This window comes from Neopelma chrysocephalum, unplaced genomic scaffold, assembly GCF_003984885.1.
Source record: "Neopelma chrysocephalum unplaced genomic scaffold, ASM398488v2 Primary Assembly neopelma1_26, whole genome shotgun sequence".
NCBI lineage: Eukaryota > Metazoa > Chordata > Aves > Passeriformes > Pipridae > Neopelma > Neopelma chrysocephalum.
Genome location: NW_020897695.1, coordinates 26,003,252 through 26,291,609, shown reverse-complemented (window position 1 = coordinate 26,291,609; position 288,358 = coordinate 26,003,252). Strand labels below are relative to the sequence as shown.

The 288,358-nt window shown below is 40.4% G+C and overlaps 3 protein-coding genes across 7 annotated transcripts; 2 read left to right on the top strand and 1 right to left on the bottom strand.

Moving 5' to 3' along the window:
- Positions 1 to 31,314: 31,314 nt before the first annotated feature.
- CTDP1 (CTD phosphatase subunit 1) lies at positions 31,315 to 129,047 on the top strand. Of its 2 annotated transcripts, none has more exons than XM_027675998.1 (13): positions 31,315 to 31,411; positions 44,829 to 44,912; positions 48,254 to 48,347; positions 49,776 to 49,904; positions 51,238 to 51,388; positions 55,990 to 56,080; positions 57,162 to 57,328; positions 58,920 to 60,005; positions 65,232 to 65,373; positions 67,659 to 67,889; positions 74,208 to 74,373; positions 95,940 to 96,118; positions 128,015 to 129,047. In XM_027675998.1, the coding sequence occupies exons 2-13, from the start codon at positions 44,872 to 44,874 to the stop codon at positions 128,154 to 128,156; spliced, it is 2,619 nt and encodes an 872-aa protein (XP_027531799.1). In that variant the 5' UTR covers positions 31,315 to 31,411; positions 44,829 to 44,871; the 3' UTR covers positions 128,157 to 129,047. The 2 variants fall into 2 exon arrangements, with proteins under 2 accessions (XP_027531799.1, XP_027531800.1); XM_027675999.1 differs by lacking the exon at positions 128,015 to 129,047 and adding an exon at positions 94,700 to 94,742 and having other exon boundaries at positions 31,322 to 31,411; positions 95,940 to 96,047.
- A 33,273-nt stretch (positions 129,048 to 162,320) lies between these two features.
- Positions 162,321 to 217,983, top strand: KCNG2 (potassium voltage-gated channel modifier subfamily G member 2). Of its 3 annotated transcripts, none has more exons than XM_027675995.1 (3): positions 162,321 to 162,399; positions 191,491 to 192,314; positions 215,634 to 217,983. In XM_027675995.1, exons 2-3 carry the CDS (start codon positions 191,559 to 191,561, stop codon positions 216,426 to 216,428), a joined length of 1,551 nt encoding a protein of 516 aa, XP_027531796.1. In that variant the 5' UTR covers positions 162,321 to 162,399; positions 191,491 to 191,558; the 3' UTR covers positions 216,429 to 217,983. The 3 variants fall into 3 exon arrangements, with proteins under 3 accessions (XP_027531796.1, XP_027531795.1, XP_027531797.1); XM_027675994.1 differs by lacking the exon at positions 162,321 to 162,399 and adding an exon at positions 162,742 to 162,841; XM_027675996.1 differs by lacking the exon at positions 162,321 to 162,399 and adding an exon at positions 165,126 to 165,227.
- A 3,931-nt stretch (positions 217,984 to 221,914) lies between these two features.
- PQLC1 (PQ loop repeat containing 1) lies at positions 221,915 to 282,172 on the bottom strand. Of its 2 annotated transcripts, XM_027675992.1 has the most exons (5): positions 281,835 to 282,172; positions 274,150 to 274,283; positions 269,871 to 269,924; positions 242,567 to 242,783; positions 221,915 to 224,692 (listed from the first exon to the last, which is right to left on the bottom strand). In XM_027675992.1, exons 1-5 carry the CDS (start codon positions 282,035 to 282,037, stop codon positions 224,485 to 224,487), a joined length of 816 nt encoding a protein of 271 aa, XP_027531793.1. In that variant the 5' UTR covers positions 282,038 to 282,172; the 3' UTR covers positions 221,915 to 224,484. The 2 variants fall into 2 exon arrangements, with proteins under 2 accessions (XP_027531793.1, XP_027531794.1); XM_027675993.1 differs by lacking the exon at positions 269,871 to 269,924.
- Positions 282,173 to 288,358: the final 6,186 nt, after the last annotated feature.

Here is a 288,358-nt window from a genome sequence, read left to right as displayed (position 1 = left end):
GAAAAAACAATGGATAAAAGCCTCATTTGAGAGATAAAGAAATACATTTAAAGGAGCTCTACAGCCAAGACTGATAATTTCTCTGTAGTATTTTAAAACTGCTCTCCAGTTTGCTGCTGTACAAGATTAGTTGTTTCTGTCTCAAGCACTGAAAAGCACTATTTCTATTTGATCAAAGGTGAAAATATTTCCCCGTTATGACAATCCTTGAATGTCATCAGAAGTTACTTTTTCCATTTCATACTAGTATTTCTTTAAAGTACATGGCAGGTTTTGTTCTGCGGTTTGCATCCATCCCTCTTTATCAAAGCAACAATCTGAGCTAAAGGACTGCTCTGACTTGGACAAGCTATAGTGCTTTTCCATCGCATGTGATTCCTTGAATCAGATGAAATCCTCCTGTTGTTCCATGGAAGTTGCACCTCAAGTCTGCACATGACAAACCACGTGTCACGTGGATGATAGTTCAGTTTTTCCTCTAAATTTCCAGATGCTGGGAAAATAGGACTTAGCTATTTGGAGAGCAACAGGATCTCCATGTCTGCCCCACACCATCTGCAGTGATCCTCACAGTTCAACACACCTGGCCTGTTCAGCAATAGTGCCTCTTCACTGACATTGGGCCTGTATCTGCCTAGAAAGGAGGTCCTTGGACACCAAGTCAAATCACTCCTAACTGCAGTAGCTACTTCCCTTGATCCCTTTAAAAAATTAATCATTCCAAAACAGTCTTTGGCTGTTGCAAAATAGTAGTGCCTGGGCTGTAACTCTGGAGCAAAGAGGGGGAGAGTGATATTAAGCTGAGTGCCCATCAGTTTTAACAGCAGGGAAGCAGTTAAAACACCAAACTTTCACTTTAGGGAGCAGTTGTTGTCAGAGTTTTGTACCCCAGCAAATATCTGTTGCCAGCCACCACTTCCCACATGTACAAAGTTAAGCTGAAATTGTCCACAGTTGTGAAACTGTGTGTTAGTGTCAACAGGTAAAAGAAGAAGACAAAAAAAACCCAACCAAAAAACAGAGAGCTGGCCCAGAAACTCTAGTTATGGCTGCGGGGGCCATCTGAGCTGTCAGCTACAGAGCACCTTGGGCAAATTGAATTCAGTATGTGCTCCTCACAACTTCACCTGCATTCAGTCCATCACATTCCTCTTCTGCTGGACCACCTCCCAGATCTCAAAACAGCACCAAACAGCAAGTTCTTTTTTCTTCAGTCAATTTGTTGCAAGAAGTGTTGTTCTTTTAACCGGATTCAAAATTTTCCTTCTCGAAATAATAGCAACTTGAGATTTGGGCTGGGCAGTATTGAAACTGGGAGAACGACAAAGCTAAGACCTGCCACCTGGAAGTGAATCCTAGACAGTGAAAAATACCTCTAGCAAGTACTTAGCAAAGCTTCTCTTTCCCCATAAACATAGAGCATTTTATTATATTTATAGACTAGACTTCAATATCATAGAGAGAAAAAAAATCTTCCTGGACGTTTGACACATCACGTTAATCCTACAGCTCAATTTTCAACTCCAAGAAGCCAAAGGGACACATAGTGATGTGGCATTTGGACATAGTCGGCTCTCCTGCCTAGACTATTTCTAGTTCCAGCATTCTTGAACTGCATGGGCTTTCCCAAGCTCCTGCCAGGAGCCTTTACACCATCCCTTCCTGGATCTGCACGCACCACTTCTGTTCCCTTCCCTCACCTGCACCCCTCTGTCATTTATATATGTTGTAGGGCTGGCAGCTGTGAGTGTTTATTGCTGATGTTTATTTTTGTGTACTGATTGTTGCTCTCTCCTCATGTAATTTTATTGTTTTTCTATCCTTAATGTCTGTTATTTGTTGGCATAGGAAAGCTACTGAAAGAGTAACAAAAAGTGCTCCAGCGCAGAGAAGCGCCCAATGAAAAGAGGGATTGGTTGGAGCCTCTTGTTTCCACACAGCAGACAATGGCTTGCAGTCATTTGAAGTGCAGCATTTTCCCCATTGCTCTTTTTCAAAAGTACATCTAAGCACAGAGCTGGGCATGGATGTGGTGGTTACTCCAGGCTGGGGGGTGAGTGGGGACCCTGGTGCTGGTGGCATTGTGGGTTTGCTCTCTGAATGGCCTGGATTCAGAAATCAACTCCTAACAATTTTTTTGTGAGGTCTGACCTCCAGAAACTCATAAACGCCAAAAGGGAGAGATACTGAGGGCAAAGAATAATGCATCACCTGACAGAATGGGAAAATGTACTACCACACAGCTGAGACTGGTGCTTTTGATAAGGAGTGACAGACACAACACCTCATTGTGGGTTTTCATTTGAACAGCTTTCGAACAGCCCCAGGTTGCAATGTTTGACCTCAAACCAGGTCATTCCTTGAAGTTTAGAGACAAAGTGTGGAAGACCATCTTTGATGTGTAAAGCCTCATTGATGTTTTCTTCAAAAAATTTGGTTTAATCTCTTCACTGCTGATCACCCCAGCCCTAACCAGCAAATCCTCTCAGTGTATATATGCTTAACTGCAAACAGATACACTGACACATAGCTTGAAGCAAGAGCATCTGAGTATGTTCCAGGTTTAACACATTGGTGGATTGGAGAGTTTATTGCAGAAGTAGTGGAAGACAGAAAAAGAAAGTTAGAAAAGGGTACTGGAAATTATTATGTAGTGACAAACTGTGTTAATCTACTTTATTTCCTGTTCATACCATGAGCTTTAGCCTACTGCTGATGGAAATAATTGGGCATATCCTTAGGCGATGGACACAAAGGGATGGAAATTAGACAGTTTATATCAATGAAGATGATACATTTCCAGTAAAATTTCCAAACTTTTTTCTGTTCAATGGAAAGCAAATTTCAGAATGAGAGGTAACACCACAGCAGAGTGTACTGAACATTAAAGTTGTCAATAGCAGCACAGTTGTCTAGAAAATCTTGCCCTTGGCTCATCCCACGATTTTCTGCTCTGGTTAAGCTCTATATTTTCTAATATTTTTACTCACTGACTTTATTCTGAATCCCTGATTCAACCAGATGCTCTTGCAGATGATGAATCAGAAGCCCTGAAAAAGTCTATTCCCCTTTAACAATGCATTTAAGTACAGGGTTGATATTGAGCATATTAGTAATTTCATGGGTAACAGTACATCAACTTAAGAAGTCTTGGCCATGATTCAGCAACATATCCCTATTCAGCAAAACACTTAAGCACTTTAAATTCTATGGACTTCAATAAGATTTAAGCCCGTACTTAGGAACCTAAACATTTACATAGGGTTTTTTTCTTCTTTTCACAGTAGGAATGACTTACTTAGCCTTTTAGTAATTTAAGATGGAAAAGACTGTATAGTTTATCATAGTCCATCCCCATGCAGGCATGCAAGAGATTAAATGGGTATGGGACACAGAGCTGGGATCTAAGTGCACTCACCTTTATTTCACTGTGCTCCAGGGGCAGGAGTCTGAAGCATCTCTTCCCAAGTCTTCAAGTCATCTCTTCATCATCCAAACACCCCATTTGTAGCAAGGCTTCATGTGTCTCCCAAGACCTTGATATAAGAAGAATTTTATTGTCAAAGCCATTTGACGTTGAAGAGAAGCCATTTCTCACTTTTTAATAAATAGAGATACTGTTTATATGAATAAAAGTGAAAAGTACTTTCCCTGGATACTTTTGAAGCTTCCAAAAATAGTCCTAACTCTCAGCCAAAGTTATGGCCGCTCAGCTTCCCCAAGAGAGCATCAGTACATGGTACTGCTGTGTGAAATATTCTCTCTGCCAGTTAAACTGGTGAGAAATCACGTTTTGGTGGTTTTGTAATAAAACAAAATATTTTGTGGCCTGGCCCCTAATTCTTGGCTTATTTCTAAAGAAACAAAAGGCTGTTTCCATAGCTACAAAAATAGGGAAACATCTCTGTAAAAAATTAGGCTGCAGTCTAGAACTGAAAAATTTCACAATTTTGTCCATAGCTGAGCACTGATTCTGTTTGCAAACAGAGAATCTTGTTCTGTTTTCAGCAAAACACTGTACTGTTTGACAGATGTGTTTTCTTGATCAAGTTCGAGATGTGTAGGTGAGCGGTTCTCACAAAGTTCCTCTTACTACAGAAGCACATTCCATCACAGGACCTAATACTGCAAAGGTGCAGACTGTTCTCTGTTCCTAGTGGAGTTAGAAGGAGAGGTCTCACAGAACGTAACTTTTTTTTCTATTTTTTTTCCCCACTTTTTTTAATCTTTTGTACCAGAAAGAGCTAGATTTTGGACTTGCTGCTGCATTCCTTACCTACTTGAGTAATCCCATAGGGCAACCAGATAAGAGTAAAAGCCGTAGCAATGGATCTTTTACTTTTGACATAGTGATAACTGTGAATAAGAGAGCCATTTGGACGAGCACTAAGGACCAGGGGATGCAGTCAGTGATATTTGCTCACTATTTTCTGAAATGGAAAGACCATTTACAAGCAGTCTTTAAGGCTGGGTATGTATAATGTGGAAAAATATTCAGTAGATCAATATAGCAAAGTAACAGGAGATCTACTGGGCACCCGTGTCACTGTCATCAATTTGTTTAGAATGACATAACTTCTTAGAGTAGGTAGTCATTGGTAAAACTGCCTCTGTGTGGCTTTACTTTCAAATATTATACTTATCTGCTCTCTCTAAAAAAATAGCTTTCTGAGTGCACGCTCATGTGGGAATAAACAGCTATTTATTGACCAAGAATTTTAAAAATTATTAACACATTCTAGTGTCTTAAATTTTGTCTTTAACACATGCTTCTATGAATATGTAAGAGGCACAAAAGTTATTAAGAGCCTCAGTTATGAAGCCTCAGAGCATTGCAAAGAACAGTGGTGATTCCCCTGTAGAGAGAATCCATGATTATTTTTTTACAGACACGATCGTTGCTTAGAGCAGAACAAGAGCTGCATACTTCTTGAGCCTTCTCAAAAGACAGCCTGAGATTACAGGTACCATCTCCTCCAAACCATCCAAACAGCTTATGGAATAATTTCACACTTCAATTCTGCTTCATTATGAATGGGATTTTGCTACAGCTGCATCACCATAACTCAGTCTCTATGCATGCTTCAGCACGCGACTGCCACTGCACTTCACTTGTCACTGAAGAGAAGCCCCTTTCAGGGAGCAGAAACCTCCATTATTGCTATCAGTTCCTGCCTCTTACAATCCTGCCTGAGGATTGTTTCTAACTCTATTGCTACTTCATATTCAGGACCCTCCTTCAGTAATATGCATCAGTGCATTTTCTATTAGCACTGTGGATGGTAAAATCCAGTGTTACAGTCAGGGTCACTTACACAATTCATTTACTGCCAACATACAGATGCTTGAATGTTCGGCTGTTTCTAGCACCCAGGAGAAAACACTGTGCTATAACTGGACTTTACGTTAACTAGCTTAGGTCCTGTTTTTCCACAGGCCAGGTTTGGAACAAGCACTCAGCTTGTCTCTTGTGTCCCATTGACGTGATACAAACATTTCTCATTGAAGCACAGTAATTAGATTTGCTCTTTAGTACTTTGTAAGGTAAAACAGAGGTTCCGGTTAGATGGGTATGTCAAGCCAGCAAGTACAGTAAGCCTGCATCTCAGGTGCTAACTGCAGGTGTATTTTAATCTATATCAAGGTTATTTTATAAGACGTGGTGAAACTGGGTACACCCATACTAAGCTTTGGAATCAGCTCACAAAAGAGAAAAGACAGTCCATCCCTCAGATCATCTTTCTCCAAATTCTCAAAAAAACAGAAACCCCAAGCTCAAGCAGCATGTCTGGCAGTTTATTGCAGTGAGCCAAGGTGCTGAGCCAAGGTGGCTTTGGCAAACCATGCCCCACTGGCAGTCGTTACCATCAGCTGAGCTGCCTCCCAAATGCCTCTGCTGATGGCCCTCTAGTAGCTTACTTTGAGAAGAGAGCCTGCATCCAGAGTTTTAAAGGTCAGCACCAATACCTTCAATCCTGCTGGCAGCCAAGGCAGCTCAGAGAGCGCCAGTGTGACATGCTGCCAATTTAAGATCTGATTAATGTGTGACTGCTGCATGCCTTACTTGCTTCAGGTCCTGAATGATCTGCAGCAATAGCCTAAAGAAAAGCATATTACAGGAGGCTAATCTTGAGGTGACAAGACTGTGAAGAAGCATAGTAAGTTCCATTTAGAAGAGTTTTTTGTTATTCCAGCTAGATCACAAATTGTGGGATGGAAATTAAAATGCATACGCACCTTTTGAACTGCAGCACATGTGAGTGATGGCTGTTTAGTGCACTGAAGTGATTTGATGTTAAACATTCTGGGGATGGAACAAATAGCATTTCATTTTTCTACGACTGTTAGGAGTTTGCCCTGACTGCCTGTACCTACCTAAGATTACTTCCCCTTACTTTTCGACCCACCATTACAGGAATTCTGATTCTCACCCTAGACAGTGAGTGAACGTTCTGTTTCATCTCTCCTGTCTGCAAGATGGGTGCACAGAGATTTTGTTTGGGTCTCAATGGGTCTCAAATCCACTATAACAGACTTGTATGTTACCCACAGTAGTAGATGAATTGTATATAGAAAGGTGCACCTCAAGTTACACGCAGCTTTTTTAGGATATAATGTCCCACTAATGATGGCTCCACTGCCATAATCGTCAAAGGCCCCTGATTTTTACAAGATAAATGAGGATTTAAATCCTAGGAAGTAATTGGCTGTGTTGCATGAAAATATGAAAATCTTGCTGCTTCAACAGTAGTAGACAGAATGGTAGAAAAATACTCAGCTCTGGGACTAATTAATAAACCTAGGGATTTTAATGCATCGGATAGAACTGAGCCAGAGACTAATTTGGCCCACGTTGCACATGCTTTGTGTAATTAAGGATATGAAGCTCCCTTATAGTACAGTGTTGTAGGATTCCTACACATTCAATACAGAGCTGCACCAGTTTCCAGTTGCTCAAAACTGAGACTTTGGCAGAGACAGTGGCAGAGGTATGGTGTGTCACTTTGTATTGAACTTTTTCTGTGGTTTTATTTTCCTCTATAACATAACACTTTATGGCCACAATCTCCTATCCTTTCTAACAATGAGCCGTATCTTGCCTTATTGCTTTCAACAGAGGATTGCGCACAGGTGCCGCTTCGAGGTTGTATAGGTGGCAAAATCCAGTCCTTAAATACAAACTCCAGTAAATCATAACTTAAATGTTGGTAGAAACATCTGCAAAATGCCAAATTACTGCCAAGGCTCTTTGCCTTGCTAGAAGAGAGCCTGAAGGAAAGAAACATGCTTGTTTGCTCTAGAGATCTACCTCCCAGTGGCAACACACCCTAGGCAGGCTGGAATTGCTCTAGAGATCTACCTCCCAGTGGCAACACACCCTAGGCAGGCTGGAATAGGAGGAGAGGAACAGAGGCAGAAGCAAAAGATGATGCCAAAATTAAGTACAGCAACATAGTTGTTGCATGGCACTAAGTAAGATCCTTTGGTTATGTTTGTACTCACAAACTATGGGCAGGGCATACTGTAAAATTATCTGTTGCGCATTTTGACCCAAGCCAGCTAACATTCTCCTAGACAACTTGCAGGGATGTTTTTTGGATATAAACACATTGCCTGGTAGGCAATTTGAAAGTGGCCACCCTTGTTTTGGCTGAAATGTTTCACTATTGTATGGACACATAATATGTTGCACCAGTCATGTCAGTGTCAAGGAATTGGCAATAGCCCATTTTATCATAATTTTATTATCATTTTATATTAATATAGAATTACTGTATACTAATTATTCTATGTCTATACTAATAGGATGATTAGTAGAGACATATCTTCAGAGACCTCTCTCCCTCACTTCATTCATTCTGTAATATAAGGATAATAATATTTGTCTCCTCACCTGCCTAACAAGGATGCTATAAAAATTTCTTAATGATAAAGCATTGAGGATCTGGGGAAAAAGCAATGGGACACATACTAAATAGCACCTACTGCTTTTAATCTAACTTCATCATTCCTTCTAAGCAAGCTAGCAGCTGCATTTCCTGCCTAGCACCCAGTAATTTTTGTTTTCTGATATGGGGTGAAGGGGAAGAGTATTGGTTAAACTTATTAGGCCTTCTAAATGAGAAGTAATTCATTTACGAATTAGCCTTTTTACTCTGATGGACAACTGCTACAGAACCAACTGCCTCTAAAGCAAGGATGTGGTAGAGCATTTGCATTTTTGAAGGATTTAGGCCATGGGCAGAGGGAGAGGCATGCTGCTGTATGTATATGCTGTATACATACAGTAAGGCCTGCTCATGTAAATGTCACATAACTATCAGCTATACAAAATAACAAGTTGGCTATCAACTGTCCCTAGGGTCGGCATTCTCCAAGACCTTATGAAATCAAATTGGCAGGATATGAAAGGTACGTTGTTGCTCCCACACGTCTCATGCAAAACTTCAGGAAATTGCATTCATGTTTCTTACACCAACACTCGCAAATAAGATTCACTTTTCCAGTGCAAAGACACTCAGAAAGACATATTAAAGAACTGCTATCCTCATCCACTCTGAAATTTCACTCTATTAAATGAAATGTCTGGAACAGCGAAATCAAGAATATTGGAATAACACCAGGAAGACAAAGAAGAGAAGAAGGCAATTTGTTTGCTGATGATGGGAGAAATAGAAGAGCAGGTCAGTCTGTGAGACAGGCCCAGGAGGAAAGCCCTGGTGTTGCCCTGTGTCACAGGACAGCAAAAAGAATGGAGGAGCTCCAACAGGAGCATAGTGTGTGCCCTTTTTGTGCGTAGAAGCTGGGGAGAAAAAATATGAAATTTAACACTCCAGAACGGGTATCTCAATTGGAGAGTGCTTAAATGTCCTAGTGGGCTTTGCTTTCTTTCTTTTTTTTTCTTTACAAAATCTCTTATCTAGCTCTACCGGGACTTAAAGGAAGAGCAAGTTGAACATTTCCCCTTCCCAGCCCCCACAGATACCACAGATAAAGAGAGGAAGAGTCCTCTCTGCAGAAGAGATTACGTAGAGGAGAAGAGACAAGCAGTCTTTTGTGCGTCCCTTCTTTCATCAGTTCAGGAAATTAATGCTTTCATTAATTCCACAATCACAATTTAACAACTCTCCTAATGCTGACACTTCCTTGCTTATGTTTTTATTTTATTCTTTTAATCTAATCACTTTGGGTAACTTTGATGATCCAGCAGGTGAGTTGTGTCACTGGAAAGTGCTGTCTGGAAATTGTTAATGGTATGATCTTGTTCAGCCTTGGTGGTTTTCTCTTCTGCAGTGAAGCAGATACAGAGTCCTCATATTGCCAGTGATGATACTCAGATAAGGAGCAGTAACAAACCAGGGAAGCAGACAGAAGATAGATTTACTTACATCTTCATTGGTGATGCACATACAGTTACATTGCATGACAAAAGAGGTCTTAGCTGTGTGAAACCAGGTCAGCATATGGTTAGCATACGGTTAGCGTATGGTTAGCATATACCCAATTGAAATCTCTGTCCCAGTCCAAGGGCTACTTATACGTGGGAGAAGTTTAGGTTTGGAACTGTGCTTTAGTGTTGACATGGGACAGAGGCAGCAGTGGAGTGGCTCCTCTGCAGATGCCTGGAGATCTCTTAAGTGCTACAGACAAAGTCTTATCAATCTGAACCAGTACTCAAGTTCAGCTTCAGCAATAGGGCCCAACACTAAGGATAGGTGAAAATTGTGCTTAGAGGCCCCATAATATGATGATACTTGTTCCATTTACCCTTCAAAAATCTATTAACTTTAAAATTTTCCAGTCCCTAGAAATGTTTTAGGAGATTGGTTTGTCACGAAGACTGTCTAATGCCCATGAAGTAACATGCACCTCTTGTTGCTGCCATATGTTGATTGCTCAGCTCACACCTGTGTCCTAACAGAGTGCTCTCCTTTACCAGAGCATGCAAGCTCAGATAACCAAGCTCAGGAACTTTGTGTTTTGTGGCCATGGTTTTGTTGTTTAGGGTTTTTTTAGGAATGCTAATTTAGAAAAAAAATCTTACTGATTCAAATACTAGATTTCCAGTCTCAGGCAGGCACCTGGGGAACAAGCTAAAAAAACTGGTTTATAATTGTCATTTGCTGGTGGCAAAGCTATGAAACAAAGTGACAGTGCTGGGTGTTCAGCCAACTGCTAACTACAGCCATGCTGAAAACAGGCTGAACCACAAGAGCCAGGCTTAATTTGCACACTGAAGGAGGCCACTGAGAATGGACTGAAGGAAACTCAAGAAAACAAAACACTATGATTTCATTTCACAGCCTCATTGTAAAAGAAGCCTAAGAAGTCACTGCTGAAAGTCAGCTTTCCCTGGTGATTTTTTTCTTGTTGAACTGAGAACGATGTAGCACAGGGCCTAAGTGACAGGAAGAGGAAGGTTTGAAAGGTTTGGAACATGACTCACTACCTTTTTCGCAAGCAGAGGCGAGCACTTGGTAATTATGAGGAATATGAAATTAATACCTAGACAGCCTCATTGTTGCCTTTTAATAATAAGTAAGAGTACTTCCTCTGGTGGCATAACACTATATATTTGAATCAGCTGTCCTATGAGGAGACTGTGCTTTTTCAGCGTTGGAAAGACGCTGAATAGTCATCGCATAATGATACATGTTCTGAACTTCTGTGCTTCCTGCTCATAACAGACACAAAAAGGAACAATTAGGGCAAATTATAAGTTAGTAAAGAAGGGATTCATGCCTTAAGGCCTCTGAGTGCTTAGCTCAAATATAATTAAAAACAAGAGTTTAAAGGAAAAAATCAGTCTGGTCCAGTAAGCAGAATGATCATAAATTTATCTTGTCTTTCTAGGCAGATAAAACCTTTCCAGAGTATCTGAATACGCTTAAAGTAGGCATCTAGCAACCCTACACACACTTAAATATCCTTGGTCCCTAACTCCGAGTAGTTCATACAGAAGAAGAAAGGAATCTGGGCTGCTTGCACATGTATGTGGAAAAAGCACAGTTAAAAATCACTGGAAATCAACTGCATGGCTTCAGATACCCCTGAGGGTGACAACAACTCAGTGCTGGCTCATCTTTCTACTTGTCTGGTCTTAATTACCACAGTAAGGGGCAGGTCAACAGGCAACACCACAGATTTGCCTGCTGTTATTTTCAGTTTTGCATGCTACAATGGTTCTGAGCTGCGTTTGCTGTCAACACTATTAGAGGCAAGTACTTAGCACAGCTTTTGAAGCAGTGCAGCATTGCTGATTCACAGCCAGTGTGCTGCATGCTGTCATCCTGCCACGCTCAGCACCACCCACACTCTGCATGGCAGCCCCATGTGCCATGGCAGCCCTCACTAGAGCAGTCTACAGGTTGCCTGGAGAAGTTGTGGATGTCCCATCCCTGGAAGTGTTCAAGGCCAGGTTTGATGGGTCATTGGGCAACCTGACCTGGTGAATGGCATCCCTGATGATGGTGGGGGGTTGGAACTAGATGATATCTAAGGCCCCTTCCAACCCAAACTATTCTATGATTCCAAGATACTATGATTTATGGTAATGCTAGATGTGAACTCCTGTGATGAGATGTGAAGGCCTCATCTTCCAACATTTTCAAGTTGAAAGAAGTAGTTTCTGACCATACCTTAAATTTGTTCCCATACTCAATTGGTAGATAGGGGAAGCAAGACAATTGTTTGGAACTCTTGCATCAAACCAGTTGCAACAGGACAGATGCCATCATACAGGTAACAGCCTTTAGACGTGCTCCTCCTTAAGCCATTCCTCAGATTCTTCTGGTCCACTTCAACTGCTTGACCCCCACTGCTGAGTACTGAGCAGGTGGCAGAACACTACAGAGAGGAATTGATCCTGCACAGCCTGGCTAATTGATGCAGTCAGGTCATCAATATCTCATAGTCATCAAAAGCTACCTAATAGATATGGTTTTACCTCTATTGAAAGTTGGGTCTCAAAGTTATCTCAGTCATTAGATTTTCTGCGCTAAACTGTGATGTGGTAACAAAGAAATACAAAAGACACAATGTCTTTTGTTCACACAGTTCTGGAATTCATAGAATCATGGAATGATTTAGGCTAGAAAAGACCTCTAAGACCATTGAGTCCAAACATTAACCCAGGACAGCCAGGTACCCCACCAAACCACATCCCTAAGCACTGCACCTGCACATTTTTCAAACAGTTCCAGGGACAGGGATTCCACCACTTTCCTAGGAAGCCTGTTGCAATGCTTGACAACCCTTTCAGTGAAGAATTTTTCCTAATATCCAATCTAAACCTCCCCTGGCACAACTTGAGGTCATTCATTTCCTCTTGTCCTATTGCTTGTTACTTAGTAAAGAGACTAAACCTTACTCGTCTACAACCTCCTTTCAGGTAGATGTGGAGAGCAATAAGGTCCCCCCTGAGCCTCCTTTTCTCCAGACTAAACAAGGCCAGCTCCCTCAGCCACTCCTCATCAGACTTGTGCTCCAGGCCCTTCTCCAGCTCCATTGTTCTTCCCTGGACATGCTCCAGTACCATATTTACCTTCTGCTTCCTGATTGTAAAAGTTACCACCTGTGAATCAGGCTGAGATTTGTACAGTAAAAAGTGACAACTGGCATAGTTTAGAAAATCTAACTTACTGTCCTATCTGGAGGAAACATGGTTTGACAGAATTCATCCACCCACTGGAACCTGTATTTAAATTTACAAAATGAACACTAGAGACTTTGCAAAGGTACATAACCATGATCTTTAATGTGTGTGTCTGCTCTGTCAGCGCCTTTACCTACCATCACCAACATCTTGAGGTCCTTCCCGATATTATGGAGGGTTTGGTGGAGTACTGTGAATACATTTCATAGGAAAAATCTCTTTTCTGGTTCTTTCAAAGTTCTTTTCAAGGGTCTGCCAGAAATTCTTGAGAAAACTAGATAGTGATATTGAGAGATTGTCAAATCTGTGTTGTACCTACCTGTAGTGGGCATGGACTAAAACTAAGTCTTCAGAACTGTCAGCTTTAATCATTAGAACATTATTTAGAGAAAACTGAGGTACAAGGGGAAAATATTTCTAAGACAGGCTTATGTTTCTTGCAGCTAATCAATTAATTTGCTGGTGGGGCTCTATGTGGGATAATTGTGAAAATTATATAATTGTGCAATAATTAACGCAAGTTACACACCTAAATGCTCATCTGCATGGCTAAACTCCTTGCCTGATAAATATGGTTTCAGACCTAACTCTTCTGCATAGAAAAATGTTTCCTTCAGAATGTACCTTCCCAAACCACTTTAGACACCTCCATAGACTAACCCTTGGCATAGATGTAATTTTTGTTACACTTCATAAAATTTAAACAGTAGTCATGGTGATAAAGGGTTTCTAAGACTGAGGTGCTTATGAGATCTTTCTTTTTTTAATTATAAAATTTCAATTAAAATGGTGTTTGTAAACCACCAGGGACTTTCCTCATGTGAGTATTATAGCTTTACTTACAAAGACGTTTCAGCAACCACATAGAAAACTATTTAAAGAATAAAAGGAAACAGCATGTTTAAAGCAAGATGAAAATAAGCATGATTGATCTGAAGTTCTCTTTTTTTTAATTCAAAAGCTTGTCCTTCCCATATTGTTCAGGAAAATGTGTCTATGTGCAAAAGTATATGTGTCTAATTGGTTCTGAAAGTAGATTTCATCTGTAAATACTTGGGTGTGAGAAGGCAATGACAAATCTTCCGCGTTACTCATCAGGATAGAGTTCTTGCTGATTGTCAGTGCAGTTTCCTGAGCTATCACAATTCTGTCGGTTAAAGCCATATTTCCAAAGTACCATGTATCTGTTTCTGTACTTAATTTAGTACAGAATATTTAGAGCTAGGGGCTTAGTTAAGTCTGAGAATGCATTTTCTCCTGCTGGCATTTAGGCTAGACCAGAAGAGGTGGGGGGAGGAAAGCAGAAAAAAGAAACCTTAACCTTTTAATATTGAATTCAGTATTTTAAAAGCAAAATTAGGGAAACACAGTTAACAGAAATAACCAGGGGAACATAACATTTAAAACGAACTAAAGAAAGTGTACTTAGTAATATGTTTCAAAGACAGTATAAAGTCAAGAGAGTTGCAGTATGTATCTCAGAATTGCATTTTTTTAAAAAATACTTTTTAGTCTTATGTCTCAGTCTCTCTCATTTTCCCCAAAATTCACTATATGAGGAAGAGTCAGGGTAGTATAAGGGTACTGGTAGATAAAGATCAACCCCAAAAAGTATTAAGTTCAACTCAATCAAAAAGTTTTGTTGGATCCAAACTCTTGTTCTTGCATCCAAATAGTTCTTGCATCCAAACACTTTCTCCCAAATCTCTCCTTAGAGACACAACTTGGGGGTGATATATCTACCAAGGGGTTGGTTTCTTTCCATCTTTACTGTTGGAAGTGTTCCACTTCATATAAACTATTAACTACCACTGGTCTAGAAATTGAAATAGAGGGAAGATAGCAGGGAGAGAGAAGACCCCCTGCTTTTTTTGCCCATTAGTTGGGAAATACAGCAAATTTCAGATCTCAAATACCTTCTCAAATAAGTACTTAATTGTTGATCCTAAGTGGAGTGTCCCTCACAGGAGAAGATGAGAGATTCACCCCATATTAGCCAGTAGACTGGTCACTCAGGCAGTCACCTAGAAGATAAGAGACCAAGTTCAATTCCCTGTTTGAGACCAAAGATACAAAACTGTGTGGGAGGGAGGGTTCATATTCAGATACCTAAGCTAGGAAGATAAGTTAGGCTCTAAGGGCTCTAAGTTAAGGGTAAATTAGAAATACCTAGGTTAGCAGGTATCCTTTAGAAGCTCCCTGTTGGCCTATATTAAGATGGATCTAGGTGTTTCCTAAACTGGTTAACTAAGGTTACTTGGACAAATACTTCATGCAGTACTGGAAACCCACTTTTTAAAACATATACCTCTTGAAATATATGGGACATTAAAAATGTTTAAATAAATAGCAGCTATCTATTCTGAAAAAAATAAAGGTTCAATGGGTCAGACAATTTTCCTGCAACTGACATCTATTAATGTTGTTCTGGGTATTCCCCTGGCATGAGGAAGTAACTGTCATCTTGCCACTAAGGATGCCACATCATACTCATTGACCACAAGGAATGAGTGTAAGATACCACTTGAGTGCCTATATGAGGAATCTTGTCTGGAACTACAGCTGGATTTATGTATAGATATAGATGATATAGCTATAGCTATAGCTATAGATATAGATATAGATATAGATTTACACATCCACTAAGAACTAGAAACTTGCTGAAGTACTTCCATGACATCCCACTTAACATATGTAATAGGTGTAGACAATAATTCAGCCCACTGCTTGCAGATTTGAACCTGTGAATATTTATCAGGAAGGTCTGTTCACTGGCTAATTGTTCTACCAAATGCTGTTAAAACATTTTCTGTAATGTATGTAAAACTTAAAAGTGAGAGATGTAATAAAGTTCTGTTTAGTTCCCAATACTGAAACAAATGACAGGTACAGAAGCCTCTTACCTTTCTCCTCAATATGTTTTAAATTTAAGGTTAATGTAAAGCATCAAACTGCTATTGGAAGGAGACAAGAGATATACATGTTTCAGCTGATCTACGCTTGCAGATAAGAAGAAAGATGAGCCAATGATAGGGAAGGGAATGAAGCTATTAGTGGATTGTCAAAGAAAAGGAAGTGCTGGAGAAGAGGTTTTGGAATTAGGAGACTGATAAACATAAGTTTTGCTCAGAAAATCTGGAGAATAGATTTCCCACTGGAAAATTGACATCTTCCAGCAGAGGAGCGATAACTTCAAAACCGTGATCTATAAATCTGACTGCAGTACCTCATTTTAGGCTAGAAGTTCCACCTGCCTGAGGAAGCTTCCCCATCAGCCCACACCTCCTATGGCTCAGTATAGATGTCCCCAGCATGAACATGCCTCCCCCAGCACTGTGAGAGCTGAAGCCAGAATAGAAAATTTGTTCATAGAAGAGAAAAGGAAAACAAAGTCACTGCATTACATTTTCTAAGAGTTACTAATTTTCTTAGAGTTTCTAATATTCACTGTGCCACATTCAAATGAAATGATTTTGGCTTGAATATACTGGCTGAAATATTGTATTTCCTTATATTTTTAAGCATATTTCCTTATTTTTTCAGGCATTTGCTTTTTCAGTTACATTCAATATTTTCCGTGGTAATAAAGAGATACACTTCTCAGGTCTACACTGCACATGCACAAAATAAAAAACTCAGTCTTCCAGTGAAAACAGATTTGAAAAAAACAAGCAACAATTGGATTTTAAAACTATAGTTTATAGTAAATTATTAAGCACTTCAATTTTCCAAATAATTTCTAAAATTAACCTCTTGGTTAAGGAGGTAGCAGGTTTCCCAAGGAGTTACATCAATGGCATTTCTTGACTTTATAAAAAGCAGCAATCTCCACAATGGATTCTTAAGGTTAATCAGTGAAACGAACTTTCTCCCTGATTATCTGTCTACCTGCCTGGCACTGACAAAGAGAAGACAAGTCAGAATGTGGCCTCTGAAGGTCTTCAGTAAATTGTGTATTTAACCCTTAGGCATCAGTCTAGCTACTTTGGAACAGTCTTGAAAAAACAGCACAGAAAAGGTAAACCTACTTTTGTTCCACTGACTCAAGTATTTGTACGCATGTTACCTCACCACTGAATATTGCAAATTTGTCATTAGATTTTTTAATCTGATACTTGTTTTTTTCATTGTTTGGAGCTTTGAAAGTCTTGGTGAGAAAAAACTTTTTCACAGAAGTGAGCCTTGCCATTGGAGCAGCACATGCTGCATGCTGTGTTTTGCAATGATGTGGCTAATGTGCAGGCAGCAGGAAGGGGAAGCAAAGGTGATATTTGTTTCTTTAATTTCTTACTCAGTTCCATCAGAAAAGCCATCTTGCTCAAAAGTTTCCCGTGATGTTAATCTCTAATTGCCTGGTTTCCCTCCACCCTATTGATTTGATTCTTCAAATTTCAACAAAGAGAAAAAAAAAAAGGAAAAAAAAAAGTGTTTTCCCATCTGCAATAGAAATCCCTGTGCTGGTTCTCTGCCTTTTACTATCAGAGGTCTATGGGTTACTGCTTGATAAAAGGGAAGAGGTAGGTATTTGTCTCTTGCCTGGAGAGAAATTCTTTGCCTCTTTGCCCGGGAAAACATCTGATCCTCTTGCAATGATTTTTCTTTTAATTGGAATGCAAAGATCTTATCTTTTTATTACTCTTTTATTGTTGATAACCACTCCACTTGCTCACTCTCCACAAATGTCCAGCTTATAAATACAACCTGGGAAGCAGTTCATTTTTCCTCCCTTTTAGTTTTAATCATTTGCCTAACAACTGAATTGTGCCAGAGTGGTTCATATATCCCTTCCCACACCACAGTCTCTTTTTCAGATGCCTGGTCTCTGTCTCTCTAATTTTCAGGCATGGATTGGTCCAGTGACTGCCTCTTGCTCTAACAACTGCCTGAGGTGTGGGAGACCACTTTATGGGAATTCAGTCACACGAGCCTATGCAAAAATAACAGTAAACGAGAAATTTGCAGTGAAAGGGAAACATTGCATGCAAGTCATACGCCTACTACTCTCTTAATTTAGTTTCTTTGTGGCTTTGCATTGCCATACGTTCTGTAATGTCAGATCAGCGTGTGGGGAAGCAACGGCCTCATGGATAGAGCCAAAGAGCAGGAAACCTGGGATTTATTCTCAGCTCTGCCTGGCTCCTGCAAATGCACAACTCAACCTGCCTGCTCACCAGCAGCCATGAAGAACCACGCCACTGGCCACCTGCCCACCTGCCCTGCTGCTCAGCTGAAGGATGCATCTTGGAAAGATGCTCTGGGAGAGCAGCTGTGAGCACCTCCAGAGCCTCAGGGTTCCCAGAGCAGCTCCACTGAGTGCAGAGGAGGAAACTTTTGGGGAATTCTTTTAACCAGGACAGCCACAGATGTTTTAACCCTGCTTTTTTCTAGTGAGATAGTCCCCTTCCTCCTAATACCCATTTCTTGTCAATTTTAACATATGTGTGAGCATGTGTGCATGTACAAGAAATACCACTTGGTCTGTTGGTCTTTGATTACTGTTTCTCTTTCAAGACCCTCTCCCACCACTGAAGTTCCTCAGCTGGTACCTTAAGTCTCCATGCCCTCTGTGTTTCCTGCCCTCCTCCTTTTTCCTTCCTTCTTCTCATACTCCTCTTCCCTTAGCACACTTCTGGTTCTGGTTTTGAGCATCTCTTCCCCTGCCCTCTCCAGCCCCAAACTGCCCCTTCCAAAGGAAAGTACTTGGACAGAGGCACTGTGAAGTGCATACACATGGATGAACACGTGTGCCAGACAGTACAGTATCAGTGCTCCTGATAACTGTGCTGCAGCCCCCTCCACATTACTGGTCTGATCTCTTTTATGTTGCAAACTCTCCTGAAAAAAAAATAACTACTCTTGAATGGGCTTGTAGGACAACAAGCCTAGTGATTACAGGGATGCTGTCGCATTCCCCTTCTGCCCCTAATTCCCACCTCCCCTCCCCTGCCCCCGCAGCACACCACACCAGCCCATGGCTCATACCACAGCTGCAGCTGGACCCACTCACTGCCTGCAATGGAAATACAGATCATCACCATCCCTTGTCTACAGAGGTTTGGTGAAGTTTAATTTCTTACAGGCTATGTGACATGCTTGGAGTCTGTGCAGTTGTGAACTTGCAGTGTCTCTGTTTTGGGATACTGCATCTTGAAACATATGAGAATATTAGCTGTAGCACTAAAGGTTTATTCTTGAATGGTTACTGCAGTTGCATGCACACATTTACTATGTATTACTGTTTCTATCTAAGTAAGAAGAAAACAGATTATATCACATCTGGAAAAGAAGGTAAAAGCTCTTGCATAGTTCTCAGTGAACACGTAGATTTTTTTTTCTCAGTTTGATTTAGACAGTGTAGCCACATCTCATATTAAATAGGCATTTCTGTCCACTTCTCAGTTCCCACTATACCATTAGAACAGACAGAGAGAAAGGTATGTCCTGAAAAAAATTAAAAAATAAAAATAGTCTTTTCTTTAGATAAAATGGACACGTTCCTGAAGTTATTCTGCAAAGAAAAATACCAGATTTCAGAAATGTTACTGATACAGGCTGAAGTCTGACACTCAATGTAAGACTAACACTTTTCTCAGATATGGCTAAGACTGCTGGGTGCTACTAGCTATGGAAAATGCATTTTTCCTCCATTAAGTCTTCTACTGTAGATTCCTGCTACATACAGGCTGGTTCTGTATCAGATCATATTAGTCATCTCAGAAACCTTCTGAAACATAAAACTGCGCTTTATTGGGAAGGGAAGAAAACAGAAGTAAGTGCTGCTCTGCTGCATTTATGTGGAGCCTTTATCACACCTCCAGCAGCACTGGTGAACTGTATGTTTTGTTTATACATCAGTGGACTATTGGGACTAGTAAACACACATATGTAGGCTTTTAAAAAGTGGCATCATTGACTCATAGCTGCCACTTAAAGGACCCTTTAACTTTTGTTTATCCAACTATCTGTCTACAGCAGCAGTCTGAGCAAATAGGTGAACATTACCCCTGTGTCAGGTATGCATCTCAGAATTTCTCCTTGATGAGGACAGGAGTGGTGGAGTTCAGAGCTCAAAGTGTCCAGCATCTACTTCTCTGCATTCAAACCAAGATCATTACACCACACCTCGCTCAGCCACTGGGATGATGTGGAAGGGAAGAACTGACAAAAATTAAAAATCACGAAGCAGATCCTCAGCATTACCATAAAGATGATGGATTTATGAATTAAGAGTTCCATCATGTTTTTGAGTCAGAGTTCATATTGTCAACTGTCCTGTTGAACTGTATAGTTTTTAGTGACCAACAAGGTGCTCATATAATCACAGCAGCTGTGAAATTATGACACTTGACAATACAGTGTTCAGTCTCCTGGAGCTCACCTGCATGGTCTTTGTAGAGATTTAGCCATGTAGTCAGTGCACTGCACTAGTACAGACATAAGCATCAGTAAGGAGTTGAGTGTATGGATGTGTGTCAACAGCAGTGCAAAGCAGGATTAATTGTTTAAATCCTGCATTGTGCTTTGCAATAGTATAGACCTGATGACACTTCAGTGTATTGCATTCTGACAAAAATATCATGGAGAAAACTATGCCATCAGCATTTCACTGTGAATGCCAAACCAGAAAATAGTACCTGTGATGGCAAGCTAGTTGAATCAACAACCAGCAGAGCCTAGGCCTGAAAGCCTTCTTAAGCTCTGCCATCTCACGAACCAGCTTGGGCATGAGGTGCAGCCAGAGCAATGATTTCAGGCTTCCTGCTGCCTCCTCTTGCCCATGCTGGCACTCAAGCTGCAAGCCAAAGTGGGTACCTAATCAGGTTTAAAACTGTTCAGTTTTGTTACGTACATTTTCAGACAATCCAAATTTCCTGATTTTCCTCATAAAAAGAAAATGGGAAGGTGAAACTGGAGACAGAGGAGAAAGGCTGAACAAACCTTCTGACAACTGCTCACAGCCCTATCGGCAGCAGGGAGTGTGCCTTAGCACACAGGCCAAAGATGCAATGTCAGGACAAAAGCTCCCTGAATTCAAAACCCACTTAGAATACATCATCTAAACAATCTTTGCAATATAAGTTTTATACTGAGGGGGAAGGTGTAAATTAATTAAATGCATAGTTAATGTAGGAACAAAGCTGAGGTGCATTTCTGAAATGCGGCGTTTATGGCAGCACCTCACATGCAGCAGCAGCATTGTTTCCTTATTGGTTCCGTGCTTTCACAGTCCAGCTCTATTTGAAAAGAAACTATCTTTTTTTTTCAAAGTGGAAGAAAGCATTACTGGTTTTAATTTTCTGTCTAACTACACTGTCACACGCACAAGGCACAAACACGTTCAATTGAAACAGGGGCCGAAAATTAAAATCTTGCACTGCCATCCTGTGGTGAATGTTAGGAAAACATGAGGTTATCCTACTCACAGATACGCGCTTATCCTCTCGGAAATGCAGACTTCGCAGCAGAGCTAGGAACAGCTCAATGATCAAGAGTTACACTGGGTGTTACCCCAAGAAGCACAGTAGACCCTCCAATGCCATTATTGTTCATTATTCCTCCTGCATTGCAGTATATTCTAGAGACCTTTCAGAAGACATGCAGTCCATTCCCAAGAATATAGGTTCTTTTAAGGGAAAATATTATGGATGAGCAGTGGAATAGCACCTCTGACACAGCAGGCCAGGTGAGGTAAGCACAGATGGGCTGGAGGGGAGCCCTCAGCAGTCACTGGGAACTTGACACAGTTTTAAGAGGCAATCTGGGGGGTGCTTTGGGGCTTGACTTTGACCTATGAAAAGTATACTGAAGTTCACTCGTAAATAGGTCATAAATTCCTCCTCACTGGCTAAATGGATTTTTTTCCTGTGAATCACCACTAGGCTTAAAAATGAAAAAAAAAGGGGGACAAGCCAAAAGGGCACAAAGTCAGCCAACAAGAGAAAGAGAGAAAAGGAGATGTCACGCAAATAGTGTGCAAAGTATGCAGCTGAAAAGTAAAATGTTTACCAGATCTTAACCACGATTGAATTCTGCATGAGGATGGTTTTGACTTGTGCCATCACACCTGAAGCTTGTTTTTCTACTAGACTATAATTTTGCTCCTACAAAAATGTGCATTTAGTATAGCGAACATTACCCCCAGACACATACCCTATTCACTTGCATTTCTAAGACAGAAGCATTTTATCAAACTGAGATGAATACAAAACATAGATTTCTCCTAAAACCAGTGATGGAGTGCCCCAGCATAGTGTTGCTTTTTAGTTCTTGCTGTCTCCATCAGGGGACTAATCTTGTAAACAATTCCATATACTAGGACTGTGCACACCGAGAGCTGGCCTCTCCACCTGTGTGATGCATCAAAAGTTATAAGAAGCTGACACCTGGAGCAGAGAGGATGTTGATTGAGGCTCCTTCATGACCATTGCTAACAGTTTCTCTCCTTTGCTTTAAAACTGCCCATCAGCAGATGAGGGGGAGTCCAAATTTTGCCTTCCTGAGAACAGAATACAAAAGTATCTCTCCCACAAAATATTCCTGAAATAATAGGAAAAAAAGCCTCAGCACTATCCATACAGCAAGTTTTCATATAAAGTAAAAGGGGAAAAAAGCATTTAGCTCTCAGTTTGTGCAGACAACCACATTGTTTCTGCTTGTTTCAATGCATTATTATGGGTTTCTTAATAATGTGTATGGAACCCCATTTTCACCAGTTCAGACGCTCACAACTAATGCTACTGCCATAATTTATGGTTTGTAAGATCAGCTTCTGAACCTACCATGCTTGTCTCTTACACTAAAACAGTGTTTGGTATGTCTTCTTTGATCATTTATGTGGTTGTACCACCTCCCCCTTCCGCTTCAGATGTATTTGTTTTCATCCCTGCTTTGAATAAAAAAAAATGGTGCTTGCTTTACCCTGTTCTCACTTGTTAATCACTTCTGCCTCCGGCACATCTTTCCTCAGAAAGGCACCAGACCAAACGACTTTTTTTGTTGTCCCTTCTATCAGCAGCTCCGTTACCGATCACTTTTGATTCTGCTCATCTTCTTGGCAGAGCTATGACTTTTGTCTCTGATTAAAAATCACTACTGACAGCTTCTTCCTTCCTACCTTACATTCCTGCTTGGTTTTCTGAACTTTTCCTGATCCACCATAACCAGGAAAGTATTACCTTCAATCCTCTTCTGAACTTTGAATCTTATCTGTCCCATTTTGCCTGTGCAGAAGAAACAAGACGATTTTTATTTCCCAGTTAAGTGGCTTTTTTTTCCCCCATTGCTCTAAATAGACATTTTTTTCCCTTGTTTAAGTAGGAGTTGTCATACTCAGTATTTTCAACATTGTTTCTCCTTATGAATGACCCTGTGACACTCTTCTGAAAGAATACAGTGGAGAAAGGCAAGTCCTCCCAGGCTGGAGGAGCACTTCAGCCCTGCCACCTGCCAGGGACATTGCAAAAAGTTCTGGTCTGATAAAAACTTCTTTTTTTTTTTTCCCCAATTTTGGCCTTCCACAAAGGGAAGAACAGGGTGAAAATTTAAAAGTTTTAGTCTGAATAAACCTTTCACACAAGTCTGATAAGAAGAGCAGATGTTTCACTATGGCAGACCTTTTTGGCTGTTAGCTGGTTTTCATCTCTATATATTTTCCACGGAGGTGAGGGGGGAAAAGGTTTCCCAGCTGTAGATTACTAGACACCACAGTGTCTTTCTAAATAATCATCCGTGGACTCACCAGTCCCAGGAGCAAAACACAAGTTGGAAATCACCATTCTAAAGTTTTGCAGTCACAAACAGCCTCAGTTATAAAAACTCCCTATTCTCTCTGGTCGATGGCCCAGTCTAGCACCTGAAGAAACTTCTGTTGTGACAGCACAGGAAACTGTCATCAGCTTCTCTTCTGAAATGAAAATGTTTAGATATACTCTTCTTGTGCAGAGGAGGTAAGGGATATTAAGTTGTATTCATCCCTGCTAAGGAAAGGGAGAAGTGTTGATTCATGCTTCCGAGTCACGCATTTCAAAACTATGTGGGCTTCAAGATGTGAAGTGAGACTGTGAAGACACCGTGGAAGTAGCCCTAACAACATAAATAATGGTTTACTTTATGAGTAAAGACAACAACCTGGAGGGTTTTCAAGGGCAGGACCAAAAGGATGTGTCTATGCTGGGATATGTATCTGTAGCCAGCCCCACTCCTGAAGATGTACGTGTGGTAATCTCCTGTGCAGCTGATGTGGCATGAGCCAGTTTTTATGCTGCTATACAGAAAAACATCCATGTACATTTGCACTGCTAAAAATACACCTGCGCAGATCCATCAGTGCAAAACTAACCCCACTCATAGAGAAGGAACTGCAGGAAAAATGTAACACTAACATTCACAAACGGTTTATTTTTTACATCCTTTTCTTTCAGGTTGCCCAAGAAAAACAAAAATCGAGAAGCTAAATTAGTCTCTGCTGTATTTCCACGGAGGACCACAGAGATTTGCCAAAGGTATTTTCTGGATGCTCTGTTAATAGGACATGAAGATTGCATTTTCAGACACAAAGAGCCTGCTAATGTAAAAGTTAGTGACAGCGTAATTTAAACTGTCTACTAATTGATTATTGTGATGCTAAGAATTTGCATTGTCTCCTTTTGAAGGCAATTGACAGCATTTGTGATAGTTCAGTGTTAAGTGGGATCAAGCCCCTGATATGCATTTTATTGCATTCTGTGTGTATAAGTCATTCCCCGTGTTGCTTCTGTAAAAGCCAGCAGAAACTCCAGCAGAAGGTCCCTGGCTGAGAAGTCAAGAGTTTAGAGTCAGGAAAGGATTACCACAATGGAAACTACCCAAACGTCTTTTCCACAGGGTGCTTACATATTTTCTACTACTAAGTGCTGCCAGCTTTTGAGGTGGGTAGATCTTCCCTTCCTACTGGAAATGCTTAAAAACAGGATGAGGCTATTTCACTTCCCCAACTGAAATCTGTCACTGGTTATCACAGTGGATCCAATGAGGTGCCTGGACACAGGAGACCTGTGAGATCTTTTGAATGTCTCCATATTTCATTGTAATACTTAAACGCGATACCACCTTCAGACATCTTGCACTGAGGAATTATATATAAAGAGCTATAAACTCCCTGCCATAGGGACTGGCCAATCTGTGACTCCTGAACAACTTCTGCATCACTTCTGAGTAGTTCAGCAACAGCTCTCATAATAACATTACATCATGTAATTGGCAACGGGGCTGTCTAGCACCAGGGCTGTTTCATTCAAGTCCCCAGCCACAGGGAAAGCCAAGAGTGACTTTGCCCAGACACTCTGCACCGCAGCTGCACACCCGGGCTTCAGGATGGAGCAGGGTCTGTGGATCACTGGCAAGCTGCTGTCACGTCCTGTCTGCAAACCACCCCACAGCTCTCCTGGGAGAAGTGACGCATACAGCGTGCACTTTGTGGCTCCCACCCATTTGCAGATTTCTGTAAGCCGCTTATAGATTTTGGGGGGTTGAGCACCTTGTGCTCTACTGACTCCCAAAAATTACTATGGAACAGGAATTAGTGAAGATTAAGTTTGCTGTGACAGACTTACGGCATCAGTCTGAACAGGAAAATACTCAGCCAAGTCACCTTTAAGAGGCATTATATAATGCATTCTGAATTTTCATTAAAGCTAGAATACACAAAGCAGAGTTACATGTCTTTTATTTTAAAAGAAATTTTAGCTAAGCATGTTTCCACCTTAAGTTAATATATTGCAGATTATCTCCTTTATCTTTTGGAAGTCAGCTGTATTTTTACAATGCATGTACTTTTAAAAATCTATTCCCTTCAAGAAATGCTTTCCCACAAGGCTGTATCTACCACCCCAGTGCTTTCACTCAACAGTTATATGAAGCTGATATCGACACCATATGCTTTTGTTCATGTTACGTATTCAAATACAAAGGCATGGTTAAATTCTGATGTCCTTTTTGAGGGGGAGACTGGGGAAAACATCTGCCTCTTGATGGAAGCCATCTGGTATAACCAGACATGAAGTCAAGCATTTTAACATGGTGCGCTCCTTAGAATTCTACTAGCTTAAGAGAATTACAGATTCTTCCCCTAATGTTCTTATCACACACCATCTCAGGGATTTTCCCCTGCACCTACCCAGGATTGATCTGGCACAATTATTTTGTAAAGCCTTGTCTCAGTGCAATCAAAGTAGCCAGAAACAATAATAATTATTATGTAGATTTCTGCTGTTATTCTCCCAACTGAGCTGTTCAACTGCACAATTACAGGTGCAGAGAAAATCACAAAGTAGTTCCTGTGGAAGGAGGGGCTGCAGAGGCTTCCTGAGGTCAGCAGTAGTGTAGAAGCTGCAGCACATCCTTGATTTGTTTCAGAGATAAGATTTAAGATATTAGGACTGGTAAGGTGAGCTTTTCTCACTTCATCCCTTATTTCAGTCACTCCATCCTTACATGCATCAAACATGCCAGTGAGGGATCAAATATTGTCTATCCTTATCCATCCAAGGAGGACTGGTAGAACAGATATGATGTTGAAATATATAAAGGCTGTATGGTAGGCCAGCTTTCAAGAAAATGGCTGCACAACCTTAAATGTACGTCTTTGAGTGGGGGGGATTAGCAGGTAAAAGGAAAACAGAGTATCATCAGTTTGAAATATGCGCAGCATAAACAAAGCCACATCATTTTTGTGCCATGGTTCTGCTCTGCTGCCAAGACTATCTTCTCCACCTACAATATAGGGGACATTCAGTACCAACAAAGTATGTTTAACTGAGCTAATCTTCAAACACAAAGCAAGATTACACTCAGGGAATCTGGATAAAATTGACAGTCTTTCCTGGTTTCCTTAAAGAGTTTATTCTCTATGGCAGAAATGAGAAAAAAAAAATTCCTGGTGCTCATCCCTGGTGCTTCATGCTTTGCTAGGAGTGTCCTGTCACTAGTTACCCATACACAAGTGCTTTGCCCAGGGGTCAATACCAGGGCCAGTACTGTTTAAATCTTCATTAATTACCTTGGCCATGGGCCAGAGGGCACATTCAGCAAGTCTGCAGGTCATACCATGCTGGGAGGAGAGGGTGACAGGCTACATGGTTGTGCTGCCATCCAGAGGGATCTTGACACCCTGAAGAAATGGGCAGAGAGGAACCTCATGAAGTTCAAGAAAAGGAAATGCCAAGTCCAGCCTGTGGGGAGGAACAAACCCAAGCACCAGGATAGACTGAAGGCCAAGTGTCCAGAAAGCAGTTCTTCAGTAAAGGCCCTGGGAACCGTGATGGACACCAAGCTCCCCTTGAACCAGTAAATGTAAACCTTGCAGCAAAGAAAACAACAGCATCCCCATAGGCTTGCGGGAGGTGCTCCTTCCACTATACTCAGCACTAGTGACACCACATTGCGTGTGCTGGGTCAGGTACAAGAGAGGCATGGACATACTGGAACAACAGGAGCAAAGGGCCACAACACCATTACAATGCTTAGAGCATCTGTCACATGAGAGAAAGAGTTGGGAGAAAAGAAGGCTCCAGAGAGATTTTATCGATGTGTATAAACATCTGGTGGAAGTGGGGGAGGGTTGATAAAGACAACAGAGGCAGACTCTTGTCAGTGGTGCCTTGTGAAAGGACGAGAGGCAACAAGCACAAACTGAAAGACACAGAATTGCAGTTAAACACAAGAAAAAGTTTTTATCATTGTAAGGTTCATTGAACACTGGCACAGTTGCTCCGAGAGTCTGTAGAGTCTCCACCTTTGGAGACAGTCAAAACCCAACTGGACATAGCCCTGAGCAATCTGCTAGTTGCCCCTGCTTTGAGCCAGGGGGTAAGGACTAGATAATCTCCAGAGGTCCCTTCCCACCTCAGCAATTATTTCAGTCTTTCCTTGACTGTTATGACTACCACTCTTGATGGAACCAGATTTTGCTAGACTTGGAAGTCTATGAAATTTTTAATGACAGTGACATTCCTGATGAATTATGCTCTTTAAGGCTATCCCTTTTCCTTTGCACTCTTGAGGCAGACCTCAGCTAGCTGCCCCTGAGCAAAAAATTATCAATCCACTCCTAAAAAGAAAGAACCCTGAGTGTGAGCGAAATTTCATAAAGACACTGAGATCAGAGTTGAGGAGAAATGCTGCAAGTCAGTACTTCCTGATGGAGTGTGACAGTGGCCTCGTCAGTGGTCACTGCTGGTGCAAACTTCAGTTTTCACATGCAAAACGAAACGATGTGGACATTTTTCTTCAGTGCTGATGATTTTTATTTCAGATTAGGAAAGAACAAATAGAGCAACACAACACATGCAGTAGAGAAATACTACCAGTCTCCCCAGTGAGAACTGTGGAGCCTTGTAAAGGAAGGAATAGTATGCAAAAAGGGAAGTACTCACCTTTTTTGAAATAGCTTTACTGCCTGCACATGACATAATTAAAAGAATATTAAAAATAATACACACTAGGGAACAATGTGTCATTGTGCCTGTGTACAAGGAGCTGATAAAAAAGGCATGGCAACTTTCACTTCAAAATTTCCCAATCTCTGGTTGTTGGTGATGGTGGCTGCCTCACAACCCAATCTCATCATGATGTTCATAGCAATGTCTTGCAGGCCCAATTCCCGACCAGTCCAGACTGTTCTTGTTTTAAGGTATCTCTACTAACGTTAGGAGGAAAAAACTCAGGAGAATCTGCTGTTTGGAAACTGCCTATAGACTGTGTACGGTTAGGCTTCTCCCTGTTAAGGAAACTTCCTTGTCCAACCATCCAGGAGCCACTCTGGCAGTCACTCTCACACCAACTGAGCTGAGACCAAGGCCCCTTTGTAGCTACATACCCCACATTCACACAGTCAGACCAGGTTTGCTTACCAGTTCGACCCAAGGTTTCCCATTGCAGAGGCTCAGACATCTTGATCCTTAAAATAATTTAATCTTGGTGCAGTAACAATATAATAGCTTGAGTTGATGCTTCTGAGGAGCGACCCTGAACAAAGGGACCCTTGGGCTTTTACACCTTCACAGTCTAAGTGTAGGAAAGTCTGCGGGTTTCGGCTCCTGCTGTGTCTCTGAATGTCCAGTCCCCTGGATGGGCCACAGGTTCCTTGGCCCTTTGTTATGCCTCTTGCCCAGGGCTCGGGCTCCCACCACCCAGAGCCCAACCTGCAGCTTGAACTGCAGCTGCACACCGAACTACCAAGTTACCAGCACTAAATGTATTCCTCAACATCCCTGTCAAAACCTTATCTGCTAGCAAGCAGTCACTCTCTAGGAAAGAACTCTTGTGGAAGTCCCTTGTGCCTGCTGCTCTGAGCTCCTAGGTCAAGGCACATTAATTCCAGAAGCATCAATGAGGTAAAAAGATTTGGAGCACTTGCTAGCGCACTAGAGATGCGGAGGCAGCCATGTATTCCCATGGATGCTCATAGCATCTTGTCCCTCTTTGGCAGGCTGCACAAGGCTTGGCACACTGCACGAGGTGTCCTTCCTTGGCATGTGGCTGAAGAAATAAATGTACCCTGCACTGTGGCTGCAATGGGTGGGAAGTGTGCCCTTGGTCTCTTTTGATGGAGACACAAGCATTGCCCTTAGGGACACCTCTGACCTCGGCTCCAAACAGCCCTGTGGAGAACAGCAGGGGTGTCTCCATTAGGCTGTGCCTGCTCAGGGGCGGGCAGCTCAGACTTTTCTGCATCCAAGCTCCTCTCTGCCGGACACCCCTGCTCCTCCTCTTCCCTGCCCTGCCAGTTCACTGAGGTGCGACCACGGGCCAGAGGCCGGGGGAAGAAACTGCTCTACCAGGCAAGGGCACACTCCCTCTCCACCTGCCCTCTGACCCGGGGGAGACACGGAGGGCACACAGAGCTTCTGTGGGCTCTGCAGGGTCTGGCACCTGAGGAAGTACCAGTGCAGAGCAGAGGGAGGTGATTGTCTTGCCATGCTCTGTACTAGTGCGGTCTCACCTTGAGTGTTGTGTGCAGTTTGGGGCACCACAATATAAAAAAGATATAAAGCTGTTAGAAAGTAGCCAAAGGAAGGCAATGAGGATGGTGAAGGGTCTGGAAGGGAAGCTGTATGAGGAGTGGCTGAGGTCACTTGATTTGTTCAGCCTGGAGGAGACTGAGGGGGGACCTCACAGCAGTCTTCAACATCCTCACGACGAGAAGCAGAGGGGCAGACACTGATCTCTGGTTACCAGTGTCAGGACCCAAGGGAACAGCCTGAAGCTGAGTCAGGGGAGGTTTAGGTTGGTGTGCTGGTTTTGATGGGGGTAGAGTTAATTTCCTTCATAGTGGCTGGTATGGGGCTGTGTTTTGGATTTGTGCTGAACACAGGGATGATAATATAGAGAAGTTTTTGTTATTGCTGAGCCGTGCTTACACGTGCTTACACGTTACTGTGGGGTGAAGTTGTAACCCCACAATTAAAGTTTGAGGTAGTGCAAAAGTTAGGCCGTGTTCCGTGGGAGCAGTGGAGCTGGTTAGATGGTTTCCATGGACACGGCCTTACTTTTGCACTACCTCAAACTTTAATTGTGGGGTTACAACTTCACCCCACACGTTACAGCCAAGGCCTTTTCTGCTTTCTGTACTGCCATACTGGTAAGGAATTGGGAATGCATGGGAGGTTGGGAGGAGACACAGCTGGGACAGGTAACCCAAACTGACCGAAGGGATATTCCACACCATATGACATCATGCTCAGTATATAAAGTAGGTGGAAGAAGGAAGGAGAGTTTTGGAGTGATGGTGTTTGTGCTCCCAAGTAACTGTCGTGTGATGGGGCCCTGCTCTCCTGGGGATGCCTGAACACCTGCCTGCCCAGGGGAGGCAGTGAATTCCATCTTTGGGTTTTTTCGCTTGTGTGTGCGGCTTTTGCTTAGCTTATTAAACTGTCTTTATCCCAAGCCACGATTTTCCTAGCTTTTACCTTTCTGGTTCTCTCCCCGATCCTGCTGGTGAGGGAGTGAGCGAGCAGATCCGTGTTGCTTGGCTGTTGGCTGGGGTTAAAACACGACAGCTGGACATTTGGAAAAGCTTCTTCACCCAGAGGATGGCTGGCCGCTGGAACAGGCTCCCCATGGAAGCGGTCACGGCACTAAGCCTGACAGAGTTCGAGAGGCGTTTAAACAACACTGTCGGGCACTCGGTGTGATTTTGTTCCGAGAGTCTCAAAAGCAGTTTGAGGCTGGGGGCGGAGCCAGGCGCGCGCCGCCTGCCGGGAGCTGTAGTCCCGCCCCCGCGGCCCCCCTGGCTGCGCCTGTGCCTTTAAACGCGGCCGGGCGCGCGGCGCTGCGCCTGCGTGCAGCCGCTGTGACCCCGCAGCTCTCGGCGCCACCGGAGACTCCCGGGGTGCCCCGAACCCCCGGCGGCGGCAGCGCCCGGTCCGGACCGGACGCAGCGCCGGCACCCCAGACCCGCCCGGGGCGATGGAGGAGCGGGAGGAGCGCGCCGGCGGGGCCGGCGCGGAGGGCCCTGCGGCGGTGGCGGAGATCCGCGCTCCGGGGCCGCGGCCGCTGCGGCTACTGGAGTGGAAGGTGTCGGTGGGCGCGGCGGTGCAGATCGGGTCGGTGCTGGCGCTCTGCGCGCCGCTGCCGCCGCCCGCCCCGCCGCCGTCCGCCGCCGGGAGCGGCCCCCCCCGGGCGGGCACAGCGCGGCGGCGCTGAGCGAAGGCTGCGGGCGGAGCGGCCCGGCGTGGTGCGGGAGCTCTGTGCGCGGCCCGGACAGGTCATCGCGCCAGGGTGAGTGCGGGGCTGGGGCGGCACCCGCCGCGTTCGCGCCTCTCCTGAGGGGGCCGGGCCGGGCCCTGCTCACAAAGGGCCTTCCTGAGGAGCTCTGCGCAGGGAAGCAGCCGTGCGAGGAGGAGGAGGAGGAGGAAGCGGCCGGGGAGGGATGGTGCCACAGTCCCGCGTTTCAGAGCGGAGCACCTCGCTGTGGGCCCTGTCGCAGAGAGCTGCGCATCTCCCCGCCTGTGTCAGGGGAAATCACAGAACGGGTCAGGTTGGAAGGCACCAGAGTGAGCCATCTGGTCCAACCTCCCTGCTCAAGCAGGGTCATCCCAGAGCACATGGCACAGGATTGCATCCAGACGATTCTTGAGTATCTCCAGTGAGAGAGACTCCACACCCTCTCTGGGCAACCTGTTCCAGTGCTTGGTCACCCGCACAGTAAAGAAATTCTTCCTCGTATTCGGGTGGAACGTCCTGTGCATCAGTTTCTGCCTGTTGCCTCTTGTCCTAAAATACTTTTTTTTCTTTTTTAGTTTGGCACTTCACTCTTAGGTTGGGGCAAAACTTAGATAGCAAATATATTGTTTCCTACTCGATAGCAGGAATTTTAATAGTGGTGCGAAAAGATATTTTGAAATTACTGTGTACCATACGTCTTATAGCAGCAGCCTAAATGCTTTTAATGATGATGATGAAATGCTTTTAATACTGTAGATGTTTTAATGTATAAGGCTTCACAAGTATAAATGAGGTAGTGTAATTTGAACTCTCAGAAGAGCAAGGGATTAAATGAGACTTTTTTCCATTGTTTTGCAATGGGTTTGTCTTGGTAAGACTGGATGTTGTTTGACTTTTAAATTCTTAATTGCCTAATAGATAGTGGGCCTCTCAAATTTCTAGATTAATTTGGGCTAATAATTTGCTACCCTGTGCTTCAAGCAGATCTTTTTTTTCCTCAGCAGGAAACTAATGAAAAACTCTAGCAAGCTATTTTTTTTATTGCAGTTCTCCTGATTTTTGGGTGGGTACAGCCAGGCCTAAACTTTCTTGACTGAAAGTCACTACCATATGCAAAACATCTGTGTATGGGGGTACTCTCAAAGGTTAGGAAAAAACCGGTCTGATTCATTTTTATATCAGTCAATAAAATGAGATACAATCTGTGCTTTTCTTGCTACAGAGATCTCTCTTTCTGAGATAAGACTGTGGCCTTCCTTTTGTGCCACATCAGTGTTCTGCTGTTGCATCTGTGCAATGTGGACCATCTTTAATACCTGATTTAGAACAAAGGCACTGTGTCAGACTAAAACACATGTTAAGAACATAGACTAAAATTTTAAAACACCATGTGCATTGTGAAATTCATCTTGAGAGTGCTGAGTAGAAGGGGAGATAACTTTATCTTGTCTTTTTGTTGCATTAGCCTAGTATTTGGGGGGAAAAACAAAATATAAAAAGATTCTGTATGGTAAATATAATCAGTTTAAAGTAGTCTGGCTGTGATGTAACCACATTTCAGGTTTAGCTTTTCTTAGTGTAAACTTCAGGACTTGAATGCATCGATTTTTATACAGTGGTCTTATTGGATTTGTCTACTCTTGAGTTACTTGATTATAATTTGCAAGTCCTTGCTTTGAGACAATTAGAAAATAAATTGTGTTCTTTATTACTGTTGTTCTTGGCTTCTAAAACATTTCTATTGTATGCCACTAAAAGTTAGTATTTGATATTGAACATTGCTAGACGTTATACGTCTGGAATTCTGACTTTTCAGTGTACATTCTGTGTTGCATGTTTTAGTGGTATTTACCATGTGAGTGCAAAAGAAAAGCTCAAGTGAACAGACAGAATAAGCATGACCTAAGGGTAGTAGAACTGGTCAGCAGTTGAATACCTAACTGCATTTCTTTGGTCACTTAAAAGTGTTTTGATTTTTGGTGAGGTTTTTTTTGGAGAGCATTTAATCTCTTGCCTGTGGCTTCCCATTTTGTGCAATAGAAATAATATTTCATTACTTATCAGCGCTATTTCAATATTTATTCATGTTGTGCATTCTTGAAATACAGGTGTGATTTAAGTAGCCGTCTCCAGAAAATACCAGTTTTTTTAATCCAAACTGTTCAGGATGGTAGGTGCCATGCTACCTTCAGAAGAGTCAACTCTGTCAGTTTAGCCCCACATTCTCTATAACCCAAAAATATTTGCAAATATTTGTCGAATCCTGAAACACTGTAGGAAACCCCGTTTCTCTTTCATATATTTTTTCCTTCCCATCAGAAAGTGAAAACATAAGTTCATCAAACTTCCTCATTTGAGGGTATACAGTGTGAGTGGTCTGAGGTTTCTTCTATGTCAATTTGGTCATCATTATTTCTGAAAATGATGACATCTTTTAGCACAAGTCCCTCCCTATTAAGAAGACACATTTCCAACTTTTGGTTATTTTTCTTTTATATCAGGCATGAGATGAAATCTTTTGCTATGTGAAAGTAGTTTTGCACATATATAGCACTTAATTTTCCTGTAGTTTGATTACCCACTTTTTAGCATTGGCAGGGGTGCAAACTGTTCACAGAGCAGAGGATGGAGAGGATGCCTGCCCAAGGCAGGCAGGAGGTGGCTTTTGCTTATTTTAGCAGAGGTAGGGTTGCATCACATGTTAAACTGGGACTTGAGAGAGGAACGTGTTTGACCTGTTAGGACAGTAGATAGCAGGGATGACAGTAAGCAGTTAACGAAAGGCCTTTGATGTTAGTGAAGCATAATTTCTATGTTTGGCAGGAGCAACAAATAAAATGTCTAAAATGCTACACTGCTCTGTGTATTATTAGTGCCAGTTACACATCAGTGTTAATAATTCTGAAGCTGCTACAGGTGTGTCAGGATTCTGGGTTGGGTCATCCTTAATGTTTTATGTGAATATTTATATAAGCGTTTCTAATATAAAATGATGGTCTGCTTTTGGGCCCTGCTGATGGGATAAGATTATCACGAGTCTCTAGTTTGGTTCACATTAGTAGAGTATTACAGAATATTTATTGCCTGTACATTTTACCTGGATGTCTTTGTGTCTTATCACATAGCTTTAATAATGAAAACTTGCATTATTCTACAAGGCATATTAGTGTTGTAATAAAAATCTTGTTTAAACCTGTCTGGATTGTAGTGAAGCAAAACTTGTATTTTCTCTTTTTGGAGAAGATAACAGGAAAAAGGTGGGAATTTGTTCTCTAAGACTGTAGATTTTTGTGGTGTTGCTCAGTGTTTTTTTGTGTCAGAAACTTGATTATATATCTAAGAAAATATATCTTCCTTAGGTTGCCTAATATCGCAGCCTCAGGGCTTAGCTTACCACCCAAGATGAGGACACTTAACCCCAGACCCCAGTACCTTGCATCTTACAGTCTTCTAAGGGGAAGTGATTTTAAAGTGATGACACTTGTAACAAACTACAGGAAAAACAACTTGTTCTTTCAGTTAAACACAAACATTTTCATAATATCTTGACAAATATTTAATGAGCTTATAAGAGTCTTGAAAAAACCTTATTGCCAAACACTGAGGACTGTTGAATAATACTTAACAATCCCAGCTCACTCTGTCTCTTGCTGAATTCCTTTGTATGCTTGGAGTCATCCCATTATTATTTAGTAAGTTTTGGTATTAATTTTTCTGACCTGTTTGCTGTCTCTCTTTCTTATATTTTTCCCCTTTCCTTCCCACCATATACTGTGATAGTAAGAAAGCCTACTTTTTAATGCTTCTCTCTGGTGTTTAATTGAATTGGATATTGAAAAAATGCAAGTTCTAAATTAGGGGGTTTTGTCTTTCGTTACTTTCTCTTTCTCCTGTTCTAATTCTCTGGCACCCAACAAATTGGGAGCTCACACTATAGCTCATGCACTGAACAGTAGAGGACAAAGTTACTTTTCTTTACATGACCATGTTTTCACAAAACTTGTAGGAACTTCTTTATCTAAGAGAATAAGCTACTCAGTCAGGTTTGGTTGGAAACAGGCATCAGGCTTGGAAGTTACCCAGTAGTGTGGTTGTAGGAGCCTTGTGCCTGCAGTTTTTTTCGGTGTGGCTTCCTTAGACCATGGTTTCCTGGTTGCTTCAGTCTAATACAAGAGTTGACTGGAAGGGATGCTCAAACTTCTGTGTACCATTAGCTTCCATTAAGTAGGGTGTTGGAAATCATGTAGCTAAAGATGGCTTGGTCTGTCATCCTTTTTTTTCTTTCCATCCTTCCCACCCAGCCTCCTGTGAAATCATCCATAGCAGTCAATTCCCACATTTTGTTCAGTTCCTGCAACAGAAGTGTGGTGTTGGGAAAGGGAGGGTAATTTATCCTTTCAGCAGTAGCCTGTATATAGGTCAGATCAAAGTGATTGTGTAAATGCCAGTAGAGTCATTAGGGGAATAAATGGCATGTTGACACTGGGAAATAACATTATTGAGGTTGTACATGTCCAATATGGCATTTTGTATGATAGTCTGTAGTAACACTTGTTCAAACTAAGAGCAAAGGTTTTGTGTTTTCCAATGCAATGGGGAGGGAGTTTTTCTTTAGTCACGTGATGGGACTGAAACTTTTTAGATTTAGGCTAACAGGGCTGGTGCTGGGTGATTTATGCAAAATATCATTCATCAGAAACATTTTGATCCAGAAGGACATTTTTTACTTTGTGCATTATTGTGTGAAAGGTGATAGTATACCGTGTATATTACTTCTTACAAACCCATCAGTTTTTCTGAGTACGTCCTTTTTTAAGGAAAGAATTGGGATATCACGAGGCCGCTATTACACTAGTAAAACAAAACCAAAACAATACTAAAATTGCTTTTCTACAAGTGTTTTGAGAAAAACTGTAGATTAAGGGAGTGATTTAGACATTTAGAGTAGAACTGTTTGCATTGTTTGCTTGCTAGTTTAAAAATCACATCTAACATTTTGCATCGTTCAACTGGTGTGAAAGGCAAAGGATCTCAGTCCAAGCATAGTGGAGTGAACTATGAATTCCCATTCACAGGAAGGAGGGGTGGCAGGTGATTCTAGCCAAGGAAGGCATTGCTTGACAAGAAGGGAACTTCATTAATTTTACAGCTGTTTATTATACTCACCCTTTATAAGCTGAACAACCTTCTAAAATGTTGTGCTCTGCTTTTGGAGTGTGTGTTTGGTTTCTGGGCTCACGTGATGCTGTTGATGTCACGTGGCTGTTGCCAAATGTGGAGCTGCTGCTTCCTTGGTTTGAACGCTTGCTGTGTAACTTATTATAGTCTTGTTCATAATTGCTTTTAAAGGTGTTAAGGGCTGTTAAATTTTCCTATGTAAGTGTATTCATTTGGCTTAACAGCAAGACCCAGAGGAAAACATGCAGAATGTAGTGTTGAGATAAAAGCTTGCCACAATATCCAAAAAGGGAAAGGTGGGGAGGAAACTGTTAAGACTTGAGGATTCTGCATCCTTCAGTAAGTCTCTTTCTGTTTTATTTGTTGTTTGGAAGTAACAAACAGACTGTGGTTGTTTAAGTGTTTGATTTTAGTGGGGCAGATAATGAAATGGTTGGAGAAGGTATGATGTTCTCTGTTAATAGATGCAACTTTCTAAGGCAGAGAGGAGAGATCACAGGATCCTTCCAGATTTCTTATGCAGAGAGAGAAGTAAAACCCATGTTTACAGCTTTGCTGCCAGCTGTGTGTATGAAATGGTCTCTTTCTCAGTCACCTTTCTCTGCTTTGGTGTCCAGGCTGTTTTGCTGTTCCTGTTTTGCTGTTTCTCTGCATGTGGGCCTAAGGGTGCAGGAGGCAAACCAGATTTGTTCAGGTAATTACAGGTGATCTTGACTCTGGGTAGGAGGAATGCAGTGGTAAGCTGGTCTGAGATAAGGGGAAATTATGTACCTTTACCTGAACGAGAGATGGATACCTGGGGGGGGAAGGTGTTAGAGGTGGGATTAGGTTGCTAGACTGTCACCTGGATTTGCAGCAGTGCATGTGTGAGTAACATTCTTTAGCTTTTACAACAGTTACTAAAGTGTGGTTTGAGAAAACTGCAGGTTCATGTTGATTATTGTGCTCTCAATTAAAAGGGTATACAGCTACCACTCTTCAACTTTTTGAATAAATGCCACTTAGGTTGGCAGGTTTCATCATCATCATCATGGCTAGGCTTCGCGAACGAAGATTTGGGAAGGGCTCTACCCACGTTTCTTGCAAGCGCATTGGTGGCTAAAAAGGCCAATACGAGACAGGCATGTCTGGTTGCAAAAGGCACAGCAGAAAGAGTCCTTAGATGGTATATTCTGCAAGGCACGATTCTTTCTGCGTTGTCTTTTCTCCTCAAGGGTGATCCTACGTGCTTTCTCAAAAGCATCAGCAGCGTTATAGATGGTGTGTCTCCAGACCTCCCAATTGGAGGCCAGAGTAGACCAGTTATGGTGGTCAATATGGCCAAGGCTGAGATGTTTCAGGGAGTCCTTGTATCTTGGTTTCATCACATATGTATGTATTTGCTATTTGTAGATTTGGGTGACTTTTATCCTGCTGTCAGATGGATGTTCCTCAACTCTAAGGCAGAGTTTTGTGGCAAGTATTTGGGAACTGCTGTCTGACTACAAACACTGCAGTCAGAGAGAGGTGGCAATAGAAATGCAAATGCATAAAGCAGTAATGTCAGTAGCTGACAATAATAAGGGGGGGAGTGGACTGCAGACTGCTTATTGCTTTAGTGAATTGTTAAGATATGATAGCCTATTTTCATCTATTATTTTAGGAAGTACTGCTTAATACTAAAGAAACAAGTTATAGAATTAAGAGCTTGCATCATTCATTCTGTATGAACTTCATTGTTTCGCAGGGGTTTTATGTAAAAGTACAGAAAACCATATTCTTACCTTTACCTCTTTAAGATTCTCCCAAATAATTATACTTCTGGTTTAAAATGTTCTAAATAAAATTGAAAAACCCATTGTAAATCATATTTGAAAAATTTACTAGATTTTATGTAATGAATACTGCAAACCCATTTGCCTTTTTTTTTTTATACCTTTTTATTGTTGACTTTTAACAGTGGCTTTTTGTAACATGCAGGAAGCTGTCCACAGATGTGTGCATAGAAGGTGAGAGGGTACCTCCTTGCTTGTAGCGCAAATTCTTCTCCAGAAATAAATGGAAATACTTAAAGCCTTGCAAATTTGCAAATGGAAATAGACTTACTTCAAGCTTAAGATGTTTTTTGGATTATAAATAAAATCCAGAAACTCTGGGCCTAAGTTTCTCTTGGCATTCATGACCTAAGTCTAAGCTTGAACAGATATCTTGCGTGAAAAGTAGAAGAAAAAATTTACAACACTTTAACTCATAATTGTGAATAGTTTGTGTTTAACGGGGGGGGGGGAATCTCAAGACCCGTGATTTCCACCTTAGCTTTGGAGAATTGAGATGATGCGTTGAAGTGCAAATTATATTTTCTGTGAGCTACTGCTCGCAGCAGTTTTTCTGTAGTTCTCTTTACCCTCATGTCTGCATCATTCTAGGATAGGGCGTGGGTATTGTTTGGGGGGTTTTTAAATTTATTTTTATTTAAAGGGCTGGCTTTTTTGGGTGATGCTTTTTGGGGCTCATGCATATGTGAAATACAGCCTTCTTTGCTTGTCCTTGAGTGTAAGTCAAGTGGCTTCTGTAGTGAACTGCTGAGACATCTTTCTTCCAACATCTTAAAGAGGCTGTATGAACAAGGACCACGTGTCCCTGTGATCCTTGGTATTTTTAATCAATTATTCAAGGACTCTCTGCTTCCTTACAAATATTAATGAGGGTTAAATAAATATAAATCCAGTGGTTAAATACTCTTACATGGTATGTCAAGGTGATTAAGGCTTTGAAAAATCCTTGCTACTAAACTGGAGTCCTGTGTGTTACAGAGGCTGTGGTTTCATGCAGATTGGTCTTGAGGGCTCTCAGTAGTAGTTCTAAATGCTGCAGCCACACACGACAACATATTGTTCCAGTGTAAGCTAACAAAAATGTCAGTGTTTCAGAAATTTGAGTACATTAAACTGTAGAAGCAGGCTTTGAGTTGAATCTAACTTCATCTGACAGCTAAAAGATTGTGTACTCTTATTTGTTCTAGATCAGTTGGTTCATTCAATAAGGGTTGGTATTAATAATCATTGATATGAAGATCCGTTCATTCGGTATTTCTACCCCTTGACAGTTGGTCTGAGATACCCGCAAGCATGCTGTAGAATGAGGGCAGGGACTTTTGTTTACTTGTACACCAACAGTCTCATTTTGCTGCATTAGTACAGTTTTACAACTTCTGATGCTAATTGCAAGGGTACATGGCATCAGATTGAGGACACCAGCTTTAAGTGATCACAGTGACAACTTGGGCTGTGTGTCTCTTGTGGTATTTGATGTCTGTCCTTATCCCAAACTGATCTGAGGAAACTCAGCAATCTCTTGGCTGCTGGCAGACTCACATGAGATACAAGTAAATGTGGAGCAGTAGCTTCATCTTGTAACTTTTGCACTGTATTTTTGCATTACATTTTCTATGCCAGCGCATTGTTCCTTGAAGCAAACTTTAAGTAAAACTTATGTCTTCATAACTTGGAGATATTCAAGCTAGTCTCGAATAGGTAGGCAAAATAAATGCTAACAAAACAACCTGGTCACTGTGGGGAGAAAATGTGAGTTGTTGAAACTGCCTGTGTCTTTCCCCAGTCTTAGCCCTGTTTTTAAAACATTTGCAGCATTGATCAGTCACCCTTGCTGGACTGCTTTTATCTGCTGCTTTGACTCTAAACCCAGCAGAAAACTTGGATAGGCCTGGTGAGTTGTTCTGTCTTCCAGGGTACTGAAGTGCCAAAGAGGGGGTGGGCTTTCAGAGGAAACCTCAGGGTGGGGAGGAAAGGAAGTTTGCCTTTCTTTGGCAGCATGTTATTGGAGTAGTTGCCTCTGGTAGTGAAGCCAAGCTGTAATAAAGGACATGGCTAATGTACAGTCAAGATAGACTAATTATGAATAACAGATATAACCTCTCTGTTCCTGTGTTATCCTGGGTTCCCTTAAGGTACAGCTCTTTGTAGGTGTCTCCAGTAAAGCTGTCTCATGGCCACTGTACTCGTGTGCTGCAGCTGACCAGCCCCTCCTGATGCATGGAGTGGCTGTCTTCTGTGATAGGCTATCTCAAGAAGTTCTTGCTCCTGTTCTCCTTAAAGTCCTGCACTTGCTGCTGTGGTTCTTCTTTGCTGGAAGTGTTAGATCATGCTGGAAAGAAAAAAAACACTAAAACAAACCAAAAAAACCTAACAAAACCTTTAGGGGATTACTTTTTGTTTGCAGTGTGTTCACTTCAGTGATGACATAAACTGGTTGCTACAACTGGGGAGTACCATAGATACCAGAACTCTGTGCTGGCTTTCCCAACGTAGTTAACTTACCAGGAACCAGAGCCGTGGTTACGCTTGATACACAGTTCTTCATTTGGAGTCAACACTAATGACCACACTCTAAAATTAGCAAGGGCATTGACTTCCTCTGTTAATAAAAGCAAAATACTCATATTGGATTTCATGACAGCTTTCCCTTTTTTTTCTGTCCCATGGTGCCAATTTAAAGCAGATATTGTTAAAAGACTTGGTTTAGAAACAGAATAAGTATGGAAGTATTGGGAGAACAGTGACAGGCTTATAATCATCTCCATCCTGAGGCTTTTAGTAAATGTCTGTCCCTATTTGTGAGACTGCGGACAAAAAAAGTAAGATTTTGCTATAATGGCACACCTAGTGTCTGTTTGTGTGAAAACACATCTGGAAGGAATGTGAATAAGATCCCATAGTGAGTTTCCTTATTTACTAGTTCAAGTTTCACTTAAATCCCATTGTATTTTTTGCTTAAAAGAAACCAAAGAAACCATGTGGGCAGTTTGTGGTCCTGTTGCAGTCCTTTGCCTGTCAGGCTGGGTATTGGAGTGATGTACCACCTCCACAGCCACCCCCAAAACATGTGCCTGTCATAACCCAATGGTTCTTATCCCAATTGCTTCCCCCAGCTCACCTGCACAATTGTGACAGTTTGTAAAACTGGAAAAAGATTTTGCATCATTTGTGGCAGTTTTCCTTGGAACGTTTTTGTTGAAGTAGGGGATGAGCCCTGCATCAGTACCCAAGTGGGTACTGAAGGAGTTTTGGGAAAAAGAGGAAGATGCTTTTAATGCTGCCAGCAGTAGAATGTATTGGAATTCTTCAGATTTGAAGTGCAGAGCAGGTTGGGAGTATGTTTCCTCTCTGCAGAAATGGAGTAGGGAAAGGCTCTATTCTTATAAGTGGGTTTCAGTTATGACCCAGAGAAGAGATCAAGCAGAAACCTGAACCTCTGTTTGGTATATGCAGCCATTTAAAAATGCCTTTGATTCAGGTTGCTCTTGTCTGATAATTGTCTTGGATCTTGGCCATTATATTTTGAAAATCCCTCACTTCACCAGTAAAAGGAGAGCTTTGAGGTCTGAAATTCACAAGTCATTCTACTTGAGTTCTGTGTTTGTTGCTTTTTAGTCATTAAAGCATATATACTAAAATTTAAGTATGCTTAAGTCTTTATGGAGTTCAGGCTTGCGTTCTGCAGCACTAAGTAGTGTTGGGTTTTCTCCCTGGCAGAAGTATGCCTAAGATCCTGACAGTTGTACTTGAAACTTGACCACTTGACTATATCTTGCTCAGAAGTTCATTGGTGGTCTGGAGTTCTTCCTCTGGCCTTTGGGTTAAACATCAGCACAGAGAACAGTATGACAGACGGCTTGATATTGCGTACCTTTTATCTCCAGCACATTTAAATGTGGCAGCTGTGGTCATATTTAGATGTGCAGGGGCAAAACTGATATTGAGTGGTGATGTTTGGTATGAGACGAAGTATAGAGGTGTTGTTTAGGAACAGTATCAATTAATAACCTAGAACTCTAACCTTCTTTTAAGAATCTCTGCTCTTGCATATCCTAATTTGAATCATACCTTAGCCCAGGAGTATGCCAGCTCCTCCTGTTGCATACCTGGAGTGTGAGGTTACCTTGGATGCAAAGTAGAGAATGCCTAGAGATATTGTGGTTTGAAAACCAATTAATTTGAGGTAAAAACTCAGTCATTGTAATCTCATATACATGTTTCTGTAGCTCATATCATGAGGGTTTTTTTTTGGCTTTTTAGGTGTCTGTAATTTCGGATTTATACACTGAACACAGGGTGAAGATGAGCAGTTCTGACATGGTTATTAGTGTGAGCTGGTAGCCTAAAAAGAAGCTTAGCAGTGAATCAAGGTAAAAGACAACAAGACAAACGTATTGTCAAAGGAAGCGGGGAAAAGAGTCAAATGAAGTAATACAAATGTAGGGGGATGAGAGGAGAACTAAGTAATCAAACAGTGAATTGTCAACAGTGAAAGGCCACAAAAATATGTTCACTTGTGCAGTTCTTTTAAAAAATCAAGACTGAGCAATTATTATTTGTTTTCTGTGAACTCTGTACCATGTTTAAAAAAGATCTAAACTGCTCACACAGGAAGAGGAGGTGTAATTTCCAAGCAGATAGTGCCTGCCACTGAGAAGGGCATAAGTCTGCGCTTTTGTAAATGGCAATACTGGTAGTTTGATGGCTTGTGAAGACTTCTCATGAAATAAACCTGACCTGAATCTAGTTTTCGCTCTCAAAGAGGAAAAAATCCTCAACGTGGGCATGAACTGCAGTTTTGTTGCTAGTCATCAGTCTTTTGGTCGTTGAGGAACAAGTGACACACTGCAGGTAAGCAGTTGGAGGTGTCATTTAAAAAGTGGATTTCTGTTTAGAATTGCCAAACACTTGGTAGTCAGATACAAATGAGACATTTAAGCATGCAAAACTGTTTTCTTTTTGGTGCAGTCTGCTTATTGCAGTACAGGTTAAAGCCACAGAAAAACCACTACAACCATCTTATGAAATAGCCTGGATTTTGTTGGTGGTTGTTGGGGGATGGTTTTTAGCTTTTTGTTTTGTTTTTCTAAAAAATATTTGGGAGATGCTGCAGCTCATGATCAGAGTTGGTGAAATTTTGTAGAAGCTTATCTGCTTATTAGAATTTTTTAAAAATAAGTCTGAAAAATTGGTTCCTCCAACTGTATTGAAGAAAATAAAAGTATCTTATAATGACTGTTCAAATGTTTGAGAAAAAGTAAATTATTATATTTTTAAGACCTGGAATTTTGATAACTAAACAAGGAATACTTTAATTGGACTACTCAACTGAAAAGCATACTTTGTCTTCTAAAAAGTTTGGAATAGTGAATGTTACACTTTGGGTTTCCAGCTCTAATTTCTGGTTTGATTTAGCTATTCTTTGGAAGAAAGAATAAAATATCCTTTTTTATGTCTTTATTTTAAAATGTGGCAATGCAAGGCTTAAGGATCAAAAATAAAAATATTTTTGTGAGAAGACTGAAGCAATATATGCTTCTGCCATGACACAAGAAAATAATAAGCTAAGATGAAGTCAGTATAGAACTCATCTGCCCCTGTGCTCAGCACTGGTGAGGCTGCACCTCAAATCCTGGGTTAAATTTTGGGCCCCTCAGTACAAGAAAGACATCGAGGTGCTGGAGCATGTCCAGAGAAGGGCAACAAAGCTGGAGAAGGATGGAGCACAGGTCTGATTAGGAGCAGCTGAGGGAGCTGGGGTTGTTTAGCCTGGAGAAAAGGAGGCTCAGGGAACCTTATTGCTCTCTACAGCTATCTGAAGGGAGGTTGTAGGCAGGTGAGGGTTGCTTAGTTCTTCCAAGTAACAAGCAATAGGACAAGAGGAGATTACCTCAGGTTGTGCCAAGGGAGGTTTAGACAGGATATGAGAAAAAATTTCTTCTCAGAAAGAGTTGTCGAGCACTGGAACCAGGAAGTGGTTGAGTCACCATCCCTGGAGGCATAAAAGACATGCAGATGTGGTGTTTAGGGACATGGTTTAGTGGTGGACTTGGCAGTGTTAGGTTCATTAGACTCATTGATTTTAGAGAAGAGAACCTCAACCCTTCCATGATTTTGAAGTTTCCACATTTGGTTTTCATTACTATGTAGTTCAGTAGGGTATTAATGGGGAGTTGTATCTAATTGAATATGAACTGTTTCTGGACAAACAGTGCTTGTTTTTATTGAACTTCTTTGCTAAACCAAGGTTAGAAACTGTCATTAATATATGTTTCAGTGACTGTTAAAGTTGTGACAATGAATAATTTGAATACTTAGTTGGTTGTCTTCTTCCCCCTGTTGCTGTAAAAGCATATATCTTAAGGGACTGACACTCAAATCATAACCAGAATTTATTCTTCGAATTCTTTCAATCTGCAGTTTCTAATTTAAGTGTCTGAATCTACCTGCAATAAATGGAATACCTACATCTTTTTCAGGACTGTCTTGGTGAGACTGGAAGGGTGCAGCCATCCTGTTGTTATGAAAGGATTGTGTGCAGAATGTGGTCAGGACTTAACTCAGTAAGTATTGTCAGCTCTTTTTTCCAACTTTGCCTTGCTTCTGATTAGGGGTCCAAGCTCTTTCTCTCATCTAATAAAATCATAGAATGGTTTGGGTGGAAGAGACCCTAAAGATCATCGACTTTCAACCCCCTTGCCACAAGCAGGGACAGCTTCCACTAGACCAGGTTGCTCAGAGCCCCATCCCACCTGGCCTTAAACTCTTCCAGGGCTCGGGCATCCACAGGTTCTGTGGGCAGCCTGTTCCAGTGCCTCACCACCCTCACAGAGAACATTTTCTTCCTTATATCTAATCTAAACCTACTCTCTTTCAGTTTAAAGCCATTCTCCCTTGTCCTGTCAAGGACCCATGTAAATAGTCCCTCTCCAGGTCTCTTGTAGGGCCTTCAAGTACTGGAAGTCTCCTGTAACATCTCCTTTGATGCTTTCTTCCGGGTCTTGGTAGTTGTGAATCCTACCTGTAATATTAACTGTGAAATGGTAGGTAGTAGTGGGAGGGGAGAACAGTATTCATACTTTCTGACAGAAGTAGTTCTCCTATAAGGAAATCTGAGAGGGAGTTTTCCTCTAAAGTTAAGTTTCAGCATAGAGTACTCTTTCACATTTCCTTTAAAAAATTGTATCTTTTGAGATTGGCTCATTAAATTGTTGCTTACATTTGAGTGGTCTGAATATATTAATTTTTGATCACATGATTGATAGTGTAATCATATTTCTTTACTGAAAAATTGCTGCTTCTAGACAGGAATCTTTGTTCCTTGTGGATAAAACTAACACATGAAAAGGCAAGATCTAGGCCAGTTATGCCCACTGTCTTAATTTATTTTTGCAATTTACAAAAGGCAATTGTTTTGTCATTCCGAAATTTTTGAATGTGTGCCCTCTTTGTCCTTATATGTATGACACTGTAGTCACAGATACGTTATTTGGAACTGCATTTCAATTTAGCCGTTACAGGGTCTTATAACTAGGAATATGAGCGAATAAGATGCCATAAGGGTACTTGAGTTACACTTCACGTTACAAATTTAGGACTTAATACCTGTGTGTGCTCTTTTTCTGTGGAGGTAGTCTAGGGTAACTTAGTACCTTAGGTAGAAGATGTAAAGAGCATGCATACAGACAAATTCTCATCACATTGTATCCTACTTTGCTTTCCATGTACTTATCACTGAGGCTGAGAGTTGTGTGGTGTGTCAACATTGACTTGATAAACCTGAGAATTTATTTACACCTGTGCAGGTGTAAATAGCTCTGAGGTAATAGCAGTCCTGTTAATATGACCTTACTTCATTTGTACTGTGTCTGAATGGGAGCTAGCTTGTCTCCAGTGCTTTCACTTTAAGACTTCAGAACTGTTTTCAATTTTCTGTGAAATATTCTGCCACGGAACTAAAGGAATTTAAACCTTAAGCCAAAAAAGAAAGCAAATTTGAAAGATAATTGTATTTCTCCTTTGCTCTGTCTCATTGCTAATACAGTTGGTAAAGAGAATGTTTCTTATGCATATCAAATTACTAATTCAACAGCTGTTTCCCAAAATAGGCTGTATAGTTGTCTGGATTTTATAAATGAATGTCACATGCTCATTTTGTTTGGTTTCATTTTAATTCATGTTCATTATTTAGATTTACGTTATGAACATTGTCCCATAAACTAGTGCAAGTGGACTGAATGTTGAGAAAGTTATGCAATACGTACCCAGTCAGTGGTTGGATATAACTTTTAATAAGAAGTTGAATGTTAATATTTTGTAAACAAGTATAACTTGGCAAATCTAACAAAGGATAATTATGAATAGGGCTTTGTCTGCCCTGAATGAATACTTGATTTGAGGTTTGAATACAGTCACATCTAAATATTGCTATACTGCTATTTTTTCATTAAAAATCCAGATGAATTCAATATATCCAGTGAATTAATTTTTCTTTCTTTATACTCCTTACTGTGTCTTTGTGTCCGTGTCTTCATTTTATACAAAATGGCTTAAACATCTGAAATAATATGTTACGTCTGCTGAACCTACATCAGAAGGCAATTCAAAAGCATTGATGCTTTTCTTGCTTAAAGAAAAGCATACAGCCAGTGGCATCCTTTCTGTTAAACAATTCCTAATGCTGATTCAACTAATGGTTGAAAACAGTTGTTTTTAAAGGCTTGTTTAAAATGTCACTCAGGATTATATATGAGTTGTTCTGAACTCTGAAGCAAAGGATGTAAGATGCTAAAATGTAAACTTTGGACCAAATGAAATATCTTTCCTTCTTGGGCATGAATGGTGCCAAACACTACGGTACAGTAAAAGCATATCTGTCTGTGGTCGTGTCTGCCTCAACACAGCGCAGTAACAGTTGTTCCTCAGCAGCTTGTTTATCATGAAGTGAAATCTGGGTTAAGTTTAACTCTGATTGTAGATATGATACCAAATCTTGTTCTTGGCAGGACTGGTAGTTGGGAGTATTAAAAGATGAGTATGTGTCACATAGAACAAACTTTGTACAGTAATATTTTTAATGTTTCTGAATCATAAATTAGATGTCAAAGTTTTAAATAAAGTGATTGTGTAAGCTGGAAGCTAGTGATACTGATGATCTGTAGGATTACTTGGTGAATTTTCGAGGAATTTTGGATTTGTGTGTGTACTCACACACACTCTCACATAAGCACACAAGGACGATACCCATTCTGCATGTATTAGTATTTATCTGTGTATCATGTGGATACATATATGAGTAAGGCTACGTGTATAACATACACTTAAAATAAATACGTGCATACGTGTAGTTCCTCGTTCTGTTTGTGCCAATGGGAAGAGCACGTATGGGGGTTTTTTCAGATGCTTTTCTTGAAGCAACAGTCACCTCTAAGTCACTCTACTGTGTGTGAAGAGTAACTTTGCCTATCCTTAGCTTAAATTTATTTCATAGTCTGGCTTGGAAAAAAGTAGACAATTGCATGCAGAATGATTGCAAGAAAAGGAAAGGAATAGTTTTAAATTTGAATGATTTGGTGGTTATACTTAGTTTATAGCTTGCTTTCTAGTACAAATCAATACATAGATGTGTGTTTCATTGTAGTGTCCTTTGTCATGAAATAACCATATGGAAGTATAACATATTATAGTGACTTTTTGCAGGGTTTTTTCTAGTGAGCTCCTTTGATCTCTATCCATTTTGTCTAGGAACTTGCATTAACAAGAATTTGGAAGTGTGTTAGTCAAAATAGCTCTCTTAAGTCATAGTTGTTTGGTGGGGACTAGTTTGATACTACAGATTTTAGCATGTTCAACTTTTCACTAAACTGTTGCTCTCTTTTGATGCTTCTTTTTCCTATGCGATTAGGATACGAAGCAGGAACGGAAAGCAGAATGTACCATTATCCACAGCAACTGTGTCAATGGTTCACAGTGTCCCAGAACTGAAAGTTAGCTCTGAGGTAAGTACCATCATGCTTGCTTTATTCACACCTTTCACAGTAGCTCCACAGTTGAGAAACTTAATTATAGTAGTTTCTTGAATGTTGTATATACTTCACACAGAAAGTTTGGCTTCCCCTTGAAGACAAATTTGGGGTTGAACATCAGTAGCCTGGGGCTTTTGTGTATTAACTTCATGTAGATTGATTGTTTTCAGGTTTTATACTGGTTTTTTTTTTTGAGCTGTGTACTGAAAAGATGGCACATCTGTGACAGCCTGAAAACTTAATTGGTGGAATGTTTTTATCTCTAAGAATGAGCTGTTAGTGGAAAGCTCCACTGGTTGAAATGTATTCAAATGTTGCAATGTCTTTAAAACCTAGCTTTACCTTTCACATTGTAATTGCTCCCACTAGATATAGTGAAGCTTGTTTGTTTGCAACTTGCCTGTATGTTAAAATTGTTTAATTATTTTTCAAATATTCTGTTAATCTGAGTTATCAAAATATACTCATTTATCCCTCAGTTTCTTAAGGGGGAGAAAAGCGTGTTTATTTTGAAGATAAACATTCCGCTTGTCTTTCTTACCAGCTTGATATTTTTTTTACTTTATGTTGCTGCTTACTTTTTTTTCCTGGTAACTCTTAGAAGAACACCAGTGAGAGGAACTGTGAAGATATAAGCAGCTGAAAGTGTCCCCATCATAGAGACTTTCAAAGGGCGGTTCACATTTGACTCATGCTGCTTTGTAATGCTCCAACTAAACTTTACTTTTAAGTTTATCTGTCTTGAGGATAACACTGCAACTTGCTATCAGAAGTGGGTCAAGTGAACACAGAGATTAATGTGGTACTTTGAAAGTTTGTAAATGTGCACAAGAGGAGTAAACTTCTCTCACATTTACTGGAGTATAAGATATTTGATAATATTGCCCACATAGGACTACATGATCTTAACTAAATATGTCTGAAGGCACATATTCTTTAATCTGAAGTTGACAGTTATAATTCTGTCATTAGCAGCTTCAGTTTTATACTCACCCTGGTCGTGTCAGCCGGATGGTACCTAATTGATGCAAAATTACTGAACGTAGCAGTCAAAGTTCTCAGACCTACTGATGAACTTTTTGTTTATGTACCCCAGAGCTACTGTTATTTCCTCTCAAGACACTAGGTCTTAAATTAATTTGGTGGTTATGTACTTATTACATTTTAAAGTTGTGCTGAGCTTATGCATTTTAAGAGTTACAAGCATCACAAAGATCTGAAAGTAGACTTTGAGAGAAAAACTGCTGGTAAAGCTACCATTGCTACAGTTATGTTGAAGCATAACTTCTTATGCGCTTAGTTTGTAGCAGAACTACTTCCCAAGTTTACAATACACAAAAGGCAATGAACCTAATTTTATTTGTTTTAAGTTAAGCTTAGCAGTGAATATTTTTGTTACAGCAAGCTGAGCAGCTAGGAAGGGAAGATCAACAGCGACTACATCGAAATAGAAAACTGGTGCTCATGGTAGATTTGGACCAGACGTTGATCCATACTACAGAACAGCACTGCCAACAAATGTCCAACAAGGTATTTGGTGTTAACTTTCAAGCCAGTGTAACAACAGGAATGTTTCTAGCATTTAAATGATGTTTTTTTAAGAGAACATGCTGTGATTAGGTAAAATTGCAAATAAAGAATAACAGAAAATGAGAAACAAGTCTTCTGAAATATGTTCCTTTGTCTCTACATTGAAATTGACAGTTTTCTTTCTTCCATTCAAGCTTTCCTGCACTTTTTCAGTCTAATCACTTTAAGAGAGAAATTTCAGGTAGCTAATTTTAATCTCTGCTTTCCTTTCTCTGCAATTCACAAGCTGAGTACTCGGTAATGAGACTATTTTCCCTCCAAGTCTGAGGTGGATATAGTGAATTACTGTTCAAAGTCCCTTTTTGACCAATTCTCTGTGTTGCTATGCTTGTCATTCCTTGAGTATGTCTAGTTTTTTTATCCTCTTTGGGGATTTTTTGGGTGGGGAAGGAGAGGTTGTGTGTTGCTTTTTAATTTCTTCATTAAATGCTTGTCATTGAACTGAAAGAACTATTAGCTTGTAACATTTCCAATTTGGAAACTTTAAAACCAGAAGCATGTTGAAATGTGTCTACAGTGTCTTTGAACCAGAGGATGCAAATTCAAACATCAGTATCATGCAAACTGTGATTGCTTAGTTGTTCTTTCTTTCCTCTTGACATTCTTGCATGTCCAGTAGGTTCAACACGTGTTTACACTTCCTAGCAAAAAACAATGTACATTGCAATGAAGAGGAAAGGGAACTGTGAATATTCAACTTAAGGATTAAAAAAAACCTCCTTTTTTACCTGAAAGGCTATGCCTTTACCTGTGTAAATGCATGGTTTGAAGAAAAATACTTTTTAAAATATTGAGATTTTTGACTGGGATCTCTATCTACAAGCTTCCTTCCTGGTTTGCGTCTGATGCTTTATTTGCATAGACATCATATTTTTTCATCCAACAAAGTCTTTCTCTGAGCTCAGTACGTATATGTGTGAAGTTCACTGAAAGATACTGACTGAAGTGAGATCTTGAACTTTTCTGAAAAAAGCAGCTTGAGAAATTTCTCGGATTAGTTTACCATTAGTAAAGATTTGATTGAAAGCCACAGCTGCATCATAACCTTTTCAACAGTACAGCTTCCTGCATTTGAAAACCTTACTGTTGGACTGCCTGGCACAGAGCAAAGATGTGCTTCGGATTTTATTCATCCACATAATCTTGTGGCCAAAACTTGCTTTAGTCTAGTCAGACCAAATAAAGGTAGTGGAAGTCATGGAAGAGGGCACTTCTGGAATGCTGACATTTTTGTTTACTGTTTTGATAATATTCAACATGCTTTTTCTTCTAGGGAATATTTCATTTCCAGTTAGGTCGAGGTGAGCCAATGTTGCACACGCGTTTGCGTCCTCATTGTAAGGAATTCCTGGAGAAAATTGCCAAGCTCTATGAATTACATGTTTTTACTTTTGGCAGCAGGCTGTATGCACATACAATTGCAGGTGAGCAGTATGTTTATGTTTAACAATATTTGCATCCTCAGCCTTCATACTCACATGACTAATTTTCCTTCTGTGGTTGTTTTTAAGTATTTGTTCTTTCTTTTATGCAAAACCATCTCCTAAATAGTCCTGTAAGTAGAATTCTTAGCTTGTTTGCAAGACAGTGCCTGTATGGCCTGTAATAGTAGAAATAATCTTTTTCCCCCATCAGATGTGCTTTAGAGAATCAGATTGTGGCATGACAACTCATGCCTTCTTATTGAATTAAGGAATTATGTTGATGGGCTCTAAAAATGATCTACAAAATCACTTGTCTTAAAAATCTAAAGTTAACCATTCCATAAAAATGAACAATGTGAGATTATCTCCTCCTGTGGGGAACACCAACCCCCCCACGTTGTTTCCTTCCACCAAAGGAAATTTTGCTACTATAAAACAATTTACACCAGTTCTATTTGTGTCCTGGAGCTGAGATGCACTTACTTCAGGAAAAACAGAAGTCTAGCAGTATTTTCACATATTCTTTTCAAGAACTTAGAAATATTTTCTCCTAGTAACTGAAAACTTGCATTTGAATTATAGCAGTAGTAGTCTATTGTGTGGGTCACTGAATGAAATTTTTTTCCAAGTAGAAAAGAAAACTGCCCTGTTTATGCAAGGATATGGGTCAGAATCATGTTAGGAATGTGACCATATGTTTAAACTGTCAAGATGGGGTGAAAGCCAATTGTAGTCTTCCCTGGCAGAATAGCATTATCTCCTCAAGCATTATCTTTATCAAGTCTGTTGGTCTAAGACAATATAATTAACAATGTTTTAGGTTGACTCTGCATGTCAAACTGTCCGTGCTGCTGTTCCATGTCTCCTAGCTTTTTTTTAAGTTGTCTTTCACATCTACTTTTTTTGTGTTATTGCCAGGAGTGCTTTGAACAACACTGTCCCAGTTATCCCACTCCTTGGCAAGAGAGGAAGATTCCAAAATAGTCAGAGAGCTAACTATCCTAGTTAATTTTCAAACAGTTTAGAAAAAAAATATATAAGTAAACAATTCTTTATGCATGTTGAATACCACAGAAGAGGCTTGTAATGACAAATATGAGACTTGAATGACAACATACAATATTTCTGTAATCAGAATGCGATGCCTATTTGTGGTCTCCAACTAATTCTCCCTGAAAGAAAGTTTGAGAGCCGTGTCCCGTCCTGCCCATATAAGTGAACATTTCCACGTTATTCAGTCTTTATTGACTGTATTGTTTGAAGAATGTTCCTAAAGCTTTGTCAGTCTCACTCTTGGATTATACATTGTGTACTGCTAATGCATTGACACGTCTGTACCCAGCTGTTCTTCTTAGAATCTCTTTTTATCTTGTGTAGCAAAAGGGGGATAGTTTTTCATACGCTAGATTTAAATACCTGTGTGGTATTTAGAAGTGAGTGGACAATCTTCCTCACCTCTATCTGTGTACCAAAATCTGGCATGTGCCCTAAGGCCAGAAGGTGTATACCAAATAAAATCAGAAGATGTATAGCAAATAGGCTTTAGAGCCAGGGAGAAGAATGAGTTGCAGAGGTAGTTAACTCATTATATAGGAGTGCTCAATCTTCTCTTTATGTGTGATTTGGTCCTCTGCCCATTTTAATCTCTGAAGTAAAACGTGGATTACTTTACTGTCCCCATGCTAGGACAGACTGATACTTGAAATGTTACAAGCCTCTTAGTGGGCATCATACTCAAGCTGCTCCATTATTCCGTAGAGGAAACGGCCACCAAAGGAGCTAGTTGGGGTATTGCTGCTTCCCTACATCCCCAGGCCTCTGGATTTTTGCCTGAAGTTAACCTCATCAAAGGCATTCAAACTGCAAGTGAATTACTTGTGCAGTAATGGTGATAGTTTCAGTTGAAATCTGTGGAGAAACAGTTGATACAGTCTTTGGTCCCTTGCTCACCTGTGCAACCAAGATGCAGTAACAGAAATAAGTAACTGATATGTACAGAGAACACTTGATGGCAGTATTGGTTAAACGATTTCTCACAGAGACCTGTCAGTTTGATATTTTATTGTTATTCCTACGTTACATAAAGAAATAACTTGTAACAAAATGTTGGAGATCGTTCTCATAAGAAGAAGGTTGTTTGCTTACATCCTGTATATACATTCTATATTTCTTTGTGAAATCTGAACTCTGGGCTGCGCCTTTCCTGTCCTAGAAGGCTTTTGCAAACAGATAACATCTTGTCGGTCCTTTTCTCTCATCTCAGCTGCCTTCTATCATCTGTTAAGTGGGATTAGCTGATAATTGTAAACACCATTCATATCTCCTGAAATAATTTATCCTAAACCCCTTATTAGTTTGACTCATTTACAAAATGGTATCTGGTAGTGTGTTTATGAAGATGAGTTTGGATTTTATAATCTAGAACTTCCTGTAGTATTTCACCACTACATAATTATTTTGGCCAATTGTAGCCTCTGCTTAGTTCTATCTTGGAGGAAATACCTGCATGTACTTATTTTTAATGTAAAGATTTTAGTCAGATTTATGTTCTATTTGCTGTCATATATGTTATGTTTCAATTACAAGAGTATGTACTCTACCCACTAGTTGTCTTGTTTGCTCTTGCATGGAGTAGAATTGCTGAATAGGAGAGTGAATAGCCAATATAGCCTTTTCCAAGCTTTAAAGATTATATTAACATACTATTGCTGAAAACAAATGATGTATGATGAGTAAAATCTTATCTGCCCTTCCCCTGAGATGTGAAAACATCAAGGTTGTTTGTTATGTTGCTTTAGTTGACTAGGGAGGATCTAAAAGAAACCAAACAGTTTGACCTGTAAAGAACTTTCTCAAAACACCAGTACTGTTTTCTGTGTTATTCAACTAGCTTTGAAAGACCCGACTCTGTTAAGGTGGGCTTTTATCTATGCAGCTGGATCTTTGAGCTCAGTGTAGTCGCTTATTGATAAACCTTCCCAAAACATTGCCTTTGTTGTGCTACCTCATCTCTAATCCCTGACAGACAGGGTTTCTGCATTTGGGCTTTTTTAGTTCAGCTTCCCTTTTCTTACAGTTTTAGCTAGACAACACTGCAACTGAGTGCATCGTTGCGGTTTTACCATGTAATCAGTGCACTCCAGTCCAATTTGGTGTATTAAAATAATTAGTGGAAGAGAATTTTGTTGGGAAGAACAGCAACTTGTATGACAGCTTATGTAGTTTGTCAAAGTATCTGTGTGTATGGCAATAAATCTTTGTAGCTAATTCTCTCAATTCATTATGTCTAGGTACTGCAAGGGTCTCACTACAGGGGATGATTCTTCGAGTTTGCAGCAATTCTTAAGCATAGTCGGGTGAGTTAAGGTTGAACCTCTGTCCTTAACTCGGAATTTTCTTGCTTTTATGGGTTTTAAGTTATTCCAATTACACATTAAGTACGTATAAGATCAACTTTCAGAGGTGATGACTGATTTTTTTTTTTTTTTTTTTACTTTATACCCTCTGTTTTTGAACTCCCAACTTAACATACTCCTGGGAGCTAGACAGCTAAAAGGACTTGAACGTGTTTTCTGTGAAAATCTCAAAGCTCCTTGAAAGAAAATTAAAGTTGGTCCTAAGAGTCTGTGGTCATTTTGAACTCTGTTTCTGACAATAAGATGGCCACCATTTAAAATAAAAGAAAATAAAACTTTAAAAAATTGTTCCCAAGTAAGTATTGACTGCCTTGTATTATTCATAAGAATGAAGTTGATGCTAACTTCTGTACAAATTCAGTAAAAGGAAAAATAAAGATTAGCATGTAAAATGCCAGTTTCTTTCTAAGTGATTACATGACTTCGATCTGGTCATGAGGGTGAACTTCATTATTGGAGACTAAGTGCAGAAGCATATGCATGTGTGTTTGTACACCCAAGCCACCACTTTCCTAAATAAGGGCATTTTACCTTGCTTTAAGATCAACTAGCACAGCTTCTGTTTCAGTTTTGGTTTGTCTTTTTTTTTTTTTTTTTTAAAGAGTGCAGTCAGAAAAGTTACTGCAACTGGACCTAAATATTTCTAGGAATCCCAGGATATGTTTATTATATGTAAATGTACTGAAGTAGTTGTTAGAGGTACAACTTAAAACCTACAAACGCAAGAGCTCCGGCTGGAACTGTCCCTTAACTTGCCCACTGTGCTTAAGTATTGCAGCACATTGCCGACTCTTGAGACTTCTCTGCAGTCCCTAGGAATAATGAGCTAAGGAGAGCATTTAGATTTAAAGAACCAGCTATAGAGAGATAAATGTAAGTTGCGAAAATCATGTGTATCTGTCACCTACTGTATCTCTTTCAGCCTTATTAATTTGGCGGTTAAATTTAGTTACTTTCGTTTCAGTTTTATTGCTGTCTTGAAAGAAAGTGAGATGGGATTTTTAAAATTAATCCAACTGAATTAGCTACAAATACTTGATCCGCTGTACTTTCTCCCATATAATCTCTTACCTTAAAATTGTCTGTTAAACTGCTGTTGTGCAGACTAAAAGAGCTGAATTATATGGAACGTCAATAAGGAACAAACATCTCGAACATTAACTTTTTAATTTCTTCTTCCAAAAGGATTTTTGGACCCTGAAAAGAAGCTTTTTTCCCATCGGATATTGTCAAGGGATGAATGTATCGATCCATTTTCTAAAACTGGGAATCTTAGGTATGTATATGGGTCTTAAGCATTATACAAAACAGGATAACAGAGAGAAAATATGCTAAATAAAATAAAAAGTACTCCCTCTGTACTTGTCGTGTTTATAGTCCTTTATCTACCTCTTAAATATCAACACCATCTCAGTAAAACTGAGATATTAGGCATTGCAGTATTTCATCTACTTAATGGGTTCTGTGGTGGCAGAACAGTGAAAGTGTGAAGCAATGGCATCATGTTTTCACTTGCACTTTTTATTCTTGCAACAACCACATTTCCACTTTGTCTTGCGATCTTTATAATGATTTATATGTTGTGGGTTTTCTTAATTAAACCAAAACTCTCAGTTCGAGGTTAATTTATAATTGGATATCTAGTATTCTGACTTTCAAACGTGCCATAAGCAGATTCTCTAGTGTTTCTTGAAGTTAGGTCATCTAGAGCCTTGAATTCATATTGTAATCTAAATTCGCGTTCACATGTTTTTCAGAGTATAAAAACAGATATGTTTCATCTAGCTTTATGAAATACTAAAAATTATTGCCTCTCTGCGTCTGTCTGTAGCAAATGAGAAGCTTTTTTCTTCTCTTGCTCTGATTTTTTTAATATGCACTTTAGGTACTCTTCTTCCTCCACCTACATGAGAGGTGCTATTAGTACTTTTGCTTCCTTTATCTTGGATTGGATGAACCTACTCTTTAAAAACTCTTCTTGTGTCTTTTTTCCTATTTATATATAAGTAGTGTATTGGCCATGTGATAGTTGGCTTCAGGCTGTTTGTCAACAAAACCAGTGAAAACTAGACTGAAATGTTGTAATGTTTTGCTCTTGCAGAGGTTTGTTGGTTTCTGCTTCTAGCCTTTGGGATAGGGATTTTAAAATAGGTGTTTCTTTTTTTATTAATTTTAATCTGTTTTAATATTGTATTTTGAATTCTGTAATTTTAATATTGCTGGGATTTTTGTAAGTTAATGAATAAGCATGTTCTGCAGACATGCTCATAATAAACTAGAACATCAACGGAAACTACTTTCATTGCTATATAAATTTCTAAAACTGGATCACTTTTATCAACTCTTCTGTCTCTTAGAGATCTCTTTCCATGTGGGGATTCCATGGTTTGCATCATTGATGATAGAGAGGATGTTTGGAAGTTTGCACCCAATTTGATAACTGTGAAGAAGTATGTATACTTTCAGGGGATAGGAGATATTAATGCACCTCCTGGATCCAGAGAAATGCAAATGAAGAAGAAAGGTAATTGGATTGGTTTTAAACCACCTTTACAACTTTGTCCACTTTTAAAACATGGTTGATACAAGTCATTGTGGTGGTCTTTAGTGGTTTTGCAGTTATGCTCAGATGGGAAATCGTAGACTACTGTAGTTGACGGCTCAAATGTGAGTAGTTCAGTAAAACTGGGCTGTTCTTGTTGAGAGCTTTCCTTTTGGCAGGCAACCACAGCAGAAGTGGAGTACTGGTAATAGTGTTATGGCTGAGAGCTGGTTTGGCAATACACCAGACTGTTCAAGAACATGTAGAGGGGGACAGTTTCTTCCCACACACCCATGTAAAACATTTCAGTTATTTGCTTTCTGTAGGTTTCTCCTTTTTGGCCCCCTTCCTTGCCCTTGGGACTTGGAAGTAATAGTTATTAAACTCTGGCCTCAACATACTGCTGAAAATGAATGTTTTGATCTCTTTTTACCTCCCTTATTGTGCTAATAAAATTAGTGTGGGATTTTTAGCATCTGTTTAACATGTTGTTCCGGCATTTGACACAAGAACCTTTTGTTCAGTAGGCTCAGCAGTGTAATACAAGTAATGAATTTAGAAGGTGTGTATCACTAGGTTAGTAATAATTTGGGGGCAAAATGTATTTCAAACACAGCGTCTTAGGAAAGAATTGCAGGGATTTTTTTTAGCCAAGGGTTTGTTGTTTGGTTTTTTTTATTTACTACGTGACATTGTTCTTTTTCCCTTGTTGAACTAGAGGTGTCCAATATGGAAACAGGAATAATGTGCTCAGCCCTGAATCAGGTCACTGTGATGTAGGACCTCTACACTTGACTCTCATCGTTACTTGCAGGACAGGAACATGCACATAGAAGGGATACAAAGTAGAGTGACTTCACAGTGTTCCTGGTGAATGTTTGTGTGCAAATTTTTGGATATCTGTGATTTCTTTGTCTCCAGAAAAGACATCTGCAGGCACATCCTAAAACTACTTTTCTGTCTGTGACTCTTACCCATTTAGTTGCATTCAGTCAGTCTCAAATGAAGTTTGAATGGCATCTTTGTATTGCTAAAACATGTATATCTTTTCAAGTATTAAAGTGCAATTATTTTGCTATGAAAAGTAGGTCATATTTGAAAGACATGGAAGTTTATAAAGGAAGTTCTTGTACTATAGTTCTGGATTAGGACCTTATGAAGCAAATTCTGCCCCATCCCCCTTTTTTTTCTCTCCATTGCAGTATTTTTGTTTCCTTGAGTTGTAATCATAAAACTTATGCTACAAGGTAAATAGTTTGTTTGCATAGTTAACAAATAATTACTTATGACCTGCATGTTTTAAAGAAAAAAAAAATGGTTACATTTTATAAAGAAGTTTCTTTATAAAAGTAAAGTTTGTTAGGTTTTCCAGTTCTTTCTAGTACTCACTGACACCTAGAGTATGTTAACAACTTTCAAAAACCTAGTGATGAATGCCAGACATAATGAAGTCTAACTCCATATGTAAACTTTGTGTTTAAGGTAAAAGAAAATTAAATTTTGAATAATCTTAAAAAAAAAACACATGAAGAATGAGAATATATATATGTTTTCTTTCTTGCCTGTGTTTTAGTAAACCACTCTACAAAACCAGAGGCACTGGATCCAACAGTGACATCAGCAAAGGATGCTGAAGAAATAAAGAATGTTATGTGTGTAGAAGAACAAAGCAATGGTCTCAAGAAAGCTGCAAAGGACACTTGCACTGCAAATGGAAGTACTTCTGTAAGCAGTGAAACATCTCATGGGGATATGAACTCTCATGATAAAGTTGATGCCCAGGACTCCTTAAATGATAGCACCGATCACAAAATGGACAGTGAGGTCACTAACGATTTGACAAATACAAAAGAATCTCAGATTTTTTCTGAACAAGTTGATAGAACAGTTACAGAGAAGCAGCAAACCCAAGAGAAGACAACAAATGTCTTGGACTTTGAACTGTCTAGCGACAGTGAAAGTGACGGTGGTTTGGATACCAGAAAGTCATCCACTTCTGTATCAGATAGTGAGAATGAGGAAAAGAGAAGCTGGAAGAAATCCAAACAACCTCTGCAGGATGACAATTTGCAGAAAGAGAGTTGCACTGATGTGAGTGAGAAAAAGGATGGTCTGGTGAACCATTCTGGGGACACACAGTCTCTGTCTAGTGAAAATACCCAGGACAAAACTGATCTTGAAGCACAAGAAGAAAGTGAACAGGAAAGCCTTTGTGATTTAGGTAATGGGTGTGCAGACAAGAAAGAAGCTGAAACAGAATCCCAGAATAGTGAACAGTCTGGAATTACAATGGGTGAGTCCTTAGACCAGAGTATGGAGGAGGAAGAGGAGGAGGATGATACAGATGATGACGACCATTTAATATATCTTGAAGAGATCCTTGTGCGAGTTCACACTGATTATTACACAAAGTATGACAAATACCTGAAAAACGAGATTGAGGAAATTCCAGACATCAGAAAAATAGTACCAGAACTAAAAAGTAAAGTGTTGTCAGATGTAACCATAATATTTAGTGGACTTTACCCAACAAACTTCCCCATTGAGAAAACACGGGAACACTATCATGCCACAGCACTTGGAGCTAAAATTGTGAAGAATCTAGTACTGAGTGCTGATGATCCTGATAAAGCAACACATCTCATTGCAGCAAGGACAGGTAGGTATTCGAGACTTGAGTTTTCCAGCAGCTTTTTTGCTGATACAGTTCATGCATGCCTTGAGCTGTTTTTCTGTATAACCTACAGGCTTTAATGTAACAGAGATTTGAATTGACATTAAGGAAAGATTTTTCCTAAATTGATTTAGAAGCCTTTTGAAAAGGATTTTTCTTTTTGTCGTCTTTTTAATCGTGTAGTTTTTAATTGCTAAAAGGAGGATGCACTAAATAACCTCTGATGTAGTGTGTTATGTCTCACTTTTTGGCTAAGAATTGGTGATATTGAGTCTTTGACTATTAAAATTGTTGAATAGAAACTTTCGACATTTGTGTCAAAGAAAAGTTTATAGTGGTCTTGCTATAAAGTTCTAGCAGTGCTCTCTTTCACAGTTTCTCAGATCTAACTTCTCATGGTTTAGTTTCACTTGGTATGGAATTCAAACAAATTATCTTGAGACTGATGGTACCTTGTCACTGCTCTGTGCTTAACCTGTACATTTTTTGTCAAGGGAGATGTAAGAGACCATTGTGTAACTTTTGGTATGTCTTTGACAAAGCTACCTGTTTTTACATGGCTATAATTGGTAGGAATGCACCTTTGGTAGCTGCTGCAGAGGAACTAACAGGCCAGCACTAGCTTCTAGTACACTTTTTTTGTTAGCCTTTTGAATTTACATGGAATCTAAATATCTGATTATCAAACCCATGAAATCCAAAAGTAAAACTGCATGCTTTAAATCATCTAAAACTTACAGGTAGTTTTAGGACATATGTAGGTGTCATAAGCAAAGAAATACACATCAGCCCCCTATTGGGTTATTTTTTCTTGACTGCTGTTCATGTTCATGTAAGATTTTAGTACATCAGAAGCAGCTTTGTTTCATTGGCTTGTATTTTTAAAAAAGGATATATTTTCCCTGGCTATACTATTCGTGTGTATACTTTCCTTGAAATGTGTATGACCTTAAGTGTAGATAGTGTGTATGTAGGGAGGCATTTAAAGAGTAAAAACATGCAATAAAAATGGAGATGCAGATTTTAGTAGTAAAAACAACTTAAAACTTAGAAGATGGAATTAGCTGTCAATATAACTACTGTTTTTCCAGTTTCAAATCTTAGAATACTTCAATTCAAAGTTTCTTTGTCTACCTTGCACTCGATGGTTTCTGAATGTAGTTGTACATCAGATGCAACTGTTGTGTGAGGGGGTAAAATTGATAGGATAAATGTAAATGGAACCCTCCCAAACATATACATTTCTCTAGAGAAAAGTGTTGAATAACAACACAGCATGTTGTGGAACACAGCATGTGATAATGAGAAACAGTTGACTTTTTCCTTGTTTGATTTTGGAATGTACAGTGTGAGGAGGGTTGTGTATTTATGTAGATAAATATATACATCATTGTGTTCTATTTTTATGAGTAAATTCTTTACCACTTGCGCATTCTTAGTGAATCATTCACCAAAGTACTTCTGAATATAAAAAACTATTTAAACTTTGCTTTGATTAAATTACATATTGCACTAAATCTAGAAGAGGTAACTTGGCAGTTGTTTCTGCCTAATGAGCAATACTATTGTCATCTTCCATCATCACTTAGTAATTATATCTGTAATAAATAGGGGGATTTAAAGTGAAAAAACTGTATTCTTCAATAACCCTTCTTTGTAGGATTCTTGCGGATTGACTATGGTTCTGGTTTTGTGAAGGGGTTTTGACTTTTTTCAAATTGAGACTATATTATTCTCACCTCTTGTTAGGTGGGAGTATCTATGCTGCATCATCCTAATTTCATGAAGGAAACTACTTAATCAGAGATTTAAAGGGTGTAAGTTTGTCCTGTCACAGCTGGATTTGTGATAATTCATCTGTCAATGTGATTTTCATAGTGATTCTTGTGTGGTTAGAGAGCAAATTCTCTTGCTTCCAGTAAACCACACAAATATTGCATCTCTGGCTCCCGTGGCAAACATCTCAGGCCCTGCTTGGTGTCTACAAAAGCATGTCCCTTCTTGAGTTTTATTCAGAAGTCAATGACATGAGACCAGGCAGTGTTCTTATGCTGCTTTTAACCTTTTCTTTTTTTAATGTGTTTGTGAAAAGGTGATCCAAACATACCTATTAGTTCACTTTTTCTGGGAGACCCTGCTAACAATGGCAGACTTGGGACTGTGACAAGCAACTAGAGCTTGCGTGCTTACTTTGCATTAGCTGAGATGTAATTAATGGCATATGCTTAACCTGCAGCAGTGTTGGGGGGTGAGCTTTTGCATTTTGAAGGCAAAGGAAGAGTTCATCAGAGGACATAAAAGGGAAGAAGTCAGTGTGCCCCTGAGGTCTTGAAGTGATGGGTTTTCTTCCTGCAAAGTGACCTCATCATAACTTGGTACATTGAAATGAATAGCTACTGAAAACCATTTTAGGTTGTATTTACAGCATCCTTCCCAGCATATTAGAGTAAATAATTTAAATTTCTTTTGTCCTTCGTGTATACTTGTCTCTTTCTCAGGAGATAGGCAGCTTGTTTCTCTGTGGACGCAGGTACTCTGAACTCTGAAATTAAATAAATCCTTGTTCTTGGAGAAAATTAGTATTTCCAGTCCTATATAATGAAGAAAATCCTATCTACCTGAATTACTGTAAAACACAAGGAATTCTGTATCATTTAATCACCTTTCATAAATCTGAGTGACTGAGAAAAGTCTACCCTGTAGTCCTTTCCACTTGCGTAAATCTTACTTCATTTTTTGAAACATCTGGTCTTTGCTTTAAGCATCAGGAAACTGCACTGTATGATGAGTTGTTATAGCTGTGTACACACTTGGCTAAGCCGTTACCACACTATTTAATAAACATTATTTTCCTTCCTGAACAGGTGAAAGACGCTGTAGTTGATTTTTGTATTGAGTTTTTGCTGGTGGAGCAGATAAAGCTGTTCAGATCAGTCAAAAATTATTGCAGTGTGGTAGGGATGAAAATATGTCAACTTTGGGCTCTGAATTTTTTTCTTTTTCAAAATCTGTTTGATTCTGTGTCACTTCCTATAGCTGTGATGTGTCAACAGGTTTTTTTTCTTAAAAATATTTTCAGGGCCTGTGTCTTTAAAAAAATCCAGTTAAGCACTGCTCTAAATTCAATCAATGACCGGGCAACCCTGTTGCTTTTGTTGGTAAAGTACAGTGCAGTGTTAAAGCTGGACTTTAGCTGGTAGCCTTGGAACAGCACATATACCACCGTTTTATGATCCCTTAATTTTTGGTAGACAAAACACTGTGGTCAGTCTACCTTGTCTTAGGTTAGTGTTATTGCAGAAGAGCTTCAGGATTTGATCGTAAATAGAGAGCTATGTATAAAAACTATCTGAAGAGAAATAAGCTTTTAGTGATCAGATTTTCCAAGCAATGTCTGGCAACCTGGTTACGAACTGCCACGAGGATATGTTGATTTTGGAGTATTGGAATCAGGAGAGTGTTTTCTGAGTGTCTCTGGTGGTCGCTACCCATCGTGTACTTTGGTTTGTCCTGGCACAGCCCTGCACACGCACACATGGAGTTCCTCATGGGTGAGATTGAATTGAATTGAACTGAGCACTCACTGGCACTTGGCCCACAGTACTGGGCAGAGCTAATCCGAAGGAAAACTCCTGAGCATGGCTTCTCCAGCACCCTTTCGCCCTGAAAGATCTCCCTGTTGGGCTGTACTATGTGGTAATGTGAACATAGCCAAATATGCAGTATGACATTTCTTAGTCTTTGTAAATATACAGGTTAGTTCTTGTTTATCTATGTTGCTTAAGTGCCAAGTGTGTTCCATACTTTGGATAAGATGAAATAAACTGCTCTAGTGAAAATTATGTCCTGGAGAACTGTAGAAGTTCTTATTGTTGTGTTGTTGATATTTGTTGCTTTTTTAGTAATGAATTGACAGCATTAATGGGGGGATGTTTTCAACCTTTGTTTATTTACTCCTTTAAATTTAAAGAAGTCTTAAAACTGAACTGTCTAACTAACTAGTTAGGTCAATCCTCAGGTGCATTTCCATTCATCTGTACCCCAGCGGATTGTAGTTCAGGTTGTACAAAGTGCATTGAGTATTTGCGATTAGCTATTTCCTCTCATCTTCAAATTACATGGAGGAGTATGAGTACTTGAAGATTTTTAATCTTAATTGAAACAAGTAAAATCATGTTGTTAAATGACAATCATGAAGATGAAACTCTGAGGAACTATGATAAAAATATCAAATTAGCTTATTGTTCTTGCTTCCTTGTCAGAATTGTTCTGAAGTTTGGTGGGTTTTTTTTCTGGAGGCTTTATTGCTGAAGTCACATGTGTGAAAACAGACGAGGGCTCATAGTATTGTAGTTATATTTTACTTTTGTTTCAGTTAAACTGTTGTTATCTCAAACCACTGGTATTACTAGGTTTTTCCTGATTCTCCTCGCAATCCCACTCGGTGGTAGCAGGAGTCAGTGAGCTGCTGTGTTGTATTTTCTGGCTGGGATTAAACCATTGACACTGGTTTTGATGCTTCTTGGCAAACATTTATAGCAACTTTACTGAGGTTTTTTGTTCTGGCATCCCCAGAGAGTAGAATTTGAGATGACCTGTTACTCGCATGCTGCGTTATTGATGGTTTTATGTGGGCTTCATGCTAGCCTTCTGTGTTTAACTGCACATTCTTTATTCCCCTTTTGGCAAAAAAGAATGAAATTGTTTGTTTTGCCCCCATTTCTGGCAAATGGAGGTTGAGGGGATGGCTGCTTGTTAAAAGGTAGCATACTGTATGAACAGGGGACTGTGTGTAAAAAAAAAAAAAAAAAAAGTTAGTATGTTAAATTAGGCTTTAACAGCATTGAAAAATTGCTTATGCTTAAACTGTGATAAATGTAAATGAAGGAGATTAAATACAAAAGTGCAGTTTTATTGTTTTTTGAGCTAACACGAAGAGGCAGAGGTTTTCTGTATAAATTTTAGTGGACTATTTCCATAGTGCCAGTTCTTTACGAAGCTGACTTCATCCAGCTTGAGGCTGAGGTTGTCATGTCTTATTTAGATTCTCACTTTTATTAGTTGGGATGGGTTTTTTGGATTCAGGAGGAATGTTTGCTTTTTTTTTTTTCCTGTAAGATTGATCACAAAATTTTCTTAGTTTTAGCTATACACTGGTTTGTCTTCTGTGTTTCTGGGAACACTGTAATGTTATGTTTGGCTTTGTAATAGGCACAGAAAAAGTACGGCAAGCTCAGGACTGCAAGGACCTCCATGTTGTAAACCCCGATTGGCTGTGGAGCTGCCTGGAACGCTGGGACAAGGTTGAGGAACAGCTCTTTCCCTTGAAGGATGACTACATCAAAACACACAGGTAAGCGGTAACTTGAGGGCTATGAAAATAGGTTATTCATACAATGATGCTGATTTATTAATGCGACTATGAAATTGGTTTCTGACAAATTCAGAATGGTGTGCAATATTTACAGATTTTATGGAAAAACTCCCCGTTTTTGTCCATTTCTGTTCTGCTTAAACTGAGGACTCTCAAGGGATGAGGAGGCAGTTCTACAAGAAACACAATGGGGAGAAACTTCTAGTAACAGTGATTTCTTTAGCAGTTTCTGTAGCTAGTTGTTCTCAGCTGGAGAAGTTGACCTTGTCAATTCATCCACAGGGAATGTCACCACGGTGCAGGATCATTCATGCTGCCAAAAAATGTACATACTTCTACAACATGAAAACTTGGTCAAGTGTGGCATTTTTTTCTGACACTTGGTAGTGAGGAGAAAGGGAGAAACAGAAAAATACCACAGAAAATTCTAATAAGAATTGGAAGGCATGAAGATAGAAGCAAAAACTAGTAGATAGAAGTAGTGAGAGGTAGTTTTGGGACAAGGAAAAGTTTTGAAAAAGAAAAGGTAAAAAATAATCAATGCGCTAGTATGACAGTACATAGAAGTGGCAGCCAAAAACTTTAGTAACACAGAGGAAGTCAGAGGGCTATCAATAGCAGTCTCCTTCAGGAAAGTGACATGGCTGAAATAACTTATGACAAAATATTGTATAGCCAGCTTCTGCTTCTTGACTTACGTGTTTGGATAGATCCACATTAGCAGAAGCCTAATGGAGGATCCTCCCTTCCATGTTTAGGCAGGAAGGGGCATAGCATATTGGGTTTTCTGTATTAAACTGATATTGGTGAGACTGAGTAGGCTAGTGATTTACTTTCTGCTTAGAAGATAAAGACACCCTTTGTGGGCAGAATGTGTGTGTGCAAGACTTCAAATGCTTCAAAATGCCAAAAGAAGAAACATCTGGAAGTAAAGCCTTTTATCAAATGGCAGACTAGGTAGAGGCATCGAATCCCTGTATGTGAGGAAAGAGATGCAGCCTACTTATGGCTTAACTGGAATACTTAGTTTTTAAAAAGTACTATCAGATGTTTTTTAATCAAACTTTGGAATACTTGTATGGGATGCTTAATTTGTCTCAGAGGTCTGACACAGCAGAGTTCTCAGATGTGGACAGTGAATTGCAAACATCATTTTTTGATGTCTAGATGAATGTTAATCTTCCTACCTATCTGAATTTACTCTTCCATTTTATTGAAACATGATATTTTTTCCTACTTCTCCATGTCAAATACAATACAGAATAACTTCATACTTCCCCTACCGCCAAGCTTCAGTCAGTAACACAGGTATCTTAATGCAAATACTTCCATTTTAACCCAATATGTGCAACCACTTTGGAAACGATTTTCTCCTTAATGAAGCTGTTTAATGTAGTGATTACTGGTCAAAGGCACTTATGAACTAGGGGAGGGGATGAACTCTGAGAAAATATTTGCATATAAAATGAAGTTAAGAACAGCAAAAAAAAAAAAGCAAACTTGGGATTGGTTGACCTTAAATGTTGATGCTACATGACTACTTCAGAAATGTCCATAAAAGCATGTGGTAAAAACTCCATTTTTGTGTCACTTCTAATATTTGTTACAATTTAATTTAATTGGATCTTTTTTTAATATAGCATTGTTTTAATGGAACATAACTTGCTGTTTTATTTGATTTTCTTTTAATTATTCAATTTGCTTTCTTTTTTGTGGCATATCATGATAATCGGGTAGTATGTCATAATGGTGATTCCCACAGACTGATCTCTGTTTCTGCTGACATTTCTAAAATTGTTTTAAAATGCATCATAGGCAGCTTAGTATTTTAAAAAATTAGTTTGAGTGACTTGCAAATTAATACTGTATGTTTATTTTCTATGAGAGTCAATTTGGAGAGCAAATACAAAGATCTGGTACAATAGCTCTCTTTTCTTTTTAGTGCATGTATGCAGATTATCATACTGCTCAAGTTGTGCAGTTGTAACTACCTGGAAGCCATATCAAACTTCATATTTTTAGAAGTTTTGAGGCACATTTAATAATATTTTAATAATGTAAATATGACATTATCTGTGTATTTGCATTTTTCTGTTTTATATTCAGTGAGACTTTAAATGGGGGTGGAGAAATATTTCTTCAGAGATCTTCCAAGCCATTTCTTCCCTTTCTCCTGTAGAAAAAAGGAATGCTAATTTTTTATGTTCTGGTTACATAGCTCATTTAAATTTCCAATGCTGTTTTTTCTGAACTCCATCTAACAGAGAGAATAGCCCTGCCACGTTTCCTGATACACCCAGCACATTTCAGACAACTCTATTTCACCCAACACCCATCCATCCGAAGTCTCAGCCTGGTCCTGAAGTTCGACTATATGATCCTAACACTGGAAAACTAATCAGGAAAGGCACACAGACGTCTGGGCAGTCAATGTACATCCAATCTCCAGCTCCTCCCATCACCTTATCAGTCCACGGTGAACACTCATCCTTCAGGTACCTAAAACATAGCTAAGAGTCACTTCATCTATATTTTTAGATTCTGTAGTAAATTTAACCCTTGTTATCTTTGATCAAATTGTCATCTTTGCTTTACTTCGTTTGCTTTCTAAAAAACCAAGAAGAACAGTGAAAGTGAATAGTCAGCTGAAGTGAAATCAGGATACTACAATTCCAGGTGCTTTCTATAGTTCACCAAAGTGCAACTAGAAACCTCAAATCAAATAAATTCAGTGTGTAGTTTGTGTGCTCTAAAGAATGCTAGAGTAACTAATCTCTGAAGCAGGGCAGCTTAGTGTTTCTTAATGGATCTTATAATAATAATAATAATAATGGCCAGTCTTCGCGAACGAAGATTTTGGGAAAGGTCTTTTATCTTTCCAGCCTGCGCAATGGATTTTTTAGGTGAGACACAGCATGCGCTGAACTGAGCCCACCCTTTAATCCTAAGGTTCATCTGCCGGGGCCAAGCAAGCTTGGACAATGGCAGTGAGGTCCTCAGGACGTAGGTTTGTTTAGAGTGACGTTCTCATAGATGGATGGCCTCACAGGGCTAACGGGCTCCATCTGCCCAGGGGGACTGAGGAATCGAACCTGGGTCGCAGCAGTGAGAGTCCTGCTTGCTAACCACTAGGCCACCAGGGGTCCCCCAATGGATCTTATAAATACAAAACAATCCAGTATTCTAAAACATATCTGATAGCATTTGGCTCTTTTTTATAAAATTTTCCTCTTCATCTAATTTCTTTCAAATGGGGCATTCGATTTGTGTTTTTGAGAAGTGATGGAAGAGGGGTGTAGCTATCTGAGTGTTGTTAAATAAGGCCATGTGGCTGATTGCTAGTTAATAATCCTTAGATCACTAAATCAAGACACTAAAGCAGCAGGAGGAAGAGGCAGCCTGCCTTTTGAAGTACAAAGGCATCTGGACTTTGTCAAAATTTGTGTTAAGCTGCAAAAACACCACTTGTCTCTTAAGGATGTGTAAAATACCTAAAATTCATGCCAAATTATCTACATAAAAGATTCAACTTTCTGGAATACTAACAAGTTTAGTTGTTGACTCCAGTAGTAAAAAAGTATCCAGCTGAAGCCAAAGCTTTTCTTTGTAAAATGCGATCAGCATTCCTTTTTACGATGTGATCAGAGTACAGCAGTTGTTATGAAGCAATTCAGTTCTCCGAAAATATAAATTGCAACTATAAATGCACAATTTTCTACCTTTCTTCTCCTTTCCCTGCCACTTTCAGTGTTGTCACTTGTAAAGGTTTAGTATAATAATGTAGCTTATGTTTCCACTCTATCTTCCTGTTGTTAAATTATTTCAACTTGGTTTTTTTCAGTTATCTTTTTATAGACTTTTTCTTATTTCAGCTTCCCTGTTGCTGTCAACACAGGTTTTTTGAGTCTCTCTTGTTTGTGAAGATGTCTCGTTTTCAGTTCCTTTTTAACTGTGTCTTTTAAAATCTGTATTTTACTTTACTATGACATTGTAAATGAACATTAAAAACTTTAAATAATCAAGACACAGCATGTATCCAGAGAGGAGCTGAAAAGCTTTTGGGGTTTTTTGTCAGTTATTGTGGGAAGGAATTTGTCTAGAAATAGAGCTGGGAAAGTTGTACATATTCTTATGTTCTTATGACATATAGTTGTCATGACACTTGCAAGATTCTTCAGTATAATGGGTTATGTTGATATTAATGCATCATTCAGTGTCTTTCCTACCTTTGCCAACAACTTCAAGAGTTTGTCCTCACCTAAGCCTATTTTTTGTTAATGCTGAGGTGCTTCTTAACTTGAGCATCTTATTGAAAAGGAGAGTAGTGTACTTCAGGTGCCCTCTTAGTTGAGTTTTATAGAGCTCCAGAGAGGTTTTGGGGCTGGAGTGAGACTGTGTCTCCTTGCTACTCCCAGTATTTCACTTCAGCATTTTTTTTGACTGTAAATGCTCAGGGTTGAGATGTGTTAGTTTAAGAAGGTGAATCCAATTACTCCATGCTGCAACTTCACCCCACAAGTGTAAGCTGTGAGAAAAGACATGAGCATAGGATATATGCTGAAAAAAGTATTTTCATGACCATTTCCTGTTGATTTGGTCCTCATGGTGAAGTTAGTGACCTGTGAATACAGATGTCTTAATTGGGGCATGTATATGTTCCTCAGAGCAGTTCCACCATCCTCAGTTAAGATACTGAGGAGAGTCTTGGTAAAGTCTAGGAGGAAAGCAGGGCAGTGATCAAATACTGCTTTAAGTACTTTCAGTGGATAGGAAGTACAGTGCAGGCAGAGCATGAAGTAACAAAAAGCCAAGTAGGAACAGCTTTGCTGTGTTATGACTGAGGAAGAGCTGAGGCAGTACTGTATGGTTTGTCTTAATGCATACATCAATGATAGGTTTTAAAAAAGCTTCACATCCACTTTAGAATGTGATGTGATACTGGTCTTAAGAGAAAACTACCTTAGTGCAGCAATTTCTTGGTATAGGGCAATGTATTTTGTGTCCTGACAGACTTTACATGCTCATATGTTTACTTTCTATACAAAGATGAGAGTATTTGTAACTAAGCCATTGAATTTAGGCAGAGTTAAAGTTGTTAACACTCACAGCCACTCCTGTTGTGGGTGGGTGTAGTCAAAGCCTCCAATAATCTTTGATAGTTTCTCAAATCTTCATATGATTCTGAATTTCAGATAGTGGGAAACAGAGTTGCACTGCTGTGAGAGGAAACCCTCAGGGACATGGTAGTTGCATGTGGCAAAACAATGGTACTTGGTCTCTTATTCTAAGAATAGACCTCCTTGGGCTTAGGAGATAACCTCCTGCTTGCAAGGCTGGTTACTGAAAAGGGTTTCTAGTTATCCAAGTACCATTTCATAAGAACTTTTTCAATTCTCTCTTTATTTTGGGTTCAACATTTTTAGTTTCTGTGGTTCAACTTGAAACATAATTTAAAATAGGATATAATCAGTTTAAATATCTCCTTGCAATGTAACAGTGAAACTGTTACCAGTGAATTACAGGTGGTTCAGTTAGTGTAGCCAGCATTTCGAGTGACAGGCACAGGTCTTGCCATTGTGCTTGGCTCTGTGAGACGTGAGAACCTGCTTTTTGTCATGGCTGTTGCAGCCTGAGCAGAAGGGTGACAAAGAGTTTGCAGCTGTACTAGAAGGGAAGGAAATGCAGCACCAGCAGCTCTTCTCTGAGAACAGGAAGGATTCCTCTTTAAAAATAACCTGCATATCAGAGCTTTGACATGCTTTGTGTATCTCAACAATTTGCATTTTCATACTGAAACAGTTTTCTACAAACATTGCAGTAAACACTTAAGTTGTAACAGGTCATGAGATGTGTAATGTAGTGTTGTTCAAAATAATACAAATGCTAATGGCATCTTGGACTAGAATAAAGAAAAATAATGGTGCAAGTTAAATTTTAGTGAATGCTAATAATACACTAACAGATGAGGCAAGGCTTAAAATATGGATGTAATTTACATGTAAGAAGTTATAAGTGGCACCCTGGTTTTAAATAATGCTACGGTGCACCAAATGGTTGGTTTGAAGAGATGTGTTAAGCAGATGTTGGTGGCTGAAGCCATACTTGAGGGCCTCTATAAACTAATTTTGCTTATAAACTTTTTAATAAATTTTTCTGAATTTACATGCTCATTTTTACTGTTTTTCTTTACTTAATGTTACAAGTCATGTTATGACAGCAAAAATATGAAGTGCCAAGTTGAATACATGGCTTGAATTTAAATATTCTTAACATTTCCATGATGATAATGCTATTTTAGCTTTCCCTCAATGTTGTATCAAAAAAAGTGCTTTTTACTTCCACAAGTGTTGAACCCACCTGGTATATGTATTTCCTTGTGCATGTAGGACTGGCAACCATCAACCAACCTCTGCAGGGTTGAATATGGTATTATTTTTTAAAAAGTACTTATGAATCTCATTTGATTAGAAGTAAATGTAAATTCCTGCATTTGTATGTCTTCAATTTTTATTCAACTTAACGGGCAGTGGAAAATGTAAAGCCTGGAAAAAGTCTTTGAGGAAATAAAAATGTCTTACAAACCTTAAAGAAGTCTTTGTTTCATATTGCTTTTGGAATGCTTTCATGAGAAGGCCCAGTGTTTCTTACCTAGTAGCAGTTGGAAAACACTGGGTAAAACATATGACAGAAGTCTTTAGAACCTATTAATGCAGTTATTTTATAATTAATATTTGTGTGTAATAATGTAGTCAAGGATGATCTCACATTTTATTCTACAAGAGGAGGAGTTCTTGTCATCAGTATGATTATGTGTTCTTAAAAAATGTGCTAGATTTATTTCTAGTCTAAGAAAGTCTGCTTGGCTGCCCTGCTACATATAACTTCTCTGTAATTCTTGGCATGGTCAAGCTTCTCATGTTTTTAATAGAGTTGTGTAAGGTGCCTATAGCTTTTGTTTTGTCATTCTCTGTTTCGCTAAGAATGTAAATGGCATCACCACCTCTCTTGGCTAGGGTACCTATCAAAAAGGCATGGAAATCGTACTTTAAAATGTCCTTTTGGAAAATATAGTGGAATGCTGTATTGTTTTCCTCTTTTACCTATGAAAATTACTGTCTGCGGGCAATTTAATAGCAAAAGAATGGTCTTTTAAAGTAGAAAATATGTAGGGGGGGGGGGCAGTAGGGGGGGAATAGAAAACTTAGCTATGGTGAGAAACTCTTAACAAAAACTAGTTTGATTAGTTCATTTCCACAGCATCCAAACTGTTCCACTGTACAGGATCAAGAGGCTGCGAAGGGGCACATGGCCGCTGTGCTACTGAATATTGCTGTGCTGATGGGGGTGCACATCTGGGTAGCACAGCAGTGGCTTTGCTCTTTTCCCCCACCACCCCCAACTGAAATTTCCTGCACCTATCCATGGGATCTGAGAGAAGAGATGTGTATTTGGGAAATATGAGCCCTGAAAATGAGCAAAATTTACAGCTTTGGGTGACTTTCAGATATCATACATTCTGGAACTGAGGTACTGATGTAGAAAAATGTTGATATTTAGATAACCTTTCTGAGAAGCTATTAAATTCACGAGAGGATAAACAATTTTGTAGAACTTTACCTATGACTGGATTTGCGTAACTTAATAATGTTTTTTTCGGGGGAGGACTCCTGGTCTAAAGCTGTTCCTTTAAAATCCCGGCTTGATGAGAAGTAACCATCCTGTGCAGAAACTCTTGTCAGCTTTACTATTTCTCAGTCACCATCACCCTCAGAAACAGCTTGATGGTCTCTCACCTGGTAGTTGCAACAGGAAACAGCTTGTGATTTCAAATACAGTCACTTTTATACCTGCTTGTGGTAGTCTTTCCACACACACACAGCCTTATGACCAACATAAATAATTTGTGACCTTTGAGTTCCAGGTGGTGCTGAGCTGCTGTAACGTGTTTCAGGAAGTTAGTGTGATGGTCCAGTACTTGTAGTTAAACTGTGTTGTGTAGTAGTTTATGCAACTCTTCCATAGTTAAGTAATATTCACAGAAAAAATGTATGCAAGAAAGGTAGAAGTTCTTCTACATGTAGTCTAACTTCTTATTACTATGATAAAGCAACTCCCATGAAGTTATGATCATTTTATTTTAATTAACATTTTGATGTTCCTTTTTTTATTTGGATTAAATACAGTAACTAACCAGGTAATAAAATACAGACCAAAAGAAGATGCTTCCATATTTGACTACACTAGCCAAAAAGAAATACTGTCTCTTTTGCATCTTATCCAGACTTAGCATCTGGGAAATATCTAAAGTAAAGATTGATGCTGCGGAACTGAGCTTTCTACTTGCAGAACTCTTGTCTGTAAGGTTAAGTAATAGAAGGTATACTTTGAGATTAAAAAATTAAAGCATAACATAGATCAAGAAAAATGCGTTAGAATGTAGGAATTGTTTCCTGGATAATAAATGTATCAAGTGATGGAGAAACTCCACTTACGCACAAATATTAAAGTATTTTAAGGGCAATGCATCTGCAGATACTTAAGCTTTGCTATCAAAAAGGTTTGATGGTTACTTATAAAAACAATGAGAAGGCAGGAGAATGAGTACCTTGTCAAAGGTAGAATAAAAACTTAAGCTTTCAGACTGAACAAAGTATTCAGCAGGAGACTTAGTCTTTCTTGTGTTGATGAGCACAGAACTTTATTAAGCAAAGTCGTAGATACATGGCAGTCGTAAATAGTTTCTAGAATTTTATTTCTAAACAAGCTGTAAATTAAGTAAATCTTTCTTATGTGGGACCCCTGCAATTTTTCAGAGTTGTTCAACCACATCAGCAGCAGATGTTTGAAGAAGAAGAATTACCAGCAAGTGAAAATGAGGAGCAGCCTGGTCCATCTAAGCGGAAACGCCAGCCAAGTATGTCTGAGACAATGCCCCTGTACACCCTATGTAAAGAGGATTTAGAGAGTATGGATAAAGAGGTGAGCGTAACTTATTCTGACAGGTTTCTAACATAATGATTGTTAGTTATTCATAACAATTTTAACTTCTGTTAAATTATGCATGTACATGAACTGACCTTGTATGCCACTATAGTAACTTTAAATGAAAGCCACAGCAGACAAAAGTACGACTCAGGCTAAAATGCAGTTATGTTCTGCAAAGCAGAACAGAATACTCTGGTGTGTAAGTAGACCTTTAAAGTAGAACTTCATTTAAGTATAGCTTTTTCACACAAAACATGGTATCATATTTGCTCTGTGGATAGCTTTGCCATGTGTCACTTTAGAGTTGTTTTGGTTTGGCTTTTTAAAGTAGATCTCAAAATAATCTGGACAAAAATCAGTGGTGGGATGGGAGAAGAGAGGTCTGCAGACGTAAAAGGCACGGATTGTGGAGAAGATCAGGGAGACAAATGGGAGCACGGGGCCTCATTAGCTGTAGACATGTAATTGCAGTGCTGTTGAGTTGTAGCTATTATGGTTTTGCAGGTGAAGGGGGATTTCTGTTAGTGAACTGTACATCTTTCATACAAAAGCATGTTATTTGAAATTCATTATGAACCTCTAACAGCTTCTTATTTTTCACTTATTGTTCTGTGTTCTTTTTTTCAAATGAGCCACTATCTTAAATAACATTAAATGATACATAGAGGAAAAAATACCTATCATTTTAAACTATGTTTTCATGAATTTGTTACCCTGTGTATGACTTTACTGTAAGATCTAGTGGCCCTGGAGCTTGAATTCATCTTTGAGCATAGATGGTTCACTGGGGTCAGAACAGGAGCACATATCTTTCTGTGTTCTCATCAGTAAGTTCATTCCAAGATTCTAGCCATAACAGGCCTTGAGTTATCTTCAGAAAACATAATAAAATTGTGAGAAGGAAACTGCATATTTCACCAAGGAAAGAGTTTATGTATACAGCACAGTGTAATTTTGATATGGACTTTTGGAAGAACTTTGGGCTACTATTCTAGGGAAAAGTTCAATAACTTTCAACTGCTATGATGATCTACTTTGAATTTCAGGTGAGTTCAAGCTTTAACTTTACCTGGTAACTCTTGGAGCTGACAACTTTTGATTTCTTTTGGTTTTTGTTCTGAAGTATTTTTCCCATTTTATCTCAAACTTTTACCAAAAATAATTCTTCTTCTCATTATACTAGTCCCTGAATCCATCTGTGCCTTCCATCTGTGTTATCAATGGTAGTTAAAGGAAATTTTTATTATAGGTTGCCTTCATGTTTTTATGTACTAACATTTTTTCTAATTGTGTGGATTTTGGAAATTATTAATGAATTGCTGATGCAATGTGTGCACTGAGCCAAAAGGAAGTGTGCATGTTTTCCAGACTCACTGCATATAAAGTATTTATTGTTCTGTTTTTAAAGATACTATTTAGGAACGTTGTAAAAAATCTGAATCTTTTGTCACTGCTCGTTTTGTGATTGATTGCTCTCTGTGCTGCTACAGTTAAGACTAAAAAAAATTAAGGTTTTTCTACTTATCCTACAAATATAAACATCTTAAATTATTATGATTTGTTTTTAAATTAGGCTTTTACTTAAGCTGCATATTTGTGTTTGGAAACTAGACTATATGAACTTCAGAACAAATGAAGCCCAAATTCCAGTGCATTGTTTTCATAGTTGACTGAGCTTTGGTTCCAGGAGTATGATTTGAGGTTATAGTTACTGCCAGAAGTTTTCGCTTCCACCACTCTCTGTCCCTTGGGCAGCTGAACCAGTAGGGGGGGGTATGTTTTAGGTTTGCTGCAGAAGCGGGGTGGTATTTTTCTGGTCTTTTAGCTTCCCAACATTTTTAGATCAAGGATCCAATGTTAGCACTGAGACATAGAGGAAGGCTGCACACAGGACATAATATCAGTTCGTTGTGACTGATTTACTTTCCACAGAAAAGTGTTTGCCTCTAGCTCATTCTTTTTCAAAACATGTTAAAGGGTAAGAACCTTTCTGGTATCGTGTCACTAAGAGACATGAAATTTCTGCTTTCTACCACAAAAATGCTTTTGCTTCTAGTGGTTATGGCAGCCACAAGATCTGCGACTGACTGCAGACTGCCTTGGCAGAGCAAAAGTGATGTCTTGCTCCACAGCTACAGGTGCCGGTGCTGAGCCTGTTTGCGTTAGGAGTACGCAGTCCGAGAGGAGTGAAGCCAGTGTGCCTTTGCTGCAGTGTTAGCCAACCTGAGTCTCAACTGCTGTGTCCTTGCCCCTACACTGTTGGTAGTCATGGGACTATACAGCAGGCAAGCTCAGGGAGCTGTTTGGGGCAGAAAAGATTTCTTTCCAGGTTAATCTTCATGATTTCTAGCTTCTAGAAATAACACATCATTGCTGCTGCATGAGTACTAGTGCTAGGAGCAGGCAGAAGATGGAAAGAGCTGGGAATGAGCAGTGAAGGCAGAACTGCATTTTAAGCTTTAAAACTGCATCCTCAGTATTTCTACTGAATTCCCTTGCAAATTCGGATAAGATCAAAAGGAGTCTTTTAGCTTTAGGCACTGGGATTTTTTTCAATGAAATTAAATAGGGAATGTAAGCATTCATATATACTGTTTCTATGGACATAATTAGCAATAAGTAACTCCTTTGCACTTAGTCATCTAAGGGAAATCTTACTTTTTCTTTGCAAAAATCTATGAAAGGTCACACAGCCCCAAATAATAGAGAATTTGCATGTAGTTTATATGTGGGAGAGTTTTGTTGGAAGAATCAAAATGAAAGCTTTTAAAGAGAATTTAATTATGATATATTCCCAAATTAAATCCATTTCCATCCTTAACCTATTTAAATATTTGTCACTTTTTGTAGTAAAAAAGCACTAGCTGTTCCATGATTCCATGAGAAAGAACTACCATGGATAGGCATCTCTACTAAAACTTGATCTTATGTGGATTTGTACCTTCTCTTATTATTTTAGCTGTAGTTGTGCTATGGGATACCGAATAAATCAAAGGAAATGAGTAGCATCTCAGCTAGTGGGTTGCAGTTTAAGATCACTTAGCCTTTTGTATCTTTTTCAGTGCCAGAGATCTGGGAGACCAGATCCAATGGTGGCTTCTCTTCCATCTGACACGAAGAGCTGTTTGAACTTCAGGGAAGTGCAAGCACAAGAATATTCAATGTAATAGAATTTGGTTCAAAGGCAATTGCTAAATGAGGATAAGCACACAAGGAATGTATCCCTACTTGGGAAATACACAGCCTGCTAATGCTGCTTCCTCACAGTCAGGAGAATGTTTTGCGCCTTTCTTTTCTTTGCTAGCTAGACACAGGTGCTTTGCAACTGGTTGGTGCTGTTTGTCTCTATTACAGAAAGGTAAAAGGAAGCAGAATTTAATTCTGCCAGTTAAATTAGCTTACTTATAGTGATGTTTTTTTAAAGGTCTGGATAATTTTTTTATTTCTAAATAACTGGTTATCCTCTACATAACCTGCAAAAGATGACTTTGTAATAAAAATGCTGTTTATATTTCACCACCTAGAAATCTTTAAAGAAATGGTTTCCAAACAGTTAAATGCAGTCAATAACTAACTAGAAATCTCTCTTGTCCATAATAGCTGTACCAGGATGATTTTTGTTTTCTCAAAACCAATACTATCACTTGCAGGGAAGGTATCTACTTTTCCTTTCAGTGACTGTTGGAAAGTAACTTGCAGAAGCCTGTCCTGTAGGGAGAAAGGACGGGACTGTCTGCAGCTCTTCTTGTCCCCTATTACACCAGGAATCCACTCGCTCACCTGCTCACCACAGAGATACAGAACCCTTTGTATATTTGTGTGACATCATCATCCTTCCCCCCTGGGCTGGAAGTTGCTGACTTACCAGTCACTACGATGTCTCCATGGATCTGCTGTAATTTACTGACAAAAACCAAAAGGTAGAACCCAGGCTTCAGATGACACTATTGATTTCCAGAAGTAAGATTGATTAGCTAAAGCAAGTTGCACAAAGGAAGGGAATGACATACAAATTATGTGAAGATGTACATGTGTCTTTCCATTCGTAACTGAATGGAACAGGGTGCCGTGCAGTTCTCATTCCCAGAGGTTACTCATGGATCATTTTGTGAGGGCGTTTCTTCAGAATTCATTGAGAACTGCTCCTGAGAACTTCCAGCATATTGATTCCTTTCTGCACTGACAAAATTACTTATATGTTTAAAGAAGGCCAACAAGGTCAATATTTAACAAACTCTGTTAATCTTGCTGATTTAGAAATTGTTCTTATTTTGTTTAAGCTGTTGTTAATTCCATTTTATTAAGGATGGTTTTCTCCTAAATCTGTATTCCTAAATTATATTTGGAGAGAACCTTTATGTGACTGGGCTAGTATTATGTACAGTTACCTGTGAGGTTGATCTAATCCTAATGCTCTCGTATGCTATGTGTTATTAATAAACTGTGTTTGATTTGACATACTAATTGCTTTCTGATGGACCTTGACTTTGCTTTTCTGTAAAATATGTTCTTTCTCTGTGGATATCTGTTGCAGACCCAAAAGGTGATTTTTCAGTCTCGTGCATTGTGCTAGCTTCTTTTAAAAATTGAGTCAGCTTTATATAATCTTAAAGACTTTCCCTTTTTTAATCAGTGTCCCTTTCATAATTAGGTTGACATTCTTGTTTATGATAAATCAATTGACCATGAAATAAGTAAACAAGGTCAAGAGTTTTCATTCCTCTCTTTCTTTTGGCTACAAATGATTCTCTGGCTGTCAGTACAGTTCCCATATGTTATTTTTCGAGTGCTTTCTAATTCACCAGTCCATATAAATAATAGAAATGCATAGAAAGATTCCAAGATGCTCCCTTATAAAATGTCTGTGATGAAGGAAAAAGAAATTACCCTGAGCTGAGCTCAAGATTCTATCCTCAAATGCTCATATCTAGGCTGCTGCTGCATCCACAGTAGAGCGGAAGTAGCAGTAGAAGTCAGACAGCCATAGGTACTCATATCTGTCAGTGCTTTCAGGACCAATTTTTAGATACCCCAGTATGGGCTTCACTGATGAGAAGGAAGTTCAAAAGAAACTTCCAGTAAGGCAATAAGATTGAGTTCAGTAAGGCGGAAAGATTTCCGTTTACAATTTGTGATGCCTTCTCATGCAAGATGGCCCAGGATTACTGATGTCCTGGAACAACTGTGCACACATAGTTTACTAGTTGAATGATCCTTATGTTTTTGTGTTTGTTAACTGTGTTTTTGTCAGGATATTTAAGAGTAGCATCTGTATCTTGTCAAGTGTCATCATTTCTGCCATCTAAGGTAAAATATTTTGCTGGTTTAAATTCCTCTCAGTTTGGGACTTGGGAGAGGAGAAGAGAGGGAGTGAATCTGATACCAGTCAGACCTCCAGCTTTCCCATCTCTCACATCAGTTAGTGGAGCTGCAAAGATTCTTACCATCTGGTTGGGATATGTACTCAGCAGCTGCAAAGTGACCACATTGCAAAGGTATGTTCTGTGCACCAGTGCATTTAAGTATAGGGATTTTTCTTGAGTGGGAATTGCCTAATGAACTACTTCTGCTTCAACACGGTTCTCTTGATTTGGGACATATTTTGCACATTCTCTTCCTTTTAACTAAGTTGGAATTTATGTGCCATATATAAAGACTGAAATTGCAACATTGTGCTCTTGTATAAGGCCATTTTGTCACTGCATTTTGCTTTTATCTAAGCAGATTTATCCCTTAAATTCTGTTTTTTATTTCAAGTTAGTGACTGTACCATGCAGTGAATTAAGAAGTGGGGTTTTTCTCCTTCAATTTGGTGAAAACTCTTCTCAGTAAGTTGTTAGCCCCTTGGTTAGTTAAAAAGTACTAATTTAATGTGGAGAATGTGGTTTCTAGAGCAAAATAATAGCAGCCTGGGGCTCACTTGGATACTACATTACACATTAACAGTTCTTTGAATTTCTACAACTACATTTCTTGTACAAAATTTCACATGTGACACCTTAGCATGTACTATGTCACAAATTGTGCAGATGCTGGACTTGGTTAGCAATCCTTTCTTACAGATTATAGCCTTTTTTTGAAGCTAAAAGGATGAGGCTTTGTGCACACTTGCTGTTGTTAGTGGTCGCCATCCAGGTACCTTGGCCCTCAGAAGTGATGAAGTCTTGCTTTCCAGTTATTACACAGCTTCCACTCAAACTGCACTTTAAAAATTTTTTTTGAGGTAACTGTGGGTGAAAAAACACATACGGAGAACTAACAAGGGTAAACATGCTGCTCTTCATCAAGACAGTAAGAGACTGGATGAAAACAATTTGTCAAAATATCTTCTGGCAAAAGCAGACCTGGGAACTCTCAGATGGACTGGCCTTGGTCTACTGTGAGCCTTGATGCTTCCTGGTGCTGTCTGTTTCCTTACCTACTGCCCTTTTGTCACCTTCCTTCACATGCTGACTCTTGTGTCCCTTCTCGTCCCTGTGCTCTGGACAGCTTTTTGTTTTTCGTGGGGAGTGCTTATTCTGGAATGGCTTAACCCAGCAGGACTAAGTGTGTCACTTGCTTTTACTGAGAGATGAGTTTTCTGGAGACAAATGGAGAGGTTACAGTGCCAGGAATCAGGGTGCAGGTTTGTCTTTGTGAAGCACTTGTGGTGTGGTGGCTAGCTGGCTGATGCACTAAGAAATGTAACACTGTTTTGTAAGGAGCATAGCTTAAAGCTGTTGTATAACAAGGATAGTATTTTTGCTGCTTTCCCCTGTTTAAGATTTTGACATTGACCCTTCTCTAATATGGTTAAATAACACAAGTAATTAAACATTAATGTATTAAAATGTTAAAGCAATTATTTTCCCCATATCTCATCTGATTAGCAGGGAAATGAGTCGAGTTTTCCAATACTGTTTGTAATAGTTTGGCAGTGAGAATCAGCAGCATAGAATTAGATACCAGTACAGTGACATAGTGAGAGGAAAGACAAGCACTTAAGAGAAGGTGGGTATCTGTTGTGTGCTTCTACCTTTCTTTGTTTTGCTTTAAAGAATTCATTTTCTACTTAAAAATGGAAACAATTCTAAAAAGAAGCAACACATTTCTATTTGGTTTTTTAGTTACAGAAGATAGAAACATATTTTTTTGGAAAGCAGTGTTGGTCACGTCTAAGTTAAATCATCCTGACCATAAATATTGACACTTTGATTGCTATTCAGCTAATAGAAAGAACACCAAAAGACTTGCAGTGTAGATAGGGCTTGTGAGTTTCAAATGGATTATCAAAACGTGAAACATGTATTTTCCTGGGTTTTTTAGTCTGATGTTTCTCTGCAGACCATTAGTTTATGCACTAATTGCATAGAGCTGATTATCTGCTAGTTTTTGATTTATTTTTTTTTAAGAGGGCATCATGGTTCAAGCTTGCCCTAGCAGCTTTTTTAAGTGTTTGGAAAAAGGCTTTTTTATGTAATACCATGTTTTACAAGGAGACGACTGATTACCAAAATAGGAAAAGGATTTTTATCTAAGTTGATATTATCTCAAATAGACAATCAACTTTGGATCTCTTCTATTTTTCTACACAGGTTGCTTAGAAAGTACTATTTAAGCACATAAAAATGGTGTACTTCAACGTCTTATTTTCCTTTTAGATTTATTTTTTTGAATTTGTATGCCATGAGGAAATATGGGACACATTGTAGCCTTTTGGCATTCGCTTGGCACACTATAAATATCTGCATTTTGTAGATAGAAGTGGAAATTACTTATATATCTAGGGATTACTTTGATAGCAGTCATGACAAGTTGTTAATTAAAATGTGGTATTATACTCTGCTGTTCTTCCAAAGGTGATCACAAAGTTGTTCCATTATAACTTGGGTTTTTAGAAAAGTAGCTTCTTTTTCCATGTTACTATCATCCTGCGAAGCATAGAGTTAAAATTATTATACAAATAAGATTAAATCTTAAGCTTTATGTGTGTTTCTGCAGATATGAATGATGTTTCTGGCTTTTAAACTTTGCCTGGTTTTATAGCAAATGTGCTATTCTAATGTTGTTCTGTATGAAATGTAACATAGTTCTATAAAACTTCCACCTCTAGAATGTAGGTGTAAGGTGTTAAAAAACTGAAGGTTGGTTATCCTGTTGGGAAGAAGGCTTTTCCATACATTTTGTGAAGGTTTTTCAACCAACTGTAGTAGTGCATTGTGTATCTGTAGCCTTCTCTGCCTAGCCTTAGTAAAGAGAAATTGAAAGCCTTTTCCAACGGCTTGTGTACTCACTGAAAATGGGGCAAAATCTCTTTAAATAGAGTTCAGTAACCTCATTTTAACATATACGTCTACCTCCATACTCTAAATGAAATGCAGCTAGGCTGTCAACACTAATTGGCCACAGTTAAAAATGAGTTGCTTGAGCCATGTTAAACAATTTGCAAGCTGATCCCTAACATAATTCTGAGCAGCTGCATACAGGGCCTGATTGAGCCTCATCACAAGTCTAACATGTTTTTACATTTAAATTTGAGCTGATATTCTCTGTGAGTGATATTTAAAGGTGTCTGCTCAAGTCCTGGTCTAACTCTGAACTGTTTCCTTATAATTTTTTTTTGGTTTTATCAAGATGCTCTTATATTTCAACATACAAAGAAATATGAATATGCAGTATAGCATAATGTATGTTAAGTGCTGTCTATAATATTTACAAATATCGGCATAAAGCTAGTCTGCTAGAAGACTTAATTTGTGTTTGGAATTCTGGGGCTATAAAAATGCAAGTCCATTTTGGTGACAAAAAGGCTGGGTTATTTCTAAATGTAGCATTGAATGGCAGTTTGTACCATTACTCTGTACCATTACAATCAACTGTTCCTGATCAGTTATCTTAAGGTGACTTATTTTTTAATTCAATTTAATTCAATTGCATAATTGTAATCCGTCATTTCCAAGACATCTTCAAGGGAAAACATCTTTGTTTTGGTGGTCTTCATTTTTGTCAGGCACCAGCTTCAGAACACACTGAATACAGTCACTCAGCTGTGCCCTGGTGTGAAGGTCTGTCAGCTCCCAGTGTTCTAGCTCCTATGTCAGCACCACGAAGAAGATTTCCATTCCATGTGCAACTTTTAACAGTGGTTATGAAAAGCTGCAGAACCACAGCCCCCTACTGACGTACAAAGTTCCCTGCTGCAATGAGTCACAAAATGAATAATTACACAAATGGCCGTGCCGTTATAACTTTTTCATGTCTACAGTAGTGGTGTTAATTTCAGATTCTGAGAGAACATCACTGTTACTCTGTGTTGTAGTTTTTGTATATGAGCTTGCACTTTCTCTTTGCCCAGGGTCACAGTCAGCTGTGGACAATATTCTCTGTTGCTCCTCCTAGCAAATACGATGATACTGCTTTCTCTGAGATGAACACAGGCAGCTGCCTATCCCAGATATTTCAATGCTCCAACATCAAACTTACTTCATCACAGAGGTATTGAGGACTGCATATAGCTGTCATACCACGACACAGAGATCATATCAGAACCTGCATAGTATTCATCACCTTAATATTGAGCTTGTTGTAGAAACTGACCACTCTTCAGCTGCTAGGCTTATTTTTCACAGTGTTTTGGATTGTTTTTCTTTTTTTCCCCATTTAATTGCTTCCATAACTAATTCTGGCTATTGAGTAGGCTAGATATGCAGGACACTTCCACATACGTAGTGCTCATATTTCTATACTACTACACTTAAAAACTGCATGCTTGCCTGTGCAGAGTCTGTTTGCAGTCCCATTGTCCAGTTCAGTAGAAACCCTTTCAGAACTGCCATGTCTTCACTGTGATCCCTAAATTTCTCGTAAAACCAGTTCAGAAATAGTTTTCTCCAATGCTCATTGTTTGAGGTGGCTTTTTAGCTTGAACACATTGTTAAGTGTCTCTTGGCTCTTGTGATAATGAAACCAAACTAATCAGGCTTACTGAAGAAGGAAGTTCATGACAACTAAATAATGCTTCATGAAGCCAGCTGATGTCTGGCAATGCTAAGTTAAAATTAGCAAGTCATGGCAGATTCAAGCTGGCTCACCCCTCCTAGAGTGGATTTCTTCATGGTATGAGTGAATAAATCTATACTGCACACAGCATATCTGTTTATATAGCAGTGGTTTTGAGCTAGCAAGCCCTGCTGTATCCTAATTGCTCTATGTGGTGGCAGTTTTTCCTCTGCAGCTGTGATACCTGCAGAAAGCTTACACTTGCAGGTAAATGAAAGCAGTTTTTACCAGTCTTTTGTTCTCACCATAGTGTTTTCAATTTCCCTTAGACTGTGACTTCTGAACAGCTTCATATCATGCTGAACAAGTAGTTCAGGAGTTCAGCCTCTGAAATGGAAAAAAAAAATCTTATTTTTCTCTGAAATATCTATGTAGCAATGAATATTCAGTCTCTCTAAGCGAAAGATATGCTTTCAGTTAACCTGGGATGGTAAAACCTAGCGCTGTGCTAAGAGGCTTATTAAAACATCTGATAACAAGGATTCATTGAGAAACAGTTGAGGTGCTAAAAAATGGAGGGGTTGTGTGCATATTGTGTGTATCAGAAATTTTCTGTGCTTGTATATACATTCTTTTTAGGGTGAGGATTACTTGGGTTCTTATATCTATTCAAGTAAAGTCCACAGTTGTGACTTATTCTACGAAGGCAATGTTTTCTGATCATGACACTGTACAGCAAGACACTGCATTTTTAGTTGCAGCATTTCAGAAGTTTAGTGTTTGTCTCTGAGCTGAAGCACATTAGAGCTTCAAATGTAGTCTAAATCTGTAATTCAGGTTGAAATGATTGAAAATTAGTTCAAATCAAGCTCCTTCCTGCTCTTGGATTTCTCATTTTAATGGAATAATCAAATGGGTTAAGCCCTAAATGCTTTTCAGAAGTTTTCAAGGATAATGTGCTAAGTGTACTTGCAGGTTGGCTGCAGTATTAACTAATGCCTTTGGGGATGACTTGAAAGAGAATATGTAGATTAGTGTCCTAGTGCTTTTTTCATAAAAGCTGACTGTTTAGAAATGCAGGCTGCAAAAACCTGAATCACTTCTCATATTAAAAAAAAAAAAAAATTATTTTAAAACTCCTTCCACCAGTTCAGCAGGTTTTTCCAGATAAAATAGTGAGTATATGTTCAGAGCTGTCCCATTCTATTTTAAAAGCCATTTGGACAGACAGCAAGCTGCAGTGATGAAGGAAACCTGTCCACACCTCTTCAAAGCTGTCTCTGTGTGTCAGAAAGAAACTAAATCAGCTGGGCCAGAGTGGGAGTGAGTTTTAGCAGTAAATGACACTTTATTCTAATTTGTTACCTGGGAATCCCATTGCTTACTAGGTTTGGGCTATCAGTATGCTATCCTCTATAAAATGCTCATGAAGGTGAATGCTACAATAGATGTGTTGAACATCCATAAATTTTTTTCTTTTGTGTTTTATAAGTGGGACTTCATGACAGTAGATGCTGTTAAGAGGGCACTTGTAAGTATTTTAATCAAAAATTATTGTAAAATGAGGTTTATGTCCAAAGAAAGCTTGCTCTGAGGTAATGATTAAGAAGCAATACAAGTAGACTAAGTATTCCTATGCTATGTGATTTTTACACAGATTTATGTTTTATAACATAAATAATATAAAACCAAATTAGGAGCTCAGAAATTTTTTAATTCCGTGATACTAACATACTGATATCGTACTGCCCTTAGCAGTTCATTAGCATCTTCCTACAGATGTCTCCCCTTGGCAGTGAGATGTCAGAAAAGATCACTCAGAGCCTGGGCTCTGTGCCCTCTCAAATTGCCATGTGTCATTTTTAATAGTGTGTTAAGATTTTTAACCTAATATGTCAGTGGTATTTTGTGGCAGTATTTAAACAACTTGTACAGGTGTTTTTTCATTAGCAAATTAGATTAATTGATGTTGAAAAATAGTCTAGATTGTGCATGTCTCTTGCTAAATCTCTAGGAATAAGAAGAAAGTTATGACAACTTCTGGCAAAACTGTGCCTCAGTTAATAGCCAGACTGACAGTTCTTAGTCTTGCAAAATTCTAAGACAAAGCTGTTCCTTGCTGCATTTCAGCGAAATATATTTTATTTAAAGTATAAAAAATAGCTTTGAGAACAAAATGTGTGATATTGCCTTGTTTTAGAACAAGGTTGAGCAGTACTACTGTAGACTGTTAAGAATTTTTAACCTGTTGCTAATAAAGATTTACAAGGTGAGAGCTGTACTGATCCATGCATGCAGCAAGCTGAAATCCCTGAATTGTAAACCTGTGTTAAACAAAAAGGGAATAGTTATGGATACTGCTAGTCTTTACCAGTCTTTGTTGGCTTGGAAAAATTAGTGATGTTAGTCTTTGTTCATTTTACACACCTGAAAGGTAATTTCTCTGCATTGAAGTTCATCAAAGGTGTATAAGAATTTTTTCCTTGCTCCTTTTCCTTCCCTTGGAGTTTCTCAACATTAGTATTCTATTTGTATGGCATCAACAGACTCTTTGGGTATTTGGGTCTCTGGATATTTAGGTAGTACTTATCTCTACAAAAAGTGTGTAACAGAATTTGAGTGCAACAGGCTGTTGTCTGGGGATTCAGTCACTGCCTTCTTTAAGGTGAAGGTTTGCCAGAGGTGAAATCAGGACACTTAGTAATGTGTAGCACTTGAACTTGAGCATGCAGCTTGAGTTGCCATTCCATTTCAGTTTTTTTGGTTTTGTTTTCTGAGATTTGCAAGTATTTTTAACAGAACTTTTCCAAGCCATTGTTCGGTTTCTTGTTGCAGTCTTCCACTACTCGGGTTGTGGCTACACATTTAATAGAGGTGCTTATCCAAAGTCTATTTCCAGCAGTTTATTCCTGCTGTCATGTACTTTTATGACTTGTGTGTTAGTGTAGACACAAACTGAAGTGGAACAGGAAAGTGGTGCAGCTAAGTAATAACCCAGCTTAAAAAAGTAGTTGAAAGTAACTAAGTTGCTGCTGTCACTGAGATGTTGCATCAGTCTAACAGTAGGATGTTTAAAGTATCAATCCTTCTGCCTTCTTTCTTCTGTTTCGCAAGACAGGAAACCATGTAGTTAAATTTAAACCTACTTATTTGTTGAAGGTGTACTAGCTCATGTTTCTGCTTGATGATGGGTGGTGTTACACAGGGGAGGAAAGAAGCCTTTGGATAAATCTAACTAAATTAATTTTCCCTTTTGTCGTTCAGTTTTGGTCGTGTAATTTCAATGTTCCTATCCTGACTCTCTGAGAAAAAGCAAATTAGAAGCTTTAAATTTGTGAAAATAAGGCTAAATTCCAGCATGCAACTTTCTCCCTATTTTTTTTTTTAATTCATAGTCTTGTTGTCTTTATTTCCATTATCATTAAAGTATCAGCTCTTTAGAGATCAGAAATGAATATTTAAAGTTTAGGATTGGTTGATTACCTATCCTAATAGAAGAAGCCATGCTATATTAAAACTCATGCTTAGAGCCCCACCAAGATCCAAACTAGTGTGTTTTCTTAAAAAAAATGCACCCTTTCAATCTCATGGCAACTCATTTAATGATGGTGACAAGAGTTTAGCATCTGTCAACAACAGCATGAGAGTTTAAAAGGATGGAGGTGAACAATTCCCGAAGGTGGGGCAGGAGGCAGCAGACACAAATTGCAATATGGATTACTTTGACTGTGTGTAATGAAAAAAATCTTTTTATCTCAAGGGTAATCAAACTTTGGAACAGGTTTCCCAGAGTGGTCCTAGATCTTCATATTTGAAGATACTCAAACCACTCGTGGACAAAGCTTTGAGTAACCTTATAGAACTGGTCTGGCTTCAAGCAGGGGGTTGGATCAGGTGACCTTCAGAAGTCCCTTCCAACTTAAATTATTCTGTGATTCTAGGTTTTTACAAACTAATTGAGTTGTCTCATCAGGTTTTTTTTAAAAAAGGATGGGATAATTTAAATAGAAAAAGCAAAATTAATATTCTGCCTAGTGAAAATGCTGAGCACTCAAATGATTTCCATTTCCTTCAAGCTTGCAAGTACTGAGCATGTTTACCAGACAAATCCTGTGATTTTTCAGCAAGGAAACGGGTACTGAAGAATGTGTAGTTCATGATTGAGTATATAAATGTATAGCTTTTTTTTTTTACTAGCTTTTGTTTCAGCAGAATGCATTTTAATTTAAATGTAGTCATCCAGGACATAAAAGAAAATCTCTAAATAAATTATATATGAAATAAATCTCATAGAAGCTTTTTTCCTAAGGTTTGGTAATATTCCTTAAACTGTTAACAGCAATTGTTTTCCAATCTATCAAAGTAGGTATAATGACACTGCGAGACTTGATATCCCAACTTGAAGCATGCGTTTATCAAAATCATGATAGTACAGAGGTAGTTTTCAGTGTATGCATATTTAAATAGAGGAAAAATAGGGGGTTTTTTTAATTATGAACAAGACTAGTTTTTGTTTTACTGATTTTGCCTGCCCAGATGAACCAGTGGTAGTTGTGATAGAGAACAGTGAAAAATGCATTTGAAGTGTTTGAGACAAAGGAGTGCTGAAGAACGTGCATAAATGCATATTATGTTACTGTAAAAATCAGAAATTTGAAAGGAGGAAAAATGTTCTAATGCCAAAGAAAAATAATAGATGAAACAGAATGTGAAAGGCAAGTTCTTCTGAGGTTACTCAGAAGAAGTGGGACTGAGTTACATCACACATTCTCCCTTAAATTTTATGTACTGAGGGACAACTTAACCTAATTCAGGCAGTTTGTCCTTCCAGTGACATTTTTGTATAAGAAAATGTTTTGTTTCAAAGTAACTTAAATTCAACCCAAATCTCTTAATACAGACTATGTGTATTGTAGGCAAGTTTAATTGTTTGCATGCATTATGTCACATCATCACCTCTTAAAAGCATGCTAAAATACCTTCTAGCTTTTTTGAAGACATAGATGGTAATATCTTGCTCCTCAGCTAGCTGTATCTAAATATTTGGGTAGTAAAAATATACATAAAAAAGCTTTTCAGTTCATTGAGGAAAAAATGAAATGCTTTCATATACAGAAGAAAAAATTAGGCTCAAAGGTAAGTTAAAAATTATTAGACTTCTCCATATTTGGAAAAAAACATTCATGATCTCAAACTATGGGGGTTCTTTTCTGTCCAGTAAGGTCATGGTGCAACCCATAGTTGTTTACAGTGACCTGAAAAGCAGTTTGCTGCTGAGGAGACAGTATTCTGTTCCCCCTTGTCAGCAGAGGATTACTTCCCTGCAAAGAACCCCAGGACAAACCTTTTCCAACTACTTGTTTTTTGTCTTACCTAAAGCCAGAACTTTTCATAAGTAATGGTCAGTAACAGGCTAAAAACACATTCTTTCTTTGAAGGGTGGCTGTAGATCATCCTCTTACGCGCTGGCCTTTAACTTATGTAGTTGGAGCCCTTTCTGGAATTTTGGCATGGATATTTTCAGCAGTCTAAGTTGAAGAATCATTGCATTTAGCAGCCAGGGAGCTCTTATTTCTGCTAGGCTATCATTATTTTAGAAATGCTGCAACGAGAGAAGCAGAGGGCTCCATAGTTGCTGCCTCCAGTGGGCTCAGGCTGTCTCTCCTTTCCATCCCAGTCATAAGCTGGTGTACAGACAAGGCAGAGTTGAAATGCTGTCCTTGTTTTTCAGTGACTCCCATCAAGTCTATCCTCCTGGATGGGTGAACAGCTGTATTCTGGCCATAGGTATTGTGGTAATTTTTACTTTATCTTGGATTTCACCATTAAAAAAAATGACAGTGTAGATTTACAGGTCGATTACTATTTAATGACCTTTTGGTAGAGGATTTCTTTTGAAAACAGAATAAAGGAAAGAAGATTAGAGTTTTGGATGGCTTTATAATCAGATAAAGCCATAGCTTCCAGGCTGCAGCAATGTCACTGACTCAGGAAGACTCTGGAGAAATCATGTATTGTCTCCCTTGAGATGTTTTCTCGTTAGAGACTTTGAATTAAGAAATTGTTGTGAATCTTACAATTAGTAACTTTTAGTCCATGTGAATTTAATTGATATTTCACAAATTGGTAGTTAGGAATGGGCTTTTTTTTTCTAGTTCCAATATCAGTAAGTGTTACTAATTTAATTGAAGATGGCAATTTTCATTATACTAATAATCATAAAATCATAGAATTGTTTGGGTTGGAAGGGACTTAAAGATCATCTAATTCCAACCTCCCTGCCATGGGCAGGGACACCTTTCACTAGACCAGGATACTCAAAGCCCCATCCAGTCTGGCCTTGAATGCTTCCAGGGATAGTATATCCACGACTTCCCTCAAGTTTCAGTGTTTCACCACCGTTACAGTAAAGAATATCTTCCTGGTATGTAATCTAAATCTAACCTGCTTCAGCTTAAAGCCATTCCCCCTTGTCCTATAATAATGTTAATGTTTTAGAAGGACTGCCTGCCTATAGTCCTTAAGTCAGCACTTGAGGCATCCTAATTACCAAGGAAGGACTACACCTCATGTTTCTTTTAGCAGTTTCAAGTTCTGGCCATAGAACTTCTTAATGTTCTTAAGAATAGTTATGAATTTTCTACTCAAATCTAGGAATTTATTTCTAGGTGGGAAATTCAAAGTTACTCAGAACTTTTCAATGGCGTTCTTTGAAGAATGAGGTCTCAATCATGAGCAAGGATACAGGATTATTATTAGTGTTGCATTTTAGTAATAATATTGGTATATAATCTCTAAGTGACATTTTATTTCATTCTAGTTGAAGTGTTAACTGCAGTAGTAAAACTCAAATGTAGTGAATCATATGGCTGTAGTCACAGTTACTGTACCTTTTCATTTGCAAAAATTAAGTGGTCAAATGAATGCAGGCAATGTGTTTGGTTTTCTTTGCTGCAGTATCTGCCTTTTAGGAGTGCATTCTATTGCCCAGGGCTGCAATTAAAAATATGTGCAGGAGTTGTAGCCAGTGCTGTCAGCAGTGTTGTGAACTCCAGCTATTGGGGCTGTATTGCCACTGCTCATTTCCCAGCAGGGTCTTAGTCCAGCCTTCAGGAACTGCAGTGGGAGCTCTTTTAAGTAACTTGCACATGGTGGGTTTTAAATTGCTGTTTTTCAAATTTGAGTGTAGGAACTTTGCTCAGCATCGAGCTAAGGCTTAAAGCTTTTTCTTCTCACATAATTGCTTTTCATCCTAAAACGGGTAGGTCATTACCAAGAGCTGCTAATATTTCTATATGCAGTTTGATAACAGTAGATGAAAACAATTCCAGACCACAAGTGCCAGGAAGCACAAGTTACAGGTTTGGTTTTGCTCTCATTCCAAAGGCCTGATTTTCAGTATAACTCAGAAATCTCTTTACTGCCTAAACTAAAAAAAGCTGTATATGGTTAATGCCCCTTCACAGAGGAAAAGGGCAATTACCTCCCACTCAAAAATATGCCACAAGAAAAGCAAGATGTGTATCATATAATGTATATAATATTTATATATAAACTTTTTCCTTACACTTACAGTTTGAGATATGTATTAAAAGAAATCTGTATTGGTCGTGTTTATGATGTAGGTATATCATCCAGAACAGGAACACTGAGAGTCAGACTTACTCAGGTAATTGAAAGAACATTAAAGGAAATGCAGTGCAGTAAAGCTAGTGAAATTTGAATTCATGCACAAAACACTTGTTGGCCTTTTTTAGTCTTGTATTTGTTTGCAGAGCATCCATTTACTCACTAATTGGATGGAGCTGGTGGTCTGCTGGCTTTTATGTTTAATAACTGCTAAGAGAGCATCATGGTCCCTGGCACCAAACACAGCAGCATTTTAAAGTATCTCTAAAGAGTACGGTGAGGTAACACTGTGTTTTACATGAAGATACCTGTAATTACTGGTGTACTTGAGTGTACATCTGATTTTCATTTTTAAGTTATTTTTTATTACTTTATATGCTGGGGGGGGAATATAAGGTATTGAAATATAGAAACCTTTTGATGCATTCAGATGGCAGATTATATTAGTTTTTGCAAGTTCGTCCTAAGATGCAATGTATTCAATGCAATCTCAAATATATGTTCAGGACGTGCAGGTTTCATGCTGAAATGGAGCTGATTTTTAGCTGTGCTTACTGTCAATACCAGTTCAATTGTTCACATTGCTATCAATGAACAGTCATTTTTGTGGCAGTAGAAACATACCTAAAGAACTCTTTGTAAATACTTAGGGGTTTTTTTTCTGGTTTTCCCTTAATTTAAATGATCAGTGGGAGCAAAGGTCTTTTTGGAAAGACTGTGGAGGGGGCAGAAATGTATGTATCTTCTGTGCAGAACTGGAGCACAAAATTTACAGCTGTTTATCAAACTTATTCCTTTTTGTAGAATTTTCTTTAATTCCAGTAAAGAATTGTTTCAGACTGTTGTACCACTTTTAAGAGAGATCACTGAAGTAGTGTTGTCCTGTTGCTAAGGTAGCTTCTCAGTTCTATTAAAACTTGGATTTTAAAGTACTTGCTAGTTGAAAAACAAGAATTGAAATTTATTCACACCTCCTTTTCTTTTTCTAATATGCCATTTGCATTACTGCTTATGTAATTGCTACTTCCAGAAAACTTAAGGCATCACTATAGGTTTCTGTGATATCCATAAATACTGTACCAAAACATTGCCTGTAACTCATCTTTTTAACAAATTGAGGTTGCTCATGACGGTTTCTTTTTTGGCATTTTCTTGGAGTGTTGATTCATTTTGAATTTGTAAACTCAACTTGTGGAGTAAAAACATTTTCCAACTGATCTGGTTTGTTAATACTACAGAAGGCTTTCACTTTCTTTTTAACAAAGATTTAAGTACTTTTCAGCTTGTAATCAGAGAATGAGACTGAAAATCTCATTGTTCTTTGGTGTTTGTGCTTTGTCAGCTGAGGACTTTTTGTGGCTTTTATAATTGGCTGTTTAAAAGAATTGTCAGACTTTTCATTCTCTTGCTGAATGGAACAATTTTGTAATTTTTAAGAGGTGAATCATTATTTTTCATTGTTAATCATTCTTGCTGGATTATAAAAGTCTTTATTTTAAAGATGGCTGCTATGGCAGTGTTTAAGCAGTAAGCATCCCCTCACTATATCTTATCAGTAAGATTTGGTGTTAGCTGGCATTTTGTTATGAAGTGTTATATATTCCATTTGTACTAATCATATAAAATCATATAAGCTGAAGTTGCAGTTGGTACTTGGTACATCAGCATTTGTCGTGTTCTGAATAAGATTAAGTTTCCTTGTTCTTTGAAGTTTAAATAAATAAGTTAGTTAGATAGATGCCTAGATAGATAGTTGGTGCTTAGATGTTAATGCACTTTTTTTACATATTAATTTTTTCAAGTGTGAAGGGCTTAAATCTCACTGCCATAATGAAAACGCGGTTTGTTTTCCATTTCTTTTGAAAATTATGGAAGATGAAGATGTAATACTTGTGTTTTTCAGCACATTTGCAGTTTAGTCAATAGGCAGAATCTGTGTATTGGGTGCCTTTCTAGTTAAACTAGTTTGTAAGGACCATTCCACGCTGTTTGCATATGCAGTGATTTTCAAAATTTGCCATATTTCTGTGATTTATATATGCATTTTATATGCCCTTTCAGAGAAATGGAACATATATGTGTAAAACTGACTTAGTAATTCTAATACTAAATGGCAATTCAGAGTTCAAATGGATAATGTTGACATTGTGCAGAATGAAAGAAAACCAGACATGGCAATAAATAGACTGCTAGTCTGTCAAAACTTCACACAAAGTAGATTTTAAAAGACTGTAAAACTTAAGTGTGAGAGGAGCATTTGTAACACTCAATGTCTATCAGCCAAACTTTGTCCTTTGAAAACTTTAACATATTTAGTAGAGAGAACGTAGTTTTAAACATAAGACTTTCCGAAAAAGTATTGCTTTTAGAATGAAGCAGTGTAATTTTAAAGACTTGCTGGAGAGGAGTTTTAGAGCTGTAGATCTGTGCTGCCATTGGGCTGTCAATTGCTGGCCATGTTGGCTACCTTGAGTGTCTCCTACCAAAACTATACAGGCAATATGTCCCTACTGTCCTGTCCCAAACTGTAATACTTAAACACTTGAGACTTTTTCTGTGCATATGACAACTTCTCCTCATAGGAAAAACATTTTTGGACCAATGTAATTTGATTTGACATAATAATTCCTACAGTTTCTACCTGAAACTGTCATCTGTGTTTAGATGCACTAAGCTGGTATGCGGTTCCATTTTTATTATGCTTTCTTTGCAGCTTTCACAGTGAAAGAGTTGGGCATTGGACAGCAATATTTCAGGTAGTGAAAATGTACCAAAACAAGGGCAAATAGAAGAACAGCTTTAACTGTAGACCTAAGAAGCTTGCAAGTTACTTTTCATTTTGTGTAGAAATCATTCCAGACAAGGATAGTATAGCCTGGATTTTTAAATCCAGTACTAGCTTGAGTTGTAGAACTCTGAAACAAATAGATATTTGAAGAAATAGTTTTTCACAAGTATACCTTGTAATGAGTTTGATAAACAGAGGGCAACTTTGACTCTTGGTCCATGTTCATATGCAGAGTTTTTCTTCTTGATAAAGCAGGTGTGGATTGCTGAGAACAGAGTAATTGTGAAGCAAATTTTATGCTGAGATAAGCTGCTTCTAAGAAAAATTCTTAAATATCAGTAGAGAAATACTCACACATAGCTTGTTTCCATGTCTTCTGCCATTCACAAAAATAGACTGTGAGAACTTCACCTGTGTTTTCTCGTGGTTTTGTCTCTTTCTGAAGGTTGAATGCTAACTCAAAGAGAATATAACCTTTCGAAGCTCATCAGGGTGGCTCATGAGTATGATTTGCTTTCAGTGATGGTTTCAGCAGATCCAGACCTGTCAGAACAAATTTGTATGTTTTTAGAGGATTATCAAATCTTATGCTAACTTTTCAGAAGCAAAGGCCAAACAATTACTTAACTAAATATATAAACCTTTTGCTAGATTTGCCCTTATTAATTAGCACAAGCAGACAATCTGTTTAAAATGGAGTTTGTCCATTGTTTCATTTATACTGTATTATTTAGGAATAGACTTCTTTAAAGTTATATGTGCATCAAGGAATAGCTGTAAATGTAAGAATACTTACTAGAGATTTTAATATGCCCAAATGATTCTATATGTTATGATAATATAAAATTTATGTAATAGAAAATATGCATCAATATGTTAACAATAGTATAAAACATCTGTCTCTTTAATTTCAGAAGACAGCACTCCTTTTATAATAGTTTCTTGTGTGACTATATCATGTATGTGTATAGATGTATTTGTCTTAAGCTAAGCATAAAATGAATATATTCCATTTGAACAGAATATTGCCAGAGTTGTTACAAGGGGAAGACCAAGGAAAGTTGAAGCATATTCTTAATGATTAATAAAGAGCAACCCAATTATTACGAAAGATCAATACAGAGTAGTTTGTTAGAAGATTCACTGACTCTCTGCTCTTTGGCAGGTGGATGACATCTTAGGAGAAGGCAGTGATGAAAGTGATAGTGAAAAAAAAAAGCCAGAAGAGGAAGGTGAAAAACCTCAAACTAGTGCAACAGAGACTCTAGGAAGGAAAACAGATCAGAGACCTGGATCATCATCATCATCATCAAGTGAAAGAAGCTTAACAGGCAGTATACCCAGGTATGAATTTTTCAAATATAAGAAGCAGCATTAATGTTTTGTTGTGTTTGGGCACTATTCAGCATGCTTTTCGACAGTCCAATCTGTCGTTAACCTCTGTATATAAGTAACTTTTTCTTGTAATTCTGAAATTGTCACACTTATTTCTGCAATGTTTTGGAATTGATTTAAGGAAGTCATCTCAGTAAATGTCTGTTGAGAACCAGCCTGTTCAGAAGGAACTGAAGTCTACTCAACTGTGCTTATTTTAAAGTAGTCTTGATCCTGTGTCAGATATAGGACTGTGTCCTCTGCAGTGTTACTTTAAGTAAAATAAAGCATGGTTTTGGGAAGCTATGGTTTTTTTCATCCTGAGTTTTTTAGATACTTTTATATGTGTCATTGATAACAATGAGGTTCTTGAGATGCTTCTCTACTCAGAAAGAAATTTAAACTTGCTAGTCTGTTCTTCAAAATTGATTTTAGTGTCCCAGCACTGACTGTTGAATGATGTCTGTCAACCAATTTGCTAGTGAACTAGAGCTTAATATAAGTGCTTCTTTTAATTACGTTAATGAATAGTTCTGAATTTACAGCCTGTTACTTGTTCTTAAGCCTAACAATTTAGAATAAGATGAAGATTATAGCATTTTTAATTTAGAATTGCTGGAGTCATCATCCCATACCACGAGGTGCTGAAAGTGCAAACATGACTCAGATGTGTGTTATATTCCTTTCTGCTCTCTAACCGAACTCTGTTACCAACCGTAAGAATTTAAGCTCTAATAGTTTTTCCTTAATGAGGTTAATGTAAGTAGTAGGACTTAAGTGACTTATTTACATTATTTTAACTTTTCTGAGCTTTGTTCTAGCACACAAAGAAGGTATGAGAAAGACTGCAAAAACTGCCACAGAATGCTATATATAAAGATTTATGAGGAGATTTTGATTGGGGTAGCAATGTTTCTGTGTGTCAGGGGTTTATTGGAGAAGGAGCTACATGGGAAGCTTGCACAGCCTTTTAGTTTATTGTGGGTCTTTCCGATGATTGTTCTTCAGAAAAAGTCAGTCTAAAGGTATGAGAATTTAATTTGTCTCAAATGGATAGAAGAAAAATTCTCTCCTAAATAGAGATTGGAAGAGGAAGCAAGCAGGTGATGAATGTTTTTAGAATGTAATTTGAAGCAGCGAGTCGTGGTGGTGGCATGTCACTGTTAATTCATGACAGTATTACTGTCACGTTTCATTGTGTAGAAAATACATCCATTTCTAAAAACCAAAGGAAAAAAAGAATCCTATTAAGGAATATTGCTAAATACTATTCTCTATGTATGGTGTAAAAAGGTAATTACAAATGTACTTGCTCTAACTTGTATTCTATATACAGGACAGATTGTAAGTAAGCTTGGCAACACTTCTTCACTCAGAAGCTCTGTAGACATAGTAGTGTTATTCCTGGGATAAAGTCTTTGAGCAGCTTCTTAAGTAACTTTTCTATTTTTGACCTTTCAAGAACTTCCTTGTCAGTTTGTTAAATTGCATCCAGGATTGAGCCTGAATGATGTGCTGGAAAATATACAAAGTGCTGGTTCAGATGCTAACCCAGTGTCTACTAGGCAGGAAATTCTGCTTGATAAGAAAGGAGCCAGTCATCCCAATTACATTTTAAGTTTGAAGCTTTAAATTGATGTTTTCATGGTCAGTCAGTGTTGTATCTGCTAAAGAGATACCGTACAGGAAGGGTAATGTAACAGTCTCTGAAAAACAAAAGATGAACAAGAGAAAAACAGTCCAGATACGATCCAGTACTCCTGTGTTCTGGCTCAGCTCATTCCTAGCAGAGATGAGGTCTGCAGAGGCTGTATCAGGTTTCTGATAAGCATTGTTCCATTGTACCTCTCCAGTAGCTACTGGCACTGGAACCACAGCGCTTATAAGACAAAATCTAGCACTTAAGTTTAATGTTAGTCTTCAGTCTTGATATCTACAGAATACCTTGATCATTTCTCTGATTGGGGCCACTTTTGAAGTTCTCAAGCATGGAGGAAAAAAGTAATCTTTGGGAAAACTTATAGCTACGAGGGGAGGGGAAATGCAGTATTTTTCCTATATCCTTTGCTAGTTGGTAATCAAGGAAAATTGAACTCAGAGCCTCAGAAGTCCCTCAACTGTCTTTTCTGTGCCCATTTACTAGACTGTTAAAAACAACGGTGATATTCTGATTCCTAAGTGTTTTCTTTCAAATATAATACAACATGTAAGGAGTGACTTCCTTACAACAGTCACTCTTCTAGAAGACAGAAATTATAGTTTTCCTTTCTTCTTAGTGACAGAAAAGACTACTGCAAACTCCTGTGCAAAGTTTTGTTGGTGACATCTTTCATCTTAATTGAGCCAGTACATTCACTGTCACTGTAACTTTATTCCAGTTCCAGTCTTTAGACACTCTGTTTCGAGAATCTCAGGATTTGAGTTTTTACAGCTCAGTGCTTCCCAGGCTGTCAAACTTACATTTGTTATAGTCTGGGATTTTTTTCAAAAACAATTTCAGTGACAAACTATCCAAAATATATTAAGGAACTAACTGGTATATGGCCAAAGGCTTGTTGACAGTACCTTTAATAGCCAACAGCACATCTCAAATATGGCTGATGAAATATTTGTAGAAATTCAAGCATTCTTCCAAAGAATGATGGTTCATCTGTTTTCTTACCCAAGCAACTCATTGCATTGTTTCACAAGTAAAGTTGTTATTACACTGTATATTCTTCCAGAATTCCTCTCTAGATGATGTGAGTATACTGTTGTTTTGATGTAGAAAAGCTGAAGATCTAAATTTACTGATATTGATGGTTTAAACTCATCCTTTCCTGCTTCCTGGATCATTTGTTGCATCAGCATCATCAAGTAATCTGTCTGTTAAAAAGCTTCTGAGTAAGGTCACCCTAGAAAAAATACATTGTGTGAAATTAATTTTAAGAATTAAATAAATCTTTCATTAGCTCCTTTCCCTTGGAGTAGATTTTATTTAAGGGGACACTCAGTGATGGCTAACTGCAGAATGAAAGGGGATCAAAATTTCTGTATGTGGAGAGTGCTTGGATGTTCCAGAAAACATTAGCTTTGATTCCAGAGTGAACAAAAAAAAAAAAGGTAAACAATTATTTGCTGTTGCAGATAGTTGGAAAATTTTGTCTGAAGAAAATTGAACTTTATTTTGCTCTCATTGATAAAGCTTCTCCCAAGTAATCGCTTCAGAGTTTGATTCTCTGTGATATGGGGTCATTCTAAACTACTCACGTTTCTGGAGCATTAGAGTTTTGCCATGCGTAATAGTGAGGCACTTTTGAAAATCTCCCATTCAGACTCCCCCTGTAAGAACAGGAGATTATTACTGTTGAAATTGGCCAGAACTGGAGTATCAGCTCATTTCTAGAACTGCACCATGGTTTTGGCTGTGGGCCTGCCATGCTGTGGGATTACAGATGAAAACGTCTCATTTTAAAGACTGTGTTCCCTCAAAGCTTATTACATCTATCTTTGTGTTGCAGAGGCAGCACTTCAGTTAAGTGTTGGTGAATTAGGTTGAATCTTGCAGCTTGGTTAAGGGGTTTAAGATCTCTGCATAGAGTTAAGATTGCTGGAAAACTACAGGAAGCAAATACAGCCCATGTATTGATTTTGGCAATGATATAATGAATCCCAAATCAATCAAAGTATGTTTGATAGGAGCACCAGCTCACTGTTGTTCCTTAATGTAATTTGGTAAATAAATGTAGTTTTCCTACTCAAATATTGCATTTTAATGAGCGTCTCCCTCCATTTTAGTGAGATCCGGTATGTCTCCTTAACAAAGGAGGAAACCCACTCAGCCTTTGAAGAGTATGTATAATTATTGAGTAGGTAAAAAAACAGACCTAAACTCTAAAAAATTAGAGATCCTTGACAGGTAACCACCTCCTCTCCCAGTTGTGGGAAAGGCTGGTTTGCCCTAAGAATTTGCAGTGATAAGTGATATTTGTCAGCTTGAAGGTGCTTCCCTAGAAATCCCTTTTCTTAAGGTGGAGCAAGTAAAGGAAGCTCAATATAGATGGTGTGATGTCTCTGATTTTATAAATTTTTACACTTATGAAGATTCAAGTCTGTTTCACAGAGAGCAGCCCAAATTTGTCTCTCATGATTCATCTAGTTCCTGTAAGTTCAGTCTAATTCAACATTCCAAATTAAACATCTGGGAGAAGAAAACATGCTTCAGGTAATAACACAATGTGGTTAATATTTTTTTCATAACAGAACAAAATTCTGACTGGATTTTTTTGCAAGGTTGCCACAATTACTTTTTTCTTGGGTTTAAAACTTATATAGGGAGTAAAACACCTGGACTGGTCAGTGTATTTCGAGTCTGTACAGTACTCTTGTGAAGAGTGTAAAAGGCTATTCAAAGGGGTATTTTGAGGCATTAAGAACTGAAACTTCCACCGACTTCATTTTTCTCAAAACTATTGATTGCATTCAATTTCCAAAGTGGAAATTTTTGTTCTTTCCTCATGGCACAAATTTTTCTTGTTGTAACAACTGTTTTCATAGTTAGAGCAAGTTAGGAGTATGTTTAAATCACTGAATTTCTTACATTTCTGACAGTTTGGAAGTAAATGGACTCCTTGATATAGTCCACATAAGCAATTAAAAAATTACTGCAGTTTCAGTTAGGTTTTCTTCCCAGAAGCAATTGTGAAATTCTCCAGACTGAAATTCATGATCAGCTTCTAAAGACAAGCACTCCTGTTGGCAGCACATCTTGCTGTTTTCACATGAGCCGGCTGTTCTGCAAAACTTTAATGTCATTTCTGTTTGGAAGTGATTTTGATGAAGACTCTAAAATGGAAGAGGACTGGGCATGCAAAGCATAATTTGCTTCTGTACTTAAATATCATTATTGAATTAGAGTCTACTGTAAACATTAAATGTAAGTTTTCATTTAGGAATGGGTTTACTTGAAAGCTGTTGTGTTACCCAAAATTTCCACATGAGAAAATCAATACTGGGATAATAAAAGCTTTTTTAAGCCATTTTAATTAATATTTTTTCCTCTAAAAGTGATTTTTTTTTTAACTGCGTCTAGTCCCAAGTATTCTACCCTCTGTGCTGTGTTGAATCAACAAGTTCCTTTCACTGTTTGCCAGCTAGAAAAGAACCTGTAGATCCAGGTTCTAGAGGATTGAATAAATGGAAACAAACAAAAAAAAAATTCAGAAGGCATTGTTAGATCCTTATTATTAAGCCATAAAATCAAAACCACACAGGAAATGAGTGTTTGTATTTTATACTTTGCTTTTTTCCTTAACACAGAAATATTTTTGAGTTTATGTATATACATTTTCTCATAAAGAAAATTTGATGTTGAAGTATCTATACTGTATCTCCTCCCTTTTTCACCCCACTTATTCACACTGTTTTGCTAGTATGTTAGAATCAGCGTATATTCTCAGAATATTCCTAATTATTTAGGCTTGTAATGAAATGCTTATGGTTATAAAATGTAACTGCTGATGTGCATACAGTTGTCTTGTAAAAATGTATTGTAGTGGTGTGAGGAGGTAGCAAAGAGCAACTGCATAATTATTAAACTGCAGCCTGGTAAAGGTTTTGTGGGGTTCTCTTTTCATGTGGGGTAAATACTTAAAATACTTATCCAACCCAAACTTTTTGCTGTTGTACCAAGTAGAAATCACACTGCTGTAGCACCTACGAGCCTATTAAATTTGAGGTCCTTTTGGGCTTACTTAGATTAAAAGGGCTAAAAAACAAACTAGGCAGAATGAAGGGTTTGGCAAGTGGTAAGCTGTTGTGGTGGAAGACATTTGTCTTTGCAGAAATGGTCTTTTGGTAAACAATTTAATAGGTGGGATCGGTAGCATTAAGTTGCCTGACACTACCTTCTTGCATAACTCCATTTTAATGGCATCTAAGTTTGCCAGACAAACTGTTAGAGCTAAAATACTTTCAGGCTTGCTCTGTGCTTTACACTTCATTGCTTTTGGAAGAATTGAGTAAAAAAGATTCAGCCATTTAAGCTGGGGGGGACAAAGTTTAATATGAAAGGAGAAGAAAAAAAAATACTAGCTTTGCTGTACTGAAAAAAAAATAAGATGTGCATGGCTTGATAACTCTTGATTTTTGGAGTGTTGGATCTCAGTTGATAGATCCTTTATGTATGAAGGTTGTGCCTTTTTAGGCCTTCTTGAAAATTGTCCAAATGTGGCAAAGTTCCAGGTATTGTGTTTCTCCCAACTGTTTGTTCAGCACATTTTAACCCATCCCCATTTTATGAGATTAGTAAAGTAATAACAAGTATTTCCTGCTAGAGAAACTATAAAAGTTCTGTAATCCAGAATGTTTAGGATTCTAAAGGTAAAGAGATGTCCTGCAAAGCAGGCGACCTTTAGATGCAGTCTTTGATGTGGTTAGGATCTGACTAGTGACCACCTTCAAAGGCTCACTAGGTTTGCTTTAGTTAACTGAGGTGCATCCCATCCACACTTAACCACATTCTTTAAGTTGTAAGAACACTGTTTCTTTTGACAGTTGGTACTTTTGTTTCAGATATACTGCTTAGGTTGATTCTCAGATTTTTGTCTCTGTTTGTCTCTCAAATTCCTGGTAAAATGGTCATACTCCAAATACATGTATTTCTGAACCAGGCATTCTATCCCCACCTCGCCTCAGAGGAAAAAGTAGTTTGGGGAGATACTTTGTTTCAATGACATTGGGTGTCTGCATCTGCTAAGTAAATCCCACCCTTTGGTCCTTTTCTTTGTTATAAAGTACAAAAGATTATTTTTAAGAGCAAGCTGTGCAAAGGATATTTATACTTGAAAAGTGTAGTTACAGACCACACTTTCATTTGAGTAGCTGTTTCCATGAAAAGTAGATTTGATTGAAGTGAAATAACTGTTCAAGCTCTTAAGTGATTCCTTCCCTATAGCAATCTTTATCATAAAGTTTCACTAAATACTTGGGAGTTATTCCACTTGTGTCTTTACTCACTGATCTATGGAACTTTAGCTGAAACCTGAAAATTAAGTGGATTTTGAATCAGAAAAGTTCAACAGTATTAGAGTGTAATTGCAGATGTCAAGAGAAGTCATTGACAAACTCAACTGTTCCGGCATCATATTGGATGCATTTTATAACTATCAGCGGAGAATTAAAAAATGCAGTAGGAGGAATCAGGAGCTGGAAATATTACTATTAAAACTGCATCTGCTTGCCAGCATCTTTCTGTTTATCACCCCACTTATTATCTTTAGACTAGAGTTCTTTTTTCTTAAAGATGCAAATCATAGCATTCTTATGCTGTGGCCTCACAAATAATATCTATATGTTGTGGGTTGTGCTTCATTTGCAAGTGAGAGTAACATGGCAGTTTGCTAAGCCAGTCCTTCTTTTGAAGGACTATTTGAAGACTTTTACAATATAGGAAATAACCATTGGAATGGTTATGACAGTGTAAGTCCTATAACAGTGTGACTAGAAGACGGGAAGCTTTGTGTCATCATTAATGAGGTTAAGCATCATTCTTGTAAAATGCTGAGTTATTCTGTAATTAATTTAAAAGTATTACAGAATATAGGTTTAAGCTCACTGGTAAGAGAAACTACTTGCTTTTTCCCTTCTGGTTATTACAGCAAAATGGGAGATCAGGCATGACTTCTGCCCTGAGGAAGCTGTTAGCTGCAGGCAGTGCTTACCTGTGTTTTTTGTCAGAGGGGAAAGGGCAGGGCAGAGGGTTGATTTTTTGCCTCCACCATGTTAAGATCATCTTGTTAGAGTAAAATTACTTTTTATATCTGCAGCAACCAAAAGAACTGTGAGGCCTGTTTGTTACTCATGGCCCAGAAAATTTACTGTGCTGACCACTCGCTGTTTTTCAGTGTCTCCTCGTATCAGAAAGTTATAGTTACCTTGTGTTCAAGAGCAGTATTGTTGCAGGCAAGTCATTTAGTCAAGCAAGGGAAAAGGAGTGCTTCCTGTGGGGAGGGACTACACAGTTCTGTTTTCTTTTTCAGCTTAATATTCCCATGTTTTTCCACTGGGGAGACACCTACTTTGTAAGAAAGCTACCAAACAGAGCTTATCTGGAGCTTAACATTTTGCTCTCCAGCAGAGTTTGCCAGGCTCACAGAACAGGGTTAAGAGTATGAAGGATACCACTAACTCCTGAGGTCGCTGTGCTGTCCCTTCTAGCTAGGTCAGACAGTATTCAGCCTTTGGCTATTAATAGAGTATTGTTCACTTCTGTTTAAAGTCTGCTTTTGTTCTGAAGGTTTTTTCTTACATGAGCAGAAAGGAGTACAAGGAACACACAGACTTAGTCAAAGTCACAAGGGATTCTCTCTTTAGGTCTATATTTCAGGTGACTTAAAGGGTTAAATATGTATTTCTGTGCCTGGTTTATAGGCACAGCCCCCTCAATGTTGAAGGAAAATATTGAAGGATCTTACAGCTTTACATTCACATTATATTTTGAAAACTATATACACTGAGAAATTCAGAAGTTTTCTGAATTTGGACACAATAGACACATAGAGAAATTGCTTTGAAAATAGTTTTTTTTTAAAGGTTTAAGGTGTTAATGCTACATGCTATTTCAAAGCTGCTTTACTGATTGAGTTGTCTTTTCTTAACATTTAAGAAATCTTTTTGACTTTAAGATTGAATCCTCCAACTCTTTTATACAAAACATTTGAAATTATATTTGCAAAACAAGTATTTTACTCATTTGCTGTATCTTAATTGGCTAACATGTTCACTTTGGATGCATTGGAGGAGTTGTAACGCTTCATAGATTGCTTTTCACAAAAGATTCAATATTCCGTTGCTGTGGAAGGATTATACCTAATTTGCTCTACTTTGTTCTGTATAATTTTCCTAGGAAGTTTTTACTAATAGAAAGGTCTCTGTAGATTTTTGTGTGCCAAAAATGTGATTTTCAAGTTTTTTCTCAATATTAAATTTAGTTAAGTCTCCATTCTGCTATAATGAATGCCCTTTAAAACTAGAGTTTGTATTTTTTTTCCTCCTTCTCCAAAGCTATGAGGTGTATCTATGGCATGTTATGTCATAACTTTAAACCATATGGAAATGTTGGATTGAAAAATGTGTGTATGAGAGTTATATCAGGGTTTTGCAGCATTGGGGTGTCAGTAGAAGGTGAAAATGCAGACATTTGTAAACCCACAGAGGGTTTGAAAGATGCTGAAAGTTACTGGTAGGTAGGTGTGGTCTAAGGAATATAAATGTGTGGTGCTATTTTCAATATGGTATTTTATTTGATAGTAGAGGAAAAAAAGTCATACATGCCTGACTAAATTGTTTGTTACGTTGAATGTTACGTTTCTATTTAAAAAAGAAAGGGAAAGAAAAAAATAATTTCTACAAATGGAAGCATATCTGGGAGATCTGACACAGAAGAGGATAATGCTGTTAGAAAGGGAGGTTGACATTACCTTTTAGAAAAACTGATTGGAGTTCTCTAATACAAGTAAATAACCTCAAAATTAACAACTCAGTGAAAAATAATTTTCTTCTTCATTTGTTATATGCTCTCTGATTGAGAGGACTTTTCCTCAGGGGGATTTTTAAGATAAAATCTATACCAATTTGTTAGGTTTTTAAAGAGAAGTGATCTTTACATTACTATCTTAAACCTCCAGACCTGGTCTGTGTATCCTTCCCTTTTAGCTTTTGTGTTTAGTTTTATGATGCTGCTGTGGTCAAGAAGCTTTTAATTTTTTTCCTGATTTTAAAGGAATTAAGCTTTATGATCTCATACAGAAAATTTTATGTTGAAAAGTCTAAAAGCTCATGAATCATCAAGTATAGTTTGAACTACTGTGGCTGTTTAGAAAACAAAATTAGCAAAAGCATAAAATAAATGGATATTTATTTCAGATTTCTTCAGAGATAAATCAGAGAGGAAACTATAGTACATGTGATGGTAAATGTTTGAAAGAAGTTACGGGAAATGAAGTTACTGTGTGTATAGTAGGTACTCAGCCCTCAGCAGAGAAGCAAATGGTGATGGTGAGTGTGCATGTTTTAGCCCAGATATGGAGTGCACCTTTGAAGCAAAACTTTGGTGTACCTCCCTGAAAGGGTCTTGGAGTTCATAATTTCCTTTAGGTCATTATAAGCTGGGGTTTAACTCCACGCACCAGCCACTAATGCATCTTCAATCTGCTGAATGAGCTGAGGGCTTGTCCGGAGTAAAACCCTCTTTCTGAGTTTAATCAGCTGTATGGCCACATGCATGAATGCCAAATGTATTTTCTCAGTACATACAGTGTCAACAGGGCAATAGCAGAAAAGTCACTGGAATTATTCTGTATAAACTTCTATACACTTACAGGGTTCAATTCCTTTTTTTATCACTTTTGATAGTCTCATATCTAGACAGCAAACACAATTTTGTAGTTATTTCTTGATCCCTTAAATGTTGGGACATTGCGGTACATTGCTTTATTTTAAAATTTCAAGTGGTAAATTACTTAAATTATAAGCGTGACACTGATGAATGGCAAAATCAGCTATATAAGCAAATGAATGCATGGCTTAGGTTTTTTATAAAAGCACTTAAGTAGATGAGTCATTCATATCTTCAAGCTTGTTTGATTAATGAATTTAATGGCCTAAATTTTCAAGCTGTTACTAAAAATATGCCTACTATAACTTCAGTTAAGTTGCAGACTAAATTACAGTTGTGTTTCCAGCTGCTAATTAGTCTTGTTGGTAAACAGTGTGCTTGTGGTTGTCAAGAAAACTAAGAAAAATACTTGAGAAAATGAATTTGAATATTCAGTGTGTTGGAGAAAAAAGTTATTGCAGTTTGCCTAGCTTTTTTTTCAGAGAAGTCTTCTCTGGAATTTTATAGTTGGCTTTACTCCTATAATGTTGTTTGTAAGACTCTAGTGTCATCCAGTTACACTGAAAAATTACAATTTATATTAGAAAGTCTTCTCTTGACTGTGTGTATGAATTGTATTTACAACCTGCAGGAAGGCTTAAAGGTGAAAAGCTGCAATAACTAAAATTGTTCTCCCATTCAGGATGCTTACTTTGGAAAGCAAGCAGCCCAACAGCTTAATTATCTCTAGTGTGTACAAACACATTTTCTTACACAGTCAGGGAGAACCTAACAGGCAGTTTGTACCATCTTCAGTTGTAGATACATGAGCTGCTGCTGCATTGAGAAAATCAGAAAATGGAATGTATGATTCACTTCTTCACTCTGTTCTCTGTAGAGCCTTAGTCATGAATTACCAGTGTTTTCAATGGTATAGTGTTGTTTGTTCTTGCTTGAAATTGTGTTTTGTCCATATACAAAAATGTAGGCACAAATATAGATATATCCAGGTGAATTGAATGCTTCAATTAGAAAGAAGTCTCTTGCATTCTGTAGATTTTGTCCAGAAACCTCAAGTAGCCCCTGAGAAGTTTTTCTTTTGCAGAATTCATAAGGAACCCCCATCCCAAATTCAGAATGAGACAGATGAGACTCTGGAAACCCTTCCAGCCACAGGAAGCTGTTCTTGTTTTCTGATTTTTCTATTGTTTTCTGGTATCATGAGTTGTCAGGGAGGAAGAGATTCAAATTTTCAGCAGGTTTGCAAAGACAGATCTCTTAATGTCTTGTCTTTGTAACGTATAGCCCAGGTTTGTTCAGCTGTGGTCCTTTTTTCTCTGTGAGAGCTGATGCATCAGTCTGTAAAGCACTAGAGACTATGCAGTGATTGATTATGACTGGCATAGCCAGACCTGGGAAGAATGTAATGGGTGGGTTTGAGTTGTATTTGAGGCAATGGAGGATGGAGATTATGGGAAAAGTAGATCTCATTATAGCAAGTCATCTAGCTGTCTGCCCATCTCCGTGCTCTAGTGCCGTGGTGGTGGAGGCAGGACCAGCATGCCACTGTTTTTTCCAAAAGTTTTGGAATATATTGGGGTGAAAGATGGGGAGAACAAGCAAGGGAGGGAGAGTGCCAGAGGTGAGTACTGCCTCCTCAAGTTGCGGCCCTCAGATGGGTGCCCAGGTGCTCAGCACTGGGAGTAGCTCCCATAGCAGGTAAGATGAATGATTTCATGTCTCTGCAAGTCTGTTCTAGCATTTGTTCTGCATCAGGCTCTTCGCGCGATCGTAAAATTTCTGGTGTTTGATGACAATCCTGTGTAAGACAGGATTTCTCAAAAGAGCTAGAGAGGCAGGGTTGTAGTGCTCCAGTTTTTAGTATCTCCAAGGATGAAGCCTCAGTAAGCTCTCTGAGCCAGTGCTTAATCACCATCACAGTGAGCAACTGTTTCCTGATGTCCAGAGGGGACCTCCTATATTTTAGTTTGTGCCTGTTGCCTCTTGTCCTGTCACTGGGCACCACTGAGAAGAGCCTAGCTCTATTTTCTTTACACTGTCCCTTCAGGATTTTGTACATGTTGATTAGATCCACACCCTATCCCTACATCAACAGTGTCTATGAGGATCTTGTGAGAGATGGTGTCAAAGGCCTTAGTATTCTCTACTTTCCCCTCATTTACCAAGCCAGTCATTTCATCATAGAAGTTTATGAGGTTGACCAAGCAGTTTCCTGTTGGTGAAGCTGTGCTCACCACTCCTGATCACCTTGTCCTTCATGTGGCTGGAAATAGTTTCCCAGATCAGCTGCTCCTTCATCTTCTCAGGGCCTGAGGTGAGACTGACCTGCCTTGTAGTTCCCTTGATCCTGCTGCTTTTAAAGATAGGAGTGACATTTGCATTACTCTGGTCATCAGGCACCTCTCAATCACTATAATCACTTAAAGACTGAGAGTGGTCTCGCAATGACATCACCCACTTCCCTCAGCACTCACTTATTCATTTATGAATGAGATCCAGCAAAACACCTTTCCTCACTGGCTTCTGTGTTGGTTGAGTTCAGTGGTGTGCAGTGCTGTAGAAGGAAGGCTGAGGCCATGCTGTACAGTGAAGGAGTAGGGAACATGGGTTAAATATTTGACAAAGGTAGCTAAGAGCTAGATGCATACTTATGGACACTGAAATGCTGAAGTTGAGCGAGTATAGTACAAATTCAGGTCTGACACCTCCAAACTGCACAATTGCCAGCTGGGTAGTCTCTTGGGTAGCTTATAAAGCCCCCAGAACTGAGGTAGGTCCATGCAATACAAATAGGATGTTTCCAGTGTGCTATCTCTGAAGGGCTTATTTTGAGATATGTTTTCCTTTATTCCATTGCTTTTGCACCCATCTGAGAACATTCTCTGGAGCTGCAGTAACATAAATCTGGGTCTTGCAGTGCCCTAGCTTCTGTCAGTGGATCTAAATTTTGCTTGATGTCTCTTGGACTGTGCTCCCGCTGGACCTGATAATACTTGATTTACCTGAGTTCTCTATTGTCAAGGATAACACAGCTTATCCTGTGATGTTGATCTGATCTTTGTATATCTTGCTGGAAGGAAGGGGAAGGAAGTGACTCTCCCCACAGAGTCTGGCTCCCCCTGTTTTGTACAGCTGTAAAACTAAGGAGCATTTCTTTGTAAGAATAGTTTTCTGGTAAAAATATTTGATCAATAGCAGCCAGTTATTAAAAGCTGTTCCCCATAAAAATAACTTTCATTAGATGCTATTGACGTATTGCATTAAAGTGTGGAAGAAAGAAGAGGAAAGAATGTCATGTTCTCAGTAGAAAGGCTCATCTTCTGAAAGAGGTTGACAACAGTGACACAAACTTTCTCAAGTCTAGATAGTTTTCCTTCAATCTACCAATTAAAATGTCTTTGATATTTGCTATCACTTCTTGCAGAGTTTTAGCATTTATAAATTTTTTTACATTGAAAACAACCCCTCAAACTATTACCATTGCCTATTTTTGTGAAGTTCTTCTTCCAGCTCCTCGTGGATTTAATCTCTTTCACAGTTCATATAGGAAGATATGACCTTTAATGTGATGCTTTATTTGCAGAAGCTGTGGGCACAAGTATAATTTATAAGAGATGAATATTAGAGTGTGATGCCTATGACATCCATATTGCTTATCAAGGAATATCTTTTTCTTTCCAGCAAAGCACTTTGCAATGTTTTTTTGAGCTGGGGATCCCTTCCATTTCATCACTTTCCAGTTTTACATGGTTGGATATCTTGGCAAAAAGGCAGGTTTCTCTTGTGATGATGAAGGAGAGTTTAAATTAGAAAAGAAGGCACAAGAAGAAGAAAGGAAGGTAAAAATTTTAATAGAAAATATGTGAAGTGCCAGGGATGGTAGCTTGATGTAAGGAACCAGATAGTTCTGGAGGGATCAGAAGGAAGAGAACCCAGCAAAAACAAATCCTGAAGACATTTGAGAGGAAAATAGACTCTTGTAAATCAAAATTATGTACTTTGGGTGTAAAGCACCACATACCTTGTATGGCAGAGTCATGACTGGAGTTTCTTCCTGCTGTGGTGCACTCTTTCTATCCCTTTCAGGGATAATGGGATGATAGCATTTTCTTTTAGGTATGTCTTTCAGTGACTCCCAAGTTGGAGGAAGAGAAGTTTGAGTCATACTCTTTAAATGTCTTAAGAGTTTAAGTACAGAAGTGCCTGTCTTAGATATTTTGTCAGTTAGTCTTGCTGGTAGTGTTTTACAGCTCTGTAATTGGTTAGACTTCCCATTTTCTAAAGCCACTCTTCTAAATGAATATGCCATAACATCTTTCTATAAATAAAAACATGAATTAATAATTCCCATTGGCCGGCTTAGGCTTTTATACTCTCTGAATTCCTGATCACTTATTTTCTCCCTTCAGTATCATCTGTCTTCTTTTTTTTCTTAGGCTTCAGAAAGTTGTCATCTGTTTCCATTACATAAGAAATTTGAAGTAATTTTAAGATTTTTGAAAAGACGATTGATAAAACCGTATTTTGATTTTTTGAAAGGAGATTTTCAACTCTATTATGCCCTCCAAATGGCTTCCTTTTAGAAATCACGGTCCTTACTGCATATATGTATGTTTATGTATGTCTTGATTGTCCTCCCTGTCTCCCATCATAAAATATGGTAAGAGGGAGACTGAGACTCATGATTTCTTGAGCAGCATGGACATAAAGCTATGCTCCACTAACAAAAAAAAAATTCAAATTACAATCTCTATATGAAATTTTAAGTGATTTATGTCTTGTATATGTGGTGAAGATAAAACATTTTAAAAACAGTAGTTTTTATACTAAAACTGCCACGTATTGATATAAAGGCATTAGCTTTATATATATATATGTATATAGTTATAGTATATCTTAGCCAATTATTTAAAAAAATAAAAAGGGGAAGGAACCTGGGCAACTCTCCCCGAAACTCAGGCATCAATTCTGAGGGATAAACATGTGTCTGATGGAAAGTTCTGTGCTGCTCATCCTTAGCAGTGTTGCCCTGAAGACTCATAAGTGAATCTTGTAGGAAATTGTGTGTTCTTGTTAAAATATATTTCACTTGTTTGTCTGGGATGTAATCTTGTATATTCTTTGTGTGTATCTAATGCTTAAAAAGGAAATTTTGAATACTGTTAAAATCTGGGGATTTAGGAAAGGTATGTGGTGTGATTAAGCAAGCTTTGTACTTGCACCTTCGTTTGGGAAGCATGCATTGCTTTAGTTTCCTTTACTGTGATTCTTGATTGTGACATTTAAGAGATTAAACAACGATGTTGACAACCTTTAGCCTTAGGTTTCTTTAGCACTTCTATTATAAATTTATGCTAGGATTCTGTGAGGGAAGCTAAAGCTATAAGAAATTCTTCATGGATGCCTTATGGAATACTTAAGGGAGATTACCTTTCCCTGATGCACATTTGTGCCTACTGAAGTGTTATATCACGTTTCAGATGAATTTACTTAGGATTTATTTGACAAATGGGAGAAATGTGTAGATTTCACTAATCTTCAAAAACAAAGTAGCAAAAAAGAATTATTGGTCACTAGAGAGGTCCAATATGAGGAAGCACACATCAATTCAAAATATACTTTATTTCTTTTCTTAAGGTATCTCAGGTTTTTCCAAACAGTTTTCAAGGAAGAAATATGTTTTTAAATGAAAATAGAAAGGTAATGTTGCAGATGCAAAGCTACAACACACACAGAGCTAGCTCCTGCTCACATTTGTATGCTTTTCTTCTTCATGTAAGCATGCTCGTAATCCTGTGGAAAGCAGGAAACTTTTTTTAAGTGTAGATTTTTTTGTTATCCAGAAGGTACAGTTCCAGTAGAGTCATGGAAGTGATGTGTATGCATGCCTAGGCCTTTAACATGTTGCGATGGGGAGGATGTAAGCACAGGGTAAACTAGTTTTCAGAGAGTGATACAAACCTTAGAATTGCATAGTAATTTTTTCTCAAGTCCCGTTTTGTTTTTAAAAAAATGCTGTTATATAGCGTGGGTAATAGTAATTCCAGAGTATTGGAAAAAGTTCAGTGTTTGAAGTACTAGCCTAGCTTTGAAAGTACTTCAGTATGATGAACAGATGAAAAGGAGCTGCTTCTCATATCCAGAGTTTGCAGTAACAAACTGAGTTTTGCAGGAGACTAAGGATTCTAACAAATGGGTTGTCATAGCTAGAACTTCAGTGGAAGCAACTTCTTCATCCTGTTCTTCTAAGTTACTGTTCCATAATGAAAGGGGTTGCATGAAATACAAATTACTCCAGAGCTGATCTTTGACACCTGACGCTCAAACTTTTGATTTTGAAACTTCAACAAAGCTGTGTTTGAATGGGAGTTCTTCAGCTTTTGAGATATAATTACCTGAAAGTCCAGTTTCCAATTACTGAGCTAGGCTTACAATTCATGTCAAAATGGAGAAACAATTTTAATTCTTTTATATATTTATATCTATCTCTCCTTTTGCTGTATTCTTGCATGAAATGCTACAGATCTCTCCTTCTTTCTGTTTGTCAGAGATGTATCCTGAATTTTTTCTTTCTCCTCGATAAAATAGTTTTTCTGTGTTGAAATTACTAATGTGTGAAGGAGGAAGAATGGAATTTCACTGCGCAGGAGGATGTTGAGATACCTGATTGGTTTCATTTCCGTTTACTGCAAAATCAAAACTCTCAAAATTACTGAAAGGTTGCTGAGAAAATACAGGTCTAACTTGCATCTGCTTTATGTTCAGAGATACATAAATCCATAGGGAAAAAAAGGTTTACTGATTCAACTGTTGAAGAGGAAGGTCCTTGTTCTAAGACTCCTGGCATATGTATGTCATTGGTACACATAGAACAAGTGATAGATGCAAAGTCTGCTTCAGGGGAAATCACAGAAGGACATCATTCCCTTCACAGCTATTTCTTACAAATTCTGAAATACTTTGAATTGTTGCAGAGGTCTAATATAATATCTGTTAAAGAGGAACATGCATTTTGGAAAGCCTCAGATCATTAACTGGGTAAGAAAAAAAAAGTCACGGGAGAGAACAGTGAGAGTGTGAACTTTCACACATCTAGACTATTAACTGCAGCTAAAATTAACCAAGGTGCTGGTTCACATTTCGATCATGAGACTTCAGTCTTGGTCTTGTATTTCTCTGTGTTTCCTACAAGGAGCAAGTACACAGCTTGAACATGTTTGCTCAGAGTTTCAGGGTGCTAAGTTTCCATTGCAGCTTTTTTTGTTTCCTTCTCTAAAATAGAGACACTTATCCTCCTAAAGTCCTTTAGAAAGTGAACGTGCAATCTAAAAGTTCTCAGGCCCAACCAAGCAAACCTTGGCATAGAATTAATGGAAAAACCAACTAACTTCATTATATTGCGCATTACTAGAGTCTGGGTTAATTTGGAGGCAGCTCTTCAATGTACAGCTGGGCTGTTCCCACAGTCCTAAAATGACCAGAGTTGTAGGTATGCATATTATGTCTGTGGCACTTATCCTAAGAGAGCTGGCTCTGTTCTGTAGCATGCAGGGACAATGCTTACTTGCTCTCTGAGGGCTCACAGCTGCAGCAGCAGAATGGAATGCATGTGAGTGTGCTGCTCACTGTTGTTGCATGGTCAGTGATGCTGATCTTGTCCTTGTAAACATCAGTATTATCACTAATACCTGTGGGTTTTTTCCATAAATCTTACATGGCAGGTGACATAGCTGAAGTTCAGGGGGACTGAATGGGTTTTGCTGGTTTCTACTGGGATGATTCTTTTTGGAAAGAATATCTGAGCTGTTTTTCTTGTACAGCGTTCCTAAACAACTTCAATAAATGGTTGCTTAGTAAGATTCATATCTACCAAATGTGAGGGGGTTTTTTGCACATCAAACATATCAAATATAAACAGCAGTTGAGTTTTTTAACCTTCTTTCCTTTTTCTAAGTGATTTTTTTCCAAAGTCTCTCTCCATATGGATATGATGTTGCTTTTTTGCCAAGTTTCTTTAGCATTTGGTAGGATAAGTGTGGTGTTCTCCACTTAAAATATCGCCTAAATCTAATAAGTTTTACATTAAGAATAAGTTGTTTACAGAACTATAAAGATTTTTTCATAATTCACTAAAAAGCTGGACAGTGGTACTTTGAACTTGTGTGAGATAGTTTAACATAATTCTATGGTATCGTCACATTTCCCTCCACAATATGCAGATTGCCAAAAGACGTAAACTGCACAAGACTGCTTTTGTCACAAAGTAGTGGGTTATAAAACTTGTGTTTGTGTTAGGCCACATCAGTTGGGAAGTTTGAAAATGCTTTGAAATACAGTCTAGTTAGAATGACCATCTGCCTTCAGCTTCTTTTACTGTCTGCTATGGAAATACCTGGAAGTTGTTTAGATACAATGATACAATATTATTCACTCCACTTGTGTCTGTGTGTGCAGTTATTATTACTTGGATTGCACATAATATTGTTATGCCTTTTAATTAATGTAGTGATTATGCAATTGAGATCAGGAAGAGAAATATCTTCAGAAAAGTGAAAAATAGCATAAAGTTCTCTTATACTGTTTTAAGTATCAGATTTGAAAGCTAGTTTGTGTTAGTTTGTTTTTAATGAAATTCTCTATATACCAAGTCATCAATACCATTTTTTGGTAATGGGTGTTCCTACTTCAATATTGTAAGCATCCTGTAAGTCTAGGTGGTGCTTAAGTTCTAGCAGCTTTAATACTTCAGAGGAAGGACACACAGGCAATTTAAAGTCTGTATGTTACTAGAATTAGGAAAGTGCTGCTAAAATATATCTTTATTTTTCTCAATTTACTTTAACACTAAATAGGCTTCCCTTGTGCTTTCCATAAGAAGTGTGCTGGTACCTGCAAAATGAACTGGGAATCTAAGTTGCCAGTTTTTTCTAGTTTATACAGAAGCAAAGGTTTAGAACCGTAATATAGGTCATTAGGCATAAGAGTATTTACCTTGTTTTCCTTGTCTTCTTAAATGTGCTAATAAATGCCAAAGTATGTACAGGAATTGCCATTATTCTTGCATTTTTCCTTTCTAAATCTTGCTGTGTATAATGATTTAGTGAATCTCTGTGTAACTTAGAGTTATGAGTGAAGTAATGAAATGGATTTCTCACTAATGCATCACTGTATTTGAAATAAGTCTTTCTGCAGTCATTGCCTTTTATCACTGCAGAGCCATTAACTAATAGCTTCCATCCTGGGACAATGGAGTGACTAGACCCTGAGAGAAAATAATTTTCTATAATATATCTGCGAGAAGTACCAGTCTACGAGAGCTGGATTTTGTAGAAGCTGACTATAGAAATCATTTGTTACTATTATTTTGGGAAGAGTGAGGGCTGAAAAGTGATGAGAGGTATTCACATAATCAGAGAGAAAGAACAGAGAAGAGACGTGCTTTCAGCAGGGGATTCTTGTTTAACTGTGAGACCAGCTAAAGAAGAAAGTGCAAAGCACTGGAAAACAGCACTTCAGTTTGGAGATGAAGCTGTGTGCAGCAGGGAGGATCCTGGCACCCTTCCAGGCTCCCAGCCCTAAGCCTCAACAGTGATCTGGACTAGTGAGAAGAAATTAGACATGTTTGTCTTTTTATCTAGCTCTGTTTTTCTTGTGTTTCTGCAGTAAAGATGAGTTTGTCTCAGAATCAAGAACAAATGTTTGGTTTGCATTAATTAGCATATCACCATTAAGTGAATATTAAGCTGGGGTCAGAGTTGGAGGAAAGCATATGGATTAACTACCTTGGAGTAAGAATAGCCCTGAGCAAGTCCTAGGAGCCTACAGCAGAGGTGCATGAGGTGAAAGAGGAGGAGAGCCTGTGCTGACAACATTCCAGCCCGACCCTAACCCAGCGTATTGGGAACTGGCTGTTGACCCTATATAAGGACCTTCTACTTAGGGAGAACTCTTGATAGTGTAATGCTACCCCTTGAGATTGTTGGCTGTGGGATTGTTCAAAACAATCTCACAGACAGGATTAAGAGTTTTCAGAACAACACACGAAGTGCAGTTACCCAGTGCTGGTTTCTGTAGTCCAGCTGGGAGAGGTGCTATTGGATGAAGCATTTCATTCAGGTATTACCTAAATCCAAAAAATGCCTAGAGTACAATATAAGTTTAAAGAAATGAAGGCTGCAAGAAACTAGGATAATAATAATCGAGTTGGGAGTTATTGACTTGATAAGGGGAGAATTAAAAACCTGAATGAATTTGAAAAACCTCATCTCTTAGTGTTCACTCACAAAGGGAGGAGTAGGTGTCATGGTGTCTTCAACTTCAAAGCACTTGTGACACACACAGAGGACAGTTCCTTCCTCTGGGCTCTGAATTCACATGAGGAACTTGAGCATCAGGTTGCTTTGGATGTATTTCTGTTTCTGCACGGGAGCAATTACCAACGCCCATTTCCAGTGTCCTGCTCCCACTCACATAACAGTTCCCCCAGCACTGTGTGACTACTTAAGGACTTATCACCCCCACCACCACTGCCCCAATCTAGCAGTCCATAGATATTAATGCTGTTTTGCATCTGTGGCAAATGGAGTGGGATAAGGAAGATGTAAAGCAGAAGTTCAGGGTGAGGCAAGTAGTAAACATAGTGCTTCAGTTTGTGTGTTGATAAGAAAGCTGGCCTGAGGACTAAAGAATAGCCAGGGGTTGTCTTTCAGGTAATTTAGGCAGCATCTTTTTTTTTTCTTTAGTCAGGCTGAATGCTTCAGTACAATTTATGAACTATTAAACAATTTAAATTTTTCCTTAGTAAGATATGTGGATATCTAAATATCTCTTGAGAGTAAGGAAACCAAGAAGTACATTAACAACTGTCAGTGAAGGTTTTTAATCCTTCATCGTATGCCACTGTTGATAGCTAGGACATTAGCAGGAATTCTGTAAGGCAGCAGTGTTCCGATCAAGAAAAATAGCTCTCGTTTCCCTAATGAATTCTAAAAGTACTTTAAATTCCACATAATAACTAATGTGCATTAATCTTGACCCCTGCAAGTCTGTAATGGCTGCTAAACAGCAGTGTATATCAACAATTAATGTGCCTGCTTGAAGCATGCGCTAAAAACATTCGTAGAAGAACAGCAGTGCTTCTTTTTAATGCAGGGGGAGAAAATCCAGGAATCAAAATGAGTAGATATTTCCATTTGTTAGTAGTTTATTAATTATTTGAACTCCTAGTAGGTTTTTCCATTGGGAAAAACAAAGTCAGATTTTTTTACGAAACTTGAGAAGACTGTTGTATCAAGACTTCTGAAGACTTACTTCAGAAGACTGTTGTATCAAGCCAATTTTGGAGATTTGTCCCTGCATTATTATGGGCAAAGCACATGAAAAACGGAATATGGATGATTTAATTCCCCACCCAACAGTAGATGTCACAACAGGAAAAAATGTCCTTTTCCATGTTACTCAAGCATATTGCCACCACATTGCACAGAAGAGGTCTGTTTCCTGAAGGCAATGTCTCCTGTCCAGAGCCTCTTTTTGCTGTTTCTTAAACTACTAGTGCTACTTGAGTGTGTCTTTAGCTATCCCAGTAAATATTTACTGGAAAACTAAACTGAATGCATGACAGTATATGTTTTGTCAGTTACTGTGAAATAAAGCATCAGACAAACCAGATCATGTTAAATGCTCATGCAAAATATGTTCCTACTAGGCAGAGAACCTGTAGAGCTTGCAGATGCAATCAACAGAAATATAAGATGTGTCTCAGCTGATGTTGCTGTTTGCTTCAGACTACTGTGTCTGGAATGGTAATACAAGAAGGCTTTTAGTGTTCTGGGTGTTAGCAAGGGTGAGTGAACTGCACCTTAGCTGTGGGGACAGAACTGCCTGCAAAATCTCGATACGTGGTCAGGCTTCTCCTCTCTGCCACGGCTGCACACATGCACTGCTGCCTCCACCCCAAAGGGTCGCCCAGCTGTGCAGACTGGAAAGGAGCAGGGGTATGTCTGAATGAGGTCAACTGTGAAGTGTGTTCAGTCACTTGGGAGTGGGCCTCTAAAATAGTTTTATTCCTGAAATCACACAGAGAAGTGTCTGGTCTTTCTTCCATCTGGGCCCCTACCTGTCATGTCAGACCTTGCTCCTGTCCCTGCATCAGTGTGGCTGTCTCTTTCTCAGCAACTAGAAAGAGAACAGCTTTCTGCAGTCTTAGCTTTTGTTAAATGTTTGAAGTACTGTGGCTCTCTAATCATTTGGAGCCCAGAGAAATACCTTTTCACACAGTCCTCTTGTGTGTGTCCATGTATCCAGGTAAATTGATAATTTTACTCTCTATGAGCCTATTGCTGGTACCACTACGTCAATAAGACCAGGCTGTCATGGCTTAGCTCCAGATACCATCTAAGTACTACACAGCCTCTCACTTGCTTCCCCCCACCCTGTGGGGAGGAGAACCAGAAAAAAAAATAAACTTGTGGGTTGAAATAAGAACAGTTTAATAATTGAAACAGTGTAATAATTGAAATATAAAATACTACAATAATAACAGCATCATAATAATTGTAATTAAAAGGATAGAGAAATAAAACCTAAGGTAAACAAGAGAGGCACAATACAACTTCTCACCACCTGCTGCCTTGTCCCCCAGCAGCGATTGGTCCCTCTGGCCAACTCCTCCCGTTTTATATATGGACATGATGTTCTGTAGTGTGGGATATCCCTTTGGCCAATTTGAGTCAGCTGGCCATGCTCCCCAGCAGCTTCCTGTGCAGCTCCTCACTGGCAGAGCACAGGAAACTGAAAAGCCCTTGGCTCAGGGTAAGCACTGCTGAGCAAAACTAAGCAATCGGTGTATTATCAACATTATTCTCATACTAAATCCAACCCCACAAGACAGCTTCTAGGAAGAAAATTAACTCTATCCCAGCTGTAACTGGGACACAGGCTCAGTAGGTGCCTGTTACTCTGGACTGATAATAGATAATGAGCATCTTCTCCTTCAGATGTCTTATTCATTAGTGGTATGGGAAAGGCTGCAGCTGAACTGTGAATCTGGTTTTTGGACAGCACCATCATAAAAATTTGCAACATTGCATCAGAAAGTACAGATCAGGATAAACTGCCTCTTGTTAGTTCAAATTTATTCCAGAAATACTGACAGAAAAAACTGTAGAGCAGAATGTAGAGGGGATCACGACTGTGAGGCAGAAGAGCTGTGATCTGCTGCAGCGGGTAGTTTGTCATAGTGTGAAAACAACAGGTACGGTGAATTCTCAGTGGTGTGATTTGATCTGGCAGATAGGCTGTTTGGCATATGCCTGTTTGATGTAGATGGAATTTGTGGCTCTCAGTGACCCAGTATTGTAGAGGTCCAAATTTAATGAATGCAGACCCAGTTTTTAGGGAGTTTAATGGTAGTGCACGTTTAAAGAAAGATGGATAGTATTCTGGTTTAAATGTATTTTATATATTGGTACGCTGTATATATCATTTATGGAAACCTTATAAAACTGATGTAAAAGTCACATAGTTCTATGAGATATTCTTACAACTTTCCTCTGTTTCTCATGGAAACCTAGCAGTTTCTAGCCCAATTTCTAACAAATTTTTCAACATTTCTTTACCAAGAAGTGACTTCACTTCTTGAAGTTATTTCATTTTGTAATTTACTAGCTTTTCTAAAACATCTTTAAGCACACCTGAATTTCTGAAGCCAAATGCTGACAAATTATTTTCTAGGTTCTTTGTAGCTTTGTATTTCAGTGCTGTTGTGTTTCCAAAACAAAGTCTTCACGAATGTGTTTTACTGCATGAAAAAAAAGATTTATTGTATACAATTTTGACCAATAAATAAAGAAAAATACAAGCTGCCAGGGCTTGGAATTTGGGGAAGGAGGAGGTGTGGGGATAAGAAGTGCCAAAATAGCATGTCTTGCCCTTGGAAGTGCTGAAGTTTTCTGATAAAGTTTTAAAGGAATTTGAAGTCTGTTTTTTTTGTGTTCCAGTGGAGATGACATTATTACCAGTATCCATACGGAATCAGTGATTTGTTTTGTCTTATTTTTTATATTTTATATTGAAACAGAGATATTCTTAGTTAATATTCTAGTGAGCAAACTCAGTGAATGAACATCCTAGAAGGATGTGGAGTTTAGCTATTTGCAGTTTAATCTCAATGATTTATTGAAAGAAGGACAAAGTAATAAAAGAGTTAGTAAAAATCAGAGTTAAAGGTTTTGACAAAATCATCTTATCTTACAGTATAACTTAGTGTAGCCCTTAACGTACATATTAACGCATATATTAAGATAATCTATGAATATCTGTTTTTAAAAACTGCTATATACAAAATCCCACTTCCAACCTCCTTGGTTAGCACAGTCAGCGTGTTATCTGCTAAATTACATCTTAAATTGTTAAGAAGCCCAGTGATGCATCTTGAAGAGTGTTCTCAATGTTCAAGCGGTGCTGGCAAATCCAACCAGGATTCCAAGCATTACTTTGCAGTGCTTGGATCTTCCAGCTGGAGTTGTACTCCACTATATTGGCACAGGGGTACCTCCACATATAGTGTGCTCCTGTGAGAAAAATGAAAGCAATTTGACTTTTCTCAGATAAATCAGGTGCTGTTTCTTTTCCAACTCCTGATTTTGATGTATGGTTTTGAATTTTCTAAATTGCCCATACATCTTATATTTTTTGCCCACTTTTCATCTTATTTTCTTATTGCATGCTACCATTTTTTAAAACAATTACTCATATTCAGATCTCTAGTGAGAACATTATTCTTCATCACTATCTGAGACTATCTCCTTCAGTACTTCCTACAAAAGAAATTAGTTTGAAGAATTAGTCCATTTTCAAAAAACTTTTTTCAAACCAATTCCAAGTAGAGTTGCTTTACAATGCCCATCCAGGCACTGGGAAGGAAGTATCTCCTCTCTTGGTATCTCCTAATACAGCCTCCCAGAGCTACCCAGAATCTCTACAGAGCTATAAATCTTACATTTGTTGTCAGAATGGGTGATACTTGTAAACTAGAAGAAGCTGGAAAGAGAATTTGGTGCAAACAACAACGGCCTGGTTTAGCTTTAAGATAGGATTAAGAAGTGATATGCCAGAGTGCATCTGTGCCTTTTCCATTATGGAAGTGTCAGGTAATAATCTGGCATTCCACATAGTCAAAAGGATATTTCATTTTCTGTTGTCTTCTACACTTTAGTGACAGGAATATTTGTTCTCTGATATAAAACTGCCACTGTCACAGTTGACTTTTGAAGAAATAATCAATGTTGTGTGTCATAAATATCTTCTTATAACAGCTATGTGGATTATTTTTAAACAACTTGAAGTTAATAAAATAGCAAGTAATATTTTAAAAGCACAGTTTATTTATCTTTCAGAAGCAAAATTGTATGTTCAACTTTTCAGTTTTCCATTACCCAATTTAATTAATATCTGTATCTAAATTAGTTCAGTGCAGGGAACATCAGTGCACAGCCTTTCCTTTTAAAGTTTTATTGCTACACTGTTTGTTTTTGAAATATCCCAATCAAATGTTTAGTTGCTAAGAAATCACCATTCTTGAGGAAACATTAAGAAAACATTGTTAAGAAACCACCATTGGAGTGGTTTTCTGGTTATTAAACTTTCCCCTTGATATAAATATCAGGGAAACACAGGCTTGTCAAATGGACAATTTTAGCAAAATTTGCAAAATATCGTTGTTGACACATTGTAGTAATTTCTGTATTTATTTTAAATTTTCTGTGACTTACTGATGCTAAAAACTCTCTTTCCATTTAGATATACATTGAGTGTTTACTTCAGAGAACCAACTATAAAGCCATTGTTAAGATGGTTTTCAGTTTCCAAAAGAGTTTCTCACCATTAGAATTGTGCACAGGTGTGCTTGATTTTAAAGCAGAAAGGCACTGAAGCTGTACAGAATTTAATTAGATCTCACTTTACTGTTGTGTTAGTTAAAATACGCTTTGGAGCTGTCAGTTGGAATTGGTGGGTGCCTGTGAACACGCTTTTGTGAGCAGCATTAAAAGCGTGCTGTTCCTCCAACTGCAGGGACTCTCTCTGCACCCCAGTGCTGTGCAAGAAACGTTCTCAGTGCATTTCTCTGCATATTAGATTTCTGGATCATCTTGTAATCCTGCAGACAGCATTGGATGAGTTCTTGAGGAAATACATGAGGTGTCTGGCATTTGTTCCTGCGACACTAAATATTATCCTGTTTGCGAAAAGTGAAAACACACACTCCAGCTTGCCAGTGTGGGGCTAGTGCTATTTGTTGCTCTTAAAACAAGCATGCTTGGCAGCGTGCTGTGCTGTGCCAGGGAAGAGCACCGGGACAGAAAATTCCGTGTTCCTGCACAGATGAATGAGAGAAATTGCCTGAGGGCAGACACCTGAGTTACAGGCATGCTATGGACAATTGCTCACTCTCATGTCAAGTGTATAGAAAAGAAAATAGAATGACTTGGCTTGGAAGGGATCTTAAAGATATTGCCATGTATCTCATATTAAGAAAATATAACTGCAAAACTTAGAACATCTCCCTGAAAATTTAACCATCTTCTCTGTCCCATGTAACGTATTAATGGTCACAACTTTGATTTTCAGTCTATGTGTTCTCAGATCTCAAGAACTTTAACCTTGTTAGCCAAGTACTGGACTGGCATCTTCAAAATTGGTTGAAGAACAGTTTTCCTGGATAACCAGCCCTAATTCTTCATAACTGAAGGATATTGCCACAGAACTAGTTTATCTAAATAAGTCATTCCCATAGTCAAATTACTATGAAAGGGAGTCAACTTCCAGTTGCATTACTGAATGCCACTTCACCTTCTTTTCATTATGGAAGGAGTTACAGAAAGCTGTGGTCTAGGTGTGTGTGGAAACAGGACACTTTCCACGTTGAACTTCAGAGGTGTGCCTGTGGCAGTGTAGGTTGTCTTGCAGGGCTGTAATGCTGTTGGAAGGCAGCATGCTGTTTCCAAATGCCCTTTTCAAATTCTTGCCTTTCAAACTGCTTATGGCTGCTGTGAGTGTTCCAATTAGACAGCAATTTGGCTGTATTTGGTAGCAAATTTAAGTCCTGATTTATAATGTCAGTGCTGTAAGCTGATTGCTTGTAAAAGACTAAACACATTTAGTCTGCAGGCTCTACTTTGTTACTGTACCTCTTTTAGGAGTTATTGAAAAAATCAGGTCAATTTGCAATAATTTAGTTTACATCTTACAGAAAGAGATGGGGATTGTGGATATTTGGAGTTTAAAAGATATGTGAACAATTTTTTAAATATTTGCTATAGTTTTCTTTTGCAAGTTTAAAATGAGCTTTGGAAAAGTTTTTTATTTGCTTTGTTATAAACTAGGGTTATGTTGCCCTTTGAGTTCCTCTGCTAGTTTAGATGTTTCTATTTTATTGTAGCACTGTGTTTCTTAAAGGAGTGCCGTTAGGGTGCAGAACAAACCAGACGCAATCTGCTTTTCAGTTAGTAGAAGAAAAGTGTTTTTTCAAATATTATTTATTTCCAGCAAACTATAAATTAAGGCCTTAAGACTGTAGAAGCAACAGGTGCTGAACATTTTTTCACTGCTTTGTTCCCTATGGCTCTTTCAGTGAACTAAATTTAAATTGAAATTATAAGAATGAAGTTTTCATTTGACCTGTAGTTGTATATTGCAACTGTATTTTAGGGATCATTTTAAGAGATCAAGAACTGAATATATTTTTATTTTCAGTAACTTTTCATGTGATATTTTTATATGCATAAACCATGTGCTATTGCAATTTTGTAATTCTTTCTCTTCATTTGGAATACCACTAGGTGTATTTTTCATTAGCATTCTATAGATTAAATTTTCCTAAAACCACTTTTATACATATATAATTACAAATATTTTTTTCATTTTTAATATCATTGTGAATTATAGTTGATTTAAATCTCTTGATAATTAGTTTAAATATGTGGGCGGGGGGGGGGTTAAATGTAAATCTCTTTTTAAAAGATTTCTCCAGCACATGAATTGGTGGGCCTCCTAGTAGTGGGCATTATAAAAGAAAAATACTAATGCAAAGGGAAAGGAAATGTGAATTGCGGAAGTTTTTCCACAGAATTGTCAGATATTTAAAGCTCTACATTCAGTCTTTTGGCAATTGTTCATATGTGAAGTTAAATATTATAAAAGTTATATGAAGTTATTATGGTTACGTTTGGGTTTTAATAGCAGTCAAGCGAAATTCCTTTTAAAAATGCAAATCAGGTTAATGGAAACCTGCAGCATACTACTGAAACATTTTGTCTAAATAGTAAGAAGGAATCCTGTATGTGCTTAACTTTTCCACTCGGAAGTGCTGTGTACTGTGGCTCTGAAACTGGAAATGACAAGCAGTGGGCACAAAAAATGAGAAAAATATAATTAAACATATAATTAAAATGTTATATTTCAAATTGTTATGTTAATAGATATGCTGCCATGGGGATATACTGCTTTTCCTCTGAAGGTAGAACTTATTAATGGAGAATTGTTTCTGAATTTGTAAAAAAAAAATGCAGCTCTGTGTTACTGATGCTCTTCCTTCATACTTCTATTACAGTTAGCTTTGCATTTGATTTCATGATACTTACTTAATAACTGTGAAGCTGCAGTTTACAGTACACAAATACTGAAAGGTGTTTATATCATAGTAAAAACAATACATTCAGGAGAGGTTTTGGGGGTGTTTCTAGCAGAGGACTAATATTTGGCTGCATTTTCTTTTTTTGTTTCATGGCTTTTTCCTCCCTGTGAGTAAGTTTTTATGTCTAGATTGAATAAAGCTGTCATTCTACCCTTGCTGAAATAACAAGAACCAACCATATAGATGATGTTCAGTCTTTTGCATTTCCAAAGATACTGTTTAATACAACTGAATGAGGGATGGAAATATGTAAGAACCATCCCTTCAAGTTTTCTGGAAAGTCTTTTTGTAGACTGGAACTCCATTTTTTAATTAACTAGTTACACTGGGTATTTCAGATCCCTGTGTTTTGTTGATTGTCCTCACTGAAATCTAGTTGCTATGAAGTACATTTAAATTAAAAAGTGGCTTTGTTGCATAAATTACTAATTTGCTAGTCTTTACCATAATTACTTAGTAAATTAACTGTTCTACACTTTCAAGACATAATCAGCTGGCAGTGAGATATTATTTCAGTGAGATATTATTTCTTCATAGACCCTTTTTTTTTCTAGGGGCTCTGTGCTATTGGTTTATCTCTTGGTAAACTTACAGTATCTGGAATGACTCTAAAAACCTGCTTGTCCTGACACGTTCTTTTATACAGCATCTGCAGTGGACATGTTTCATATGTGTAACTGATAGCTGTCAGACTGTAATTTTATTTTTCAGTTTCCGTAGATGCAGTCTTACAAACAGATGAATACAAATGTTTTCAGCTGTGGCCATTGTGCTGTAGATCCCATGACTTTATTTATCTTCATTTCTCAGTCAGCACCGAGAATTATATACATATACTTCTTATCCACTAGTTGTTAAATATGCACAAATCGTTTCTTCTTCTGCTGAGTAAGACTCCTTTAGGTTTCTTTAATTCCCAATTAGCTTTTCTCTGGCTAATGGTATCATTAATGCCTAAAATAGTGCTTTAGCTCTGAAGGCTGAAATCATCATGAAACCAGCAAGTGAAACTCAAGTTCCATACATTTGTATAGCTTTTAATGAAAATGTACTAAGATTTCTTCCAACTGAGCATTTTAAGTATGGGAGCTTCCTTGTCCAAACTGCATGCTAATAGAGGCTGCATGGAAATAATCAGTGTTATACCTGAGAAACTGCTTTTTATTGTGAATTAGGCTGCATTTAGTGCCCTGAAACTCCCTCAGCACACCACATTTGAGTTTCAGTAGCAAAGTATTCAAGAAAGGCTTTCACTTCATCCCATTTTTCCTTGTTAGGGATTTAGAGCCCAGATTGAATCACAGGGCTTCAGCCTTACCTCCCAGGAACATCACTCCTACCACCCTGCACTAAACAGCAAAATCCACCTAACATCACTGTGAGGAAACACTGTAAAGCAGCATCAGTTTATCTTTTTGTCCCACAGGTGCACCAGAAAAGAAAATCACTTCCCATTTTGATTTGGTCTCCCCTCCTGATCTCTTGTCCATCTCCTTGAAAAGCGGAGAAAGGGGAGGTCAGGTGTCGCTCAACCAGCCTACAAATTAAGTAGTCTGGGGTAGTGAGCATTCCTGTTTCTTGGGAAACAGCAGTAGGAATGCCTGTATAAATAAAAATGGCTTTGTATTTCAACATTGCTTACAAACTCACAAGTTTGACTGTTAATCTTTGTGTTTATTTCTTTTGGATATGCATAGTTCATGTCAGTATTTATCAAAGATCTTTCTTGCTGTATGCTGTTTCTCTGTGCTCTCAGAAATAAAGTAATTTAGCTATTGTTAAATTACTGCTTTTTGCTAAAAGATAGAAGATAATTTTATTAGTTTTTTATTATTGCAAGTGGGTTCACTCTCTTCTTAATGAAACCCCACCCAGCAACAAAAAGGACAGTTATTTAAGAGATATCCCCTTTGCATGTATTTTTCTGCTTGAAATTTGATCAAATGATCAGGAAGGGTTTTGATCATGTTTCTACAGCTCATTTTGAATTCTGTGCAATGCAAAATCTCAACTTTATTTTTGTCTCAGAAATACATGTCTGATATAAAATTCCATTTGGCAAGGAAAAGAGATTTTAGGATTCCAGGAATCCAAATTCTTTTGCTTATGACTATGTCCCAGTTGAAGCATTAGATTTTCCTTTGAGATCTTTCAGAGCCAGGAACATGATTCTTTCAGCAGGGTATGGTGCACATCAGCTTCTTGTTTAAACAGATTCATTCTCCGGAGATGTGAAGAAATGTGTTGTTCAGTCTGGCAGTACTAATCCAAAGAGACACAAAAGGAAACCATGAGACCCCCCAAAGTTTGGAAGCATGAAAGTGTGGATGCTGGTGCAGTGAGATTTGGTTAATCAGTTAAGGTTTTATTTTTTAAAAAAAAGCAGAAACTTGAATATTTCAAAACTATATAACAACATATAATGTATTTTGACAATATCACATTCACATAATGGCTTTCTTCTTTGTTTTGAGATGCAACAGGAAAGTAAATCTACTCATTATTTTCGAATAGTCTTATACTTTGTTTTCATTCCTTGTTCAGAAGGATGGAAGAAACAAAATTAACAGTACTTTGTTCTTTACACTTACAGCTGACAATAACAACAGGAATTAAAAAATGAATTTTGTGAACTGACTGCTGTTTGTTAATTTAAAAGCAAGTGCTGTACTTTCTGTCTAGGCCTGAAAAAAAGTTGAGTCCCTTAGCCCCATTTTTTTCTCATGTTGAATATGAATCTCTCAGTAAACACTGAGGTACCTCCATTCATGGACATTATCTCTGTCTGCCCTTCCAGGGGTCACAAGCGCAAACTAGATGATGATGATGCTGCCAGTGACTCCAGTAAAGAATCCAGCAATGAAGATGAGGAAGGAAGCAGCTCTGAAGCGGATGAAATGGCAGCAGCACTTGAAGCTGAATTGAATGACTTCATGTGAGGTTCATGCAGAAGATGGAGTTTGTAATTATATTTTACTTCTCATAAACAGATCAGACTTCAGAAGAGTACCTTATGTCAGTACTCAATGTTTTTCCAAAATGTGTGTGTATATTTTGCAAAGCAACACAAGAGGTGACACATTATTTTACAAAATCGGAAATAGATGCTTTTAAGTTGTTTTACTAAAGGAAAATATACTTTTTTAAACAAAAAAAAGTATTAAATGGGACATGGTGTGCTATGCCAAAGACATGTTAGGAGATCTGTAGAACCTTCATGTACAGGACAGCGATAACAAAGATTGATTGAAAACACATCAAATTTCTAAAAATAATTCAGGCTGTTGTTTATGGGTTACAGTCTTCAAAAAAAGGAGGAGAGAAAGGAGATGGAATTGTCTGGGTAGTACAGCAGGAACCTGACAAACTGGTCATCCTTTTCCACAAATAAAGCTATCAAATATAAAAGGATTTTTGAAATAAAAAAGAACTATTTATATTTGTATAGAAACAGAGAACATGATATGCAAGCTTTGTAAACTCTGCACTTGATCCACCTGTCATTTGCTTCTAAGAGGATACATAATAATCAACATTCATGGTTTTAGGTTACTTTGTTGAATAGTTGGGTTCTTTAGGGACATCATTTAGATTTTTAACTTTTCTTGTCTGTAACCAGAAATATAGCACAGCATAGTATGTGGTCCTGTTCTGCCATAAGATGCACATTCACCCATTTGTGTTGTCTTGGAAAGAATGAGTGCTACTTCATTCTAGATAGAATTTAATTTCTTTGACAAGAGATCTGATGTAAAGTTTTTGTATATTCTATTTCATATTTGACCCACAAAACAGATTTTCTTTCATTTAATAAAGGTTCATTTTGTACACTTTGTTTCCCTTTCGTGTTCATTTACTTCCATCAAACATAAGGCACTTTTCTGTAATCTTTCCTTTATTCTGCATGAAAATAAGGAAAAACATCAAAAGCTAGTGCAAATTTGTAGATTCAGGCAGGTAGCTGAGGCACAGAAGAGAAACACTGGCTCTGAAGATTTCCTTTTCTTTGGTATATGAACTCTTACATCCTGACATTTTCTCAGGTGTCTTTGACTGGCCTCTGAAATTACCATAAGAGTTGTTGCTCTGGTTTTGAATTTCTGAGGCTAGAATCATGGTTTATTCTCAATTGTTAGCAACAGAGAGTCAAATCCTTTTAAAAATATGTTTGCTAAAGAAGACTTATTAGTTTGTATGTCATGGTTAAAAGGAAGCGCTTTCTGGTCAGAAATACTTCATTTTGCAGTAAATAGCCTCACTGGGAGTCTGGTCTTTGCTTCAGTTGTGAGAGTGAAATACTTCACTTAGCAGTAAAACAATCTTTCAATAGAATCTCAGCTGCTTTGCAAATAATAGCCTGGTTTTCAAAGCTTCATAATGACAATAAAAGGGAAACTAAGAAAATACAATAATGTTTTCAGATTAATACTGCTTTTCCACTTCAGAATGCAAGGTCAGCATCCACAGATTAAAATAGTGGGTTTTGTGGGAAAATGTTGAACTTCCTGGACATTTACACAGGTACCACATAGCTAAAGGCTACAGTGCCCTGCCTGCTGTAGCTCTCCGTGAAAACCAGCAGGATGTCTCTAAGTAAGTTTTATTGTATAACAGAAGAAAAAGACTAATGCTTGTAAAATGGGAAGTTAAAATACTTTTTTTATCAGCAACCTAAATGCAGCCTCCCCAGCTGTCTGAGGATGACTCCTTGCAATTAAATATTAAAATGTCAGGGGTTGTGGAGTATGTTTTGTGTTTTCTTGAAACTCCTCTTGAAATAATTTGAAATAACATCAGTTTTTCAGGTCACTGTGATGCTGTAAATGACTTGACAGCACAAATTCCAGCAGAGACTTTGTTCTGACCGATGATCTTTGCCAGTCACGCAACTCTGTGGCAGCATTCAGGCTCTGAATGTAAACACAGCCAGTGAGCAGAACTGGGCAGGCTACTGTTGGCTCAGCAGTGCTCTGCCTTGGTTCAAGCTTCTTGTTGGGTGCTGCATTCCTGGCATGGCAGCTGACTCATGATGCTCATAGAGGGATTCCATACGGACAAGCATTTTGGTGAGAAGGGCTCTATCTTCTTCCCAGGTTTATTTTATGGCTGATGGTTTTGGTTTAACTTGGTGGAGGGTGTCTGGGCAGGAGTTGTAAAAATGATCAGCACTCCACTAGGCCTGGTATCATCTGTACCCTGTGCAAACACCAAGTGAGGCCTATCCACCAGACAGAACTGCACCTTTCTAGGGATCTGATGCCAGTGATGGCTCCTCTACCTGTTTAGGAGTTAGAGAAACCTGCAGTTTATATGGCACACCATGGCCCCAGGAACAGACAGCATGCTGCCAGGATTAAAGCCAAGCAGCCTGTTGACACTCCAACAACTGTTGACACAGACAACAACTCCACTCAGGTATCCCTAACAACCCATGCTCTCCAGTCCTTGGAATGGGGTGACTGAGCACAGGGAAAGTTGAGAGACACCAACCCATTGCTCACTGCCAGAGCAGCCCAGAAGGCAGGGAGCCTGCCTTCTGCCTGGAATTAGACTCCTGCTCGTTCAAGTGGCTGTATCTAGTACACTGGTCACCAGCATCTCTGCAGAGGCAGGAGAGAGAAATGGAAAATTTAGTAGATAATAAGTTAAATGCCCTGGCTAACCTGCCACTAAGAAGTCTTTGGATGTGTAAAATTGTTACTCACTCCCACTAACTTACACTTCTTTGAAGATGCAGGAGCATCCTTGGAAAAGCAACAAATGTGATTTCTGAAATGGCCTTAACTCTTTATTAAGTGACCTGGTTGTTTTATCCTACCTTTCTGACCTACTTCTGTGCATTAGGTAGCTAACAAGGACCTGCTGCCAGCAAGGGCTCTCTCACAACTGAAGCAAAGACCAGACTCCCAGTGAGGGTATTGAACTTACTGGGCAGTGCTGGTTTCTGAAGGTACCAGGCGTGGAAATGAGCACAGGAGGGGCATACAGTGCACCTTGCTTCATTAAGCTTTCTGAGCATGGAATATCACTGCTGGCCAGGGAAGGTGGCTCATAGGATCTGATGGTTATTTAAGAACTGGGAAGGGCCATCATTTTGATTTAAAGACCAGCAGTTTTCCTTTTTTTTCAATTTGCCCTAAGCAGTTCTTATGAAAATGAGAAGACATCACAGCTCTGATGGGGATCATAGAATCATAGAATAGTTTGGATTGGAAGGGGCCTTTGAAGGTCACCTACTCCATCCTGCAATGAGCAGGGACACCTTCAGCTAGACCAGGTTGTCAAGGGCCCTGTCCAACCTGACCTCGAATGTTTCCAGGGATGGGAATGTAGTGGAACGCATGATAAAAGCAAAAAGCATTGGGGAGTGGCCAAGCTTTTCTCCCTGTGCATGTGCTGGGGAGGGGGGAAGACGAGGGAACGGTGTCTCTTAGCACCAAGATGTGAAAAGCTCCAAGCATGTAAATACTTCCACTATTGAGTTTTGTGCATATGTGAAGTGGGTCCTTGAGTCTTCTAGATGTTAGATAGTAACATCCTCTGTGAAAGGTGGGAAGTCTCAAGTTTCCTTCTTGGCTCTACTGCTTGCAGAATAGGTGACTGTCTTGCAAGTGTGAAAATACACACAAACCTGGAGCTGTACCTAAAGATTTCTCAGTTCTGCCTAATTTTACTATAAGTGAGCATTGCAGTAGATGACAAGCCAAAGAATAAATATATAGTGGTCTTGTTAAGCAAGTGGATCTTGTCATGAAACTGAAAATTCAGCTTGAGAAGACTCCCAAGTTCTCACTACCTGCAAGCAAGCGTTTTATACACTTGTTTTTCCTATCCAGTACCACCTTCTGTTGTCATTTCGGAAGTGTTTGGAGCCCAGCACCCAGCACAGCCTCCACTCTCCTCCCTCTCTGATGAACAGGAGGCAGCAGTATCTAATCCCCCAGGCAGCATCACTTACAGCAGGCACACATACCTACAGATATGCTGCAGCTGCATACCCTATGCTCTTCCTGTTGAGCTGGCTGTTTTTTTCTGCAGTTTTTTTCTAACAAGATCTTCCTACTCACACACCATTAATAGTTGTTAGGTTATCATATTGTTCTACCAACCTTTCCTGTCATGTCATGGCTAGGCTTCGCGAATGAAGATTTGGGAAGGGCTCTACCCACGTTTGTTACAAGCGTGCTGGTGGCTAAAAAGGCCAATACGAGACAGGCACGTTTGGTTGCAAAAGGCATATTGTTCTACCAGCCTTTCCACTCCCCATCTAAAGTATGCAGAAAGAACATACAGTTTATGCAGCGCCTCTTCTTGCAATCACATCACCTATCTGATCTCCACATAAAAATTCCAAAACCAGCACTAGTTGTAATACTTCCTTCCCCAGCCGAAGCTTTATCAAAAGGATTCTGTTCATCCTGGTGTGCTGCTGCTATCCCAGCTGCTGGCCCAGCATAAGCCTCGTGATCCCCAAACATGAACCCAGCAGATACAGAGGCAGCTCTTGGGGACAACCACACAGGTAAGGTGTAGAATCATAGAACGTGTTGGGTTAGAAGGTCATGTATTCCAACCTCCCTGGAATTATAAGGGGCATCTTCTGATGACCAGGCTGCTCAGAGCCCCATCCAGCCTGACCTTGAGTGTTCCCAGGGATGGGGCATCCACCACCTCTCTGGGCAACCTGTTGTGGTGTTTCACCATCCTCATTGTAAAAAATGTCCTCTTTATATCTAGTCTGAATCTACTGTCTTTTAGCTTACAACCATTACCCCTTGTCCTATCACAACAGGCCCTATTAAAAAGCCAGTCCCCATCTTTCTTATAAGCCCCCTTTAAGTATAGAAAGGTAGTCCTGCTCAGGAGCAGCAGGAGTAGGCCATCTAGGTAAGTTTCAGTTTCTATAGGTGGAAAGTAGCTACCACAGTTGTTTTAACTCAGAGTCATCAGCTGGCTTTATTTTATATACATTAGATGGATAGATAGATAAATATATAGATAGATGAACTATAGTAACAGAGCATTGACAAATAGATAAGTGAAACCACTGCCTTCTTGTAGGCTGAGTGTGAGTCCTCCCATGTGGAGGGAGGAACATCTTTCTTCTAGGGAAATTTTGTTCCTCAGTGACATACAGCTCATAACCATATACAGAGAAATTCACCTTTGCTTCTGGTCTAGGCTCCCATGTAAATCAACTGAATCATTCCCAGCAGCTGTTAAGTCATTGCCCCCAAGAGCTAGGCCTGGTGCTTTCCTCGATCTCCCCTGGGCCCACATGTACCCTGTGATCTTTCTCCTCCAAGCGAAAAGAAAGTCAAAGTCTGTTGTCATCAATATATGCATCACAAAATAGCTGAGGTGGGAAGGGACCTCTGGAGGTCATCTTGTCCAACCCCCTGCTTAAGCAGGGAGGGTCAGGACCATGTCCAGTTAGTTTCTGGGTAACTCCAAGGATAGGGACCCCTGGTGGCCTAGTGGTTAGCATGCGGGACTCTCACCACTGCAACCCAGGTTCAATTCCCAGTCCCCCCGGGCAGATGGAGCTCGTTAGCCCTGTGAGGCCATCCATCTATGAGAAGGTCACTCTAAACAAACCTACATCCTGAGGACCTCACTGCCATTGTCCAAGCTTGCTTGGCCCTGGCAGATGAACCTTAGGATTAAAGGGTGGGCTCAGTTCAGCGCACGCTGTGTCTCACCTAAAAAATCCATTGCGCAGGCTGGAAAGGTAAAAGACCTTTCCCAAACTCTTCGTTCGCGAAGACTGGCCATTATCTCCAAGGATGGAGAGTTCACAGGCTGTGCTTAATCACCCTCACTTTTTTTTTTTTTTAAGGGATTTGGTGGACAAAAAGAATAAGCACAAGGAGCATGATTGCTGTTGCATATGTCATATGAGCTCCTTAACTATTCCATGCTGGCTAAGACAGTGGAGACATAAAGCAGGTGTGGTCGTCACTCTTGGGTTTCTGAAAAAGCTGAAACTTTTGGATGAATGATTGCCAGAAGTGTATTGTCTTCCGAGTCCAGTACCAGACACTGTACTGGAGAATTCCCTTCCTCATGTTAATGAGAGTGTGGATTTTAATATATATGTCATGGAGTTTTTGAGCCACTTGAGATTTTATACGGGAACAAGGTTTGAGGAGGATGCCAGGCACTCGGAACACAGGATTGCTAGAAATGTGGAGAAACAGAGGTGAGCTAAAAGCCAAGCCCTCTTTTGCACAACCTCTGTTTCTGATACAGCCAATTATCCCTTCTGCTCTTCTCATTCTTTGTGACTTTCTTGTTTTGCTGGAGGGGAGCAGAGATGGTCCATGACCTGATCCCAGGGGAGGATGGGGTTGTGCATAGACCCCAACCCCAGAGCACAAAGATCATTTACTTGGAGAGGTGGGGCCTGATTTTGAAACAGATTCTGTAGTGTGCACTGAGCAGAGGACAGGTTTGATGTGTTTGCATTACTGTACATTGCTGACTTGCACGGGTGCTTTAAACCCCCTGGAGTTCTCTCCCCCTGCAACTCTCATGCCCACAGAGCCTATGCTGTTACCCAGTGAGAAAAACTCCCTGGGCAGAGGATATTTCCTGCGTGATTAATTCTCTTTTCTTTCCATCCTCCATCCTAATTCTGTTTCCTGGCAAGACAAGGAGCCACATCTGGTAGACATAAGCATGTATGGGACTTATAAAGATCTCCATCCCAAGATGAAGCTGGACTGATTTAGCCATTGGGGAGGTTTAGAGGCATTTTAAAGGTCAAGCAGATGCTAAACTGTAACACCAGAGGTAAAAGTGCATTTTGTTGCCCTACCTGTGGGATGGACAGCTGTGTCCACAGGGTGCTATAAGCTATCCTATTCCACTGAGCTGTCCTCCATGAGTCAGCGTGTCTCACCAGGAGACTGGAAGGCAGAATAGAGCCAGACCTTCCTCCTGAGTCATGACTGCTCTCTTCCTGAGCCAGATCTTCTCCTCCTGAGCCATACTCTTCCCAGAGCTGGCAGACAGTAACTGTATTGCAAAGTCATGCAGGTTTAATAGGCAATGACAGAACACCCATCCTTCTCTAAGTCTGCTGCGGGACATGAGCAGTGCAGATGTTTCTCCTCTGTCCCTTCTACATCTGCCATGGGAAGCCTTGATAAAGCAAATCACAGTGACGACTGTCTACTGATGTTAATCGTAACTCATGATGTTAATTATGAGTCCGTGGCCAGGGACTATCAGAAGGACTGAGTCCTCCTTCCCTTCCCTGCTCTGAGGGAGACCAACATCATTAAGTCCCCAAGATTGTTTTCTGGCCTTGTCTGTCAGACTTTGGATGTTGTTGCTCTTTCACAACAGGCAAGCTGTTCTTGCTGAAGCACAACCTACCATTGCTATTGATCAACTGTAAGCAGCAAAGCCTGTAGGCAGCAGCCTCCTCCTCATCATGCTGCCTTCAGATGAAGTGCTGGTGCTTTTTTGGGCAGGGAGTACAGCAAGAAGTCAGAAAAGCTTTTTATCTTTTCAGATCTACCAAAATGGGTATGTATGACCCTTTCAGGACATAAGTATTAAATATGTCACTTAGTGCCAATATAAATGGTGCTTGGGAAGTTCTCTGTTTTAATTAAGTGAATGCACTTGGTCCTCAGAGACCTCAACATGTACTTGGGTGAATAAATGTTTTAATAATTCAACTTCGTCTCTCCTAATCTTATAGCTGCAACCCACAGAAAAACTTTATTTTCCTTGACACTGAATGCCAAACGAAGAATGCTCCAATTGATTTATCTGCTTTTTTACTTTCTATCCTTGGTTCCAAGTTCTCAGCCAGCCTCTTAGACCCAGGGGGAGCCCCACCACAGGACCCACATGCACAGCAGCCCTACGCCGAGTCCATAGGGTGCAGCCATCAGCCGGCATCCTCCTTGATTCTCCCTCTGGGTGGAGGCTGCCCGAGGAAGCAGTGTCACCTCAGAGCCTACCTCAGAGCAAGAGCTGAGTCTTCCAGCATCCATCTGCTTCACTGATAATCACTTTTCCCTCACCGGTCAAAAAGGCGTTTCGTTTTCCTTGCACAAAACACATCTTCACCCACAGACGGCTCCTCCTGTCAGTAACCCAAGCCACTTTTTGGCGCTTTGTTTTTGCATTGCACTTTAAATCTCTCTTCTTTTTTAAAATTCATAAGGAAGCTAAGGGGGTGAAAGCAGGCGCCAGGTGGGCTATGGGATGGAAAAGAAGTCTAAAAGTTGTGCATCTTTCACTGCAGAAGATATGCTTGGCTTGCATTTCATCTGAACATACCCATCCAGCAAGAAAAGGTATTGATCAGGCATTGTCACCACTCATGGTACAAACTCTAACTGTTCTGGATGGCCCAGAGATGTGCATTGGATTTAATGCTGCAATTTTGTGATGCTGGTGTTATTCTGTAAGGTTGTACACTTGCAGTCTGAAACAAAGACAGAAGGCTGTCTGCACAAACTGTATTTTTCGGGGGGAATATGGAACACCCTCCACTGCTCCACGCCCTACCCACCAACATGTATAAAACACCACTACACAGATGCCTGCATGTTACAACTCTGGGATTATTTTAAGGACAGGAGAAGGAGGAGAAGTCTGGTGTGTTGAACAAAGGCTGGACACTGTGTCCTTACATGAGAGGGTTCTCAGTCTATAAGGGGAAGGAGAGTGGCAAAACAGCAGTTCATTGGATTAGAAATTGTCCTCTACAGCACATGCCCGGGGCTGTATGCACCCAACACCTGCTGTCCTTGTAACTTGCACAGGCCACTGAGCGGAGGCCCCTTGTTTGCTTCATTACAGGAGGGTGGTTCTGCTCATCTGCCTGCCAGTGGGTGCAGACTGCTGCACAGGGGGTTAATTTCAGCTGTGGCCTTACATAACTTCTAATTGCCTGCATTTGACATCTGTGAGGCTAAGGCACTAACAGCCGCAGTGGAAGTGCTGAGGAATAAGTCCGTGAGTAATTCCAGTTTTATCTCCAGCTTATATCATTTACCTCATTACGGTACTGCCTGCAGTCTTCAGCTGCTCTCTGCTTCCCCAGAGTTAATAGATTTCACATGCCTCTTTGCCACGTCCCTCTCGGCTGAACTACTAACTCTCCACATACCACACCATGTAACCTTCCCCCATGTCCATGGCTAGTGTGTTGGTGCGAAGACAACCCAAGCACTCTGTAGCTGGGATGTAGCAGCTGCCATTTGAAAATGCACGATGTTCAAAGAGCAGCCCTGGCCACAGTGCTTTGTTGTGATGCAGGAGCAGCAACACAGAAACAGCTGCTGCTTTCAAAAAGCAAACAGCAGAAATGCTGCCTGTGCTGGAGAGGGGCAGATTGCAACTGCACCATGCCTCAGGCACCTCGGGCTACAACCACCCTGGAGCAACCTTGAGCAGGACATTTTGGACCCCTCACTACAAGACGGTCATTGAAATGCTGAAGAGTGTCCAGAAAAGGGCAATGTAGCTCGTGAAGGATCTGGAGCACAAGTCTGATGAGGAGTGGCTAAGGGAACTGGGGATATTTAGCATGGAGAAAAAGAGACTGAAGGTGGGGACCTTATTACAACTACCTGAAAGAAGCTTACAGCCAGGTGAGGGTCGGTTTCTTCTCCCAAATAACAAGGGATAGGACAAGGGGAAAGGATGTCAAGTTGCATCAGGGGAGATTTAGTTTGATCTTAGGAAAAATTTTTTCACTGAAAGGATGGTCAGGCATTGGAACAGGCTGCTCAGGGAAGTGGTAGAATCACCCTCTCTGGAAGTGTTCAAAAGGCGTGTAGATGTGGCACCTGGGGACATGGTTTAGTGGTGAACTTGGCAGTGCTGAGTTAACAGTTGTATTCGATGAGCTCAGAGGTCTTTTCCAACCTAAACTATTCTATGAAACAGCCCCTGTGCACGGATCTCTGCCTGAGTTTGGGTGAAGCAGGTCCCCATGGTCAGCATGAGCTCCATCATCCTGCACCTTCATCTGGAATCCAGATCTTGGTATTAGGGGCACAAAATGTATTGCTTTTTTGAGATCCCCCCCATTGTTTGTTGTCCTCATGCTGCAAAGGGCTTCAGGACACCATGGGGGCTCCCAGAGAGGTAGCTCCTGCCTGGTGGAAACTGCTGTGGCTCCTTTGCGGGAACTCTGACGCCCTCCAAGGAGCTCACACTGGCTGAGGATGTGCTCTCTGGCATTCCTGGAAGCTGTTATGGACCACTTTCCAGATCAAAAGTAAGAATTTAAAACTAACTCAGGTCCTCTTCTGGGTCATTGTGGGAGTATTTGGAAACCTAGAGAGCACAAAGGAGAAAATACTTTCATTGCTTAGAGTTTCCTGATGTGACACTAAAGGATCAGTGATTGTAGCTCTCATGCTATGATGTTTGCTTGGCTTTCTTGGAAGATATTTAGCTAGTCATTATCAATTAAGAGATTTGTATCTGTAAATATAGCTGCACAACACTTGGACACACTTTTGCGACACAGCTGGCTGTTACCAGCACCTTTCCATTTAAAACAATGGTTCCTGGAGTCTGCGAACTTCAAGAATTTCAATTTGCACTTTAAGAAAATGTGAATTTTCTTCTCTACTCCTTCAGGTTGTGAAGCAAAGTTTGAAATCATGTCTTGGCAGCACTGTGAAAAAGCTCAGCACCAACAAGTATACCTGGTGATTTTTAAGCTAAGCTCACAGCTCTGTGAGGGTTTACATGCAATTTTGAATGTGAGGTGCTATGAATAGCAATAGTAGTCTTGAGGCAATGAGATGTAATGGGGTAAACAATATGAGATTTTCCCAATGGGTTGAAATGAGACTACTTCAAATCTTTTGTGAAATTTTAACAGAGTTCAAAGAAACATTTTCTGAGGAACATGTGGGCTGCAATAGTGAGAACAGGTTCTTCCAGTGTTAACAAGGAAGGATACTGCCTCAGAAATTACATCTAAGCATTTTCAGAGCTGAGTATCTTATAAATATATTCTTTATGTTCTGATATGTGAGATCAGGCACTGGAGGGTGCATCTGATTTCCAGTAGAGAGGATCTGAATGATGTAGTTTGAAGAGGAGCTAGAGCTCAAAAATAAAGTCTCACTGTGAAGTATCCTACAAAACAAGAAAGCTAGACCAAGATTCAGACATATTTGGGGTGAGAGGTATGCAAACCACACCAGATATCAATGCAGTGGCATGAATATAAGTCCCTCACAAAACTCATGACTATCCCTCATTTTGGACAGTTTTTGCCCTTATAAAGATTACCTGAGATGCAGGCTCTGAGTAATATTTGTCTAGGGAAATTAGCTGAATTTCCACTTGCTAATCCCTACCCATTACTTAGGCATTTGGGGCCAATTAATTTTAAGTATTTTTAATGTCCCGTCTTGAAATTATCAACATGCAGTTCTTCATTGGTGCTTTCAAGATCAGCTGAAGGGCTACCTGTGTGCACGGAGGTAGCCCTTGCACCTGCTCCTCCTCTGTCTTTTCATGCTTCAAACTAGAAGCCTAATGTGGCCAACTGTGTTAAAAATTGTGCAAGGTGCTGCACCTGGGTCAGGGCAAACCCCAGTACCAACACAGGATGGTGGATGAAGGGAGAGCAGCCCTGCCAAGAAGGACTTAGAGGTGCTGGTGGATCAGAGGTTGGACATGAGCTGGTACTGTGCAGTTGCAGCTCAGAAAATCAACTGTATCCTAGGCTGCATCAAAAACAGCATGGCCAGCAGGTCGAGGGAGGTGATTCTGCCCCTCTACTCTCTGGTGAGACCCCACCTTGAGCACTGCATCCAGCTCTGGGATCTTCAGCACCTGTTGGAGCAAGTCCAGAGGAGGGCCATGAATATAATCAGAGGGATGGAACATCTCTCCTATGAAGATAGACTGAGAGAGCTGGGGTTGTTCTGCCTGGAGAAGAGAAGGCTCCAGGGAGACCTTATTGCAGCCTTTCAATCCTTAAAGAGGGCTTATAAGGAAGATGGAGACAGACATTTTAGCAGGGCCTGCTGTGATAGGACAAGGGGTAGTGGTTGTAAACTAAAAGAGGGTAAATTCAGACTTGATTTAAAGAAGAAATTTTTTATGGTGAGTTGTGAAACACTCGAACAGTTTGCCTGCAGAAGCTGGGGATGCCCCATCCCTGGGAATGTTCAAGGTTAGGTTGGTGGGGCTCTGAGTAACCTGGTCTAGTTGATGTCCCTTCTTAATGCAGGGAGGGTACTGGACTAGATGACCTTTAAAGGTCCTTTCCAACCCAAACTATTCTATGATTCTATGAAAAACATCAAGGCCCTGAAGCTGAGCTGCTGCACCAAGCTGATTTGAAGCATAAATTTTGAAAATATAAAAATAGGCTTTTAGCAGCCTGCCTGACAGAGGTAGAGACATTGTGTGGGCAAGCTGTTCCAGAACACGGCTGTGCAATGGTTATTAAGAACTGTACTTCCATAATAACAGTGCTGGGAGGCTTCCTCAGTAAAGAACGATAAGCAAGTTTCGACTTCTTCCTTGCTGAGACCTGGAGGCAGCACTGTGCTTGGTTAGCTCTGGTGCATTATCCTTTAATAGCTAAGCAATATACTTCAAGTGAAGGATGAATAATAGAGTGTTTGCTCTCCCTTCCCCACTCCCTACCACTTCACTTTCAGAATAGCATCTTCCATTGTTGGTTATTATCAACTGATTTCCCCAATGACTGCTCTAACCATCATTTCCTAGCTTCTGGGCATTAAGCAAAGATTGCTGCAGCATAATTGGATTAATTTAGAGACTGACTTTGAACAGCATAATTGATCTGAATTTTATTCTTTTTTCTCTAGCCACTTTTTTCACTAAAAATCACAACGTGGCAATGCCTGTGAACCCAGGCATGGGTTCAAGTCTTCTGCAGGCAAAGCCTTTGTGAGTGAGTGAGCCCCACCCTTGCTAAGTGGGTACCTTCACCCACGCTCCATGCACCCCATCTCTGGGGAGGGGTTCCTGCTGGTCTTCATGCTCCTGCCTTCTGCCGCCCTTTGCAGGGCTTCAGGTGCCAGAAGAATCATGAAACAACTCACTTCTCCACCATCACTGCAGGGGTTGCTTCATGCTGAAGGAAGGGTTTTGTTCTCTGGCACGGGGCATGCCATTGCTGTGACATGGGGTGTGGGTGATGCCTGCCCGGCTGTCCCCACACAGAGCCTGCCTCAGGGGTGCTCTGCGGCAGGCTTGTCTCTAGCATCATGGCAGCATTTCCAGGCATGTAGCTGTGCTGCTGCAGTACCCAGTGCAGGAAACTTTGCATTCTGCCATGGTTTCTAACAGAGTTTTGATTCTCTCTGTCACAGGGATGCAGGCACAGGAGGGGAGTGCCCTGCAGACACCGCAGAGATCCCCACTTGGTGCCTTGTCAGATCCCTGAAGAAGCATGCACTCACCAGGGATCCCCAAAACAAGCTCCATGGTTCACTCCCATAGCTCTTTTTCCATGTACTACATCTTCTCTTGATTTTCGTTGTGCATCTTCATCAGTTGTTAAAGAATGAAAAGTTTTGGGTTTTTAGTTATAAAGTAGAATAATTATGAAAGTCTCAGCTGAGCAGCATGACTACAGCCCATCAACCTGGGTGCATCCTCTGAGCTCTCCATGCCATTTCATCTCCTCTTGGATGACTGCAGAGCTTGTCAGAGGTGCTCAGCATGTGCCCTTCCTCCTATGGGAAGAGGCTTGTCTAGGACATTGGGGCAGTGGTTACCTCAAAGACAGACCTGCCCAGGACTAGGATAGGATCCTAGCATGAGTTACCCAAGCTTGTAAATATTATTTGTCACAACTTACACACAGTGGATGGAACTCTTGTATTGCCACCAAGCCCAAGGTTGCCATCCTACTAATTTCAGCAATGACAGGATGTCCTTGCCATGTCTTTGGAGAGTGCCTGGCTCTCATATTCATGTGTGGCAGCACACTGCTGTGATCACATCCTATGATTCCCTCTCAAAGTAGAAAAGGGAAAGGGGTACAACTGTGTTACTGCTTCCCACTCCAGTGCCAAGAAACAACAGAACTAGAAGCAGTGTTGATACTGAGGGCTATTGACCCTCGTCCTTCCTATTGTTTTGGCAAAAAGGAGTGATGCTGCCCAACATGCTGCCCAATATACTGCCCAACATGCTCTAGAGTCCAGTCCTCTGAAAACCACACAATTCTATGCCCGCAGCAACCTGGTATCCTGTTTCCAAATAAACTAGAGACAGCGGGGATGGAGACGAGTCAACCCCCACTGCCCAGTGATGCAGGGCATTCCCTTGGAAAATCAGCTGCTCCTCAACTGTCAGCATGTCCTGCTGCAGGCATCAGCCTTGGGGTGCATGCCCCTCCCTGCACTGCTGCCTGCAAGTGCCACAGGACAAAAAACCACCTCCCCTGGTGTTTTTTCATACGAAACTGTGTATGTGCACTTGGAGGTGGGGTTCATGTCCTTTTGCACATAAAGGCCAGGATCATTGTAGAAATGTTCATAAAAACATACTTGCTACAAGGCTCACAATAGATTTTACCCACTTCTTCTCCTGCTTGTATTGTCTTGGAATAAATTTCTTAATGATTATTTGAGTTAGTGGAAAGAATCCGTGCTAACAGTATTAGCCAGTTCCTTAGAGTAAAGTTTTCCTAGAGTAACCTCCAGCAAACTAATGCCCAGGAAGCTTTTCTTTCCAATACCTGAACAATAGTTCTTAGGGGTCAAGTTTGCCAGTTTTTTAACCTCACTTCTTGCACTCTTCAAATGCCAAGAATGTCACAAACACTTCAATCTTTTGTGGCTCTTAGTTCTCAGGCTTTGGTAGGAGGTGCACCTTTAATCTCTTGCCTTTTGGGTTTTGCTTCCAGCTTTCCAGGTTCTCTCTGGTAGAACAAAACCAAGAAGACAAAACAGCACTGCAGAAGTGGTACTGCTGGGCACACACAGTACCCCACTGAAACTCCTCTCCCCAATGCCTGGAAAACTTTATCCCTTGCCTACATGTGCCTCTTCCTACTCCTCTGTCTCAGTTAATTGTGCTCCCCTTCTCACATGCACTTTTTTCCATGCAGATATTACGATTATGCAGGAGGCTGGAACGCATTGTAAAATTTCTTTTCCCTCCTCCACAAATATCTAAACTTATCCCTAACTACCTAGCTAATCTATCTATTAGATCCAAATGTCTCCAGTGTTTGAGGATGTTTGGGTTTTGGATTCTGATTCAGGCTTATCTAGGGAGAACATTAAAAGTCACTGCGTTTGAGTTCATCTAGCAAATGAAGCTGAAAGGCACTCAGTGCTACTGTATGAATGTTTTATCTGAAACCAATATCTATCTGCAAACACGGTGTGACTAATTTGGGTCTGGAAGACTTTTACGGAAGTACTGTTTTACTTTCTGTGTTCCCTTTATTTTTCATCACTTCTTTACACCCCACTGAAGACAGGCTTTCTCACAAGATGACGCCTTGGCATACTCACTCAGTGATATTGACTTCCTAATGGTGGCAGGGGAATGAAACAGGAGATTAAACTGTTCCATCAATTGCCCTCCTGCCTGTAGTATGTGCGTTATTTCCCACTGTACACGTTCAACGTTGCACTCTATGACCATTAACACAGTGGGCGCTGTTAGACAATGAAATGTTAGACAGCAGCACGCTAATAAAAGGTGTAATGAATAACATGATATCCTTACCGACAGCTACAGAAAAGTTGGTTTAGGGAAACAGGAACTGTGTGTTGGGATACGTTGTACGTGAAATAGGGTTGTCTGTCCTAATAAGTAAATGCTCTTTTATCACAGGGGTGGTGTGGAAATGTTGACCAGGAGAGAAAGCTGTGTTTGAGGGAAATGTCCCCTTGGATTAGAGAGATGGACAAAGCATACGTTACCTCCCAGCAACTTGCTTTTGATGCCATATGGCTTAACGTCACAGCAGGACATTAATGCCAAGAGATTTAGGAAGTGTTTTTCCAGTTTTTGCACTTCCAGGTTGCCAAGCGTTAGTCCTTGATCCCACAATTTAGTCCTTGATCCCACAATTTGCCATTTGAATCTTACCTGCTGCTCTCCTCTGCTTTGTGAAACAGGGCACAAAACTGCACTTCTTTCCAAAGAGAGGGTCAGCTTTGCAGCTGCCCTGTTAGGGCTTCTCACTTCCAGCTGACACCCTTTCCTACTGACACTCTTGTAATTGCCAGACTAGAGAAATCCCATGAGCATCTGCTGAACAGCCTGGCTTTGGCACAGCTGGATTTGCAAAACAAGTAGTACCATTCTTCCCACACAGACTCATTGTATGTCCAGTAGAGACTTGAACCAAGAAAGGCAAAGACTGACTTCTAATTCATGCCTGAAAGAGTCTCACAGGGAGTAAGAAGAAGTTACCCAGCCGTGGGCAGGGCAGGGGCCACCAACCAGGGTCTATGCATACCACTGACTTGTGATGGGGCCCTGGCAAGAACTGAGGGGCTGAGGCAGGGCAGGGAGACATCAGTCATTTCCAGCTGGGCAGCTGAATCTGTCTGCTCCCAGCTGTCTTCTCTTGCAGGGTTTTTCTCAGGTTTTGAATGGGTCAAGTGGATTTTCTTTCATTATGTCTCCTGTGAGATCACTGTGCAAGTCAACAGTATGTTGTTAGGAAAGGGACTGTTGACATATAGTCTGACCTCTTTTCCTAGATTCACCTCTTCATTTATGTTTGCTTTGAATTAGCTAGTTAAGTCCCTTTATCAACATCATTTATAGGTTTCATATATTTTAAGACTGCTCCTTTGTCCCTAGACTGTACTTGTCTCTTAATCTAACTAACTAATCATCTCAAGTGTTTTGAAGTATTTTCACTCTTCCTTTTATCGTATCTTCTTCATTTCATAAAGAGGTGAACAGGCTATTACAGGTGTGACTGTGAAAAGATTTTATCTATATATTCCAGCCTCATTATATGTTTCTCTGGCTGTTTTACCTTGCTATCCTGCATTGCAAATACAGGCCCCTATGATTTTTTCCATGTAATTTCTCTGCAGGTTTATCTGATTGTGCATGTCTTAAATTGTTCTTTCCCCTTGTGATTTAGAATAGCTTTTCATTTTGATTGGATTTTATTCCATAAGTGGCATCTCATTTTCTCACTTTCTCCCTTTATTTTTTTATCTGGACGAGTTCTATCCTATTTTTTTCATATCTTCTTTGTATTAGTAATTTCACTCAATTTAATATATCTGGGACTTTGATTAATATATTCTTTATTCTCTACTATAGATAATTGGTAAAAGCACAAAAGAAAAGATGCATGTTATTTAACAAATGTCTCTGCTAGTGTCCCTGCTGACCTATAAGTTGTTACTTCCACCATTTGTTTATAATCTTGAATTTTGTTTTTAAAAGACGTGATCATCTCTTAACCCTAGTATATAATGTTGAAATTAAGACTGAATGGACAGTCTCATAAAATATTCTACGAATAACTCCAAATATAACAGTACAAGGAGGTTGTAAGAGATGATCAACGCAGACTCTTTCATCTGCCGAACTTGTATTACATGTGTTGTTTTCCCAGAGCTGTTTATTTTGTAATTTTACTGTTATCTTGACCAAAAGAAGGGTGCTCAGAAAGCCATGATATTTCTGTGCTTTGCGTTATTGACTGTTGTTTTATTTTTTAATTAAATTCTGTGTCTCTGAGAGGATAATACCTTCCAAAGGAAAAAATAGATTGTCTTCCTTCTGTGACAAAGCTACACCAAACTACTGGAATCTAGAAATTACTTTTTCTGGCATCAGAAGCTCAGCAATGCGTTCTCATAACTCTTCGTATTTCCAATTGTCATGGTTTAGGAATGGTATTCTCCAATTTTGTGCTCTCATTGAAACCACACACACCACTTGCTCACTTCCCCCTCACCTTCCCCTGGGGCAGATGGAGAGTAGAATTAAAGTCACAAAAGGCAAAGATCACGGGTTGAGATAAGAACAATTTACTGGAAACAGCAATGAGATAAGAGAACAAACAGCAACAGCAACAATATTAATAACAAAAGTGTACAAGTGAGAGAGAGTGATTCACATGCAAAATGCTCACTACACAGCCCAAACCAATGGTGCCATACTCCCCTGAACCAGAAGTGAACCCGTTCCCAGAAAATGACCTGTGATGGCATAGAATCATCTCCAGGTCCTAGCCATGCCCCCTCCTGGCTACTGCAAAAATTCACCAGAACGGGGACACCAGTGAAATTAGTCAGAAATCTGTCCCAGTGCTGACTGACTATGGAAATCACCCTGTGAAAGTAAAACTCTGTTTTTCACAGTATAAGACAGGGTCTTATTTTTTGAAACATTATTCAGTTCTTCCAATAACTTCTTGGAAAATGATTGGATCGCTCTATATTTTTCTGGTTTTTAAATCATATGTACAAGAATAAAAAAAATTTGCAATGCATTGTGAGCATACTGTCCCAGAACTGCAAAATGGGTCATTTTTCTGCTTCAAGAGGAACAAATTATCCCTCTTTCTCCGTTAATAAGTGGTGGATAAGCAGTTATTATTATACTGCTCTATTTTCTGTTTTTGTGGCACTCCTTGCTCACAGCATCCCAGACTTCATGCTATCAGAAATGGTCTCAAAGCTTTCAAGACCTACATGCTTGCACAGACAGTGGGTGTTCCTCTGATGGTGTTCATACCATAAACTAGAGCAGGAAGTCTGAAAATCGCGTATAGCTTCTTCTAATCTTTGACCTAGAAACCCTGGGCTATGCCAAATTTCTAATGTTTACATCTGTGGTATGGTTTCTTAGCCAATACTGCTAGAGACCAGTTGGGTTTCATTGATTCTCGCTGTTTAGTGGGAGAAGCAGGACACTTCCAGATCCCTGGGACACTCCGCCCATCCCGATACTGAAGGAATTCTGCAAAAGACATTTGCAAAACAGTTCCTATCAATATTTCTTTTAATAATGTGGTTTTGGGATTTTTCCCTGTAAACTTAGAAACAAAGTAAACACACATCTCACATTACTATAATTTGCTTATTTAGAGATCACACCTGCATTTTGTGGAAGCATTGCATATATACCACACCTTTCCTTTGTCTGCTTTTCTTTGTGATGGAAGATTTTTCTATGCAGCTGTTTAGCATCTCAGCCATTCTCCATTCATCATTAATTTCAGATCCTTTGTAATTTGGAAATGGCATTGCAGCATTGCTCATGCAAACACTGTAAAAAGGAAGAAATACTCAACTGAGTATTCCCTACCTCTACAGATATTTGTGCTGAGGGCAGCTTTGTAGGCCTTACAAGAGCACCAAGTATTTCCAAATATTTGTTTCTGCAAAATGAAACTCACAGCAAAAAACCACAGTGCCAGAAATGCCTTGAATTAATGTAAAATAAAAAATGACATGGTAGCACATGGTAGCGACATGGTAGCACTGACAGTACACAATTAAAGTGGTCCACAGGCAGCAAGTGGCTGTCAGGGTACATAAATTTGTTTTAGCCTGTAATTACACAGACTAAGCGGATTGGTCTGACAAAAAATAAAAAACAACTGTTCTCACTCAATTCAGTGAGTATTTCCTGCTGAAGAGATATTAATAAGTGATAGTGCATAATTTTGCTAGGGGAACTTGAACTTTTTGTTCGTTTCCCCCTGGTAATAAGAAAAGCCAATTAATCCCACATGTTGAGCTGATGAGTAACGGTTCCTTTTAGGTACAATGATGTCATACGCCAGTATATATGCCAGCACTCTCTTAGTCTCTATTCATCATGCAGATACCAATGACAGTTTACAGAATTTTGTTGTTCAGTACGCTCCATATACAGTAATTTCAGGTCATTTAAAGCAGACCTTACACAGGAAGGTGAGACTAAGCAATAAAAGCTGAAGATAACTCCATAATTAAATCTACAATTCAATATAAGGATTATAGAGCACTAATGCAAAAAATGTAAAAGAAAGCTTCATCTTAGCCTTGAAAGGCTTTTTAAATTAAGTAAGTTATATTTTATAATACAAGAACCCTTAAAATTGTTTCCACATTGTAAGTGGAAATAAATATGTACTATAACATCACAAGCACCTGTACCCATAACAAATTTTCCTGAGAAGAGTTTCTGAGGTTTATTGACACTTTCTTCTATTTCCGTTACCATAAAACAGAAGCAAAATTTTAGTTGCACTAAAGACAGACCATCAGAGAACAGTTGCTCTCATTAGATTGAAAAAACTCCCTGTATGTCACCTCAACAAGAGCACATGCAATACCAATGGGATTGCAAATAGTTTGGTCTGTACTCTGCTTCTTCAGAGGCTTGAAGCTTTGAGTCCATCGCAAGGGCTATGGTGAGGACCCTAAGGAGGATGACAAACCCTTTGAGTTACCTAAAGCTGACCAAAGCCTTGCCATGCCTCTGCTCTGGTTGGACCAACCTTTGTTTAAGGGATGTCTGAGCTGCTGGCTGCAAATCTAGTCTTTCATCAACCTTATATGTTGATGCTTTGCTCAAAATGTTCTAGTGCCGCTCTGACTCATGGCCTTGCCCTTGGCTACAAGATCCCACTTGCGTTCCTTCAAGCCCATTGCAACTCCCCAGATCCTCCCCCCAGTCCCATCTCTGCCCCCTGCTCTGGTGGCAGAAGCCTCTTTGAAGCCTAAGAGCAGCAGTCATGGGACTGATATACCAAATCCTGTACACCAAGGCCCCATCTGTGCTGGATCCTGTCTGTGGCTCAATAAACAACCCAAGTCTGCTCAGCCCAGCACACCAAATCACTAGACATTGCTCAGGAAACAGAACAGCACTGTAAGTTGAAGAAGTAGCTGGAAAATCAGCCACACTGCACACAAACCTAAGCCTGTGCTGAGCTTTACTCCTAGTTCCACACAGCTTAATGACTGATTTGATTGGAAATCCGCATCCATCTTCCTCTGAGGTGCCATCTCACCCGTCTACAGGCTGTCTTGAAAATGCAAGTGCTCTCCTTTGCACACAATTTTTTTATTGCTCACATGCTCTCCTTTCTGAAAATAATGAAATGTTTAAGCTAGAGGAAAGAAATGGAAACACATTCCCTGAAACTCTAGGAGCTGGCATGCTTGCCTTGCACATTGGCAGACATTTCCTTACTTACCTCCGCTGTGGTAGCTCTCTGGTAGCACACAGCAGCCTTGTCTTTTCTCTTTCAAATGTAAAATCCTCTTCTGGGTGCATGGTGCAACTACTGGCTAATACTCACTTGGATAGCGTTGACTGACAGCGCTGGCTGCCACGGTCTACAAACTCCATGTCAGAAACATGTGTAGGACCTCAGCTTGTGCTTTAATATACGGGCATGTGCAAGCCCTCTGCTGACTTGGAGGCAGGGAAAGGAGAGTGCTGGTCACAGAAACCAGGATATTTTAAATGCAGTTGATAACTTCGCATTGCACTGTGTCCCTCTGCACACAGAAGTGGCTGGTAGGTCCCTCACTCCCCCAGAGGATGCTGTGAGCTGCTATGGGCATGCTGCCAGTTGCCTCCCAGAGCTCCTCTGTTAACTCTGTAAGACCACCAGTGAGCAGCTTTGGAGGTTAACAGCCAATTTGCTGTATCAGTCTCCCTGGTAGTCTGATAATTGCGATGTTAAAAACTGAACCAGGGGATGCAGAAGGATTTCTGGAACAGGCAGGCAAATTGGCTCTCAGCACGTTTCTGACTCCTGTTGTGGAACACCTTTAACATTCACAAAAGAGCTCTGTGACCTAATTGTGAGATACTGCTCTCAAAGGCCCTGTCTCCTGTTTGCCGTTTAATGTAATTTTGGGGAATTCTGCTTTAAAGGCATTTTCTTCCCATTTTCTTGAAGCACTACTCTGGCTTTGTGCTTATGCCAACAGCCTTCAGGCTTTGTCTACACTGCGTCTGGAAATCTTTCATTCCCCTCTACCCAAGCCAATCATGTTCAAACACAGGATTTGTGGAGAGGTGCTAATGTGCTTTCCCAGGCCTCTTCAGTCATGATTTAAAACCTGGTAGTTCAAAGCATAACATAGAAAAATGCATTTGCAAAAGGACACATTTTTCTCCCACTTTTTCTTCTTCTAGTTTTCTCTGAGAAAACTGAGCCAGATCTCATTTGACTGTGCATACTTGCTTATAGCTGAATTAATTTAATTGAAGATGTATGTTTTTGGGGTTTTTTTTGCATCACTGCTGTAAGTTCTGTGATGGCTCTCCTTCAGACTTGACCTGGCTCACCTAATGGCCTCTCCACCTGTGGATCAGTAATGTGAGTAATGTGTGATGCATAATGAAACTGAAGTGGTTTAAGTTCCATTTGAAAGATGGTACCTTCCATTTTTTAAATAAAACTTTATCCTGGTTTTTCACTGGCAGTCCAAGATTTTCTACAATGTCCAGCTCTTCTGATACTTTGTTCTTTTGATTAACTCTTTCAGACAATACATTTTTCTGTCTGTAACTGTATTTTCCTGTTCAAGTAATACCTTGGTATTCTGTCTTCTGCAGAACAATGCTATTTTATGGCCAAGTTTTCAACTTTCAGTGATGAAATAAACCATACTCCCTGATTTGACTGAAGGTTTAGCACTTACTGAACTTGTTTCTTTCCTTCTGCACCTTTGAATGTGTCAACACTATTTTTCCTTGGGATGAAGGTGTTCTTCTCTTGCTCTCAGCCACAGTTGCCCCTACCTCTCTGCGGCTTCCTGTGCTGAGGGGTCGAGCCAAGTGGCCCCTTAATGGCATTTGTTTTGGTGATTTTTATGATTTTTGTACCTGCCTTTAGCCCCTGGAGAGAGACCACTGATTCCTTTTGTATCCAGCCAATTGAGTCAATGTTTTGGTGACTTGCAACTGTCTTATTATGGCTAATCCAAAAGACTGAATAGAGCTTAGCCTGTGCTGGAGCTTGAAACAATGCCTATTAGATCACAAGCAAATCAATTATGATGGTTAGGTGTTTAAATCCTGACATGAAATCTATCAGCTTTAATCCTTATCTCAACTGTCACTGAAACTCTTCCTGCAAGGAGCAGGTCTGAAGATAACTTTCAGGGTCTGCGCTGAAAATTTAAGCTGCAAATGTCGTTCTAACACTTTCCCTGAGATTAGTTTTATTCAGGTTCTGGAGTATGTTCAGCCTGGAATAGAATAGGTTGAACTTGCATATTAAATACTTTGTAACACAAAGTTGAACAGTTTGGAGAAAATGCCATCTGTACAGCCTCGCCTGAGAAGTGATGAAGAAGTATCTTCTTGCAGCCTCTGTCTCTGTAAACTTGTTAATCAGACTTGCCTGAGTGTGCATGAATTTCCCAGGGTGACCTCATTAGGCATATGCTTCCACTGTCCCTTTCAAGGTGGCTACATGCAATGTATGTGAGTAGATATTTCTTTTTTGGTAGCTAATGACCCATAATCCATATGCAAGAAAGAGCTACTATGAAATATTTGCAGATAAAAATAATTTTCTTGTATGCTGTAATAAACTGCACGGGTTTGTATCATGAATAGTGCAGTACCAGGGAGAATGCCTCAAGTACAGGTTTTCCATACAAGTATCTTTTTTTTGATAGTGGATGAGAGGATGTTATTGTGGAGGGGAGAACCCCAAACATTTGATTTGTTTGGTTTTGTAAGCAATTTACTGAGTTAATTTGCTTCCTACATATGAACATGTTCATGCTCCTGGGCAATTGTTATATTATTATATATTGACTTAAGTAATAGAATGAAAAAAAGCATTTGAATGAATGTTGCTTTAAATGTGCAGAACATACCAGAATCTTGAGCTTTATTATGCTCCATTTTTTTAATTGATAACCTGTTGAATGGTTTATTTTTCCCAATGACAAGGTATTTGCTAGATTCTGTAGTAGTAGAAGGTTAAGTCTGTCCAGTGATGAGGCTCTGGTACATGATGTTCTTTTGATCTACCAAGGTGATATCTCTCTAGGGCTTTGGGTCAGGGAGGAGATTAACAGCTGGCAGACTGATGGTGGCACAAATTCCCAGTCAGAGAACTTGGACCCTCTTCCCCAGCTGTGAGTGGTCCTCTTTTCCCCCACAATAGTGTCCTAGGCAGAATGGCACAATAAGAAACACACACAGAATTGGTATCATTCCCAGGTGTAAGCTCAGAAAAACCTGTTGACTTCAATGGGCTTATAGCAGAGCATGGTATTTATCTCAAAACCAGAAAATTAAATTAGGGATAGCATCTTTGGTAATGTCATAAATGGAGGGGGGGGGAAGTAAATCTATTTCTCTTATGTAGAAATTATCATTAACTGTGGCTCTTCTTGGACCAAGCCTAGAGAAGACAGATAGGAGGAAAAACTGTACCCCTGGAAGGCAACTGTGTTGAGGTTGTCACCTGATGGCCAACGGAAGTCCAGCCACTGTACCTACTTCAGCCCTTTCAAGGAACAAAGTCTGAATCAGAGTAACTTCCTGAGCACCCAAAACTCCCCTGCAGCTCAAGAACTTTGTAGGGCATATGAAGGGCAAAGGGTATCTTTTTTTCTGTGCTGTATTAGGGTAGCTCTTTCTCATAGTAATACTTAAATGCCTTGTTTTCTCAGTATTTCAGCTTCAAAGTTAGTGGGCACCAAGAGGTTAAAATGCAATTGTTTGCGATTAAAAACAAAACAAACAAAACAAACAAAACAAACAAAACAAAAAGCAAAACAAACACAAAATCAAAACCAACACAAAAATCAAAACAAACAAAACAAAAAGAAAACAGAAACCAAACAAACAAAAACAAGCCCCAAAAAGCAAACCAACAAACAAAACCAAAACAAAAGAAAAACCAAAAACCACACAAAACCAAAACCAAACAAACAAAAAAATAAAAAAAAAAAACCCAAACAAAAACCAACCAACCAACCAAAAACCAACAAAAACCAACCAAACAAAAAGAAACCAGGGAGAAAAAAACTAGATGGATCTAATTGATCTACAACCTCTTTTCTTACAGTTTAGGAAGTATTTGGACAAAGAAAAATTGTCCCTGCCCCACTGTACTGACTCCTCTAGCAACACAGAGAAATTTTTCAGCCCTTTAGATGACTTTCTGCTCTGCACTGGAGCAAGACTAATAGTCTCTCAAAATCACCAGGGACAGCACTGCTGACCCAATGGTGCCTACACCCCACCAGCAAGGCACTGATTCTCTCTAGGGTTTTGGTCCAAATGATCTAACCATCCAGTTTCATGTGTACCATGAGAGTGAAGCCTGCTAAAAGTCAGCATCTTTGTAAACAACAACATCCTTATCTCGACTCTCTTAGGGGTAAAGAACCTGTCAAATTTTTAAGAATAGCATTTCTAAATTCTGAAACTACTCATGATCAATTTTTATGTGGCTTTGGGCAATGTACTGGGTGTTTAATCAATTTTAATTTCTAGTTGAGCTTTGAAAGGGTGTTTTGTGATGTGTACTGTAAGGAAGCAATAGCATCATTGAGTTAAAATAGTGAAGTAGGATTTAGTAGCAAATTACTTATAATAAAGATTAAACTAATGCATCTGCTGATTCACTTTAAGAGCCATTAATTAAAAGGAAAAATGTAAAGGTTGCTGGTGACATTTAATCTGTCACCTTGGTTTTACTGAAGACAGATAGCTAAGGAAAGGAGAGATGTCCTGCTATAGGATAACCTTCTTCAGCCAAGAAAATTCCCTGTTTCCATGCTGTACTCAGAGCTGTCTCAGCTGGAACTAATTTGAATGTTTCAGGCATGCTCTTGGGCTCCAAATGAGCTGCCATTTCTCCATTAAAAAACACCTCAAAAAACAATATGAAAAGGGTCACTGAGTTCCATTTAAATTGATAAAACTGCATGTCCAAAGAATCTGAAAGAGGGCAGTGGAAAATGAGTGGAATTTTCTGCCTGCAGTGATTCAGCTCATGAAAGCCCCAGCACGAAGCACAGTTTGATCAGGCTGGTGTGAGTGCTGTTGGTCAGGTAATAACGCAGATAAGTGAGTCAATTTTGCCCTCCCGAGCAGTTTCATCTCCATCATGACCATTATAAGACAAAAAGCATTTTACCAAGAAGTGGCCTCATCTCCTAGCTAAGGTTAATTACTGGTCGAGGAGGGGCAGCCTGCCAACTCCCAAGCAGCCTAGTACCTACTTTTTCCTGAGCTACTTTCCTCTGAAACTGGATGCACTTCAGAAAATGAGCTGAAGGCACCCAAAGTGGCTGCTGCTCCTTGACAAACTGCCTCCCTCCTTCTCCTTGCTTGTCCGTCCTTCTGCTCTGAGACAGTTCCCCCACTGTGGAAGTGAGAAAGTTCCTTCATCACAACAAAGGAGAAGGAGCAGAAAGCAAACAGCTCTTTTGTGACACCTCCCACTGACACAGCTCCCCGCAGTGCTTTTGAGGGATCACCTCAGTTTTTCGAATTCTGAAAATCCTTTTTTTGTTGTTGTTTTTTTTTTTTTGCCCCTGGTGACTCTGGGCATTCATTACATGGTAATTCAATCACTTGACTTCCCTGACAATTTTTGTTTGCTTGTTTTCAGTAGCTCCACTGCTATCAAGCACTAAACATAATAAGCAGTGTAGATAGGACATCAGTCTTGCTCTTCTCAAGACTAAACACTGTGAGAAAAGCTCAAGCTACTACACAAATCTGCTTAAATAATTCTGCAGGTCCCATGGCTGAAATTACTCATGTTCTTCACTGCAGTGGCTTTGTTGAGCTTTGTGCTATAGCTCAGCCACTGGCATTTGAAAAAAAATAATAACTTAAAAAATCATTCAACTTAACAACTCATGTAACATACACCAGACCTTCCTTTACAAGTCTTAGCAGCATCCTATTTTGTTTTTAAAGACACACTGCTAATGTGAGCCATGATGGAATTAATGGGGTAACCACATTCCCCCATCTCCTCGAAACCACCCTCCTCTGGATGTCAGCACCCACACCGGCACCTGCAAATTCTAACTCTCCCTCTTTTAAAAAATCCATATCTGACAGAGTTCACAGATGACACTGTGCATATTGCTGCCCTAATCTCCCTTTCCCATCAACCGTTCCCACCTCTTTCATGTGCTATTGTCGTAGGCAGGAATAGGTGAGTATCCACGTGAACAATTTACAAACAGCTACCTGAATCCCAAAAGGTGACTGTGCCTTAGGTGGATATTTGAGGTTTGTGTACAGCTGCCTGAGACCCACCTGTGGCCATCTGTTTTCCTCTCAAGCTTAATTGCTATGTAAAGAGCAAAAGCACATTGGCAAGCCTCACAGTATTCTCTACTCTGTGTTGCAAGCTGTTGGAGCAGTAGGTCTGTTGTTTTCTTATGAAAAAGATGCCACACACACCAGCAACATGACACTAACAGCAACACGAGCAAATCATTTACCTGACTCCTGTCTGTTGGGTGGTAAGTGGATTCAAGGCCAGAAGATGACAGTCACAGCAATGTACAGAGATAGCAAATACAACATTGAAGTCAAAAATAGCACATCCTTTCCTGACCCCTGAAACTTTTTTCAAAGCTCTGCAGTAACTTCAGCTTGCACTAAGAAGCTGGAAATGTTATTAATAATATAGTCTTTAAAAAGAACTGGTCAAATTCATTAAGCCCACTGATCTCTTGCTTAGTGAATCTTGTGGGCTGCATGCTCATTACGTATAGGAATCTGGCATTTCTGATGCTATTTAGTTTATTGTTTCTCGTGGCAAACAGATTGAGGCAAGAAAAGCTTCAGGACCAGTTCTCAGTGCAGTCTTTATAGTGTGGTCTTCGCTACAGATTTACTTCTGCATCAAGTGCTGTGACAGATTGAATGGTGCCATAGGCATCAATATGATGAGTGCTTTTCTGCATCCTTTTTTCCATAAAATAAAAAATACCAACTTCTCTGCTAACTCAGGGAGTCCCCCAGCCATCCTCTAGCAGGTCTCCAGGACACTGGTTGCCCCTGACTCACAGCACACCCCTGATAAGTTAGCATCAGACTAGCCCTTCTGTGAAGCCATGCTCTGTTTCAGTATATCTATGCTAGTATTGAAGTTCAGATTAGGACTGTGCTTTTGAAAATAGTTTCTTGATTCTCCCCATTTACTGTGCCTTGCTTCACACTGCCTGACCCAGGGTCTTTCTGCAGGAGCTAAACTGAAAGATGTGCTTCAGCCACTGATGGGCTTTGAGACCCTGGGAACACACTGCAGCTACTCTGAAGGAAAAACTCCTGAAACACAGATGTTGGAACTTCAGCACCATTTTGCTCCTAACATTGACATGGTCATCATTCACTGTTTGTGCTCTGATCCATTTTGTACCCAAAGTGCTGCAATATGTGCAAAGCAAGATGAATAATACATAAATTTTATCTACCTAGATGCATGACTATAGAGGAAGTTACTGTGAAGTTAGTGAGTGGCACTGCAAACTTATTGTACACCAACTCTTCCTGTATCCCACTCCTAGTGATAATTCACTCTTTCCTGAAAAAGACATATTCTCCTTCAACAAAAATTTAAATGCTGCTTTATAGCACATTAAGATTTCCATGCTCATAAGCATCCAGACAACAGGAATGCTGGATGATTAAACATTAATCTGAATTAACTTTCAGAGTGATTTTTTAAACTATTTTAAAATTCTATGTATTGACACTCAGAATTAAAGGGGATGTACTTCTTTTTTTTTTCCCCCGAATAAACTGCAGTTTATTGTGAAAGCCATAGTTCTGAATAAAAGAGTCATCACAAGAGTTTAGCTTGGCTTAATGACCCATTTCAAGAATCTGAAACTAGTGAATTTGGCTTAATTTTTTTCTGAGAACCACAGAGCAGATAAACCCTACAGAGATCATTCTGATATTATTCTTATCTCATAGTCCTTGATTTTCAGCCAAATGGCTTAGGAGAACCCTTCAGACCACAAAGCCTGTAATGCAGCAAATATAATACTTTGAGGTGAGATGTTGAATTTACACAATGAATTGTATTTAAGAAGCAATTTTGCCCAAAGCAGGGCAGGATCAAGCTTAACACCATTGCATTTGTTTTCTACTTGTTTGGCTGCCTGATCATGTCTTTATTCAATAAGTATGGTTTCATCTCAGAGCCTTGTGTCCTTATGGTCGGTTTGAGAGACAAAACCTCATTTCCCGATTGTTTGCAGTTTATGCTCAGTATTTCTTCCCATTTATAGAATGTTTTCTGCCTTGGTGTTTTGAGTGGGCAAAAACATCTACACACTAAAAAAATGTCTTTTCAGCCTAAGCATGTCTTCTGGGATTTGTTACACCAACATGGAGGCGGACATATGCTGATTTTTAACTCCAAACCCATTGTAGACAAGAAATTTCTGAACACGTGGTATGGCCTGCAGTCACTGCCAGCCACCTGGGTTTGGCAGCTTGGACAGATCTCTACACAGGGACAGTTTACAACATAAGTTTGCATCTGCTCTGGAAATAGTAACTGAAATCTAGCTATACATGTTGTTGCCATAAGGTTCCTGCTTTGATAAGTGTTAATATGTACATCTGGGTCTCATTTCAAATCATAGAGCCAAGTAGCTAAGAGTTTCTTGTTTGGCAGAGTTAGTCTCCCATCCATGAACCCTATGACTCCAGCAATAAACAGACCAAGAAGAAAATAAACACTTTTGTACATAACAAGCTTAGTGAGGTTTCTGTTTCAGGGTAGATTTGCATATACTACCTTAAAATTGAGTTTAGCTTTAATTGGAAGGTGACTTGTATGCTGTTTGTTACCACTGTGCTCTTCAACTGAATGTGAGAAGTTATAGAGACATAAATTCATTGTTGTGACTTTCAGCAAACTGCAAAAATATAACCCGATGTCTAATAAAAGAGGAAGCATCAGAGCTATAACTCATAGCAATATTATTTCCACACAAAAAGGATATGGAGTGCTCATACGCCATCACCACAGTAGCTCTGTGATGTCTTCGGTGACTTTCTTGATCTCCTTTTTTTTTAATTTAACTCTTGTGGTTTTTCAACTTGAATAATTTCCCCTGAAATAATTTGAAAAATTTGCTTTAACATAAATGTACATCCTGCTTGCAACAGGCTTTATAATTTCTATATAGAGTTTGCAGAAAATTCTAAATTCTCTTTCTTATACAAAAGAAGATACACAGAAAATATTATATTTATGTAATATATACAGATTGACACTGTTATAATAGATTGTTAATATTTTGCACATGCACATGGCCACTTTACTCACAAGGAACTTGAGGGGAAAACTACTGTCTTTTGTGGACTTCTATCATTTGATACAATTATATTATCCTTCCCTACCACATTGATATCTGCAATATAATGTCTTAGCTCTGAGAAATTTTTTTGCATTAGCTGCCCTGAACGGAATTGGTTGCAGTCATGTAAATAGAAGTTCAGCTTAATTATTTTCCTGCTTGAAAAATCACTTTTACCTAAAGCAAGCGATGCTTCATTTCCCTTTCTTGTTTTCCCCTCATCCTTTTCCCTCCCTTCAGCTAGAAAAATAATTATCTCCATGACAGGTACCAAAATTTTGCTATCTGCCTCTCTCTCCCTTCAAAAGCACGCTCAGCAGTACTTTGTGACAATCGATCAAAAATATTACAATAATAGTGTTCAACACAGTCTTCACAGACACATTCACTTACCCATCTCAGGAACTTCTGTCTGCTATGAGAGCTGAAGAGTGGGAGTCAGGCTTCCAGGAGCTTCCTTTTGTCCCCGCCACTGTATCCAAGGAGCGAGTTTCTATAACACACACCCCAGGTGCCCAAAGTTCGTGGTCACTATCGCCTTTCTCTAACTTTTTAGATAGGAGTAACACATAAAGTTCTCCTGCCAGTGTTTCTAGGCATATCCTCTGCAAAGGCTTCCAATTCTCCACTTAGTCCCTCCAGGCAGACAGAGACAATTTTTTATACCAGTTTGCGACTAAAACAACTTGGCTGACTGGGACACCAGGGTGAAACTGTAAAATTACAGCTTTAGTTTGTTTAGTTTTGTTTCTTTGGTCATTAGTGAACTAATTTAATCATGATGGCTCGGTTTCTCCATCCGTAAAACACATGTACTAATACATGCATAAACTTTTATCCCTAATACTACTTATCCCAAAAGAGTTCTCACACCAAAATCACCATGGCAGTGATAACAACTGAGATGCTAAAATAATCCAAACAAATAAAAAAAAAAAGAAAGTTATTCTATTGTGCATGTAAAGGAAAAGGTTTCCTTTCCCTCTTCACAGCTTTGGGACAATATTCCAGCTTTTCTCAGATTTCAGATTTAAAAAAACCCTCCAAGTATTGCACTTAAAGCTCCTTTTTTTTGCTTTATGAAAGTAGCTCCTGGTGAGCAGTGCGAGTGGTATTATGCTATTATGCTACAGTTTTTAAAAACATCTAAACACATTTAAGAAATTTTAAAGTAATTGAACAAGTTAAACTGAGCTGTGCCATGTCTTCTGTGTTTGTCATGTCAGTGCCACTGAAGTTGCCATCTGTGGAGCAGAAGCAATTGCAACACCAGTGGGATAGATCAGAAAGAAATGGGTAAACACACCTGCAAAGCATTTCATTGTACTCCTTTTAAATAGCTGGGACTTGAGGTGGTGACTTCATTTGGAGCAGGACCAGGTCCAACTAGAAAATGAAGTTTTTTAACTGGAAGACTGACAAGGCTGCACCCACATTCCGTTTAAAGCGAGCTCCTGGCAGAAAAGCATATCAATGTAGTTTTAATTGCAGTAGGAAGGCTTGATTGTAAACCACTCAATAGCATTTAGTCCAGGCAAGCCCAGGAACAAGAATAAGAAAGAATGGTGGCCATCGCACTCTTCTACAGGCATGGGCACGAAACAAAACTGCCAATTTACCTTTTGTAGCCCAATTCTGCTGCTAGAGTCTTCAGAATTAATTGGAAAAGTGCCTGTAGCTTCACCTGCTGCAGCCGTGTGTGCTGCATGAATGGCACACATGAGATGGCCTTCAAGGAACGGGAGCACAAAGCAGCACAAAAGCAACAGCACTGTGTCAAGAAGGCTGGACTCAGAGATCCAGCTTTCAACATCAGTTCTGCCAAGACTGTGCCATTTTGATCCTGTCCAAACCAGTTAACTGGTCCATGAAACCTTTTCTCCATCTCTTTAGAAAACTGGAATTGTATTATTTTTAATGGTAAGTGGCATGGACCCCATACATGACATTCTGCTATTGATCTTCAATATTACTCTTAACTAGACTCAGAAGTATTGCATCTAGTAAAGAATTTGCAACTTAGTGGAACCAGGGGCAGGGGGAATACTGTTTAATACTTTGGAATTACACCTGTGCAGTCATGCTCACTATTCACTTCTGGGGATGTACAACTAACCTCCAGTGCAAACTGAAAGGTAACTACTGAAGATAATAATACCACATCAGTTTGTGAATAGAAGTGGGTTCCTAATGTCCCTAGCCTTGCCAAATTACTTATTAGGAGCTGGGGGGGGGAGGGGGAGGGGAGGAACTAAAAATATATATAAATATATCAGTATATTTTAACATAGATTATTTTGAGGAAATACAAGCATTATGGAGGTGAAGCTAAATGGATAAATAGAACTGGCACTGAAAACTAAATGTATGAAAATCTCATACCAGTGAAAATATGTTATAGCCTATGTGTGCTATCAAGCAGCAAACAAATTAAAATAAAAAAATGTTGCTGTATGAGAAAGGCAAGTTGTTTCAAATAGTTTTTAATATTGATGCAAACAAGGTCAGATATTGTGATGCCTGTCTGACTCCCAGACTTTAGTGGGAGAGCAGAGAGGATTGACTCATAGAGAGTATGCAAGAAGCAGAGCCAAGATGGAGCTGAGAAGGACATGAGCAAGGTTGAATGGGTGGTCCTGTTTTTTTGTCTTTTCATAATGCAAGAACAACAAAATATGAAATTAAATTAGAAGGCAATATATTTAAATTGTCAATTACTTCTTCACTGCTAACTTGAAAACCAAATAGCTCAGGAGCAATGAATTGTTCCCTTGAAACTTGATAGATTTTGTAGTGAATGTAAGTTATAATCAGTAAAACCCCTGAAATGCATATATATGTACAAAGAGAACCTCCTTAATAGCAGATACTATCTGTAGATAGTATTAACACAACTATGTCCTGCTTTCTCTGAGAACTGGCTCCTTGCAGAGACAAGTGGCTGCCTGGGACTGGTAGTTTTTATCAAGTTTGACCTGGCAAATTCTTGCAGCCGACTCACTAACTGAGAAAAGAAACTAATTAATACACATGTAATCTTTGCTTTGGTATTAAGAGGCAAAAATCCTGATAGATGCCAGAACTAGCCAGAATTTTTCCAAAGGGGGAGGAAAGGAAATGTTAAAAAAAAATAAATTAATGAATGAATGCCAGAATCCACACTAAATAAAATAAAATTTATAAAGACTGACAAAAATTCGGAGGCAGGTACTAGATACAGAGGCAGAAACTGGCAGGCGATAAAGGAGGCACCTCAGGAAATTTAATTCAGTCCTTACAAATAGGTTATAACTTGCTACCGATGGGGGCGGGGAGGACGGGGGAGAGCATCCTCGTTACTGAAACCCTAAAAGTTACAAGTGTGGTATGTTTTTCTGTTTGCCCGGTGGAGCGGCATCCTGCGGCGGTGTACAAGCGGTGTACAGGCGGGCAGAACTCGCACGCACACCAGCATCCAAAGGCTTAACATTTCCGCAGGCGCCTGCCCGCAGGTCGGACACGTGAAGTGGGGAAATGTCTGTGGCCAAACGTCTGTGAACGTCGCTCCCCACTTTGCCCACCGAGGGGTCCTGGCAGGCTTCGGCACAAGCGGACTCCATCGGCGCTCGGGACAGGGTCGATGCCAAATCCTGCTCTTCCCTGGGCACCAACCCTGCGCGGCGCGGGCTGCCGGCACCGCTCCCGCCCCCGCCTCCCCGACGGGCAGCGGCTGCGCCGGAATTGGACAGAAACTCGGGGAACCGGCTCTCCCCACCTCGGGAAGCGCCTCGCACGCACCGCGGGCTCGCTGGCAGCACTCACCTGCCGGGGACACAGAGCCCACCCGCGGGCTGGGAGCGGGGAAACTCACCCGGGGCCCGCGGCACGGCCAGCACAGGTCCGGCGCCCGGGAGAGTGCGTTCGCCTCCTGAAAGCGCGTCGCGTTCGGGCTCGCTCTGAGTTTTTGGGCAACTCGCGCCCGCTGCCCGGGCGGCGGGGTCCGCGTTGCCCCGAGGAGGGGAGGGAGGGGGTGCTGGTGAAGTACATTAGTGACAATATTAACGCCGCTGCCCGGCGAGGACGGTGCCCCGCGGGGTGCGCTGAGGCCAGGCCGCCCCCGGCGCTCCCCTGGCCCGGGGCTGGCGGGGGGCGGGAGGGAGGGGGCCGTGCCCCCGGCGGCAGGCGGCGCTCCGCGGCCGGCGCTGGGGCTGCGGCGGCGGCGAGCGGGGCCGCGCTGAGCCAGATCTGGCGCCCTGGGGAGCCGGGAGCGGGGCGCGGCGATGGAGCGGGGAGCAGCCGGCAGCGTCCCTGGTCCCGGCGGGGAGGAGGCAGTGCCTGAGGTGAGAGGGGCTGCGGGCGGGCGGGGGCTACCCAGTGGGCGAGGGGCTGGTGCTGGGTGGCAGCAACTTCGCCGCTGGCCGGCGGCACTGCCCGCCAACTTGCCGGGTCCGCTCCGCGACCCGGGTCGTGCGTGGGGCGAGGGCGCTGCCAGAGCCGGGACGAAGCGCGGCCGCCCCGCCCCTTCCCTCCCGCCGGGCCCTCGCCTGCCCTGACCCAGGGGGAGCTGGAGTCAGCCCGGGTGTCAGTCCCGGGTGTCAGCCCTGGGCTGCGGGCGGTGCCGAGCGCCGGCCGGCCCTACCCGGGCACTGCACCCCGCGGGCGGCGGCGAAGGTAACGGGGCCGCGCTGGGGGCGGGGGTCGCCGGGAGCTGTAGCGGGGGCGCGGCCTCTGCCCCTGCCCGGGCTGCCCGGGAGCGTTTCTTTGTGCGCTTGCTTTCTTCGGGTTTTGGGGTGTCGATTCCATTTAGTTACAGAAGCAAGGTGTGCGGAGCTGTCACTGGAATGACGGTGGTGTGCCCGGGCATGGAACTGCACGGGAGCCCTAAATCCTGTAGTTTTTGCTTAGGCAAAGCTCCCACTGGCTTGCCGAGTCTTTCTCAAGGTTTACACAAAATTAAGTCTCTGGTCAGGTTGCAACATCTACTAAAAATATGTTTAGCTAACGTGATTATGAATTTCAGTTTGAATACTAAGCAAAATTTGCTCTGAATAAGCATAGCAGTCATAGTTAAGTGTTTGCTAAATGCATTACCATCAATTTGAGTGCATATTATTGGTATGATCAGACCTTAAGTGAAGGAATGTGAAGGGACTGTCTTGATTCAGATCTACACTGTATGGTTTTAGTATTCCAGCTTCGGCACTAGTCCTGAAAACAGGGCTTAAGGTTTGTCCCAAGGAAGAAGATATTTGTCAGTAAGACCTTTGGCGACTCTGGTCACTTCTAATGGAGTCTTTCGGGAGAGAGATCTCCTTTCTTTGAAGTGCTTGTGCTGGAGTTACTTTTGCAAGAAAAACTTATTGCCACATCTTTCTTCCCAGGGGAAAATTGGCTGGGTCCATGAAAAGTGCCAAACCTCCACCTGAGGGCACCTGAGTCACCAAGGTTACTTCAGAAGAAAAGATGTCTTTTGAGTCTGCTTATCCCCTCTGGCTATTTTCACGGTTCTGAAATGACTTGAGGGTGACCTTCAGAGAGAGAAGTCAGCTTTGCTCAGAGGATTTCAAACCTCTTTTATTTGCTCTTCTTAAGGCTTCCCTAAAACAAACAAGCAGAGCAGTTGGAAGGAAACCTATGATTGAATATTCAGCAATTCCTTTCTCCTGGGTAAAAGCTGATAGACGTTTCCACTTGTTTTGGAAAGGTTTTTAGCCAAGCAAGAAAGATCTGATTTGACACTGCCAAAGTAAAGCATGAGGTAAGGCAAAGGAGGGTAGTTTCGGGGGGTTTTTTACATCTCTCCTTATGTGGGGAAATGGGGTTAAAAATTGGGTGAATTGTTGTAGGGCTTTTTCCATTACACTTTTATTTTGGTGGGTTAATCAGCGTATCAGTTTCTGTGAAAACTCAAGACTTCTGCCTTTTAAAAAACATTAGCAGTATCACCAGATATTTTCAGGGATTTCATATCTGAGACACTACGGCACTCACTAGGAGATTAACAGCACTTGGCCTTGTGCCTCTGGGCTTGTGCCTAATAATACATCGCAGGAGCACTGCATTAACTGTCAATAAATGTCTGTCATCTCTTTGGGCTTAATTACAGAATGGCTTCAGAACAGCAGATGAAGAAAAGTTTCAGCTCAGCTTTTAAATGTGATACAACCCTAACTCTCATGGTGCCTATATCTGTTGTCAGTGTCTCCATTAATATAGCCTGCTTTTTTACCTGGCTTTGGTTTTTGAAGCCCTAAAATGTATGAGTTCATTTCTTTATTTTCCCTTTAGCAGCTCTGTGTTGATAAAACAGAAGAGAGAAGAGTTTCATTAGAATTTCATTTCTTTGCTGAACAGGATACTTAGGCAGGATTGTGATTGTCTTTGGATGCTTCTCGTATTTCTCTTTCCTTTGTCATTGTGTTTGATTCTGGGAGAAATCCTTTTAAATGCTTGATGATGATTTCGGGACAGTCTAAGAAATTGCTCCAAGGTAATCAGATTGTGTCTTGCACTGAACCCATAACTGTCTGCAATCAGACAGGATCAGTAATCAAGCCAGTGTTGGATGGATTTTTAGACACTGTGGAAACCCTTGGGCTTCTCTAGCCAGAAGACCTGTCTAATTGAAGAGGCTAGAGCCAGAAAAGCCTACAGGAACTGACGATGCTGTAGCTAACCTGTGCTAATATCATGCACTGGTACTCTTGGTACAGGATGAGTATTGAGGTGTGGAATTATTCCAGAGTACTGTCTTCTAAAAGCTCAGCATAGCTTTTAGCTTGTGAACTTGCATGTACACAGCTATTTGATTTCTTGTTTTGAGCAATCGGGGGGAAAGACTGAGCTGGATGTGATCCCTGGGTCCTCAGATTGTTTGCAAGGCAGAAAAAGAGGCAGCATTTTAAGACTGAATGGATGATAAAAATAAATGTTTTATTTGAATGGTAGTGGTGGTAGTGAAAACTCCTAATTTTCTAAAGGTCTAAGTGATTGAGGAACCTTTCTCCTATTTTAAAAATGACAAAGGCAGTCAAGGACCAGAGTGTTTAAATTTGTGATACAGATGGGTCTCAGCAGGGGGTTCAGAAAACTTTCAGATGCATGTAGATGATAAGGACTGAGATTGTTCCTTTTCAAATGTTTTGCAGCTCTACTAAAAAAATGAAGAAGCCCTGTCAGCTCTGGTGAGGTACCTCTTTAAGTACTCAGTGTGCCTTGAATTGCATTGAGTAATTTAGTTGCTCAGTTAAGACATTAGTTTTGCATTATCTGTTATTGCGTATTTCCCTATTCAGATTAATATCTTCATCGAATTGACTGTGACACTCTTTATAATCAATCCACCTTACTGCTTTGTTTGAATCAAGCATTCTTAAATACCGATTAATTAAACCTGGTAAGTTACTCGGTACTGCTTTCCTGGTATATGCTTCTGTACCACGTAGCTACATCCAATTTCAAGAGGCAGTTTAGCCCTTTGGAAAGTCAGGCTCTGTTGCTTCTGTTCCTCTTGTGCAGTGATGTGCCTGTGGAAGACCTTTTCCTTGCTCCTCCCTTTTTTTTCTTTTGCAATGGGCTAAGATGCCAAAGCAAATTAAGATTCTGTGCGGTGTGGTTAAACGGTGAGCTTAATGGAAAAAATAACATTTGTAAAGGTTGTGGTGCTGGTCATATTGGCTGATGAAGGACAAGTGGCTTTTCCCTGACTTCCCAGGAGAATGGGCAGACACTCCCTATGTTATTTAGGATGAGAGAGGGGCCAGAGTCACTCTGCTTTCTTGCTTTGTCCTTTTGCCCTTGCCAACTCAAAAATCATCATGGTTTACTAAATGTTGATATGCTTTAAGATGAGTGCTTTACATCTTCAAACTTTCAGTGCTTTCACTAGCCTTGGGTGCATGTGTTCCACTGAAGAGCAATTTCTGGAGACTTTTTCTTCTTATTAAATATTCAAAATCCTTATGTTTTTTCACCCTGGAACAATGATGAGGAGTATACAGCCTCCCAGCTTCTTAACATGAACTGATATCTCTGATAATCATTCAAGTTATACGAACAAATTTGCTGTTTCACAACCACTTGGGGATAAAATCTAAAGCTTTAAAGCAAGTCAGAGGTTTGTGGTATTTTTTTTCAAATGACAGAAAAATAAAGGAGGAGTTTCAATTACTGTAATTGAATCAAGCCGTTCTAATGAGTTCCTACTCCTGAGTAGAAAAGGTCCCAAATGATTTCTTTTTTTGTTGTCTTTCAGCATTCTAAATAACTACTTCAAAAATAAGGATAATTAAGACTGTTACCTGTGATGCCAGCTATTGGTCAAAATAAATGTAAAACCACTTTGTTTACAGGATATCTGCACAAATAATGGTTCTCCATGCTCTGTGCTACTTGGTTAACCAGTGTCTTTCTGACTTCTCAGTAGAATTTGTGAAGTTCGTTGAAAACAAGGGATCAAAACTAAAGTGTGTTAAATTAGAGCTCTGCACAGGTTGTAGGAAGTAAATCGATATTTGACAAATGGGAAAAAACATGAGCATTTAAAGGGAAAAATTTGTACCCAAGATTCTAGGAATATTAAAGCAATAGAGACAAAATAAAAATAAAGCATTAAAAATGTATCCTTTCAGTGTTGTTTCAAAAGGTGAAGAATTACACATGCTGGTATTTATGGAGATTATTCTCACCTTCTTTTTCAGAGCTTTGTGTTTCTTGAAGAAACAAATAGTATTTAAATTGAGATGGTACCCAGGAGAAGCACTTTGTAAATACTAACGGTGTAGAGGTTTTTGGCAATTGACTTAGAACCGTTTATCTCAGCCTTCTCTAAATGGTTCTATGAGCAGAATAAATTGACTGGTCAGGGAATAATGGGTGAGATCCATCTTTGTCTGTGTGCAGAGTTGTGCCAGGATGCCCACTGCTCACCCTTCAGTGAATGGGAACTCCATGGGAATAGCTGGGGCCATACTGGTGATACCCTTTTCTGTCTGAACTCCACTGTTCCTCAGGGAGAAAAAGGATACTTACACATAATAGAATCATAAAATCATTTAAGTTGGAAAAGACCCTTAAAATCATGAAGTCTAACTGTTAACACTACCAACTCCACCACTATGCTGGCTTTGCTTGGTACACTTGGGGTTCAGTCATGGGCCTCTGAGAGGATTTATAAACATGATTAGTTGCTGAGAAAAACCACTCTGAACATGTATATATCTCTTGCCATCCTTTAATTTTTTTTAAAAGTGTTTTTAGTCAGACACATTATTGGGATGGACTGAAAATGAGGTTTCTCAGATGTACTGTAAAGCAGACATAGTGTGTTAGCTGTGAAGCAGATTCCTCACATCATCATTTTATGCATATTTGCCCCACTGCCTGAATTACAAGACATCTGTGATCTTAAGTTTAAGGAGAAACTGGACAGATTAAAGAAAAAGGTGGAGAAGTAAACCAATCAGATTTAGGATAAACAATCCTCCAGGAGTTTGGCAGAGCTATGAGAATAATTTTCTTGTGCCAAGACTTGTACCCTTGAAAATTAGGCCTAACTTCAAGTCTAGCACATTTCTGAGACTTATTTGGCATTACTGGGCTGTTACTGGCCTAAGGCGGAAGGAGTTAATTCACAGATAAACTGCATATGTGTTTACAGCTGAAGCAACACTGAATCGCACGAGCAATAGTATAAGAACACCATATTCAGAGTCAACAACAGTGAGAATGTGATGGTTTAACCACACAAATGATGCAGATTAATGAAGGAAATTATATGTTATTTGCACTAATGAGTCAAGGTCATGTTGTTTGCATGAGTGATGTAAAGTAACGTCAGACAGGAACCTGTCCCACTATCTGAAGGTGGTTATCGTGATGATGGACAGATATTTTTCAGTGTATAGAAAAAAGCTCTGGGTTGTTTTTTGTTATTGGGGGTTTTAAATATATTTTTAAAAATAGGAACATCCTGCTTTAGAAATGAGATGGAAACAACTTCTAGAGAAAGTGCAATGTCAACACTGTAAATCATTGAACAGTCAAAGTAGTCAGATAAAGGATAGACCAGCTTGAGGGAAGATGAGTGGTTTTTGAACTTCTCAGAGTAAAGTGTAGGAATCCTAGGTACTCCATGCTGAACAGATTGTGATGGATGGTGGAAGAAACAGTTGTTTTCTTTCAGATTATCAGTGCAATTTTTTCAACTGGTAAAGCCAGGAAGCCAGAGCCTCTATGGAGACCCTGCAATCACAATATAAATTCATTCAACAAAACTCTGAGTGAAATCCAAGCCTCTTTAAAGCTTTTCAAATATTATTCCAAGGCTAGAGTCTGTATGGGTTGGAATTATACTTTATCCTGACCTACCAGGATAAAATTTTTACTTGGTTCTCACAAATGAATTTCTTCCCTCACAAACTGCCTGTGATAATGTGAAGAAGTTAGGGAGGAAATACTTGAAAAAGCAGGTATTTCCTCGGACATGGAGCATATCTCAGAAAATTTAGTTTCTATTTCTGACATCAGAAATTATTGCTTTTGGAGATCACTATAAAGTACTTCTAGTTAATGAAGATTATGGTAGACCATCAAGACTGACTCTTGTGAATTTTGCAGTTATACTTTGATGGCAGAGACTTGCTATGTGTCTCTGCGGACAAGCTAGTACCATTTTGCCACCATTACTGGACCTTTTGCCATCTTTTCAGTCTGCAAGACTTTGTTGTTCAGCTAAGCTGTTAAAATCGATTACAATAATGCATGATGATGTACAATAATGCATGATGATGTACAATAATGCATGATGATTACAATAATGTATGTTGACATTTTTCTGAACCTACCTCCACTCTCAGAATAAAGACTGGCCTCTACCTGTCTGACCTAAGCAATCAGCGAAGTCACAAGAGGCTTGTCTGTGGTTTTTATTGATGTGTATGAGTATGCTTACTTTGAATGGTGTTATTTATAGAATGGCTTTCAATATACAGAAGCACACAGTAAAATCTTGACCCCGTTATGTTTAATTAGGGAAACAGTTCCTGTGGCAGTACTCAAATTAATATATTCAATCTCTTAGTTTCCAGCCAAGTTTTAGGTATCTTTCCCAGCTTGCATTCACTGAAATTGTATTCATTGTTTAAAGGAAAGTCATATCAGTGCCTTAGGGATGTCTCCAGTGTTAAAAGAATCACAGAATATGCTAAGTTGGAAGGGACCCACAAGGATCATTAAGTCCAACCCTTAGACAACCCTGCACAGGACCGTCCCCAAGACTCACACCAAGTGCTTGAGAGTATCATCCAAATGCTTCTTGTTCAACCTACAGGAAGGCAGGAGTAACTCCAGTTGCACCAGTTCTAGTTCAGATAAAGTTGATTTGCTACAAGTTCTGTACCTAGAATAATTTTGTTGCTGTGTTCTCATCTGTCATGTTTTTCAAGGTCATTTATTCAGATTTGACTTTGAGCTGTAGTTTTTAATGTTATTATATGTCTGCAAAGTCATCAAAGGTGTTTCAGGGAGGACTTTTCTGAGTATGACTCTAAAACCTGCAAAAACCTTTGCAAATATATATGGAATAAGGAAGCTGATCAGGGTTACATATGCAAGAGAGAAAAAAGAGAAATTTTGAAAAGTGTTTTCGTGACAAGTTTAAATAGTCTTGAAGCAGGTATATTATACCTACTGATTTAGAAACAAAAGGTTGAGTCCTGTGAGGCTTTGAAATGCACAGCATGCACAACCTTTTCTTTATCCACTGGGAGTAGAAGCAGCATATTCTCCATACTTTTGAGAGTCCCAGCATTTGGTGATTGTAGATTGCAAATGGATATCCCCTTTTGTATGTATATTTTTCAATGTAAATGTCACTAAAATATTTCTCGGTTTAGTAATAAATTTAGTGTTTCTCTAAAAGCCTTATTTTGCTTTCAGCCTCTCCTGGTGGTTTTATGAGGCTTCACGCCGTGGAGGCTTCCTCTGGCTATGGAAGAACTTGAATTTGTTCTGCAGGCTGCTGTTAAGGGCTCTTCAATGGGAGCAATTCCTGGCTGCATGGCGGGGAAATGTTGTTCTTGCCTATGCTGCACTAAATTAAAGGAGCCTGTCCAGACCTACCTTTGTGTAAATGAGAGCACACCTCTGTCTTAGATGTTTTTACTTATATTTCTTTGTACTTGTACTGTGGTCTAGAGTTAAAACTCTCAGAGTTAAGGATTAATAATATATTGCCCTTGGGCTAAGCAAGAGTAAAACTCCTGATTTTATTTCTTTTCTAATTTTAAAATAAAAAAATTGAGAAAGGGACTTACACTCAGTGTCTAATCCTGCCAGACTTTACCCTTAGAATCACAGAATCATAGAATCTCCTGAGCTGGAAGGAACCCACAAGGATCATCAACAATCATGGCAACAATTTGTTATATAGCTTAATTTCCACCACAATCTCCTACTGCTCTTGGCTAATTACTTTTCAGTTAAAGCAGGTGATCCTCACTTAGCTTTTTTCCCTCCACTTTCAGTTCCAAGTTGGTGGTTCCTCACTTGAGTCAAGCAAGAGCAGTCTCAGGACTACCTGACTTTGTCTGTTTCTAGACATGCCTGATCAGGGAGGCACGCTTCATCTGGAAGTCATTTTAGCAAATGTTTTTTTGGAAAAACAAAAAGATCTGTTTTTCTCCTGCAGGAAGGGAATCAGCATAAATACCTTCAAAACATGCACTTACTTGGACTTGGCACAGCAAAACTATATTTTCTGTAGGTGAAAATCTTAATTGAGCAGTTGCAATCAAAGACTAGCTGCTTCTCTGCACTGTCCCAGTGGCATAAAATCATAGAACAGTATGAGTTGGAAGAGACCCTTCATGAGTAATTCACACAAACCAACCTACTGCATACATCGGTATCCTGAAGGTGATGGGCTCATTTAAGTACAGGGTTTTGAGAGTGGGTCCTTATAGAACATTTGAAAACCTTTTATTTATCAAGTCTCATATGCTCTAATTACTAGTTCAGAGTTCTTATGCTTTGTCATGTTAATAAGTGCGGTGAATCACTTTTAATAACCGTTGTCTTTCTCTGTAAGCTTTGATAGTGTCTGTGGTAAACTGACAAATAATACCTGTTCCAATACTGTACATGTGTATGTGCATACTTTTTTGTTTCATATCAAACATGGCCCCTTGTTGAACAACCTACTCCAATTCTAAATACTGGAATTTTTTTCCTTTTTTTTTTTGAGATTGTCTAGAATTGATTTATTCCTCAAATGAAGGGATCTACCTTTAGTTTAGGTGAGAGAAGACTGGTGTATGATCTAAGACTTGTATTTTGATATCTTTTAATGAACTGGATTAATTGAGATTCTTATAAAAAAGTGTTATAGCGGGGGCACATTGCTATATGCATGTATAAGTGTGAAAAACCAAAGTCAGATGAGGATTTGTCATGTATAATGACAGCAGGCTGATTCTTTTCTGAAGCCTCTGGAGTCAGCATTTCCCTGGGCTCTTCTTGCCTCCTTCTTGTTTGAGAAGATTTTTCAAGCACATTTAAAAGATCAAAGAGGGTCGGTGACATGTTTCCTTTCCCCCCTGTGTTTGCTTCCTTGGCATCCTTTATTGTGATTATTCATGCCTGAGTATCCTTGTGAAAAAGGACAGTGTCCATTTGTTCTTGTCTTATCCCTGGAGATATGGGTAAATTAACTAATTATAACTATAAGCTAAGGGTATTGTTTATCGTAGAAGGCTGACAAGCACTAGGAGTGGAATAAACAGTAGGTGCAGTGATAGCATGTGCCCTTGGTGACCTGTGCAGATTAAGACGTGTTTAAACTCGGATTGCATCTCCCTGGAAGAAGGAAAGAATCCAGTTACCACCATCCTGGCCTTCATGGTGTTAACAGCAGCTTAGACAGGATAGATTTCATCCTTCTTTCCTGTAAACTTCACCACCATCACTTCAGTGATCCTGGCTTCATACACTGTAATCTTTGCATTGAACTTTGTCACAAGAGCTATATGGGGCCCATAATGACCGACTTGACAGGATTTTGATAGTGCTTTCTTTCTTAATAACCTAGTTATTGCTGCGTATTACCTTCCTTAGCTCAACCAACCTCAATTACAGGAAGAACTGTTGAGAAGACAGAGTTCAGATCTCTGAGAAATCCACAGAAATAATTTGCAATCCTGACAGAGAGCAATATTTTCTTACTTATCTTTTTCCATGAATTCTTGAGAATCCTGAGTATGTTGGTTTATACTACTCTTGGAATTCTCAAAAGTGGACCATTAGTAAAAAGAAAAAGTATTTGTACCACAGAAAGTTCCTTCTCTACAATTTTCAAGTTATGCTATGCATCACCGGAGATTTCAGTGCAAAATCATGACACAAGAGACACACAGCTGCAGTTAAATTAAATAGCATAAAAAAAGTATAAAAGAAATCAGGCCCTTTGTTTTCAGAATGTAAATGAAAATGCAGTGTGGAGGTTTAGGGTCAAACTACTCCTAAGAGCAGGATATGTCATGGATATGCATCATGAAGTTCTTTGAACTTTCCAGTGAAGAGTGTTGTATTAAATTCTGATTTTTCCAGCCTATTTCCACTTATGAAAGCTAATAGACATGGTCTGACTGAGTCATTGTTGGAATTTCAGCTGGCCATTAAATGTATTTAAATAGTCATAATGTAAGTAGAATTATCCACTTTCACTTAAAATAAGTTAGTGTAAAATTACCACAGACTGGTATTTCGACTTCAAGTTGTACTAGTTAAAGTAGAACAACAGTGTTCAGGCTTTTTATCCATGCACTTGGCATTATTTTCTGTCCTCTCTAGTCAAAAGCATGAGTTTTGCTCCATTCATTTTGTACATTCACTTACCCATTCCCAGGGATAACAGCTGTCACCTTAAGTGATTTCATGGGTACCAGCTACATATTTGTTGGACTGTCTCTGAAAAAAGTTGTGGATCCTGACAAGCTATGATCAACAATGCCTTACCTCAGGTTTCTGAATGAACTCCTAAGCCCCAGGTAGGGGCTGGATGAAAGACAAAGACGAGAGGGAGCACAATACTATGCCTGCTTTGGGAGTGGTACATAGCTTGTGTCTCATACAGTGAGAGTGAGGATGAAAGACAATGAATGACTGTGGTAAGGAAAAGAGTGTCCCTCTGCCTCTTCCCTGATTTCAGCCAAGCCAACTGGTAAGTGTTGGAGTGCCACAAAACAACATGTTGATTTCTAAGGATCCAAGGATGGATTTTAAAACATCTGTATGTTGCTTATTTGCCCATGTTACATTTCTTCTACACCAGTGAGTTCTCAACAGCACAGCAATAAGTATATTAGTACACTTATGGTTAGGGTTTTGTAATTATATAAAAGGAGTCTCATTTATCAGTTTTTATTTCCCATCCACAGTTTCTGCTGTGCGTTCTGAGATGCCACCAAGTGTCTCTGAAACATAGTAGCAGTAGAGGTTGTTAAATGCATAGTCCTAAAGGAAACTAAACATTTTCAACAGAAAATAAGACAAAGCCCATTTATGACGTGTGTTTATGTGTTAGATGGGTGCTTTCTTCCTTGCAGCTGCACTTAGTGACTCTGATACAGTTCTGGCTGCTGCCAGTGCCTGCCTTTCCCCAGAGTGACAGCCGCTCTGCTTCTCGGGGGAAGAGAGGGAAGAAGTATGAGACCTGACTCCTGATTTGCATCCTTTCTTTTTTATTATTTTTTGAGTGGATTGGCAGGCATGGGTGTGAGAGAGAGTCAAGTCCCTTGAAGCTTTGCAGAGGCAAGATGTGCAAAAAGTGGTGGCAAAGTCCCTATGGAGGGAAGGACAAGGCAGACAGCCAGGGAGGTGATGTTGGGAGTGCCTTCTGTGAGCTGGCATGCAGAACACAGCAGGAAAGAAGGCTTAGGTGAGGCTGCAAGAGGGAGGTTTTGGCTGGAGCTTCATTTCAAAGTTTTTTTAGGTCAATAGGTTTATTGCACCCAGGAAGGGCTGGGAAGTTAATGGTCGTGTACGTGCATGGCTAGAGAAGATAGGGACTAAGCTGTAAGAGCTCTATTATTGCACTAGGCAGTCCTGACTCCTTATGTCTTTTAAAGTCTGTCTTCATATAGAAGGTACTGCTCAGCCCTAATGACACCTAGTGAAGCTGTTGGGTTTTTATAACGTGTTACAGAGAGAGACTTAGACTGGGCCTAGCAGAGTTCTTCTCCCATTGCCTATCTCCCCTGCTCCCATGATACAGTGCAAAGGAATCAGAACAACACTGTGGCTTCCATCCACCTTCTCAACCCCATGTGCTACTCACAAGAAATCTGAGACAAAAAGACAGTGTCACATGCAGAGCGAGAGTCTGTCACTTCCCCCCATCAACCACTTCATGTCTGTGACTCAGCCTGCCATGGACCCTCAGAGAAGCACGTGTCCCTGTTGTATCACTTGGTGCAACGTGTAGAAAAGAAGCATCTGCTACTTTGAAGGGTGCCTAAAATGCCAAAAACGTATTTCGGCACCTTGGGGTGGGGTGAGAAGACATTAACCTGCAGCTAGGTAAAGTGCATGCCATTTTGGGGGAGACTGAGCTAATGGACTGAAGTACACAGAGCTGATTTCCTCCAGAGAGGATGTGAGTGAAGGAGGGATAGGCAGCAGCATATGGCAGTTCAGCTCTGAAAAGGAGCTGTGTAAAATAGCACCTCCTTATTTAGCAGATCAGCTTCCTCTGTGGGTGCCCCAACTTGATTTTATAGAAGACCTAATTCTTTCCTTGATAACTGGATTTGGTCTGGAAATAGAGAATCTCATGGTTCCTCTGACTGAAGATTTTTCCGAAGTGGAAAGACACTATAAACTTCAAGGCAAATAACATATGTTGGAGGAGAATTTTAGGAGGCAGCATATCAAGATTTTAGGCCCTGAGAAAACATTTGGAAAGCATTTCATAAGTAAGTAAATGCAAGATAGAATCATGGGGGAAAAAAAAGTCTGTTTACTTTCATCCACTCTTTAGCTGGACAAAATCAAAGTGAAATCTTTGCTTAATTGTGGATACATCTTGGAAACATCTGCAGGATGATGCTTCAAATAACTGCCTTCCTCCTGCTCTGAAAGGTCTACAGGCTGGAAGGGGAAGCACAGGTAGAATGAGACTGGGGCTTAGAAGAAAGACAAATTGTCTTTGGTCTGGCAAGTTGCAAAGTTATTGTCATCTGAAGCTCCCTTAGGCTCGATCTCATGCTCTGTGATCACTTAGAAGTCATGGAGCACTGCCAGGAGCTGGCAGTAAGTCACTGACATAACTAGAGTCATAAGGTTGGAGTAGACCCAGAAGGTCAGGTATGACAAAAATAACTCAGTGTAACTGACAAATTATGTTTTCCTATACACTTTTATGGCCACATACAGTTATTTTCCATGTTTCAATTCAACATAAGAAATACTAATTTTCAAAGCAAAAATTAGAGCAGGAGGCATGCAGAATACTTGTTTCGATTTTGACTTCCCAGCATGTTGCTAATCTAGTGCAAAATTTGCTGGCCTCGCCCTCCAGGAGAAAAAAAGAAAATAAAGAGATGGTGAAATAATCTGTATCCATCTGCCTCAGGGAAAGCAGTCAGGTGGTATGATTTCACTCAAAAAAACTGTAAGTGATGACGAGAAGCAAAACTTAGAAATGTTCATGAAAGGGAAAGAAATGTATATTTTCTAGGAAAAGATTGCACTTTTGGTTTTATGGTTTGTATGCCCAAGTTCTACTTCTAGGCATTGAATGGCAAATGAAGTAAGACTGGTTGAGGCTAACTAGAGAGGTGTGGTCAAAATTTGTAGTTATCTCTTGTCAGGGTGAAAGACTATCCTTATGTCCTCTTGCACTGGTATTGAATTTCAGCAGACCAAATTTTGAAAGGTTTTAGAACTGGCAAGGATAATGAATTGAGATAAATCTGAGGAGGGAAAAGAAGTTGAGGAATCATAAAAAGTGCTGACAGTCAGTTAAAGTTACTAAACTTTAAGCCTAAAGGTTACATGTGCTATCTAACAGTAAGAGAGAAGCCTAATCAAAAGAAAGGCAGTTTGATACCGGTCCTTGTCCTAGAAGGTAAATGTTTATGTGAGAAAGAGGGGCATATGAAAGGTTAAATGTAACTCTTGCAAATACTCACTGGAAGTTTCAAGCAATGAAATATCCAGAATTAAACAGAAAGAAATGGAACAATTTAAAGTAACACTTATTGAAGCATAAAATAAGTAATTGGAAAAGGTCTTAAGAACAATAGGAATATAAGTCAGCAAAACAGAATGACTCTGAAATAAATTGTGAATGTACCTATTATACAGGTTTACTTTTTCTGTTTGTGAGAGCACATTCTGAATTTCATAGTAGTCTTTGACCGTATTTATTTTCTTAGTGTGCAATATCCCCTAGGTTTAATAACCAAATCTTCATTTGGCTTCTGGTTTGTTTGTTTACAGTCATTCAAGTATGAAAAATCTACATTTGACCATGTATAGCTGCACTTGAAAAGACATTTGAATAGCTGCATAACTAATTAGCTGATACAATTATGTGGACATATTTTGCATATACAAATAAGGAGGTGGTGAAAATGTAACCTTAAATATCATTTATTTTTGCCACTGTTTTGATAATTTAAAGAGCTGTTAGTCATTGCTTTTAGAAAGTGCCAGGAAAACTTTATTAGTTGCCCATGTATTCCCTGTGTGGTAATAGTAACTCACCAGCCCTGTTGCACCGGCACGTTCAGCAGGGAGTGAGGATGCAGAGCAGGTGACATCAGTGCACACACCCAGACGTGAAAAGGCAGGGTGAACCTCAGCTTCTGAACCGAGCACCGAAGAAAGGTTTGCTAGATGAAAAGGTAATTTAGGTATTGTTTCAGAAATCAATTTCAAGGCCTGGGGGGATGAGATCACAATAGCTTTGAAAGTAGGACTTAGGTAAATAAATGACAAATCACTGTTTCCAAAGCCCAACTTCAATAATCCCTATTCAGTCAAGTTTCAGCTTTGTGGCTTAGATTTGATGGCTGAAAGTAATTGGGATGAAGTTCTGCAGTGGATAACAATTGCAGGTCAATCTTTTAGAACATATGACGACCATAGCTGATGTATATATGCTATATCGCATAATGTAATTATGCAGCTGTCTATGGAAGGAATCTGGTAATTAGGAGGTAGAACGGATGCATGGTGGGTTGATACTGTGGAACATTTATCTGGGGCGAAAGAGTCTGTAAAAAAAGGAAAAGTATGTTGCTCTAGGAGAGAATAGCTTGGGGAGAAAGCAAAGAAATTACTTAAAAGGAGAAAAGATTTGAGAGATTATGAGAAGTAAGAAAAGATTCCACAGGCGACTCCTTTGCCTTTTTTATTATTAGGAAAATAGCAGAAATTAGGCTAATAGATAAAGGTGTTTTAATCATGGTTTAGGAAAAAAAGTGAAGCTCAAGATTTCATTGAGGAGATTGCTCATTAAACACTGGCATGGACTGTGACACTTTCAGGAGAATTTGGAATGAAAATGTTTCTAACATCTATAAAATTCCTCCCCACTGTCTGTCTAGGGTGGCTTGGCTGGTTTTGTGGAGTCTTGACTGCTCCTTTCTTTCTGGGTTGGAAATAAAGGTGTTTAGGAGCGTGAAACGGGATGGAAATGAGGCAACATGTTGTCTTCCTCTCACCTTGTCCCCATTTTGTCCCTATTATTTTGGACTCAGTGCTCAGGACGGGTCCTTTGTAGTGGTTTCCAATTCTTTGCTTTCTCTTCTTCCTCTCATTTGGTGGAACAACACAGAATCCAATAGGTCTTGCTGAAGCTGAGGAAACATTTGTTCTCTGTGTGCAAAATCACCATCAGTCGGAAAATTTTAACAGGTTTATATGCAAAGAAGCGAGGATATTCTACATCCTTCCATATCCAGAATTAAAACGAGCCTTCATAATTTAGATCAAGTAGCCTGTCCATATTGCAAGACTGCATCTGCAGTTTGTAGCTGTGTATTTATGATGTTTTATGACAGTCTGACAAACACACAACATTCAGGCATTCTGAAATAACTAAAAATTAATGCTCATATGATGCCTGTACATACATTAGGAAAAGTATCTTGCTTTACTCTCATAGACTGGCAAATTCAATAACTCTGATTTTTCTGTCACTGTAATAAATTCCCAGTTGTCCTATGTCAGTGGCAATGCAGAGTATACATAGAACAGAGGCAAGAGGCCAAGAACATGAGATTCTAGCACAAGTATTACAGAAAGGGATATCTAGGTGGTTAGCTTTTTTTATTTTTTATAACCGGGCTTTGGTGTTTTGCAAATACAATGAGTAGTAGGATTTCTAGAGTTTGAAGGGAACTGGGACTTTTTTATTGTGATTCATGGAGAGTGCATTTTAGTTTAAAATTCTTCTGCTTTACCAGTTCTGGATCAGGAAGGCTATTCACTGTTTTTAGAAAACAGTGTTCATCCAGCAGCAGAAGACACTTACTGACATCAATCCTTTAACTGGCTTCTGTTTTGCTGGTTTGGCTCTCAGGTGCGTGTATGTGCCTTGGAAGAGATGAGTGAGTACTTTGAAAGGAAAAACATAGTCCTTTTGTTATGTGAGGACCATTAGTTTTTCCATAATTACAGTTGTGTCTCTAAAAGTTGTCCCCTCCAAAAACGGGGAATAGTGTACTCTCTTTTTCAACCTATACACACATTCATATACACATTGTAACTATGCACATCCATTATTTCCAGCTGGTTTCCATCACGAGTACCTTTCTTCCTGACCAAGCTACGGACATTGGAAATTTGCATGCACAGGCTAGATACATGCAGAACCAGTTTCTGTAGGGATCATATTTGACTTGAGAATTAAGGACTTGTGCTCCATAATGCAAATTGTTGAATGTGTTCAGCTTGGGTAAAACAGGAAGCATTTAGTATTAAATATAGCTGCCTAATGTGAATCTTATGGAAAGCTTCTTCCAGAATAGCAGTTAACTTTAATTACAGAAATTTTCAGGTTTACATGCACCACAGCATGGTAGAAATCCACTAATTTTTTTAACAGCACTTCTGCTATTTCAGTGAATATCTTATCTCCATGGAGAAATCAGTTGATACGCAGCACTGACTTTTGATGCAAGAGTGCCATACTTCAAAAAGTTATGAATATGGAGGATCTTTTTTCACTGCCAAGAAATTAAAAATAAATCCCCAAAGGTTCTGTGTGCAAAGATTTTCAAAGGACCTGTTTACCTAGGACAGTTTTGTTTACCGAAAGATGGGTATCTAGTGCTGTTTTAGATGGACTAGCGCATCGTGCTTGGCATCCAGCTGTTGCTGTTATGGCACATCTGCCATCCTCAGATATCCCAAGGTGTCTCAAATTGTGCTCGGTGCCTCTGTGCAGGCACCAGATTCAAGCTCTTCATTTCCAGTGGAAGCCAGTGAGAGATGATGATTGATTTGACCCTTGGTGCTTCCTGGCCCTGTGCTCCTGAAGGCTGTGCCTGGAGACCACAAGCATTTCATGTCGCAGTTCTCATATCTGTCGTTTGCCTGTCTGTTCAAGGGAATATATATTTATGTGCATACACATGCATATACATAGGGGAAAAATAAAAAAATATATAGGGGAATGTTCACATATATTTTTATATATATATATATATAAGCGTGGGCTTAGTATCAGTTATGCATTTACTTAGTAGTGGTTTTCTTAGGTGATATAGCAGACTAAGGTCCTGATTCTGAGAGAGGCAGAGAGCTTCTTACAAGATGCTTGGCACTTACTAACTTACAAGAAAAGTGCAGGGATTCAGCATATGCTTGAATTAGGCTCTAAAATAATGCTTGACTTAGGCTCTAAAATAATGAAGTATTTGCTTTATACCGTATTGATCTCTATCCTTTTATCTTTCTTCTCTTCCTTCACAGTGTAAATTACATATTTCTTTTTGATTTAGTATTTGTTGTAAGCATAAAACCACCAAGTGATTTTAGTTCATTATCATATTTTATCTCAAAACAGTACAATTTTCATTTCTTAGCTGACCACAAGAGGTTTAGCTAAGTGCTTTCTCTCTCCCACTCTCTTTCTGCAAACCCATCTGTGTTTGCTCATATCTCATATTTATTTCACACTTTGTTTCCCTTCTAGATCATGAAATTATCCTTTACAGCCACAAAAACATCCCTATAATGATGACAGAGACACAGAAATTCATCTCGTGAACTGGGTTTACTGTATAGCATTGGTAGAATCTTTCCCGTTCTGTCTGACAAGCCTTCCCAGGGACACCCCCCACTCCACACCCTCAAAAGCCTGAGGATTGACCTCTCTAGAAGCCAGCTTCCATAGCCCCTTCAATTCCTGTTGATTCAGTTGAGTCTCGGCCTTGTGGAGTATGATGATACACTTCAGCACAGGATTTCTGAGACCAAATGGGACTGCAAGTTCCTGTCAGGATATAGAAGTATTCAGCAGGCAAATATAATTTTACTGTTGGGAAAGGGACTGATTGAACTGGAGAGCAACTGCCTAATCAGAGCTTAAGCTAAATGATTCTATGTTAGTGAGCTATTGAGACTGAATGCATTAAATAAAATAAGGTAATTTAAAGAGTAAAATAAATAAAACAAAAAGAATTATGCAGTACAAATCAGATTACATGCTTTTCTTTCAAACATCTTTATTAAGTAGCTGATAGCTACTTATTTACTGATCTTAATTCAGATTTTTAGATGCCGATATCCATGTTTAGTTTTTACTTAATGAGCAAGCAAATTAGATATTAATTAATATTTTCTGAGGTGTTTTCTAATTGAAAATTTTCAGGAGGAGAGAGAATGAAAGTTATTTCTTTGCTTATTTCTTCAGCGTGTCTTTTGTGTTAACAGTAAAGGTTTGTTGTTAGCAAAAAAACAATAATAGAATAGAGACCTTTTATTTGGAAGTAATGGCTTAGGATAAGTAAAATTGAGGTAGATAAATCTGGGGTGTTATGTTATATCGTGTGATACAAATATGCAGAGCTGCTGAGCACATAAGCCTTGTGCCTCAGAAACACTTCTATTCAGTCCTGTTACTGTGGAGGGAGACGAAAGGGTCTTTGTAGAAGACCATGCTCCAGGTTCTTCAGTGTGGTAGACATACCAAATATTGACCAAAGCACAGACTTGAAACAGAGCTGGAGCCTAGCTTTTTGTTAGTACCTATGAAACTCCACCTTCTTTCTCATTTAGCCAAACATCAAGCTTTTCTTCTCTGACTATGCCAGTACCACAGTGCCCCAGCAAATATGACATGATGAGTTAGACCAGCTTATTAAACTGCAGAGTACCTTCCAGGAAGCCTCCTTTGGCAGTCAGAAAGCACAGTCAGAAAGAAAAAGAGGTGCAAAATTATTCCTACACTTGGCAGTCTCCAGCTTCTTTGAGAGCCTGTTGGATCTTCTGGCAACAGAAGAAATTGCGAGCAGCTTTCCATTGCTCAAAGTGAAATAGTCGTGTATATCCTCTTAGCTGCATTATGAAATGGCCGGTCAGTTAAAGGTGGAATGAAGAAGCAATTTTCTCAACTCTACTGGCCCAAGTCACCATCTTCATCACCTTCCTCTTTTCCATTGGTAATGGAGTTGCCAGGGCCTGTTGCCCCATCAATTCCATTCCCTAGCTCTGAGTAAAGCCACCTGGACAGGCACTTGAAGTGATGGTTCTGCACAGGTGTCTAGTATAACCCAGATGGAGGGTAAATATGGTTATACTACTTCTGATGATGATGTAAAACCTGTTTGTGTGTCTGCATTGTAAACCATAATTAGCCTCTCTCTCCAGAGCTATGCAGTACAAACATTGCAGTGGGAAATTTGAACCAAGCCAAAAAAGCCATTTCACTGGCAAATCTGAATGAGGCCTGGATGCTGTAGTGAAGTCTTAAACACCTCCTGAACAGAACTCATCTCTTCTTTTTGCATCTAGCAATTATAGGTGCCAGAATGAAAACTCTTTTGCTGGTAGCTTTTGGTCCCCTGAGGCTGAATGATTTCTGCTGCAGGGCTAGATCTCTTTGTGGTGTCCATAATATCAGTTGTCTGTACACGGGCTTAAATGAAAAGCTGAGGCTAACAAGACAAGTTCTCAGTGGGATCCTTATGCTGTACAGCTGTAAACATTTAATTTAGGAGTCAGAATTAAGAATTCATGCTGAGTCACAGAGGCAGTGACTTGCCCAAAATCAAGTTTCTGAACACATAAGCTGAGAGTTTGCTTCTCAAGGACCACATATGAACTGATCACTGTAATACTAGATTACTGAAATAAGGTATGTATACTCCATGTGACAGTAGAAGTAAATTATATATTACAGTGTTTTGACATGAAAATGAAGACCTACAATAATCACCTTGGGTTTTGTTTTGCGTCCTCTGTTTCTTTTCCGTCTCACCTATGCTTGAATTGTCTGTGATATTTCTCTTCCATCCCACTGTTTTCACTGTCTTTTCTGTATCCTCTGTTCTCTGCTCCTCTGTGTTCAGAGAAATGAGAACAGTAGGATTGCATGAATCTCCACTTCTTTTCCCTCTTTTCTTCTTTGGAGGGGGGCTTGATATAAATGAAAGGATAGACTGTGAAATGGGTTATCACGGGTGGGTTTAGTTTGAAATAGCTGTGTATCAAGGCTATCTCACCCATTCTGTCTCTGTGCTGATTTGACACCCTGCTCAAATGGCTGAATTTAAAGAGTTCATAATGTCTGAAAATTTGGAGGTCTTTTACAGTCTATTTCAGTGAAGGGAACTGACTATATTCTAAGTGATAAAAAACCATCAGAGCCTGCAAAGACCAGGCAGAAAAGTTTTTCCCCACAGAATTAGTATTACTTGCAATAAAAAAAAACCAAAAACAGAGCACCACGTTCAAACCATGTTTTGTTTAGCTGCATTAACCCTCATCTGTTTGTAAAATGTGCTTTCATCCTCAGTTCGTATTTTCTGAATGTCTGAACAGAGACACCAGATGTGCACAAAGAGAGTGATAGGCTAAACTGGACAGACTTTAGACTGGGAGCTATACTTTTACCAGAGTCTGAGGCTATTCAATTCCATGTGAAATTTTGTTTGATCCAGTTCCTGTTTACTACAACCATGGATTAAGTATACAGTCTTGAAGAGTCTAAAATGAAAAGGTATTTTATGCAATTATTTTAATATTTAACTAAAATCATGTTGAATTCAAAGGTAGAATTGTGTTTAAATAGAGATGGGAATATTTTTTAGGTCAATGCATAATTGACTTATGAAACGCATATGAGAACAAGAACGTCATCTGCAAAAAAACAATGAAAATGCATAAAATCTAGTGTTCACTAATTAAAGCTAACAAAAGAAGCAAGATGCATCTGTATACAATTTATCTTTTCTGCAAATGATTTCATGTGGAAGTTAAAAAGGCTAGATCTACATCTAAAATCTGTGAGCAGTTAATAAGAGCATTTATTCATAGAATCATTTAGGCTGGAAAAGACCCTTAAGATAATTGAGTTCAACCATTAAACCAGCACTGCCAAGTTCACCACTAAACCATGTTCCAAACTGCCATGTCTACACTATCTCCAGGGATGTTGACTCAACCACTTCCCTGAGCAGCCTGTTCTAATGCTGGAGAAGTCTTTCAGTGAAAATTTTTTTTCTCATATCCAATCTAAACTTCTCCTGGCACAATTTGAGGTCGTTTCATCTAATCCTATTATATTTGAACATGTGTGTCTAACACCTATTCATACAAACCTGTGAATGGCCCTGGAAGAAACATAAGGACAGGTACAAGTTATTAGGAAAAGTGCCCCAGCAAATCAGTGTGAATTTCTGAATGTGCAACTGGGCCAAGGGTGGCATCACATAGTCAAAACTTCTTATTTCCAGTCAGAAATCTAGTTGCTGTATTCTGTACTAAATCAAGCATACTAATCATCTGGGTGGGAAGCTGCTAAATATAGTATTGCAAAATCCAGTAGGATAGATCAGAAATAAATGATCAGTGTTAGAGGAGGAGCAGAGCTCAAGCTAAAAACTGATTTTTCCCCCTGCAGTAATCTGCAGATCCACCAGAACACTGGACTGTTAATTCTGTGATTCGCAAAGACACCAAAACTCCTTTGGTTTTTCATGCTTCCAGAATTTTGGCAACAGAAATGAGACAGTCTGTTTAATTTCCTGGGTGAGAGGGATAAACAATGCTGTTTTAACATACTACACAGTCTGTTGCTTTTGCATTTAATAGTGCCATTCACATTGTACCTTAGGCCAGCTGTGGGCATGTAATCATGACTGGAGTAAATATTTTAAAAACTGGATTTTGATGATTGGTTATTCTGAAATACAGCAATCTAAGGACAGGGAAAGAAATATTTCAGATTGGCAATTTGGACCGAGTTTAATAACTTATCTGAGTCTCTTAGACTGGTTGATTAAATAGAATACTAAAAGGATTAATCGTTAAAGCCCTTAAAATAAACTTGTATTTGCTTCATGGAAGAATAGAAATTTCACCATCTAGTGGCTGCCATTCAGGGTCAAAGTTACCCTGTTCACAGGGGTCAATCACTGATCAAGAAAGTGCAGACAGAACACGTTTATATTTTAGGCTCTTCACACTGTATACTTGGTTGCAGTTAACAGGAACTGGATCAAACAGCCCTCTATGCACAGTCTAATCTTCTCAGACTCTGAGACATAGAGGTTGTGGTCTGAAGTCTCTTCACTTTAGCACATGAGCCACTTGGTGCATATCTGGTGTCTGTTCACATATTCAGGAAACATGAACTGAGGATGAAAGCATATTTTATGAGTGTTTTTCTTGTAGCCAACCGAGGGTTAATACACTTAAACAAATAAAGCATGCTTTGAACATGATGCTCTGTTTTGTTGTAAGTAGTAATAATCCTATGGGGAAAAAAACTTACCTGCCTAATCCTTGTAGGATCTGCCTAAACCTTGCAGTCTCTTCTTGTTCATTATTTATAGTTCTAAGTAGCGAAATACACTGGGAAAACACTCTGTGTTTAGGACTTTTGTGAAATCTGGAACTTCCCTAGACTGAACAGAATTCTAATTCTGGGGAGAATGCAAAAACAAGTGGAGTTTCCTCTGTCTGCCTTTTATCTAGCATGCCTGCCTTTGTCTGCTGTGCAACTGAAGTGTGCAAATAGCTTCATAGAAATAAGAGTTCCGTTCTATTTAGGGTACAAAGATAAATGAGCACTGAAAGCTTGTGGAAGTGCAGGATAATGTTGGGTTTTGCTATGAAGATACAAGCAACTACCATTCTTCAGGTAGTTGGATTAAATCTCTGATTTCTCAAAGACATCACAGTGTTAATACTCTCACTATAGAACTCTGTAGAACTGTAGTGCAGTGACACTAGATAACTCATAGTCTATCTAATGGAGACAAGTAGCTATGGACACATGTCAGAATAATTAGTGTCAAGTCAAGTTAATTTGATTTGTTCATTTAACAAACTGAATTGTTTCAGCTAATTACATAGTGTGGCATAAATGTGATTAGGGATGTTCAGAGAAGAAAACTATTCCTTTTTTCCTCCACTACATTTATGAAAATTTTAAGGAAAATGTACACTCAGAGTATGCAACAATGTCCAGCTTCACATGCTGAATTTTGCAGCCTCCATTACAGCATGAGTCTCCTGGGCTTCTGAACTGACCGATGCAGCATCCTCCTCAAGGTCCCCAAAATACTCTCTGAAAAAGACTATCTTAGCTATTCTGCTCCACGCCTACACAAGAAACTCCCCTGTCTCTGTTAGATGGAAACATCTCAGCTAGGTGTGTAAGTGGTGTCACTGCTTCCTGTAACCCTGATGAAGTGGACGAAATGAAGGACTGTTCAAAATTCTAGTATCTTCCAACTTCTTTGTCTACTGCCTTCCCTAAGCAGTGGCTTAAGAGGTCAGGGATATTAAAGTTTGCTGATAATAAATACAGAAATACGTAAAATTCAACTTTTTGAGGTTACATAGAAAATACTCGCTGTGAAATCAACCCGACTCCCCTTTGTCCTTTGGAGTGTATCCTTTTATAGATTAAAGTGGGTTTACTCTGTTCTAATTTCCATTTATTGCTTTTTTTTCTTGAACATTTTGGGAGTGAAGCTGGCAATATATATAGCAAATAAGTTATATTTACATTATTTTGATTTATTTTTTCTTATTATAGACTCTTTTCAAAATTCATTCCAGCACTGATTCCTTTACTTCAGAAAGCTTGCAGGAAAATGCTTGGATGCTTTTGATTTAACCAATGTTACTCAGTCTCACTTTAGTTCCCTGTGAAACCACACTTTCATGACATAGAAGTAGCAAAGCAGAGTAGCAAAGAAGTAGCAAGGCAGAGTTCAGACTCCTGAGGTGCTCGATGGGGTACAAATATATTGAGGAAACTTGAAATAAAAATTCAAAGTAGAGTGTGAGAGAAATACTGTCCATATTTTTGTATAATGGTGCTTTAACAAAGCCTAGAGATCAAGGTAGAAAGTCTTGGATCTGTATAGATGTGTTCCCAATTTTGTGTCCAAGTTGTAGTCCCCTGAAAGGATGTTGTAGCTAGGTGGGGTCCAGCCCCTTCTCCCAAGTAGCAAGTGACAAGAGGAAATGATCTCAAATTGCGCCAGGGGAGGTTTAGATTTGGAATTAGGAAAAATTCCTTCACTGATAGGGTGGTCAGACATTGGAACAGGCTGTCCAGGGAAGTGGTAGAATCACCATCCCTGGAAGTGTTCAAGAGGTATCTATTCTGTTTTGTTTCACTGGGGTTTGTTTTGGTTTTTAAGTCTTTGTATTTCTTGCACCCCATCTGTTCTGTATGTTGTAAGACTTGTGGGCAGATGCTTTCCTCCCCATGTTTCGACAGTGCCTGGCAGGGACTCATAACTGGGAGTCCACGTTCTACTGAACTATAGTGAGTAGAAGAGTAACCCAGATCTCCCGAACCTCCTCACCCAAAGTGTTAGCTGTAATATCACCAACTGGATGATCAATTGCATGTGTAAAGTTTACTATTAAAGTGATTGTGTGTGTTGTGATTTATAAATCATGTCACAGTAAGAAGTAGGAATTATTTTGGTCCCAGGCAGCAATGTCAGGTTTCAGCACATCTCTGACTGGAAATGGCTGAGCACTGCAGAACAGGTTCACTGACTCAACTCCCATTGGAATTGAGAGAAAACATCTTGTGGTCACCCTAATCTATATTTCATGTCTGTGGCTTTAAATTATGACACAATAACCTGTACTCTGTCAAAATGTGTTTCATTGCACAAAAGAAATCTTAAAACGTTAATTGCTAAAAGACCTCATGGTTTCCTTTTGCTATTGTAGTACAAGTGTATACCTGCAGTACTTTGTAACTTACAGCAGCAGTTAAAAAGAGACTGTTTACAAAATCATGGAGTAGTTGAGGTAGGAAGGGACCCTGAATTTCATCTGGAAAAAGTGAGAAGGCAGTAAGTCAGGAAATAGCTCTCTCTCAGCTGAGAAAATAATTCAACAAAAAGGAGAAGCAGTTGTGCGCTTATGACATTTATTTAATCTTTAAAATCTTTGATGGGAGATACTTGTGTTTTGAAGATCTCAACTATTTGTTGTTGACACAATTTGGCTGAATTCATGTGTGCATGAATACATATGCATACATAGATGGCCAAAGAAAATACTACTAAGTGAATAAAAATTGTTTGACTCTACTTAAAAAAGAAAAGAATCCACAATATGTATGACCCACCCTGTATATGATCATCAAACTGAAACATTCATGCAGCATTTCTCCCACAGCATTGTAAAATTATGAACAACAAATATAGAATCAAATTCTGTCCTTCATCCCTGTGATGGACAGCTTATTCCAGACTGTGCATTCCTGCACCCATGTGTCGGATTAAATGGTAGAAATACCAGCTGGATGATAAAGTAGTATCATTTCTGGAAGTATTGGCTTTTAAAGTTAATCTTCAATGGGATGCTTTATTGCAGGCATGTGCATACATTAGATAACCTTGGCATGCAGAGAGTATTTTAAGACCCACGTAATTTTGAAACACCCTTTAATATTTAGTGAGAGTCATGATACATTCCATGCACATAAGATCAGAGACAGACCTTCCAGGCTTGTTTTACTTCTCAGGATAGATGCCAAATTGGGAACCCACAGTGATGTATTTTGTTTTTCTCTAGATAGTTAATGTGGCACAAGAAGCTTTTCCATGTTGTTCCATTGACATCTGAGCCCTGGTCTTGGTCAGCCATCTCACAGAAGTGGCAAGGAGAATAATAAATACAACTGTCTTCACATGCTTATCTTTTAATCTGAGATTTCCAAAACAAATGCTGCCGACTAATAAGGTATGCTAGTATGGATTCTGGGATCTTGAAGTATGATGTCAGAAAATTCACTGTAGTAATTAAACTCCAGCACCTGGTGCTACCAGTACTGTCCAGAATCAACCTGTTAAACCAGAGGCAATACTATCCATAACTACTTCTGTTCTCTTTCTGTTTATCCACTGACGATACAAAAAAAAGAAAAAGCTCCTTCCTTAAGCTTTACATTTAACCAGTGTAATTTTCTATCCACACATTTACAAAATAAAAGATTCAGAGATTCAGAGATTTTGTAGCAAACAACATGCTTACAGATTTTCACATTGAGCTAGCTGCTGCTTAGAAGGAGGAAGAAGTGCATGTAAGATTAGATTCAAAATAGTTCTGTGAAATGTATCTGGCCCCTTTATGCAGCAACCTGCTACACGGGGGAGAGGAGAAAAGCAAATCCTGGCCTCGATGTCAAAACAACGTAAACTGCTTTTAGTATGTTGACTTGTAGAACAAGTGAGGCATGAAAACAAAAGCACAAAGCTCTCAGTAGTGGCAGTGAATATTTTATCTTACCAACAGAAAGCAACAAGAGACTAAATCTTTTAAGCATATGCTGTGCTGACAGTGCTCACTCATTGTGGCATTTGCAACCCCAGCTGCACTCGAGCCTGTGCCGTTGAAGCACCGTAACAGTGTGTTGCTCCTATTGCCCTTTACTGGCCCTTACCCAGGTGAAGGAGCTTTTCTCTGTCGCTCGTGCTGCCCGGTATAAACAGATGTTCAAACAATTATTTCTTTCCCTGAAGTGAAATTGGAGAGATTTTAGCATCATTAGCTCTTCTGAAATTTTCACTGTGCTGAAAAGTATCTCTAGGTGACTGTAGCTTTTTGTATATAAACCAACCTTCCTGACCTTTTGCAACTATCCAATGTAAATGCCATTCTAAAATTCAGTGACTGAGTCCTTATAGAAATGTTGAAGCAGGAGTACCACTGTTACTGCTGTGTTGTTGTTTGAGTGCAGTTGATAAGAATATTTAGAGGGTGATTCAGTGCTATGGTAGCAAGTATTCACCACTCTCTGTCAGAGATCATTTTGACTAAGTCTAATGAGTTAAGAGTTAGTGCGCTGATTACAGATAAAGGAAGATGCTCCTCTGGGAATGTGTTTCAATGTATGTGCTCTCTGATTTTTCCTGGCACCCACTTGTTTGTTGTTCTCTCCCAGCTGAGGCATGAGATTCAGAGGGAATTGGAGAATGTTGCTTATAAATTATGGAGTTACTGCCTCATCCTGTCATCAATTATGTCAGTCTATCCTTCACTACTCAGCTTTTTCTCCTGTCTTTTGTCAACTTGTAAGGTTTTTACCTCCCCTGGTTAAGACTGTTCACCATCACTGCATCCATTCTCAGTCCAGGTCTTTTGTGTGGAATCCCAATAGTCCGACACTGATTTCTTGTTTCCTACTTCATATTTGAGCAATTCAGGAAGTTTTGGGTGATTCACAAGTGTCATTACATAGTAGCATTTCAAGACATCCCCAGTACTGATTTGGAGAGACTGCTTTGAAGAATGTGGGTGACGAGCTTTAGAGGAAGTAAGGAAACGATGTGGATTGTGGTTTGGTAAAGGAGGGGTAAGCAGAAGGCACAAGCTAAATCCTGGAATTATACATAATATGCGTAATTCCTGCTAAATGTGACCAGTTGGGTTCTGCGCTATCCAGAAGTAAGAGCTGCAACCAGCTCACTTCCAGCTCGGCTTCATTCTTAGGTTTGATATCCCGTTTCAGAGCTGCTGCCAGGCTTCTTGGCACCCTCTCCATCTCCTACAACCAAACCCACAGAAGAGCCTTCAGCAGCTCCAGCGTCCCAGGCAAGCTCTGGTTTCAGCTCAGACCCAGCATGCCCACCTTCCTGCCAGAGATGTCAGTAATCAGGAAGGCAGGTACCCCAGCATGGAACAAAAGCTTTTCTACCCTTAGAAGTGGGGCTGTTCAGGTAGATACTCCCTATACAACTTTAATCCAATTAGCTGGGGTACCGGTGGCAAATGAATCTCCATAGTGCTATGGAGATTCAAGCACCCAAACGTGGGTGCTGGCTGCAGGCTGGATTCTCAGCTCCCAGATATTCATTGCTATTGCTACCTAGGCATAGTGAATTTAAATTGGGAATTACCCACATTTCTGCATTTACATTTCTGACTGTACTGTAGGTGTCTGTTTTATCCTCACACTATGGGCATTTTGTAATAGGAACATTATGTAGATGGGCCAAAATAATAAAAAAAAATTTACAACTAAGTTTCTTTATTAAGTTGCTAAAATGTAAATTCATTCACTGACTAAACTCTCTTGAAGTATCAACATGGCTTCTGACCTGATTGTAGTTTAAGTTCTTTCCACAAGCGACTATCAAGCAAAGATACTCCTAAAATAATAGGGGGAAAAATAATGCCACGGGCAAAAGTTTCTTGGGGATGAGAGGATAGGATTGTTTATCATCTAACAGTGTCCTACTTTTATTGTAATTTTAAAATCCTTTTTTTACAGATAGACTTTCTGGTCAAGCTTCAGATGCTTTTGTTTGAGTAGCCTCAACCTCCCTATGGACTCAACAGATGTATCACAAAATGGCATTGCTCACTGGGAATGCAGATCCTGAGTTCAGCACTTACTCCTTCAACAACTTGGAAAACCTGTGTGAAGTGCAAACCAAGAAAGGATTCTTCTACAAAAAGGCCAAACTTTTGCATCCTGGAGAAGACTTGTGCTGCTTAGCCCGCCTCGATGACCGGTCCAGGTTTGTGATCATCAATGTAGGCGGTATTAAATACAAAATTCCATGGACCACCTTGGAGAACTTCCCCTTGACCAGGCTTGGGAAGCTAAAGTCTTGCAACAACTATGATGAGATCATGAACATCTGCGATGATTATGATGTTAGCTGCAATGAATTTTTTTTTGACCGTAATCCTAGTGCCTTCAGGACAATCATGACTTTCCTGACAGCTGGGAAGCTGAGGCTTCTCAGGGAGATGTGCGCTCTTTCTTTCCAGGAGGAGCTTGTGTACTGGGGGATAGAAGAGGACCACCTGGAGTGGTGCTGTAAAAAGAGATTGCGACAGAAAGAGGAAGAGGCAGCTGAGGCCAGGCTGTTTGAAAGGGAGATGGTATTTAGTGAAACTGCGCAATGTGCCTTCCAGGACACTAGCCGATTGAGTTTGTGCATGAGAAAGCTCAGGGATATGGTAGAGAACCCCCACTCAGGGATCCCAGGGAAGATCTTTGCTTGTATTTCAATCTCTTTTGTTGCCATCACTGCAGTCAGCCTCTGCATCAGCACCATGCCAGATGTCAGAGAAGAAGAAGATCGGGTGAGTGCAGCTTTTTTTGGAGTAAAGCATGTTTTGCATTTTGTCTCCTTGGGGAAGGTGACAGGCAAAATCATTCCAGCAGATATGAAGGTATTGCATTCAGTACGTAAGGTGTGGAGGGCTGTCTGGGGTAGAGCACAGAAAGCGTTATGTCACTTCAAACTGAGGGAAGATTGGGCCAAACACTGCCTTGCCAGAATGGCTTTGCCAGTTCACACCAGCAGATAGTTTTACCCAACAGATTTGTATTCTGACATCTCTAACCGGATGACAAACCAGCTATCGTGGGGATAAAATTCAGCCTTGCTTGTGGCTTAATGTTTTGATATTAGGTTTAGAGTTAACAGAGCAGTTTTCCCTAAGGGTACTTTAACACTTTGAATGAACTCTCAGTACCCCAGTGTAAAAACCATATCTAAAGTATTTTGATGTTATAGGGTGAGATAAAGGCCAAGGAAGCTGAGGCAGCAACTTAACAGCAGAAACAGAGCAATTGTCCCAATTTTCAGATGTGTTTAGTATTCTCAAGCGTAAGCTGTGGATGATTTATGCCCTTGAAAATCAAGTCTTACATATATTTTGTTTATTCTTTAGTTCACCAAATTCCCTAAGGGTTTAGTCCCTTATTTTGTGCAAGCAGTTCACTTTCCTAGAATTAATTCTGTGTAGGCCAGTGAGAGCTTATCTGAAAAATGATAGAGGAGGACATCATGTTGTATTTACATATAGGCTGAAATGCAGTCTAAGGGATCTGGGAGGTGGGGATGTTTTGAAGAGTTCATGGCCTCTCTGGTTTTACCCAAGTCCAAGCTTGTTACTAAATGTGTGGGCTTATTTCCCAGCCCCATGGTCATTAAATGTGATTGTGAACTTCAGCTACTAACTACTTCACCCCATGACATTCTGCCTCTCAGCTGAAGGCTAAGCTCTCCTGGAAGCAGCACTCTCCCTCACCCAGGGGCTAGATGGCTCATCCCCCAGTGCCACTAGCAGAAAAGAGGGTGGTCATTTACTGTTTTGTTGGATTGGAAATAAAATGTATGCTGATGGAAGATGGGTCCAGCCATTGCAGAGAGACCCCTGCGTTTGACTGATTACCTCATGTACGGTTAAATCCACCCTTTGCTTGCCAGGTCTGTTGAGATTACATGTCAACTGAGTATTTTGATATGGAATCAGACTCACTCAGTAGCAGCCAAATAAAAAGATGAAACATTTGGTATGTTAATTGATATATGATTTATTATAAGATCTCTATTTTAAAGGCTTTTTATGGTTTAAAAGTTGAGGATACTGGATACTAATTAACACTATATTGTCCTAATAATTTTAATAGAAATATCATTTCCAAAACACATGCCTTTTACTGTAATTAACCATCAGTTCTCCAGTATCTTGTAATTCTAAGCACAAGGGATATTTTACTGTTGAAAACTGAGGTGTATTTAGTGTTCAAATGTTCCTGGGTTTAAGTGAGAGCTGAGCAATTACTTCTAGAATTCCCAGAGGTTAGGCACCTTATATTGTTATTAATGGTCTAAACATACATAGGGACTCATAATAATTGGCTAATAATGTTTTGTTGGGTGGAGCAGGGTAATAGTGAGGATAAAGCAAGAGTATGAAAGAAGCCTGGACTTCTTGGTAAGCTAGGACCATTAGAAGTAGCACATTTTCATAGTCAAATGCAAAATTGTGCAATAAAGATGAATGCAGACTTGCTCTTGTAAAAGTGGAGTCTGACTCCCAAAATGAGATTCTAAATAGGATTTAGGGTACAACTACTGTAAGTTTCTATTGCAACATAAAGTCAGAAGGGTTAATGTCACCCTTGAGTTCTAAGCTGAGGAGTAGTGATTAGAAGCTGGAAGATTTCTTGTGCCTGTATTGGTGAGACTGACATTAGAATGCTGCAGTTGACTCTCACATTGCTATTTTTAATGGTGTTTTGAAAAAGTGGAAGAGGGTGAAAAAACCTGTAAATCTTAGACACCTGTAGAAAATGCCATACAGTAAGAAACTTGAACATTTCAGTTAATTTACATTATTGGAAGGAAGGTGAGTGGATTGAGCACATAAGTGGTTTTTTACGAGGGGAGGAGAAAAGACCTTTAAATTAAGCAAGGAGATGATGCATGGATAAAAGCTGAATCCTGGGAAATTCATATGGGAAACTATATGCCAATTTTTAATACCACAGTGATTAATTACTGGGACAGACTAGGAAGAGAATTAGTGGATTTTGTATTTTTAGACTTTTTCAGTTCAAAGCTCAGTGCCCTCCTGGTAGGTAGCCTTCAGCTAAACACACTCTACTTCTATCAAAAGTAAATTACCAATCGCAGTTCAAGTTACAAAGGCGAAATGCTTGCAATGCAGAGAAGATCAGAATAAATTCTCCTACATTTTTCTGTGTCCTTAAATTCTAAAAGCACAGAGCTCCTGCAGATAATTTTTGTTCTGCTCTTTGCACAGGGAAGGTCTGTGGACAGATTGGAAAGGGGTATTTTGTTTGAGACAAAGGTGGCTCTCTTGCACAGGGGACGGGTGAAGGATCACTTCTGGTTGGGCAAGGAATCAGGCATCTGCCCACATGGAATCACTTGTAAGGTCAGAGACCTAGGCTGTGAACTCCTTGTGTGTACTCTCTATGTGGCTTAGCAAGCCAGTGCAGCTCTTCACATAACAGGTGTGGAGAGAAGAGAGCTCATGTGAGTTCAAATTCATGTTAATCATTCTGAGCTGTGCCCCCAGTATCTAGATTAAAATTTGTGCCCAGCAATAGTTCTTTGGTCTGGTTTTGCAGTCTCCTAACAAGCAGAAAATGGATTTTCCAGGTTTTCTGGCTGGCATTACTGTTGTTATGGTTCTGTGTCAGAGCTGGTGTTTTTACAGAAAACAAAAGCTCTATGTGCCATCTATCTCTCCTGTTATTGCTTCAGGGAAAGACAGAGGAACCAATCATGAAAAAACCCATGCTGTGGTTTTTCTGGGGACAGCAATTTTCCAAATGCCATCTGAATGGACGAGCTGTTACACCCAGTGATGTCCTGCAGAGGTGTAAATGACCTCACACAAGATGCAAGTGTGGGACCTTGAAAGTTAGAAGTAATGACCAAGTGGGTGAAGAAATTATTTAAGGTGCCTGCCTATCTCTTTTAAAATACAGCAGAAGACTCAATCATACATTTTGTTAACTTTATCAAATGGTGCAGATGTTCTGGATGACAGTTGCAATCCCTAGTGGTTTAACAAGAATGGGAAGGATCGTGTTCCCCTGTACTGTACTGTATATGTCTTGTTCTTACTAATGGTCACCTTGATTCACCTTGTGTTACTCTTTTTGGGAAATAGTATCATATGTTTCAGATGCTGCACAATTATCAGTAAAGTTAACAGAATCAGATACTAAATTATGTTTTACTTACTGAACTAGGATATATATTTTGTCAATTTTTTCTCATTTAGCTTTTATTTCCTGATTAAATTAAATAAAATCCACTGATCCAGTAATATGTATAATAGCTGCTTCCGGAAATTTCAGGAAAGGGACACTTCAAATGTATAAAGAAAACAAACCTGTGAAGACAGTCACGTTCTTCTGTGTAAAGTAACAAGACAATGCTAATTTTTTAATTTCAAAATTTTCAGAACAGGAGGTTTCTATGTACGATTTAGATTTAATGGTGAAAAGTCTTCTCTAAAGGTAGAATCTGCTAAGACTGAATCATAGCAGGAACCCTCAGTCACTGAGTTCTTTCAAGACCACCACAAAAGTCATCTCCAAGACATAAAAATATCCAGAGGCATAGAGTTTCCTTAAGGCATTTTAGGCATATGATACCTTTAAGTAGGCTTCTCAACTCTGTAAACAAATGGCTAGGCATTGAGTGACTTAAGGAAAGCAGCTAATACATCAGTCTTAAACCAGTTGGGGATACATTACAGCAAAAACTTTAAACACAGTAGGAGCTGAACAACCAAAAGACTGAGAGATTCAACTCGAAGCCAGATGGTCATCATACTAAACTCTTCATTTTTTTCTTGTTGAAAACAGAAATGTTGACCATTTCTATCTGAAGAAGTCCTCTTTCTTTTGTTAGACAACCTTCCTCATCACAGAAGAAAGGGTAGTGAACTCAGATATTAACATCGAACATTTTGTTCTGATTCACAAAAGCATTTATAGACCTGAGTACCCCTGAGCTCAATCATTTGTAATATCACAGTGTAAAACAGGAGAAGCAGATCAGTGGTTGGATGCTGGAACAGGCTCCCCAGGGAAGTGGTCACAGCACCAAGCCTGATAGAGTTCAAGAAGTATTTGGATGATACTCTCAGGCACATGGTGTGACCTTTGGGAATGGTCCTGTGCAGGGCCAGGAGTTGGACTCAATGATTCTTGTAAGTCCCTTCCAATTCAGCATATTCTGTGATTCTGTGATACTTCCTTCTTCACCATGCTTCCTAACGTATTGGGAAAAGCTAGCCTAATTAAAGATGCTGTGATAGGAACTTACAGTTCAATAACCTTCAGCTAAAGAACATTACAACAAAGAGAGAGGTTTATAAATAATGAAGTTAATAATAGCTCATAAAGAAGCCAAAACCATTTAACCTTCTAAGCTTAATTTACACACTGTTCTTCAACTTTCATAATGGGGAATAGATAAATGGTGAATGTGTGTTTTAAACAATCTTGTGACTAAAGATTTCATTTCACAAAGGTACACACAAAAGTAATCTCAGTCGAGGTTAAAAGAGTCTTGTATAATGATTCTCAATAGCTTTTCGTAGACAAGCTGTTGCTGTAAGGGGTGCATGAGCATAAAGTGAGGTGGATTGAAAACTGGCTGAATGGCCGTGCCCTGAGCATGGTGATCAGTGACACGAAGTCTAGTTGGAGGCCACTAACTAAACGGCGTACCCCAGGGGTCTATACTGAGTCCAGTCCTGTTAGACATCTTTATTAGTGGCCTGGACAACGAAGCAGAGTGTACCTGCAGCAAGTTTGCTGATGACAGGAACTTTAAGTGAGTGACTGATAGGCCAGACAGTTGTTCTGCTGTCCTGAATTACCTTGCCAGGCTGGAGAAATGGGCTCAGGAAGCCTGTGGAACCTCAGCAAGGAGAAATGCAGAGTCCTGCACCCGGCAAGGAACAGCCCTTCACACTAGTACATGCTGGAGGCCACCGAGATGCAAAGGAGCTCAGCAGAATGGGACCTGGGGGTCCTGGTGGACACCAAGTTTACCATGAGCCAGCAATGTGCCCTTGCAACAAAGAAGGCTACTGGTATCCTGGGGTGTGTTAGGCATTGCCGGCAGGTCAAGGCAGGTGTTTTTCCTCTCTGCTCAGCACTGGTGAGGCCACACCTGGAGCGCTGTGTCAAGTTCTGGGTCCCCAGTACAAGAGAGATATAGGCATACTGGACGAAGACCAATGTAGAGCCATGAAGATGATGGAGAGGCTGGAGCATCTCTCCTATAGGAAAGGCTGTGAGAGCTGGGACTGTTTAGACTGCAGAAGAGAAGGTTCAGGGGGATCTCATCAGTGTGTAGAAATATCTGCAGGGAGGGGTCACAGAGGACAGAACCAGGCTCTTTGCAGTGACAGGACCAGAGGTGACATAAAACACAGGCATTTACCTCTGAAATACCTTTTCCTTGTGAGGGTGGCCAAGGACTGGTGCAGGTTGCCCAGGGAGGTTGTAGCATATTCATCCTTGGAGACATTCAAAAGCTGCCTAGACACAGTCCTGGACAACTATGTGGCCCTCTTTGAGCAGGTAGAAGGGGCTGGACCAGGTGATCTCCAGAGGTCCCATGCAACCTCAACCATTCTGTGATTCTGCAGTTATAACTATTGATTTTATTAGGTTTGTAGTTTAAATAGGTAGCTCAATAGGAACACATACAAGATTCACGGCCTCAGTGTGTCAGAAATGTCATTTTGTTGAATACTATCTTATCTCAAAACTCTTGCAGTTTGGGGTCCTTCTAGCTGGGGATAACACATTTTTACATTAAATCATTTGCTTATTTTGGTGAAAAGTAATGTAAGGGAGTAAAACAATTGTTGGCAGTGCCTAAAATGGCACTCTGCTTGAGACTCTGGAATTAAGCTTTTCATTGCTGGAGAGCTCATTTTTACCACTTTCTCTCTCTTCTGACTGCATGTGATAACAACACCTTGATTTTAACTTAGAGCCTCATGTGATGCATAGATGGTTTGTTTTCGTGAATGAAAGTCTTAATAAATTGCAGCTCGTGTTTTTCCTTTCTTCGTGGAATAAACTGTTCTAGAAATTACAGCATAGGCAACAAAAACCATGCATTTAAAAAAAAATCTCCCCGCTGGTATTACAGATAACTATTTATAGTGTATAGGCACTGAGGGTGACTTTTTATAAAAAGAGTCTTGGGGAATTGGACTAACTAATTTCCCTGGGGATCATCTGAGAATTCGTTATACCGTTTTCTCAGCTCTGCTGTTTAAATGCCAAAAATTATGAGCTATAACAGTATCACCAGTTTGGCATCTGAACTGATCTACTGTACTTGTCCCCTATATTGCTCGTTTGCATTTTGTGTTTGCTCCAGACACTTCAGGCCACATCTGACTGGAGGCCAGGGATAGACCAAATGACTCACTAGCAGTTGTCACCTGCCTTTTCTACATCGTGCACAACGGAGTTCCTATAGACACATGAGATTCATATTCAGTTTCACATTCACATGTCCTTGCTTAAGGGATGTAGCACTCAGAACACTGCAGGACTGTATTTTTACTAAAAGTATGGTGTTTCTTTCTAGGGACCCCTGGTGGCCTAGTGGTTAGCAAGCAGGACTCTCACTGCTGCGACCCAGGTTCGATTCCTCGGTCCCCCTGGGCAGATGGAGCCCGTTAGCCCTGTGAGGCCATCCATCTATGAGAAGGTCACTCTAAACAAACCTACGTCCTGAGGACCTCACTGCCATTGTCCAAGCTTGCTTGGCCCCGGCAGATGAACCCTTAGGATTAAAGGGTGGGCTCAGTTCAGCGCATGCTGTGTCTCACCTAAAAAATCCGTTGCGCAGGCTGGAAAGGTAAAAGACCTTTCCCAAAAATCTTCGTTCGCGAAGACTGGCCATTATTATGGTGTTTCTTTTTTTTTTAATTTCACAAGCTTAAAGTAGGTTTTCTCCTCAGATAGTACTTAAATCAAAATGATAACACATAACAAATGACAAGCCCTGAGAACGTCTTTTACCCACAGCTCCAGTCATTGGCAATATGAAAAAGTTTGCTTTCTTGTTTAGGTTCTCAATTGGCCTTGTGTAGTTCCATCACCTGTTTTGTTTAATCCTGCCCTTAGATTGTGAATGCTTTGTGACAGAACGTCTTAATCACAATGTCTATTACCATCATAATAACAGAAATAAAACTACATCTACCTGGTGTTCAGCTACATGGGCACACTCTTTGTGCCTCAGTCTGTGAGCTACAGTTCTAAGCAAGAAAACCCTTTTCACAAGTGAGACCAACTTGTGAATCATGCAAGATGCAATTACTGTACGATATCCTTAGAGTCCAAAACTGAGGAGTAACTACAAAGTTCACAAGTCTGAGTCATCATAGTATGGTCTCCCAGCTCCTCTGTGATGGTCAGAGAAATTTGCTGTGCAAGTTGTCTCTCATACAGCTCTGGTTTGTTCAAAAGCAGTTGAAAGTGATAGGGTTTGATAAAGTGATGTTGCTTCTATGTGCCACACAGCTTTAAAGTCAAGGAGTCAAGAACCTCTGTACTGCTCAATCTAAAACTTAAATGTCAAGTTCTATGGGGGTTTTTGGAGTGGTGTGCATCTTTTATCTGACTCCTATGGAATTTATAAGACCAATCGCAGAAAGTTCTTCGCAAATATCAAGAAGTGGTGATCATGTCCTGTGATCATTTTACTGGTGACTGTGCTTGTCTGTGAGCTATCTGAAGGATACAGCCCTTAATGTAAAAGGATACATGTATTAGTCTATCCTTTGTGGATCTGAATCTAAATCTGTCCTTTACTGGCTGTCCACATCCAGCTGTTATATCTCAGTATCTGTATTTTACCAAGTGCAGCATTGCTCTCTTCACACACTAGGAAGACACATTTGCTGCTATCAGTCCCCAGCATCGCTGTTGCACAGCACACTGCCCGCTGCACCAGCTCTGACTGCCACTGCCCAGGACCCCAGCTGCCTGGAAACCCCCTGGTCAAATAGCACACCATATGCCAGCTTTGCCAGCTCTTTTCAGAGATAGGCCTTCCTCTTTGCAGGGCTGCCTTAAGCTGGTAATGAATAGAAAACATTCGAAGGAATGATTGCTTATTCTTGTTATTGGTTGTGTGGACAGAGTGCTGGATAACAACAGGTTGTATTTAGTTATTATTATATTTGGAGAGTTCTTACCTGGCACCTCTTGGGAAAAAAAGAAATTATTTTCTGCAGTCCTTCCCCTACTGAAAAAAAAAAAACAAAAATCCACCCTTTCTGCTTCACTGAAGCTCTCTAAACTTTAGCGGACACACCTAAAGGAAACATGGTCCCAGTAAGAAAATCTTTCTCTGTTGTATCAGGAGGGTTAAGAGGAATGCTGTATTTTCTTTCGCTAATAGTTGCTTTTGGATTGTGGGTGGGGAGACAGCACTGTGGAACATGTTTACACAGAGTCCCTTAGTGAGCCTGCAGACCTTCTGCTCAAAATTCCCCCTTTCAGCAAAGTCACTGCCTAAACTGTTCGTGCCTGGCTCTTAAGAACTTGGGTCTCACTGCAGCATCTTCTATTGGGTTGCTTTTCCCAAGTAAAGAGGAACATGCTTATGGGTCAAGGAGCTTCCCTGGAAGATTTAGAGGACAGTAGGTAACAATATAGACTTTGGGAGCCACCTGAGAGTCTCTGCAGTGTTTTAGGCTTAGAAGTAAAAAAAAAGGAGAGCGTTCCTCTGTATTGCTTGGAGATAATGCAAGAGTTGACTAAGATAAAATTCCTGTTGACTTGTTAATAACTTTATTCTGTGCCAGTGAACTCTTTCAGTCTACGGAATATCTTCTCATGAATAAATAGCAGGCTAAGGTCTTCTTTTAAATATTGTATAAGTTTGCTGCAATATAACATTACTGGTAAATAATTAAACAGTTAAAACTCTTTCATAGGAACATTGGTAACTTCGTCACATTGTTAACTGGTTTATGTTTGGTTCAATGTGGCTCACCCAGCAAAATATGCTGCATGTTTAATTTCTTTTAATATCTGTGGTTCCACCACCATAGCTATCTATACCTACCAATAGGTTTATTCTCCGAATTTACAGGTAAATCATCCAGGGGGTCTCTGAAGCAATCTCATGATAATAGTCACCTGGCCTTCAGACATGTTTGTAAAATTACTATAGCTACTCATCATAGCCTGCTATGTAATATCCTGGGGATACAGCACAGCTTCTTGTACTCCATTGATTGCTCCACTGACTTTTGCAAGAGAGCTTGTGCTCTGTGGGCTTATTGAGTACAGTCCCAGTGTTCTGAAAGAGAGAAATTGTTCATTTATTTGTAATAAAAATATCATCTGGAAATTTCATCTCAGAGCTCCAGGATATGTTGCTTTCAATTCTGGAGGTTTGGAATGAAAGAAAGCAAACAGATTTACATTTGGCTAGACCTCATATAGCTAGGCTGAGGTAATGAGCTGATTCATCTGTGTGGCACTTAGAAAAATTGCACTAAATCATTCAACTTTATAAATGCTTACATTGTTGTTGCTTAAAATGTGGCAATTGAGATGAAATATGAATGTTTTTGAAACTGGGGGCTTGTTGCAGTGTCCATGGAGACATTTAGATTCAAGGCAAATTGAGTTAGAAGAGTGGCATACAAATGGGAAAAAAAGAAAGTTATACAATTTGTTGCAATATTTTTTAAATAAAGGCTTGAGAAAGTACCAGGAGAAAACTTTAAGGCTGTTGGATTTTCTAAAGGTAAGCATGATATTAGCTCCTAGTAAAAACATCAAAAAGATGGTACTGAGTACAATCAGCCACATTTTTGAGGATGATAGCATAGTTAATTCTAGTCTATGTAGAACATTAATCAAACTTAGTATAATTTTTTTAAGGTTAAAAAGTTTTCAGAAGAAAATAACTTCTGATGTAAGTACTTCTGTAAAACATTTGAATTGGTGCCACATAACATTCTTCCTTAAGAAAAAGGCATGTTTCAAAAACTTATCTTCCATATTTAATGTTTACAGAATTTCTCTTAGATCTCATAGTAGCAGAAAACCAACATGAGACATCATCATCCAGAGACAGTGCATGCAGAAACACATGCAAGTGTCTCTGGTGTTGGCCCAGAGCTACTTAGGTGTTTTGCTGGTGATCTGGGAGAAAAGATAAAGCAATTCCGAATGAAATGTACAGGAAATGACACATTAGAAGTATCTGGCATGGTTCGCTGAACTGATTTGAACATGGGAAGGGAACTGCATGGCCATCAGCAGAGTGCAGCCTCTAAGCACAGAAAGCCTAAAGGCTCTGGGACAAAAGAGTCCTTTGGAAAGTGGGGACTCTAAGGATTTGGAGACCCTGGTAAAACTTCTGGCTGTACGTGATTTCCCATCTGACATGCTAGTTAAGAGACAAAGTGTGAGGCTTCAGATACTGTCCAGATTGGTATCCATTAAGCAGGCAAGTTGAAAAAAAAGTTGAAAAAATTATTTAAAATTTGAAAGTTCTGCTTTATAATGAGACACTAGAAGAGGTTTCAATGTACTGAGAATCAGAATAAGAGAATGTCTGTGAGCAACAGTGAACAATAACTGAAACCTGCAGCTAGAGAAACTCATGCTCTAAATTACAGTATGTTACTGTGTGGGTAATTAACAATGGAAGCCATTTATCTAGACATGCTTGCATACATCTCATAGAGTTTTTAAATACATTCTGTCAGTCTTTTTAAACATTACATCTCAGCTCAGTTGAAGCCATGCATATCATTCATGAACCACTTGGCAAGATCCTCTGCTCCACTGGGGATCAGCTCAAGAGCCTCTTCTGACCTTACAGGTCGATGAGCAATTGCCCTCCTGTCCCTGACTTGCTGTCGCAGGAGGTGCCAGTGAGGATGATGCTGTATGTCTGGGACTTTCTTGGCCCTCATGCATATTCAGACCTGAAGGCATTCAGAAGACGAAATAAGCAGTGACAGTTCATAATTGTGATTAAAGGTGAGGGCAGTCAGAAAAAACTCAGAAGTCTGGAAGTTCTCTGAAGAGGATGACATGGTATGAGTCTGGTCCAGTGAAAGCAGCATCCTAACCAAGGTATCTTGTCCAGCACTGACTATGTTTGTAGGGCGTGCTGCAGGGGCGGGGACATGCTACTGGTGGGGCTTAGCCCCAGCCGGCACGGGCTGTTCACCAGGATACGTGCCAGCCCACCCCTCTGATGATTCACTCACTCTACCCTCACCTTCCCCTACAGTCACACACATACACACACACAAACACTCCCTTTCCCTCTGCTCCAGCTCATTTTCTGAGCCTAGATTCAAATAGGAAATACAGAGAATAGTGTGAAGGTCCCAGCCATCCAATGCATCCTGAGCTGTGTTGGAAAATTGGCACACGCTACACTGGGTAGAGATGATGAGAAGAGAAATTGCAGCACCCTCCCAAAAGGTCTCTGCTCTGCCTGCCTGTGAGCAGACACTGCAGATATTTTCTCCCAGTCTGCAGCTAGTTGCCTTCATACACAGTAGAAATATTGGGTATTTTAAGGTAAGTTCTTATATTCTGCACTGCTGTCACAGAAAGCACTGTTTTTACTGTTGCCTTGAGCAGAAAGAGAGAATACGAGAGGGTGTGTGGTTTTGCTGTGGTCAGATCCACCTTGTAAAAATCCATCCTCTGTGCAAGTGCAGCAGCACAACTTACAGCCTTTCAGTGCAAGGGCAATGTGGGAGCTGACTGCCAGCTGCGCCTGAGCTGCTACCAGCAGGAAAGCAAATCTACCCACAGGCAACATAGGCAAATCCTTCACTTGCTTTCAGATAAGAGTATAAAGGGAAAGTGAGCGGGGGGAGTACGGGTTTGGGAAAAAACATAAAAGGAAACCAGTAAGCTTGACTCCGTCCTCCTTTCCTCCAAGAACAAAAACCAGACACCCCCAACTCTTATATCAAGTTACAGAGTTGCAGAAACCAGAAAAATTAATATGGGTCAGTAAAATGGGACTAGCAGTGAGTGGGAGGCAGGAGGATAAGAGCTTGAAAAACAGGGACTGAAAGAACAGAGAAACTGGGAGAAATGAGAGGGAAGATGTACTTTTAAATGCTGTTAAGAATCAGTTATTCTTTAATATGATTAGTAAGAGAGAGAGAGAGAGGGAGAGAACAAGACTGAGATCCTTTTTTAGTGTGAGACAAGCTTGAGGAGAAGAAAAAGGAAAGAGGATGCTGGGTTTAGGAAGACCACAGTTCTAGGCGCTGTACATCTGTGGGTATCTGTGAGCACAGCCAGGTGCCACCACAACATCATCTTTTTTTCCCAGGTGCTTGGTAAGTGTGAAAGCACTGGGAATGCCACTGCTTTGTCACACAGCCCTGTCTTTCTTGGGCTGGTCCTTTCAGAGGAGTGTGGGGTGTAGGAATTCTCATTCCTTGGGGAAGCTGTTCCAACTGCACCTAAGTGCCCTTGGCAAGAACTCTGGCCCTGCTCTGGTTCTGCGGTGTTTTGATTTATGCTACCACTTACAGGAGATAACCCTCATCTTTATTTTTGCAATCTGCCATATCTCTGAGGAGCAGGTGTGCTGTAAGTGCCAAGTGCCATTGTTCAAGCTTTTCCAAGTGAGAACTGAGTCTGTCTTGTTTTCAGAGCACTAGGATAGAAAATACAATTCTTCAGAAATCAGATTTGCTAAGTTGCAATGTAACTGGGCTTCTTCACGTGAAAGCTCAGGATGAAGTATTTTCTTAAATTTACAGATACTGCATTTTAAAAAAAAAATGTAGCTTCCAAGGCTCTGATGACTATCAGAGCTAGAAAAGAGAGGGCACTGAGCAGGAATATTTCTAGTTCGTGTAAAATCAGGGGAAGATGGGGACGCTTGCCAGCAAGGAGCTCCTGGTGCTTCATTATTCTCTTGAGGTTTTTTACTTTCAATTTCAGTGAAAAAATAGGCCAAATCAAAGAAAAACATTCTGGAAATCTGGAAATAGAAAATTCCAGGGTAACTTCAGTCAGAAATACTAAGAACATCAACGTTTCTAAATTGAAGCTGTTCTTTGCAGGACACTGTGGCTTGGTGAAGTAATCATTTTTTTTCTTGCCTTACTACCTCTCTCTGTGGCAGTGACTCTGATAAACAAATCCTCTGTGCTGAACAGCCCTCTGAGACCAGGCTGGGCAGGTCATGCCTGGTCGAAGCACAGCAGGCTGTGCAGGAATTTAGTGCACCTGGACAGCTGTGTCACCAGTGGGTGTTTCCCATGGAGGGGCCTGCTGCAGTGCAAAGACAAGCAAGCCCTAGGGGCTGTGGTATGTGAAATCCTGCCTTGAATGCCACAAAACCTGATGAATTTCAAATATAATACCTTGTTCTCATGGACCTGCGTCTTCCTGTGTAACTATTTGTCTTCAGGCAATTTCCGAATGGCACTGAAAGGTAAAATTGCCAAAGCAGACCCTAGGTACAAAAGTGTTTTGACTTAGAATATTTGTTCAAGCAAATGGCAGTGAACCTATTCTTGTCCATATAGGTTGTAATTCTCTAAATATTGTTATTAGCCTGCCTATATCTTTACATGCACAGACAAAAGCTGTGGGCCAGCCAGGTGGGAATCTCAGACCCCAAGGGGCAGCTCCAGCAGCACCAAGTGCATCATTTCCTTTGCCAGTTGAACATTATGGGCAAGTAGGACTTGGAGGGGTCCTTCGAGGTGAGTGCAGACCCTTGTTGTCATGAGAACTACAACACCACCATTCCCAGAAACTGAGAAGCTTCATCTTAAAAGATCTCTGGTCTTCCCTGTTCTTGCAGGGGGTCTTTTTTGGAACCTCATGTGTCTTCTAGAGTACAGATTCTGAAAGCTGGAGTAGCTATTTCTTCTCCAGCCAACACTCTTCTTTCCATTACAGGTGGGTTCTCTTTGTATATAGCTAGTAAAACCTGAGCATGGAAGGTCCCTCTCCTTCCTGTTCCTACCTCCCCTGCTGCTTAGAGTTACTTAGCTGATGGTGGTGTCCTTCCCAGCCACTCCTGAACCAAGTCAGCAGTTGTATTACAACGAGCCATTGTGTTATCCTGTTTGACTTTGCACTGAAGAGGATTAGGGAATGATCATATTCCCCATTCTGTGGACTGAGCTGTGGATTGTTAACAGACAGGTAGTAAGTAGATGGATATAGCAGTACTTTCGGCAGGTCCAGATAGACCAGAATGAGAACATTTGACAGCCATTGAACAACACTTCTCTTCATCCTCTTGGTATATTCATAGACAGAAAACATGTCTCTGCCTTCATTTGATGATGGTAAGCAAGCCAAATGCATTTAATTGTCTGGTTTTAGGACAGGTTTTCCATTCCACTAGCCATCCAAGTAACTTTGGGTTACTGTCCCAACTCACTCCAGTTTGAATCTACCTTGTTGAATATGGGTGGTTCTTGAACAAATCAAATCCTTCACATGTATTATGGGACCTATCAGCAAGCTCCAGATACAAGTGTTGGTTGTTTTACAGGGGTGTGTTTGGTAAGCAAGAAGGAATTGGTATCAGTGCTTGTTTCAAGGGTGAAAACCACAGACTGAGAAGCTTTGTGTATGCATTGTGGTGAAGCAGATTATAAACACGAGAAAACCAAAGAAACACAAAATGAAGGGAATACTAGCCCAGGAGGAAGTCACCAGGTGGTGAGAATGTAGCAGAGTCTCAAGAAGTATCCTCAAAGGAAATGTTACCCAGGGTATATCGCTCCTCCTTAAGTTATAGCATAGCCCCTCTCCACTGGTGTGTGGTGTGATCAGAGTGGGAGATAGTAGCAGCTGGCTCCTGGAGCATGTACTGTTCCCTCAAGCTGCTCCCAGCCATGGTCACAGAGTCCAAGGAGTTTTAAGACATTGGATATCTTGACATTTCACCCCCCAGCCTCTCTGGGTGAGGCACTTTGCTGTTCCTGATAGGAATGTGAAAATCAGGCAAGTTGATGGTGTTCTGTTTCATCGGTATTTTATGATCTGTTTTATTCTTTATGTATTTCTTGCTTCTTGCTGATTTTAGGTTTTCGTTGCTCTCCATAAAGTAGAGCCAGATAACATTTGTTTCCCTCTAACAATTACTGTTGCTTTTGGAGAAATGTGTGCTGAAAGTGGGTGCAGGCATGAGAAGAGCTAGTTCAGAAGAAGGTACTAATGAAAGGGCATTTTGTGCATCTGTAGTACTACTTACCTGCTTTCCATTCTTCCCATCAACTCTGCTAGGGCAAAAAGAAGCAGGACACTGCACTGAAGAATATATCTGCGTGTTGCAGGGACAATAAGTGAAGGAGGCAGGGAAAGAGAAGAAAGCCTTAAGATCACAGTAACAGTCTTGCCCAGTAGGTAGGTGTGTCTGTGTCTTTCTCCACAATTCAGATGTTTGTGTCGAGTCCACACAGTCAGCTGTTAAGGCATCTACAGCATGTTCAGGGAAAAAAATGTCAATTGAACAGGTTTCGAGGCTCAATATTTATGGCTTAGAAACCCAAGGTGTCTAATTTTGGTTGTGCAGTTTGGGGCTGAGATGGCCCAAAGCAGCAGGCTGCTTCTGGTTTGGACGGAGTTACTCAAGGAAACACAGCTGGTTCCCTCTGCAGCCTCCTAGATGAGGAGTGCCATCCATGTCTCCTGTCTCTTAAGTCTGCCAGGTTAGTCATAGGCAACCACAGTGCATGGGTGAAGTCCTCATGCACGTGATCTTGTCTTCCCTCCCATTGACTCCCTCCTCTAAGCTTTCCAAAAACACAGACATTTGGCTTCATAGTTGCAATTGGAGGCAGAAATGAAAGGCACATGCAGGTAGCTGTATCTCAGTAGCCCCTTGGTTGCACAACTGCAACTGAGTAGCACATAATGTAATTTCACAAATTAATTAAACTCTGGCTGGGTATTTTAGCACACCCTGCAGTTACCTTCTAGCAGTTGCCATAGTCTTATGTCATCTCCTTTTTTCCTGTTGGTGTTCCATGTTTATTTATTTGCACCTTCACTGGCAGGATAAAAATGGCAAGCCAAGAGGTTTTGAAAAGTGGTGATTTGGGACTGTGCTGTCTCAGGATCAAAGGAAATTCAGAGAGGTAAGCAGGTGTAGCTCCTGCCCACATCCTTGCCCTTTCTCCTCAACAAAGACAAGTTGCACAGGGACAATTGTACAAGAGCTGTCTTATGTCCATAACATGGCTGCACACCATGAGAGAGAACCCTTCGCACTGAAGGCAAGGCTCTGGTTAGCTTTGCTAGCAGCTGGGCTGAAGATGAAGCATGAACTAAGCCATAGTTACTGATCAAAGTGTGTATAGCAAGAAGCAGAGGGCCCTTTCATGGCCCCTTGGTGACTTTAAAAACAGAAACTGCAACTTTGACTTCACAGCCAGCCAGCTTTGAGGACAGGCTGCGCAGTATCTGAATCATCTTTGTTCAGGAGCACAAGAAATACTCAGAGCGGGCTGACTGAAAGTTCAGCCTGACCTCAGCTTTAATGGCAGATGTACTGAGTTACAATCACCAAGTCTGTGGGTGGTCAGTGGCAAGGGGATTGTGCCTGCACCCCAGGGCAGGGTGGGATGCTGCTCTTCCAACAGTGGGTCACATCACAGGAGTCATGCACTCATCCCTGCTGTGAAAATTATCTGGATGCTTTTCACCGGAAAATCACTTTTCATCAGAAAATTGCCTTTCATCAGAAAGTGCCAGCATGAGCAAAATCTTGGGGGTTTGTTGGTGAGGCATGTTTCTGGGAATGTTGCTGTTTTGCTGGAATTTTTCTTAGGGAAGGCTTTGTCATTTTACAGTGAGAGTTGGGACAAGGGAGGGAAAATGACCCGTGCTCCAGGCTCTCCTGCACACTGGGACAGAGCCAGCTGCAGGCTGCCACCTTGCTGGCATGGGAGCAGGAGCTGGGTCACTCCCAAACCCAGCAAATACTCCAAGAGTTGGGCTACTGAATAAGTGGTAGTGGAGGAGTGTCTGTCCTCTGAATCACCCTGCATATGTTCATTGAAACAGGCAGCTCAGCCTCACACTCAAATCTGAGGGGAACACCCTAAGCCTCTGGGCTGGGGACTGTCTCACAGCACTGGGGGCTGTGGGCAGACCTTGTGCAGCAGCCTCAGGGACTTTGTCTGTGGGTCCCTTAACACAGATCTCTGATGCCAAGATCTGAGTTACATCAGAATTTCAAGTTCTACATTGTTGTTAAAAAAGAGTTTGATCTCGTGCACAGAGAAACACTTGAAATGCATGACCCAAAAGACTAAAGTAACAAGGGGCAAGTGGAAGAAAACAAAGGAAGTATTTTAGAAATGTCATTATTTTAAAGCTTATGTAAGTAGTTTTGTATGCAATGCCTCTCATGTTTAGCTTTTTTTTTTTCTTAACATATACAGTTGACAGGGAGGGAAATCTTCACTACAAGGTCAAAGTGGGCAGCATTTAAACTTCTTCCTTGAAAGTACTGTGGAACTGCTGACCATACAAAAACGTGCGTGCAAAGCAACACAAGATCTGGGGCGGTTAGAGGTGAACTGGCTTTTGACATCTTCTAATGCTGGAGGGATTAGAAGATGGTGTCAAAGCCTGCAAGAATCTAGAGGAGAGTCAGAATTTCTTCTCAGGAGACTAGAGGACAAAGGCAGGATCAAAAAGTCACACAACACACAGTGGAGAATTTTTCGGAGGCTCAGTAAGGGGAAGTACCCATGAAAGGAACCCTGCAAGCCAAACCAAAATGTTTCTGAAAGATGTCTGCAACTTTTAGACAGACCATACAGAGTACAGCTGGATTTGAACTCCAGTGAGAGTGGTTTTTCTTTTTGTAATTTTTCTTTTGCCAAAGGAGCCTTTGGCAAACGAAATGTTTCTCCAGAAGAAAGATACTGCGGTTGGCTTTTTGACAGCAAATTTCTATAGATCCTAATGAAGGAGACTTACTTTAATTTGACTGCACAGAATTACTCACTGAAAGCTTCCTTCATTTGTTTTCTTGTGCCCTGAGTTGACATTAGTATATGGTCCCCCTAAATCCTCTGCAACTGCAGATATTTTCCCATACTCAAGTAATTTCTCCACAGGGAAAAAAAAACCTGCTTGCTGTTTGAAAGAAACAAATGTACACACATAAATAAACATACATTTTGTAAAGAACAACTGTTTTCCCTGTGGTCCATTTTCAGAAATCCAGATATGGAAATGTAATGATAAAAATGTATCCGTCAGATTACAAGGTGAAGAAGTCTGGTTCACTGGTATGAGAGCCAGCTATTTGGCTTATAAAAAGTAAAAAGCAGTACGTAGTTGTGAATGTACATGTTTATGGCCACAAGCTGGTATAGCTCGATCTTTTTTGAGAACATACAGATTTGATGCAGACCTATTTTGGGCAGGATGCTATTCTATTCTGTTAGGACTTGTTTTTCTTGTGTTCCAATGGCTGATTAAGTCTTGGGTAGGGCTTTTTTTTTTCTATCTGTGCATGTGTCTTTCTGATAATTTTTGTTTTATTTCATTAAAACAGAAAAAGCCTCAAAACCCTAAGCAGAGTTACAGCATCCAGTGGACTCGAATACACAGTTAAAGGTTTTAGAAAGAAAAATCGTGGGTTTTTTTTAACCAATGCTGTAGTCAAGGGAGGAAAAAACTGCAAAGAAAAGCAGCTGCAGCTGAAAGAAACAAAGTGCAAAGAGCGTTTTTGCTGTTGCTGTTTTTGATTTCATGTGAGGATTATAATGGGTCATAACCAGATGATATTGAAACATGGTCCAAGGGACAGGAAGACGTTTAATTAGTGGAAAAAAAGACCTCTAGCAGGTTGATTGATGCACAGATCTGTTTTCTAAAAGCCTATTCAGACCCTCGTATTCTCAGGACAGCCTCTGGACACAGCCTGGCTTGTTCAGATTACAGTAGGTTAATAACGATACTGAGAAAGATCAGCACTTTGCTGGACATAATTATGCCTTAGCTGAAAGTGGGGATTGTTGCATCCTGTTGAAATGAACTCTGTGTAGCAGAGCATTATCACTCCACTCTACTGGATATAAACATTTTGGCATTCACGTTAGCTGTCAGTTGTGGATAGTGGGAAGAGCGGAAAAAAGCCAGGGCCCAACATCGGCTCTGGGCAGAGCACATTTCAGCTCTTCATTACCTTGATGGGCAAATATACCAGCTTGGTTTTGCTGCACTGGGTGACCTGAGCTTCAGATACCACCACCAAACCTCTTGAGCTCAGCTGAACAAAGGTTGCCAGGCTGCTCCTGCACTTGCATTTGGGATGTAATTTCTGTGGGAAGATTGGAGACATAAATAGCAAAGGTGTAGGTTTGTGAACCTACACAGGATAAACGTGTCAGAGTGTGGGAAGGCAGACAGAGCAAAGGTCATCTCCACTAGTAGTCCTTTAAGGAGGAACAATTTTCCTGTTTGTTCCCACATCAAAACTCATATACAGAAACACTTTGGACAGTCTCTTTTCCACATGCAGCTAATAGAAAGTGATGGGGGAATTAGGTGCCAAATTAGCTATGAGACACCTTAGTGACTTTGTAGGTCTATTCCAAGGCTAAATCCTCCATAGGCTTCAGTGACTTTCCTAAAACTGTTAGTGGCACAAAAATTCTACATTTGCACATCAGCATCCAGAATGCTTCCTGTCAGATAGGTATCTTAAAGCAAACTCTATATTAGTGTCCATATATGGTGGTCCAAGTAGTGGCATACCTGTCAGAGAAAGCAAATTTGCACGTTGGGTTGTTTATATTCTTGTCATTGCTAGCTGCTTTGCTCAAGCCAGAGTTATTCTTCTCTGGGTTGTTATCCTAACATCTCAGCCTGATCCTTCTGTGCACCTGCAAGGATAGTATTAAGTGCTGCAATTCACCTGCAACCATTGCCTTTAGGTGTGAGAGCAAGCATATCCCAATGAGAGATTCCTAGGAAGCAGGGCTCTGGGACAATATTGGTCTAATGGCTGGTTTCTGAGTCATAAGGAGAGAAGTTGACACCCCTGAAGGCATGGAGGCCCTGCAGAGAGACCACGACAAATTAGAGGACTGAGCAATCACCAACCATGTGAAGTTCAACAAGAGAAATTGATGGATGCTGCACTTGGGATGGGGCAACCTGGATGTTTGTACAGACTGGGGAATGAGATGATGGAAAGCAGTGTCATGGGAAGGGAGCTGGGGGTCCTGATTGACAACCAGTTGAATGAGTCAGCAGTGCCCCGGCAGCCAGGAGGGACAACCGTGTCCTGGGGGCATCAGGCAAAGCATCGCCAGCTGGTCGAGGGACGGGATTGTCCCGCTCTGCTCTGCACTGGTGTGGTCTAACCTTTAATATTGTGTGCAGTTTTGAGCACCACAATATAAGAAAGATATTAAGCCATTAGAGAGTGACCAAAGGAGGGCAATGAAGATGGTGAAGGGCCTTGAGGGGAAGCCGTATGAGGATTGGCTGAGGTCACTTGGTCTGCTCAGCCTGGAGAAGAGGAGACTAAGGGGAGACCTCACTGCAGTCTACGACTTCCTTGTGTGAGGAAGAGGAGGGCCAGGCACTGATCTCTTTGTGGTGACTAGAAATGGCCTGAAGTTGTGTCAGGTGAGGTTTAGGTTGGATATTAGAAAAAGGTTCTTTACCCAGAGGGCAGTTGGGCACTGGAACAGGCTTCCCAGAGAAGTGGTCACAGCAAGCCTGGACAATGCTCTCAGGCACATGGTGCGACTCTCGGGGATGGTCCTGTGCAGGGCCAGGAGTTGGATTAAATGATCTTTGCGTATCCCTTCCAACTCGGCATATTCTGTGATTCTGGGAAGTTACAGTGGCACAGGCAGAGTCCTTCCAGTGACTTTGTGAGCTTTGGCTCTGGCCCACAGAGCCAGATTTGTGCAATGGTGTGAAAGCATCTTGGTTCTTCATCTGATGGGAGAGCCTGACAGCTTAATTATGCTGTCATAATTAAGAGGAGCAAAGCTCCTAGAAACAAAATCTTATGTCCTATGTGTTATGTTTGTGACAAAAATACTTACTTACAACCAAATTAGTTTGGTGAGGCAGACATAAATTAAGCTCCTTCTAAGTCTTCACACGTATCAAATTTAGGAAGTTAAAGACAGGCTATCTGAGCTACTACACTAGTAAACCAAGATTATCCTTCCTCCCTGAAATATGCTTAAAATCTTGACAGCAATTTCAATAGGACAAGCAATTTTTCTCTTCATATCTGCATGACCTCCTGGGTAACAGTGGGAGGTACATGATATGCCAATTGAAAGTGAAATAAAAAACATCTATAAACACAAGGCACAACAACCTTTTATCATGGTTAATACAAGAACCATAAATGCTGGCTCTGAGGATTCCTTTCCACATCTGTTTTTTCCCGTTGACATCTCTTTAGTTGCTGTCTCAATCTCTTCTTAAGTGTAGAATGTGCAGGGTGCCTCGGCATTTGGGTTATCATATTGAGGTAACACATGACTTTATATTCAGTGTGATGACACTGGTCTTGCTGATGGCGGTGCAGCAGCCCTTGAAATGTATCCAGTCACTCCACAACATTTTGGGGAATGCTGCAGTTAGCAAAGAGGGCAAATGTCTTAGCACTCTTTTGATGTTTTCTTTCCCAAAAGGGAAAAACCTGTGCATGCACACTGAGAGAGGGATGAAGTTAGGATGTGAGGATGTGCAGTAAAAATTTTCTTGGCTTTCTGTAGCAAAAGACACCTGTGGTGAGCATGTGGGCAGAACTGTTAATAGATGTGCCAGGTTCCCAGCTTCTCCAGTGGTGAAACGGGGACCAGCTTGACACAGCCTCACCACTCTTGAATGATGTTTTATTGCTGTAATTTAGCATAGGCAAGTAAAATGAGGTTGGACATTGGGACCTAATACCTGTTGCATCCAGCGGGAGTCATACACTCCACTAGCATGGATGGACTCCTACATGCTTACAGGAGTTTTCACAAACTGTTCAGACTGGCACACTGAATAAATATACACTTCCCTTAAATAAATATACACTTGCCTTCCACACAAAGCACCCAGAGCATTCACAGGTTTATATGAGCATTTAACAGAGGAAACAGCACTAGACCTATAACTGTCCACATCAATATCTGTTTATTGAGAGAAGCTGATTATTATTCAGCTGGAGCTACCAACAGTGATGTAGCAGAGAATTGTCATAGTATTTGTGTTGCTGAATTAATAACTGAAGAGCAGCCGTCACCAGCATTGTTGTTTATTGCTGTTCCAATGCACCAAGGCTGGCTTGTTTACAGGCATCATAACTAAAGAGCTAGAGTTCTCTTTATTTGCCACTAAGTAAGCCTGCAGGGAAGAGCACCACTTCCAGTGCCTCAGAAAGCTTGAGGAAGGCATTGTGGTCACTAGTTGTTACAGGTGAGGTAACTAAAAATACTTATCTCTCTGGACCCCCCCTCTATTTTGTGGTATTTTTTGTTCTAGAAATACCTACATTTATCAGTACTTTATATAAGCTTTTGACTGTAGGGCTAGTTTGTTAATAAATGCTCACTGGAATATAAAATATGTTCTATATTCAGTGAATAATATAGATAACTCCAAGCATATGACTTAAAATGCTGTAGGTGCTTATGAGCCATTTATAAGCAATTTATTATTGATCAGGAAGGAGGAATTGCACATTTATTACAATCCATGAATCCTGTACTAATCCTTTCTAAAGGGTGTTAAACGTTCGGTTAGAAATGAAGCATGAGCCACTGGCCTTTTAGCAGTGGGCTGTCTGGCTGACAGCTGATAACATCACACCAGATTCTTGGCAGCCTTGGGACACTCCAGAGCATTGTTGACCTGTCCTGCAGCCAAACATGTAGCCAGTACCTCTGGTTTTAGTTATCCCTTCCAACTGCTCTCAGCAGCCATGATTTTATGTCACAATTCCTATCAATTTCACGCAGTACTTTTCTTTAAGAACTGCCACTCTCTGTTTCTTTGGTTCATTCCCTGGCTAAATCTCTTTCTCCCCCCTTTTATGTGTTCCCCGCTCCTCTTCTCCCCAGGGCGAATGCTCACGGAAGTGCTATGACATCTTTGTGCTGGAGACGGTGTGTGTGGCATGGTTTTCATTTGAGTTCCTGCTGCGATCCATTCAGGCAGAGAACAAGTGTGCTTTCCTGAAAACTCCGCTCAACATCATCGACATCCTGGCCATTCTGCCTTTCTATATTTCTCTCATTGTGGATACGGTCTCCACAAAAAACAGCAGCAAGCCTGGTGGGGGATCTGGGAACAAGTACCTGGAGAGAGTGGGCCTAGTGCTGCGCTTCCTGCGGGCTCTGCGCATCCTGTACGTGATGAGGCTGGCGCGGCACTCGCTGGGGTTGCAGACGCTGGGGCTCACCGTGCGCCGCTGCACCAGGGAGTTCGGCCTCCTCCTGCTCTTCCTTTGTGTCGCCATGGCCCTCTTCTCACCACTGGTGTACTTGGCCGAGAGTGAACTGGGAGCCAAGCAAGAATTCACCAGCGTCCCCACCAGTTACTGGTGGGCTGTGATCTCCATGACAACTGTTGGCTACGGGGACATGGTGCCTCGTAGCATCCCTGGACAGGTGGTAGCCCTGAGCAGTATCTTAAGTGGGATTTTGCTGATGGCTTTCCCAGTCACATCCATCTTTCATACCTTTTCCCGTTCCTACAGTGAGCTGAAGGAGCAGCAGCAACGAGCAGCCAGCAGGCAAGTGCGCAAGCTACCAGAGAACACTGAACTCCCAGGTGATGACAGTACAAGGGGGCTCAGTGCCACATTCCCAACAAGTGTTGCTGGACAGGACAGTCCACCCATGGTGGACCAGTAAGACGAGAAGTTCTTGACCCTGAACAGATGCGAACATACGTTGGCAGCACAAGAAGCAGTGGACAAGGGAGGTCAGTTCTGAAAGAAGAACCTCCTGAACTGCATAAATGAGGGGCAGACACACACAAAGTTGTCTCTAAAGACCAACTTTTGATCTTAAGGGCCCTCTGAAAAGTACCCTTAGAAACTCTGCCAAGTACAGCTCTGCTCCATTGCTTTTCTTAGGGCTTTTTTTTTCTATTGAACAGGTATTTTTGGGTATCCCCAAGGAGCAGCCATTGAACGTAGCCAGCCAGGATAATGTAACATGAAGCACAGCCTGTACCAGGGTGCCATTTGGCAGAGTAACCAGCGTGCCACTTCCTCCCTGCCCTGCTCGGTGGCACTCATGTATGAGGGGCTAAGTGAGGGGGCTCCCCATGCTGTGACGCCCCACAGCATGTTTGTTTTGGCAGCTCCACCAAGGAACACAAACCTCAGACAAGCCAAGGGGTGATGAGGGCAAGAGAAGGGCAGAAGCATCCCTTCAGCTTTGCCAGGGGCTTGGTTTTGTCTTCTACAGATGAGGCAGCGCAGCCAGGGCTGCCAGCGCTGACTCGTGTCCTAGAACAGTTTGCATTATTTAGTAGAGATGTGTATTTACCATCCTAAGCTTTGTATCTTAGCCCCATGACTGAAATATACATACAAACAATCTTTCTGACTGTGGTACTGAATGTTAACTTGCTTTTTTTTCCTTTGCTAACAGTTGAATATAACAAATATCATTACAAGTCATGCCATTTCCCCACTTTCTGTTAAGTATTAAGTATTTCTGTTAAGTGTTAAGTATCTCGTGTATCAAACAATATGTTTAGCAGACGACTGAACCAAGCTGAACTATATGCAGCCCAAGAAAGGGAGGGTGATGTTAAACCAGCCGTGACTCCCAGCTCTGCAGTCTTCCTCAGCAGTGGTGACTGCAGTGACTGCAGTCATGTGCAAACAGGAGTAGTCCAAACCCAGTGAAGTCAATGAGACACCTTCAGTGGGCTCTGGCCTGAGCTGCAATGTAGCAGCTGTGCTCTAGTTAGCAGTAGCCTTTTTTCCCCCCTCCTACTAAGAAAAAGACAATCTTGTCATTAGAATTAGCATTCTGGCTTTTTCATTAGTCTCGAAAGATTTAAGTCAATTTAAAGGGAATATTAATCATATGATAGCATCTGCATGTTTGCTTACTGATGCTGTGAGCTCTCCAGCCCCCACCCTGGAGGAGCTGTGTAGGTGGTCCAAGTCAGGATACTGTGTGGGTCTTTCAGTGCTCCTACAGGCAGGATATGATCAGGGAATGGAGGGAGATGGAACATAACAGCCTCTGGTACCTATGACACCATTTGTACTAAAGCCATGCAGTGTCATCCTCCATATTCTCCTCCTGCCAGGAAAGGAACAATAGCTGATGCAATGAAGATGGGATTTGTCCGGTTTGGGGTATTTTTTTGCCTCAGTGTATGTTGTAACACACCAATCCTACATTAGCAAACTCTCATATTAAGCCATTCCTTATAGGAATGAAGCAAGGGAAATTAAAAGGTTACACTTTATTTTAATAAAAATTAAAAGCTTAGTTGCTGAATGCATGCGTCTGATGATCGGGTGCGGGGCGAGGTGGTGTTTTGCCATGCTGATGTGAAGCCATGCCCACCAGTGCTCCAGCCAGGGTCCCATGCCGCTGACTCTGTCTGGCCCACAGCAGTGCTGATACTGCTCCTTTGCAGCCATGGTCGGGCCAGAGAGCCCTGGGCAGCACGAGGGGGTCACTGGGCCAGGTTACAGAGCTCGGAGCAGCAGGTGTGTTACACAGCTCACTGCTGAGCACTGGAAGAGATGGAGACAGCAAGACCCTACAGGCTGCATTGGGTCTCCAAACCCCCAGATGTGTTGAACTACAAGCAAACCAAACACAGCCTCACGCACCAGGGCTCTGCCCATCCTTCACAGCCCACCACCACCAGGAACACATCCGCTCCTTTTGCCACCGAGGAGGGCCAAGGGCTGGGGGATGGTGCCTGGGCTGACTCAGACTACTTGCAAGGCAATACCAGCACTGGATTGCTGTGACTCATGAAAGATTTTATTGTTTTTTTAATCCTGATGCAGGCGTTTCTTGGATTAAGGCTTATTAAGATTTGGCATCAGGGATACAGCTTTGCAGCCGGCTGCTTGCAAACCAGCAAAATGAGCAGTGTGAGGGGGCAAAGTGTGGCATGGTGCTAAGGGGCAGCACTGCATTTTCTGGTGGCATTTGGGTGCTCAGTCTTCACGTGGGACCCAGCAGATTCACCCCCACAAGTTCACCTTTTATGGTACTTTGGTTCGTGCACACTAGGTGCTAGTTCATGCTCTGTCTCCGGTGTGAAAGAAGGGGCCATGGCTAGTGTGCGTGGAGGGTGCAGAATACATCTCCTCAAGGTGGTGAAGCCCACGAATTGTCAGCAGCATTAGCTTAATCCTAGAAAAGCCACGTTGGAGTAGACATCCTTGCAGAATGAAGAGTTTCACACCTGCAGTGCTAGCAAATAACCATGAATGAATGCTACTTTTGGCCCTGCAGCATGAAAAAAACCAGCACTGGGACAGCAAACTGCAGCTCAGCAGCTGTATAGAAAAACAGACGGATGACACACATCATATTATTGCTGTGCTCCATCAAGTTGCTATTGTCCTACAATAGCAAGTTCTTTGTATTTTTCAAAAGGCACATAATTAATTCCAGAATGCCAGAGTTTTTACTAAAGTGACAAAACCCACTCATTATGCCCGTTAGTCAAAGCCTGGCTTTTAATAAAGTTTCATTTCATCTATTGAGATGACAGATGAGGAAACAAATATAAACCAGGAACCTTTTAAACAAATTATTTTTGGAAGCTGTATAAAGTTGTGATGCACACATTGCCAGACATAAAAGATACTCAGAGGAGAGTGAGTTTCACCCAGGGCAGCTGTTGTTATGGGTGATGCTTATTACTTTTGATCAGCTGCTGGAGAGTGTTGGTTTTGTTGTGTATGGTGGTTGTTTTTCTTTGATACAGCACACAGATGATTATGGCCATTTATCTCTAGCTATAATAACTATAATAAATGCCACACATGTCTGCATATATACCAATGCCAGCGGGTAGTTACACTTGTTTCACTGAACAACCTAGTGCTTCATGATTGTAGAATGCTAGTTTTGCCCCAAGGAAAAAGAAAAAAAGAAAAGGAAAGAAAATATTCCTGTCTCTCATATGGGACAGAGACTCACAACACATGTGAGCAAAGCTGCCTCTTCTACATGTCCACCTTGGTGACAACATGCATGGACCTGGACCTACAAATTCCAGCAGCTGGCAACAATAATCATCTAAAAACCATGACTATGAGAGTTAAGAATGCATTAACTAGTAAAGGGACAGAGTTAAAGGGAATGGCACAAAGTCAAACACAACTTTGCTCATACAGCACATGTGCACAGCCATCTCCTACCTCACAGCAACCTCGATTAAACACTAATCACAAAAAAACTTTGACACTGGTATCATCCCCTCAGCTGCAAGCCAGACAGAAGTTGCTGTCTCACAGTGATGAGGCCAGAATGGGCACAGGCTATGGCGACCTCACAGCAGATGCTTCAGGGAAGCAAAGCATCCTTGGCTCTCCCTGGCACCTACAAGCCACAGCCTTAGAAGACTATGAAGCCTTGGGCTGGAAAATGACAGAGGCTCATGGAAGGGTTGATGGGTAGAGAAATCCAGCATGATTCTGCTAGCCCATCTGAGGTTGAGCTAAGCCCCTCAGTTTCGTAGCACAGCTAAGCTAGCACCTACAAGAGCCAAATCCACATAAGCTGGGACACAGAAGGGGCAGGGCCAGAGATCTGAAGTCCTAAGTCTGTGTTTGCTATCAGGGCATTTCCAAATGCTGACATCCACTGGGGGACTGGCTGCTCTACAAGGCTGTTTACAGGGAAACCTGCCTCTGCTCCAGGACACATCTCACATTTTGTTCTAGTTCCTGTCTCTTATTTACTGCTGTTGGCACAGGCATCCAGGCAGTCTGTTTATTTATTGGCATATTGTTGACTTACACATTAATGCCTGCTTTGTCACAGAAAGCCTCCAACAAAGCTACAGTTGTCAGTCAGGTCCTTGAACCTTGTTTGGCTCTCAAGAGTGAGTCTGATCACAACCATATTTAACAAACAGAACCTGTGGGCCAACTTTTATTACCCAGTGCCAAATGTGAGCTTTATTTTTCATCTTAAATGTTTTTAAATTGCACCTAACTCCATGCATCCCAAACATCTAACCATGAAATCTCTTCCTCTGTGGAACTGCAGTGCAGAGCACTATCTGCTGTGCACAGCCAAGGGAGAGATTTGCCTGAGGGTGGCCAGGCCCAGCACTGCACCAGCCAGCAGGACATGGGTCAGGCTGCTGCAGTGTCCAGAGATGGGGCTCCCTGTTGTTTCATTTAGGGACAGCCCCACCACTGGCTTCCCACCAGTAAGCCAGAACAGCAGCTAGTAACACCAATACTATTTGGGATAGATGGTGCAGCCACTGTGAGTAATGAGCAGGCTTGGCTGTTGTGGGAACTGTGTGGGTTATTGTCTCCACTGCCAGCAAAGTGTTAACGCAACTAGCAGGTTTTACTCCCCATCCTCATGGTCCTCCTCTTTTTCTCCCCACTTTGCTGATTTACCTCACTTTGCCCTTCAGGTCTTGATTTTCATTCATTTCCTTCCCTCTGGGAGTCTCTCCCTTCAGCCCCTTACTTGAGCAAGCTCAGCCTCTCCCACCTCTCTCCTTCTGCCCTTCCTGACCCTCTCTCCTGTGCCTCCAGCTATCTTTCCTCCCCAACTCTTCTTCTCCAGCTTCCACAGCCATTGCACATAGCAACAGCAAAACCCCCTCCCCATGCCAGAGCAGCTGAACAGCCTGGCAAGATCCAGAAGGTACACAGTGGCCACAAGGCTGGTCCTGACAGTTTTGGCTCATTTTTCCATTCTGAATCAACAGGGAGGGTGGCCAAGACTCCTCCTGGGACAGTAGTTGGCCATGAGATGAACGCTCATCTTCCTCCTTATCTTCTGTGCAGAGGCTGCAAAGAGCATGTTCCCTATCTGTGTCCCATCTTCAATCTCAAATATTTTCATGACATGGGTTTTTTTTAAAGCTACATAATAATCTGTTAGTAAATTTGTTTTTACTATGAGCATCACAAGAACAAATGAGTTATGTGGTCATGAGGGTAAAGTTTACCTATGGAAGAGCAGGGGACAGAAATCCAGAATCCCTGTTGTGCATCATGGCCTCAGGACAATTTATGCCTTGTGCTCACCCACTCATCAGAGGGGAAAAGCAAACAAATTATTCCTACTGACAGTGCTGTAGACAAGATGAATTATAGTAAGAGGTAAGAAGCACACATTTTATACCTGAACAAAACAAAGCAACACTGCAATTTATATATAATAGGTAATTTTTATTAAAAAAAACATTGCAACTGACAGAAAAAATAAACTCCATGAAATGTGCCATACATTCAAAGAGATGTATTTAAAGTAATTGATTTCTTATTCTCTGAGGTGATCATGGATACAGATACTTCCTGACAATTAGAGAACAAAACCAAAGTTCTGTAACACTTTGTCCCTAAAGTACCTTGCAAGATGAAGTTTAGGAGTTCCTGGCCAAGAGTCCTACCTTGCTAAATGCCACACACAGAAGATGACTCAGACATGGTTTCACTGGCTTCTCTTCCAGCATTTGCAGCTCTGGTGTGAATGAGTCTGGTCTGCAGAGCTTGCTGGCTTTGGTATTGATGACAGACTCAAGAATCTGCCCAAGGAAGAGTCCCAAAAGGAAAAAACAGAAGTTGTTATATCCTCAGTAATATTTGTAGTTCAAAGCCAAAGGGGTGGCCAAAAGTGTGCATTCCCAGGTGAAGCTATAACATACAGAAGTATGTTTCTTACAAACCATTAATTTCTTACATCCCTGTTTCACAGAATATTAGAAAAGGACCACCATGTACAAAAATCTTACCATTACAAGTTATTAAAAAAACCCTTCAGACCATTAAAACACACAATAAAGTGTTTGTTTGCAAACAGTAGAAATACAATCCTCATTAAAGCAGCATACCAAAGAAGCCAGTTGTAAAGTACGTTTTCAATTAAAAAAAGACAAAAGCCCAGATGTTCCTGTAACACAACCAGAACATTGGAGAAGAGAGAGGAACAAAACATTCATAGTCTGCCATGCCGAGTACATTGTCTTTGTAAGGTCACTTCAGGCCTAAGAGTATGGTATTGAACAAAGAGCATGGAGTCAGTGCCTGGGCAGAGGGTGATTCCCCTCCACTGGACAGTTTGCCAGAGATGAAGACAGTCCAGACTCAAATTGTGAGGTTCCCAAATAAAGCACAGTAGGGGAAGTATCTGATTTACACACTGAAGTTATCAAACCTCAGACTTGCTGCCATCAGTAAGAAAACAAACTTTTGGGCTATTCTCGGAAAAAAATGTGATTCTGAAAAATCTGTGCCAGCTCTAACACCTCTCCTGTGGTCAGACGGGACTCACTGGGCAGAGGGAGGAAGCCTCATGAAGAAGGAAGCAGCAGAGGCATAGCTGTTCCTTGGACTAAGGGTCTTGCTGTGGCCACCTCATACCACTTGGGGTGGTTTCATGACTTCAGCTGGCAGAAGCCCAGAGCTCAGTCACAGTCCTCTGTGGACCCACACCACCTGCAGCTGCTGGTGACATGCAGCTCTCAGAAAGAGCACAGTGACCTATGCTGGCAAACAGCCATTAGAGACATCATCTACATAAACTCTGCTCTTTCAGCTTTTTCAGTTTCTCTGTCCAAGTACAGCCTGCTGATTCTTCCAAGAGTCTAAAAGTTTGCAACAGTAAAATGAAAATGTGGACTCCTTCCTTGCTAGGTCAATGCAGGAAACACCCCAAAACATAAACTGGTTCTTGTTTAGCATTAAACAACATGAACGTGAATCTCAGCCTCAACAAATCAAGCTGTTAGGTGCTAGTCCTACTCCACAGGATACAGCTTTTTCTCTGTCTCAAACTTTTCAATATCTGAGCCAATGGAAGTGGACCTGCTTCTACCTTTGTGGCTCAATTGCCATCTAGAAATACTGGCTTGGCAATACTGGCAACACGCATCTGCTGGCCCCTTGGTTTGTGAAAGTCATTCTATAGCCCAGCACTGTCCTGTGTACAGCCACGGCCATTCCCAAACCCCATCGTTTCAAAGCATGACTACCTAAGTTACCTACAGTCTCCTGCTGGCTCCTCCTTTTGGCTGACCACTTGACTGGCTGTGCCAGCACCATCATGGCTCCAGCATTATCCATACTCAGGCCCCCTTCATCACCTCCTTAATGTGTCCTCCTGCCACACTGATCCTGCAGTGGGGGTGAACACCTGCTCGCTTTTTAGCATGTTGATGACCAACTCATTTCTGGCTGCTCACCTCTTTGCAGGGCCTCCTGCCCTCACCTTCTCTGCCACCGGACACCCTTACAGAGAAAAGAGAAAGCTCCTGGATTTGCTCTTCTTCCTCCATCGTGGAGATACTGAATGCTAGTATATGCCACAAACTTCCTGCCAATATACAGACTTTATATTATATAAATAGGTAAAAGTTTCAGACAAAATATCCTATAATTTCTGTGGTGTAACATTTTTAAATAGCATTAAAAACACAAACCATCCAGCCCTTGTGATTAAATATACAAACATTTGTGAGTTGATAAGGCTCATAGGTACGTATGCAAAAATAAAGTGCCCCTCCCCCCACCAAGAACAGTTCTGTACAGCTAAGTCTGAAAACAGAGCGAGCGAGTTATTTAAAATTAAACTTCCTGAGCTGGAAGTGCAGCCAGGTTTTCAACCCTTGTTCTCATTTCTGCTTTCAATTCAGCAACCCCAGAGTATTTACAAGTGGAAGAGGAGCTGCCATGGCTGACTCCACAGCGCTGTTGACCTGCAACCTGTCCAGCTAAGTTCCTCACAGGGCCTTGGTGCTGGCTGGGTGTGCAGTGTGGGACACAGGCTTCTGAGGGTAGTAGCTGTACAAGTAAACCTGCAACAGGATAGCGATGTCCACAAAAACCTGCAGGAGTCCACAGATGGAGAACTGGAAAGGGGCCTGATTCAGGATGAAGTAAACAGTCTTGAATGTGTCCCCACTGGTCCACATCAGCACCATCTTGATGCTAAAAGACAGAAAAAAAGGGAAGAGTATTTACTGAGAAGAACTTGGCTTCAAATTACACCTGCTGTGCCAGAGGATCCCCCTTTTTCAGTAAGGCTTTATACTCAACAGTGGGTTGGGACTCCCCTCAACATGGGTAGACAGCATGCCTAGTCAAGACGTGCAGCACTGTACCTGGAAGGGAGCATCAAATTCTCTACTCCACAAACTGCAGCACTCTTATCTCAGCAATTACAGCTCCAAATACCTGTAGCTATGAAGGTACCCAACATTTTAAAATAGCCAGCTAGGACATTTGACTCAGTGGTGCTCTGTAAACGTGACTGCCACATGCTGACAGCATGGACCATAAACCAAAGTAACACAGCACATGGAAAACAATAGCAATTCATCCCAGCAGTTACTTCTTGTGCATGCCATTTTGTGCTCAAGCAAGGTGAGGTAACACATAGATGGCTCCCTCATGCATGCACACCTTTTTACAATCTGCTGAAACAAACACTTCTGGTAGATAGAAGAAACCACTCCCTATTGCAGAAAATGCAAACCCAAAACAAGCAGAAAGACAGATTGTCCAGTAATACAGAAAGAGGAGAAACAACATGCCTGTAGCTGTTACTGGAAGGATGAACATCACTAGGGATTTTTATCAAGGACACAGATCAAGAGCAATGCTCTTAATAGCCTTCCTTGCTTTCATTTTGCTATACTGCTGAGCAATCCCCTGTCCTGCAGTCCAGCTTCTGCTCCCCCACATCAGGAGAAACTCTGGGGAATAGAAGTGAGTTCAAATAGACCGAATTTATTTCAGTGTCCTCAACAAAATGCGAATAACCAAACCTTGAAGGCTGTTTCTGAGCTTCATGCACTTTATCAGGAGAGCTTTTTAAGCAGCTGAATAAGCGGCAGTGGACAAAAGCTTTGTAGTTCACAGTATGAACACTGCGCATGATTTGTCATAATTACAAGCAATTACATTTTGCCAGCAGACTCCAATTCATCAAACACCGTCAGGTCCATGCAGCAGGGTAGGACTTCATGTTCATTTTTCAAGCGTTCAGGCAGGAGCTAGCACAATTTGTATTTTGGACAGAAGCACGTAATGCCATTGCAAGCCAAATGCTGCAGCCCACTCTATCCCCATATGGGAAGGGTGGCCAAGAGCATCAGTTTATGCGGCCCCATTGCACTACGGAAACAAGAGCTTTTTTGTAACTCAGGTCATGTAGCTGAGAGCATAAAACAAGTCCACAATTGGGACCTTCTAAAGAGTCTCTGTCTGGCAGTGCAAGCAAGGACATAGGGTTGAGTGAGCAGCCATTCCCCACCCAAAGTCATTCTAAAAATGTAAATAAATAATCAGAAAAGGAAAACAACTGCTGAACCCACAATATCATTTGTGCTTGGTGCAAACAGCATGCACCACCTGCCCTGTGCACATTCCCAGTGACTCCAAGTCACCTTACTTCACACTTAGGGGAGCTTTATAGATGCAGGCAGTGGTTGGGACTGAGATTTTAATCAGGAAGGGCAATAAGCTCTGAGGGTAATAAAACTGGCACCTTGCTTGCTGGCAGCAAACTTTCCTCCTCCTCTAATTTTAAGCTCCTCAGTGGTTGCTGGGCAACTGGTCACAATTTAATTGTGAATCTGTCTTGGCATGGCTGGGGACCCTCACTAAAAGCACATGCCCAACCTGGCCAATCAAACCAACTGCTCACTGTTGACAGATAGGCAATTCAGGGATGCCATGGAACAGCTGAATGGGAATTTAACATGCAAAAGATATTTGTCACATATTCCCCATGGAGAAAGCTAGCTGCGTTTTTTAAGTGATCCTACAGTGCAGATGTGGAGAACAAGATACACACTGTCAGAAAATGTACAGCCCACAAAAGAGTTAACCCCTACAAAGAAAGAATAATCAATCACTGAGGGAAACCTTACGGACACCTGCAGTTCAGCAGCATCACAGGAGCCAAGCACACCTCTAGCTGTGTCACATGCTGTGTCAAGTTTGCCGAAGCAATTCTGGGTTTTGCTAGGAAGCCACTTGTGAACTCAACATTCTGCAGTACTGGCTGGGTAACTTGGTACATGCTCCAACAGCCTTTGATGTTTCAGAGCCCCACTCTTCAGGTCGTACACCTGACACTCAAGGAATCATCATCATGCCTGGAGTTCTCTATAGGACATGACAATGTTCTACACACAGGAAAAACTCAACTTTACCTTGGCAAAAAAAAAAAACGAAAACACTTGATGTCCCACAAAACTTCGTACTGCAGCTGCACCGAGGTTCTCAGAGCACAGGGCTGATGAAAATCAGCGACCGTGGGAGTGCCAGCTGCTCTCCAGAGGAGGGAGTGGGACTGAACAAAAGGGACACGTCCAGCACAGATCGAAAGGTGTGTGGGGTAACCACAAACCACTTGGTAAGGAAATGGGGACAGACATGCAAGACGTGAGACAAGGCAATGAAGATCCACAGAGAAAAGCCAAGGAGACATCAAAGAAGCCAAAAGGTTGGTCAGATGAGAACAGGATAGAAAAAAGAGACTAGAGCAGGACAGCAGGAACAGAAAGAGAAATGGGAACATGGTACACAAGTCCTTGGAAACAATCTGACTTTGGGATGGACAGACAGAGGAGTATAACCAGAGACAAGGGTGTTCAGGGTTGTATTGGGTTTGCGTATCAAGGTTTTGGTAGTGGGGGGGGGAGGAGGGGCTACAAAGCACCCTCTCTAATTAAGTATGTGTCTCACTCCTCCAGTGCCCACCCCAGGGAGGGGAAAAGCTACTGTTGTTGGCTCTCTCCCCTCTCAACCAGAACCCATTTGCACACACAGCCTGAAAGTTTCAGCTCACTGAGAAACCCATCAAGTGTCCACGTGGCATCTCATGGGGAATAGAGCTGCCCCACTACCACATCACAGATCCATGCTTCAGGAGGTTGGGAGACGGGGTGAATGAAGTTTACACCATCAACATGGCTTCTGTCAAGTCCTAATTTCCAGATGCTCAGTACAGTAATGGTCCTCTCCCCTTATCTGGGCTTTGCAATTGCTTTGTCCTTGCTGCATACGCAATGTCACTCACAATAACGCAATGGTGCATGCAGGACTACGCATGATGGATCGCATGGATACACCATCACTGTTCTCATACTTCCAGTCATCGTGGTACTTCAGGATGCCACATGGCACAGAGAAGCCAGTTTTTGTCCACATCTTCTCAACTTCACCCAGTCACTTGGGGAAGAGAGGCAGTTCTTGTATTATTCTCATTTTCTACTGGACAGCTTTCCAGCCACTCTTCCCCCAGCCTGTAGCGCTGCATGGGGTTGTTGTGACCCAAGTGCAGGACTTGGCACTTGGTCTTGTTGAGCCTCGTACAACTGGCCTCAGCCCATCGACCTGCACCTTTGCAGTGCTGTGTGCCAGGTGCTGGGAGCTGGCAGGTCACAGGCCACTGGTGCACGTCTGGCCCTCAGCCTCACAATGTGAGAGACTGGACAGTCCAGGACAAAGAGCCTGCATGCAGCAAAAATATCCCAACCTATCTCACAAAGACAAACTTCGTGCTCTCTCTTCCTGACATCTGCAAAGTCACGCAAGTGAAGCTGTTCTGTGCAGCACTGGCTACACAGCAAAGCAGAATTTAGGAGTAAATACACAGGTATCTTTCCTGAAATAGCCCAAAGCTAAGCTGGGGAGACGTGGAAGGCAAGAAATGCTCACCTTGTTCATATGGAGGATACGGTCTATTAGGACAGCACAACTGCTCTTAGTGCAAGTGAGCAAGCAGGTTAGAGGTGAGCAGCGCCATAGAGCAACCTGGGGATGTAGAAATAAACAAATGGCAGCATTTGGCTGGGTGACAACAGAGATGCCAACTTGAGAAGCAGGAGGCAGGAACTGTGCTCAAATAGCTGGTATTGCCAGAGGCAGAGGCAGATTTGCAGTAAAAATAGCACTTCCCGGTAATGTAAATCAGTACTGCAGTATCCAATGACAACAAACCTCCTAAAAAGCAAGTGCTTTCCTTACAGCTGAGCTCAATACAAGGAGCTGCTCATGTAGTAGCAGTAAGTGTCAAGTCTTCACAAGTTGCAACTGACCACAAAGAGGAAAAGATGGTATTTTTCAACCGCACTTAAAATCTGAGAGAGCAGTTATTTATCCTGCCGTTGGAACTAAATTCTCAGAGACACCAGCACTGCTGATCAGACACTAGACTAAGGGCGGATTGCTAAATGCCCTACGGCACTGCTGTTGTCTACTACTGGTAGATTTCATAAACATGCTGTATACCCATCTTCATTTGCTAGATAAATAAATGACATGCTGGAAAAAAGCATTCACTTCTCTTGTGAAAGGATCTGATTCATTCCCGTTCCTTGTATGTTGTGTATTGACTTGGAAGTGACAGCAACTACAGGTAAAACCACCTATCAGTACATCGTGCCTGCAGTCAGCCAACAAACCATAATTTTTACAAAATACCTCTGGAATTATTTAGATGTAGAAAGAGCTTGTAAAGTGCACTCAAAAGAGAAAAAAAATCCAAAACATCTTCCATTGTGGAACAGTGATATCAGCCAGATATTTAGGTTCAATCCATCTTATCTAGGACTAACGCTACTCTAATCAAAGCTTTTCAGCATCTTCGTTCCCTCTGCTCAAAACCTGGCTGCAACAGCCTCAAGTCTCTGATTTTCTATCAGAGTCTTTGCACACAACATTAGCCACTTCTTGTTCATTATGCCTTTCTTCTTACTTCACCTGAAAGAACAAAACTGGCCAAAAAGAAGGATCTTGTAAAAAAAGTATGATATGTGAAGCCCCTCTTCCTCCTCCTGGGTAAACCAGTCTGTTTTAAGACTAGTTGCAACCATCCATCAGAACAGCTTACAAACAGTAGCACATTGGCAGGGCTTCAGAGCAGCAGTCTGAAGAACATGGGCTGGTACTCAGCACAAAACCTACACAAGAAGAAAGATACGGCAGTATTCGCTTCCCATTTGCACTGTAGATTTTCTCACATCAATGTTATGACTCTGCATGTTTGCAGCGTAACACACAAACCCAAAAATACCCTGCAAGCTAGAAGACACAGAGAGAATCAGACATTAGATGGTGACTTCCGTTGAGAAATCCTGTAGTGGTTGGACCAGACATTTCAGCACAAATAGCAATAGGAGGTACGTGGTGCCCTGATGTAATTACATCCTGCTACAGTCACAAACATAGGGCTAATTGTGCTCAGATAGTCAATGAACTCGAAACTCCTAAGTTATTTTTAACAACAGAAAAACTAGTAAAACTTATTGACTGTTATCTACTTTGAAAGTTGCTTCTTTTTTCTTCATTTTTTTTTTTAATGTCAGGCAACAGGAACTAAAAAGAGAAGGGAACTAAAAAGAGGAGAATTAGCATGGTCTCTTTTTGTTCAAGAATCAGTGGAAATTCACCACAACTTCCCCTCATCATGGCCAAGTACTAGACCATAACACAGGTTTTCTGAATCAAAAAATCTGATTAGATTGACACAGTTTCAGAGACATTTCTTCATATATTAGCACTTGACTTTCATATATGTTAAAAATTATGACAGTTCTTTAAATGATTGGGGATATAAAAGCAGAATAAAATCATTTAAGAGCTCACAAGATAGTATTTCCCTCAGGAATTAAGTCCACATTGAAACAGCCTGTCAATGAGTATTTTGAATACTGCATTTGAGTTTGGGAAGAGGGGAAGAGGGTACAGAGGTATCTCTCCTGCAACCTTTTAAGCCGTTACCTCCCACAAGCCATTTGCATAGGAATGTCTGGAAGAAAAAGCAGATTTGGTTATAACATCCTGACTTTGGAAAACTTTCAGCTCCCATTTGCAGCTCCAAAATAGTCTGCTTAGAAAAGAAAACAAGAATCCGTAACACTGCACTTCAATCAGAGGCTAGCCTGCCTACAGCAGTGAAACACAGACCAGAAAACACAAAACACGAATGCCATGTTATTTTTAACACTGCACAAACCAACCAAAAATTAATAAATAGAGCATTTGTTCCTAACAAAATGCCATATGGCTTAACAAAAAAAAGGAGTTCTCCTGATGTTAACCAAATTGTTTTAATCTGCCAAAAATTATTAAAAAAAGAAAAAAAAAGATGAATAAGAAAACATTGGGATCAGATATCCAAATTATCTGAAGCTTAAAAATCTGGAAACTAAGTGTTCATACCCAAAGGCAAGTCCTTGTGTGCACAAGCATAGATCTTGTTTTAAATACTGCACAGCCAGCTGGGAATCCAAGCATGAAACTGTTCACAAGTCCTACATGCTCTGCTCAGTGTGGGTGCCTTACCTCACTTCTCAACAATTCCTCTGAGGCTGGACCAGCACCGACCACCTCGAGAGAAAGATGTTTGTCCGGCCCCATGATACTAGCAGGAGTTAAGAAGAGCATGCAGGAAGAGAGATCCAGCATTTATTTTGGACCTCTGTAACCAAGCTAAAGCAGTTGTTATCCATGAAGAATGGATACCACAGTGGGCTGCAATCCAAGAGCAAACTATCTGAAAGTTTCTGTCATTTTCAGGGACTGTTACACATCACTGAGGAAAGACGAAATGGAGGATTTCACTCTGCAACATCATCAGGCAAACAAACCCAAAAAGATGCAGTTAAACAACAAAGTGTCATGGAAAAATAGGGTACACGGGTATTTGTCAATTATTTCTCCTCATGAATATCTGTCTTCTAAATTCCCAAGAGTGGCAGTGTGTCACACATTTTGACCTCATGTAGCATACCCATCCAAACCCCAGTATTTGTGAGAACATGTCTGTGAAAGGATAGTCAAGGGGAAACTACAAGACATGCCACACAGGGGCTGGTGGATAGCCCAGGATCACTGGTATGCCCTCTGGCTATTTCAAGCACCTATACCTAAAGTTTAGTTTGTACAGGTCCAAAAACTGGTACACCTTGACAGCTACAAAGTATTTCTTGTACTCTACAACTTGTGCTGCTGAAAGAAGGGCAGCAGCTCGGAACACCCGAAGTTCTTGAAACACCCCAAGTTCCGTGAAGCAGGTGTGAAAATAAATCTCTTTTGCAGATCAGAGGAAAGACTTGAACCACAAATCACACCAGTGCCCTTCCTACCAGGAGACATGGATGCTGGCCAGACTGTTAAGCTCAGGTCTGCTCAGACACATGGTACGAACATGGATCAGTCAGGCTCTGCTTCTGCTGCTGGTGGACTGGGAAGCTTAGAGACCTGCTGCCATGGCAGGGAGGGGCTTTCCTCAAGTGCCAGGGCAGCAAATCATGCCCTGCACTGCTTCCAGTAATACAGTCAGCTGCCAATGCACTTGGTAGTGTCAATTTAATGAAAACGTGCAGACCACACCTACACTACACCATCCTTCAATCTCACTTGCAAAGTTGTTCTTGAGGATCTGTCCCCCCTTCCCTGTCTCTCACCTCCCACTCAAGGCACTACCATCAGTGGAGCTGTAGGCACAGCTGTTGGCTCATGCTGCTCTAGATGCTCTCATGCTGCCCATCTTCTCTCCAGCCACTTGGCACAGCCCATGCACTGAAAAGTGGGTAGTAAAAGGATCATCCCCATGCCCTTGCTGCCATGCAGCTGGCCGGAAGCAAATCCCAGGAAGCATCACTCCTTACCATGGCTTGCTTCCCTGCTGGGTGAATTGGCCCTCCACATCCCAGCTGTTGCAGCCTGCCTGCTGCCAGGAGGGACATCACTGCTATGTCCTGCAGGGCCAATGCCAAGAGATGGCAACATAATGCCCCCATGTAACATCATTCAGTGTATTTCCTTCTCTAGTTCTAAATAACTTGGGACATATTCAATTTGAAAGGTAATAAAAAGACATGATAGAATAGAGCTTTGCTTCAGCACAGCTGTGTATCCCAAGGCTCAAATCAACTCTTTTAAATCTTCCTTTCTGCCCTAAACAAGAAAGAAATCATCAGGCTCTTCATCCAACTTAACGTGAGGTAATTTGAGTGCATTTTCCCTTCATATGGTAACCAGTACGTAGCCTGAGCACACTTCTGGTATTGCAATTCAATAACTGCAATTATCACTTTGGTCAACATACACAAGATAGCAGTCCCAGCTCTAGCATTTACCTTGTTCTAGAGGACTAGTGTTCAGTTGTCTTCAAAGACAGTACCCCCAAGGACAAAACCTAATGATATTACAGTCATCACTTTTCATGAAAAATCACATCCTTCAGTTAGTAAAATGCTCCTTTCATTCTAAGAAAACACTGGAGAAATGAAAACCCCAAACACACTAGTGTGTAAAATAAGAGCAATCACTCAGGAACAAAGTCCTGCCTCTCAGTCAGTTTACTGCCTGGAAATAAGGTTAAGATTTTTGCAAGAAACAAAGCTTGTATTCTTCTCCAAAACACCTTAGCATTATAAGGAAATAATGGTGGACCTGGCAGTGTTAGGTTAACGGCTGGACTTGGTGATCTTAGAGGTCTTTTCCACCCTTACCAATTCTATGATATAACCCCTTGCAAGTCCTATACGACAAAATGATAGCACCTAATTCTTCATATGAAATTCCAGGTTTCCCCTTTTCCTTCCACATGCATGTGTGCACACAGAGGTACAGAGTTAAGTTAATGGTGACAGTGACACAGCACACACCTGTGTGCTGTTTCTCAAAGCAAGGCCCAGCTGGAAGGCTGTGCTTTATCAGCAGGTGCCACCATAAACCAACCCTTTCTGAGCCACTTCCCACAAGCAGTATTACCACCGAGCCACAGTGGTTGCAGAACTTTAAAGTGCTTTAAAGCCATGCTGTAGACAGAACTGAACGCTGTAGGGAGGAAATAAAAGCATCACAATCACATCCCACACACAGTGGCATGAAGCAAATCTTAAAATTTCATCCCAAGCAGGGTCTTTGCAGTTTGACAAGGATAGACATCCCCTAGCCTATCTTCATTGCCAAAGTCTTGCAATCTGCCCCTTTGCACACTATGAAACCTGTTCTAGGAAATTTTCTAATACAAGACTTGGTATCTGAAGGAACAAGGCTTCTGCAACTACCCTGAAAGCTTGCCTGACAATGCCAGGACATCTGGCTTGGCATATAATTCCATTCCCTTATGTGATGTGGACATATACAATTCCCAGCCATCCTCCCCAGAACAAATTAAAACCCTACCTTTGAGCCTTGTTGAAACAGTTTTTTCTGACATCAAGTTTTGTTTCTTTCTACATCCCACTCAAGAATGCTAAAGCACTTCCTCCCCTGTCTCAGTTTCTGGGCAGATACTCAGTATGTCAGTTTCTGCACTTCCTATTCTTCTTCTTTTTCCTTGCTCCTCTATGTCTGAGGAGCAGGGGACCAAATGCACCAATACAGGTCAAACCTGAAACAGAAAATCTCTGTAGTTGACCCACCAATATCTGCCCAACACTCCCATTTTCTATCCGATTCTTCCTACTAGTCTTTCTGGACCAACCTGCAAAGTCACTTTCTGGCCTAAGGTCCTTCAATCTCTTTCTCCTGCTGTTCTGGCTCATCTATTAATTACTTAAATTACTCACGACTCTGCTCATTTTACAGACCTTCATCACAGTCAGTATTACCATTATGGATATTTGCATCCTTGCATCTCAACCCACATTTCTTCAAGCTCAAACCTCAGTTTACTTCAATTCCAAATTTCTAATCCCACTCAGTCCTATTGCACTGAGGGAGACAACTCTGCAACCACATAAGCAGGTACCTTATCCCACTTACACAACTGGTTGTGGTGAATTCTGGCGAAACAAAACAGGTGCTGGAATTTCAAGAATTGAGGCACTTTTGTTCCCAAATTTGTTAGGTAACAGAGGAAAAAGACATTTTTAGAAAACTTTCATCTCTCAGGTGCCTTCAAGACAAGTTCAACTCTGACCTTTTGTGCCTTGACCTGACCTTAACCATGCAAAATACCTGGCATGACACTTCCTTGCCAGCACAAAACGGAGTGCCCAAACTTAATGGAATGGTTTTGCAACAAAAGTACAATAAATTTTCTCTTTGAATTCAGATTTTTAGGGCACAGAGAAAAGCACCAGCTGAAGAGAGCACTCATTAAACATGCCAGCAGAGCTTTATTCCCATTACTGTACAGAACCCTTGAACTATTTGTAAAAGATGAATGCTTTTGGTTTGAAGTCATTGGCTTTGAATTTATTTTTTGAACTGATGAGATGAGGTGCCGGGGGAAGAGAAATGAGAAAGAGGTTCAATATGTGCAAGAGCTTTAGCAGTCCACACTGTGCTACAATCTTAGGGATGCTTAAGGGAAGTGGATACTGCTGCTCACACTGTCAGAAGTGGTGTGAGGGTGAAGGAAGGAAGGTCTCCCTCCTGGATTTTTCCACTTGCCTCTTCCTTCAGTTCCTGAAATTCTCAGATGTGTTGAGTGCACAGGGCACAAAGAACTGTCTTTGGAGCTTCATGCTGTGCTGCTCCAGGTCTTGAGAGAACAGCTCTGGGGAGACACAGCAGGTGAGCAGAGAAGTGAATGAAGTGCTGACCCCAGCAGAGCAACCCAGAGGCCACATATCAGCAGAAAGTCAAGCAGAAAGTGCAGGTCCTTGAACCTGGGGCATCAGTCACAGGTCTGCGGTAAGTGAAAAGAGGGTCTGAAGAAGAGGATTTGCTTCCTGGGATCAGAACAAGATTGTTTCAGTCTATCTGTTCACATCCTGACAGACTGTCCTCATCCTGAGTGCACTGACACCAAGTTTGTTTACTTTCCTGATGTAGTAACACCTCCAAGGGAGAAGAAACTAGAAATCTTCTGAGGACTACAGACTACTTTCTTCAGTCTCTAAACTTTGAAACAGGCAGATTTGGGAATGGAATCTGTTCTTCCTGGTGTCTATTAGAACCACTAATTAAAAGGTTAAGAGAGAAGAGAAGCTGTTAGCAGTAAGCCTTACAGTTGTACAAAAACCTGGTCCATCCAGTCATGAAAATTGTTTACTAACTACTCCCCAAACTCTTGCAAACTTGGATGTGTATGCAAAGTCCAGAAATGAGAAACCTCAGAATATCTTATATAAAGGCTACAATAAATGACAATATCAAGCAGCTAATTAGTGCCACAGTAGTGGAAAAAGGAAATGTCATCAAAGCAAAACAATGAAATAAGTATAACTTCCCCAAAAAATTGTATGAATGCTGCCTGGAGCCTCAGAAGCAATGACAACAATTTTTGTAGACCCACAGATAAAACTGAAGATCTGAGTAGAAAGAAAGAGTATTTAGGAAAACAAAAGAAGACAATCACAGCAGACAGGAATGTAAATGATAAGTAGAGTTTAAAACAGGCAATTTGTAAGCACAGTGACAGACAGTTTTCATTAACTTAGTTCAATAGGAAAAGCAGTGAAATTAAGTAATGGGCCATACAATGTAAAGTGCAAACCCCTTTTAAGTAGTGCTAATAACTTTACATTTACCCATAACATTCTGGCTCATGCTTAAGACCTTGATTTTTCTATTTGCCAGGGTCCCAGATTTACCTTTTAGTTCCTAATTAGTCCCTTGAGAACTACTTTTGCCTTTATAAATTAGTCCCTTATGATTGTCTACACAATGCTTTCTGCAGTGAAAACCTGCTTCTTATTGGGTCAGATGATTTGAACCCACAAAGCTATTCTGGCAGGTTTTTGTTTGTTTTTAACTAAAATGGCCCTCAAGTCCAATACCCCTCTTCAACTTTCTCTGTTTTGTGTGTTTAATATATAAACCAGCTGTTATTTTAACAGTAGAAACTGTTTAATCAGCACCTGGAGGCTACAACTCCAAAGTCTGAGAGAAACAGTTCTCTCTCTATTCAGCATCTTCCTTGATGTCCAGACTGGACACAATGTACCACCAACTCAGGTCACCACTGTACTGTGTATTTTTTGTGTATGTGGCATACTCAGAAAAAGAAATCTCTCACATAGGCATCTATTATCCCTGTTCCTATTTCTTTTGGTCTGATCCATGCAATTTCTGAGGAAAAAACCCATACCATTCAATACTGACATTATCTGCATCATCCTCTTTTAACTTTCCTTCTTTTTCACATTTTTAAAGTCCTTTTCCAGTTATTTTCTCTCAGTCCTTTACTGAGCCTCCCCAAAGTAGCACATACAGGTAACAAAGTTGCCGTAACAGATGCGGATTGTCTCTTTTCAATGGAACTAAATTTATTCTTAAGAAGCTAATGCATAGTTGGTGCCTGAGCAGAAACATCCACAACTCTAGCTACTTCTCTCTAGCTGAGGGGTTTGTTTTACTTTAAATAGCATTACTCCAAAGAAGTAACTCACTGAAGCTGTTTTACTTATTCACAAATAAAATTTTCCCTGAGGCTAAAAAATCCCAAGAAACCACAGCAGTGGCATTTTTAAAGCACTTGCCCAATCTCCTTAAACCTCATATCTCACTAGAGGAGGTGGTCAGACATTGGTTAGCCAGTCCTGACTAAAGCCTTTTACATCTGTTCACCACAGCACCTGGCTAATTCAATAGAGGCAGAAAAATCTAGCAGCTTTCATTAATCTTCACAGCGTTTGAATAAAGCCAGGATTTTTCTCTGGAAAAAACACTGTTCTCAGAAGTCAAAAGTTTCTCTTAAAAATGATATAAAGAGCTGCATGTGTCATAAAGGAAAAAGCTGTAGAGCAGTACTTAAATAAAAGACCCCCACAACAAAATTTTGTCTCCCTAAGAAATACTGTCTTCTAGTATTTTTAATATTATCTATAGAGGGAAAGAGGAAATACTATATTAAATATAGATGTATAATAGAATACATTTAATATAATTTATTTCTTTCAAACTTCTTTACACCACACTCATTTCACTGGACACATTTCAGATAAACACTTTCTCGGAACTAGCTCACAGTACACTTTGTAAAACATTTATGAATGGAAAAGCATTCTTAAAATTTGCAACTCTGGACTCCAGCAGCTTCTGAGACAAAAAATGCCGATTGTTTCTCCTTCAGTGATTTGTGCTTTTTAAAACAGAATAATCAGTGTGACTGACCCAGTACTGCCACAGGAGGAACTAAATTCATATTTTCTTTGTTTCATAGCACAATAACCTGATTGAATTAAATACTGATTATCCTCATTCAGCCTTTTGAGGCTGGATTTCTCAAGACAGGCTCCTATCAACACACAACCAAAATCACTGATTGTGCTGACTGTCTCAGGCAGTGAAATTTTGAGTCTCTGACCCAACATCAGACAAACACGACAGTGAAAGTTGTGCAGAATGGAGGTTCCTTTCAAGCAGACTGAAAACTGTCCATGAGCTAGAAGAGAGACCCGGGAAACAGCTCGCAGAGGAACGACACAGCCCTTCCCTGGCTGCATCCTTACGACCCTGCAGCTGCACATGCAGCCCTGAGTCAAGCACAGCAAGTGCCCATCCTGTGCCCAGAGTGCAGTCAGAGAAAACAACGCACATCAGGACCTCAACAACTGCTGCAAAAGGACCTCGCTTTATTAAACCCACGTTTCCAAACTAACAATTGATGAGCACATCCAATGGACTGTGACTGCTGAAACTTCAAGATATGCAGCCCAGCTCAGGCCTACTGCCAGATCTCTTTCTTAGACCTGAGGAGATTCTGCCATGCAGCAGCTCTGAACTCCAGGCACCGACTGAAAAGAAACCACTGCTCTATTGGGTTGGAGCAGCAGCTACCAGTCAAAAAGGTTACTGCCAGGTGACTCTGACAAGCTCTTGCAAAAAACTTTCAATGAAGTTATTTTTTTCTGGAGCAGGGCAGGGCAGCAGACAGGAATGCAATACAACAAACTGTCCTGGAGCAAATGGACCCTTGTGTAGTCCCAGGGTTAACTCATCTTTGTGTAGGACCACACACCTACAGCTTGGTCACAGACTTACAGAAGAACAACTTCCATCCTCCTCCTTTGGTGGAAGGAGGCCTGTTGGGATTATGATGAGTATACCATAACATGGTGTGCATGAGTCCAAGCCTCCCTCAGAGGCTCTCCCACCCCTGCATAAAAAGCACACACTTCCCCACTACAGGAGCTCCACAAAAGCTATTGTCCCCACAAGGATGTGACTTTCCCAATGCACTGACCAGCAGGTGTGCACTGACCTCTGTGTGCAGCAATGCTGCTGCCAGATTCAGAGCCAACCTTCTTACACTCTCCACTGCCTCATGTTAAACACTACCTTTTCTCATGATTGCAGTTTATTAGAAAGAGAAAGTGACTGGGAATCAAGCATCTATGAAGGAGTGAGTACACAAAGCTAAAATGACAGAATAAATTCTTCTAAGTTTTTTGTCACAAAGCAAAAGCAGTTAGTAACACGAGGAGCATCAGATCCCAGCTATAGCAGAGACAGCATCTGTGACTCCTGAAAGATGGGAGAGGGGATGTGTCTAATTTTGAAATATTTTACTACATAATATAAAGAAAATTTACAAGTAATGAGCAATTTTTTAACCTCATAATGCCTTTTTTTCTCATATAACAGGATGCCTCCTATATTCTAAATCTCTTAAACTTTGAGGCTGCTTTTGTCTTTTTTCCAACATAATCATAATTCTAATCCACCCCAATAATTAAAGTCATTAAATTACTCTTTTACTAGGTGACCTGACAGAACTAGTTTAGTTCTTGAACAGAATGAAGATTAAGTGATTATTTCTTTGATAGGTATTAACACAATTCATTACAAAAGCCCTTCTGTCAAGGTTAGTACCATAATTTATAGAACTATGACTATACTATTTAGGTTGCAACTTTTAAAAAGTACTTAAACACTAGAATAGAGCTCTAAGTTTCCATAAAGTACTAATTCCAAAGGTAATCAGGTGAATTGTCAAAGAGAACATAATGAAAATTTCTGTTCCTTTGACTAGCTTAGTTGTTTACTTAATCATAGGAAAATTTCCGCCTATCAATCATCAGCCCACCAGCACATACTACACGATCTTCCCTCTACAAAAGCTGTTACTCAGTGTGCATCCCCTCTCTGATTTTATTGTTTCCATCTCTTTCCAACTTCTCCTTTGGCCTCCACTCTCTCAGAAGAGGGGAGGATGCTACAGGACCTAGTACCCATATTGCTACAAAAAGAAGGAAAATCAGAGAAGAAGGGAGAAATGAAGACATAAATAAAAATAAGATATGAGGAGCTCTGATCAGATGTGGCCACATACTGTAACCTTATTCTCCATTTCTGTCAGTTTACATTTATTAAAGGAATTATTTGCTGAATAGACTTAACATATCAGCTGCTTTGTCGCATTCTATCCCAGTTCAGAGACAGATGCACATCACTGCTTTTCTCAGCCAAGCCATGAGGACCTTCAAACAGCCCCTTCTCTGGCAGTAATAAAGGCTGTGATCTTTATCAGGGACATGGACCCCACTCGTGCACCACAAGTGACATAATTACTGTGTTTTAAGAAGTTACCACCTCCAAACAGGATGTGATGTTTGTCCAAAAGGTCATTAAATAGAGCAGCTTAATTCTCATTGCTCTCCCCATTAAGTTTAAAGTCACATAGACACTTGAAACATCTCTTTTACATTGCCACTGAGGCTTGCTAAGAGCATGGCTGGCAGCCAGCCATTTTGGCCCAGCTGATGGGCAGAGGATCCCCAGTGTGATTGCTTCTGACAGTGTAACCATCCACATACATCTTATTTGTACACTGAGCAGTAAATAACTGCACAGAGCAGTGGCCATCACCTAGTCCCCATCTGGTAAACAGCCATGCAAGTTCACAAACTTAGTCCTAAGAGTAGCCTGGCTGGACTGTTACATGCTCCCTCAGTGCTTCTGTGACTGGGGTCTCTTCTCTGATGTGCTTTTAGACAGAGAAGCAGACACGGGAAGTTCAGAGGAAGTTTTTCCAACAGCTCCTTCAACAGAAGGCAATACACCAGCGGAAATCACTCACTCTCACAGCAGGAATAGCCCAGTAATGCTTAAAGACAATCTAGTCAATTTACATTTGCACAAGACTAGAAACTGTATGTGGTACCTGCAACATATATAAAACTGCAATTTAGCCTGAAAAAAAGGAAGAGCACTAACATTTGCATCTGCATTTGCATGAACATACTCCAACTGCAGTACATCAGCATAGACCTGTGTATTGTCCCATCAGTCCCCAGACTCATCGGTGTCCAATGCCACAGGAAGTACTGTGTCAAGAGCAGAACCGGAGAGGGGAATGCACTCTGGAAAACCTCTGGGCACAACCGATAAGGAGGGTGGCTATCCTTGACCTGGTTCTGTTCGACAGCAAGGGAACATAAGCTTTTATGCTATTTTATCTTGACTAAACACAGCACTCTTGCCAAGCTGTTTTAGATGAGAATTCTGCAATTCTGTGCTTAATGCTTTACAAAGAAACTGTTGTTCTGAAGAACAAAGGCTTTTTTTTTCTCCTTTTGCTAAGTAGCATATACAGGAAATTGGAAAACTGAAACTCAGGTCCCGAGAAAGCAGTTAAGGAAAAGCAAAACACTGCCTGGCAGTGGTTATCATAATATGGCATTATGATTCACAGATAAAAAATAGAAAGGGAAAAGTCAAACCAGAGCATAAAGAAGGTCTAGTAGGTAAGTTGCCTTCTGGATATCACAGGAACAGAATTTTCCAAGGCAGTGTGTGTATGAAATATACCCCAATATTTTGGAAGTAAACCCTGACTCATTCTGTACCAAAGGGGCTCCCACTCAGAAAATGCTTTAAGCATCAAAGTAAATTTCTGAACATTCCCTCAACAACATTTCAAGCTAGAAAAAAAACTTCGAACAGCTAGTATAAGCATGCTCAAGCCAAACAAGTAAAGGGAACAAGTGAACAGAGGACAAAATTGCTTCTGTTTGGGTGTGGCAGGGAGTAGCTATTTGTAAAAAAGTAAAAATTATCCCAGCAAATTTAAAAGCAATGAAAAAGAAGTCATTACAAAACAATGGAAGAGAAGACAGTCACAAATGATCACAGCGCTCTGTGAACTTACTGTTGTACTTTTTCTACAGACCAGTGCACTTATGTATGTACCACAGTGAAGGTTTTCTCTCTCAAAAAGCTTTACAAATTGCCTTTGCAATTGTTATCACTGAGTTATCCAGTAAACAGTATGAAAAGATAATCTAATTTAACATTCCAAGAGTGGGCACAAGATTAAAGTTTTCTGTCCCACACTTTTTTATAGAGGGTTTCCTAGTAATGACTGTAAACGTCTCATTAGAACTTCCTTAAATGTCAGTTTCAGGCTCTGACACAAAAACAAATACTCATGTTATTTACTACAAATGTAATAATGAATTATGAAAAAGTGATGAGTAGATATGTGACAAAAAGTGACTAGCTAATATATGAGTTACACAGACAGTTATTCGCTGTAGGCTCAAAATATTTTCATCCTCTTTTGATATGCATGATCTCTTTAGTCCATTTCTAATTGCCAGTGTAGCACAGCTTGAACTGCAATATGTTGCTACTGGCAATAGTGGTAGTTTCACATGTTTATTTCACTAAAACCTGTTTCACCTCAGAACTGTCCAGCTGGACTTGGATAATGGGTCAGACCTCAGAGCTGTAAGGGAGCTCCCACTGCCTTTCAGCAGTGCTGCACCAGCTCCTAATGACAGAGTGTCTACTCCGATAGTCGCCGCATTTTCACGTAAAAATAAGAGACATGACATTGCCCTTCCTGGAGAAGTATTCCAACACTACACAGATAACCTACATGAATGCGCACACACACACACACACATTTACTTGCTTTATGTAAGACAAACACCATACCTCATTCCTTCTGTAGATCTGTTCTGGTAGTTGCGGTAGAGCTGGGGAACACCCAGCATGGCCTCGGTGAACACTGCAAGGAAGCCCAGCGTCTCCACAAAGAGAGATGAGTCCAGCCAGAGGTAAGTGATGTAACCAGTCACACCAGTGAAGGTGAGGACACACTGCAGATAGTCTGTAAACTTGCTCCAATGCCAAAAATAGTTCAAGTCAAAATCTGCAACAGAATAAGAATGGAAGAAGAACCAAATATGTTTTCTCAACCAACTCGAAGTTAATCAGGTGGAATTAAGAAGAGGGAAGCATGAGGGAGTCACAGTCAGTCTTTGGCCATAGAGCATGGTAGAAAATGAGGGAAATAATTAAAAAAATAAAACCAAACCAACCAACCAACCAAACATGCCCACCAAAAAAAAAATCAAACACAAAAACAACATGAAAAATAAAGAGTCTTGATTTCAAAAACATTTTTTGGGGACTGTTCAATAAGGAAACAATAAAACAAAGTCTTGCAAACCAACAAAATATTTATAAAAATGACTTTTTAAAAGGAAGCATTTTGAAAATACCTTCATATATAAAACATGAAGGACTCTGGATACTAAGATCCATATCTGGATATTAAGGGATGGGGCATCCACAACTAGATACTGGAATCTGGCATAAGAAATGTTTCACAAGAAACTTCACAATACCAAGAACAGGCTCCAAGCACAGCAATGTAAGTGTTCTCTCAGGTCATTATCTCTACCTTCAAACTGCCTCAATCCAAGCTCCTTAGAAGGTCACTTAGAAGTGACCTGAGAAGCTCACAGTTCTGTTCCCTGGTGCTATGCAGCTATGCAGCTGCCTGTGGTGAAGGGCAAACTGTGCAGCTGGTACAGTTTTACTGAGACAGGTACAAGACTGAGGCAAGATTCCCCTCTGGAACAAGGCCTCCCACAGACATCACCACTTTCCACTCCAAAGGCAAAATGTGCTTTGCTCTCACCTTTGCCATTACCAACGACTGCAGGGTGCACACCCATTTCTACATTCATCAGAACAAAATGCTGTACCACACGACTTCCTCTCTTGAGAGCAGGAGAGAAAGAATGAACCAACCATGGCATTTGCTTGGCACATTAACAGCTTACCACTGGAAGATACAGAGCTGTCTTATTGATGACTAATAAAATATAAAACCCCATAACCATTGACTGTATCACAAAATAATAACATCATTTTTAATAATAAGAATGTAATAATAACTGTAGGTGCTGTTCCTGCCTTCCTTTCTTAAAAGCACTTTAAGTTAAAAATACCTGCTTCAACCTACTGTTAACTACCAAGATGATGAACCACCGTCCTAACAGGGTTATTACAACCAGCCCAAATATGTGCAACACTAGAAGATTTTTGTTGCTGCCACCTCAGAAGTAGTAAGAAAGCTACAAAAAAAAGTCCTATTGCTAATTCAGGCAATGAAGACACTGACCTCCACGGATTGACAGCAAATTCAGTGCAAATGGGAATACAGGCACTTAGCTGCCTAAGGATACATATACATGCCAAATAATAGTTTCATTCTCTGCATCTTTTCACGCCTTCATATCATTATCAGTCTAGCCCTCAGACACTCCTTATTAACTCTTCTTAATACTTGGCCAACTCATTCCTGAGGACACCTACTGACTGCACCCAGCTGAATCATTTTACTTTGCCACACAAAGAGGAAGGCAAAACTGGCCAGGAGCCATACCCAACCTGTAGAATTGTCAGCCACCACTCAGACTGAATGAAAAAACCTGTGGCAAACCCACTGTAAATGTAAATGTTGACTTCCAGTATTTTATGGTAGTGGCTCCTCGGCCTCAAGAATTCAGGGACGCAAGACACATAGCACATGAGCATCATGCATTTCTGGAGCTTTGTGAAGGTTTTCCTTGTTGGAGATGAAGGAAGAACAAAACAGAATGAAACAGAAAAAGGAACTACAACCATAAAGGCAGGAAAATCATTACTCAATTTATCTCTATTGCACTTTCTGGAGACAAGGAGAGTCAAGGAGAACCTCTGGCAAAGCAGAAGGAATAAGAAACACTCAAAACTCCCATTGCTTTCACTATGCCTGAGCTACACCTGCACAACATAAAGTAGCAAGGGGCATAACAGAGTAAATTTACACTACTTTTGCCAGCTTCACCAGCAATAGCAAGCAAATGGCCTGACACTACACAACAAATCTGACACTATGCAACCACTACATTTGCAAGAGATGCTGTCTGGGACAGAGGCCTTTGGGCATACAATGGGGCCAGAACAGTGAACAGCAGAAGAAAACGGGATTAAGAGAAAGAAAAGTTGGGGAGGTCTCAGGCCATTTAAAAGAGCAACCTCCAACATAGAAAAGGAGAGCTACTGATGTCTTTTAAGACATAACTGCTTTTACCAGATTATTTCTTCAAACCTTCTGAGATGTGCTCACACAGCCTTTAGTTTCTTCACAGATAGCTAAAGCACTGGCTTTCAATCCTCAAGAAGGCAAGTGTTTCATTTTACTTCAGAGCTCTCGCATTCAAACATGCTGAGCGTCAAACATGCTGAGTGGAAAATTTGCTTTTACTTTCCAGCAAGAGTCATTTAACATTGACACGATGTTCAACAGGTCCTGTCTCAGACCAACATCTGAAAACCAGCAACTAGTGGCAGCCATAGGCAAGAATGCATAGAATCACAGAATCACAGAATGGCTTGGGTTGGAAGGGTCCCTAAAGATCCTCTAGTTCCAACCCCCTGCTATGGGCAGCAACACCTTCCACTAGACCAGGTTACTCAGAGGCCCACTCAACCTGGCCTTGAACACTTCCAGGGATGGGGCATCCACACCTTCTCTGGGCAACCTGTTCCAGTGCTTCACCACCTTCGCAGTAAAGATTTTTTCCTAATATCCAATCTAAACCTACTCTCTTTCAGTTTGAATCCACTCCCCCTCTGTCCTATCACTACATGCCCTTGTAAAAAGTCCCTCTCCATCTTTTCTGTAGGCTCCCTTCAGGTACTGGAAGGCCACAATTAGGTCGCCCCAAAGCCTCCTCTTTTCCAGGCTGAACAATCTCAATTCTCTCAGCCTTTCCTCATAGCAGATGTGCTCCATCCCTCTAACCATCTTGCTGGCCCTCTTCTGGACTTGCTCCACCAGGTCAATGTCCTTACTGTGCTGAGGGCACACCCTTTCAGACAGTTCCAGCCCTAGAAGAGACGACGTTGGCTCTCGAGGCGTCTATGCAGTCACTACATCTCGAATCCTGGGTTCAACAGAATGAGTTTGGATCTGGTTGCCGTGCTGCCATGGGCATGCAGGACCCTTGGTCCCTCACTCACTAAACCTTCCTACCAGCTGTCAGGTCTGCCCTGCATACACTATGTTTCTCCTCCTGCATTCTCTACACGCTCAAGGCTCCTTTTTAAAATACCCATCCCTAGACACCAAATCCTTATTCCCCCACATTCATTTTCATAACAAAAATCAAAGAACTAAAACTACATGGGGGGAGCAGAAGTTTAGGAAGCTCATGAAACAAAAAAAGTCAACATTCACATAGCTACCATGAGGCCAGCTACAAAATCCATGGATCCATGCAAACACTTGAACATAGATGAGAAAACTATTGTGTGAAACAGGACTTCAGCTGAAGCAGGAGAGCTAATTACTAGCACAGGAAAGAGACTGAGATTCTCTTTTGCTCAAAACTGTCATGATGCTAGACAGTCTCTGTTGCACTGCACTAGTTTATTGAGTAAGTTCTAATTTCTGCTATAAATTTTCCTTGGTAATGCTTTCAGGGAAGAAGGGAAGACAAAAAGACGTAAGAACCATCACAACCAATAACCTTGGTAACAGCCTTGCAGAAAAACATCTGAGTTATTTTAAAAACAACCCAATATATAATCACTAATTGCTCTACTTAACAGATGTATTTTCCAGATGCAGAAGTCTATTTTAGGACACTACACATCACCACACTCTGCATTACCAAAAAACCTGACCTTTCATATGGGTTTCTCTGGCCCTTACTTGAACTGTTAGAAGTGTTTTGCCACGTGACTGCTTCTTTTTTAATCAAGGCTAAAACTTATTTTCTTTGACAAATGGTTTCAAAAATTCAAAGGGAAAATAATCACATACCCATCACTTCAAGGTCTGGAAATAAACTATGACTCATTTTTCCAAGTTGCTCCCTTTTCAAGGGGGCCCAAACACATTATGGGAGTAATGGGAGCGATATACTTTCAAAGAAAAAAAATGTTGGTTGTGCTGAGTACTGTGACAGGTACATACAAAAAAGGCTTTTAAATGCCAAAAAAAAGAGAAGGAGTTAGTTTTAAGAACAGAACAAAATCCACATGTGTGTGCAGACTAGTCCTGTCCCAAGAAGATAATCAGAAGACATCAATCAGGGCTCCAGACCATGCTATCTGAGAACTGAACCAAGTTATAAATACCACTGCAAACATTATTCATATCTGAAGAAAATTATGAATAATAAATATGCTATTGGGATTTTTGCCCCCCCCCAACATCATTCCTTTTCTTTAAAAAGACAAAACAAGAAATCCCACTGCAAATGTCTTAAAAGCTGTCCAAGTTAAATCTGGATGCATATCTTTCTACTCCCCAAAACAGGAAGGCACTGCTTGCATAGCTCACTGCATTCAGTAGCTCTCCATCCTGCCCACAGAGAAATCCATGATGTGAGTTTGTGACCATACTCAGCCAATGCAGTCCAAGCAGTAACTCCCAGTCACTACCATCCTGCATGGATCAGAATTGGCATTACTGCTGTGAAAGGTACTGTATCTTATTACCCATGCCTGAGCTCTTTAATCCACTCAGTGAGCTGCATTTTAAGTATGTTAATCCATTGATAGATGAGAGATTTATGTTGGAAAATCCTACTGATGCTGGGGGAAGTAGCAGCTCAGTAGGTTCTTTGTGCACTGACTGGAGAAAACTCTACACAGCTTGAGGGTGAAGAGGGATGAGATTAAAAGACCTCCTCTGGGAGGCACGTTGCGTGTCAGATATGAAAAATGTAAAGCAGGCAGAGACAGCATTGTAAATAACCATGGTTAGCACTAGTTGGGGCAAAATGCAAGTAGTAAATTCAAGATTCTGGTGTGGGATAAATGCCAAACAACACAAAGAAGAGTTCACAGTATCAACTTTCACTTGAGGATGACACAGGGGTCCAAACAGTTACATTATTTTTAGTCAAGACATATTTTATACCAAGCCAGCTACCATGCTAGTTCCTTTTGGGAAAGTGAAGCAAAGACTTTGACATCCTAAAAATTATTTACTGTAGCTCTTAATTTCTCTTCCTAGTTGCATCTTATTTTGTGCCTTGACCTTTCTAATTCTGTACCTACATCCTTGTGCTACACTTAAACTCATCCTCAGATATTTGACCCAACTCTCACTTTTTGGTTGGTTCCTTCCTGGGTTTGAGGTCAATGAAAAGCTTGCAATTTTACACTGCTTGTCTTTGCAAGGTGGGAGACTTTGCATTTGAGCCCTTTGTATAGCTATGGCTAGGAAATAAACTCTTTCCTTGTTATGAAGGCTACCAGTTTTACTCTGCTTTCTCCCGCTCCTTATTACACTATTAATTCACAGTCATTCACCCAAACTGCCTCCCATAATTAAACTCTTGACCTCCCGTATGAAAAACATTGCTCACTAACTCATTCTAAGAGCATGCTGGACGGTCACGACCCCTGAGTGCCTTTCTAAACAGATGACTGTTTACCTCCTCCCCCCAGTATATAGCAAATAATTCTTATGTTTTGGGAGACTGCGGTGCTGTCCAAAGAATGTCCAATTTCCATCATTTAACTGTGGACCACAGTGCCTGCCCACCTGACCTGTCTGTTCCCATCACACGATCAAAGGAGTCCAGCCTAAGCAGTCAGATGTCCAGCTCCTCCCTTAAAAACACTAGAATCTAAAACCTCAGGGCTTAGATGTTGTGAAGGAGCCTGATAATGGTAATTTAGCCAACCTGGAACAGTTACAAAATGCAGTCATGGATGAGAATTATTTCAGGTTATTATCCATGGTCTGTTTACTTTAAGACGTACACATTTTAAATATGCAGGTGCTGGAACCTGCAACTCTCCGCTCTCCCTGTGGGTCTTAGCTACTGGGCTACGGTGCAAGAGCCTCCTCCTCACCTGCTTTTTTGCTTGTGTCAAGAACTCGTGGTCTCCACTGTAAAAGAGGTTCAGTTCTGAGCAGCAGGCAAATATGAATGCCACTCCTCATCCCAGCCTGGCAACAAGGGCAACTCTTCGGACAGTTGGAAGATGCAGACTTATATCCCCAGGCTGACAAAAGAAATTAACTCAGACCTCTCACACCTCAAATGAATGCTCTAAGCTATACACAGTTCCTGCACTCAGCAGTGGCATCTTAAAATAAATAAATTTTCCCATGTTCTCTGAAGAGGACTTGGGAGGCACCTGCCACAGAAAGTAGGGCCCAGGCAGTGGATTCTGAAGAGGAGACTTTTACACTTGCAGTCCTCCAGCTGCAGCAAATCCTCAGACATTTGCCTCAGGCATTAGCTGTCTCCCTGGCAATCCCGATTTCAGCTGTCTCATCTTAAAACAGCAGCAGGATTACAGAGAAGGACACTGGCTAGCACTCCTCATCTTGCTCATTTTGAGCAGCTCCCAGTCAGAAGATGGGTTTCTCTGATCCTCTGTTCTGAAATTCCTGCATACCCCACAGGGCACCCAGGAAATAACTGGGGTGACAAGAGCAGCAAGGCTCTGCAGGACTGTTACCAGGTGATCCATAACTTCTCTCACTCTCATTATCTACATATCCAGCTAGGCATTTTCCTCTTTTCTTCCAGAAAGAAGGAAGGAAGCAGCATTAGACAGCGAGAACTGTCTATGAAAGATTTAGATTTTCTTTCTTCCTTTTTTAAGAAGTGATAGAAACCTGCAAATGCTGTCTGAAGCCAGCATTTCTTTTACACTCACTGGGACTGAAAAGGGACTTGTTATCTTTCACTCATGGTACAAAAGAGAAATAGTGAGAGCTTAGCACCAAAAACTTCTAGATCTGATCCAAACCACTGTCCTTTGAAAAAAAGTTCAGGAATCCACCATCTTGCATCATCTCTATCAGGAGACAATGTTCTCCATCTCTATTCTTTCAGGCCCATGAGCTAGGAATTTCTGTATCTCTGTGTACTTCTAAGTGTCTGCTCAGCCCTGTCAGCACAGTACTTCAGCATCTCTCAAACCTTCTCTTCCACAGGCTGTTGTCATCTGGCCTTCATGCTGGCTTGTAAGCAAACACTGCCACTTTTTCCCTTCTAGCACATCTAAGATGGGAGTAAAATATTCCAGAGGGTCTTGAACCCTTTCTGAAAATATCACCCCAGCCTATACTAAACAAATTACTCCCATTCAGTGAAACTCATTTTTGACATCCCTTGGCCCCTAGACTGCCTTGCCTTGGCCACATATGGACTAATGTCAATTTCCTTAAAGCCAGTCCTCTTAGGATTTCACTCTCCTTAAAGGCCCGGCACAAGTCCTTTAGTTAACAAAAAGTAACCAGCAGGTTTTCATGTGAGAGGGGGACAATGTCACATCTTAATTGCAGAGAAAAAGTCTGAAAGCCTCACCCACATAAAACCTGAAGAACAAAAAAAAAAAACTTTTGTTTTTAAAAGCTCACTGGAGGTTTCAGTACTTGATGGGAGGACAGAACACCTGATAGTAGAAGTTCAAGTCTGATGAAACCTCCTCTATATCAACATTACCCCTATCTCCCCTCAGTCATCTCCTCTAGTCTGAAGGCAAATACTTGACTTGGTTTTCTTTGCCTCATTTTATGTGGTGTCATCATCTCCTAAAATCTTTTATGCTGGGTCTCTGTTTTGTCACCTCAGGTTCATGCTTTTTCCCTCCCATCAGGTTTATTACCCACCCTTCTTCCTCCTTCTCAAAAAAAATTACACATAAGTGGCCTGACATTTTTTCAGCACTGTCTCCCCCATTCAGGGCTTTACATTCATTTTCCATACTGTCCCCCAGCACAACATACCTACAAGCATTAGCAACTGCTCTGCCTTTCCCCTTCGGAAGCTATGGGATCCACTCTACCTCCTCACCAAAGGGAATTATAAATACCACAGAAATGCACTGGTACATATGAAAAAGTCAAACAATCCACATTCTACTTCATAACACCCTGCCTTTTCCATTAATGTGCTACTTCCCTGATTTTACAGCCTTCGGTTTAAGGGAACCCTCTGAATACCACTTAGTACAGTGGTCTTCACCAGAGAGAATTAGCAGTGACACTTATATTGACCATTTTGTGACCCTTAAAGAACAGCAATTTAAAAGTTACACTTTAGTCTGAAAGTTTTAACCCTGCTGCTAATAACACACAGAAGAAGTAAGAATTAAAAGCTAAATGAAAATATTCATACTCTGGGCACATCCTGTGCAGCTGACAGCTTTTGCTGTGCTATCTGCAGTGTAATTTACTTTGTACACAGCTTCAGTTTATAGGAGTCTCACGGTGAAGAGGAAAAACAAAAATTTAGAAAAAAATGCAGTTATATAAAGCCACAAAATTAGGTTGACCTTTAACTCATCTTTGAGATTTTCCACTGTCTTACAAGAGGATGCAAAATCGTTTACATCACTTGCGCTGCACTGTTATCAGCCCTGTCAAAATTTTGTTTGTCTATATATACACCTAAATATGCCTGCATACACATATATACCTCTTCCTCACATTACAACTGCTAATCTTACAAGCACTGAAAATAAAGCAAAATTATAAAAGCAACCAGGGAAGAACAAAGGAGTATTTGTTCTAATACAGAGGAAGGTTTAGCAAGTATGGTATCTGTGAACGAGGCTGCAGCTGTTGGGCTCAGAAACTGGTGGTGAATGACAGCTTAGCTGGGAAATCCACATAGAGCAGCACAGCACAGCCATCTCTGCACATCACTGTGTGTAACCAATCTTGGGGAAGCCAGTAGCAAGCTCCTACCCCAGTCCCTCCAACAAAAAGCCTGCAGAAAAGTACTGGTCTAGTCTCTTCTAAAGCAAGGACATTTCTTGGAGTTCTCCAGATGGAAGATCCTTTCGATGCAATCTTGCAGCAGGTACACTTGCAACCCCTACCAATCCACCTCATGCAACATATGCTAACCAAACTCCGTCTGATTCCCAAGTCCAGCTGAGAGAAAACACCAGGTCTGTACTCCTGGAGTATTAGTAGACCACGCCAGCAAGATTAGAAGAAGAAAAATGACAGAGAACCACCACCACAGATACATGCCAATATTGCTACTAGGGCAAGGCACTTAAGCCTAGATATATCTAAATCAAGGTAGTTACAGGACTGTATTTCCTCTGTGGAGACTGGCTTCCCCAGTAGCATCACTACTGAAATTACCTACTGTGTTACTGCTACTTTTGCCTGTTCAGTACAGAACTCTCTCCTCTTTCTATTCCAACATATTGACGTTCTTAGTCACTGTGTCCAGGAGATTGTCTCAACAGCTGGCAAAAGCAGCAATTAGCTGACTTACAAAGGAAAGCAGCCTAATAACTAGGCAGATCATGGGGCTTGGAAAGCCACTGGCATCAGATAACTGTGGCCCAAAGGAATTAGTGCTACGGAAAATAAGCCATGTATTTGAAAGGTGGAGTGAAAGCAGCAAAAACAGCTTCAGAAACCATTCGACTAAGAGAGATGATGAACCTCAGGAGGAAATCCTCCTCTAGAGGTGCAGCATGGCAGTGAAATGGGAAGCCACGAAATGGGAAGCACAGTTTTGATGATTCTGGGCAGCAAATGTTTTCAACACTCCTGATTCTGCTCACCTCCTATACCAAGAGCATCAAAAATCCCACTGCCAGATAATCATGGCTAGGCTTTGTGAACGAAGATTTAGGAAGGTTCTATCCACATTTGTTGCAAGCATGCTGGTGGCTAATGAGGCCAATACAAGATAGACATATCTGATTGCAAAAGGCACAGCAGAAAGACTCCTTAGGCTGTATATTCTGCAAGACACGATTCTTTCTGCATCGTCTTTTCTCCTCGAGAGTGATCCTGTGTGCGTTCTCACAGGAAACAGCAGCGTTACAGATGGTGTGTCTCCAGACCTCCCGATTGGAGGCCAGAGTAGACCAGTTATGCTGATCAATATGACCAAGGCTGAGATGTTGTTTCAGGGAGTCCTTGTATCTTTTCTTCGGGGCTCCTCTCTTGCGGCAGCCAGTGGCAAGTTCACCATAAAGCAAGAACTGCCAGATAAACTAAAGCAGTTAAGTCCCCCAACCCTTCATCTGCAAGCACAGTTGTGAAGTAAGGCCTTTGCTCCCAACTGTGCTGATGGTGGAGGCGGCAGATAAGAGCTAAGCTCACTCTTCTTTTGGTCAGATACGCCTTCCTATGCTAACTATAGAAAGAGACGTCTTTTTCTGACAGCAAGATAAGCAGGGATAATGAGAATGTCACAGCAAGAAGAACGTATAGTACCAGGTTACTATTTTTACAATAATTTTAACAATATTTTACACTACCCTCAGCATGGTTTATCTAAGCTATCACCCACAGCGCTACCAGGCAGTACACAAAGGTCTCTAAAAAAGACTAAAATGGAGTAAGTTAAGCACTGCAGAGCAGGCAGCCTTTGCTCTAAAATTCTAGTAGTTGGGAGTTTTAAACTCTCTATGAAAACAGTTTAATTTCTTTTGAATAGTACTGAAACTGATTCTTTGCAGTTTAAATCTCAGAAGATATCAAGACTATTATAATATTAGAAACAATATGCACTTATCATACCCCTTCTCATTCAAAGACTGTAATTAAAGAGATGAGTATTTAGAGATTTAAGAATTACAAAGCCAAGCTGTGCATGAGGCCAGATGTAGGTTGCCTCAGATACCACCATGCCAGGGATTACAATGCCAGGTTGCATGTACAACACAGCAACTCTGGAAGTAACTGTCAGGTAATACTTCTCCACCTTTTGAACTGCAGAACTCTGGGGAGAATGCTGAGTAGCCAGTAACGCGCCTCTCTTTTTCAGCCTTGTCTGACATGACTTGCCTGAGACCCTATCTCCTCTGATGTAAAGACATCACAAAAAGAAGATATTTATGTTTTGGTTTTTTTTCAGATACTGAAGTCGGGCTCTCATACGTGCATGTGTAAGTATGTCTACAACACAAAGCTAAACACTATTCCTAAAAATATAAACTCGTCTCCTCATTTAGGACTTTTGGGGGAAAGTTTACACCTAGTTTCCTAGGTAACCCACCACCAGCCAAGACAAATTCTAGCCCCAAAACTGGCCCTACTAATTTAGCATCCAAACAGAATAATGCCTTGTGCAGCTGACTCCTTTGCTAAAATAATGTGACGTGACCTGCTAAACATCTCTTAGCAACTGCCTCAGTTAACCTCAGAATAACTCATTTTAGTATCAAACACTTCAAAATGACTACAAGTATGTAGGAAATTGTAGGAAGCTTTTGGCTCTTTTTTTCCCTTGCCTCTCTCCTCTGCCCAGTCCCTGCTACACACACAAAAATGTCAGACATGTTTTCTTCAATTACTTGAACTACATGCTTATATCCCAAAAAGACACCGCAATCTACTCCATTTCATAGGGCTTCCTTTCAAATATCTATTGTAGTTAATAATAATAGAGTAGGCTGGTGAAAAAGAATCCCGTTTCACAAAAAAATTTTGTATTTCTGGATTTTTGTTCTATGCTGGAATAAAAAGAAAGACTTTGGGAAATCTGGGGGAGGATGAAGAGAGAGGCAAACATACAGATGGGATTTAGGAAATAAGTTGAAATTTTTAACATCTCTGATTTGAATTAAAGACCTTTCGCCTAGGTTTTCCCATGTCCTGTGGGAGCACCTGGTCATGAGCCTAATGCCCATTCAGGTCTGGAAGCATCTCCTGTCAGTAAAAATTATGACCAATTTTGACCAAACAAATTCATTAAAATAATTTATGTGCATGTGTTTGTGAAGACATGACAATTCACCAGTGACAACCCTCATCCCCAACAATCAATTCACAAATTTCAGGCCAGCAGTAGCAGAAAAATCTCAACTTATAACTTCTCATTTGCTACCATAAACATAATTTAAGTATACTGAAATTTGTACGGTTGACTATGGAAATTCATCTACTGTGGTTTTTTAAAAAATGTAGGTAGATAAAGCTGGCAATAATTTTGAACTCCATGTGACTTTCTAGGGAAAGGGGAATAAAAAAGGACTTCTTGTAGCATGTTTTCCAGAACCTACGTACCTGCTGTCTTCCCTCACAACCTTTAAACCAAAACTCACTCTATTTTACAGCAGCAAGTCTGCACATATCTAAGTTACTGTATACTGACCCCAAACAGTAGCAATTTCCACCCAAATTACTTCCCTGCATTAGCAGAAAGAATTTATAGGAAGGGAGACCAGTAGAGTTTCACTTGAGTGCTTGCAAACTGCCTTATTGATTACAGCACTTGTAACTGGAAGAGCTGAGACAGAGCTACCCTGAAACAGAATTTCCCTTTCAACTTCCTAGCTATTTAGTCTGACCACAGATAAATCCCTGTTTTGACAAGAGCAGTGGTTGTTACACAAGATGCCACTTCTGAATACCAGTTTCTGAACACCTTGTGCCTGTGGTTTAATACTCCATAGTTAACAAATCTTCAAGATCTGATTAGAAAGGCAATGGTAGTAGATTTAAGTAAGTGGCACTGTCATGAAGAGTTTGGTGATGACATAGGTGTGCATTCACAAATTGTTCACATTTTGCAGCAGAATTTTAAGCCCTTCTCATCCCCCTCAAGCTGTAACAGGACAAATGAGCAGCTCCTTGAAGCATTTCTCACTGAAGCCACAAAAAGTGGGCTTTTCTCTTTTAGGATTTTACACACAAAAAAAAGAACAAGCCTGTATTTTAAACCAGATCTGTTCACTTATTTAGTTCAAAACATAATTCCACAAACTGTTCTGTCAGTACAAGTGAGGGGGCAAGAATCAGTGGGGGGAAAAAAGAAAAAAGAGGATCAAGAATATCTTCGGCATTGCTGCTGAGCATCCTGGCACCCAGCCATTGCTGGAGGCAAAAGACTTTGGCTGTTATGCCCTTTTATAAATATTCTTACTCTTAAAAAGGACAATAAAAAATCTCCACACCAAAACAGGCAGAAGACAGTGAACTGGCAGTGTTGATCAGTGAGATGACTTTGCCACCACAGGGCATCATCCTTTTATCCCTGGCCAAGTGGTACAGGGATTTGCCCTCCATGCTGTGTCCCTTACACACTGTATACTCAGGAGTGCAGGGGATGCAGAGAATGATGACAATGTAGTGAACCATAAACAATGAGCTGTCAAACAACAGTCCTATCCAGAAATCCCTCATTAAATTTCTGAGTTCTGCTGTGAAGAAATAGTGAATCTCTTCAAAGAGTGAGCAGTTCTTTGACATTTACTGTACACAGAAATTTAATGAGGAACTTGTGGATAAGACTATTTTAAGCCATTTCAATATTAAGTTTGCTCTATTCCCTAAGTGCAGTTACTTGTTCTACTACAACCTACTCTCAACAGGGGGTGAAGAAAGGCATTAGGGAGTAAATAGTGTCTCTGAAGACACAGTAAAAATTCTAAGGCAAAAGACATTTCCTTAAAATAACTGCTCCTGATTTTCACATGGAAAGACAAGAAAGGGCAGCAGTGGAAAACCTTAACATAAGCAAGGAGTCATTGCAAGTTTTTTGTGGTTTGTATACATGGACAAAAAAATGAGGGTGATGGGAAGCAGAGAATTTCAAGACCAGCAGCTGTTTTTTTCCAAGGTTATACAAACTGGAGACAAAGAGGGGAAAAATTTTTTACCTAGCAACAACTGCAGTTTGTGACGTTGAAAAAGCAACCTACTAAAAAGTCACTTTAAGTAAGGAGGGGATGGCATAATTTTTATTATCATGAATATAAACGTCAAGTTTTAAAGATTAACTACACACAGAGGCACACACAAAAAATGCTGCAAGCTTGCAAAGGCTACTGAAGTGTGTATAAAACCAAAGCAGTCTATGTATTTCAGAAACAGCAGCACTGGTCCTTATTTTGATGGGGAAAAAATTCTGACACTCATATACCTTAAGCGAAGAAACAGAGATGCTCTGAATATTTAAAATGTTGCATCTCCCAAATTCTCTTCAGACTTTTTAGTTGCAATGGGTTATAGTAAAAAAGACAGCTTTAAGCAGCTATTAAAAAAAATTTCTCTGAAAACTCAGGATCTGTCTTCCTTTCACTTGTTGCTATGTCTTGCTGGAATTGGACATGATGAACAACACCTTTTTTTTTAAACGTACAGTGCAAGTAAAAAAAAATCTGTCAGAAAGGAATTCTGGGATTTGGATTTTTTTCCCCTACCCATGGGAGGGGACATAGGAATCTGATGCAGTAGATGTAATGCATACTGATCATGGAGCAGAGTAAACAGAAAGTAGGGCATATATTAAATGCATCTGAAAGGAGACTTCCATAACTTCAGGAATAATGGTGGTGTAGCTGTTCCCCCCACAAGGAGGGAAACATGCTGATTACTAGTAATCTAAGTGTTTGGAGGGAGACTGTGTACACCCTGACCCTCACCATAAATTTCACCAAAAAACAGCACCTTTTCTGCTGTTGATTCAAGAGGATACAGGAAGCAGCTTCTCAGGAGGAGCTAAGTTACATCCTTTCTTCCCCAGCCTCACTCAGTATTATGCCACCTCCCCCTACAGAGACTGCACACCATGCTCTTAGTTACAAGACAAAGTAACATTCTGAAGATAAAAATGCTTCAGATTTGCTCTGAAGCATAAAACAAAATAAAATTTTGAAATGTGATTATGAACACTTCTAATGAGGTCTGTGTTTGACAACCTATTATTATCATTTAACTCATTACTGCACAGCTTTAACAAGTCAAATGCTACACCTAAAGAATAAATGGCTGGTGCACTGGAACCAGAGCTTAGTAAGCTTTGTCTGCTTCTGCAAGAACAACTTTTTACTTTTTCAGTTTAGCCTAAAAAAATATCTCATTTATTCTAACATCAAGAAACTGATGGGAGCTGAGTAACACCCGCTTTGTTCCATGGCTTTGAATAGTAAATGAGAGTAAAAAAAGAATGAGGAAAAAAGAGTAAATTAATTTTACTAAAAACCTATCTAAAAATAATATCCATTTCATTGGTTTGTTTTTTTTAAAGCATTTCCACAAAATAAACCTTCAGAACAAACACTGGGGTTCATTTACGTTTTTTAAATTTAAATTATTTCACATTTCTGTTTTCAATCAATTTTCAACCCAAATGGTTTGTTATAAGTTACAAGTAAAAGTAATGCAATTTTTAACATGATAAAAAATGTAATTTGAATGGATCATTACTAAAATGTAGAGGTATTACATTTATACACATTCACCACATGAACCAAGCTTTCTTTAGTCAAGACTCAAAATAATTTATTTTATTCCCATATTTCTTGCTTGCTAATTTAAATCATTATTTGCAAAGACAGCTCCAACACCAAATATAAGATTTCCTCGTCACAGCTTCAATGAAGTAGAGCCTGTAGAAGTCAAAGGGAGAGGATTTGGGCCTTAAAGCAGGAACAAGTGTTTGCAAGACAAGTCTCTGAAGTGAACTCAGGAACTGATATGACTTAGAAAAAAATCCTTCCACCTGAATTTTATCTCTTCCTTGACCCAATGTCCTGTACGACCCTCCAGCAGTCCAGGTTGCGATCTGGAATGTAGCTGTAAACCAGCACTGCTTATGGACACTCTGCGCTGTCACACTAGTAAATGGCTACATAATTTGTCCCAAAATCTAACACAATCACCCCTTCTGAGCGCACGCAAGAGTAAGGAGTATCAAGCTGGAGGGCAGGGGAGAAGATGATGTACTGCCTGGCTTTGAAAGCTGACTGCCACGTCTCAGTGAAGATGAGCTAGAGCAGAGTCAATAGTGGTGTTATTAACTTCTATAAGTAGGCCAAGTCTGCGCTACTGCAGCATTCCCCTTAAACAGCCTTCACACTTAATGCCAAGGTCTGTGCCATTTTCCACAACAATACTCATCTCCCCAACACACAGGAACAGAACTGACAGATAATTCATACACAAATTTCTTCTCTTTAGCATTTATAAGTCACTCTTTGGGCACCTGTTAACTGGCCAAACATCAGAAGTGACAACTTGATATGCATACCAGAAGGGCGTTTGGTTCAGTTTCTGTTCTTCAGCATGCCTTGGGCCTGCAGGCTCATAAAAAATGATACAAAAAAATAAACATAGATAAATGTGACTGTGAACTTACTATTGCCAAAGAAAATCAATAAGTAAAACTTAATATGGCAGCAGGCAGTTTTCCCTGACACGGTGCTGATCTCAGCACCACAGAACGCAGTATTTATCTCACCAGACTTGACATACTGGAGTCCAACCCACCAGCCTGAGCTAGGGATTCAGGCCCTTTGCAATTCACGGAGAAAGACTGACTTGCCTTCAGCTTCTGCAGGCCACTGGGGGAGTCAAGGGTAGAACCAGACAGGATGCCTTCTTCTTTTACAGAAAACACTGAGATTCCAGATGTTTCTCCATCCCAAGTCAGGAGCAAATCACACTGTCAGATACGCACATTAAAAGACAGGGGACCAGCAGTACCTAAACAGCCTAAGGGCCAGGATGCTGGCTTCAGGCTCCCACTGAGGGCTCTCTCTCCTGCCTGCAGCCTGGCTTACCAGGGAACCGTCAGAGCCACTTTGCTCACACTGATACGCTCTGGGTTATTTGTGCAAGCAGGAGCCTCCACCTCAGTCTGTCATATCCCAGGTGAGTGCCATGACACTGGCTTACAGCCTGTATGACTGGACTGTGCAGCTCCAGCCTTTACAGGGCTAAAGTCATGCAGGGGCAGAGGCAGACATAAACTAAATGGGTGGTGAGGGCTAAACAAAGCTGATTGCAGGCATCCTTTTTATGGTGGTAACAGGAGATCAAGAACATACAGGACAGCAGGAGCATCTAAACCCTGTGCCGTAATTCATCCTTGCTTAGCATTCCCACGGAATACAGATATAGAGCACCTAGTTTCCACTGCTTAATTTTACTGTTTCAGAGTTGGGACACAAACTGGAATTTCCTACGTCATCTCTCAAAAGCAAAGAGCCAAGGGAGACTGGCTAAGATCTCTCTTCTTTCTCACTTGATATATCCTCCTAGGGTTTGAAAACCCATTTCCAATAAATAATCTTTGGTGCATCACTGCATGCAAAGTGGGAACATGGAAGGGGGGAAAATGGAAATCTTTCAGTAAAATAAACCTATTCCCAATTGTTTTCGTTCCAGGATGGTCAGTATACTACATTACAGATTAAAAGCATGACATTTGTGTCTAAATAGAAAAGGTTTATTTTGTTTTCCCTTGATACAGCAATGAAGATGGCAAGGCACTGATGTTTCAGTGTTAAGTGCCTTTCAATATCCAGCAGAAACATTTATTTATTGAATATATTTCCTATTTTTTAGTAGAAACTAGTAACTTCATACTCCCAGTGTACTTTAAATAACTAAAGAAAGCTAGTAAAACACACAAGACATAAAAGGTAGGGAAAAAATAGGCTGTGTAAAATAATCAGGTTGTACCTTGAGCATTACCTCCACATACAGTTCATGAAGCATATTATGTTAGCTTAGACATCCTACTGTCACACCAGCTCCTTGTAGCACCATTTTAACTGGGACCAAGTGAGTGCTGCCACCCAGCTCAGCACTTCGGGTCACCTCACAGTCCATTCCTCCCACTCCATACACTGCAGTGGGCATGGTTATCTCAGTAGGCTCATTTCCAACAGACTAAGACAAACTGCAAACAGAAGCAAAAGTCGTGAGCAAATGATGCCCTCAAGGCCACAATGTATCAACTGAGCAGCTTTTCAGAGTGACATGTCTGTCTTTCATATGGAGTCCATGTTCGAGGGTCAGCAGCAGAAACTGAAAACAAGCTATGCCGCCATCTCCTGTACAGGACATAAGTTTGATGTTAACAGATGTTGACTTTGACGATGAGTTTATGTGTTGAACTGTTGATTCTATACCACTTACATAAATGCAAATATAAGGTTCTTTAAAAATACATGAAATCTACAAAATGTGGATGTACCAGAATCTATAACAAGTTCTTAAAAATGTGCTGCAACCAGAATTTTTTTTCCCTAGCAAGCTGTCTAGACAATCCATTATGTCTGGGCAGCCAGCACTGGGCAACAGTGCTTCTTTAATCACACACCATGTCATGTAGACTTACAAACCACTTGGAAAATAAAAAAGTGAGCTATCCATGCATCTGTACTAACAACTAAAACCCGCTCAACTTGAAAGTTTATTCTGAACTCTCTGGGGAGTTGAGTTACCCTTTAAATATTTCTTTACTTATATCTTTTGCACTGAACTGGCAACTTGGCAATCATCCAGAAAACCACTGTTTCTTTTCTCACTTTTTTGCTTACAGAAACTGGAAGAGATCAGACAAGCAGCAAAGCAGGCTATCACAGTGAAAGCTAGATAACTAATTGTCACCATGGCTCTAAACTTGCCTCTTGCCTTCTTGCATTAATAATGCTTTAATGTGCTTTCACTGGTGAGGGAGGTCTGCCCCCTACAGCTCCTCAGCCCTGCTAGCAAAGCTGAGGGAGTGAAGCAGTACCCACAGAACGGGAAAGCAGGAATTTGGGAGTACCTAAATTTATGCAAGCCATCTGACACAGATGGGATGCGTGTGAGGGTATTGAGGGTGCAGGCTGGTGTCTTTGCAAGGCTAGTCTACCGTCTCTGATAGGTCATGGTATTGGGAGAGATTTTTCTATGACTGGGGAAAAAGTTTAAAAAAATGACACCTATCTTCAAGGAGGAGATCCAAGGAACCACAGGCCAGTCAGGCCAACCTCATCCCTGGCACGGTTATGGAAGAAGTCCTCATGGAAGTCCTTTCAAAGCACATGAACCACAAGAAGGTGACTAGGGCAGCCTGCAGGGCTTTACCAAGGGCAAACTGCATCTGATCAACCTGACTGACTTCTGAGAGGACTGGCTTTAAGGGCAAGAGGAGAGCAGCGGGTATTGTTTACAATGCCTTTAACAAGGCTGCTGACAGTCTTCTACAGTATCTTTATTAACAAAATATTGATTGGTAAGTGGACAATGAGAAAGGTAGAAAATTGGCTGGATCATCAGGCTCAAAGATTTTCCCTCTCAAAGGAAAAACATATAATTTATGACCAGTTACAAAGCAGCCCACAGTGATCAATACTAAAGCCTACGCTCTTCAATATATTTTATTAACAACCTGGATGATGATGAGTTCGTGAATACCAAATCAGGGAGAGTGGGCAATAAACAACTTCCTCACAAGGGGTAATGAAGGGGTAGGCACTTCTCTCTGGTGACCAGTGACAGGACCAAAGGGGAAGTTTAGGTTGGATATTAGGAAAAGGTTTTTCACCCAGAGGGTGGTTGGGTACTGGAACAAGCTCCCCAGGGAAGGGATCACAGCACTAAGAGCCTGACAGAGCTCAAGAAGCATTACCCCATGATCTTGTTTAAAGAATAAATCTTGCCATTTGGATCTAGATGTGACAATGGCATGTGACAAGCTCAACAAGTAGGTAACTGCAAAAACTTCTCACATCTGTCAAATTGAAGTGGCATCTTTGCTAGTATACATGTATATATGTTCCCTGATCTGCAGGACAAGCGGACAAAGCAATTTATTTGAACATTTAGATGTTTCATTGCTGTTGTTCTTAAGGCACGTAATTATTCTGGGTCCCACCATGAAGGAAAAGATTTTTGCAAAATCTCTCTTTATAAACTATTTCTACAGTTACCACCACAGCCCTGAAAGCAAGATCAGACTCCTCTCTCCAGCTGAGTGGTTCAGCAGGCAAGTTTTGGAAACCCCAGAGCACCCTCATGTGGCTAGATGTTGCTAGAAGCTCTCTTTCTTCCACCTAAATTGCATGCAACACAAGCAAAACTCATATTTTATTCACAGTAAATAGAAAAAATAAACACATAAACTCTCCCCACCACACCACCAACTGGAAGTGCTACTTGTGCCAGAAGTAGTATTTCTGCTGCCACACAGCTCTTCCAGCAGACCTTGTTTCAGTCTCCTTCCCACCACACTACATGGATGACAGGCCTCACAAGGACTGCTGGAGGGCCAGGCAGAGGCACCAGCAGCCAGAGTGAAAGTCCCGGGCAGCACACTCCAGAAACACAGCGCTGAACCTCCTGTGATACCTCTATGTATTACTGCTCGCTCCCAGATGGAGAGCAACCTTCACCACCTCTCTCTTTTCTCCCCATGTTAAAGGACAGATTTCCTTCAATTTAAGGTAATGCTGAAATTTCCTGGTAGCAGGTAAGGCTCAAGTCTGAACATAATGCTCTACCACAAAAAAAATCTTACTGAAGCCATTCTGACTCTGAGGAGATTTTACGAGTCTGTGGTTGGCTGTTTTCCCTACTGCCTGTAAGCTCAAAAATTAAAGGGAGCTAAATAATACTTTCAAAATGTGGTAGCAGCAAAACCAGAACACCATCCTCCAGGTTCTCTACTCTGATCACAAGTAAACACAAGTAACATCTTCTTCTCAACTCTCTGTTTTAGGGATAGAGAAGATGCACATTTTTTACCACCAATGACCAGAGCCAAATGAATTAACATGTGATACAAAACATTATAATGCTCATATGGCTGACAAAGGAAATTACAAATATTTTATTTAAAATCCCACAGAACTTTGGATTGGAAGAGCCTTCTGCAGGACATCTAGTCCTGCCAGTTCAAAAGTAACCTGTTAAAAATTTAAAATCAGAGGACATTTCACTTTACAAAGTGGTACTTTGAACCCTTCAGATTAAGAATGGGTAAATTTTTAAACTATCATGAAGAACCAGTTTGACTACAAGTTACTGTGTGCACTACAATAAAATATAAGCAAAATGTTATTGTCCACATTACACATGAGATCAGAATAACACCTTAAGGCTTTGGAGTTTTCAGTTTAAGAACCAAAAGAAGTTGTGGGTAGCAGCTCCAATTTCTCAAGTCTTTTGAAAGAATACTTTCTACAATACAGCCCTCAAAGCACAAAGATGCTATCTGTACTTCTCACTGAATGTAAAATATTTCATTTAGTGTATCAACTGGGCTGGTGAAAAACGTTGTGTGTATGAAACAACCACCCGTCACCAGCTCCCACATAAAAACTTAAGGAAAGGCACATTACTGGCCAGATAAGGTTTTTGTTGTCAAAGATGCCATCTCTGATTAAAGTCTCAAAGAACTTTTTTTGTCAAGTTGCCAAACAAGAAGTCTGGAAACTAAAATTCATTCAACGGTTATTAAAAATTATAGACACTCTAGAACTGATGGCTTCACTGCACGCTAAAAATATAACCTGAAATGTAACTCGCCCATCCACATTCCATGGTGGGTGTTTATTCCATTCTCAGCCCCACAGGGAACAATGACCTGACAGGTGGCAACATTCTTCTCACTTAACTGGTCTAGTAAACAAGTTAAACTTGGGGAAAACATAGCTTCCAAACTGAAGAGATCTTGAAGCTCACTGCTTCTATTTCAGACCTGCACAATGCACACTTTGTCCCCAAGTTGTCTGTTAAAGGCCATTACCTCTCTGCCTACCAAGTCTAGTTTCAACCTAAATGAAGGTAAAATATATTACGTTCCAATCCAAAGCCTGAAATCAGAAGGAACCTGTTCAACCATCACTGTGCTAACTGAAATCCTGGAAAAAGGATTAAGTGTTACTACCCAAACAAAACCCCTCTCCTCTCTGAGTTACACTACCTATACAAAGAAAACAGCAGGTCAACAGTCAAAAAAACTATTTACCTGGCAGATACAGGTCACTCCACTTTCAGATGAGTCAGACTCAGTAAGAATTCAGCAGGAAGTATACTGACTAAGAACATAAGACTGCAACTTGAAAAAAAGGACCCATACAATAACATGACATAACAGGCACTCCACAGATCTCCCATACCAACAAACCAGCAAGGAGAATTAAGACATAAGCCCTTGGCATTTCTTGGACTCTGAAAAAACACTGCCTTATTTTTGCATATAAACCACATTTCATCACCTTACCTTTCTCCAAGAGGAAACTCAAACATCTGTGTTTAGATAACATAGGCCTGTGGTATGAGACACCCTATCGAACATGCCTGGGACTCCTGCCCTGCTCTGGAGTAGATCAAAACACAGTAGATCCTGTCTGTGCTGGCTCACACATTCATCAAGTGATCACAGAAAGTGTAAGCAGCAGGTTCAAGAGGAGGAAGCAGGGATGCCTGGAATTACAGAGTTCGTCTAGGCATGATGAAGCCCTACTTTCCTGGAAATCTCTGAATATTTGCCTGTCGATGGGAAGTAGTGAATTAAATCTTTATTTTGATTTGCCTACATGCACAGCTTCTGCTTTACCTATGAAAGTGTCTTTATCTCAACTCAGGAGTTTTCTGACTTTTACCCTTCTGATTCTCCCCTCCAACCCACTGCAAGGGAGTGAGTGAGCAGCTCTTTTGTGCTGAGCTGCCTACTGGGGTAAGCCCATAACACAGGGACAGAAGTGTGATTCTTTGTGGTTTTACTACAACTACTGATGTTATGTCTGCAGTTCATAAATGGAACAATGTATCTGAAATCAGTTTAAGACTTGGAAGCTTGGATACTTTATGTATCACTCATGCATGTCAGTCTCTTCCACTTCTATTGCCAAGGTCATCCATGTCTCCCACAAACAGAAAACACCTTTAGCCTTTCTTAAAGTGGCCACCTTTATTCTCATGCAAGTCACCACTTACCTCTCAGGTATAAAACTCCTAGATGCCATGCATTCCCAGAGTGACCTGCCAACTAGATCCCTTACCACAGCATCTCTAAGTCTGTGGACATATTTACTGCAAGCCCCCCTCTCCCCTCCTGCTCCTCCCTCCATAGCCATGTGGCCCAGCTGCCTCCAGCATACGGAAATGGGAGAATAAAAGCAAATCCATTCCTTGACCACCATGGTCAGGAATGTGCTTTTACATAGAGCTCTATGTTCCACCGGGTAACAAGCATGCAGGAAACAGACTGGCCTTATGCCACCACCTCACTGAGGGGTGTGTGTTTCTGGGTCTCACCTTAAGGAAACTGCTAAGTGCCAGAGGGAGGGATCATAGCTGCTCAGAGGCCTCAGCAATCATCAAACATTCTTTGGATTTCTCCCTTTCCAGCTGTCTTTTCTGAAAGGAAAGTGTCTCACTGGAATACAGGATTTAATTACATAAACATATAATCCTGGGAAGAAGGAATATAAACCCCTCCATGATCATTTCCATGTTCAATTGTGACAGAGGTGTGACAGCTGCAGCCCAGCAATAACTATGCTTTTTGTTATGTATTTAAATGTCCCCTGTACAGGGAATTCAACTACTGGGCAGCATGGTATCAAAGTCACATACTTCCAATGAAACCAAAGTGCTGCCCACAACCAGCCAAGGAAAACTGTGTCTCTGCTCTATCCTCAGCTCTGCTCAGGTTGCCGGGGCCTGGACAGAGAAGCACATCGTGCATGTTACTTACAGAGCACCCATGGAATATCACAGCCCACGCCTCCAAGCCCAGTGCCCCTGCTGAACCCAAACAGACCAAACACTCTGAACAGAAGAAGCCAGACAGCTGATTAAATAAAGTTTACATCCTTCATGGCACATGTACTATATTAGTGCTGTTCTAGAATATGTCAACATTTAATTTATCACATGCCAACTGATGCCCTGAGTTAACTAAAGAGTGTGGACAAAAGGAGAGGTGAAAGCATGAGTTATTCACCAGGCTGTCACACTGCCAGTGGAAACCAAGTACCAGATGCCTGCAACTGCTAAATTCACATTACTGTTTCCTCTAAGTCTGTGAAGTCAACTACACAGGCACTTTACATTTTTCCACCTCTAAAAAAAGTAGTTGAAAATATTTTGCAACAGATATTTGGTGAATCTAAGTTTTTGTCATTTTATTACTATTGTTTTAAAATTTAATGTTACTTGATGAGGTTTTGTTTGGGTTAATAGCCAGGTTCAGGGTTCAGTAATATGTAAAGTTTTAAAACTACCTTCTGAGAAAGAAGGAGAATCCTTTAGAAGTGTCTTCTAAAATGTTTAACCACCTACCTGGGGGAAAAAAAAAATCAAACAAGTCACATCCACTTTGTGTCTCCCCTGCCACACCAATGAGACCACTCACAACAACTTCTAAGGCACAGCCTGTTTAGAGCAATGTTTAGTGTTTTGTTACTTGTTTAGTGTTTCTGTTACCCCAACTATCTCCAATACTCACAGGGCTCAATTATTCACATTTGTTTTAAGACACCTCATCAAGTAAATAAAACAAAAAAAAATTAAACATCACTCAACTGCAGGTTTGCTCAGCCTCAGCAGTTGCTTTGCTAACAGGCACTAAGTAGAACTAGATACCTGCATCAGAAAACATAGGGAATAAAGCATTATTCCTTCAGAACTAGAGCTACAAGTTTCTTCTTAATCCGTCCTTTGTCCAGGAAAAAAGGGGGAAGAATTTTATTTCTGTATGAAATCAGGAAACCCTACACTCTGGGGCCATCCTGTAAGCTTTATTTATTTTACTTAGGTCACTCAAACTGCATCAACCCTCTCCCACATCCTTAACTCTCCTCAGTACAGACTGCTAGAAAGTCACTTTTCAGAGTCATGTGTCAGAGATAAAGGCTTTTTCAGATAGCATGTGGAAAAACAGTGGCATTAAGTGGTTTGTTGGATTACTGACAATAAAACTAACCTAAAAGCAGTCCCGAGGAGCACAGCAGGAGTTCAGTGGCTATTCAGAGGGAGGCATCAAACAAACACCTCAGCACTTATCTAACAAGTTCACCTGAAATTCTCTGGTAGACCAGTACATTTTCAGATTAATCATTCAACAGCTCTGTAACAAAAATAGTGTTCATGGATAATCTTCAACTAGAAACACAATATACAAAGCGTTTACTACATAACCAGAAAAAGAAAGTAATATAATAATTTCTGAAGCTTAAAAATATACTGAATAACATTTTTTACAGCACTGAAATAAACAAGGGAAATTAAAAAAAAAAATCTGTTTTTCTTGAACAGAAGTTTTAATTAAAACTGACTAAAGGACACAGTGAGAATGCACTAGCATATGAAAGTATGGCAAATATTCCCCTTACCTAACGTCTAAGTGAGCTTCCCTAGAGCTGTAGCAAAACACAGCACTGCAGGACATAGCTCAGTTAAGCCCTCTGTAAATTGAAGTCTGACATAAAACACCATGCATCCCACTTTTTAAACCACCAGCACATACTTTTGTATGTACATTATACACAAACACCTCAAAACTTTTCTAATTTGTTTACACCAGTAAGAATTATCACATTTCAGACTTGCCCACCCCACTCTTTAAACTTCTGAGAGCAGTAGCGTAAGACTGTTTTGTTCCTTAGCGATAATTCCATTCATCCCATTTTGCTAAGCAATTTCAAAATGAACTTCAAGTAACACCTATTAACCAAATGTTTCAGACTTAAACCACATGGATTAAGAGCTATGGTGCTTTACTCTACAACCCTCATCTTTTTAAGCTATCAAACCACCAACTTTTTAACCCAAAAGACAAGAAAAAATAATCTGAAACAAATAGCAGATCATATTAAGTTACTTATTTCTGTTTAATTTTGACTACTTGAAGCAGATAGCTGTTTCTAGCTCTGACACTGTAAATAAAGCACTGCTGAATACTAGTAAAACACAAAAGGCATGCAGGCACAACGAAGACAAGACTGCTTAAACAGGACTGCTTAAACATTACATTCCATTGGTTAGTGTTGCAAGCCAGCGAGAATGACTACAAACTAGAATTAAAGACAAACAGAAAAAACAAATAGCTTGATACCAAATGCAGAAAAAAATGTTTTGAAAACATAAAAGGAAAAGGTGCTTTGCAAAATACTGGTATCAGACCAAAAAAAAAAAGATAAATTTCCCAAAGCATGCATTTTGCCCCTAAATCTCAAAGGGAGGATCCAAAAGATGAATCATTAAAAGAGAGTCTATTGAACCTTAACAGGTATGGTCTTATGGCTTCAAGAAAGCTTTCAGGTTAATATCACTCCTCAGTAGTGTTTCTCAGAGCTAACTCCAGTTTAATTAACTGTATGTTGAGAAATATAGAACTAGAGCTTCTCCGTTTGTGGCAGTAATGCTCTTCTTTGCCCTGTACATTTTGAGTTGACTACTTATGAACTCAAGAATTCCAACAGAGCACAACTGGTACCAATGTGAGATTCTGAATCAATTGAATTAAAATCAACTTTGGGGAACTTCTGTGTCTCTAGTCAGTATAACTTCTTCGATGCAACACCCCAACTTATTTAGAACAAAATTACCATGACTTGACTTAAACTACTAAGAGTTGAAAAATACTGCAAAGCTGGTTTGTACCTAATATTTCCTCTTCCTTAGGGAAATCAAACAACATAGATTCCAACTCTGAAATCAAGTGTTACTAGTTACTAAATAACAATTTTGAGTCTGCTCTAATGAAAGAGAGGAACAGGCAAATTTCACAAGGATTCAGGCATTTTGCTTGAACATTAAGTGTTGTGTGAAATTTCTTGTCTCGCATTCTGAACAATGGTGAAAGATATTTCTGTATTTTTCATAATTTCCTCTAGAGTTAGAACTGAAGGAAGGCGACTGAGTCTGAAGAGGTGGATCTCTGCATCATGTAATATTTTGTTTGTCCAGCCTGAGGAATGAATAAGGAAGATACCACTGAGACACACAATGTGGTCAATTCAACTGTCTTCAAAGACTTGGTTTCTGAAATAGAGCTGAAAGCATCTTTTCCTCTATGAATATTAAAAGTGGGCAAGGGAAAATTAAAAAAAAAAAAATCAGACACCAGGTTTTAGTATGTCAAGAAAAGGTAATGCAAACGTTCTTTAAAGAAATGATCATGCAATCATTTCCAAAACTGGTCACAAAAAGTAGCAAATCATGAACTATGTAGTTAAGAGGACAACTTCATGCAGAATGGGTTTGTACAGTACATACCCAGATAGGATCTCTTGGGAGGTGCTTTGATTTCTTCATCCTTACTATCTGCAGCTACATAAAAAATAATTGAGGGGGGGAAAAAAGAAAGGAAAGACAAACAGACTTTTATAATTAAATGCAACAGAGGTTATTTTAGTTTAGTCAGTTAGTACACTTTACTTATTAAAAAACAATAGCCAAACCAAACCATGTTAGAAATTTTAATCCCCATGCTTTCTAGAAGGCTCCCACCCCATGATGTTAAGATAGGGTCAAGCAGTAGGAAGTCCCAGAAGAGTCTCAATGCACATCCCTACAACAATGTACCCAGGAGGGGAAAATAAAGGCTTAAAAAACAATGGAACAGACAGCTTGATTCTTACTTTAGACCATATAAACTCTTACTTTTCATGATCAGAAAAAACAAGCTGTTATCTCAGCAACACTGAATGTGTAGGCATGTATGTATAAACAGCTGAGACAATACAGTTGCCCTGTCTCCAGTGGAAAATGCTGTTCTAAAATACTTTCACAAAGCCCATCATCAAATATAGAACAGACCTCATCTGTTCCCGTGCTGCATGCTAAACTTTCACTCTAACCCTCCTCTGCCAGTTGAAAACCGTGTATTACACAAGAGTGTTTTCCAGTGCCAAAAACTCTTCAAGGGATCAGAGTGCTATAATAAGATACAAGTTATAAAGCAGATTAGGAAACTAGCAGTTGGAAGGCAGACAAAACTGGAAGAACAATCAGAGGAAATCATCTTCATGTAAAAACACAAGAGCCCATGTTCTGCTTACAGAGCCTGGGCTGCAGTACAGTAAGGAGAGTCTGTTTTTAACAAATGCTGTCCACTAGTTTTCAGTATAGTTCATACACTCAGGGGGTTCAAAATCTGTCACAATGTCTTGGTTATGACTGAAATCTTTGTTGAAGAGGCGTGGAAGGATTATTCATGGAAAGAGAGAAAAGGTTCTTCATAGACTGTCTGTCTCCATGAATACAGAGAGACTGCTCTGGCCTGCCAACATTTTCAAAACCGATCAGATGTTTGCAGCTGTCTGTATCTATGACCACCTTGCTTCAGCCACCTCTTGATTCTCAAGTCAAAACACAGCACATGCACATTTTGCTTTTCAATATTAAGCTCTTTAGCAAGCCCCAGAAATAAAACACTTTGAATAAAACAACAACAAAAAAACTGCCACTGAAACCTGAATCTTTCTGCACTGAACAAACAACGCAGTATATATACAGATGCACAGACACAAATTTAAAAGTTGAGAACAAATTAGGAAAGCTATTGTTACCACAACAATGGTACCAGAAGATCTCCATTAAAGCAGTTAAAATGCAATTAAAGTAATGCTAAATACAGGACAAAATATGAGGTATTTTTCATGCCTGCTGATTTTATCTGAAGACTCCTTCTTGTAGCTTTCAAAGCATTCATATGCAGGAAAGAGAACAATCCTATCACTCGAGGTTTTAAAATCAAGTTGGGAGTATTTGTTGTTTTCATATTTTGCTTGTTTGGGGTGTTGTTTTTTTCCCCATCCGAACTGTTAAAAACAGGTTACACAGTCCAAGTTCTAAAAAAAATAATAAAACAGTTGGATATATAAAAAGGACTTACTCTGTTTTTTGATCAGTACTTGTACTAGAAGGATAAAGTTTATGTATCCAAAACAAAAAATCAGAGAAGGTAGCAGCAGCACAAGATGGGCTCCATCATTTTCAACTTACTTTTACTTTGTAATACTAAAAGTGCAGGGGGGAAATCCCATAATTGAGAAATAACTGAGAAAAGGAAAAAAATTAAGAAAACTTGGATAATCTTTTTAAGTTCTCTATATAGAGTCTACAAAAAATAATCAAACATTACTAGAAAGCATCTAAGAAGACTGCATTTATCGTGCTATGATAGTTACCCTACAAACGAAAGCACAAGCAAACGAAAGCACAAGCATTTTGACTGAATGGCTTTATGCCTATATTTGAATTGCTATTGATATGTATTTTAACCCAGTTACACCACAAAACAGGTTAGAGAATACAGAACAAGCTTGCCAGGATTTGAAGAGACTGCTTTGGAAGGCTTCAAGATAGGAAGTAGATTCCCTCTGAACTAGTTATTACTTAAGGGACCTTATCTGTGAGAATAGTAAAACAAAAGAAAAAAAAAGGCAACTCCCAGATCATTCAAAACACACTCGTAAACATATACTTCTGTGACTTGGAGGAAGGATTACATTTAACAGTAATTTAAGAAAACAGCAAACTCCCTTCCACTGAAATATACTTTCTAAATATTTTAGATTATTTTGCAGAAACATTCAAAGGGAAGATAGAAGTTAAAGAAGAAAAATGTTTAAAATTAAGGCCAGCCATGTGAGAAATAATACATTACATTATCATACAGAAATTGTGTACCTTCCCTTCAGGATTCTGCAAGGTTAATCAAAAACACTGACTTCAAACATAGCTTTTCACTGTCCCAGTAAGCTATGAGGAAAGAAAGTAAGTATACAGATTTATCAGCTTGCCTGAAACACCATAAAATTGAAGAGATAAGATAAGTGTAGGACTAGAAACACAGATCTTACTCCTACTCATACTGTGCTTGAAACATATCATTCTGTCTAGCTTGAAAGGAGCTTTGTACACATCTATATTTTTATTGTGAGCCATCATATAGTTGTCCTTACTAAAAATCAATCCCAGGTAAGAAAAATAATTTAACTGTTCTCAAAGTTTGTGGGAGGATGCAAGCCTTTCGATGAAAATAAATAATTAGGGTCCACAAATAGGTAAAATCCGTCTCTCTAGCAAATTCCACATGACAATCTGAGTTTCTGGAAAAAGGACCAAATGACACAATGCAACCTTAAGGAGTTTCTATCATCTGGCAAGGGAAAGACTGATTATCCTTTAGAAGACTGTATGTCTTTCAGGGAGAGTAGTTTAAAGAGTGCTGTATACTAAACTGAAAAGCCTCCCTTTTTGTCCAAAGGTTACCAAAGCAGCTGCTGCAGTGTGCGTGTGTAAATGTGCACAAGGATAATTTCCTCTCAGAAAAGGCAAACAGAGAAACCTCTCTGTCAATCCACTAGCACAGAGAGCAAAGGAGGAAGAAAGTATACGTGCCCCTCCCAAATGTTTCCCGGATTTTAACTGCTGCTAAATCTGGCTGAAAGTAGATTTTAAGTCATTCATCCTGCCAGACTGACAACCCCTGTGAACACAGCAGCTTGTGTTTGGAAGCTGGAGTACAGCTCCTCTTCCAGATGAATTCACTTACCTGAATAGTTTCACACTACACTCCACAATGAGCAGGAATGGAAGTAGCTTCCTTAGCTATTAGGTAAATTACCCTACTGCACAGCAAGTAGCTGCTGCCTTCTAATGATGGCTATGGATATCTGGAATTGGATCAGACCCTCAATTATTAGGGAGTGTGGAAGAGAACAGATGGAGGGCATAAATTATACATCCATAATGGCAAAACAACTGACAAAAAGCTGACAGTGTTAATTCTGTTCTTGTTGGTAATAAGCTGTTACATAAAATATTGTAAGTCAAAGTCAACACAGAGAAACAAAAACCTACCCCTCTCACATTTCTTATCTGGGGGTTAAAAAACAGGTACTTTCTACAAAGCCTGAACATTTTATTAAATAAAGAATAATACTCTGGCCTGACTGAAATTATCAATGCCTAAAAATTAACAAATAACCAAAATAACAAATATGTGAAAATTCCCACAAATCCCAACTAATCCCACACTAAAGCCTCAGGGTACACAAAAAGAGATAGTTTTGCAACTATATGACAGCACCTCCTCTTTCGACAGTCAATAACTCAAGTAAGTAGAAAATTAGTTTCATACAAAAGCAAATGTTTGCAATAAATTGCAATAAAATAAAATTTCAGATGATAAAGTATAATCATAACTATGAACTTAGTACAAACTACAGCTAAAGAAAATAACTTCTTATTCCAGCCAGTATCTTAAAAAACAACCCAGGTTAGCACAATGGCATAACAACCAGCTCTATATTCAGAGCATGATGTGAAATATTAAGGAAAACTCCAATTTCTAGACTGAACTGAGATCCATCTGTACATATTTACCTGAAAAAAAAGCTGTTTCAAAAAAGAAGTTTAGAAAGCACTACCCTGAATTATCAAGAAAAGAGACTGGATTGCAATTCAGATAGAACTTTTGTACAAAATACAGCGCACTATACTTTCAAAAACATTTATCCTGCAAAAGCCAGCTCCCATCACTGACCTGCAAAAGAGCGGCGTTTTATGTTTAGCTCATTGGACACTCGTACTTCAGTGCACAGCTTCAGCATCAGTAACATTGTAATGATCATGATAATGCTTTGCCACAAAAGAGGGGATTCAAAACGCCTTCCAAACCTAAAAAAAACAGAAAAGAAAATACATAATACATTTAAGCATGTGGAAAGGGAAATGCTAATAGCAACAGGTATGAAAGGTTGAGGAAGTTGAAGTTACCAGCCAAACCTAGATGAACATACAGTAGCTCAGAGCAGGAGTATCTGACAACCTTATTTTAACTGATCCTAGAGATTCTGAAGCCAGAAGCTTAAGACTTTGTTTCCAAAGCCAGCAGCATGCCTATTATTTCGAAAGGAGAACCACATTCATGAAGCGGTCAAGTCAGTACAGAGAGACCAGAGGGTTATGCCACATTAAAACCAATTATGTGTGCTCTCCACATACACACTCGGTAGATTCCACATGGACTTCTGTGCAAATCTTACCTTTCTGAATTTTTCAATTTTTAATGTGAAGGCATAAAGACAATAGCACTCTCCCTATAAAGAAATAAATACCCACAGCCCTGTCTGCCTCTAGACATCTGAGTGGAAAGACCAGGTCTGCAGAACACACCAATTATTTCATCAATTTTTGTCTTATTTGGACCAAGATTGGCAGAAGTAAAGAAGTACAAATGATGTTTGATGGGGACTTCTGAGCACTTCCTGCACAAAACAGAGGTAAACTCGTATTGTGGCCAGCCTTGACTGAAGACCTTACTCTTATGTCATTGCACAAGATCCTGCCACAGGAAAATGAGAACCCTTCACTGAAGATCAGTGATGCTCCAAGCTCCTCTTTCTACATTACTTGATGAAAGCTCATCAATCCCCACCACACACTCAGTAAGTGCATTACAGGTAAAGGGTGGAAGCTTTTCATATGCAGCCCTCAAAGTATAGTGCATTACAACAAGAAAGTTGCACACACATCACAGTGAGCTGCTTCTCTGTGCTTATTTCTGCCAGGTATTATGCCTTGAACACAGAGGCGCTGAGGAAGTGATTTGGTGAAAACACATTGCTATGCTCCTTCAGCCTGCACCGTGAGGCATGAAGGCTTTCTAAATTTCCTAACAGCACGGTTACTACGGTCACTCTGACCACATCATGCTAACTGAGTCCTAAGCCTCACAGGCATGGCAAATATTACCCTCCTCTTCACAGATCAACACAACATACTCATACGAAATACATCTTCCCAAACACCAAGGCCCGAAACAAGTCTTGCAGGCAACACCCCCCTTTAAACTAGGTCACATACACAGGAAAACAAACAGCTGCCAGCTGCAGAGCAAACACAACATGGCCTTCACCACACTACCCGGATAACAAGACTAGAGGGAATACCAGCGTCAAGGACCACTGTTGGGTTCTTGAAGCTGTAAAAGCAAAGCCAGAACACTCATTTTGCTCTGGGTCATGGACACAAACACCACTCCAAGCTGCTTACCTACTTTGCATTGATATTAGGGCCTGCCGAAGCAATACTAATCCAGTTTAAGACTCCTCAGGCCAGCCTGAGCCAGGAGCGCTGTGAGATGTAAGCCCTGCAGGGAGAGCGTGCTATTCCATGTTTTGTTTACTATCTGCCTTGCAGACATTATTCCTGCCTATGCCTAAGTAAGAGCTGGGAGAGGAGGAACATCAAAGTAATTAAAGTATGATACCAGAGAGAGATGAAGAGCCTTAGGATACTATAACAGGTTTGCAGAAATATGAAGCCTGGAAGTCCTAGGGTGAGGGAGTCACCACTATTATTCTGCATTTTCACCCCATAACTACAACGTTGCATCATAAAGTGAACAGTGACACTTGGAGAATACAGGGAACTCAGACTTCATATGTCAGACTACACTGTTTACTTTGTTTGTAAAAACAAAAAAACTCTTTATTTCCTGTACTAGTCAAATGCACAAATAAAGGGAGGAAGGGGCTTACATTTTATCAGTATTTCCACAGCCTTAAAATGACTCATGCATATTCAGGGTGATGAAGACAAGAGAAGTGAACATTCAAGCCAGAGCAGAGACTAACTTATCATTTAGAAAACTACTTAATTCCATTGGTACAATTCAATCCTGTTGCAATAATCCTGCTATTCCAGTCCTGGGCCTACTCAAAACAGCAAATGCCAATTGTGTAAAAGAAGCCTAAACTAGACCAAACACAAAAGATTTCCTTATCTCTTTTCCTAAGACATCTCTGAAAAGAAACTGACTGTTGTTGGTGCAAACAGATCACCATTGCCCTGCTTCCTCCTACACTCCTGGATGCTGTTTCAGCTTCCACCCATTGCATGCTATAGACTTTTCCTGGTCTTTGGGAAGTTACAGATTCTAGGCAACATGGAAAGCACACAGGATATTCCACACATCACCAGGACCATGACAGACAGCCCACGGTAGCAGCATGGCAGCTGTCCTGAAAGACGTCCAACGGAATTACAGAATTTAATCAGCAGGAAGAACAAGAAACAAACTAGTTTTGCAACAGGATCTTTTGGTATGAGTTTCTTCTTGATATGTAAACTTACAAGACTTTATGGTAAACATCCCAAGCTCTTCACTTGGGCATACAAAATTCCACTTTACTTTCTGCACAGAAGAGCAATGCATTTTATCCCTGCTCTCCAGCACTTATAAAAAAGGAGGAGGAATTGAATAACACTTTTGCTCTCAATATCTGAGCAAGATTCCACCAGCAGGCCATATGTAAGGCAATCTTTCAAAGTTCTAGTCACACTGTCAGCTTGATTTATACCATCATCCCACATTCCCCACATGGTAAAAGCTGGCAAGATCCATTTTAGTAACAGAAGCCTTAAAAGCAAAAGTTTCTCTTTTTCACAGAAACTCCTACAAACAGACATCACTGCTCCACTTTCTGAAGCCAAAGCAACACCGGATAGCAGAGACCTGATCCACACGTGGCACTACAGTTGTTACAGCAACTCCATAGTTCTCATCTTTTCCCTGACTGTCAGAACTTCTTCCCACAGTTTGTCTTAAGGCAACTGTTTTGTGAGAAAAACTGCAAAATTGGATGGTTTTATTTTCTGTTGTTTGGATTTCTGTGGCATTGCTGTATGAGGGTTAGGACAGTGGCCTGCAGAATTGCATCTCGAAACCTTTGGAAAGAATATTGCCTTCTTGGAAAATATACAAACCATATTATACGATGACATACATTTTACAAAATGCAAAACTGAAAAAAAAGTCCAAAAACTTCTGGGAATAGCAGGGAGCATAAGTACTTTTGGCTGCACTTACTCAAGATACAAACAAAAATGCCTACTCTGCTGATTTCTAAGAAATCTGCAGTTCCTTTTCCTCTAGCTATTTACTCTGATTTTAATATGAAAAGAAATCAAAATTTATCTCATCATAAGCTCAGTTTGAAAAAAGAAAGGGCGAAGAGAGGGGGAAGAGACAGAGAACTCACAAGTAAGTTTTTCTGCATCCTCCACCCCCAACCGATTATACAACTCTCACCCGCCTTCTTGTTCCTGTTCTTGATCATGACAATACAAAGCTACTCAGCTGGTAGACTGCAGGCCACACAAACCCAGAAGGTATGTCCATCTTGGTCACAACTGAGCTCATGTGCCACAAGGGAACTCTGAAGCCATCCCACAACTTCTAAAACAGCCTAGGACAGCTTAAACAGATAATTAATCACCTCAAAGCTAAAGCATCAGGTTATCCCTTGAGCAAGAAAACAGAGCTAATTCAGGAAGTACAGTAAGACATATGCTAACAAAAATGTTAATGAAGAGTTTAATTAAAAATGCAGAGGGAAAAAAATTGCTATCAGATTTTTTTGGAGCAGGCCATACACCTTCACATGTACCAGAATTACAAGGGCATTGAGTTTTGCACTGCCTCTCACTCTCTATCCAGAGCGCAGACCTTCTCCAGACTGACCAGTCCAGAGAAACACTGACTGTGGGGCTGGAGAAGACAGACAGAAAGAGCAGAAGGACTAGAACAAAGGAACAGCTGATGCAATAATAAATCATGTCCAGCAGTTATACTGGCAACCCAAAATAAACATTGCTTTGATGTGTTATATAAAATTGTAACAAAAGATTACCACTAAAAATAAAGTTAACTTGGTATCAAGTTTAGTACAGCACAAAATCTACTTTTCACACTGGTAAACAGACCCCACTGTGTGATGCTGTGAGAACAAACTGTCTACTTTTCAATTTTTATCTTTTTTTTAAATTTTGTTTTTTTAAGAATCCTCTTTAAAAGGGCCCAAGACTTCATCAGGGTCAAACTTCTAGTTTCTTTTTCCTAAACAAAAGCCATGTATGCATAAACAAAATTAAGTAGAATCATGCCCATTGCTATACATACACAGATTTTATTCTTGCAGACCAGCCTTTTCCCAGTGTTTCCACAGTTCTGGCATGTAACTCATTGTTGGAAAACAGTAAGGCCAAACAAACATAAGCAAAAATGTCTCTTTAAAGATGACATTTTGAGACATCATGTAAAAGAAAAGCATGAAAAATTCCCTAATGGGTAATGTGTTACTGTCATCACTGGCAAACTAATGTTCTTTGAACACACCCTGAAACTAAGGGATTAGATGGAAGAAAAACAAGGAGGAGAGGCATTTCACTGAGACTTCTTGACTTTAAAAGATGGCTTACCATTGGAGACAGTCTAATTAGAGGAACCGAATTTGTGAAAACAGGTAACTCAAAACAGGATTGTTATCCTTGATCTCAGTAGTACTTTGTTCATTGACTACTGTCACAGTGCAACACACCAGCTGCAAGTCTATTGACACATAAAATACGCCAGAAGATTAGGAAGTAAATACTCTACTTGGAGGGGACACAAAAGATCAAACTTCACCCACTGCAAAACCAGACGTTAAATTGAAAAAAAAAACCCTCTGAGATAAACAAGTACAGTTATAGGAACATGTGGAATATGTCATTTCACAACTTGAAAATGAGGGAATTGCCCTCATAGCTGTGGTGAACAAGTAGGGACATAGGGCAAGGGTGGGAACTGGGTCTGTTCTGAGTGACAAAAATACAGAGAGACCAGCACTACTCAAGAGTGAAAATACAGAGGCAACCTGGCATAAAAGGCAGGAACTGTCTGTTCTGTAAGCCTCAAATTCAATATACAAAATTCAGGGAAAATCTCAAAGTAACAACAGAAATGAATTATAGAAGTGTCTTTGAAGTGAAAAACAAAACAAACAAAAAACTTATCACAAACATCAGCCATCCTAAGAAATAATTAAGCCCTGAAAAGCAACTCTATTAAAACTTAAAAAGTTTTTAAGGTCTACCACTTTAAGTATTTATTTTTGGATCAGGGTGGAGGGGAAGTCAGGAAGCATGACTGGCTCAAATCATGTGCTTAATAACCAGGGGTAATGAAGAGAAACTAAAACCAATTGCAAACAGCAGCTATACGGCAGTAAAGTTTTCAGAAGTGAGACATAGATTAAGACTTGGTTTGCTGAAGGGAAGGAAATACCAACTGGTAAAAAAATTATACACAGAACAGAGTTGCTTGTAGGAACAGTTCTGTTCTGGCACCAGAATGGATTTAAATGACTTTATAAATTTAGAACAAAATAAACAAAAACCTTTTCATTCCCTCCAATTAATATTACATACACAACTAATATAATTCTGCTGTTCTGTCATATGATCAAGAGATTGTGTACCAAATAATGCATCAGCCATAGGTGACATTAACCAATTAATGCAAAAACTGAATTGCCAAGCTGTTCTATGGATGCATTTTAACCATGTTCACAGAAATAAGAGGCTCTTGCTCTATTATCTTTCTTTAATCATCCATATGCCCAAGGATAACATCCAACCTCAGTGCCGCTTTCCTGACTTACTGGTGTTTATAATTAACTACCAGGGATGCCCAATTTTTTTAAGTAGACAAGCAAAATATTCTCAGGGAACATTTAATTATCATTATGCAAATACTCTTTTGTCTTTTAGTTTCTATAAGTACCGACAGCAAGGCTTCTGCAGGCTCATGCCTACGTTTCCCCACAGAGTGGGCATGTGCTGGGTGAAACCATTCCCTGCCAAGCTCCAAGATGACCAGAGCCTACATAGTGCTTATACATGCCAGGAAGTGATACTATTATGTGGCTTAAATACTCACAGTAAAAAAATCACATACTCCTATCAATATAACTGCATTCTCTCTCTTTTGAAGTGTTGGCAAATCATTTAACATTGACATAAATTACAACTTTTCATTACTCGCAGTATTTATTCTTCTGCACATCTCCTAACCAGGTGTACTTAAAATCAATTCATATTAAAGATTTTTCATAGTCTTCCATAGTCTGCCTCCCTTAAGAGATGCATTCACCTGGGTTACCTAGAAACTGCCAGCATCTCCATTCAGATGTAAGTACTTTGCGTATTTTGCCTATCTCTGGTGGAACAAAAAATTAGACAATTTCTATTTCTCAAACTGTTAACTCAGGATTTTCACTTCTCCTCCCCTTGACAGTTCCTCTACTTCCCTTCTGCTCTCTGCTTTCTCCAAGAGCTGCTTTTCTCCCCAGGAAAACCCAGGTCCAATGCAACAAGTAGCTCTGATCTAGCAATGACTTCTCCATTTGATTGCCAGCTTGCGGTGCCAAGAAAGGGCCCTTGTTTTCCTACTCCAGTACAGCACTTACGTGTCACATTTGGCTGTAGAAGAACCCAAGAAGCCATTACACAGAAGGAGGGGAGCTTTAGAAAGAAACTGGAAACCAAAAAAAAGGATGCAGCCTGTCACCTATCAGTTCTTCATGGATTACAAAGCAGTATTTTGTAGTCAAAATAGAATCAGAGAATAACTGTTCTTAATTGCAGTAACTTCCCAGACCATTTCATGTTTGGTTTCCCATGTACATTCCCAGTGTTGTATCATCTCTATTATTAGAGGTAATGAGTAAGACGTTAATAGAATTAATTCATAGAAATCATACCCTAATAACATTTTCTTTGTCCAGTGGCACAAGAGCTAAATATGGAAACAAACTTGCTTTTTGAAATACTGAAACTGGTGTTAAAACCAAAAGGAACTTGCTTTGAAAGGCAGCCCACTTTTTGCCTGCTTATCCAAGAATTAATATTTTCATCTGTAGTTTTGCATCGGAGTTGTACAAGTGAACCCCCTCTGAAGCCAGCTGGCATCCCGGGAAAACGCAAGAACATACGGCAAGTGTTCCAGTGACGTTAATGCCAAATAGACACTAGAATAAGCATGCGGGGACCGAGGCTTTCACTCTAAGAATGGAGCTAGAGGGGCAGGGAAACGTATAACATAGTCAGCAAGCAAAAAGACCTGACTTCGCATAAATCTCTTTACCAACAAGTTAAAAAGTTACATCTTAGAAATCAGTGCACTGATAATCAGATTTGGCAAGGGGAACAGACCATGCTCCCGAGCCCAATTCATTCTACTTAAAACAGACTGACAAACTGATGGAAAGACAGTATTTTGATCTTCAACAGAGGGGGGAAAGTACGTAAAACACATTATTTCCTCAAATATTCCAGTCAAAGCTTTACAGCTAGCAACCAAGCAAGAATCTTTAGAACTGAGCAGACACACCATCAGCTTACCAAAAAAGTATCCGCAGAATGTTGGCGACCAGCAGCACCAGGCAGACGTAGGTGGAGAAGCCCTCGGCGTTCTGTGTCCGGCGGATGTCCCGGTACTGGGGGATGTAGGGCACCACGCCGCCGAACACCATGGCCCCCGCGGCGCCCCACGACACCAGCTGCTGCATGGGCACCAGCAGCCACTCCAGGCCGCCCGGCTCCATGCCGGGGGGACGCGGGGAGGCGCTCAGACTGAGGGATGACCCGCCGCAGCTCTCCGGCCGGGGCCGGTTCTAGCCGCGGGCGGGCTCCTGGCCGGGATGCGGCACCATGGCTGCGCCCTCTCCCGCGGCGCCCGGACCTGGGGAAAGGAACGGGGCGTCAGTCTGGCTCTGCCAGAGGCTGCTTCGGCCTCTGTCGGCCGGGCGCTGCCGAGCCGGGACCACCGCCCTGCCGCGGGCGGGTGGGGGCCGCCACCGCCCACCGCCCCGGCCCGGCACTGCACAGGGGAAACCCGACTCTGGCACGGCAGCCAGCGCCGAGGAGACCCGCCAGCGGCCGGGGACGGCACAGACACACGGCGCTGCCGCCACCCCCGCCCAGCCGCCCGGTCGGTTCTCCGAGGGGGCTTCCCCGCCTCCATAACCCACCCGCGCGCTCCCCGCCCTGTGCATCCCGAGCCGCGCGAACATGCGCGTCCGTCTGTCCATCCGGCTGTCCATCCATCCATCCCGTCTGTCCGCCCGCCCCGCACCTGCTGCTCCCCCTGCCCCGTCCGCCGCCTCCATCCCCACCGCGCTCCGCGGGCGGGCAGTGCCGTCCCCGGGCGGCCCGTGACGCCACCGCGACCGGCCGCGCCGCCGCCAATGAGAGCCGGGGCCGCCCCTTCCTCCGGCGGGGAGCGGCGGCGAGCGCGGCCCTGCTGCGCTCCCTTTCCTCCTCTCCTGCCGGCACCGTGCTGCCCCCCGCCGCTGCCTGGGGCGCCGCTGCCTGCCTCCGCACCGAGGTGGCCCTGGACACGCACCGGGACACGCAGCTCGGCCCGGCAGGGCGGGGGTGCCGGGCTCCCCCGGCCACACCTGGGCGCCCTCCCCGCCGCAGGCCCCCCTGAGCCGCCGCCCCGGATCCTGCTACCTGTCTCGGGCTTTTTCCTTCTACCCAGGAGTTACAGGAAACTCCGTCACGCCTCAGGGACAAAGGGGCAATGGCTTTAAAAAGAAAGAGGGTTGATTTAGATTAGAAATTAGCAAGAAATTCTTTACTGTGAGGATGGTAAGGCACTGGAAGAGGTTGCTCAGAGAAGCTGTGGATGACCCATCCCTTAAGTATTCAAGGCCAGGTTGGACAGGGCTCTGTGCTACCTGCTCTACTGTAGGGTGTTCTTCCCCATGGGGGGGGGGGGGGCGTGGGGCGTGGAACTAGATGATCTTTAAGGTCCCTTCCAACCCAAACCATTCTGAGATTCTATTACGACTCTGTGATTTCCATGGCTCTCAGAACCGTAGTCACTACTTAACTACACACAATTCAACTAACCAGCACATCTTCTGTACCAGAGAGGGGGGTTTCCCTCAGTGGTAGGGATAAAAGGTGGGGGGGAGGCAAAACGTTGCATCTTCTACCCGAAGTGACCAGTGAGTCTGTACTGCTGGTTGCAGTGGGCCAGCTACACACAGATGTTGCAAGGAGATTGACTGCATGGACGCTGCATCACTGAGGTGATGGCAAACTTCAGCCACACTTAAAAGGATGGATCATCCACTGTGCATCCAAGTGGCTGCACAGCTGTCCTCAAAGCTTGTTCCCAGGGTTCCCCATAATACTTTCATAGACATGCTGCCTCCTACCTTTTAAGTATCTCTGCTTCTCATCCAATAGGCGGGGAATGAGATGGGTTTTCCTGCAAATGTGTGATGTATTATTTTGTGTCCTGTAGCAGCAACTGCAAATGTTTGCTGTGAGTCTTGAAGGGAAAAAGGAGCCGAATTAAAAATAGACATGTCTGTTTCAAGGCTTTTGGAAGCCTTTTGTTTACTTCCTGCATAGCAGCACCTTGCTCAACTGCAACCATTTCTGCCACCAGGCACGTTCTTGCAGCATACATGCAGCACATGAACCTGCACATTACTGCAGAGTGTATTTTTCAAAGACCATTCTTGGGGTACCATCACACAAACATCCAAAACACCCTCCTACACAGATGAGGTGACCAGTGATAATGTTAGGACTCACCTCTCCTACAGGGAAGCAGTAGCTCCGCTACTCAAACAAAGCTGTATTCCATTCTACAGACCTAGAAGTTTGATTGCCAAGGTTAAAAATACACAATGGAAGTTTTGAATTCTGATTTTTGGATGAGAAGCCCGATGTTCCTCACTTCAGAGCATCTGACTCACTCAGACTATAACAATCAAATTATGTAAACTGCATTATTTAAAACATATTTTATTACTTAATGGCTCACATTCCACATATCACTTGTGCACTGTTATCATCAGACAGTTATGCCAATTTCTTTCCACACTTTTCTTGGAAGCCCTTGCCACATTATTTTTCCTTAAGCACAAAGGTCTGAACAAGCCTCAAGCCTGTAAATAAGAGTAGCCCAGACTAGGAAGCCAACTTTTGTTCATGTCAACATGTATTTTGAGAAATCATTGAGAAATTATCTTGAGAAAATAGGTATTTTGAAGTAATGGTTACCTACATAGAAGAAACTGCCCAGGCTGACATTAGATCTCCAGACTAGCTTCCAGAATAATTCCAGGATGCTGTTAAGCCTAGGTAATAACAAATCGCATACAATATTAAGATTCTAAAGTATCAACTGGAAACAGACAACCACTTTAACTTAGGTTGTTCACCCTTACTTGAAACTGTAAGGGTAAAAACTCTGAATTACAGCATGTTGCTGTGTGAACCTAATTCAGTTTTGGTCACTGAAAAATGTCCTGGTTGTTTAGTAGTTAATCCATGGATGTAAGGTAAACTGATCAGTGACACCAGACACTAGGTAAGGGGAGGAATGACAGGTTGGCTCAAACTCCTCAAGATGAGCAGCAGCACAAAAGCTTGTGCCAGGATCGGGGGGGACCCTTTGGGTCTCAGGATATTCTAAGCAGCCAGGGGCAATTTTCTTTGGCAGTGGTGCCATCCCAAGGTGCTTGCTGATTCCGGTATACCATCCTACCCAGCACATGGAACATCCAACCACAGCAGACCCAGCCAGCCTCTGGTAGGACAGTGCCTTAGAGGAGCTTTATCTAAAGCTTGGGTGATAACAGGTGTTTGAAGAGAGTCTTGCTTCATCAAGGAAAAGTTCAGCAACCTGCAGGTCTGAGTGCAGTCACATGAGAATGCTCAGCCTTGTGAGGCTTCATATCAAACTAGATTTCTTTATCTGGTAGATAATGACTGAGAGGGAGCTAAGAAGGACCGCTTTCTTGGTATAAAAGCAGAGCCTATCATAGAAACAGTACTGCTTCACTGCCAGACAGCAATCTTCTGTTTCCAAGTGAGGAGAAAAAGAACAGGTGCGTTTATTTTTCCACCCTGACTGGCAAAATTCCACCATTTAAAAAAAAAATAATCTCTATTTGCTAAAAACTACATTACCCATTCAGACAACAGAAGCAGACAGAAAGTTTCATACTAGGTCTTTGAAGACTAATATTAATCTTCTTAGGACAACTGCTGTAGGAGAATTGAAATTGAGTATGTGAGCAGCTCCAGCCACCTAGTTATGAAATAGCTTGTAGCAGTTAACATTTTGGTGACAACGTAATCGCCAAACCTCCGAACATAACAAGAATTTATATTTATTCCAGATTAAGAAATCTGATAAAAAAAATGTATCTTTGGATACAGTTTAAGCAAGCTGAAAGTGGTGAACAGATATGGCATGTTTACAAAGGGATTTTAACATTGGTAGAGGTGGTAAAAATTATTATATAAGGTTTAGTTTTGCAAATAGGTCCACTGACTGAAAAGACTAAGCAAAGCACCATTTCTACAGTTGGCTCCAGGTGGCCATATTCCTAGCAGGACAACACTGAGGCAAACAGCATTCAGCAATCAACCACCCAAGTTGGACCAGTTTCACAACAAGACTTAGCTACCTCTGCAGTTTTTTACAGGAGGAGGAGGAGGACAGCTGTTGGTGCTTCACTTGTAGTTCATCATCATCAAGGCTAGGCTTCACGAACGAAGATTTGGGAAAGGCTCTACCCACGTTTGTTGCAAGCGCGTTGGTGGCTAAAAAGGCCAATACAAGATAGACTTGTAGTTACTGCAATAGCAAAAACAGCAGATTGCTGCAAGTCTCCTAACCAGTCTGTTGTTCTGTCAATTGATTTTGAAAGATGAGTATTAAAATTATTTTATAGTCTGCATTACAGGAATGCTGTTGCACTGAAGCAAGCACAGGAAGTCCCAGCAAGATGTCAGCTCAAGTGCAGATAAGCTCTAAGTCACTACTTGAACACGTTGCACAATAAATGTTTTCATAAGGATTATGTGAATTCTTGCAGTAGCTGAATTTCCTTCAATTATCACATTATATCTCATTCTACAACTACAGCCATGGGGAAATTAAAAAGAAATGTTCACTGTACTGTTCATAAAACAAGGAAATGGGTCCTAAGTGCCTTGAAACTGGCCATTCCTACCATGATGCATTATCACTAAATCAGCTGCCCTCGTCTCTCCGTTTTTTTTTCTACAGCGACCCTACTGCAACTGCTGACCCCTTCTAACACTGGTAAGCCTCTGTTTTGGTAACTGATGGACAGAATCAAGCTAGCAATAATAAGAGATACTGTTTTATTGCACATCTTCACCACTTTTTATTTATCCTTCTGTGCTGGTCTTTGTAAACAGAGCAGTGAATATAAGCATGATGTGGAACACCCACCAGCATGCAAAGGAACAACCTCTTCACCTCCAAGGCTGGGCATGTTTGTCAGACGTCCTCCTACAAGCTCATCTCTGGACAGTAGTGACATGCTTTGCACTGGGGAGCAGGAACCAGGGCTATGCAGGCTTAGATGATTAGACTCCTCTCTGTACTTGGACTGCTACCATCTCCACAGACAAATGGAGAAAAGGCCCTAAAGCAAACCTGCCAGAGCAGAAATCAACCTGAAAGCTGGCAGAAATACATGAACCCCTCTTCAAACCATTACAGCTTTGAAACAATGGGCAAAGTTCAGGTGAGTGGAGAAATAAACAAACAGCAGTCCCAGTTCAACTTCTTACCTGTGTAATACATATTACTGCTTAACCCACAGCCTGCTCTTCTGTCAAACAGGTCTAGCTGATGACAACCATTTCTTCCCCACCTGCTCTTCATATGCCTTTGGCATGTCCCATGGCCTCAGGGTCACCTCAGCAGCTGGTTGCAGCAGAGGAGCCCACAGGCAGCTCCTGCTCAGCACCAGCCACGGAACCAACCTGCGCATCCTTTCCCAGGAGTGAAGCCAAAAGTTCTCACCTCAACAACCTTTAGAAGTGGAATTGTTTTCTCTTAAGAAAATATGTAATAGCTCAAAGGACCAGAAGCGAGGAACATCTCCACAGATGGGATCTGCACAGTGTGCCTGGGGAAAATACCATGCAGGCTCCATTCACTGCTGAACCAATGCATCATGCTCAGAAGGGACATAAGGTCTATTCACGATCTAGATTCCTCTTTTTATTCTATCTTATTAAAATGCCTACTTTATTAAGCCATTGCTTGTTGGACCTTTCTTGACGCAATGCAGAAAGAGCCCTGCAGCATCTCCCTCTCTCTTCCACTTCACCCCTCCCTGGGGCAAAATACTTCCTAATTACAGGATCAGTGTGTTTAGCAAGAAGTGGCTGATACTGGAGAGTGAGATGGGAAAGAGGGAGTGTGGTGCGATGACCCCAGGCACCACTGAAGGCCCACCACCACCATGCTCACTTGCTCTTCCCAGCAGAATGAAGGAGACAATCAGGAGGGTGAAACCATGGGAAAAACACTCACGGATTGACATAAAAGTCTAACAGGTAATAAAAAGAATAAAAATAATTGATGCAAAGAAAACCACTCATCAACTCCCACTAACAGACTGATGCCCAGTGAGTCTCCCAGCAACAACTACTTTGGAAGAAACTTCCTGCCCCCACCCTGGTTTTATTGCTGAGTGTGACGCTATGTGGTCCAACATGTTCTTTGGTCAGTTGGGGTCAGCTGTCCTGGCTGTTTCCCCTCTCACCCACCCCCAGCCTATTTGCTGGGTTGGGGGCAAAGTGAGAAACAGAGAAGGCCCCGATGCTATGCAAGCACTGTTCAGTGACAGCTAAATCACTGGTGTGCTCCCAACACTGTTTTGGTCACAAAAACAGCATGGAGAAAGTTAACTTCATCCCAGCCAGAGCCAGCACAGGGCGTGAAATGCAATTTGGGAAATCCTTAAACTGGCTGTATCTCTGAAGAACAAGTGAGGGTGCAAATACAGCGTCAAAAGTTTCACAAGAACTATCCCTAGCCTGCTCTGACTCATTTTCTCTCCCTTTTGATG

What these genes read in the sequence shown, in the direction of transcription:
- CTDP1 (XM_027675998.1), top strand. Translation starts at nt 44,872, where the DNA reads ATGAAAGGATTGTGTGCAGAATGTGGTCAGGACTTAACTCA. An exon ending in TGTGGTCAGGACTTAACTCA is followed by an intron (nt 44,913 to 48,253) that starts GTAAGTATTGTC and finishes CTATGCGATTAG; the next exon opens with GATACGAAGCAGGAACGGAA. An exon ending in TAGAGAGTATGGATAAAGAG is followed by an intron (nt 74,374 to 95,939) that starts GTGAGCGTAACT and finishes GCTCTTTGGCAG; the next exon opens with GTGGATGACATCTTAGGAGA.
- KCNG2 (XM_027675995.1), top strand. Translation starts at nt 191,559, where the DNA reads ATGTATCACAAAATGGCATTGCTCACTGGGAATGCAGATCCTGAGTTC. An exon ending in TCAGAGAAGAAGAAGATCGG is followed by an intron (nt 192,315 to 215,633) that starts GTGAGTGCAGCT and finishes TCTTCTCCCCAG; the next exon opens with GGCGAATGCTCACGGAAGTG.
- PQLC1 (XM_027675992.1), bottom strand. Translation starts at nt 282,037, where the DNA reads ATGGAGCCGGGCGGCCTGGAGTGGCTGCTGGTGCCCATGCAGCAGCTG. An exon ending in AAAACGCCGCTCTTTTGCAG is followed by an intron (nt 269,925 to 274,149) that starts GTCAGTGATGGG and finishes TTTTTTATGTAG; the next exon opens with CTGCAGATAGTAAGGATGAA. An exon ending in AGATCTACAGAAGGAATGAG is followed by an intron (nt 224,693 to 242,566) that starts GTATGGTGTTTG and finishes TCTGTCTTTTAG; the next exon opens with CATCAAGATGGTGCTGATGT.